This window comes from Pan troglodytes, chromosome 5 (assembly GCF_028858775.2).
Source record: "Pan troglodytes isolate AG18354 chromosome 5, NHGRI_mPanTro3-v2.0_pri, whole genome shotgun sequence".
Classification (NCBI taxonomy): Eukaryota; Metazoa; Chordata; class Mammalia; order Primates; family Hominidae; genus Pan; species Pan troglodytes.
The window spans coordinates 145969049-146257406 of record NC_072403.2 but is presented as its reverse complement, the minus strand read 5'-3'; the positions used below and the strand labels follow the sequence as shown (position 1 = coordinate 146257406).

Sequence of the window (288358 nt, the reverse complement as noted above, 5' to 3'; positions counted from 1 at the left end):
ACAAACAATAGCAAGGGGGAACTGCATGACCGTGACTGGCTAAGATCTATGAGATTCATTCCCTGGAGTTCACCACCTGCCTTGAGTTTTAGAGATCCTAACAAAATCAGGATTCTGTGGTTTGCAAGGAGAAAGTGGTTATTGGATGAGCAAGCAACAGTGCCTTTCATAATACCTTCCCCTCTCATTCTGCTAGCAAAATTGGACTGCCTCATCAGAGGAGGCAGAATGATTTTTGTCAGGTTGTAATGTCAGCTCATTGGAAAGGCTCTCAGGAAAATAGGTCACCAGTGCACTTTCTCTGCACTAGGTAATAGGAAAAAATAAAGAGAAAAAACTGAGGTAGCAGGGACAAGTGACTTGATAGTTTTAAACCTTTGCTTCAGCAGGAGAGGCTTTAACTAAAGACTTTTTATGCCAAATGCCTACTAGAGTGAGACTAATGATGTACCAACCTCTAAACATTCAGGTTTATGAGTCAATTAGAACAAATGGCTGAGGACGTTTCGGATTTTGCTTGAATTTCCTGCACATGCATGTTCCACAAAATCTTAACAACAATTCCAAATGGCCCTATTATGTGACCATGTACGCATCCCTGTTTAAACAGATATGAAGTAATGACTAAATTAGTTACTTACTTGGTTGGCATTCATCTGAATGTGTCTTTCCAATAGATCACTACTTTATTCAGAATTAAATACCATAAATTCAAAACTGCTCACTTGCATAGTGTAAAGTTTGCTTAGATGCTTTTATCGAGACTAGCTCTTTGTCTTTTGATGGATCAAAGCTATTTTATTCAAACTGAATACCAGGTGCAAACAGTGGCTCATGCCTGTAATCCCAACACTTTTGGAGGCCAAGGCAGGAGGATTGCTTGAGGTAGGAGAACCTGAGCCTCATAGTAAGTCCCTGTCTCTACAGAATAAAAATAAATAAATAAATATCTGAATACCAGTTTGATCAGTGTTTTGCTAAAATGTTTTAATTATTAGATACATGTTCTAACCTAAATATAACCTTCTAACAGGTATTGCTGCATTGCCAAGAACTCAGAGAAGTTACTCTATGGAGTACTATTAGCATAACTCATTTAATGTTTGAACTTGCCTTGGACTGATATGTTCATGCTGGCAGATATTGTGTAGTGATAACAGCCAATAGATACAGATCACTTACTTGAGGAGGCATTGTACCAGGCATTTTCCAGACATGTGCTCATTTAATTCTTACAAGTCTGGGAAATAGGCATTACTTTCAGCATTGTTATGTATGAGGTTAACTTTTTAGAAAGATTATGTAAATATTCTGTGGTCATTTTTATCATAAATTTTAAAATACTGTATTGTTAATTGTCAAATATTTTGAAGCCATCATTATAAAGCTGTTAGACTGAACCAGGTATTTTAAATTTGTTGTAGTCCATGGAGATTACAGTTATAATTTATTTAGTTTGTTTAGACTATTAAAGTTCTTTGATTACAAACAAGAGAAACAGATTCGAGATAACGTAAGTAAACTGAAACATATTGGAAGGGAGTAGCTTACAGAATCAAAGGTGAACAACCAGATCATGGGAAGAATAAGAAATAGAGTAATTTCCAGCATCCAAATGGCAGGCATGAGTGGGCCCATTTCTTCAGGAACATGCCAGAGGGATGATCAGCTCCAATCTCTTCCTGATCGCCTGGCTCGCAACTGGAATTTGTGAGGTTGAATCTGATTGGCCTCACTTGGGCCACGTGACACTGTTTTTCAGGGGAGGACACGAATCTTGATTATTGGCACAAACTAGGAAAGGGGTAATTCCCCAAGGAAAAAGAAAGGTGCTGCTTCCAGAAAAGAGTGGGTGCTGGGACTGGCAAAAACACCAGATGTCCATTACAGTATGTGACAGAGTTGTGATTCAAACCTCAAACCACTGGCTGGGTGTGGTGGCTTATGTCTGTAATCCCAGAACTTTGGGAGGCCAAGGTAGGTAGATCACTTGAATCCAGGAGTTCAAGACCAGCTTGGGCAACATGGTGAAACCCTGTCTCTATTAAAAAAAAATAAAATAAAATTTCAAATCACTCCAAAATTCTTTTCTCTTAATAATTTTCTTATTTTTAAAATCATTCATAAGTAAAATAATCCCAATGGAGCAAAATGAGATAAATATACAATAATTATCATATATAGCTTGGCAGTGCTATATGCAAATTCAGTGATAGCAGTGCTCACAGAAAGGTCCTGGGGGAATTCAATGGCAGGTCCTGCTGATGGTTTTGTCATCTTCTCTGCTGGTCTCCGTTATGCCACAACCCATTTGGGAAACCGTTTAGCAGCCAGACTGGCGCAATCAACCAAATCTGGGATCAATGAGCTGTCTCATTTCTTAGCCCAATTGCGGAAGTGTGTACTTCCTATTTTTAGTGGGCTGACTCCAGAAAATTAACATTATTGCTACTATTAATATCATCCAGAAGTTTCCTTAGTGGTTCACTGTTTCAATATTAGCCCTTGGAAACAAAATACCACCTTATATTTTAAAATTTCCAAGTTCCTTTTTGAAGACAAGACTTATATTTGCACGGAATTCCCATAGTTTCTATGAATGTCTGAAGAGACAACTCAGGCTGTAAAATTTTGCTTTCGGCCAGGCACGGTGGCTCACACCTGTAATCCCAGCACTTTGGGAGGCCGAAGTGGGTGGATCACAAGGTCAAGAGATCGAGACCATCCTGGCCAATACGGTGAAATCCCGTCTCTACCAAAAATACAAAAATTAGCTGGGTGTGGTGATGCATGCCTGTAGTTCCAGCTACTCAGGAGGCTGAGGCAGGAGAATCGCTTGAACTCAGGAGACGGAGGTTGCAGTGAGCTGAGATCGCGCCACTGCACTACTCCAGCCTGGCGACAGAGTGAGGCTCCGTCTCAAAAAAAATTTTTTTGCTTTTTAAGCTACAGACATGGTTCAATTTGTAAAGTTGCCACCTGAAAAGCCCTATAATATTTGAAAATTCTCTCCATTCAATATCTTTGTTCTTTGGAGCTGTAAGGTATATTATTTTGAAATGCCTGAAGCCTTCATTTAGAACCATGAAATCAGGCTTCCTATTTTCTTAAAATATTGTCTGTGCTTTGGTCCAACTTGGTCCTGGTGAATAAAATCAAACAACTAAGTTCTAGCAAAAAAGAAAGAAAAGAAGGAAGGGGAAAAAAATCTGAAAATTATTCTTCTTTACCATCCATTGAACCTGTTAAGACACAGGGTGGGGTATATGTCTACACACACAGTCTTAATTGATGGACAAGATAATTACTGCTAGAAATAAATGAAGAAAATGAAGAGACAAAGGGGTAAAAAGAGCCATGGCATTGCTCCAATGAAGCAGACTCAAGTAGTGCTGTATTGAAGCATTTAATTATCCAGTTGCTAGTTTTACAGGGGCCTCTGAAGGCTCAGTTAGACTTAACAAACTGAAGGGCTAAGAATATTGCTGTAGATCTAGGTTACAGGGGTTTGAATCTGAGTTCTACTGTTTAATAGCTATTGGCCAAAATCAAATTATACCATGTTACCTCTGTGGGCCTTAGTTTTCTCATATGTAAAATGGGGATAATAAAGCCACCTACTACATAGGAGTGTGTGTGTGTGTGTGTGCGCGCGTGTGTGTGAGAGAGAGAGAGAGAGAGTGAGAGAGAGAAAAAAAATACTTCTAGGGTACTTGGAATGGTACCTGGATGTTATATTATTATATCTGTAGGTAGGATATTGTGGAACCATGAAAACTGTGTCATAGAAACAGTTATCTACTGGCATGTGGAAAGATTTATTATAAAATCACATATAGAGCATGAATCTAATTTTATTTGTTATATATATTCATTAAAAAAAGTTTAAACCATGTAGTGTTAACAGTGGTTATCTCTGAGTGGTAGGGTTATCTTGAGTGATAGTATTATGAGTGATATTTATTTTATTCATTGTGCTCCTTCATAGTTTCCAAATTTGAACAAATGAACCTAATTGACTTTATAACCAGGAAAAAAACTATACATATAACAAGCATTTTAAAAAATGATTCTCTCTAAGTAAAAAAAATTGAAATCAAGTGGAAAAAGGCCGTCCCATTTTGATGGATCACGGTCAAAGATAAACCAGTCTCATTGCAGAGGAGCAAAAAAACTCTAAGGCTCAATCCAAGGTATCTGAAAAGAAAAGGGAACAATATGGGATTCAGATTAAAATGTGTATGATCTTAACTGCAAAACAAAAATTGTGTGACCTTACATAAGCAAATCAATATCCATGACCGTCAGCTCCTCATTTCTAAGTTCAGGCTAGTTGGTGGCTGAATTGAATGGGCAATGTATGAAGTATATAAAGAGTTAAGCACACAGAAAGCATTCAGTAATAATACCTCTATCTTATAACAGTCCATTTTGTATCTTCACTACTCACTAAATAAAAAATATAAGAAAATTATATATAGCTTCCTGCCATAAACTGGAAATTAAGTAAGGTCATAAATGTAATAAATAAATAAACAATCTTTATTACATTTATTAGTATTTCAGTCCAGAGTTCAAGAATGGGCTCCATTTTTTTAAAGAAACTATCTCTAGCTGGTCTTTATTTATGTATTTATTTTTATTTTTTGTTATACTTTAAGTTCTAGGGTACATGTGCACAACATGCAGGTTTGTTACATACGTATACATGTGCCATGTTGGTGTGCTGCACCCATTAACTCGTCATTTACATTGGGTATTTCTCCTAATGCTCTCCCTCCCCTAGCCTTCCACCCCGTGACAGGCCCTGGGGTGTGATGTTCCCCTTCCTGTGTCCAAGTGTTCTCATTGTTCAATTCCCACCTATGAGTGAGAAAATGTGGTGTTTGGTTTTTTGTTCCTGTGTTAGTTTGCTGAGAATGATGGTTTTCAGCTTTATCCATGTCCCTGTAAAGGACATGAACTCATCCTTTTTTATGGCTGCATAGTATTCCATGGTGTATATGTGCCACATTTTCTTAATCCAGTCTATCATTGATGGACATTTGAGTTGGTTCCAAGTGTTTGCTATTGTGAATAGTCCCACAGTAAACATACACGTGCATGTGTCTTTATAGTAGCATGATTTATAATCCTTTGGGTATATACCCAGTAATGAGATCGCTGGGTCAAATGGTATTTCTAGTTCCAGCTCCTTGAGGAATCGCCACACTATCTTCCACAATGGTTGAATTAATTTACACTCCCATCAACAGTGTAAAAGTGTTCCTATTTCTCCACATCCTCTCCAACATCTGTTGTTTCCTGACTTTTTAATGATCACCATTCTAACTGGTGTGAGATGGTATCTCATTGTGGTTTTGATTTGCATTTCTCTGATGTCTAGCTGGTCTTTATTATAACTACTATTTCTGTGTTTTATTTTTTAAAATGAATGAAGGGAAAACCAACCCTCAATTTATTAAGAAAAACTAAAGTAACAGTAATTATATTACTTACTGTGGGCCTTTGTGCCACCCACATTACTTTCAGGTTTCACACCTATTTAGTCTCATGGTTAAATGATGTCTAAATAAATGGAAAGAAAAAAAAAGAGAAAGAAAAAAAACCCTCTATTGCTGCCTGGTCCCTAATGTCATTACTCTCAAAAGCTGTCCTTCTCAAACCTTAATGTTCATGTTAATCCCTGGGGCACCTGACTCTGCAGGTCTGGAGTGGGGTCTGTGACTCTGCATTTCTAACAAGCTCCCGGGTGAGGCTGAGGCTACTGGTCCATGGACCACTCTTTGAGTAGCAGGCTGTAAAGGATTTTAGGAATATCGGTGTATCTGGTCTAAATGCTCCTATACTGCAGGTGACATAAGCTGAGAAAACAAAATTTCTCATGATTTTTGTCCCTTTCCCATCCTCTTAATATTGTTTCTAATCCTTCTAAGATTTTGCTCATTTTTTTCCTGCTGACTTGTTCTCTAAAGTCCACCTCCCTCTGGTAAATTGTCATTTATCCTTTAAGGTTAATCTCAAAAGGTATGTCCTCTGGGACAAGACCTACCAGGCGTACGTATGGCTGTAGCAAGCTCCCTAGCAAATCCCTGGGAGCTGAAGAGGTAGTTGTTGCTCCCACTGGCTCTCTTCCCATCTTTATTTGACTCACTTGCTCAGCTTCCATCAAAGGGTCACAAGGACCCCCTTAGGTTGGACAGGCTGCCCTTTGGGGCACTTTCCTCCAAATCAGACATTTACCCAGACTCTGCAGTTCTTTAGGATATTATAGTCTGCCCAGCCAAGAGGTATCGGTAGTTTTTTGTTTTGTTTTTCTTTATTAGACAGGGTCTTTGTTTGTTGCCCAGGCTGGAATGCAGTGGCACAATCCTAGCTCACTGCAGCCACAAACTCCTGAGCTCAAGGGATTCTCTTCACTCAGCCTTCCAATTAGCTAAGACTACAAGTGTATGCCACCATGCCTGGCTTTTTTCTTTGCTTTTTTTCTTTTCTTTCTTTTTTTTTCCTTCCTTCCTTCCTTCTTTCTTTCTCTTTCTTTCTTTCTTTCTTTCTTTCTTTCTTTCTTTCTTTCTTTCTTTCTTTCTTCTTTCTTTCTTTCTCTCTTTCCTCTTTTTTTTTTTTTTTTTTTTTGCCTAGGCCGGTCTTGAACTCCTGGCCTCAAGCAATCCTGGCACTTCAGCATCCCAAAGTGCTGGGATTACAGACCTGAGCCACCTTATCCAGCCTTTCTTTTCTTTTGTTGTTGTTGTTGTTATTAACCCTTTTGTGTTTGCATAGTTTTTTGAGTGCCGTGAGGGAAAGATACTTGATAAAATACAAGGTGTTATACAAACATCCACATAGCACAGTAACTTTATAAGAGCTGTTAAACAGAAAAAAAAAATCTGTGCCACTGAACCTCCTATCTGCCAAGGGCAAACTCAAAAGCACAGATGTGTCAGGAAAGTAACATGAGGGAAGGTGGTCAGTTGAATAGTGTTCTGGTGAGTCTGAGTCCATGACCGATCTAAAACGGGTGGCATCCAGCCACCCTCCCACGGGGCAATGCTGCCCAGGGCTGCCAAATCTCCCAGGTGCCAAAAATCAGATTTTTATATGCAAATTTTCACTTCAACAAATCCAATTTTTGGTTGCTGTTTAAACACTGTGAGAGCCAAACCCAAACAAATCTATGGGCCAGAGGTAGGTGGTTGGAGGAAGACAGAGACAGGCACATGATATTTTGCATTTGGTTAAAGTGACTCTGCTTTTGAATTAATTTTTACTTCTAGCCTATTGAAATCAATCAGAACTGACTGAGTATACCATTTACCAGTGCCTCACCTAGTCTGTGCTTGGCAACAGCTTCATCCTTAAGATGAAGATGAGATGTGGGCAATAACAGCCTAGTCTTATTCTAGATACTCTTAGCCCTCATACACATAAACTTACAAGCATAGCCCAAAACACTCAGAAGCATCTGGAAAGCGCAGTTCCTATGTTTGCATCACCTGTTGGAGTATTGTTTTTCCTGGACTTTTTTTCAGAAAATAGCTTCGATGTAACCTAGAGATTCAAGAGGACTAGTGAATATATCTGCTTCTGACCAAAGTCTCTTTGGGCAGTGCAGTGTCTGATTTTGATTCTGATAATGCAGCAATTTCTCAAGTATGGCAGAGCATGTAAAAGGCTCTAGATATTTAAGCTTGAAATGCCAAAAAGAAATATATGAAACTAGCCTGGGTTGAATAGTATATGGGAAGAGAAAATTAGTGGGCACACCAGCAATATATTACTTTTTTAGAGACAGGTCTTTCTGTGTTGCTCAGGTTAGATGCAGTGGCTATTCAGAGGCACAGTCATGGGAAGAAGATTTTTTTCCTCAAGTCAGGTCAGTTAAAGCCACTCTCAGTAGAAACACTGCGGTCCCAAAAAAGGCACTGATGTCAGAGAGTAAATAGGGTCCTTGGAAGGATAATGACACTCCTGACCTAAGCCTTCATTGGCTGTTGTGGAAACTGTCAATATTACTGCTGATTTTATTTTATTATTTTATTTTATTTTTGAGACAGAGTCTAGCTCTGTTGCCCAGGCTGGAGTTCAGCAACACTAACTTGGCTCACTGTAACATCTGCCTCCTGGGTTCAAGCAATCTTCACACATCAGCCTCCTGAGTAGCTGGGATTACAGGTGTGCACCACCATGCCCAGCTAATTTTCTGCATTTTTATAGAGATGGGGTTTCACTATGTTGGTTAGACTGGTCTCAAACTCCTGTGCTCAAATGATCCGCCGACCTTGGCCTCCCAAAGTGCTGGGTTTACAGGTGTGAGCCACTGCACATGGTCTACTGCTGATTTTAAAAAGCAAACATTCACAGTTGAACTGTTCCATTATGACATGGCTGATTGATACTTATAGGTATCTACTCTAAGACCAAACAATTCTCTGTGTGTGTTTGCATTACTGGTTTTAAGTCATATTTTTCAAACTGCAGGTCACCACCTATTAGTGGGTCATAAATCAATTTTGTGAATTACAGCCATCACTTAAAAAAATAACATAGAGGAGTTTCTTTTTTTAAGTATCAGAGCACATTACACACACATAGTAAGAAAAAATATTTTTAGTGAAAGTTTTATTCAGATACACACACATATATTCTGGATCACAATGAGAAACACATATTCCTTACTGTGGGTCATGGCGAAAGACATTTGAAAAACCCTGGATCATAAGGTAAATTGATATTCCTGTTCCTACTAAAAGCCAGTTGTAAAGGGGAGTTTTCAGTAGTTTTTTATCAAGAGCTAATCTATGCACTCTTTCAATTTGATCTACCCCAATGTTTATGTTTGTTAGGATCAGTGTTGTATTTTTGAAGATGAACACTTGGCAACATTCACTCAGAAAAATACACATATATTTAGTACATAATAACTGTATTTAGTGAAAGACAACTCCCAAATTAAAAAAAAAGAAAGCAAAAACAAAAATAAACTAACAAAATAAAACCAATTGGAAGAATAAATCCAACAAAGGAGATGAACCAGTGGCTTAAAAGAATCTATCACCAAAATTTACTTTCTCTATGTCAGTAACCCAGACCAGTGGCATAAATTCAAAGGCCTGACCTGCCGTTTCTCCACCTGAGCAATGGTTTCTAAATAATATCCTGATGACAGTCAATTTGATTTTGAAAAAAACAAAACAAATACATATTCTGTTAAATAATCTTGTTCATCCACCCCAACCATTCCTTATCTAAATGACTCTTTAAAACACACACACACACACACGCATACACACACATATATACACACACACACAGAGCCTACAGGTATACATAAATGATTAGGTAAAGCAAAGGGAAACTTGATATAGCCAATCCTCTCTGGGATCCAATTTATTTATCAGCCCACCACGGTCATAATAGTTATCAAATATTCTGTTTGTTTGGTAATTAGAATACTATGTAGTTAATTAACAAAGCTACCATTAGAGGACATTTCTCACTGCTTTTCATGTTTATTGCATCAAGACAGAGTAAGAAGATGGTGATGGTACTGTTTCAAGAGTCCAGTTTGCTAAGGCATACCTGAGATGAGCCTGATATTTATTTTTCTAATGTGGCATACCCACAGGCAATACAGTGTAGAGCTTAGGGCTGTAAGGGACCCACAGGTCATACAGCTTGAACTCTTCATCTTTCTGATGAGAAAAATATGTGGTAATGTCGGCTGGGTGCGGTGGCTCACACCTGCAATCCCAGCACTTTGGGAGGCTGAGGTGGGCAGATCACAAGGTCGGGAGTTCAAGAGCAGCCTATCCAACATCGTGAAGCCCCATCTCTACTAAAGATACAAAAACTTAGCCAGGTGTGATGGTGGGTGCCTGTAATCCCAGCTACTTGGGAGGCTGAGGCAGGAGAATCACTTGAACCCGGGAGGTGGAGGTTGCAGTGAGCTGAAACAGCACCACTGCACTCCAGCCTGGGGCACAGGGCAAGACTCTGTCTCAAAGAAAAAAAAAAAAATTACGTGGTAAAGTGACCCGCTGCATCCATCAGTTGTGCATTTGCTGTTGCTCTGTAATAACACCCATGTTTGTGTGAGCCTGAAACCCTGTGTTCCATAAAGTCTGCAATTCTACTTTTTGGAGAGAGAGAATGGGCAAAATCTAAGCAGCTGGGACTGCCTTCCACCAGACCTGCTGTATCCAGCCTGGAGAACTGAGCAGCCATCTTGCTGCTTCATGCAGCACATGCTCTGTTGCACAAGCAAAACCGAATGCAGCGAGGCAGGTGAACCACATAGATGGTCTCTGATACACTTCACTTTCTACATTAATCCAAGGACAGTCTGAATCTCCACTCCTGCATCTTAAAGATAAGCTATATAAGTACTGTGTGTGCCTAAATAGGCACGTGCATTCTTTTATACATGAAATATTTATGATGTAGTGTGCACGCGCTATGCACCAGGCCCAGTGCCAGACCCTTCAGAGAGAACAATAGCAGTGAAAAACAGTAGAATGTTATAAGTGACACCCTTAAGGCACACACATACCATAGTAACTTAAGGGTGTTAGTACAGTATAAAATAGTATAAAATACTGTTTCATGATTTTAGTATTTTAGCATTTAGGATTTTAGTATAAAAATTTATAAAATACATAATATAAACAGTATAAATATTGTAGAGTATAATCATACATACATAAAATTAAATTATACTTATTGTATCCATGTACGTAGGTCTTGAAGTAGGATTCAAAGACTTCAGAGTCACACCAAAATTATTGCCAGCCACCTGAATTTTCACCAGCTAGCCCATATTTTCCAGTTGCAAAAAAAAAAAAAAAAAAAAAAAAAGTCACTAGAAGCAACTTGGAAGAATTTAGAAATCTAAACCGGGCTTTGTGCCCCAGTTTTACTGTCTACTAGCTGAGTGACCTTGGGTACATTCCTCAATCTCCCTGATCAGCAATTGCTCTTCTCTTAAGCAAGCAGTAGATGGTATCTACCTTATATGCTTGTCAAGAGGACTAAGAGGATGCTTGAGTGCAGAATGGCAGCGTAGCTAAAAAGCAGGTTACTTCATCTCTCTGTGCTTCACTGCCTTTCTTGTAAAATTAGGATAATAGTAGAATCCATGTCATCCAATTGCTGTGCAAATTAAATGAGATAATGACACATCTAATACCAAATAAATTGTAGTCATTATACGAAAGTGTTATGTTAACTATAAAATGCTAGATAAAAGTGAAATACTACTATTAAAGTTGAGCTCAGTCAAAAGAAGAATAGGAACAAAAATCATTCCAAGGTGCTACATATCCATGTGGTGCCTCAAATCTCTAGTTTTCAGGCTCAGCACTCTTTTGGAGGTTTAAATACAGTAGCTGCTTTTGCTACAGTTGTAATGTCATACAGCTCCCTGCTGAAGGTATCTTCCTTTTTGTAGTCTCTCCCCTCATCTTCTCTATTTCTTTCTAAATCACTTCTCAAAGCATAATTCTTTAAGGCTCAGTGTAACTATTTATGTTAGTCCTGTGCATATACAGAAAGAGCAGGTGAGGTAATGACAAGGCTGTCCATCTTAGAAGATGGATGATGTTTATTCTTCCTATTCTTTAAAGCAGTAAATTTTTCATCTTTAAAATGTTGCATCCTCAAAATGAGTTAAGGCAGCATGAGAATAACTTGGAAACTGAAAGCTTATCTGGGTAGAAGGGATGCAATTACCTACAGAATTTCAAATTATAAAAAGAAGGCTCCATATATTTTTCTTGTATTTTTGTTTGTTTGTTTATTTCTGAGCGCTGGAGAATTCCTGCTTTAGTGAGGATTGAAAATTGAGTGTTAGGCTATCTTTAGACTCATTTTTAAAAAATTGTTCAATTTAGGTAAATAATTCATTGGCAGCTGGACGTAGTGGCTCACGCCTGTAATCCTAGCACTTTGGAAGGCTGAGGTGGGCAGATTGCTTGAGGCCAAGAGTTCAAGTCCAGCCTGGCAACATCGTGAAACCTCGTCTCCACAGAAAATACAAAAAAATTAGCCTGGTGTTGTGGTGAATGCCCACAGTCCCAGCTACAGAGGCGCTGAGGTGGGAGGATCATCTGAGCCCGGGAAGTTGATGCTGCAGTGAGCTGAGATCATGCCACTGCACTCCAGCCTAGGCGTCAGAGTGAGAGCCTGGCTCAAATAAATAAATAAATAATAATCCATTGGCTATTTTATTTGATTTTACCCATTCAAATAATCATTTTAAAAATAACCAGTTTTTTTTTTTTTTTGCCAGAATTCATTTTGTTCCTGTTTATACAATAGTTTGTATATGTGGACAAAACTTAATACTTTGTTTGGTAGAAGAAAATGGGCATAACTAGAACATCAGCATTCCTCAATTCCAAACTTGTTCAGTCAATAGTAAGCAAGAGTGTATGAAGATGCACAGGTATTTAGCTTAAACTTTCATAAAGAAAAAGACTACCCATGCTTTTAAATTACTGGCCTTATGATTTTTGAAATACAAGAAGAAAAAAAAAACAAAAAAGAAGAAGAGAAGGAGGAGGAGAAGAAGGAAGAAGGAAAAGGTTATTTCAAAGCATGGAAAGAAGCAAATGAGAGTTACGTAAAAATTTCAACTTCAGTAATCCTAATATGCACTTCTGTGCCTGTTGCATAGTTGGAAGACAATTACTTTGACTTTCACACTTTCCAGTGAAAAGGGCTATTCTGACTTAGCCGTCCTGGAAACACCTGCATCTGTTGTGTAATATTAATGAACTTGAATTTGGAGTGCTAGCACTGTACCTCTCTCTATGAATAATAGGGCACACATAAATGATTAAAACAAGGGAACCAGAAACCTCCCTAGGATCAAATTCATTTATCAGCCCACCGGGGTCACTGACCTCAATAACCCAGGGCCTAGCTACTAAAATGATTAATTGATCTATTCTTTCATTTCACTTATTTAATTTGAAGAGGCTGAAGTGAAAATATTTTCAATGAATTGACCTGTAAGCAATTGTATTTAGCTTGCTGCATCATCCAAAACACATATTAGTGGCAGTGAGAAGCATGAATACATGCTATTAAACAGATAAAGGTGAACAAAGAAACCACAGTGAGGCAGGAGAATAGGGTGTGGAGGCTGGGAAACTAAGGCCGATTTGTGCTGACTTCCTATAACTGAATCAAAAGGAAAACCCCACCTCTACACACTGAAGTAGCAAAAGGATCAGAGGCTACTCCCTTTGCACTGTGTGGCAGATGATAAATGGAAAGTACCTCTGATTGGCCCCCTCGCATAACCAATCAGACTGGTTGTGGGCCTAGTCTTCATTTGCGTAAGAGTGTAACTTTGTTACTTCACTTCAGCCTCTGATTGGTCTCCTTCTGCAACCAATCAGACTGGTTGTGGGCCATTCCTTCATTCACATGGGGTGTGACCAAGTAACCAATGGGGAAATTCTAGAGGGTATTTTTAAACTCCAGAAAATTCTGTAACAAGCGCTCATCAGCTGCTTGCTTCTGCGGCTCCCTCTCTGTGGAATGTACTTTTGTTTCAATAAATCTGTGCTTTCGCTGCTTCATTCTTTCATTTCTTTGTGCTTTTTGTCCAATTATTTGTTCAAAATGTCAAGAGCCTGGAAGACTTGTAGTCAAGACCCTCCATCAGTAACAATAGCTTTTCTTATGCATCTTCCTGTTACTTAACTTGTTATCCCTGGTTTAGAACTCTCCTTATAATTCTCCATACTATTATAACCTCAAAAGGTGTACTGATAAATGAATTGAAAGGATATCCTGGCAGATATAGAGATTAAATTGGATTTCTATAAAGAAAATATTTAAGAAATTTTAAAAATGTGTTTATATTTACAGTCATTGTGGGGTGGAGGGTGGGGGTAGGGAACTTGAGCAGAAGGTCATTTTGTTTTTGTATACAGCTGACAACTTTAATCAGATATTGGTATGGCAAAGATAAGCCTGGAATTCTGTTTAGAGTAACGGTAAAAAAACCTGCAGTGATCACAAAGTCATAAAATTAGGAGCATGTAGGCTTATGGTTAGGGAGAAGACATGATTAAGATAAGCTTTAGAGAAGAGGCTATGAGGAGGAAGCAAATTTACTTAATTTTTAAAATTTCATAAATAAGTAAATTGATAAATAAACAAATAAAAAAGATGTCCTTCACTTTAGTCAACCAGTATGCTCAAAAGGACTTTCAAATTCAATTTTCTTTTTGACATTTGAGACATTCCTATTTCATGGAAAAACCTTGAATTATCATCCCATATATTCAAATATTTTTTATCAAGTTGAGTTTTATTTTGGGTTTTCTTCAAGTGAGGAACCCCTAATACAAGTTATATTTTACATTATAAATGTTTGTATATTCTAGTTTAATTTGCAGTGAACATTTGCCCTAAATGAGAACGTAAAATGTATACTAAATGTAGCATTAAAAACAGTTGTTTGCATTTTATGTCACAGCCCATCCTTGACAAAGACACCTGCATGAAAAGCAGCAAATTTGGATAGCAATACCAGTAACCAACTATAAAGTTCTGTAAGTTAGTTCCTTTTGTGAATTCTCCGATTGATTGATTGATTGATTGATTGATTTTGAGACAGAGTCTCGCTCTGTAGCCCAGGCTGGAGTGCAGTGGGGCAATCTCAGCTCACTGCAACCTCCGCCTCCCGGGTTCAAGTGATTCTCCTGCCTCAGCCTCCCGAGTAGCTGGGATTACAGGGGTACACCACCATGCCTGGCTAATTTTTGTATTTTTTAGTAGAGACAGGGTTTCCCCATGTTGGTCAAGGTGGTCTCAAACTCTTGACCTCAGGTCTTCCACCCGCCTCGGCCTCCCAAAATGTTGGGATTACAGGCGTGAGCCACTGTGCCCAGCCCCCTTATTTATATTAGAAAATTATATCACAGGCTGGGTGTGGTGGCTCACACCTGTAATCCCAGCACTTTGGGAGGCCAAGGCAGGTGGATCACAAGGTCAAGAGATCGAGACCATCCTGGCCAACATGGTGAAACCCCTTCTCTACTAAAAATATAAAAAGTAGCCGGGTGTGGTAGCGCGTGCCTGTAATCTCAGCTACTCAGGAGGCTGAGGCAGGAGAATCACTTGAACCCAGGAGGGGAGGTTGCAGTGAGCCGGGATTACGCCACTGCACTCCAGCCTGGCAACAGAGTAAGACTCCGTCTCAAAAAAAAAAAAAAAAAAGAAAAATATGTCACAAATAGGAATCGTTACTGAAAACATTTGAAGTCTCGTCTATTAATTTAAACAGTAACTCAGTAAAATATTTCTATAGGGTCTTTAAAATTGTTTATAAACTTTGTTTACTTTTTAAATTGAGTTTTTATTATACCAGAAAGTTGTTACATTATTGAAAGTAATTGAACTGGAGAGAATTAAATTATTTCACTAGTATAACAGAATCTTAAAAGCTTCTTCTAACTACGTGATTTAACTGGTATTGATTAGCTCAAAAGAGCAATCTAAAATTATTATTAAAGATTGCATCATTTGTCAAACTCTCTCTATTACCTAGGATGCTAAGTGATCAAAATTAATCCTCCCAGGGTTTACTTTTATAAGATAAAATTGAATTTATTTCCATTTCCTCAGTGAAATTGAAATAATTGTGCCAAATAGAAATGCAAAATTAATTCAAAACTTCAAGTAAAATGTTTCATGGACGGTGTGAAGGAAATAAAATGGTAAAAACACAAGAGAAAAGCAGAAAGATATTATTATATTTGGGACATTCTCTCACAAATACAGTATTATTGTTATTGCTGTTATTTGCTGCCACTAATTTTCATCTAAACTTACGAAAGAGCATTTACTATCATGCAACAATGAAAATAATGAAAATGTAACCAAATCATAACCAAGAAGCCCAAGTTCACCAACCAGCTGCGTGACTTTGACAAGCACCTTGCCTCTCTGGGTCTGTTTCTTCCCCTCACTTCCTTTCTAAAATTCTAAGATTCCTACTTAAAACTCCCGTGATGCCGAACTCAGACATCCAAGCAGAAGAGTCAATGCCTTAAATGATTCAGCAAATTGCATGCAGGAAGGGTGCTGAGTGACAAGATTCAGCAGCTCTTTTTCACTTTTGTTTCGTAAAATGAAAACTTCATTATTTTCTTCTCCAACAAGAGCTTCATAAGAAATCAGAATATTAACAAATGTTAATTCTCGTACTGAGTCCCTTCTGGCAAAAAAAAAAAAAAAAGGCTTATTTAATAGGGTTGTTAGGGGAAAGTGTTCCATATTTATAAGAAACTTATCACCATTTCCATTTTAATACCAGAGCAATGGATTTGTTATCCAGTCACAAACACTAAAAATTACATCCTTTGCAACAATTTAACCCTTTGATTTTAAAATAATATGTTAATTAAAACGTATGCAAGGGGGTATGTAGTTTTTCAAAATTACTTCGGGGAGTGTACCAGAAAAAAAATTGAAGACTGCTGTTTGGAAGAGTCTTGTTCAGTGCTTTATTTATAATGCCAAGCATAATGCCAGGTACATGGTAAGACCTTAATAAATTTATTAAAATAAAATTGGTAGAGTTTCTAATGTGTCTGAATGACTTGAGAGATGTTAACAATGACAGACAGTTCGTGGTTGAATTAACAATTAGTATAACACATAGCCAGTTACAGTGGTATGCACCTGTAGTCCCTGTTACTTGGGAGGCTGAGGTGGGAGGATCCCTTGAGTCCAGGAGTTGAAGGCAAGTTGAGCAACATAGTGAGAGCCTCATCTCTAAATTAAAAATAAGAATTAGTATATAGAATAGAAAATTAAGCAAATAAAAAATAAGACATTTACTTATGAAGGAACAGAAAGTAGTGTAGGTACATAAAATTAGTAATTACCAACAAATTATATAATTTTCAAAAAATAAGAATATGCATGGCATATTATAGAAGTGTTGAGAAAAATACAATAATAAGGCATTTTAGGACAAAATGAAAATATGGTTAATTTAGATTTTTAGATCTAATAAAACAAAGGCAGATGGTAGGGTATGATTCCAAAAAATGCTTCTCTTTCAAGTAGTTACACCTGTGGATACAATGTCTATCACCATAACTTCGACTCCTGAGCAAAATGAGAGTGATCGTAAGTGGAATCCCTAGTAGGTATATCAATCAGGGCCCCAACAGGAAGCAAGTGGCATATTCCAGGAGGGTTGAGTAAAGGGACTGTTAATAGGGTATAGGCAGATGTGGGAAAACCACAAAGAAGAGTGACATGCTGGGGCTAGTCACAGCAGATGTTACAACCCTGAGGTGTAAAGGAGCAAGAGGAGAGAGTGTGGAAAGGGTCACCTTGAGAGGAGTTATGGTCTTTGCTCGCGATCATGCAGCCAGCCCAAGCCAACTCTGTAGGCAGGAAGCAGGGGAATGTGGGACCAGACCGCACTGTGATCTTCCTTCTGACCTCCTGCAGGGGCTCTCCATTGAACAAAGCCAACCAGAAACCAGAGGGCAAGTGAGATTGTTAAAGTGATTACACAAGTCTGCCTCCAAGACAGACTACTTTGGTCCAGAAGGCAGCAAAGAGGCAACGGCGGAAGGGCGGAAATGGAAGCTATTTGGCACCATGAACATGGCATGTACTAGTCCATATAATGTCTTTTATCCCACTTTTACTGCTAATTATCACATTAAAAAAAAACCTTGGCCTGGCATAGTGGCTCATGCCTGTATTACCAGCATTTTGCAGGGCCAAGGGAGAAGGACTGCTTGAAGCCAGGAGTTTGAGACCATCCTGGGCAACATAGCGAGACTTTCCATCATCATAGAAAATTGTCCACTTTAATTTGCTTCAGATAAAATGAAGCCTAATAATAATAATAATAAGTCAAACTTCCTCAAAAACATTGCAATGAAGAATTCTTTGGGCACATTCTGATCACATTTGGAAATAAAGAAAAATACTTATGAAGATAATTAATTCATTGCCTTTTGGATGTGACTACAGGCAGAGAAGACAACATAGCATAGAGAAGGAGCATGGACAAGAGAAGCTTTTGAAATGCCTTTGAAGGACTTGAATTAAATATCATTTGGGAAGGAAAAGAAGTTGTTTGATTTGGTTTTGCAATTGGACTGAATGGATGGAAGAAACCCTCATCATATGTGATAGGTAATGCTACCAATGTTACCTGCAATAGGACAGCTTCACTACTTCCTGATTCTGAAACATAACAGAAATCTGATCCTAGCTTTGTAAATACCTTTACCACAAGTAGGTTACCATTCATAGACACCAACACTCAGTGCCAGGCACCATCCTAGGAGCCATGGATACCATAACCAATAAGATAGACACTGTCAAAGCCTTGGTATAAGCTTTGTTCAGACAAATCCTATGCAGAAATTCACTATATTTACATAAAAGATAGAAAGTGAATAATGATAGGCTGGGCGCAGTGGCTCATGCTTGTAATTCCAGCACTTTGGGAGGCTGAGGTGGGCAGATCGCCGGAGGTCAGGAGTTTGAGACCAGCCTGACCAACATGGAGAAACCCCATCTCTACTAAAAATACAAAATTAGCTTGGCGTGGTGGCACATGCCTGTAATCCTAGCTACTCAGGAGGCTGAGGCAGGAGAATCGCTTGAACTCAGGAGACAGAGGTTGCGATGAGCCGAGATTGCACCATTGCACTCCAGCATGGGCAACAAGAGTGAAACTCTGTCTCAAAAAAAAAAAAAAAAAAAAAAAAAGGAAGAAACAAAGAAAGCGAATAATGATAAAAGTCTAGCAAGTAGAGCTGCTATGGTTTCATTAGTTGCATGGAGCCTGGAGCCCTCTTGGCTTCCCCATTCCTTCTGCCCTTTAGACCTAGCACAGTAGTACGAAATCTCTGCCATGAGCTTCCCGTGATATATCATCCTCAGGGTTGTGGGATCTCAGTGTCTCCTGGAAGGACTAGGCTCAAATAATCTCAGAAAAATGTTTGCCTATAATTCTCATTTAAAGCTTTTAGAGAATTATTTATGTCACTAAGCTTTGGAATACTTTAGCTTTATCATTCATCCATTCAATCATTGAGTGCCTTCTATATGTAAACACTAAGAACGTAGTGGTGAAAAAGACAAGAGTCCCTGCCCTTTTGGAATGTCCATGCTGGCCGGGAATATAGACTTTAGACATGTAATAACACAATTAGTTATTTAATTGTTGTTGTGACGAGTGCTATGAAGGGAAAGTACAGGATTTTTTGTGGGGCTGTGAAAGCTTTTGTGAGGAGGTGGCATTTGTGCTTTATTGATTGATTAGTAGACATTAATTAGTCCAGAGATTGCAAACTCAAATTCCTTTAAGAGATCAGGCAGGTAACACAAATGTGTGCATCTGGCAGGGGTAAGACAACAAGAAATATTAGAACTGAAGGCCCACTGGAGGAAGTCTACTGGCCTTAAGGCATTCAAATTCAAACTTCAGTCATCTCTTGGCTGGCCAAACAAAAGAAGTGTGCAGCCAAAGACAGCAGAAGGGCTGGCAGTCTGCTGCGATGATTCAGGCAGGAGGACAGCAGGAGCAATGGCCCTGAGGCAGGAAGAAGCCCATCTGTTTTGATGAACTAAGAGAGCAACTGCAGGTGAAGTCTGGAGCCCTCAGGAGCAAGAGTGGTTTCCACAGGCAGGTGAGGGGAGGAGAGCCATGTCACTCAAGGCCTCCAGGGCAGGTGAGGGCTTTGGTCTTTATCTCAAGTCCCTTCGGATGCACTGAAGGGTTTTAAGCAGGAAAGTGAATTAATTGGACTGGCATTTTTGAAAGCTCACTGAGCAGCAATGTTAGAAAAGTTGGAAGCAAATAAATCGATTGGGAAGCTGTGGTGGCTGCTCATCTCTTCTTCAGTTTTTCACCTACATTATTTACATAACTGTGTTTGTCTTGATGCAGTCTCAACCCTGTATTTCTCACTCCAGTAAACCAAGCTGAATATTTTCCTCTTAGTTCCTGACTCTAAGGAAGGAAGTAGAGTCCGGGGGTCTGTGGCCTGGAGTGAGAAGAAGTGCAGTGCAAACTCAGTACCCCATACACAGAACCTTCTATCTCCTGGCTACTATTAAGTGCTGTAGTGTCGCAATGATCGTGTAAATCCTAAGTATTATGGGAGCATCGAGAACAATTTCCAACCTGCTGGAGGTGGGAGGTCAGCTAAGACTTCACCTACAAACCTAAAAACTTGTGGACTTTATCATTTGGTTTAGCATTTTAAAAAGCAATTCTTGCCTAAAATAATTCTTAGTTAGCTGGGTGTGGTGGCGTGTGAGCCTGTAGTCCCAGCTACTCGGGAGGCAGAGGCAGGAGAATCACTTGAACCTGGGAGATGGAGGTTGCAGTGAGTCAAGATCAAGCCACTGCACTTCAGCCTGGGTAACAGAGTGAGACTCCATCTCAAAAAAATTAAATAAATAAAATAAAATCATTCTTATTGTTTAGGGATTATCTTGTTCAGACTTTTGTCAATTAACATAAATGTACACGATTACATTACTTGTGTGTATAAAAAACTCACATGGTTAGCTTGTCCACTCTCCTGGGAGCACCATACTTGTTTCTTCAAGAACTAAAGAAAAGGGAAGTGCTGCCCCAGAGGCTGACTGTGAGTCAGCACGTCTCCCTGATGGTTATATAAACATGAAAGTTGAAGTTAGGAAAAAATTGAGTAAGCTAGACACATTTGCTTCTCCTTTTAAAAATGGAAATGACAAGCTCTTGCCACTTTCATATTCAGCCGGACATGGTGTATTTGTGTTTCTGAGGTTATTGTACAAGACGAATTGGGTGAGTGATTTGAAGTTAAAATTAGCTCATTTTTGTCAACTTATTTATTCACTGGTATATTTAGGCTCGAAATTAATTTCTTCCCTTTTTTTGTCTCCCTACAACTTTGTATAAAACAGGTTCATATGACATTAATCCTACAAATAAACCATTTGGATTAGAAGTCATTTCCTTCATGAAAATTACCTTTCTTGACATAGTAATCATTACTTTTTATGATGTCTGTAAATCTAGATTAAAAATTCTCTAGGCTGGAAATAAGATTTAATTTTAGAGCTATTTTGTCCTTGATTATTGACACAGAATCTTGTGGTGTTGAGCAAGGCAGAGGCTGTGTGCTGCAACCTCTGTTGAGGAGGGAAACTCCCAGTGCTCTGCATAGTGAACTGATCACATAGAAGTTTCTTTAGCACGGGAATGTGCTTCCATGTTTCCCTGAAGACCAAAGTACAGCGGTAGAATGGCAGATCCGTCCAGAAGTCAGTCCAAAAAGATAGATACCATCATGCTGACTGATTCTTTTTCACAATGCTGCTGTGATGCCTCAGACACAAGCCCAAGCATCTACCAAGCTGCTTCTTCCCTCCAAGTGACAAAAAGAAAAGAAAAGAAAATGACAGGTATCATCAGCCCACTTTTTACCCTGATCTATGCGGTCCTTAGCAACCAGAGTATCTACACTGAGGCACGGTGCAGTGGTTGTCATAACTTCGAAGAAAACAAATCTTCAAAGATCTTTTTTATCTTTTCCAGGAAGATGTGTCAATTCTTTGATGGTAAAATGCATTAAAACTCAAAATTGAGAGGCAAAATATATCATATCCCACTGAAAACTCCTTGAGCCAGATAACTGCCAGCATGTACAGTTAGAAGGGTAATAATAGCTAGTGACTGCTGTGTGGAATGTGTTAAGACTTCTAAATATATTATTTCATTTAATTCTTGCAATTATTTATAGTAAAAAATAAGGGGACTGATGTTAAACATGTTAGTTTTGCCTGCACTAAAAGCTTAAAAGAATTAATAATGAGATATGGAACTATCATATACAAAGCATTCAGAAAAGCATTTGTAAATGAATATCTTAAAGGTATCTTTCAACTGACACTTGTTCTGATATGGCTACTTAGTTGTCTCTAAAGCAAAAAGTACATGTCGAGAGGTGCTAAGTAAGATAAGAGTTCTCCTTCCCAGTTCTTGCAGGCCTATGTACTTAATTTGACAAACACATTGTTCCAAAAGTAAGCCATGGGAGCTGGGCATCATGGCATACACCTGTAATCCCAGCTACTCAGGAGGCTGAAGTGGGATGATCCCTTGAGCCCAGGAGTTCGAGGCTGCAGTGAGCCATGATCATGCCTCTGCACTCCAGCCTGAGTGACAGAGCAAGACCCTGTCTCTAAAACAAAACAAAACAAAAGTAAGCCATGGGAGGCAGATGTAGTAGAATGGGAAAAATGGAAACACTAGCTTTGAAGCCTACACTTACCTTCTACTCATGAGTCCCAGCCAGCAGCTGGGCATTTGGGTGCAGGAGAGAGGGACAAGAATACTTCCCCCAGTAAGAGCAAAATGGAATGCTACAGTCATAGCCCAGTGGGCAGAGATGGAAGGCAGAGCTTCAGGCACCCAGACAGTATATGTGGGGGTACGGCCTTTCAGAATGTGGCTTATGGCAGCAGGGTGTTAAAGGCTCACCACAGGCACAGCAGGTCCAACCTAGGGAAGGCCAAGGCTGTCAAGGTATTCCCTGCCCTAAAAAGACTTCGCTCAATGTCTCTCTGAACTTAGGCATCTAAACTGGTAAAGTTCAGACTCCTTAGCGCTTGACACTATAGTAGTCTTGGGATCTTGCTAAAATGGTGTTGTGAGTTGAATAGTGTGCCCCCAAATATCATGTCTACCTGGAACCTTAGAATGTAACCTTATTTGGAAAACGGGTTTTTGCAGAAGTAATTAGTTAAAATGAGGTCATCTTGGATCAGGGTGGGCCCTACATCCGATTTCACTGGCGTCCTTAGAAAAAGAAGAAAGGACACACCAAGGTACACAGATGTACAGGGAGGAAGGCCCTGTGAAGACAAAGGTGAAGACTGAAGTGATGTAGCTACGAGCCAAGGAGTGCCAAGGGTTGTCGGGAGCCACCAGAAGCTGTTGGAGGATCCCAGGGTGGATTCCTCTCTAGGGCCGTCAGAGGGAGCATGGCCCTGCCCAACGCCTTGATACCAGGCTTTCAGCCTTCCAGCACCATAAGAGAATACATTTCTGTTATTTTCAGCCACTTTGTTAAAACAGCCCTAGGGAACTAATACAACTGGTGAAATTAAAGAACTCTCAGGATCTCACTCTAGAGCTTACTTCTCACAGCTCCACATCACAGCCAAATAGCCTTTTTAACGATCCAGATTCCATATCTTGTCAATCAGTTAAAAAATAATAATAATTTTAAAAAGGTCCAGAAAGTGCTCAGCACTTTCCCACGGGTACTATCCCACCACCTGGAGTGCCCCATCGCTACCCACCCACCACTACATGTCCAGAGCTCCCTCCTTCTGAGCCCGGTGCAGAAGGCATCCCACAGAACACTACCTGATCCCCCAAATCAGACATAATCTTACTGTCTTCAGAAATCTCGCAGCACTTTCTTTGTATTTCACATTGCCCATTTCTACTTCGAATTAGTCATGTTTATCTGTAGCTTAATCTGGGAGAGTGGTCAGATCTTATACATTTTTATATTGACCACAGTACCTGGGATCAGTGCCTTAAATGAAGTTGTTACCTAGTACATGCTATGGAGGCAATCAATGTCTATTTTGCTGGCTTGCCTGTTCCTTGAGAATGAATAAGTAACCATAATCTAATTGTTTACATATATATATATATATACACCAGTTTATTAGGGAACAATGGCAAAAGTGGAGAAAGCAGACCTTTATGCTACAAAGTCTAAATGGAGATACACACACACACCCCCCTGAAATATACAGTACATGTGTTTAAATTGATATAAAATATATCCCTAAATAATATGGTTCTTACTAAAAGGTAACAATACATCAATTTTTTATTAACCACAGTACTGCTTTTCTGAAAATCTCAAAGGACTAAGAGGAATGAGGTGAATAGAAGGTTTGAAGACAGTAATTTCAGACTCCCACTGGAGTGGGCATGCTGAGAGGCAAGGCAGCCTGATTCCCTCTTGCAGTGGAAACATGTCCATATCACCCTATCATGAAATTCACTGCTGCATGGCTCCAGTCATTCTTGCCCTACTGAGAGCAGCAGAGTGAGAGATCACGAGGAGCCCGCTGCCTACTTCACCCGTGTCCTGGGGCCTCCATGGGAGCCACACAGGGACTGCCTCCCTCTCTCATTTCCTTGCCTGACACACTCTACTTTTTCTTTGTTTTTTTTTCTTTCTTCAATTTTTTTTTTTTTTGAGATGGAGTCTTGTTCTGTTGCCCAGGCTGGAGGGCAGTGGCATGATCTCAGCTCACTGCAACCTCCACCTCCTGGGTTTAAGCAATTCTCCTGCCTCAGCCTCCCAAGTAGCTGGGACTACAGGTGCACACCACCACGCCTGGCTAATTTTTTTTTTTCTGTATTTTAGTAGAGAAAGGGTTTCACCATGTTGCCCAGGCTGGTCTCGAACTCCTGAGCTCAGGCAATCTGCCTGCCTTGGCCTCCCAAAGTTCTGGGATTACAGGCATGAGCCACCGTGCTGGGCCCACACTTCTACTTTCAATGGAGAGAAACATCTAGGCAAAGGGACATTCAGATATAAGTCAGGAGAAACTCACCACACCATCAGCTTAGCTAATCAGCGAGTCTAACTAGTAGGCTCAATTTATCTGGTTTCTGTGATTCAGATAAAGTTCCCTGTATGATTGTGCAAGATGGATTTTCATTCTGGAAATGACAATTTAGTTGTTGTAGGATGTGTTGTCGAAGTCCACCAGCTTTTGCCCTTGGGAGTGTCAGATGCCCTTGAGAAGCTATGGCCTATGGCACAGGTAATGAAGGCTCCTGTAGCTACTCAGAAAGCAGAGCCTACCCTGCTGCTAGGGAGAGGACCAGGGCAGCGTGAGAGCTTTAAAAGCCCCCTCAGGTCCTCCTGTTCTACGACTCAACCAACCAATGAAAGAGATTGCCTTCAGAGGGACCTGGGTCAGTTGACCCTGGCTGACGCAGAAGCTCATTTTTACCCTGGCTGATGTAGAAGGCTCTGAAGGAGAAATGAACAGATCTTCATTGCTTCGTACAAGGAAAATTTTGCCTATTGTCTAAAGGCCAGAAAGTCAAAGCATACATGGGAACACAGATAATTTAAATGAGATAATCTAAAGTATAAGTCTAATTAAATTAAATAAACCCAATCCCATGCACTTTCATTCTAAAACTCTATATCCATTAAATCCAATTACTTCCCCCGGTGGCTTTGGCTTTAAATGGATGTTAGCAATGATCATACTGGATGCCTGCTCTCTGCCAACCTCCAACAGCTTTTATGGCAAAGGTGCAGTTATTAAGTGATTGCAGCTGCCAAATGCAAGTGCCCCGGTTCCACAGGACAAGGTACAGGGGCAGGCTATAGATAAGGACACCATCTAAATGAATGCCTTTTAGAACAGAGTTTCTTTGTTCTTTTTGCACTCTTATTCCCCTTGTCCCTCACCCTCCAGAAAAGGTGTATTCCTTGGGCTCTCCAAGAAGTTCACAACTTTCTCTCATAAATTATTTACATTTATCCTCCACCAACATCAGAATCTAGCGATCGAACTCACACACTCATTACATGAAACTGAAGAGAGACAGCAGTCATTAGACACAAAGGTCTCACTACAGCTCTCCTCGCAGCTGAAGGTGTTCAATGAACCTGCCCTCCATCAAATGGAACCCGGTGGAATCATTATCCGAGGCAGTCACTGTCCACAAAAGCCAAACCAGTCTCATCCTTGCCTGCTCTCGCTCTCATGAAAGTTATTAACTTAGCCGGGTGTGGTGGCAGGTGCCTGTAATTCCAGCTACTCTGGAGGCTGAGGTAGGAGAATTGTTTGAACCCAGGAGGCGGAGGTTGCAATGAGCCGAGATTGCCCCACTGCACTCCAGCCTGGACAATGGAGTGAGACTCTGTCTCAAAAAAAAAGAAAGAAAGAAAGAAAGAAAGTTATTAGTTTTATCAAGTTATTAGCTTTATTTTATTAAAGGATATAAACATATGTGGCAAGACAGAGGTTTCACAGCTTCAACTGGTTCTGTGGGCATAGATTTGCTGCAGACTAAAGTCCCCAAAATCAATTAAATGTAACCTAACTACAAAGATATCACAGCTGATGTTGTTATACTTGTTGGATTTCATAGAGGCCAAATCCTATAAAGCTTTGAGGTTAGAAATTTTATGAACAAATTGCTTTCTCTAAGCAATTTTGCTGACTGAATTTCCTGTTGAATTCTGCTAGTGAAAAATATGAATATATAAATTTGGGGGCTGGGTGCAGTGGTTCATGCCTGTAATCCCAGCACTTTGGAAAGCCGAGGTGGTCAGGAGTTCGAGACCACCCCGGGCAACATGGAGAAACCCCATCTCTACTAAAAATACAAAAATTAGCCAGGCGTGGTGATGGGCACCTGTAATCCCAGCTACTCAGGAGGCCAAGGCAGGAGAATTGCTTGAACCTGGGAGGTGGAAATCACAGTGAGCCAAGATCACACCACTGCACTCCAGTCTGGGCAACAGAGCTAGACTTTGTCTCAAAAAAACAAAAACAAGTGTGTGGAGGGGATTGTTATTACTGTGTCACCGTAGTATGATGGAAAATCTGGAATTTTACTTGTGTCACCTAAGTTGTGGAATGTAGTCAAATCTCCCAAAAATCTCAAGACAAGAGTAATGCCTGTACGAGCTCTTCAACTATTAGGATACTGTCAAATCAAATAGTTTTCTTTGTTGATGGTGGTGGATGGTTTGATTGAATTGACTTTTATAAGTCTTATATCATAAAGCAAGTGGTGGTTCTCACTTTTGGCTACACTTTGAATCACTGGGAGATTGGAAAAATATGATGCCCTGGCCCCACCCCAGACCAATTAATTTGAACTCTCTCTAGTGGTGGAGTCTGGGTGTTGGAATTTCTCAAAGGTCCCCAGATGACTATAATACTCAGCCTGGGTTAAAAACTACCTGTCTGGGCCGGGTTTGGTGGCTCAAGCCTGTAATCCCAGCACTTTGGGAGGCCGAGGCAGGCAGATTATGAGGTCAGGAGATCGAGACCATCCTGGCTAACACGGTGAAACCCCGTCTCTACTAAAAATACAAAAAAATTAGCCGGGCGTGGTGGCGGGCGCCTGTAGTCCCAGCTACTCAGGAGGCTGAGGCAGGAGAATGGCGTGAACCCAGGAGGTGGAGCTTGCAGTGAGCTAAGATGGCGCCACTGCACTCCAGCCTGGGCAATAGAGCAAGACTCCGTCTCAAAAAAAAAAAAAAAAATTACCAGTCTGTAGCCTGAAATGCAAATTTAAGAGGGGTTATATGTGAAAAACAGGAAAAAAAGCATAATTAACTGAACTGACCTCTATTTTAGGTACTTCAAATAAATTCCTAGATATCCAAGTCCCCAAATCAATATTTTTGGGAACAAAAAGAGAGCCAAAGCATTTTATTTGTGCAGACTATGTGGTGGCAGAGTAAACTCTTTATAGAGCTAAGTGAGGCCTTCTATTCCAAGAAGACAATAGGCATTCCCTTATTCAGTTTTCTCCTTCTAATGTTTGTTAGAGCTCAACAGATCAGTGGGAATTAGGAGACTCTGGTGAGGTGGTTAAGACCATCCCTTGACTTGAGATGGCTCCACTTGCAGAAGCTCCACCATTTTGGGCAAGGTAATAGTTACAAATGAGGGCTTCATCTGCTTCCAGGAAAGGGTTGAATAGCATCCACAGGATTTAGCTGAGGAGTTGCCGTTATTTCATATTTTAAGAGAACTCCTTTTAAAATTAATCTTATTAATCACTACAGTTATAAAAGTTGATTTTGAGAAATGATAAGACAACTAAAAGTTTAAGTAACATTATTGATGTATGTGTAATATCTCATTGTAATAGTATAGTCAGCCCTCTGTATCCAGAAGTTTTGCATCCAAAGATTCAACCAACTAAAGATCAAAAATATTTTAAAAACAATAACAACAATAAAAAGTAACAATACAACAAAAAATACAAATAGAAAATATGAAAACTATTTACATAGCATTTACATTATATTAGGTATAATCTGGAGACTATTTAAAGTGTATTGGAGGATGGTGTATGTTATATGCAAATACTATGTCATTTTATATAAGGGACTTGAGCATCTGCAGATTTTGGTTTGGGAGGAGGCCCTAGAACCAATTTCCTCACTGATACCAAGGGACTACTGTATTTTCTTGAGCAACTCCAACTTTACTGAATGGCACTCTCAGATAGGCAATAGGCCCTATTCAGGCCCAAACTCCCAAAGGCATTGACTCTCTAACTCTAGGGTGCATCAGAATCACCTGTTGAATTTGAAGCTGCATTTTAGAGGCATACCCCAGGTATCCTTGATGGAGTAGACAGTCCTCAGATTCCTGTTTTAGAAACCCATGAAGGAACATTGGGCATTTTGAGCACAAGGGCAACGACTACAAATATCAGTTATCTCTGTAAATGATCTCCTAAAAATGAATAGAATTCTTTGTCAGGACTTTATTATTAATATTAATAATATGGCCAGGTGCGGCGGCTCATGCCTATAATCCCAGCACTTTGGGAGGCAAAGGTGGGTAGATCACCTGAGGTCAGTAGTTCGAGACCAGCCTGACCAACTTGGTGAAACCCCGTCTCTACTAAAATAATAATAACAATAATAATAATACATTTCTGAGGCATGATAGCCCAGCTTAAGTCTCTAAGGGAAACAGTAGGAAAACCATTATCTTCAACCGAGGAATGCCTACAAGCCCCTTCCTTCATTACTATAAATTCCTTTCTGTGTTGTCCATCTCCCCATCAATCCCCCAATCAAGTGTTCCATGTCTGCCTCCTTTGGCTATTAGATAAGAAATTATAACAATATGCAGTATCATTAGAGTTTTCCTTTAACTGTTTCATTAACTGACATATGAGTCACAAACACATTGTTAGACATTTTGTAATTTGCATTTAAAAACCCATGTCTACATATATAGTAGTTTAATGAAGTTTTTTTTTTTTAATTATTATCGTGGTTGCCTTGAAGTGTTGCTTTTGTGGAGCCAAGTAGAGTGCACTTTCTGATGGCTTGAACATATGGACACTAATACAAATATTCGTGCATTGATTGCTTGTCAAGTTAGAGATTTGACTAAATGTTTCATCTGACATCTGAAGGAACTCTATAGACCCGGAACTGCAGAAGTCCGGGACCTGACTGTAGAAAAGATCAGGAGGTAAAGAAAAGCTCATGATGATAAAGAAAGGTTACTTGTGAAGTCGAGAGACCTAAACAGGATGTTAAGGGTGCTCCAGAAACCAAAAAAGCTGTTTTTTCCTAATGAAGAGGGAATAAAATGGGGTCCATGAAAGCCACTCAGGGGTCACTAGCAGGACAGGAGGAAGCCTGTTTCCCTCAGCACATCCCTGACAAGTGGATCTGAGGGAAATAGGTTTGGAAGATCAAGAAATAAAGAAAGAGTTGATCTACAGATAGAGATAGAGATGTGAGAGAAAGGGAGAGAGAGAGAAGGACAGTTGGTAGATAAAATAAAGATTCTAGAGCGAGACAGCTAAACCGATTACATTTTATTCTGGGCACTAACAGTCATATGATGCAGGGACTTGAAATAAGGCATGAAAAGCTTAAGCAATTTGCCCAAGGTCCTACTGAGCTGCAATTCTAATAAGCCAGGCGATCTGACTCCAGAGACTACTTGCGTAGCCACTCTGCTTTAGGACTGAGGAAAAGCTAGCTCACAGAGCAGTAATGCACTATTATGTGCCATATTATGGTACCCCTGCTATCAAACTTATCATCATACCAGGGCACAAATAAATGGAGAGGATTTAAAAATAGTGATAGGCTAGTTTTTAAAAAATGTATAGATTGGTAGGATCTAGCAGCTATTAATTAAACAAACAAAATAAAACAAAACAAAAAGCCTTCTTCCTGCATCCCAATAATTTCAAAGAAGGGAACAGGCCAAGGTGGTGGCTCACGCCTGTAGTGCCAACACTTTGGGAGGCTGAGGAGGGTGGATCGCTTGAGTTCAGGAGTTGGAGACCAGCCTGGGCAACATGGCAAAACCTTGTTTCTATAAAAAATACAAAAAAAAATTAGCTGGGCATGGTGGCCCGTACCTGCAAGGGTTGCTTGAGCTTGGGAGGTGGAGATTGCAGTGAGCCAAGATCTCACCACTGCACTCCAGCCTGGGCAACAGAGTGAGACCTTGTCTTAAAAAATAAAAAAATAAGGGAACAGATATCAAACCACGAAGTGATGATGCTTTGTTTACCCAGACATCATCAAGACAGTTAAAACTGGACAGTTAAACATTTATCATATTCTATGATGAATGAATACTAACAGATCATGTTTGTTTATTCTAAATCAGTAACCCATGGAGCTGATTTATGTGATTTTTTTCTTAACATTTTATTATAGAAATTTTCAAATATACAGCAAGTTTAAAATAATTTTTCATCAAACCTCTGGTATACTCAGCACCTAGGTTTCCAATGCTGATTTATCCAGCACAGACCTTGGGAACAGCATGATTGATCCTCAGCTTCATCTCTGAGTCATCTCATTGTGCCCAGCATGATGCTTGTTATTAGTTGAGTCATTTGGATGGACGCTGACAATTTACTATGCCTTAGGCAGAGAGATAAGTGAAGAGCAACTGATCAAGTATAGAATCCAAAGAAACAAAACAAAGAATCCTTTGAATGCTGTGCATGTTATTACTAGTAAGCTCTCTATGCATACTTATGATCAACAGTCACCTGGTGGTACAAGTTTTGAAAAGAGATCAAGGTTATAACATTTGCACATCAAGCTAAGATTTCTTAGAACTCTTTTTCTCCTTTACTTTCACTCTTGCTCTTGCTTTTAGGTCACACTGGGTAATGGAATGGAACTCACATGGTGGATAAAGGGACATTAGCTTACACATGTATTGGCCAAATAATCCCAGTGCACTTGAACTTTTATTTCAATAATACTGTATTAATTCATTCTGACTTTGCTATAAAGAAATGCCTGAGACTGGGTAATTTATAAAGAAAAGAGGTTTAATTGGCTCATGTTTCCATAAGCTGTACAGGAAGCATGGCAGCATCTGCTTGGCTTCTGGGGAGGCCTCAGGAAACTTACAATCATGGTGGAAAGCAAACGGGGAGTCAGCACTTCATATGGCTGGAGCAAAAGGAAGAGAGAGCAGCGGGGAGGTGCCACACACTCTTAAACAACCAGATCTCATGAGAACTCTATCATAAGAACAGCATCAAAAGGAGAAATCTGCTCCCATGATTCAATCACCTCCCACCAAGCCCCACCTCCAACACTGGGGATTACAATTCGACATGAGATTTGGGTGGGACACAGATCCAAACCATATCAAACATTCCCCACTTGCAGCAGCCATTTGAACATAGAGGCCATATTTATAGACATCTCAGCCTCCTCTCTTTGGAGGTTGACATGATCAACCTCACTGGGTTACTAGATATATTGCCAGGATGACACATACTGTGGACCATGGTTCTGAGAACCGTTGCCTGTCATTCAGTGTGATTATTGGCTAGGCATAGATAAGGATTGTTATAAGTTGAATTGTGCCCCCCTCACCAAAAATATGTGTTGAAGTCCTAACCCCTCATTCCTTAGAATGTGGCCTTATTTGGAAATAGAGTCTTTGTAGATTTAAACAAGTTAAGATGAGGTCAATTGAGTGGATTCTAATCCAATATGACTGGTATCCTTATAAAAAGGGGAAATTGGGATGCAAACACAGACCAGCAGATAAGGAGAATGCCATGGGAAGGTAAAGGCAGAGATCGGGGGATGCATCGGCAACTACCAGAAGTTAGGAGAGGCTTGGAACAGATTCTCCCTTACAGCCTCCGAAGGAACCAACCCAGCTGACACCTTGATCTCAGATTCCTAGCCTCCAGAACTGTGAATCAATACATTTTTCTTGTTTAAACCACCCAATCTGTGATACTTTTTTGTTGTTGTTACAGTAGCCCTAGCAAACAAATATGGGGATGTTGGCAGGAGCTCGAAGAAAATCACCTTTGAGGATATCACACATGAGGCTAAAAGCAGCAGTGAGGAAAATAATCAATTAGAGAAAATCTAATTGTACAAATTTCCTTCCAACTGATGAACCCGCATTCTGAAGATCCGCTTTAGAATGAAAAATGTTAAAAATACATTTTAAAGTGAGCTTTAGAGACCATATGCAATAAGTGCATCTTTTTGTTTGTTTGTTTGTTTTACCTCTTTAGCATTTGAATGTGGCTTATTTCTGTTTTAGCTGAACAGGTGAATATGCAATGTTTTCTCTGCTGGGAGGATTAATCTATCAGATCTGAGAAGGCTCCAGATCTGGATGGAGGCAAGAGGTAACAGGTGTCTCACAGATGTTTGTCTCTTTTATTCTTCACGTTCTTTGTTTCCTTCAACAAATATTGATTGAAGGCTTGTTAAGTGCCTGGCACTTTTCTAGGTACTGGGGATAGGAGATAACATCCTCTCTCTTACAGCCTACGTTCTGGCCAGGTAGACAAGCAATGACAATTATACAATGATAGACAGTGGTAAATGCTATGAAGAAGTTAATCAGGGTAAGGTGATGGAGACAGGATCTGCTCTTTTAAAAACAGCATAGTGAGAAATGGCCCCTCAAAAGAGGAGATGTTCAGTGAGAAGAAAATGAGGAAGCAAGGATAGTCAAGAATCTAAAGGAAAAGTATGTTAGTCAGGGGAAATAATATAGAAAACAAACATAATATAGAAGAGAACTTCTGTGATTAGGGAACAACAGCAAGTCCGGTGTGACTAGAGTTGAGTGAGCCGGACAGGGGAGGTAAGAGATGAATTCAGAGAAACTGACAGGGGCCTGATCATGCAGGAGTTTGGAATTTGTTCTGAGTATGATGTGAAACCATTAGAGGGCTTTATTTGTTTTACACGTTTATTTTTATTGAGACAGAGTTTCACTCTTTTTGCCCAGACTGGAGTGCAATGGCGCAATCTCTGCTCACTGCAACCTCCGCCTCCCGGGTTCAAGCGATTCTCCTACCTCAGCCTACCGAGTAGCTGGGATTACAAGTACCCACCATCATGCCTGGCTAATTTTTGTATTTTTAGTAGAGACGGGGTTTCACCATGTTGATCAGGCTGGTCTCGAACTACTGACCTCAAGTGATCCACCCGCCTCAGCCTCCCAAAGTGCTGGGATTACTGGCGTGAGCCACCGTGCCTGGTCTGTTTTACAATTTTAAAAGATTGCTCTAGCTGCTTATCCAAATAATTTATTTCAAGTTACAAGATATCAGTTTAGAGGTTTTTTTCAATATTCTAGGTGAGAGATGATGGATTCTGGCACTAGGGTAGTAGAAGTGTAGGTGGTTGACTGAAGTCAAGGTAATTTAAAAAGTCAACAGGAGTTGTTTATAAATTGGATGAGGAGAATGATGAGGAAAAGATAAGAGTCAAGGATAACAACTAAGTTTGCAGTTGAGCAACTAGGTGAGTAGTGGTGGCATTTACTGACATGGGAAGGCCTGAAGGAGAAGCAGACCCAAGATAATGGAATTAGGGTTTATTTTGGAAAGAAAGGCTCTAGAAGCTTTCCTGTATTCATGGAAAACTCCACCCAAGATGCATCTAAAAGGACCAGCACTAGCAAACAGACAGGCTACCCCAAGAGACTGGAGCCACGTCCCAAAACTTTCAAGTCTTCTCATTAGCTCCTCCAAGCTTTTTATTTTTTGCTGCTTCTAAATTGCTAAAAGTGGGTAATTATTTGCAAATGTTAAAGTGCATCCCAAGAATAAGAATTACTACTCCATACACCAAACTCTTCAAACTACTCATCCATTGGACCATAAACTACATTACCTAAGCATCAGGCTTATACTGAGTAATCTACAAAGCAGTAGAGTCTATTCTTTACAGACTCTCATATGCATTTATCTTATTTAATCATCACAAGACTCCAGTGTGAATAGACAGATGGAGAAACTGAGGCCAGGGAGTTAAGTCACTTCTCAAATTCACATAGACCCACAGATAGATATCCTGTGGAGCTAATGAAAGTCAAACATCAGGGCTGTCTTCTTGCATGGGCTTCTTCTAAGATCCTGGAAAGGGAAGAGGCCCACCAATGTGTTCATATCATCATAAAGTTTTCATAAAATCTGAAAGAGTGAGACATTCTATTCTCAATTTATGATTAAATCACAATTGGTAAATATTACTTTTCTTTCCACTCCGATTTCCCCCGCATCAGATTTCTCTTCATGTTGATGGCCTTAAGCATTTTAAGGAGCCAGCCAATAAAGTGTTAATTTGAAGGTAAGGTCGTTTTATAAGATCCATTTAAGTGGCCCAAAGTCACTTATATGTATAGTTATACCCTGTGACCCTTTCTGTGCCAACTCCTCTGGCTTCTACACAAGATTGTAGGGCTACAGGTAGTCCTATAGCATCTGGCACCAGAAGTGTAAGGATATGGGAAGTGGCAAAGAAACAAGGTTTTACTGACTTCTCATTCCATGCCATTTCCTGTAAAAAAACATTACCAAATCATTATCTTTTGAAGAGGCATTAAGGAGTATGCAGCCAAAAATGTCGGGAAAGAGTATTATAGAAGTGTGTCACTGGGCGCAATGGCTCATACCTATAATTCCAGCACTTTGGGAGGCTGAGGTGGGTGGCTCACTTGAGGTCAGGAGTTCAAAACCAGCCTGGCCAACATGGTGAAACCCTGTCTCTACTAAAAATACAAAAACTAGCAGGGTGTGGTGGCACATACCTGTAATCCCAGCTACTCGTGAGGCTGAGGTGGTAGGATCGCTTGAACCCACGAGGCAGAGGTTGCAGTGAGCCAAGATAGCACTACTGCACTCCAGCCTGGGCGACAAGAGTGAAACTCCGTCTCAAAAATAAATATTAAATAATAATAATAAATATAAATATAAAAAAACAATTAAAAATAAAAAAAGAAGTATGTCAGGCAGTTGCCTAATAAAAGTGTTGTGTTGTTTTTATGGATTTTGTGATATACATGCCGTTTGCCAACTTTAAAAAAATTGTATTTCTTTTCTCATTTTAAACAGATATTCCATTTCAAATCTAATTTTGTACTTCTAATTTACATTCTTTTTCTTAAAGAAGACCTTCCCCAAGTGGTATAAGCCCTCACAATACTTGCAAAGAAACGAATTCTACCTCCTACTTGGACAAACCTTGCAGCCTTTCAGATCTACCCAGTCCATTTATATCATGTTAGAACCAGAAATTACAGTGAAGAATCTGAGTGGTAATTTCCACTAAGAGTAGGCCTTTTCTTTTTCTTAATGATTTATCCATGTTGAACATTTTGATGCCATAAAAAGATTGAGAAATTCTCCCTTCCCTACCCACAAACCACCACCCCAGTAGTTTTCCCTTTCACAAACGCCTCTTCATTTCCTGATTCTGGCCTGGACTTGAAGCAAAGGTACCTGAGTCCAGCCAGAAACACTGTTATTACAATAGTTTTGGCCTAATAGGGGCAGGAAATACCAACACCCTTATGTGAGCTCTTCCCCAATGGAGAGCCAACCTAAATGCATACACTTAGGGCCCTTGCATAATTCAGACGATGCTCAGATAAGAGCTGGACATTTGGAAACACTTTTCCTCCTAAGCGTCTGAGGTCACTGGGTAGATAAGGAATTCTCATGATGAAATTATGAAATAAGAGACTGTAGTAACATTTTTTAAAATGTGAGTCCCTGAAGAACAACACAACAAATAATATTCTCTTAGAAATATTGTTCCAAATACTGACTTTGTCAAACATATAGAAAAAAATTAAGGTATTCAGCAAAAACAGAAAAGATTCAGGTCGCCTTACTTAAGAAAAAGCATCAGATTCATGGCCGGGCGCAGTGGATCATGCCTGTAATCCCAGCACTTTGGGAGGCCGAGGCAGGCGGATCACGAGGTCAGGAGATCGAGACCATCCTGGCTAACACGGTGAAACCCCGTCTCTACTAAAAATACAAAAAATTAGCCGGGCATGGTGGCAGGTGGCTGTAGTCCCAGCTACTCGGGAGGCTGAGGCAGGAGAACGGCATGAACCCGGAAGGAGGAGCTTGCAGTGAGCCGAGATCGCGCCACTGCACTCCAGCCTGGGCAAAAGAGCGAGACTCCAACTCAAAAAAAAAAAAGAAAAAAGAAAAAAGAAAAAGCATCGGATTTATTATCCAGTCCTTACATAATTATGTTTACTTCCGTCCCTGTCTCCCAAGTAAAACAAAATAGAGTTCCTTTTTCTGGTTAGTATTATAAAGAAGAAATCAAAAAAGGGGGAGAGAGAGAGAGAGAAATTACCCATGCAAACCACCTGATCCCCCCTCAAAGACCATGAGCCAATTCATAAAGTACATACAACATCCCGCAATGCTATGCACCTTTTTTTCAGTTAACCATGTTAATGACAAACTGAAGTCCCCAGTATCTGTGTTATAAAGTCTGAAACTTAATCCTGCTTTTCAACATTACCTTAAATACCCAACGATGCAGGTGTTTATAAGCTCCCTCTTACTTCCACCTTAGGCAATTTTGAAATCTTGATTGTTGTTTGCACTATTTGACATAGTTGTTTTGTAGTTCTGTTTACTGTACTAGTAAATATCATTCTGGTGAAACAAACATTTCAGAATTTGAATTGGCCTTGTTGTGACCTGCCTAATGAATCATGCTGGGTTCCCAGCATTGGCACATGGCTATTTCCCTCATTAATTGGGGAACCATGTTTACATGAATTCAAGTACATGCCTGGGCTGGGCTGTTGGAACTGCTTCAGGGAAGAGCACTAAGGCAAGACTTGTAGGTAGTTTAGACTCCCTCCTAGAAGTCTAAATGGTAGTGGGGGGAAGGAGTATGGTATAGGATTTTCAAAACCACTCCCTCCACAGGAAGCCAGTGCCTTTTCTCCTTGTATGATTAGTTCTGAGTATAATTTCATGACTTCTACTTGCTTAACTCCCAAATATTTTGGAGTTGATGTATCTACCATTGGGGATGGTCACAGAGCAGACAGTGGGATTGGCCAGAGGGATGCCTGGTGACCAGAGGTGGCCCAGCTATTGTCCCTCTCCTGCAAAGTTCCTTGTGCAGAGTAAGAACCCAGCTCCATGTCTGTGAATAGATGATTGACTGAATAAACGAAGGAACACACTAAAGAATGAGCGAAATAGAATAAGGAGTTAAACTTTGTGGGCAACGAGGCCCTGCCAATTCCAGAGGCTCACTTAGACAAGAGCCTGCTAATCCTAATGGCACCTTGGTGTGTGATCAGGCCCCAACAAATAAGCCAGGTCAGAAGTAAAGAAGGGCATTTATCTTCTTGATTATATTATGGTTAAATCAATACAACTATCAGTGACCATCAGTTCTACTGAACATTATATGATTCATTTCATAATTTATGACCCCTGGCTACTGTTCCTCCACCTTCCTGCTACCTACCTTTCATCCTTTTGACGATTCATTCCAATCTCCTCCCAAGTTAAAAGGGTTAGGGAGGGGTTTTTAAACCAGTTTTTATCTTCATTAGAAACTCTTATGAAAATGAGACCAGGAAATGGAGGGGGTAGGGTATCAGGGGAAATTCAGCCAGATATCGGGCAAAATTCACCCCCGATATTTCATGTAGGTTCTTTTCTATTTTCCCTAAGCATCGGCTGGTTTGAGAAATAAAGGGACAGAGTACAAAAGAGAGAAATTTTAAAGCTGGGCATCCGGGGGAGACATCACATTTCAGTAGGTTCTGTGATGCCCCCTGAGCTGTAAAACCAGCGAGTTTTTATTAGTGATTTTCAAAAGGGGAGGGAGTGTACGAATAGGGTGTGGGTCACAGAGATCACGTGCTTCACAAGGTAATAGAATATCACAAGGCAAATGGAGGCAGGGCGAGATCGCAGGACCACAGGACTGGAGCGAAATTAAAATTGCTAATGAAGTTTCAGGCACCATTGTCATTGATAACATCTTATCAGGAGACAGGGTTTGAAAGCAACCGGTCTGACCAAAATTTATTAGGTGGGAATTTCCTCATCCTAATAAGCCTGGGAGTGCTATGGGAGACTGGGGCTTATTTCATCCCTACAGTCTCGACCACAGAAGATGGCCACACTCAAGGGGGCCATTTTAAAGGCCCACCCTCAGGGACACATTCTCTTTCTCAGGGATGTTCCTTGCTGAGAAAAAGAATTCAGCGATATTTCTCCCATTTGCTTTTGAAAGAAGAGGAATATGGCTCTGTCCCACCCGGCTCACAAGCGGTCAGAGTTTAAGGTTATCTCTTTTATTCCCTGAACACTGCTGTTATCCTGTTCTTTTTTCAAGGTGCCCAGATTTCATATTGTTCAAACACACATGCTCTACAATTTGTGCAGTTAACGCAACTGTCACAGGGTCCTGAGGCAACATACATCCTCCTCAGCTGACAGGACTAAGAGATTAAAGTAAAGACAGGCATAGGAAATCACAAGGGTGGATTGGGGAAGTGATAAGTGTCCATGAAATCTTCACAATTTATGTTTAGAGATTGCAGTAAAGACAGGCATAAGAAATTATAAAAGTATTAATATGGGGAACTAATAAATGTCCATGAAATCTTCACAATCCACATTCTTCTGCCATGGCTTCTAGCCAGTCCCTCCGTTTGGGGTCCCTGACTTCCTGCAACAGTAGGGAAAGGCAGTGGTAAAGAAAAGAGGTTGTAAAGCAATTTTGATGTAGCTGTGAATTTCGGGTTGTCATAGGGCAACTTCTCTCTAGATGCCAAGTTAATTTAAAATAGAAGAAGTGGCCAGGTATGATGGCTCACACCTGAACTCCCAGGAACTTGGGAGGCAGAAGAATACTTGAGCTCAGGAGTTCAAGACCAGCTTAGGTAACATGGCAAAAGCTCGTCTCTGCAAAAAATACAAAAATTAGCCAGCTGTAGTGTCATGCACCTGTAGTCCTAGCTACTCTGGGAGGCTGAGGTAGAAGGATTGCTTGAGCCCAGGAGGCAGAGGTTCCATCAAGCCATGATTGCACCACTGTGCTCCTGCCTGGGTGATAGAGAAAGACCCTGTCTCAAAAAGGAAAGAAAAAGAAAATAGAAGAAGTAAGGAATATACAATTCATTTACCTTCTTTAATAAACCTAGAGTTTATCCATCAGTCAGGCTCAACTTGGTTATAATCTCAATCCTACTAAACCTGTTGGTGGGATGGGATGGGGGGATGATGGGAGGAAAATGGAACTCACTTTATTACAAATGAATAACAAAACCACACCAAAGAGGTGGGGAAGAAAAGAATTAACCTGAATTAGGAAATAGAATTTTGTCTATATACTAAATGGTTAAAGACAAAATAACTGTACATAAACATTATACTCGGCTGGGCGTGATGGCTCATGCCTGTAATCCCAGCACTTTGGGAGGCTGAGGTGGGCAGATCACTTGAGGTCAGGAGTTTGAGACCAGCCTGACCAACATGAGGAAACTCCATCTCTACTAAAAAATACAAAATTAGCTGGGTGTGGTGGTGGGCACCTGTAATCCCAGCTACTTGGGAGGCTGAGGCAGGAGAATCACTTGAACCTGGAAGGCAGAGGTTACAGCGAGCTGAGATCGAGCCATTGCACTCCAGCCTGGATGACAAGAGTGAAACTCCATCTCAAAAATTAAATAAATAAATAAATATTATACTCAAGTAAATTTGTGTCTTTCATGGGTATGAGTTAGCACTTCTGAAACTATTTTATATCTATACTAGGATTGAACAAAAGTAAACCTATTGTAGATAAAGAAGACCAGGTTTCTCACTGTGACACAAAGGAGTTACAAATTAGGAAAGAGGAGAGGAGGCTAGAATGAACCCTGTAGATCAGAAACAGGTATCAGAATCAGGATGAACTGGTGGATTTTAGTGTGTGTGAGTATGCACAGATGGACTATTGTAGCAGTGATGACCTACGGCCCAACTCCCTTACTCCACATCTTTTTTGGAGGACTCATCTAGAATCCTCAGACAGAGAAGAAAAACCTATTTTGTCAATGTTTTTAAAGGAAGTAGATACCAGGCTCACACGGAGAAATGCTATTCCAGGTGGGGCCGGCGAGGCACAGGGACTGGAACAGAACTGCACAAAGGAAGAGGGAAGCTGGAAAATACCAATCACAGATAGGAAGGACTCTGTTCCCAAGATATCTTCATCCAGCAAGCATGATCTAGGCACTGCAAGCTGCATTTGCTGCATTTCAACTCTCACAAACTGTCATAAGTTTAGAGACTACAGCTTAATTTTAGGACATACTCTTGGTCTGTCAAACTTGTGTAAAGAGAAAAGGTCTCCTATTTAAAATTTGTGGGAGAAGAGCAAACCTCAACGTTGAGGTCACATTTAAGCCATTTTTGAACTAATGAATGATCAAGATGAAAAGCACAGCTATTCGAAGCAGATCTCAAAAAAGGAAGGGTCTCCTGTTTAAAATTTGTGGGAGAAGAGCAAACCTCAATGTTTAGGCCACAATTTAAGCCATTTTTGAATTAATGAATGATCAAGATGAAAAGCACAGCTATTCAGAAGCAGATCTCAGAGATTCCTCACACAGAAACTCACAAGCAAGCAAGTTACTTTCTCCAGGGAACTTTCCCATCTATTAGCCACTTGAACATCTTAAATGAGAGATTAGTCAAACAAAGAGCCTCAATACCATATGGAGTGACTCACTCCTGGTTCCACAGAGTCTCTGAGGGGCTGACAAGCAATCCACTCCTCTGTTCCAAAGAAGAACTTATTTATGTGTGAGTTCAAGAAGAGAAGAGAACTTCACATCAAACTGAGACACGAATTAGAGAATGGGCAGATACCCAAAGACCTACGTTGATGGAGAGTGTGATGGCAGCTGCTCCCTGCAACTGGAGAACCATTATTTCTCTGACCTAGGATTTTCTCATTTCTGACTTACAACTGTGAGAAGTTCCTACTTTACAAAGTCTCCCTGTCCTGTAACTTCTCAATCTGACTTCCAGCTCCAAAAGACCACAAGGGTTTAAATCAGACTTTAATGTGTTTCTTCCCTTTGCCTGACTGTGGTTAAGCTGTCTTGAGAGGTTGACAACAGAAATATAATGGGAATTCAAAAGATATAATCACATCTAAATTGCAGGGTCAAAGACTTAGCCAGGAGCTAAAGTGATTGTGCACAGCCCTGTTTTAGATCTCAAAGCTGCAGACCTAGGGAGAGCATCACTACTTACAAAGTTTACCCTACAGTACAGCTGGGAGTTCAGATTTTTGAAATGTATTGATGAATTAATTTCAATGAAATACATGGAAATTTATTGAGTATAGAATAATTGCTAAACTTAAAATCTAGGATTCATTCACCCAAAAATATTGACTGATTATAATGTATCAGACTCTGTCTAGTTGCTAGGGAAAGAGAGACAAATCAAAAGGTGAGCCTTGTTTCCAACAAGCTTATGAATTAGAAGAGGACACATAAAGAAAATGAACCAATGATCTGATACAACACAACATGTGAGAAGGACGCAGAGCAGCTTAAAGGGAGAGCTTTTAACCCTGGGGGTGTCAGGAGTGGTTAAGAAACGGCCCTGCAGAAACTGACATCTGAGCTGGTTCTCAGGGAGAAATAGCAGTCACCAGGCAGCCTTTGGGGGAGGGAGAGTGGAGGGAGGGGAAGCCACAAGGCTTTCTTGGAAGCAAAGAAAACAGCAGGTGCAAAAGAGGCATGAAATAATATCTTGTCCTATAAACTTGCAGTCAGTGTTACTGACGAGTTGGATGGGAAAGCAACAACAGGCAGCAAAGAGATGCCTGGGGTAATGGGAGTAGGTGCAGCTGGAGGGCTAGGAGCTGGCCAGGGCTCCCTGTGTCACACCAACTCTCATGCTCAACCTTGATTCAGCAGGCAGTGGGAGGCCAGGAAGAGGCTTTCAGAAGGGCTATGATCAGACTTGCGTTTTGGAGGGATGTCTCTGGGTGAAAAACAAAACGAAAAAAACTATGCTGATAGCGTGTAGCTTTTATAGTCTGGTTAGAAGTGTCTCTCACCAGTATTTTTTTTAGTCCTCTAAGTCATATTTAAGAGCATTAGCCTGTCTTCTGATCCTTTGTGCCCTATGCCAATTGCTATATGATGTCTTTTATTCCCCCAAACACAATCAGCAGCACTGACATGGAGTGGAAGGGGGAGGTTTTAGGCTGCCACCAGCTCCAACCCCTTTTTACTTGCTTTTTCAGCTACCCCAAGTAATCATTTCTTCTAAATAAAGCTATTGTGCTTGCTCTTCAGGGGCAGCTTCAAGACAAAGTTCTGAGCCCCCTTTCCAGCCATGAGCAGCTCTAAGTCCCTTCAGCAGAGTATACAAATCCAGGAGCATCCACTGACTATCAGCAAACGACTCTTAGACTTACAGATAATTGTTAGGTTCTTCAAGAAAGCAGAGGTTTCATAACGTTCTTGTGTAAGGCCCTAAAGGAAATTTCTCATCAGAACCCCACTAGTCTACAATGATTGGGAGAGGCCTCCGCAGGTAGAACCTATGAAGAAAGTCTCCATTCTTCAACAATTAGGACCATTACTCCTGAAATTGGCAAAAAATGGTTTGGCCATTGGCTATATCCTCAGCTGAATTCCACAAGAGTCATTTCAGGTATGAGCTGCCACATAATCATATTCTATCTGAAAAGCCAAAAGTATAAAATGCAGTGTTGATGATTATCTGAAAAACTAGAATGAATTTCCTGTAGTGCTTTCAAAACATAAAACTAATAGCTATTCATAAGTGCCTTTCTTTGTTATATACCTTTTATTTATTTATTTATTTTTGAGACAGAGTCTTACTCTGTCACCCAGGCTGGAGTGCGGTGGCGAGGTCTCTGCTTACTGCAACCACTGCCCCCTGGGTTCAAGTGATTCTCGTGCCTCAGCCTCCCAAGTAGCTAGGATTACAGACGTGAGCCCCACACTTGGCTAATTTTTGTATTTTTAGTAGAGATGGGGTTTTACCATGTTGGCCAGGCTGGTCTCGAACTCCTGACCTCAAGAGATCCACCCGCCTCAGCCTCCCAAAGTGTGAGGATTACAGGCATGAGCCACCGTGCCCAGCCTGTTATATACCTTTAAAATAATTTTGGTTAGCTATAATATCACTTCTATTTATTTTTTGAGACTGTAAATACCTTATGTCTCTTTACCTTTTCTTTCCTTCTTTCTTATTTATTTTTTCACTTTTATTTTCTGCTTAGCTGTTACCAAATGGTAGATTATTAATAAAAAGTTAAAATGACTTTCTTTTTTGAAAAAATTAGTAACAATTACGCAAAGTAAACAGGCCCCTCCCTTTTTCTCATTTCACTCATAGTGTTGCAGATTTAGCAAATAAAAATACAGGCCCAGTTAAATTTTAATTTCAGACAAATGACAAATAATACTTTGGTATAAAATATATATCCCATGCAATGTTTAGGACATACTTACATTTTTAAAAATTCTTGTTATTTACCTGAAATTCAAATTTAACTGGAGATTCTATATTTTATTTGGTAACTCATTGAAAAGGACCTTAGCTTTATTATTATTTTCATTTTTTATTCTCAATGACTCTATGTATAAGATGGAAAAGGACCTTTGTTTTATTTCACAATATTTTGGTTAGAGTATCTGGCCAGAAAAAAAAATTTCTACTCAGCTTTATAGAATAAAGTATGGACATTTTTTATTAAAAATAATGACAGTGGAATATTTGGTGGCCATTGCAAAAGATGTTTTGTGGTAAGTGTATCTTAAAATAGAAAAATGCACATTAAGTAAACAGAGGAGAATGCACATATATAATATGTGCTATTATTGTATATAATAGTATATAGACTATATATGTAGTACTATTACTACTATATAAACTACATTATAATTATATACTATATTATGCTATATAGTAATACTATTAGTATTCCTAGCATAAAGATGAAAAATTTAAAGCCCCAAGCAGATTTTTATGCCTGCTAAATATTATATATTCATACATATAAACAGTATGTTACCAAAAAGCAACACAAAGAAAAAAGACTAGAAGAAAATATAAGCTGTAACACTTATTATTTTGTATAGGCATATAATGATTTTCAAAATCTTCTTCTTATGTTTTCTATATTTTCCATAAGGCATCCATTGCTTTTCAAATATAACAATAATACAATTTAAATGAAAAAATTGTCTAATTGGAAAACTCATTTCACATATTTTAATGCCATTGGTCCCTGCCCACACCACACATTATGAAGATAGTTTCCTGGGGTTGTGTCATTCCAAGCTGTTTCTTTTTTTTTTTTTTTTTTTTTTTTTTTTTTGAGATAAGAGTCTCATTCTGCTGCCCAGGCTAAAGTGCAGTGACTTGATTTCAGCCACTGCAACCTCTGCCTCCTGGGTTCAAGAGACTCTCCTGCCTCAGCCTCCCAAGTAGCTGGGATTACAGGTGACTGCCACCAGGCCTGGCTAATTTTTGTATTTTTAATAGAGACTGGGTTTCAACTTGTTGTCCAGGCTGGTCTCGAACTCCTGACCTCAAGTGATCCACTCGGCCTCCCAAAGTGCTGGGATTACAGGCATGAGCAACTGCACCCAGTCTCATTCTGAGTTTTGACTCCGCCAGATCTTCACTGGGCAGATATAGGCCTCTGTCTTTTACTTTTTTTTTTTTTTTTTTTGACAGGGTCTCACTGTCGCTTAGGCTAGAGTGCAGTGGGCATGATCACAGCTCACTGCAGCTTCAACTTTCTGGACTCAAGTGATCCTCCCACCTCAGCCTCCCAAGTAGATAGGACCACAGGCATGTGCCACTATGCCCAGGTAACTTTTTTATCTTTAGTAGAGATAAGGTCTCACTATGTTGCCCAGGCTGGTCTCAAACTCCTGGGCCCGAGTGATCCTCCTGCCTCGGCCTCCCAAAGTGCTGGGATTACAGGAATGATCCACTTTGCCCGGTCTGGGCCTCTATCTTTTAAATTGAGGCTCTCTCTTTGTAATCAATCAGCTAATTCAATTCCATGCTCTTAGTGGTCACTACACATTCCAAAGTTCTCTCAAACAAGACCTGCTGCAGGAGATGAAATAGAAAACCTATCAGCCTAAAAAGAAAAACAACAACAACAACGATGGAGTTCTTGTGGCTTTTTGTAGACATTCCATTAGATAGAGCAATGCTGGCTTTACAGCCAGCAAGGAAAAGTACAAGCAATTTATTCATGCCTCTAGCTCATCTCCTCAGCGTGTTCTGAAGAATCATTCAGCCTTCAGAGACTCATAGACTCATCCACGGTGAGGTCATTATGTTGATGTTGGAGCACAGGGAGCCGATTTTGTCAGCATGTATTGGAGAAAGGGCCTCAGAAGGGCATGGGGCAGGCTCCAAGCTTAACCATGAGCGGAGATGGTTTCAGTGGCTCTTATGTCATCGCTAATAAGAGAGTTATTTTTACAGAAGACTGTCACTAGCAAAACGTAAGCTGCCTTTTACTTTAAAGGAAAGGTGCCAGCTTCTAAGCTCATCCTTTAATTACCTTGTACGTAACAGAAGAGGTTGTTAGTGTAGTGAACACGCCAGAACAGGGATGTGGAAGCCAAGTGTTCTCTATTCCAGCTATGGAAAGTTCAATGGCAGGTGTGGTCTGAAGCCAACCAGAGGATGCAGGAGATTGGAGAAGAGCTCTCCTTCCATTCAGGCTCACGGCAAAGCACATTGCCTTCTTTCTTTTGCAAAATAACCACCGGATACTTCTCAGAGAGATGCTACGGAGATGCTTCAGCCTTGAACACCAGTGAGTCACGGTTTGTACAACTCAAGGGTGCTGCCAGCCCGCCTCTGCTCTCCCTCACAGTTTTTGTTTTCTTGGTATGATAATTAGTTGTTGGCTCCATGAATGTGTCTCCCAAGGAAGAAAAATGTGGGCACCTGTTATTTCTGGAATGAGTGTTCTATGCGTTCTATTGAGGTGAGCTATTCACTCAGAGTCCAAGAGGCGGCTGGCATATGGTCACCTAACACAGAGCTCCACTGCACTCACACTACGTGTTCACTAGACCAAGAGGAGGGAATGTGATTTTCACCTCCCACCTCCTGTCTTCTGTTGAGTTAAACAGAGTACAAGCTCTCTGGGTGGGTTGGGGGAGACTGGGGGAAGGACTTTTAGAGTTAGCAAAACCTTTAAAAAAAAAACCAACGCCTGGGCCTTACTCCAGAGCCATGAGGCCAGCTGGGGCACTGGTGTTCTTTCTAAGTTCCCTAAGTACTTTCAATGAACAGCCAAGGTTGAGAAGCACTGAACTTGTCCATCAAGGTCCTTCCAAATGAAACAGAGCCCGGAGAGGCTGACAAATTGCCCCAGGGCTCCATGGCTTGTTAGCTAGTGTGCGTTTATCTGTGTGTCTGTCTTCTCACAGACTATGAAATCCTTGAGCACCTGAACCATGATGTTGATATTTAAATTCACAGGGCCTCCAGCTATAAATGTTTGATGAGGGCAAAAAGCTAGGAAGGAAAGGAGAACCAACATCTCTTTTTCCCTTGCTCCACAAAATCTCCCCAAGCACAATTATTGCTGACATAAAGTTACTGTGAACTTTTTTAACCCCAAAACTAGTCATTAAATATCAGATTCCCAAAACATATGACCCATTCATTTCTGGAAAAATTGCATGAGTCAGAAAGGCCCCCAAATCCCAAGCCCAAAGACTTTACCCTAATTAATCCAGCTGTTTTAAGCTAAGCGCTTGACCTTGCTCACTACCTCATGCCTCACTAAGCTCTCATTTTGAGGAGTCTCATTTATTTCCCTAGTTACACTTGACACTTTCAAATTAATAGGCTGCTCAAAATGGCGTGTCTTCCTTTGGTATTAAGACTCCGAAGTGAAGGAAAGAATTATGGGAAGTGCATGCTGTGACTAAGGAGACAGAGGCCTAGAACCTGAGGTATTGCCGGGGCCTCAGCACAGAGTTCTAGAATGTTATGTGACTTTTCTGGTTCTATCCACCATCAAGTAAGCATCTTTCACCTGCTAGTCAGGTGGAATTCAAGTCAAATCCAGCCAATGTAGTGTGGTGTAGGGGCTCAGAATCAGAGCCATAGAACTGTTTGCAGCAGATAACTCAGTGCCCGGCCCATGTCCCCTCGCCCTGGCCACTCAGTGCATGCAGACCACCATTCCAAATGCCCAACTCTCCACATCTGCATTCCTTCACCTGAGAGCTGTCTCTGGACCCAATGTCCCCACCCAGGCAGCAGACTGGAAGTGCCAGACAATAAATATCCCCACCCCACCCCTACCGTGGCCTTCAAACCAGAACTAAACAGGAACTGGGCTTTCTGTGCCCTTTCCTTGCTGGTGTTTCGTAAGCTAATCCCCCAAATAATTGAATCCTTGTGTAATGATCTGCTCTGGGGAAACCCAAGGAAGACACTGTGGCCCGTCAATATACAGACATTTGAGTTTTGATATTTTGTTTATTTTTGAGACAGAGTCTCACTCTATTGCCCCAAGCTAGAATGCAGTGGTGCAATTACAGCTCACTGCAGCCTTAACCTCCCAGCCTCAAGTGATCCTCCCACCTCAGCCTCCTGAGCAGCTGGGACTACACCTGTGTGCCACTACACCTGGCTAATGTTTTTATTTTTTGTAGACACAGGACCTCCCTAGGTTGCAAGGGCTGTTCTCAAACTCCTGGCTTCAAGCCATCCTCCTGCCTCAGCCTCCCAAAGTGTTGGGATTACAGACATTACAGGGATGAGCCACAATGCCCAGCCTGATAGTTGATTTTAGAAAAGCCAGTTAACCTCTCTGACAGTGGCTGTCCTAGAGTATAAAATAAGGAAAGAATTTTGAAGTCCCACGTCTTCATAACAGCACGCAAAGGGCTGCATCACATGGCTGCCAATGCCCTCCCTCACTGACCCGCCTTTCTCCCTGGCCTCGCCTCCAAGTGTGCCTCTCCCCTACACTCCTCTCCAGCCACAGGAGTTCCTTTGAATTCTTGGAACATGCCCCATTCCCACTTGCCTTTGGGACTCACTCACGCTGTCCGTCTGCCTGGAACACGCTTCCTCCTTCTGCTTGCTTGGCTCAGTCTTACATATCCTCCAGCTCTCAGCTTAAATATCAGTTCCTGTAGGGAAGCCTTTTCTGTCACCCAGTCTAGGATTGCACTCATTATATGCTCCCAAATATAGTGCTCCCTTCATGGTGCTTGGTATGCCTAGTGCAATTCTCGTTTACTTTTCTGAGTCCATCTCATTCTCCAAGAATTGTCACCACTGGTCTTTATACTCCTGGAAGGCATGAACCCAATTTATTGTCTTGCTCTCTGCTGCATCTCTGATAGCCAGCCCAATGCCTTGCCATAATTGTTGAAACAAAATGCATGCTTATCTACTGAAAAAAAAATTTTTTTTTGAGATGGAGTTTCACTCTTGTTGCCCAGGCCGGAGTGCAATGGTGCCATCTCGGCTCACCACAACCTCCGCTTCCCAGGTTCAAGGGATTCTCCTGCCTCAGCCCCCTGAGTAGCTGGGATTACAGGCATGTGCCACCACGCCCAGCTAATTTTGTGTTTTTAGTAGAGACGGGATTTCACCATGTTGGTCAGGCTGGTCTTGAACTCCCAGCCTCAGGTGATCCTCCTGCCTCAGCCTCCCAAAGTGCTGAGATTACAGGCGTGAGCCACCTCGCCCAGCCTATTGAAAATTTGAGTTGGAGAATAAAAGGATTTTGGAATAAAAATTAAAACAAAGCTTCCCATCATAGGCTCCGCCTTATGTAGCTTGTACCTGTGGCAAAATACGGAGTTGTCTTCTATCAGTTCTTCTGCTTGAAGCCCAGGGAAAAGAGTGTATGTAAAAGATGTGCTTCCCTGTGGCTGAGAGCAGCTTTATCTTTTTATCCTAGTCTGGGCTATCATTTTTATTTTTATTTTTATTTTTATTATATTAGAGATGGAGTTTCACTATGTTAATGTTGTCCAGGTTGGCCTCGAACCCCTGGCTCAAGTAATCCTCCTGCCTCAGCCTCCTGAGTAGCTGGGACTACAGGGATGTGCCACCACACCCGGCTTATCATTTCTAACATGAAAATTTAAAAGTTAAATTTTAAATTTAACTGCGTTAAAGTAATCTAACCCAGTAACATGAAAATGTGAAGTTGGGCTGGGCACAGTGGCTTATGCCTGCAATCCCAGCACTTTGGAAGGCTGAGGCGAGCAGATAGCTTGAGCCTGGCAGTTCAAGACCAGCCTGAGCAACATGGCAAAACCCTGTCTCTACCAAAAAAATATACATATATACAAAAATTAGCCTGGTATGGTGATGCACACCTGTGGTCCTAACTACTCCGGAAGCCAAAGTGGGAGTATCACTTGAGCACTGGAGACAGAGGTTGTAGTGAGCCAGATTGCACCACTGCACTCCAGCCTGGGTGACAGAATGAGACCTTGTCTCAAAAATTGAAAAAAAAAAAAATGTGGAGTTGGAATTTGGAGAAGAAAGGTTAGTAGTTGGCCAAGCACAGTGGCTAATGCCTGTAATCCCAGCACTTTAGGAAGCTGAGGCAGGAGGATCACCTGAGGCCAAGAGTTTGAGACAAGCCTGGGCAACACAGCGAGACCCTACAAAAAATTTGAAAAATTAGCCAGGTGTGGTGGTGTGCACCTGTAGTCCTAGTTGCTCAGGAGCCCAGCAGGTCAAGACTGCAGTGGGCCATAATTTCACCACTACACTCCAGCCTGAGTGACAGTGCCCAAGACCCCATCCCTCATAAAAGAAATAAAAATTAAAAATTAAAATTAAATTTAAAGGCTGGGTGCTGTGGCTCACGTCTATAATCCCAGCCCTTTGGGAGGCCGAGGTGGGTGGATCATTTAAGGTCAGGAGTTCAAGACCAGCCTGGCCAACATGGTGAAACCCTGTCTCTACTAAAAATACAAAAAAATGAGCCAGACACGGTGGCATGTGCCTGTAATCCCAGCTACTTGGGAGGCTGAGGCAGGAGAATCGCTTGAACCCAGAAGGTGGAGGTTGCAGTGAGCAGAGATCGCACCACTGCACTCCAGCCTGGGTAACAGAGTGAGACCCTGTCTCTAAATAAATAAATAAATAAATAAATTTTCTTAAAAGGGAAAAAAATATTTTTAAACTCTTTAATGAACAGTTACTAGCAAACATTGTATGTAAGCAAGGTTTGCAAGCAGAAGCTACCATTTGTCAGCTGGTAAGGTCAATGCAACCTTCCTAGGTGTTGGCCTTTCTGACATTCACTCCTTTACACTTAAGGGTGTAATGGGCTTTATCTCAATAATCCCTAGATCCTCTGGGGATAGGGCTATGTTCATTTTTAAATTTTTTTATGTTTATTTTTATAATTTTTTAAATTTTGAGATGGGAGTCTTGCTACGTTGCCCAGGCTGGTCTCGAACTCCTGGCCTGAAGTGATCTGTCCTCTTTGGCCTCCCAAAGTGCTGGGATTACAGGCATGAGCCACCATGCCCAGCCAACGGATGAGGCTATGTTCAAAGTCACTCTCTCAGCCTTTTCTGACCACCAACAGACCCAAAGTCCACATTTCTTAGCACGGCATAGATGCCTTCTGGGGCCTAATTTTGCCTACCTTTCTCTCCCAGCTCGTCTTCCTCCATAGTCTGCCTCAGACTTTCCTTGTGTATTTATTTGCAGGCATAATGTCATTTCACGTCTCTGTGACGTTGTCCTTCCTATTCACCCAACCACAGAACTCTTCCCCACCCTTCCGTCAATTTTGCTTGCCAACTCCCATTCATCCTCTGAGACTCAACCCAAGCCCCAGGGCAGGCTTCTCTGAACGTCCAGATTTGGAAGCTCCTCTCTGGTTCCCACTGCCTCTGCTTTCTCATCAGCACAACATTCATGTGTTGAAAACATTCATTTGCTACGCCCCACCTACTCCATCCTGAACCACTCTCTAAGCTTTTAGAGGACAGGATCCATGTCTTCGTCTCATTAATGCCAAGCACAGTGCCTGTTACTATTCAATAAATGCTTGCTCAAATATATTATTTTGGTATTATCTAGCCCTGCTTGACTACCAGCAGACACACTTTCAATAAGTAACTGATGATTAATTTACTAAGAGATCATAATAAAAAAGTTTTTGCCAAATGCTCTTTATTTTAAGTGCGTTCAATAAATTTGCACAGATTGGAAAAAGGAAATGTCTTGGCTTAAAAAATTTTCTCTATGATGTGCACTAGTCTTTCATTTTGAATGCCGTTTTCGCAGACAGCAGGCCTGATATGGAATACCTGGGCGAAGGGCACGCTTTCCAGGCATTGCACTACAAATCCTAACTTCTTTCTCACGTATGCGAATGTGTGGCAAGTATGTATGTTGATAATTCCTAAGAAGTCTGTATTCTATTTTAATCAAACTGAATAGGAGTAGTCCTTTGTTAAAATGAATGAAATCTGCAGTTAGGCACTGGAATTCATTTCCAAGGGAGGGGTTCTCCAAGAAGGCTTGCTCCAACTCCACCCTGGCGCCTGCCCTAAGAGCGCCTGCCCAAGGCCAATGTGTCCACACCCCGGCCAGGAAAGGGTTGGGTCCCCTTCAAGGTTCAGCTGCAGCCCCTGGGGACAGGAGGCTACGACACCATTGGGCTAGTCCCAGGCTCTCTGCACAGCTTGAGGTTGGGTTTCTGGATCTCTGACGTTTTCAAACCTGGCACACTCTCCACATCCCCTGTAAACCGTAATACTACTATTTAGTGAGCTGTGATCAGACAGTTGCTGCACATTTGCATAATACCTACCCTCCTTGCACAGGTGGAGTAACTGAAACAATTTTTGAAATGATTTTCCCAAAGATGGTGCATAGCCATCCTGGGGTAACACCCGGAGGAGCTGATTCCAGACCTGCACAGGTGATGGGCGATGTATTAAAGCTGTGCTAATCATTATAGATTTTAAGTTTTTCACATATATCACCTCGTTTTATACCCACCAAACCCCTATTAAGAAAAAGGCGTCCTCCTCTTACTGATGAGCAAATTGAGACAGAGAGACAAAGTGAAGGCTGCAGAGGGGCATGGCCAGTAACCATGTAGTGGGGTGGGGACAGAAACCCATGTCTTGTCTTGATTCAGAACTCTGTCTACCCCTTCTCTCTCTCTCTCTGTCTCTCTCACTCTCTCTCTCTCTCTCTCACGCACACGTGCAGACACACACATAGAAATGCTTCGCTCCTGGGGAAAAAGGGAAGGGACAGGTAGGAAGAGAATCTGTGAAGAACCAGAAGTGTGATTTACATAAGACAAGTTTTTCATAAATATGCCAGGCACCATAAGGAATAAATTATAAAATCAGGCCGGATGCAGCAGCTCATGCCTGTAATCCCAGCACTTTGAGAGGTCAAGGTGCGCAGATCAATTGAGGCCAGGAGTTTGAGACCAGCCTGGCCAACATGGTGAAACCCTGTCTCTGCTAAAAATACAAAAATCAGGCCGGGCTTGGTGGCTCATGCCTGTAATCCCAGCTACTCAGCAGGCTGAGGCAGGAGAATTACTTGAACCTGGGAGGCAGAGGTTGCAGTGAGCTGAAATGGTGCCACTGCACTCCAGCCTGTGGGACAGAGTGCGACTCTGTCTCAAAAAAGAAAAGAAAAGAAAGAAATTATAAAATCACTCACTGATATTTGCATTACCAACTGAAGAGTCTGATAGGCCCCTAAGTTGGCTCACCGTAAAGATGGCTGAGTTTTCCCTTCTTTTCTATCCTAGTTTGCTCTCAAGTACAGACTACAAATATGATAAGACAAATGTGTTTGCAATTTTAAGCCATGCACAATGGTTTGCACCCATAATCCCAGCTACGTGGGGGTCCAGGAGTTCCAGGCTATGTGAGCTATGATCCTGCCACTGCACTCCAGCCTGGGTGACAGAGCAAGACCCTGTCTCTTAATAAATAAAATAAAATATGTTTGCAATTTTAGCTCCATGAATAAAAGCATTCAAACTGAATTCTCCACTAACACCAGAAATTTGGCCTTAAATGAAGACTTACTGTCTCTTGCTGTGAAGTATGATATAATGTCTTAGATATATGAAGATCTCAAATGTCCACTTAGTTGAAGGCCCAACCGTTATTGTACTGTAGTAATAAGAGTGAGGCTGAGGAAAGAGTTTGAAGATAGCTCTTGTGAAATGAGCTACTGGTCTCATGAGACCTTTGCAGGAAGTGAAGTGCATAAGGAATGACTAAACCCTGCATAGAAAATGTTACCTTCATCCATGAAACAACATGGTTGGTTCCTATCACTCGCCCTAATGTGATAGCTGTTCGTCCTGGATTAACATCACGTTGATTAATGGTGCCAGTTAAAAGTCAAGGCATGCTGAGTGTTGACCCCATGGAAGAATGCAAAGCTATGTATATTTAATAAGGGGCATTAGAAAGGGCGCAGGACACTGAAAAGAGTTTTCTTGACACTCTTGGTAATTAAGGATTTACATCAGCAGGAGGTCAAGTCATGACAATTTCAGTCTTAATTTGTCAATAGGCAATCACAAATTGTAGTCACTGACTGCTTCACCACCAACTTCCTAGGTGGCAGTTGGCACATCCCTTTTCAGTATTAGAGAAACTGCCAATCAGGCTGGAATGACGTAGTACTCTATTTTCAAAGAAGAACATAATACATAGAAAAAAATTAGGTCAATATTTAGCTTCAGCATCTTCTGGCAGAAAATAATCTTAAACATAGAGGGGATGTATATTTACCTTAACCAAAGGCTCGTCATGTGTCATTTGCTGTTACAAATCGATCAGCCTTTATGTGCCATAAAGTAGCTCAGGGTCTTTGTCCCTGCCATCACCCTGTGGAGCTTTTCCCCAGTTATCCACATGGCTCATGCCATGGTCCTTCAGGCCTTCACTCAAAGTCACCTTTCCAGAGGAGCCTTCTCTCCACCAACTGTAGCACTACCCATGCTGCTTTCTCATTTTCTTTTCTCCATAACCTACTCTGCTTATTTTGTTTCTTATCTTGCTCTCCTCACTAAACCATAAGCACCACGAGAGCAGGGATTTTTATCTTTGTTCCCCACTACTAAATTTCTGCTCATAGATGAATTCCTAATACATAGTTAGTCATTCAGTAAATATGTGTTGGACAGATGGATGGATGGATGGATGGATGGATGGATGGATGATCACTGAAGCCAGGAATACTCTCAGTTGGCTGGAATCTGACACTACAGATCCAGTAGCAAATAAAGGACAAGCATATTTCTCAATTCTTCTTTCTCTGCTTGCTGGCATCTATTAAACCATCCTCTGCACAAGCCAATCCTACCATTTCAATCCTGAATCCCTGTGTTGGTCATATCACTACATGGTAATTTCTTCACTTATCTAGGACAGCCATATGGTGATGATCCTTTGGGGAAATCCTTAAAGAATAGCATTATCTGATTTGGTAAAAGAGATTAAAGTGGTTACCAAAGATGTGTCTACATGCAATCTGAAGCCTTTACATGTGGTTGAACATAGTATCTGCCCTGCTGGGCCAAACTCTGCAGGTGGGTTAACAGTTCAATTATCAGTGGCACTTTTTATGTACTTAAGAACTATTCAAATTGGGCCATTCTGGCCAGGTGTGGTGACTCATGCCTGTAATCCCAGCATTTTGGGAGGCTGAGGTGGGTGGATCACTTGAGGTCAGGAGTTTGAGACCAGCCTGGCTAACATGGCAAAACCCCATCTCTACTAAAAATACAAAAATTAGCTGGGTGTGGTGGTGCATGCCTATAGTCCCAGCTACTCAGGAGGCTGAGGCATAAGAATCACTTGAACCTGGGAGGAAGAGGTTGCAGTGAGCCAAAATTGCGCCACCACACTCCAGCCTGGGCTACAGAGCAAGACTCTGTCAAAAAAAAAAAAGGCCCATTCTAAATATATTTGATACTAGTTCTTTCTGTATGTACGTACCTAGGGACAGTGTGGCCATCAATGTCCTCACTCACAGGGGAATTCCCAATTGGTTGTATTGGGTCTTACTTTGAACAGAGGTTCCTGCAGGACACCACTCATCCTCATAAGATGTTCATGACCCCCTCACTCTATTGGAAGTGAGGTAGACCATGGACTTGCAGGAGTTTAGCACCCAAACATGGTAAGCAATCACAGGCAATGAGTAGGTGGGGAAAAAATGAGCCATTATTCAAAGGTTGTCAGAGAGTGGCTCCTGTAGGCCCTTATTAGACAAAAACCTGTGTCAAATCTGCTTCTGCTCAGCTCCCTGGTTCTGGAGGTGGAGTATCCCTCTTTTGCTCCCCATCCTTCTCCAGCTCTGTCCTCTGCAGTCCCAGTGACCCACCAGCCCTCTCCTCTCCCTTCTCCAGACCCAGTTTTTTTTGTTTGTTTGTTTTTGTCTTTGTTTTCTCTCTTTTGAGAAGGAGTTTCACTCTTGTTGCCCAAGCTAGAGTGCAATGGCGCGATCTCGGCTCACCGCAACCTCCGCCTCCCGGGTTCAAGTGATTCTCCTGCCTCAGCCTCCCAAAGTAGCTGGGATTACAGGCATGTGCCACCATGCCTGGCTAATTTTTTGTATTTTTATTAGAGACGGGGTTTCTCCGTGTTGGGCAGGCTGGCCTTGAACTCCTGACCTCAGGTGATCTGCCCGCCTCGGTCTCCCAAAGTGCTGGGATTATAATAAGCGTGAGCCATCATGCCTGGCCAGGCCCAATTTTATTTAAACTATGAGGTAAATTCTGCTCCATGAACCCTAAATGTTCCCGCTTAGGATGGTGTTTTCTTCTTCTTTTTTTAAATTATTTTATTAAGGAGCAACCCAGTTAGCTGATAGGACAGTGTTTTCTATGAGCCTTTGTTTCTGCTTCACTGTAGCTGCAGGAAGAGGAAATGGCACACCTAGAAAATGCACAAATTAATATTTCAAAATATAGTACTTCCCCATGCTTAATAAAATCATCCACATCCTTTACTCTGAGACCCATTTCTTCCTTGAGTTCTGCTCACTCTGCTCCAATACATGCCGGTCATTTACTCCATAGAATCACTTTGTCTGCAACATTCATTTGTCTCCATGTACTTGATCACCCCTGGCCTTGCTATAGTTTTTGTTTATTCCTTTTTAATGTATTTTTAATTAAGGTTTTGTTTAGTGTTTCTAACTATGTTATCAGCTCCTTCAGAACAAAGAACATCTCTAAAAATACTTTAGAAGCTACTGTGCCTTATACACAGTAAAAATATGCTGATTGATTGAGTCCCATTCTGGAAGAATCTGTGAGGTATACCTGACTAAGGGATGAGAAAAACTAATCAAAATGGATTACATGGTGGTTAATTTTATGTGTCACGCGACTGGGCCATGGGGTGCCAGATATTTGATCGAATGTTACTCTAAGTGTGTACATGAAGGTGTCTCTGATTGAATAAGGTATATTACCCTCTCCAGCGTGGGCGGGCCTCATCCAATCAGCTGAAAGCCTGAAAAGTACAAAAAAGGCTGAAGCGCTTGCAAGTAAGAGGGAATTTCCTCCTGCCTGCCTCTTTTCAGAACTGAACTGGGGCCGAATGCAATGGCTCCCACCCATAATCCCAGCAATTTGGGAGGCCTAGGCAGGCGTATCACTTGAGCCCAGGAGTTCAAGACCAGCCTGGCCAACAGGGTGAAGCCCTATGTCTATATAAAAAGAAATTTTTAAAAAAAACTGAACTGGAACAGTCTTTTCCTGGGTCTTGAGCCTGCCGGCATTCAGACTGGAACTCTACCATCAGCTCTCCTAGGTCTGCAGTTTGCCAACTGTAGATCTAGAGTCTTGTAAGCCTCTATAATTGGGTGAGCCAATTCCGTATAATAAATCTATATCTATGTCTATGTCCATATCTTTATCTATGTTTTTCTCCTATTAGTTCTCTTTCTCTGGAGAACCCTAATGTACACAAAAGTTTATATTTAAAAGAACTTTCCTATCCTGAGTATTATCTTTGTTGCTTTTTAAAAAAAATATTTATATATTATATTTTTTTCCTTCGAGCACACCCTGATATTATTTTGTTTTATTTTGTAATGTTTTTATTGTTTTTTAAAATTTTTCTGGGTACATAACAGGTGTATATATTTATGGGGTACATTAGATGTTTTGATACAGGCATGCAATGTGAAGTAAGCCTGAGTATTATCTTTGGAGGTCCAGATACAAAATGTAAGGTAGGAATTACACAACCTAAAGAAACAAAGAGGCAAAGTTCGAGAAGAAAGTTGACACTGATGATGATTTTGTTTTTTTGAGACGGGTTTTCATTCCTGTCACCCAGGCTGAAGTGCAGTGGCATGATCTCGACTCACTGCAACCTCTGCCTCCTGGGTTCAAGTGATTCTCTGGCCTCAGCCTCCTGAGTAGCTGTGATTGCAGGCATGCACCACCACACTCAGCTAATTTTTGTATTTTTAATAGAGATGGGGTTTCACTATAGTAGCCAGGCTGGTCTTGAACTCTTGGCCTCAAGTGATCCTCCCACCTTGGCCTCCCAGAGTGCTGGGATTAGAGGTGTGAGCCACCGTGTTGAGCCTGATGATGATGATAATAAAGATTTGACAATTCGCTATGTTCCAGATATTGTTCTAAATCCTTTACACATTTGAGCTCATTTAATCCATACAATAAATAGTCTATATGATCTACATTCATGTTGAGAACGTTCATGTGTAGCATAACTGAATGTACTTACTATGAATAGTGTTGAGCAAAATAAAAATTGAAAGATAAACTTTTCAAGTGTAATTTTCCTATTAAAGGCCTTAATACTCACCTGGGGGAAACAGCCTATTGCATGATATTAAAGGCATTTGCATTTTGTTGTAGTGTTCTAAAGCTCTCCATTGCTGAAGAAAAGGATTTCCACTCAATTAAATCATGAAGCAGAAGATTATGCAGTTTGAGTCTCAAGATGTAAAAGGTCTGAAGAGACTGCATATAGGTAAGAACTAATTGAAAAATAAGAAGAAGGCCTGTGCTATGATATACGTTGATACAGTGGCAGTCAGGTTATTTCTTTTCCTTTGTTCCTTTGTTCCTTTGTGTGTTTGCCCTGAATGATACAACTTATTTTCAATAGAAATAAATCATGCATCCTCAAGTTGGATGTGGCTAACTGGGTGTAGAGGGTTTTGGTCCATGAGTAGCACACAGTCTAACATCTGCTGTTACACTTTGTTTACTTAGAATATAAATTAAATTCCTGAGCTGGTACACAAGCCAGTGTATAGACAGCAGGCTAAATTTGTTACGGTTGAAAAAAGTGAAACATGGTGTATCTTCAAAAAAGTTATTAAGATGTAAATTTGGGTAGAATAAAGCCTAGTGTATTGATTAGTAAATGTTGTTATTTAATCTGATTTTTTCAGTAAATTTCAGTTGATGCAGTTTAAGGGCTCAATGGAATAAAAAGAAATGGAAGGAAGTAGTATTAAATTCTCAGCCTACTTCGGTTGTTAATTTCCTTTTAGCTCAGGGAAAATATAATAACCTCTAGGTGGTTCATTTTATTCTATATTTGAAAAATAGAGGCCCTGCATGGTGGCTCATGCCCATAATCCCAGCACTTTGAGAGGCTGAAGCAGGAGGATCACTTGAAGCCAGCAATTCAAGACCAGCCTGGGCAACATAGCAAGATCTCATCTCTATTAAAAAGTAAAAAACAAAATTCTCTAACAATTCAAGCATTTTAAAAAAGTTAAAAATAAAAGAAACAAACAAAAAAATTAGCTTTGTGTGGTGGCACACATTTATGGTCCCAGCTACTGCAGAGGCTGAGGAGAGAGGGTAGCAGGAACCCAGGAGTCTGAGGCTGCAGTGAGCTAGGACCGTGCCACTGCCCTTCAGCCTGGGCAACAGAATGAGACTCTGTCTTTTTTTTTTTTTTTTTTTTTTTTTTTTTGAGATGCAGTTTCGCTCTTTTAGCCTGGGCTGGAGTGCAATGGTGTGATCTTGGCTCACTGCAACCTCTGCCTCTGGGGCTTAAGCGATTCTCATGCCTCAGCCTCCCGAGTAACTAGGGCTACAGGCTTGCGCCACCACACCCGGCTAATTTTTTGTATTTTTAGTAGAGACAGGGTTTCACCACATTGTCCAGGCTGGTCTCGAACTCCTCACCTCAGGTGATCTACCCGCCTCGGCCTCCTGAAGTGCTGGGATTACAGGCATGAGCCACCACGCCTGGCCTACCCTGTCTTATAGTAATAGCATTATGGTGAATTATGGTGTTTCATTTTCCAAGTGAGCCTTTGGTGATTAGATCATTTGATAAAGCCATGGAGTTCATTAGGATGAGTGTACCTCCAAAACCCATCTGAGCCCCCTTGCCTTCACTGAATATGTACCCCAACATATTCACACTGATCGCCACAAGGTAGGCTGATAAAAGAGCATAAACAGAGTGGCATGTGGTTGATGCTCATAAAATAGTTGTTGAATGAACTTTGTTCATTTTATTTTTTGAGACAGGCTCTCACTTTGCCACCCAGGCTGAATGCAGTGGCGTGATCATAGCTTACTGCAGCCTTGATCTCCTGGGCTCAAGCAATCCTGCTTTCTCAGCCTTCCAAGTAGCTAGGACTATAGGCACACACTACCCGACTAATTTTGTTTCTTTGTTTTGTAGAGACAGGATGTTGTCATGTTGCCCAGGCTGGTCTCCAACTCCTGGCCTGAAGTAATGGCCCTGCCTTGGCCTCCCAAAGTGCTGGAATTACAGGGGTAAACCACCATGTCCATGAATGTTGGTTAAAATTGCAATCTCAAATGTCACATTTTTAGCTGGGTGTGGTGGCACGCACCCTTAGTCCCAGCTCCTTGGGAGGCTGAGGCAGGAGAATCACTTGAACCCGGGAAGCGGAGGTTGCATTGAGCTGAAATCATGCCACTGTGCTCCAGCCTGGGCAATAAAGCAAGACCCTGTCTCAAAAAAAAAAAAAAAAAAATTAACATTACATTTGGCAGTAGTCAGTGATAACCGTCATTGCTTTTTAGCTAAATTTGGTTCTTTTACATTATAGAATATATCTGAGTATAAAACAATAGGAATCTGAATGAAACTAAAAATAGTCATTTAACATGTGTAACTGATCTGAATGGTTCCATGACACTTGAAGTGTGATAAATGCTGTTCAATTACCAGACACACGCACACACACACGCACACACACACGCACAGGCTTCCAGGCCTAGAGGGAACCCACATCCAGGCTTCACTGCATAGCAGAGCTGCCCATTTTGCACCACCTGGGACCTAGACTTGAGAAAACCACAGCCTGTTTGAAATTGGCTCCCAAGAGCCTAACAATTTCTTTCTTTCTGCTGTCTTTTTGGTGGGGAACTTAAAAGAAAAAGCTGTTAGATATCCCTGGAGGCAATGGAGAGCCTAGAAGAGGACTCAAAAGGCTCCATCTAGCCCACAGATGGCTTTTTAAATAGCGTTTAAAGTTTTAAAAATTGGGACATTTTACGCAAATATATGGTTTTGCAACTTCTCTTGAAATGTCAGAGAATCTGGCATCCCTGGACCAATATTCCATTAGGCAATACTTGGAGCTGTTTTGCAGCCACCCTTTTCAAAGGTCCCCATTTACCTCGGTTTCTTACAGCGCCTAACTGTCTCATTCATTTCCTTTACTCATCCAGCCCTTAACAAGTGTTTTGTTTTGTTTTGTTTTGTTTTGTTTTGTTTTGTTTTTGAAACTGAGTCTCACTCTGTCTCCCAGGCTGGAGTCCAGTTGCACGATCTCGGCTCACTGCAACCTCTGCCTCCCAGGTTCAAGTGATTCCACTGCCTCAGCCTCCTGAGTAGCTGGGATTACAGGCACCTGACACCACACCCGGCTAATTTTTGTATCTGTAGTAGAGATGGGGTTTCACCATGTTGGTCAGGCTGGACAAGTTTTAAATTGCTGACCCAAGCCTAGACATTGGCGGTGAGAGTGGGAGTTCCATAACAGTGAGAAAAACCTCAAAAGTGTCAATTAATTTATCAGTGTGATTGTAGCATCAGTTCCTACAATGTCTAGTATATTTGCACTCACAACTGCCCTCTCTTTCAATTTCCCATAGTAAGAAGCAAATAATTGCATATAATTTATTATGGGTTTGGCATTGTTTCAAAATTCATATATTAACTCATTTCAGTCTCCAGAACAACCCTATAAAGTAGGTACTTTTTTAATCTCCATTTTCAGATGAGGAAACTCAGGGGCAAAAGTTAAGTAACTTGACCAAGATCACATTGCTAGTAAGTAGCAGGGCCAGGAATTGATTCTATATAGTCTGACTCTAGAGTCTTGGCTTTTAGCCACAACAGTATGCTTCCATGTTACATATGCATTCAGGGTTAAAAATTCAATTATTGGCCAGGCATGCTAACCCATGCCTGTAATCCCAGTACTTTCGGAGGCCGAGGTGGGAGGATCGCTTGAACCCTGGAGTTTGAGACCAGTCTGGGCAACATAGTGAGACTCTGGCTCTACAAAAAAAAAAAAAAATTAATTTAATTCTTCAAAATATCTCTCCATGTCTATGAAAAGTACTCCAGATACCCAAAGCTGAACTGGTTTCTCCTCCTCAGGGCTCCCAGACACTCTGTGCTTACTGCCACCACAACACTCATCACATAGCCCTGAAATTGCCAGCCAGACTTGCAGTCTAACTCTTAAGCAAGGAGAATATCTTATTCACCAGCATGTGGTATGTAGCACACATCCAGTGTTTATTGAATGGCAAAGTAAAGTGTGTGCTTTTTCACTCTTGTATTGCTACCCTCTTGGACCAAATGGTCATCATGTCAAAATTGGACCAATTAACAGGATATTGAATGGTCTCATTGCCTCTGGACTTTCATCTTTCCAAAGCAAATTCTCTGCAAATGCAGATAATAATAGCTTGTTCTCAAAGATGTAAAAATGTAATGAAAAAATGCTTATAGAGTGCCTAACCCAGGTGAGTGCCTGGCACTTAAAAGTAATTAGCAATATAGTGCTTACTCTTGTAGGTAATACTGGAATATTTCATTCAAAATCTTTTTTATGGAGTCACCCCCAGACCCAACTTAAACTCTTGCCTGCAGCCCTGTACATGTGACTCCTTTCTCATCTTCAACCTGTGTTCCTCCATCTGGCATAAATGAGACAGTACCAAAAACCACAGAATAAGTGGGTTTTGGCTCCCCAGGAGGAGAAGTTATACTTAAGGACTTGGGGTGCACTGTGAAGGGGGAACATTATTATATGTTAATGCTTATGAGCATACATTACAGAGTCTACTGCAAAATTTCCAATAATTTTTCAAAAGATAAAACATAAGACTTAAAACATTCTTACTTGCAGATGACTACTCCAGGTTAATACCCTCAGACTTCTCTAGAAACTAGGTCAACTGCCCTATGAAAGTACTGTCTGGCACCCAACAGATGCTCAAAACCCTTACTGCCTGCCAAGCTCTGCGTCACTGGTTTCAATGAGAACTTCCTCTGTGCATGTTTTCAAGTAAGAATAAGAACAATAATAATAGCAATAGCCAACCCTTACTGATCTTCTCCAGTGTACCACGCTCCCTGCTAGGCAACTTATATATGTTATGTCTTAATTTTCTAACAATTCAGAGACATAGGTACAACTATTATCTCCTCTTTATAGATGGAAAACAGGCTTGGAAGGCTCAAATAACATCCCAATTCACATAGCGTAGCTGTCTTCTGGTGAAGAGAGATTCAGACCCCAGACTGAATCTTTTTGCCATTAGGCCACATTGCCTCCAGTCCTATAACCCACTGTTTCATTATTATTCTTTTTATTAAAAAGAAGTTTGTCTCTGCCATGAGGAAAGGATATTTCGCTATTATTCACCTGTTTATTTAAATATACATGTTGAATCCTTGAGATAAAGAGGTGAAACCCTCATGTCCTTAATTTAGACTATTTCTCCTTCCTCACCCACACATTGATGGTATACATCTAGTAGACTAAGTAAATACGGCTTAGCATATATACCATTAAAAACAGAAGAAAGTTTTAGTTCAGATCCTTCCTTTTTCCTGAAGACTTCATGTTTGTGCACTATCTAGAATGCCTTGCAAGAAAACATAAATTTATTTAATTAAGTTATTATTTTTATTATATAAAAGTATCATTTTTATATAAAATAAAAATTTTATATAAAATAAAAATTATCATTTTTATTATATGAAAATAATATATTTATTATTTTATTATTTTATTTATTATTATTTTTGAGACAGGGGCTTGCTCTGTTGCCCAGGCTGAAATGCAGTGGCACCATCTCAGCTTACTGCAACCTCTGCCTCTGGGGTTCAAGTGATTCTCCTGCTTCAGCCTCCCAAGTAGCTGGGACTACAGGCATGCACAACCATGCCTGGATAATTTTTTGTATTTTTAGTAAAGACAGGGTTTCGCCAGGTTGGCCATGCTGGTCTCGAACTTCTGACCTTGTAATCCGCCTGGCTTGGCCTCCCAAAATGCTGAGATTACAGGCGTGAGTCACCGCGCCTAGCCCAAAACATAAATTTATATTACATTTTAAAAGCCTTTCAATAGTCCATTTCATTATAAAAATGGTACACACTGGGTAAAAATAAGAGTATTCCAGCATAAATACACTTTAAGCCCTTTCAGAAAGGCTGAAATATTGGCACTCTGTTCCACTAAAGCTGACAAGGAATACTAAGCAGCACTCTCTAGCAAAACCCTATACTAAATATTAAAAAAGTATTATAAAGTGATAGGCTAGATAAGCAATAAGTATGTTTAAATATAGATAAATAAATAAAAGAATTTTATAAGAACATTTGGTCTCCACCCACCCCATTCAATAGCTTCTGTCCAATTGTGAAGTCTGTACCTCAGTGACAGGAGAGTGTGAAAAGTAAAGCGAAATCAAATAGGAAACACAGTCACTTCAATGGGCTTAACTATTTACAATATCTGACTTTTCACAATTCAAACAATTCTGGGTTTCCTACATCTTTCCAAAGTAACCAGCTTCTATTCAGAATGTGCTATTTTATATACATACATACATATATATATATATATATTTTTTTTTTTTTTTTTTTTTTTGAGACAGAGGCTTTCTTTGTCTCCCAGGCTGGAGTACAGTGGTGCAATCTCGGCTCACTGCAACCTCTGTCTCCCCGGTTCAAGTGATTCTCCTGCCTCAGCCTCCTGAGTAGCTGGGATTACAGGTGCGTGCCACCACGCCCAGCTAATTTTTGTATTTTTAGTAGAGACAGGGTTTCACCATGTTGGCCAGGATGGTCTTGAACTCCTGACCTCGTGATCCACCTGCCTCGGCCTCCCAAAGTGCTGGGATTACAGGCGTGAGCCGCTGCACCCAGCCAGAATATGCTGAATATGGAATTATTTTTCTGGTTCCATATGGAAAAGTTTAAATTTTTTATTCAATTTTTTGTAGGTCTCTTTACTTTAGGAACTGATGGAAAGTTTCATGAAAATCTTATGATGCAACTTCAAATTTTTCTAATCATTAGCAGATCCTTTTTAGATAAGTTTATCTCTTGATTAAGAAGGTTACTTTATAGGGAGAGGCTACTTGACTGATATTGCAATCAGTAATGGAAAAGAAAAAGTAAAAGAACAGTCACGAAAAAGAGTAGCTACAATCTCTTATGCAGATTTTGTATGTTTAGACTACTATAAAAATAAGCACTGTAAAATTAGTCAGAACCTAAAGAAGTGTGATAGACACTTAGTCCTGAACTCAGTGCCTAAGGAATAATTGAATTCCCAACAAATACTGGTTGTTCTATGGATTCATGAGTACGTTTTACCATATTTTCTATTTTATTCTGTGTAGATTTCATGTATATCTGTGATTGGCTAAATTTAGAATGGAAATGTCATTCACTATGATGTAACCTTGAGCAAGTCGGTCTCTCTCTGTGGGCCTCAATTCCATCATCTATAGAATGAAGGATTTGGGTGAGAATATCTTCAAGTTCCTTCCAGCTCTGCTACATTCTACAATTCTAGATACTGACTGTGGTCAAATACTGCTCTTTGTAAATTTCCTAGCACAAGGCATGGTGCCTAAAATTTATGAAATACACAATCAAGGATAAATGAATAGAAGCTTTCAAAGGAGGAAGTAAAATACCTGGTGAAAATGAGACGGTTTAGGTGCCTAGCTAAGCTATAGGATGTTAAATGTTTTTCAGCTTTACTGTAAGACATGCTTGTTGTGGTAAATGCATTATAGAAACTTAGAAAAAGAATGAGGCTGGACATGGTGGCTCACGTCTGTAACCCCAGTACTTTGGGAGGCTGAGGTGGGAAGATCACTTGCACTCAAGACTTTGAGACCAGCCTGGGCAACATAGGGAGATTCTGTCTCTACAAAAATTTGTGTTTTTTTTAATCAGCCTGACATAGTGTCTGTAGTCCCAGCTACTCAGGAGATTGAGGTGGGAGGATCTTTTGAGCCCAGGAGGTTGAGGCTGGAGTGAGCCATAATTGCACCACCGCACTCCAGCCTGGGAAACAGAGTGAGGCGCTGTCTAAAAAAAGGAAGAAAGAAAGATAGAGATAGAGATAGAGAAAGAGACAGAGAGAGAGAGAGACAGAGAGAGAGAAAGAGAGAGAAAGAAAGAAAGAAAAGAAAGGAAGAAGAAAAGAAATAGACTTCCCCATCTACCTCCTTCTGTAGTAACTAGTTTTATATTTGGTGATATATAACCTTCCATTTCTTTCTCTATGCTCATACAAAATAAAATGTTGTGTTTTTTTGGGGGGGGGTGTTTTTTGTTTGTTTGGTTTAGTTTGGTTTTTGTTTTGTTTTTTTGAGACAGGATCTGGGTGTGTTGCCAAGGCTGGAGTGCAGTGGTGCAATTACAGCTCACTGCAACCTTGGTCTCCCAGGCTCAAGTGAGCCTCCCATCTCAGCCTCCTGAGTAGCTGGCACCACAAGCGCACTCTACCATGACTAGCTAATTATTGCATTTGGTGTAAAGATGAGGTTTCACCAATGTGGCCCAGGCTACTCTGAAACCCCTGGGCTCAAGTGATCCACCCACCTTGGCCTCCCAAAGTGCTAGGATTATAGGCATGAGCCACTGTGCCCGGCAACAAAATGTTTTTTCTTTAGAAAACATTAGGATATGTTTTTAAGTTGACAACATATTATGAAAATGTTTAAATTCATACTTTTTGATAGCTGCAAGATATTCTTTAGTATAGTTATACAATGTGTTAAACCATGACCTTATTTTCCCAAATTCTTGCTGTTCCAACCAATCCTATAGTAAGTATTCTTATACTATATTATTCCTAGTATTTCTATAGAGTCATGCATACTGGTGTTCATATTTTCAATTTATTCTTGAAAGTAAAGTTACCAGGTCAGTGGATAGGCACATTGTAATTTTATATAATATTGTTTGATTATTTTCAAAAATATTTCTACTACCTCCAACTATATGCAGAAATACTACAGAGTTTTGCATGTTTTGAATGCATAACTATTTAATATTTTCCAGTCCAATAAGTGAAAAATGGTATCTCACCATTTTAAATTGCATTTTACTAACCACCAGAAATTTTAGTATCTCTGTATATATTTATTTGTGTACGTTTTTGTTATTCTGCATTATGCCTTTACTGATTTGCTTTTTATATCTTAAGCATATTTTCTATTAAGCTAGCTGTCTTTTTCTTATACATTTATAGGAGTTTTTTTGTATGGTAGTTATATCGATCCTCTGTCCCATGGGTTGACAGAGATTTTGAAAACTTTTCCCAATTATTATTTACTGAAAAAGCAATATAACAATATTCACTTTTGACGTGGAGATTAAGAGTGCCTTAGTACCAGAAATAGTTCCACATGATAAAATGACTGCTATGGACTGAATTATGTCCCCAAAATTCATATGTTAAAGCCCTAACCCTGAAATGTGGTGGTACTTAGAAATGAGGACTTTGAGAATTAGGCTTAGATGAGGTCCTGAAGGTGGGGTCTTTAAACTAGGATTAGTGCCCTTATAAGAAGAAACACACTCTCTCTCTCCCTGCCATGTGAGGACACAGTGAGAAGACAGCCAAATACAAGCCAGGAAGAAAGCCCTTACCAGAAGCCAACCATGCTGACACCTTGAAATTGGACTTCAGCCTCCAAAAACTGTAAGAAAATAAATTTCTGCTCTTTAAACTATCCATACTATAGTATTTTGTTATGGTAGCACAAGCTTACTAAGACAATAAGATTCAAAACTCAGTGATTATATTGCCTACAAGAGAGCAGCACCTCTCAGCTTCTTCGCCAATTATTTATTTCAATTTGAATGCTTTCAATCTAAACTATTAGCCATTTACTAACCCAGTATGTCTTTTGGCATCCCCGTACTCTCATGTGTTGAGCATGAACCGTGTTCCCAGGAATGAGGAATGGGGTATGGGGGAGATATAGATGAGTGGATAGGTAGACAGATAGATAGATGATAGATAGATAGATAGATAGATAGATAGATAGATAGATAGATGGACAGATAGATAGGATAGGATAGATATAATCTGCGTAATGAACTACCTTAAACTTTTTTTTTCTTTTTGAGACAGAATCTCTCTCTGTCACCCAGGCTGGAGTGCAGTGGCCCAATCTTGGCTCACTGCAAGCTCCAGCTCCCAGGTTCAAGTGATTCTCCTGCCTCAGTCTCCCAAGTAGTTGTGATTACTGGTGCCTGCCACCACGCCCTGCTAATTTTTGTATTTTTAGTAGAGATAGGGTTTCACCATGTTGTCCAGGCTGGTCTTGAACTCCTGACCTCAGGTGATCCACACGCCTCGGCCTCCCAAAGTGCTGGGATTACAGGTGTGAGCTGCCGCGCCCAGCCTCAAACTTGGTAACATAAAACAACACCAAGTTATTAGGCTCACAGAATCTATTTCTACTTCACAAAGTCTGGAACTCCAGGTGAAAAATCTCAAACAGTTGGGATGACTCAAATATTTCAAGGCTAGAATCATTGGAAGGTTTTCTACTCATGTATCTGGTGCCTGGGCTGGCATGACTCAAAAGTTGGATTCAGCAGAGACCGCCAACCCATCAACCAAATGCCTACTCCTGACCTCTTCATGTGACTTGGGCTTCCTCACATCATGGTGGTTTCTGGATAGCCAAACTTCTTACATAGTAACTCAGGACTCTAAGTGAGAATGTTTTAGTGAATAAGGCACAAACAACATGGCATTTTGTAACCTAGCCTCAGAAGTCACACAGCATCACTTCCACTGTACTGGATTAGCTGAAGTGGATAAGCCCACACAGATTCAAGGGGAGAAGACACAAACTTCTGTCAACGGGAGCAGAATTAAAGAATTTACAGCCATGTTTTAAAACTGTCACATATAAATATGTGAATAGACATAGTTATACGTTCACATATGTGTGTATATTAATTCCTTTTGAAATTCCCTTTAATTCTCACAACAAACTAATTATTAAGAAGTATTTTATGATTTTGTTTATTTTAGCTTGCTCAGGATCACATAGCTAGTAAGCAGGAGAGGTAGGTTTCAAATCCATTTATACTAAACAATAGTGACTTGATGGGAGAGACCCCATTAGTTCTAATGCTCTTTATTGCCACTCTAATAAATTTTGAGTTCATACTATATTTGGGGTATCTAATTTCCCTTGAAAACAAAGTGGGCCAGATGAGATGAAATTGTGCTCAATTTAAATAAGCTTATTTTACAAAACAGATAAACCTCAGGCAGACTTTGAGAGAGTTTCAAATAGAGGACAATCATGTTCAGGAACCAATTCACCTGAAGGCGCAGCATTTTCTAGAATAGCAGCATGTGAGGCTCCTGGGTGGGTTCTTTGTCTCTTTGCTGGGGTGGCTGCTGCTACTAGACGTATCTGCCCAGCTCACGCTCCCTTCTCTGCAAGCCTCAGCTGATTTGAATTATCAGAGAAATTGACTCAGCTCTTTGTTTCATGGTGCACATGGAGAGATAGCCAAAGATCATGCCTGCAGAGTGGAGAAAACAGGACTCCAGCTACTAATTTCTCCCTAGCTTCTTTCAATCAATACCAATCACAATAGCCTATTCCATCATGTACATATAGCCTGGTGAGACGGTTGACAGGAGCAACCTGCCCACGTCATGTTTCATTTGTGCTGTACATAGAGAAGTAATTGACGAACACCTTTTGGACAAGTCAAGTTAAAAATGTAACCTTCTGCCCTATCAGTTAAGAGATCATTTGAACCTAATCTCAAAGGTTGAATGTTGAAAGAAAAAAGAGAGGAGTAACTAATAACACCCCCAAAAATGCATCTTACAAAAAGGCTATAAAATTCACTCCATCTGTAGTTTCTACTTCATTTCTCAAGGTCATTCTCAAGGCAGTCCAATTCATAGATGATAACGACCTTAGCAGGATGTTCTGCTGACCTACTCTATTCAAACTGCATGTGTACCTATATGTGTGTGTTTCTGCACGAGAATGCATGTCCGTATGTTTTCTAGGTCTCTAGCAGTGAGATTTACACAATGACAAAGTCTTGCTGATTTACACAATGACAGTCTTGCTGCAACACTGAAAATTCCCTGACTGACGAGACAAGAAATCACTATAATAAGGAAGGTCAGATCAAAAGGGAGTTTAAAGGAATAGATTTTCTTTAAAATAAACAATCTTTGCAGGTTCTAATTCCTTTGTATGATTTAAGCAAGGGAATAGAAATAACTGTGCAGATGTGAAATCTGGGAAAGCTGTAAAATTCATTGTTGATGTTGAATGAATTATCACTAATATTCAAATGAGCAATTACTAACAAATTGATTTGTCCCCTTGGGCTACATGTTGTCACATTGCCATAAGAAAGAGAGGATTTCTTTATAGCTTTGTGTCAGAAAAGGTTATGTCATAAACATCTTTGACACCATTTTACCATATAGAGCCAAGGAGGGAAAAAAGAGAGAGAGTGTGTGTGGGTGCCTGCGTGGGTGAAGGGGCCCAGGTGAAAAGCGAGTAACAGAGACATAGGGAGGTGGCATGCATTTTTAATCAGCTGCTACTGTTTCTCTTGAACTGAGGAACTAAATTTTCTAATTACATCAAAAACGTTTCAGGTAAGAGAGATAAATAAAATCCAGTTTTAGATGATCTGGCTAAAACCATATTTCTGGAAAAAAATGGAATGCCTTACATATGGATTAAATAGTATCATTAGATGAAATTTGCCAGGACAAATGCAGTTTGTTTCATTGGTTTGTTCTTTTTCTTGTAAGTGTAATGACCAGAACATACCTCATATTCAATAAGGTGTCAAATCAATTAACGCTGGAAATATTGCTTCACTTTTTGCCAATTAAAATAATAAAATAGTTGATAAATGCTGACTCTGTAAGAAAACTATATATAAATTGCCCTGTTTTTGCTAACATAGTGAAAATGGAAACAAACCACAAGTATGGAACACTTTAAGTCTTATTTAGTCTCTTATAGACAAAAAGGAGCATAATCTTTTGCTTCTTGCATCTTTTTGCAAAATTCTATGAATCAATTCTGGTATTGATTTTTTTTTTTTTTTTTTAACAGATGGAGTCTCCAGGGTGGAGTTCAGTTCAGTGGCACGATCATAGCTCACTGCATCCTTGAACTCCTGGGGCTCAATTGATCCTCCTGCTTCAGCTGCTTAAGTAGCTGGGAAGGCAGGTACGCATCATTATGTCTTGCTAATTTTTAAAAATTCTGTAGAGGTAGAGTCTCACTATGTTGCCCAGGCTGGTCTTGAAACTCCTGATCTCAAGCAATCTTCCCACCTCAGCCTCCCAAAGTGCTGGGATTATAGGCATGAGCCACCATGTCTGGCCTTTTGATTATTTTTGTTTCTATATAATTATTTCTTTCAAAGAAAACTATATAATGAACTGTTTTAGGGTTTTCATAATGTAACATTTCCTCTGATATACGCATACATTAAGTGAAAAAAGATCTAATTTGGTAAAACCAAAAAATTTCAAATTTTTTTAAAAAGGGACTTTTGGCCAGGCTTGGTGGCTCACACCTATAATCCCGGAACTTTAGGAGGCCAAGGCGGTCAGATCACTTGAGTTCAGGAGTTTGAGACCAGCCTGGGCAACATGGTGAAACCCCATCTCTACAAAAACCACAAAAATTAGCTGGGCATGGTGACACGCACCTGTAGTCCCAGCTACTCGGGAGGCAGAGGAGGAAGGATCGCTTGAGCCCAGGAGGTTGAGGCTGCAGTGAGTCATGATCACACCACTGCATTCCAGCCTGGGTGACAGAGAGAGACCCTTTCTCAAAAAAGCAAATAAAATAAAATTAAAAAGGGTCTTTTGCATGTACAAAAACAAACCCATAATCCCCAGCAGGGTTTCCTAATTCTTCATTAAATACATCACTACCACTGTGGCTGGAGTTTTAAGCATATGATCGAGTCACTCAGGCCAAAAAGGAATGTAAAACATTTCTCATGAGGTGATGTATTTTTATCCCTTTCTCCTTAGGGACATTTGTCACTAAACAGATACTTTATTGTTTGTTATCTTTTGTGTATTCTGGGGTGCTATCGAAAAAAATTACATTCCATTCAACAACTAAATGTATCACACAAAAACACTTTAATCTATGGGAAGATAGACTTTCTAAAAAGTATTACAGTGGCATATGCCTCTTGCTTTAGTGAAACAAAGAAATGTAGAGTTATTTATTATTTTGCAAAACCCTTTCAAATATAATTTGGTACTGACAATTCCTTTAGGAGGTAGGTGAAGAAGCATTTTATTATTATTATTTTACAGATGAAGAAACTGAGGCTTAGTGCGTTGAGGGAACTTGTTGAAGTTTGCACAATTAGGGAATGGAAGTGAGGTAGAAGATGTTCCAAATCAATACAGCAGTCTTTCCACCCCAGGTACATATTGGTAGTTAGTCCTACCTAGCTACTTTATTTTATTCTTTGTGTGACAGCCTAAACAATATTGTTGGGAGGAAAAGTAGGTATACCACAAAAAAAATCAAATAGAGGTTCAAGGGATTCTTTTTATTTGTTTGTTTGTTTATTTATTTATTTATTTTGAGAGAGTCTTGCTCTGTTGCCCAGGCTAAAGTGCAGTGGAACAACCATGGCTCACTGCAGCCTCAACTTCCCAGGGTCAAGCAATCCTTCCACCTAAGCCTCCTGAACAGCTGGACCACAGGCACGCATCACCACACCACCTATTTTTTTTCCTTTTTGTAGAAATGGGGCCTTGCTATGTTGCCAGGCTGGTCTCAAACTCCTGGGCTCAAGTTATCCTCCTGCCTCGGACTCCCAAAGTGTTAGCATTATAGGCATGAGCCACTGTGCCTGGCCCAAGGGATTCTTTTTAACATTGGGATTTTCCATCAAAAAGAAGTGTCATCCCAGGGCTACAGTGTCATTGAGGCTTAAAGAGGAAATGGTGAGGAGTGAGGTCATTTGCTCTTACTGGAGCTCAGCATATTGGCTATCATGGGAGAGAGCTTAATGACTGAAGAATCTTAAAGGTATTTAATGATTCCTGCAAATGGTCTGGTGCCAGGGTCACTGATGTCAGCTATACTTACTTTTTTATTTAATTCATTTGAAAACCATTTGTTGAGTGCTAGCATGGCCCAGGCACTCCGCTGTGTGCTGGTGCTACAAAAATAAATAAGTATGTTTTATGGGAACAAGAAGTAAGTTAATTAATTAAATTAAGTTTGATTTATAAACAAGATGTTGCATGAGTCCAGAGTTTTTTTTTTATTATAGCAGGAGCCTGTGCTCCTTTATAGGTATCAACAGTGGACCTGTCAAAGGAAACATTTAGTAAACAGTAGTCACTCTGGGCTTACCTGAGGGCAGCTTTACTTATGAAAATAGAGGTCAGAGTGAGATGAAAGATGCCTTCTTTTCCTGAATAACCAACACAGTGCAGTTAATGCATTTCTCTATTATTGCACCAACCAAAAGATAGTCCAAAATAATTGGCTGTCAGATATAGTCAGAATCCCTGCCCTATACTTCTCTTCCTTCATCTGACTGACCTACTCATTCTTTAAGGCCATGCACTAACATCATCCCTTTAGGTAAATTTCCTGGACCTCTCTTACCCATCCAGCCCCACCCTTCCCCCCTCCAAATTAAGGCAGGGTTGATGCATACACACCACACACACACACACACACACACATACACACACACAGAGTAGTATGCTCTTATCCATGGGGGATACATTCCAAGACCCCCCCATGGATGCGTGAAGCTTCAGATAGTACCAAACTCCATATACATTATGTTTTTTCCTGTACATACATACCTATAATAAAGTTTAATTTATAAATCAAGCACAGTAAGAGATTAACAACAATAGTAGAATAATTTTAACAATGTACGATAATAAAAATGATGTGACTGTGGTCTCTCTCTGTGTCCCTAAAAGTATCGTATTGTACTCACTGATTTTCAGACCATGGTTGACCTTAGGTAACTGAAACTGTGGAAGGTAAAACCTCAGATAAGGGAGGACTACTGTATATAGTATTCTTACCACACTGTATATTTCTCTACTAGGCTGTGAGTTCCTTGGTGACAAAAACCAGTGACACTTACATGCACTGGACCTTCCATAGGATCTAGCATAGACCAAGTGACAGTGGCAGCATCTTCAAGAGGTGGCATGGAGTGAGGGAAGAGATAGCATTTAGCTTGTCTTCTCCTCCCTCATAATCTCTATTAACCATCCGCCTGCACCCCAAATAAACGTACATCCTACATGAAACCAGGGTATTAGTCTGTTCTCACACTGCTAATAAAGACATAGTGAGATGGGTAATTTATACAGGAAAGAGGTTTAATTGACTCACAGTTCAGCATGGCTGGGGAGGCCTCAGGGAACTTACAATCAGAGCAGAAGGGGAAGCAAACATGTTCTTCTTCACATGGCATCAGGAAGGGGAAGTGCTGAGCAAAAGGGAGAAAAGCCCCTTATAAAACCATCAGATCTCATGAGAAATCACTCACTGTGGGAACTACAATTCAAGATGAGATTTGGGTGGGGACACAGCCAAATGATATCAACCAGTATGCATGCTAGGCCAATGTGGGATTAAGCAAAGCCCCAGCACCTCCTTCCTAGCAGAGTGCTTAAAGGTCTCCTCCTGTATATTACTCAAATTCAATAAATGTCTGTTAAAACACTTTTGGGGGAGTGGCAATGGGACGAAAAAGAAAGAACTTGAATGACCATCATTTTTTAAAATGAGGTCCATTGAGGTATAATTTACATGCAGCAAAAGTTTCCCTTTTCCTATATAAAGTTTGATGAGTTCTGACAAATGCATAGTTATGTAACCACCACCATCATCATGATAGACAACACTTCCATCGTCTCAAAATAATTCCCTTTGAACTCCCATAATTTTAAATGTACTCTTTAGAAGAACCACAAAAACTTATCAATGTTGTAGATTACATAACATATACTTGCATCTTGGACAACTTAACATATCTCTCCAAAATGAATAGTTTGTTTTCCCTTGGTTATCATGCCATCATTTAGTTGTATTGCATTTTCTTTTTGGAAACCTCAAGGCATTTAGCAAACAGGATTTCATGTTTATTCCCAAAAACTCTGGCCCAACTGTAGAGATTTATAGTCCAATTCAATGAAACCCATGCATTTCTTTCCCAGTTTAACCTGATGTTTCTCTTCTTACCAGAGACTTCCATGTAAATACTTTAACAATGTTAGGTGTGTTATATATAATGAGGTCATAATCAGTTTCAAATTAGCATTGCGCCTTTCACTTATTTATCAATTATATTCCCTTGTGATGACTATGAAAAGGCTCCACAACCTGAGGACACTTGTCAGAGTTAGATTTATTAATGGAATGAAATAGCAAATAATGAATGACTAAATAAATGAATGAGTGAATGAATGAATGAGTGGCTGCCTCCATTTTACGGATGAGGCAGTGTCCGAAAGGCACAGTGAGGTCAGGTGATGGCAGAAAGCCACACACCGATGTTGGTGGCTTTCTGCCAGGTCAGATGCCAAGTTTATTTTCTTTGCTTTCTTGCTTTACTATAAACTAATCTTTAAAATCATTCCCATAAAATATCAACATTAAAGAATAAAAATGGAAAAATAAGCCACATACAATTAAATGGCTTTTTTAAAAGGAGCTCAGTGTGCAAAGGATAACATGAGTAAGGATTTTTTGGGAAATTTTTCACCTAATAGGAAGAATGCTTTACTCTTTTATTTATCAAACCTTCCTCATCATTAAATGGATTCAGTAGTACTTTTTGGTAATAACTCGTGTGTGTGTATGTGTGTAATAAAATACTTTGTATATGTTCATTGTGTTCTTTTTTTAATAAGCTGTTTTAGTGAAAAAGACACAATTACCGTCACCATTGCCCACTATATAATGACAAGTAGGGGAGGGGAGGCTAAAAGAGCTTCTACATAGTGAGAGATCTTCCATTGTTATACCTACGCTTGCACTTTGTTTCATTTTCTTCCACGTTTGGACAGGTCGAGATTAAATGTGATTACATTTCTGTTGAGAGGCTTTTATTCAGAAACAGGATTCAAAAGAATGTCAATAAGCATAAAATAAAAACGGTGTGCAATTTATATGAAACTCTGATTTAAATGGTCCTAACCAAAAAAAAAAAAAAAAGAAAGAAAGAAAGAAAAGAAGCTATTTAAAGTAGCCCTCCCAAGGGGAGTCAACTGCTCTTCAGTGCGCCCTGAGCCGGCTGTGCCTTCTCTCCATCCGCTGCTCAGATATTCATGAATCGTTGCTTCTTCCAGCCTCGCCTTCTCTCTCCCTCTGCCTTTCTGGCGCGGTTCTCCCTCCCTCCCTCTGGGTTCTGCTCTTTCTTACTCCTTCTCTCAGCTGCTTAACTACAGCTCCCACTGGAACTTGCACAATCAAAAACAACTCTCCTCTCTCAAGCCGCCTCCAGGAGCGCATCACCTGGAGAAGAGCGACTCGCTCCCCGCGCCGGCCGCCGAAGAGCAGCCAGGTAGCTGGGGGCGGGGAGGCGTACCCTTCTCCCGCTCGGTAAGAGCCACAGCATCTCCCCGGAGATTGGCCGTATCCCACCGTCCGGCCCCCAGGGTCCTGCAGCGGTGATGCATATGTTTCGGAGCAATGATGGAAGGAGAAAAGCCGCTGTCGGTGGCAACTGAAAGTGGGGAGAGGTTGCTGCAGTAGCTGGTGCTGCAGAATGCGCGAGTGAAGAACTGAGCCCCGCTAGATTCTCCATCCCGCTCAGTCTTCATTAACTGTCTGCGGGAGGTAAACCGGGGAAACAGATATGCACTAACCAGGCGGGTGCCAACCTGGATCTATAACTGTGAATTCCCCACGGTGGAAAATGGTAAACAAAGACATGAATGGATTCCCAGTCAAGAAATGCTCAGCCTTCCAATTTTTTAAGAAGCGGGTAAGGACAGGTTTTGCTTATTTCTTTTGTTTTCTGTGCTTCTCTTAAATGCTTTTGAATGTTTGCCTGAAGTAAGCCTGAGGTTTTGTTGCTAAACCCTTAATGTAAGCCGTGCTTCTGATAGCAGTGGTAAAGCTGAGAACTATACCTGACTTGATTAGAATTTGTTGGAGGAGGGGCAGGGGGCTATGAAGAGTTGCATTGGGAGGAGGGGGTTGGGCTGAGATGCCTTAAACGGGTTTGAGCTGGGAATGGGGATTTTTCTCTCTCAAGCCACAACAAAGATTACAAGGCAGTCGCAGAGAACTGGCTTGAGTACAATTATGGCTAGTAATTTAGTCAGGGGCTAATTTAGCAGCTTCCTCTCTCTTATCTTTGAAGGGTTCAACTTTTCTACACCTTTCATCCACTCAGTCTCAAGTGATGCATTATCATCTTCATTCGTCAGAAGCAGCAGCTTCTGGTTTCCCAAATCCATTCAGCCAATAATTTGCTGTGTCTTTATCTGTGGTATAAATAGCAAAGGACTAGAATGACCTTTTACAGAAATGATGGAATCCAGCATTTAAAATTGTCTATTTTAAGTTGCCTCAATTTTTGCTTTTGCTTAGAATAACTGCTTTTTTTTTTTTTTTTGGGAGAGAGCAGTGGGAGGTCTGTATTTGAGTGATAATTCAGGGTTATGTTGCTGTATGCATTTATTTCTTAAACTCCTTATTCTTCAACTCAAAGTATGAATAATGTTGCACTGGTTGTAGGTGAGAAAAAAGGATTTTTTTGCATGTATATTTCACAATAAACTCAGTTCACTGGGATGGCCACACTGGTGGTCTGTGTAAATCTGCAAATTTATACACAAGTGGGAGGTAAGAAATGAATGATTGTTAAAGGAATGACACTGACACTCTTAAGGACAGTGTTTCCTAAGCAATGTAAGAGAAGGAACATCCTCCAGTCCGCAGTTGCCCCATCCTATTTAATACCCTAGGGCAATTCCACCAAAATGGTTCTCTCCATTCATTCCTCCTTCCCTTCATTCAGGTCCTTTCTGTGCCACTCCTGAAACACAGCCCTTCAGTTAACTCATCCGCAGAACACAGTGAATTTCAGGGTGGGCTGGACTATCTCCCTGCACCAAATGGGCAAGCTGGGAAGGCAAGGCTAGAAATGCAGGCAACATGTCAGGCCCAGCTAGAGGGCCAGCGAAGGCTCCCAAGCACCCTTGACTGAGTTCTCATCAGTAAAGCAAAATCTTTCTCCAAATCTGTGGGCCAAAGCATATGCATTCAAACCAAAATGAAACCAACCTGTCCTGGCCCCTGCTCTTGGAGTGGGAGTACCATGTGAAATCTCACTAGTGAGCTGCAAGCTAAGTGAAAGCAAGTCAGTGCAGCTTCACAGAGCTCCACAAGGCTTCTTAGTTTTTCTCTGTAGCTAAAATATTTCTTTCCAAGGGAAGAGCCCTTTATGAAAATTAATTTTCTTTCTTTCTTCTTATTTTTTTTAGAGACAGGGTCTTGCTATATTGCCCAGGGTGGTCTTGACCTTTTGGGCTCAAGTGGTCCTCCTGCCTCAGCCTCCCAAATTGCTGGGATTACAGATGTCCACCACCAGGCCCAGCCCTAATTTCAATAATAAACAAATGTTTTGCTAATTTTAAAAATGCCATAGCCCATTATCCAGTATTTAAACTCTATTGTCTTTTAATTACTGTATTTATTTCATGGTATTGGGGATATTCTAAAACTCCTCAGTCAGATGTTCTTAAGCAATGTAGATTTAAGTTACATAAATTTTAAATTGTCTTTTATTTTCTTTGTTATCAAAATGTACTAATAGAAATACTAATTTGCCATTTGGTTTTGTTTTGCTTAAAAGCAAGTTTACCAATAGACTTCAGTTGGTGACTCTGCAGACCTTGAATTTTGCAGAGAACCACCCAGGGTACTGATGTCTTATCTGAGTACATGCAGAAAGAAGTTTCTACCAAGATAACTGGCAGGCAGCTTCATCTACCTTCTAACCTGGGTCTATCAGTTGCTGGAGACAGGATCAGACATCTCTCCTGCCCCTGCGCTCTCCTTACTCCTCAAGGACAGTTAACTAAGTAGAAGGTGACCTTGTATCAAGTCATTGAATGCCCCAGGGATAAATTCTTTGATTCTTGTCTACTTTGGTTTATTCCACAAATTCTGTATTCTAAATGTTTATTTCTGCTTGTACATGACTTTGCTTTTTTTGTTTGTTTTTAATTAAACAATATGTAAATACATCTATAAAACATTAAAATAATAATAAGGTATATCCCACCTCCTCTCCAATCTTTCTCCCTTTCCCAGATGTAGTAACTGTTACCATACTGATGTTTATACTTTCCAAACTTTTACTTCACATACACATTCATATACTATAATGCCTTTGTTTGCAGTTCAGAATAATTCATTTTCTTATATTCTATTGTTGAAGTTCCACACATTTCTGCATATTTTATTTTTAACCTAGCTAGACAGTCTTACAAAGTGAACCTTTGTCCATAGCCCACATTAAACTATGAATAGATTTTGGAAAAAAAAAAAAACCATAGGGTCTATTAGGGCTAATTAAAAAGAATGATTTTTGATTGCAGGAGGCTTAAACAGTGCTTCCTATGCTTCTGAGACATTCCAGAGGGAGCATAAGAAACTAAAGGAGAATATAGGTTATCTGCCCTTGTAGCTGTCTGTCAGTCACTATTTATTAGAGCGGACTATGTTCTAGGTAGGAATGCTTTACATGTATTAGCTCATTTAATATTCACAGTAACCCTATAAGGTAAGAAACATTATTAAATGTGCAAAGTGTGACTTAGAGAGATTAAACCATTCGCCCAAGGTCACATAACTAAAAAGTAGCAGAGCTAAAATTTAAACCTTGTTCAACTCAAAGCTTGTATACGTAATCCAGACTTTTTGATTTCAGACCACTCTCCCCTTCTTTTCTTTTAGTTTCCACAACAGACTCTTCCGTCCCCCTACCCCCCTCCCCCGACCAAGTGAAATCTTTATGCCACTACCAAAAACCTATAAAGGCGGCCAAGCGTCTTCCAGCTCCTTTCTAGTCCTTAATACTGACAGTAATGAGAGGCAGCCCTGGGGAACCCAGATTCTAGGAACATAATCTGAAGAAAGGCAGTCCGGATGCTAGTTCTACAAAATCCTTTGGATTTATGCTTTTCATCCTCATATTTTAAAAGCTCAACTAAAGCAGCTTAATTTCATTTAGCAGAGAATTGCTGAACTAAACTGGATAAGAGTTCTACTTTCATTCTTTAAGTGTTCATGATAAATTAGCATTAGATGTATATGGATTATATTTTACTCTTAAGAGTCTCCAAAAATTCAGTTAAGATGAATGGAAAAATGTCCTTGTCAGTTTTATTCTCCCAATCCAAGAGTTTTAAAAGTTATCAGTCCAGCTAAAGGTAATCCATTTTCATGGATTTAAAGATTTGTTCTGTTTGTGGCTCAGATTCTTACATAATGACTTAGAAAACACAAACAAATGACATTGTCTCCAACTCGATAATCCTTTTTGGAAATACACAAGGTATGTGAAAAAAAACTTCCATAGCCATGATTACATTACCTTTTGTAAAATTCGAAAGACTATCTAAAGCTGCAGAATTTTGGATGTGGAATGAACCTCAGAAATTCTCCCTCTGACTTCCCTCTTTCAAAGATGAGGAAACTGAGTACCTGTGGTAAATCACCTGTCAAGTTAGAATGAGGTTAAGCCAGGACTCATGTTTTGGATTTTCACTTCCAGATCTCGTGTGCTTTCCTCTTTGCTAAGTTCTCAACATCAGACTAGTCAAGTCTTTCATGCCTCATTCATTCATTTTTCAACAAATAGAGTAGGAACAAAATAACCATGTTTTATCTTCATGAAACTAACGGCTAGTGACTACCAACTTTGACAAGACCGTTCCATTTTGACTCTGTATTTTTGTTGTTGTTATTTTTGTTTGTTTGTTTGGTTGGTTGGTTGGTTGCAGAGACAAGGTCTCACTATGTTGCCCTGGCTGGTCTCGAGTTTCTGGGCTCAAGGGAGCATCCCAAAGTGTTGACATTTCAGGTGTGAGCCACCCACTGTGCCCAGCCTTGACTCTATATTTTATGATTATATGCATTTGAACAATTCCTTGCATTATTCTTTAATAACAGTAGCTTTTCTAATAACTATGACTTAAATGGCATTAATATTGCTGGGCATGGTTCTAAGAGCTTTAAGTACATTACACATTTAAATCATCATACACAGGCTGGGCGCGTTGGCTCACGCCTGTAATGCCAGAACTTTGGGAGGGTTAGGCAGGCAGATCACTTAAAGTCAGGAGTTCGAGACCAACCTGGCCAACGTGGTGAAACCCTGTCTCTACTAAAAATACAAAAATGAGCCAGGTGTGATGGCAGGCGCCTATAATCCCAGCTACTCAGGAGGCTGAGGCAGGAGAATCGCTTGAACCAGGGAGGCGGAGGTTGCAGTGAGCCGAGATCTCACCACTGCACTCCAGCTGGGATGACAGAGTGAGACTCCATCTCAAGGAAAAAAAAAAAAAAATTATCATATATAAAAATACCTGAGATAGGTACTTTTATTATTGTGATTTCATAGAGGTATACAGAAGTTGAAGAACTTGCCCCAAGTCACATAGCTAGTTAGTGACAGGATCAGGGTTTGGATCCCAGCACCAGGCTCCAGGGCCTGTGTCCTTAATCTCTATACATCCCGAATGCCTGTCAACATTAAATAATCCAGGGTGAAGTTCAGAGAAGTGAAATGATATGACTTCTCTGGTCTCCTCCTTTCTCTAATAACAGCGGGAACAAAGGAAAGGTTTATAGTCTGGTTACAATGTTTACTCTAGCAGAGCTGAGAAGTTAAATTAAGCTCCTCTGAAGTGCTTATTCTTCACAACTGTTTGATAAACAGCATCCCTTTACATTTGTTTTCCTTTTACTGTTCTATTTTGCCTGCTTAAAGTATCCAAATTGGAATAACAAAGGCCCTTTTCTTATGGGAAACTTTCAATGTCTTCTCAGAGGGATAACATTATTGAGCAGCACCGTTCAAAGCACTTTACTCAGGTAACTCTCCCAATCCTTCATTATGCCCATTTTATAGCCAAGGAAACTGAGGGTCAGAGGTTAACTAATTTGTTAAAGATCGTAGACCTAGGAAGAGGTATAGCCAGAATTCAAATTCAGGTAGTTCGTTTACCAGCAGCAGTCTTTCCATTTGCGTCACTGGAGTGCACTGCGATGATGCCAATACTGTTGCAGGATTGGCTCTACCGAATTGGAAACTACTTGTGAAGACAACCCAAAGAGGTGTTTTGTTGTTGTTGTTGTTGATGTTGTTATAGCCTTAGCTATGAAGAGGTAGATTCTCCAAGTGACTACTGAGAGCGGTAGGAATGCTTTCTAACAAATCTGAAGTCTGCTTTAGATTTTTTCAAGACATATTTGATCATACTTCCCGGAACATGGCGGAGACTCCAGTGGCTGCTACTGTGCTTTCTTCGGAATGGCTAAAATCTAAGCTTTTTGAGTTCCTCTTGAGCCTGCGCCCACAACACAGCACACGGTCCCAGTGACACTGCACTGTTACATTAGTACTGCTTATTCCTCTGTAGCTCCCACAGGGCAGGAAGGTTTTTTGTTTTGTTGTTTTTTCATACAGTCTCACTCTGTCACCCAGGCTGGAGTGCAGTGGCACCATCTCATCTCACTGCAACCTCTGGCTTCTAGGTTCAAGCAGTTCTCCTGCCTCAGCCTCCTGAGTAGCAGGGATTACAGGTATGCAGCACCATGCACAGCTAATTTTTTTGTATTTTTTTTTAGTAGAGACGGGGTTTCACCATGTTGGCCAGGCTGGTTTCCAACTCCTGACCTCAGGTGATCCACAAGCCTTGGCCTCCCAAAGTGCTGGGATTACAAGCATGAGCCACAACAACTGGCTGGAAGGTCTTTAAGGACAGAAAACCAGTTACCTTGTTCACTGTATCCCCTACTTGTCAAAACATATTTGTTGAATAAAAGAATGCATAAAATAAAAGAACAAATCCTTCTATTACTTGCCCCTAAGTCATTGCCCTCTTCTCCTTCCTCCTCCTTCTTCCTTTAAACAGGCTTTGGTGGCTCAGAAATCTAATGCATTTTATTTCTCTCTATGTTTAGATATGGATTAGATATAAATTAAGACTGAAATGTAACCTAAATCTGGCTCAAAGACAAGCTGTCACTTCCCCTTCAGAGCTGGTGGGTACTTAGAGAAGCTTGACCTCAGCTTATTTGCTGATCCAATGCCCATAACACACCTTCTCTTCTATGATACTTTTCTTGTCAGGCCAAACAAGACAGACGTAGCAGTGATTCACTAATCTCCTTTTATTTTGCATTAATATCAATTACTAACTTCAATAATATATAGTAGGCTGGGCACAGTGGCTCACACCTTTAATCCCAGCACTTTGGGAGGCCAAGGCAGGCAGATCACCTGAGGTCAGGAGTTTGAGGCCAGCCTGGCCAACATGGTGAAATCCCGTCTCTACTAAAAATACAAAAATTAGCTGGGAGTGGTGGTGGGCACCTGTAATCCCAGCTTCTCAGGAGGCCTAGGCAGGAGAGTCACTTGAACCTGGGAGGCGGAGGTGGCAGTGAGCCAAGATCACGCCATTGCACTCCAGGATAACACAATGAGACAGCATCTCAAAAAACAAACAAACAAACAAAAACTATATAGTATCTGCATTATGTATCCTCCCAACTAGAATCCTAAAAATGTCTTCCAATTATTACTTATCCTCACTTTTCAGCATGGTCTTAGGAGCCACAGAGTGTGAGTAAGACGGATGCCTTTGGCACTTTGACCACTAAGTCTTAGAGAGTTTGGATGAGGGAGTTCAGCAGTCTAGGTTTGGCAGTGCTGGGGAATTAGTCTCAGTACCGCAGAATGTGGATGATGAGCCATTTTCGTTAGATAGATATTTTGCCTCCCCAGCAGCTCTCAAGAAAATCCTGAGATAGGCTCTTAGCTACAGTGCTTGGGAGGGATTTTGAATGGAAAGTGTAGCTGAGTTCCTTGAAATTCTGCACCATTTTTAAAGGGCTGGTGCTGAAATGCGGGTGCCATATGTAACACTGGAGTAAGAGATATTCTGAGCTCACCCATATTTTATGATCTGTAAGTGCTTAACAAGGTAAAGCAAAACCAAAATGAGGGGGCAGGAGTGAGGAACGTGGGGGGTGGAGCCATCAAAATGCATGTTGGAGATTTCCGAATATGAAAGCATAAAGGCAAGAACAGTAATGGGAATTGGATCAATAGAAAAGTTTAATTAGTAATTTAGGTCAAGCTAAAGATAGTTCGCTAGAGCAAATATTGTAGAAGCATATTTTTAAAGTGTGATTTTTTTTTACATACTAGTTAATTTTTTTTAGAAATAAGTCCAAAAATAAGGGTAAATATCAACATTCCTAACATTGGCAGAAAAGACTCCTGACTTATGAGTGCGATGCTGTTTCCTGCCTGCTAAGGAAAGCTAGGATTCCTAGCTTGTCAGCTTGTTTGAGCGTGAAATCATTGACTCCTCACCAACCTGGGGATGAAGATTTTTATCCATTCTACGGGGCTCAAGAAAGTTCAGCTCGCAGGGTAAAAAGAGTCTTCGAAGAGCTTTAACTGAAGGGATACGCAGTGTCTCTATAGAGATCCACATCCTCTGTAATGGGAAAGCAGGTGGTTCTGGACCTCACTCTCAGTGAATCCTTCTGGCCCAGAAATAAGGACAGCAGCAGTGACCTACCCTGGTCCTTGGTCTAACAGCAGGCTTACCCAGCAAGTGGCCAGGTTTCTCTGGCAAACTGCACAGTGATGCTGGCAAATTTATAAAAGACCATGTGGGAAAGTGGAGGAGAAGGAGGTGGAGGAGGTGAAGGAGGTGGAGGAGGAGGAGGACAGGAAAAGCAGACAGTAAGGCAAGTTCGGTGCTGCGTTGGCATCCTCCTGCAGCTGCCATGGCATGTGGAGAAAGGATTATTATTATAGTTTATTTACTCTCACATCTATTTCTCTGCAGCATTCTGAAATGACATTGTAAGTATTTACAACAAAGGGAAATGAAAATCAAAGATGTAACTAGAGCAGTAGAGGAATCTTCTATTTGGTAGTTCGAGGTGCCAAAATATTACTCTAATTGCTTTCTAGAGCCTGCTGTGACATTTTTCGGAGAAGAAATCACTTAGCTACTTCTGTAACATTAGGGTAACCTTGGCCTCTTTTTCCCTCCTAGGTCAGGGCATTCACCCAAAACGCCATTTGCTTCGGGAAATGACTGGTCATGTGGTTCTTCCACTTTCTCTCTCCTGTCTCTCTCTCTCTCTCCCTCTCTCTCTCTCTCTCTCTGTTGTCTCTGGAGGATAAGCTTACAGCAAGGCAAAAGAGAAAAGCATGAAGTGAAATATTCCTAGGCTTGCCAGGCACGGTAGCAAACGCCTGTAATCCTAGCACTTTGGAAGGCTGAGGCGGGTGGATCACCTGAGGTCAGGAGTTTGAGACCAGCCTGGCCAACATGGTGAAATCTTGTCTCTACTAAAAATACAAAAATTAGCAGGGTGTGGTGGCGTGCACCTGTAATCCCAGCTACTCAGGAGGCTGAGGCAAGAGGATCACTTGAACCCGGGGGGTGGAGGTTGCAGTGAGCTGAGAGGGCACCACTTCACGCCAGGCTGGGTGACAGAGAGAGACTCTGTCTCAAAAAAAAGAGAAGAAACATTCCTAGGATTGTGCCCATAGAAAACAAAGGATTCTTGTTCTAACCCAGTGGTTTAAGGAACATCTTGCTATCTCTGAGTTTGTTAGAGTGACATCAGCCAGTTTGAAAGGCCTTGGTAGCTCAAAGATTTTAGTCTCTAGAAATAGTAAGGTGAAAAAAGAAAAGTCCCCCAAATTGTTAAAACATATTTAGACTCAAGTCCCTGTAGGACACAAAATTAAAATATGCCAGAGGGGAAAAAAATGAAAGTTAATAGTTTGAGAATTAAAAATAAATCGGAATATGTATTTATAATGTTTATTACTCAGAAATGTGATCTTTCCCATAGAATGATCTTTCCGAAAGCAGCTGAATTTTCTTTGAACTCTGAATCTTTCTGGGCCAGTATTTATTTAGGTTGTACTGTAAAAAAAATTACAGGAAAAAAACGATGAGTACATAGCTTCCGGTGTGGTTTAAAAGATTGGGGTAAGGCTGTGGAGGGGTAGTATAAAAATAAAGACATTAAAAAAGAATCCTCTTCACAGCCTCACATAGCTTCTCTGAAACCTAGAATATACACGTGCTGGGTGCAGGACCTTGTCTGCCTTGTTCACAGCTCTGTCTGTGTGCCTGGTGCATAGTAGACGCTCAATAATATATGCTTGATGAATCAATAAAAACAATTTAATCAAGGGGCTTGGGGAAGAGCTACCATGTGTAATTATGATATCATTACTTGGTGGAATAGAGAGAGTATTGATGAAGAGAAGAATTTAAAGAAAATCTTGGAGTGATTTTAACTGCTTCCAGGTATTCACGGGTTCCACATCTGTGGATTCAACCAACTGCAGGTCAAATATTTGGGAAAAAAAGAGGATGGTTTCATCTGTACTGAACACGTACATACCTTTCTTCTTGTCATTCTTCCCTAAGCAATACAGTACAACAACTATTTACATAGCATTTATATTGTATTTGCTATCATAAGCAATCTAGAGATCATTTTAAATGTTAGGGAGTGTATGCATTGGCTATATGCAAATGCGATGCCATTTTATATCAGGGGCTTGAGCATCTATGGATTTTGGGATCTGCAGGGGTCCTGGAATCAATCCCCCGCAGAGACTGAGGGACAATTGTAGTAACAATCTGTAAATGAATTTCTACAACGAACGTCAATATAATTGCTTTCTCCTTCAACCACTTGCCTTCAGAGATTAAATGTTACGTAGAAACAACCAGGACTTGGCACTCATTGTATACAGGGCCTTAGTTATCAGCTTTGGCAAAACAGTCATATCTAATTTATTTGTCTATTAGTCAGCTTTTACGTAAAAGGGCCCACACCTTCTCTACGTTGTCACTAATAAGTTGGTGAAGCCATTGCTAATTATTATTCATCTGGTGCAAAGCAAACACATTAAATCAGGCAATTGAGATTAACCCTTCAGAACTGATCTCTATCAGATGGAATTTCAGAATGTATAATTTTTTTTTCATCTAGTACCTTGGCAGTTATGTCTTGCATTATACATTTCATTCTTTTACAAAACTCAGAGCAATGCAAATTTCTAATGTGTCTTCATTTCTAAAGTTAATATCCTTTGAAATAACAGATTCAGAATTTATTTCAGAATTAGTGTTGAAATCACCCCCCCCCTTTTATTTCTTTGTATTCTCATCATCAACAGCCAACATGAATTGAGCACTTTGATGTGTCAGGTTTTAAGGTGGGAAAGAGAAAATAAGAAATCATAAGCTTCCAGGTCTAGCTCAGTGGCTAACATCTGTAATCCCAGCACTTTGGGAGGCTGAGGCGAGTGGATTCGAGACCAGCTGGGGAACATGGCAAAACCCCATCTCTACAAAAAATTAAAAAATTAGCCAGGTGTGGTGGTGAGTGCCTGTAGTCCCAGCTACTCAGGAGGCTGAGGTGCCAGGATCACTTGAACCCAGAAGGTGGAGGTTGCAGTGAGCCATGATGCCACCACTGTACTCCAGCCTGGGAGATAGAGTGAGACCCTGTCTCAAAAGGAAAAAAGAAATCACAAGCTTCCTTCACTCCCCAACTCCCTTCCCCAGAAACTTGGATTGTGTCCCTCCATAACATGCTCATTATAGCTCCTTGTGTGTTTTTTCTTTTTTTTTTTTGAAACAGAGTCTCACTCTGTTGCCCAGGCTGGAGTGCAGTGTTGCGATCTCGGCTCACTGCAACCTCCGCCTCCGGGGTTCAAGCGATTCTTCTGCCTCAGCCTCCTGAGTAGCTGGCATTACAGGCATGCACCACCATGCCCAACTAATTTTTGTATTTTTAGTAGAAATGGGGTTTCACCATGTTGGCCAGGCAGGTCTCGAACTCTTGACCTCAGGTGATCCACCCACCTCGGCCTCCCAAAGTGCTGAGATTACAGGCACTTTGAGCCACCGCGTCCGGCCTTGTGCTATTTTTTATGGCACCCGTCAGTTTGCAATTGCATATTGGTAAAGCTTTTTAATGAATGCCTTCAGCATTAATTAATGTCCTCCTGGACTATGAGCTCTATGAGGACAAGGACCTTCCTTCTCTTTTACATACAATTAAACCCTCAGGACCTGGCCCCTGGGGGGTTATCAATAAGTATATGTTGAAACAGAAAGCCAAAAGATGGTGAAATGCCTAAGGTCTATGGAGGAGAAAGAGGGGAGTTAATCTGAAAACTCATATAGAAATTGAAAGTTCTTTGCATTTTATTCTGTTTGGTTTATGTTAAAGTTCCATCATGTGCTAGACATGATGGCTCATCCCTGTAATTCCAGCACTTTGGGAGGCTGAGGTGGGAGGATCACTTGAGTCCAGGAGGTGGAGGCTGCAGTGAGCCATAGTCACACCACTGCACTCTAGCCTGGGCAACAGAACAAAACCCCATCTCTGAAAAAAACAGTAAAATACATTGAATAAATTTTTTTAAATTCCATCATCTGAGACACATCTGTATTGTAAATAACTTTTTTTTTTTTTTTTTTTGAGACAGGGTCTCGCTCTGTCACCCAGACTGGGGTGCAGTGGTGCAATCATGGCTCACTGCAATCTCTGCTTCCTGGGTTCAAGTGATTCTTTTGCCTCAGCCACCCAAGTAGCTGGGACTATAAACACACACCACCACGCTGGGCTAATTTTTAATTTTTGTATTTTTAGTAGAAACCGGGTTTTCTTTTCTTTTCTTTTTTTTTTTTTTTTTGAGATGAAGTCTCACTCTGTTGCCCAGGCTGGCTGGAGTGCAGTGGGCGCGATTTTGGTTCACTGCAACCTCCGTCTCTGGGGTTCAAGTGATTCTTGTGCCTCAGCCTCCAGAGTAGGTGGGCCTACAAGCACCAGCCACCATGCCCAGCTAATTTTTGTATTTTTAGTGGAGACGGGGGTTTCACCATGTTGACCAGGCTGGTCTCAAACTCCTGACCTCAGGTGAGCCACCCGTCTTGGCCTCCCAAAGTGTTTTGGGATTGCAGGTGTGAGCAACCGTGCCTGGTTAAATATCATCTCTTCTGAAGTCATTGCCTTCTCTATCATTCACTGTTCCCTGTAAAGGGATCCATGTAGTAAAGTGCTCTTAATAATTTAGTAGTAGGTTAAAGATTTTTCTTTTCTGAAGGAAATCACATTTAGCATGATATAATCTCTTAGGTTTGCCTCAGTTGCCAGGAAACTCAAAGGTAAATTTAAATATAAATTTCAGTGAACAAATTGGACAAATCTTTAGAAATAACTTCTTAGTCACTGAATTTGGTTTTAATCTTGTGTTTTTATTTTCACTCTCCTCTTATGTGTTTTTCATTGTAAACTGCCTTTTTTTTTCTCTTTGTTCTTTCCTTTTCTTTCTCTTTCTCTCACTCTCTCTTTCTCTCTCTCTCTCTCTCTTTGAGACAGGATCTTGCTCTGTCCCCCAGACTGGAGAGTAGTGGTGTGATGATTGCTCACTTTAACCTTGAACTTCAAGACTCAAGTGATCCTCCCTATTGCCCAGGCTGGAATGCAGTGGTGCAATCTCCACTCACTGCAACCTCCGCCTCCCAGATACAAGCGATTCTCCTGCCTCAGTCTGCCACCGCACCCGGCTGACTTTTATATCTTTAGTAGAGACATGGTTTCACCTAGTTGGCCCTGCTGGTCTCAAACTCCTGACCTCGAGTGATCCTCCCACCTCAGCCTCCCAAAGTGCTGGGATTACAGGCGTGAGCATCCGCACCCAGCCTGTATTTCTTTCAAATTGTGTCCAACTCTACTAAATTTATGTTACTATTATTGCAAAGCAAACTACCCAGAATTTGATGAGCAAAAGCCACTGTCATTTATTTACTCATGATTCTGTGGATTAGGAATTCAGTGTCACTCATTTGGAGGGTTCTGCTCCCTGTGACGTTGGCTGAGTCTTTCCTTGGCTGCATTCAGCTGGTGGTTGAGCTGAGCCAGAAAGTCCGAGAAAGCTTCTTGTTTGGTGTCAGTGCATCTCTATTGGACTCTTTCTCTCTCCACATAGCTTGGGCGTCCTCACAGTAACATGTTCTTAAGATAGACTTAGATGGCTGCCGGCTTCTAACAGGGAGTGCTTCAAGAGAGCCTGTGGAAGCTGACGATCTCATAAGGCCGAGTCCTGGATGTCATATAGTGTGACTTCTGCTGCATTTTATTAATCAAAAACAAAACAAAACAAAACAAAACAAAACAAAACAAAACAAAACGTCATAGGGCCAGCCCAGATTCAAGGGGAAGGAAAATAAACTTCACCTCTCAATATGAAGAGTGGCAAAGAGAAACTGTGTCAAAGTTTCTTTCTTTTCTTTTCTTTTCTTTTTTTTTTTTCTTGGAGACAGAATCGTGCTGTGTCGCTCAGGCTGGAGTCCAGTGGCTGGATCATAGCTCACTGCAGCCTCAGCCTCCTTGGCTCAAGTCATGGTCCCACCTCAGCCTCTCGAGTAGCTAGGACAACAGGCACCCAGCACTACTACACCTGGCTAAAACTTTCTATTTCACTAAAAAATAAAATAATTTTTCAAATTGTATCCAACTGTACTGAATTTATCTATGATCTTTTTTTTTTAATCTGAATATTTACAGGAGAAGAACATTAAGGACTCCTAATACGAGATCAGACAAACAGTGTTGGCCTCTTAACTAAATTGTTTCCGAGCATGGTAACATCGGGCAAGGCATTTAATATTCTAAGCCTTAACTATCTTTTTTTTTCTTTTTTCTTTTTGAGACAGAGTCTTGCTCTGTCACCCAGGCTGGAGTGCAGTGGCGCCATCTTGGCTCACTGCAAGCTCCGCCTCCCAGGTTCACGCCATTCTCCTGCCTCAGCCTCCTGAGTAGCTGGGATTACAGGCGCCTGCCACCACGCCCCGCTAATTTTCGGTATTTTTAGTAGAGATGGGGTGTCACCGCGTTAGCCAGGATGGACTCGATCTCCTGACCTCGTGATCCGCCCACCTCAGCCTCCCAAAGTGCTGGGATTATAGGCGTGAGCCACTGTGCCCGGCCTCTAAGTCTTAACTTTCTAAGGCTTATCTGTAAAATGGATTTAATAATAATACCTCAGGCTGGGCACGGTGGCTCATGCCTGTAATCCTGACACTTTGGGAGGCTGAAGTGGGTGGATCACTTGAGGTTAGAATTTCGAGATCAGCCTGGTCAACATGGTGAAACCCTTTCTCGACTAAAAACATAAAAATTAGCCAGGCATGATAGCGCGCACCTGTAGTCTCAGCTAGTGGGGAGGCTGAGGCAGGAGAATCGCTTGAACCCGGGAGGTGGAGGTTGCAGTGAGCCAAGATCACCCCACTACACTCCAGCCTGGGCGACAGAGTGAGACTCTGTCTCAAAATAATAAAATAATAATAATAATAACAATAATACCTCAAAGAACTGTTATGAGGATTAAATGACCTAACGCATGTAAAGTATTTAGCCCCAATGCCTGGTACGCACTAAGCACTCAAAATATGTTAGATATTATCAAGACAGACCTCAAAATTATGACCTACCTCTATAGCTTACTTTTCTGAACGTTTTGTTGTGGTGTAAGTTGTGATTTTACTGATGAATCGGTCTGAAGACAAGCTGCTATGAAACCTCTGTGCTCTGGGATTTTATTGATTAAAGGTCATTTCTCAAAAGACCTGCACATCATCAACAGGTTGATTTTCTCATTTAGTTATTTAGTTGTTTCTATAGGCTTAGGAAGTAGTGAACATAATTAATTTATCTTCTATAGATAGTTGTCCCTGGAGCACTGCAATGGTCTAGCTTCAGTGTTAAAAAGGTATTTCATTTGCGCAGGATCTCATTAAATCAAATGACACCAAATTACTCTGCTTTTTTAGTTACATATGCACAAGGCACTGAGGGACAAAAAGATATCGAAATACTTATGTCCAATGTATAATTAGTTATTGATGAGTTTTGACCTAATTTAATCAATTTAATGTTAAATTTTGTTTTCTAATCTGTCTTACATAAAGACTTAAAATCCATTTGAAATTCAAAATCATAATCCATGTAACTCATCAACACTCTGATTGATCTTTAGAATCTCTTTACTATTCCCCATTCACTAAAATATTTCTCATTAAGGCCTCAAAAACTTGGAGGGCATTCCATCCTTCTGTTTTCTTTACTATCAAGCTCTTTTGTTTTGTATTTCTTTTGCCTTCTTGACACTTATCCATCCATATCTTAACTTTCCCTTTCAGTTTACCAGAGCAGTGGTGGCTCATGCCAATAATCCCAGTGCTTTGGGAGGTAAAGATGGGAGGATTGCTTGAGCCCAGGAGTTCAAGACCAGCCTGGGCAACACAGCAAGACCCTCAGGTCTCCAGGAAATAATAATAAAAAAAATAGCCAGGCTGGTGGCACATGCCTGTATTCCCAGTTACTCAGGAGGCTGAGGTGGGAAGATCGCTTGAGCCCAGAAGGTTGAGGTTGCAGTGAGCCATGATCACACCACTACACTCCAGCCTGGACAACAGAGTAAGACCCTGTCTCAAAAAGAAAAGAGAAGAGAAGGGAAGAGAAGAGAAGAGAAGAGAAAAGAGAAGAGAAGAGAGAAAAGAGAAAAGAGAAGAGAAGAAAAGGTGGTCCTTCCTGTGGACCGCTCCTCCTTGGAATACTCAGTTGTGGCTTCTGTGGCCCAGCACTCCAGCCTCTCCTCCTACTTGTGGGTGATTTCTTAGTTTCCTTTCAGGCCTTCCTGCTCTGTCTTACCAATAATGTGGGAATGGCTCAAACTCAGTCCTTGGCTCACCAGCCTCTGAACATCTTTTTGCCCTTTCCCTCTTACTGTAGTTCTCCATCTTTCTCACTTTCCCATCCACTCTCCCTCCTCCTCCACACACAGGTTCATTCATTCCTGTGCTTTAAATGTAATCTGTTATTCAGAAACTTAGTTGCCTGAATGCCAGACCTCTGTTCCCAATTGTTTACTAAACATTCCCATTGAAATGTCTCACACACATCTTGAGCTAGTCCTGTTCAAAACCCAACTCTTGATTTTTCTTCCTATTTTTCTCTATTTCAGTAAATGATACTACTACATAACTCATTTGTGAGAGTGAGAAATCTAGAAATTATTTCTCTTTCTTTTCTCCCAACGTCAGTGCAATTCATCAGCATATTCTACTGTGTTTACTTCCAAAATACATTTCTTGGCCAGGCGCGGTGGCTCACGCCTGTAATCCCACCACTTTGGGAGGCCGAGGCGGGTAGATCACCCGAGGTCAGGAGTTCAAGACCAGCCTAGCCAAGATGGTGAAACCCCCCTCTCTACTAAAAATACAAAAATTAGCCGGATGTGGTGGCGCATGCCTGTAATCCCAGCTACTCGGGAGACTGAGGCAGGAGAATTGCTTGAACCCAGGAGGTGGAGGTTGCAGTGAGCCGAGATCATGCCATTGCACTCCAGCCTGGGCAACAGAGCGAGACTCCATCTCCAAAAAAAAAAAAAAACCAAACATTTATTTTTAACTCCTTTCTCTTTATCTCCAGGGCCTATCCCTTGGTGCAAGCCACCACCATCTTTCTTTCTTTCTTTTTTTTTTTGAGACAGAGTCTTGCGCTGTTGCCCAGGCTGGAGTGCAGTGGCGTGATCTCGGCTCACTGCAACCTCCGCCTCCCGGGTTCATGCCATTCTCCTGCCACAGCCTCCCGAGTAGCTAGGACTACAGGCGCCCGCCACACACCTGGCTAATTTTTTTGAATTTTTAGTAGAGTCAGGGTTTCACCATGTTAGCCAGGATGGTCTTAATCTTCTGACCTCGTGATCTGCCCGTCTCGGCCTCCCAAAGTGCTGGGATTACAGGCGTGAGCCACTGCGCCCCGCCTGCCACCACCATCTTTCACCTTAATTCATCTCTTAACTCATCTCTCCCCATCTTCTTTCTCCCCGCCTTTCCCTCCTTAACATCCCCATGAAAAAATTACAGCACTTTAGACAAATTAACATCTTTCTCATAGTAATAAGGTTTTCCTGAGAGAAGAAGGCATTGAGAGAGAAAAGTACTTCCCTAGAGTCACATAGAGAAATGGCAAATATGATGTTAGAAGCCAGGTTCCTTTTTTAGTGGCAATAAACTCTCTTATTTTCTCAGTTATCTGCTGTGTGTTTTTTTTTTCTCTCTCTCTCTTTTTGACTTACTTTCTTTTTTTGAATTAAAAAAGCATTTTATTTTGTGAAGAACTGAGGTATTTGGACCTTCTTGAGTATAGGTGATGCTAACATGCTTTAGTTTAAATTTCATTATCCGACTCCTCCAAACTCAGGGCAAAAAAAAAAAAAAAAAAAAAAAAAAGTCACAGGGATTGGAAAAGCTACCAGAGGCTCTAAAACCCTGTCAGGAGGAAATGCCTAAACTAGAATGAACAGGCATATCCAAACATTGAGTATTTCCACATTGGAAATCTTTTTTTTTAAGTGGTTTACTAAGCCAGAGTTTAATAATTATGCTAATGAGCATACTTGTTATGAGTTTTACTGTATGTCAGCCAACCACTCTGCATAGTTTTCAAAGTCCTCCCTGTTCTGCACACATCAGCATACCTTGCCTCACTCCCTTCACTCCTTGGCATAACTCCCCACCTCTGATCTCTCAGGAAGCTTGTTTTGCTCACAATTTCACCCTTACTCCACACTTAGCTAAATTCTGCATGTTTCCAGAGCCAGCTTTTGTTCCATGTGATCTATGACACTTACTCAGCTATTATTTTTTTGTTTTGTTTGTTTTGTTTGAGATAAGGTCTAGCTCTGCTGCCGAGACTAGAAGGCAGTGGCACAATCACAGCTCACCGCATCCTCGACCTCACTGGCTCAAGCGATCCTTGCACCTCAGCCTCCAGAGTAGCTGGAACTATAGGCATGAGCTGCCATGCCTGGCTTTTTTTTTTTTTTTTTTTTTTTGTAATTTTTTTGTAAGGATGAGGTTTCCCTGGGTTATCCTGGCTGCCAGCTACTGTGAATTGCACAGATTGCTTTCTTTAAATGCAATTAAATTAAGAGCTGAGAGCTGGGTGCTGTGGCTCACACCTGTAATCCCAGCACTTTGGCAGGTCAAGGCAGGTGGATCACGAGGTCAGGAGATTGAGACCATTCTGGCCAGCATGGTGAAACCCCTTCTCTACTAAAAATACAAAAATTAGCTGGGCATGGTAGTGCATGCCTGTAATCCCAGCTACTCAGGAGGCTGAGGCAGGAGAATCACATGAACCCAGGAGGTAGAGGTTGCAGTGAGCCGAGATTGAGCCACTGCACTCCAGCCTGGGCGACAGAGAGAGACTCCATCTCAAATAAATAAATAAATAAGAGCTGAATGCTATCAAGAAGCAGCTTCTTCACTCCTTCTGGAATCTCTGCCTGGTTCAGCCCACCTGCCTCCACTCCTGCCTCCACCATGTCCATCAGGGTGACCCAGAAGTCCTACAAGTTGTCCATCTCTGGCCCCCGGGCCTTCAGCAGCTGCTCCTACACGAGTGGGCCCAGTACCTGCATCAGCTCCTCAAGCTCCTCCTGAGTGGGCAGCAGCAGCTTCCAGGGTAGCCTGGGTGGAGGCTATGGTGGGGCCAGCGGCATGGGAGGCATCACTGCCGTCACAGTCAACCAGAGCCTGCTGAGCCCACTTAATCTGGAGGTGGATCCCAACATCCAGGCCTGCACACCCAAAAGAAGGGGAAGATCAAGACCCTCAGCAACAAGTTTGCCTCCTTCATAGGCAAGGTACGGTCCCTGGAGCAGCAGAACAAGATGCTGGAGACCAAGTGGAGCCTCCTGCAGCAGCAGAAGACAGCTTGGAGCAACATGGACAACATGTTCGAGAGCTACTTCAACAACCTTAGGCGGCAGCTGGAGACTCGGGGCCAGGAGAAGCTGAAGCTGGAGGCAGAGCTTGGCAACATGCAGGGGCTGGTGAGGATGAGATCAATAAGCGTACAGAGATGGAGAATGAATCTGTCCTCATCAAGAAGGATGTGGATGAAGCTTACATGAACAAGGTAGAGCTGGAGTCTCACCTGGAAGGGCTGACTGATGAGATCAACTTCCTGAGGCAGCTGTATGAAGAGATCGGGAGCTGCAGTCCCAGATCTCGGATAGGTCTGTGATGCTGTCCATGGACAACAGCCGCTCCCCGGACATGGACGGCATCATCACTGAGGTCAAGGCGCAGTACGAGGAGATCGCCAACCGCAGCCGGAGTGAGGCTGAGAGCATGTACCAGATCAAATATGAGGAGCTGCAGATGCTGGCTGGGAAGCACGGGGACGACCTGCAGCACACAAAGACTGAGATCTAGGCCGGGCGCAGTGGCTCACGCCTGTAATCCCAGCACTTTGGGAGGCCGAGGTGGACTGATCACGAGGTCAGAAGTTCAAGACCAGCCTGACCAACAGGGTGAAACCCTGTCTCTACTAAAAATACAAAAATTAGCCTGGGGTGGTGGCGCACGCCTGTAATTGCAGCTACTCAGGAGACTGAGGCAGGAGAATCCCTTGAACCTGGGAGGCGGAGCTTGCAGTGAGCTGAGATCATGCCACTGCACTCCAGCCTGGGCGACAGAGCGAGACTCTGTCTCAAAAACAAGACAGAGATCTCCAAGATGAACCGGAACATCAGCTGGCTCCAGGCTGAGACTGAGGGTCTCAAAGGCCAGAGGGCTTCCCTGGAGACTGCCATCGCAGATGCCGAGCAGCATGGGGAGCTGGCTGTTAAGGATGCCAACGCCAAGCTGTCTGAGCTGGAGGCTGCCCTGCAGCGGGCCTAGCAGGACATGGCGCGATAGCTGCGTGTGTACCAGGAGCTGATGAACGTCAAGCTGGCCCTGGACATTGAGATCGCAACCTACAGGAAGCTGCTGGAGGGCTAGAAATGCCGGCTGGAGTCTGGGATACAGAATGTGAGTATCCGTACGAAGACCACCAGCGGCTATGCAGGTGGTCTGTGCTCAGCCTATGGGGGCCTCACAAGTCCCAGCCTCAGCTACGGCCTGAACTCTAGCTCCTTCAGCCACATCAGCTCCACCAGGGCTGTGGTTGTGAAGAAGATCGAGACCCGCAATGGGAAGCTGGTGTCCAAGTCCTCTGATGTCCTGCCCGAGTGAACAGCCATGGCAGCCCCTCCCAGCCTGCCCCTCTTGCGGCTGCCCCAGAGCCCAGGAGGGAGGCCCCTGTGCAGGGTAGGACAGGGAACAGGAGACCCACCTGAGGCTCAGCCCTAGCCCTCAGCCCACGTGCGGGGAAGTTTACTGCTTGGGGACCCCCCCTTGCCCATGCCTCCAGCTACAAAACAATTCAACTGCTTTTTTTTTTTTTGGTCCAAAATAAAACCTCAGCTAGCTCTGCCAAAAAAAAAAGAGCTGAATGCTTCTTCAACTCTTAGTAAATACTGATTTCTACAATAATTATCCTTTACTGATTGATTATAATGAACAAGTAGCATTTCCAAAACACTTAATTGACAAAATGGGCCAGGCATGGTGTGGTTCACGCCTGTAATCTCAGCACTTTAGGAGGCTGAGGCAAGAGGATTGCTTGAGTCCGGGAGTTCAAGACCAGCTTGGGCAACAAAGTGAGATCCTGGTGTTGGCAGTGTAGTGGTGAGCATAGCTGCCTTCCAAAGTGAGATCCTGTCTCTACAAAAAATGAAAAAGTTAGCTGAGCACAGCAGCATTGGATGCCTGTAGTCCTAACTACTTGGAAGGCTGAAGTGAGAGGATTGCTTGAACCAGAAGTTGGATGCTGCAGTGAGCTAAAATTGCCCCACTGCACTCCAGCCCGGCCAACACAGCAATATCTCGCCTATAAAAACAATAATATGATAAACAAAATGAAAAATTTACAAAATGTCCAATGATCATCTCTCCCTTGTGACTCACAACTCAGGAATGCTGGTGTCCTTAGCCTTGCTTCACCAGTGAGGATACTGGTCATGAGGAAGCATAAGTAACTTCCCCATGGTCACACAGATAAGAAGACTCACGTCGACTGATGACATTTGAGATTCTCTTCCCATTACATCACATGACTTCTCTGGCAACTACTGTGGTTTTTCGCTGAGCATTCTATGCTGACCATCTGTTACAGCAGGAACTTGAGAAAATTGAAGTGAACTTCTTTGTTCTCATGCTTACATTCAGATTCTTCATCCTAGGAGTAAAAGAGAATCCACTTTTAATTCTACCTTCTAAATTGCCATGGGTTCCCACTCCCATGTCCTTACTGACTGTCTGCATTGCCATTTCCCAAGCTCAGGCCACCTTGAACCTTACCTGGAGAACTGCCACCATCTTTTTAATGGCCTCTTGCTACTGTCCTGCTCCTGGCCTCCTGCAACTATTCCCCATAGAATCCTCCAGGTTGCCATCTATAGGGCTTTTTTTTTTTTTCTGAGATGGAGTCTCACTCTGTTGTCTAGGCTAGAGTGCAGTGGCACGATCTCAGCTCACTGCAACCTCCATGTCCCAGGTTCAAGCGATCCTCCTGCCTCAGTCCCCCAGTAGCTGGGATTACAGGCACGCACCACCATGCCCAGCTAATTTTTGTATTTTTAGTAGAGACAAGGTTTTGCCATGATGGCCAGGCTTGTCTCGAACTCCTGACCTCAGGTTATCCACCTGCCTTGGCGTCCCAAAGTGCTGGGATTACAGGTTTGAGCCACCACACCTGGTCCTAGAAGGGCTTTCTAAAATACAAGTGGGACCTTGATATCCCTGTGCTTAAAATACGTCAGTGGTTTATCGTGACTCTCAAAACAGAGCCCTAATTCCTTACCCTTATATTTATATAGCTGAGATGGGGCCCTGGCTCAGCTCTCTGCCCCCTCGTCTCTTCTTCTTTCTCCTGCTTCTCCTTCCTCATCCATTGGACTCCATTCTCCAACCATGCAGAATAGCTTACTCTTCCCCAACTGCACTATCCAGCTACCCAGCCAAAGGCTCTTAACCCAGCATCCAGACATCCCTTGGGGGGCAGGAGAATGTCAATGGAGGAAATTCAGAACTTGGATGAAAAAAAAATTACATATTCATTTTCACTCATCTCTAGCTGAAATCTAGTCTCTCCAATTATAAATGTAGCCAAAAACCACAGTCGTTTTACCAGGACCTGCAATTTTGTCACTAATAAAAATCATAGATATTTTCATGTCATATGACAGTTGTTCAAGGCACCATATCGTTTATGCTCATCATTACTGAGAAATTTACAGTAATTATTAGCTTTCCTCTAGACTTTGTTAACTAACACATTAATAAAGATTCACTGGCTGGGCGTGGTAGCTCACGCCTGTATTCCCAGCACTTTGGGAGGCCAAGGGGGGAGGATCAGGAGTTCGAGACCAGCCTGGTCAACATGGTGAAACCCCGTCTCTACTAAAAATACAAAAATTAGCTGGTTGGGGGGGTGGTGCACGTCTGTAATCCCAGCTACTCAGGGGGCTGAGCCAGGAGAATCACTTGAACCCTGGAGGCGAGAGTTGCAGTGAGCCAAGATAATGCCATTGCACTCCAGCCTGGGTGACAAAGTGAGCCTCCATTTCAAAAATAAAATAAAATAAACACAAATTTATAAGTAAAATACTTGGTCACAAAAGGACAAATGCTGTATAATTCAATTTACATGAGGTACTTAGAGTAGTCCCATTTATAGACAGAAAGTAGAATGGTCCTTGGCAGGGACTAGGGAAGAAGGGGGATGAGGAATTACTATTTCATGGGTATGGAGCTTCAGTTTGGGAAGATGAAAACAGTTTTGGAGACTGGATAGCGGTGATGGTTGCTCAACAACGTCATTGTACTAATGTGACCAAACTGCACACTTAAAAATGGCTAAAGTGGTAAATTTTATGTGATGTGTATTTCATCACAATGAAAAAAAATACAGCACAGTATATTAGATGGGAAATGTGCTGAAGAAAAATAAAGACAGGAAGGTGAGTAGGAAGAACCAAGGGATCAGAGGCCAAGATAGGCTTCACTGCCAAAGGGTTCTTTGCTATTGTTTTTGCTCAGGACCTGAGCTATCTGCACAGCCACATGTTCAGAAAAACTTGCAACATGACCTGAATCTTCATCTGATTGTCAGTGGGTGCAAAAGTGAACCTTTTCTCATGTGTGTTGCTAAAATCCTAAAAACCGAATGCCTTTCATTCACCTAGCACCTTCTGGATGTACACAGGTGAAATCCTCAAGAGGAATAATGGGATGTCAAATTGTTACTGGGATGGGGCCATTTATCTTTCCATTTGTCTGCATTTTAGTTTGACATGAGCACTTTTCTGCCATGCATCATCAAGGAATTATGAGGCCATTTGAGGAGGTGAAATGACTAGTTTTTGAAAATCAGATAATTATATCTGATTTATGTCTTCAGTGTCTCCATAAATCATCTTAATATTCAGGCTTCCTTGAGTTTGGCCTTATACTATTAACTTTTTCCTAACTCACGAAAGATAACCAATGTGGATTCCAAGTCTGCTTGCTTTTAGTAAGTGGTCTGATTTCTGTTCTTTTTGACATTTAGGTAGAAGATAGAAGTTCTTATTAAAGTAAATATTATCAAATCTTGAGGTTTAAAGGTTTGATATCAAAGTTTTATCTACACAATGTCAAAACCTGTTTGTAAAGTGAAACTTCTATCTAATCGAGGCTGTATGAATGTCAATCATACAGCCTAGGTGTTTTTGCTTGTTTTTCTTTTTAATAGTAGTTTGGCAAATAAATAAACACAGATCTAACTCTCTCATTTGCCTCTAACCTTAAGTTTTTACCATTTGGGGACATTGACCAGCAAAGCCTCTTGAAATATTAAGTCTAATACTCCTTTGCAATGTTATCTTGGTAAGTTGTAACTATTTAAGACATTTTTTGAAGTATACAAATTGTTTTCAATGTAATAGTGAGATTTGTACAGCTTATTAGAAACTGGCAAATTATGAGCCATTTTACATTATCTAGATCCTAAAGTACAGATTGCAGGAGCTTAATTCTTCAGAACTTAAAAATATTCTCTCCCTCTTCGTGTCTTTTATGACACACAGATGAAAACAGGGAGTTTATCTGAAAGCACAGTCTGGAAACAAGAGAGTTATCCAATTATGAAGATGATATACGATTTAGGGAATCACCTTCTGTGCCCATGGTGCTGTCATTTAATTTCCCTCTTTTGTCTTTTTTTATTCTGTCAAGTGAGAACTCTGACATTTTGATCATTGGGAAGATGTATCAGTAGTACTTCCAACCTTCTTTAAAAGACGGAAATATTTAAGTGACTGTTCAAGTCAGAATTCTTGATAGCGTAAGTGACTAGCTTAAGTGTTTTAAGGTCAGTCACGTCTACTGCCAAAAGCTTTTTACAGCCATTTCTTTCCTATTCAAATGCATTTTGGATCCTTTTCATCTTTTTCTCTCGCTTTTCTGTATCTACTTAATCTAATGTTTGTAAAATAATTCCTTCTCCTAGAACATATAACCTATTCCTGGGCTTCATTTTCTTTTTTTTTTTGAGACAGTCTCACTTTGTCACCCAGGCTGGAGTGCAGTGGCGCAATCTTGGCTCACTGCAGCCTCTGCCTCCCGGGTTCAAGCTATTCTCCTGTGTCAGCCTCCCGAGTAGCTGGGATTACAGGCGCCAGCCACCACCCCCAGCTAGTTTTTGTATTTTTAGCAGAGACGGGGTTTCACCATGTTGGCCAGGCTGGTCTTGAACTCCTGACTTCAGGTGATCCACCCGCCTCGGCCTCCCAGAGTTTTGGGATTACAGGCGTGAGCCACCACGCCCGGCCCCCTGGGCTTCATTTCAAAACAAATTCCATTTGTGCAGAGTAATGAAGTCTTTGAGGTTTCACTAAAGGAACTTCTCTGGGTGTCACTTTCCTCATCTGTAAAACGAGTCTCACTTTCTTTGTCTATAAAATGGCAAAAGTTTGCTTCACCTCTAAGAGTGTACAATTTCTACAAAATGATTTCTTGTCTTGCCATAATATGTGTCAAAAAACAAAATTTCAAAAAATCTAGTGTTTTTTTGTTTTTTTGAGAGAGAGTCTTGCTCTGTCACCCAGGTTGGAGTGCAACGGTGCGATCTCAGTTCACTGTAACCTCCGCCTCCTGGGTTCAAGGCTTGTCCCTCAGCCTCCTGAATAGCTGGGATTAAAGGCACGTGCCACCATGCCTGGCTATTTTTTGTATGTGTATTTTTAGTAGAGACAGAGTTTCACCATGTTGGTCAGGCTGGTCTCGAACTCCTGACCTCAAGTGATCTGCCTGTCTTGGCCTCCCAAAGTTGTTGGATTACAGGCGTGACCCATCGTGCCTGGCCGCAAATGTAGTTTAAAGATTTCAGTTGGCTTTATTGCAATTTTAGAATCAGGCAACAGTTCATCCCATAAAATAGAATAAGTGTTCCAATCAGCTAAGCAAAGGGGATTCGCTTTATATAGACAGAGGAGGCCTGAAGAAAGAAACAAAGAACAAAGAGTTATTCGTCATTTTAAGGCTACTTTCCTTGTGAGGCAGAACAGGGAGACAGAACAATAGAAAAACAACTGATTAACATTAGGTGTCTTTAGGCCACTTTTCTTGCATAAGGATCAAAGCAAAGAAGGCTTTATTATCATGCCAACTGAAGACTGAAACTGGGCTATGTGGGATATTGGCTGTTATCTCTCTTTGGATTTCTCGTAAGGTCAGATAACAACTTAGTTTGGGTTTGCTGATGTGGAACTGTAGCATAGGTGACTCCATTTTGATTTTTAGTCCGGTCTGTTGGGGCCTAGTGCAGGAGCTTAGTTCAACAGCCTCCTGTAATTTTTATTTTAAGTGTGTAACTAATGCCTACATCCACCGCTCTCCTACAGTAAGGGGGCCTGATTGATTCTCCTCTGGACTCCTTCAGAGGGCTCCTAACAGGGCGCTTCACTGCCTACCTTTCACTCCAAATCATCCCACACGTGGCTGAGCTGCAGCTCAGTATCTAATATGCAAGTCCTATTAAGATGTAGATTAGAGGCATGGACCTGGTTTGCTCACTGAATTCATTGCAAACCCTTAATGTGGCACCCAAGGCCCGCAGCAACAAGCCCTCAAGCAACCTTTCCTGCCTTCTCATCTTCTTCTTCCCTACCTGCCTCTCAAATCACTCATCCATTCACTTCAATATATTTTTTGAGGACTGAATATGTGCTGAGCCCTCTGCTAGGTGCTGGAAACAATGATGGGCCAAACCAGATAAGTTCCAGGCAGGGCCCTGCACATGTAAAGCCCTGGATGGGAAGACATGAGTAGTTTATAGGAGGTGGCCCAGAGACTTCTGTGGCTCAAGCAGAGAGCCTGAAAATAGGGAATATGTTTGAACAGCAAAGTAGAAAATAAACTAGCTAGGACTTCGCAGGCCTCCTTAAGAAGTTCTGTCATTATCTGAGGCACAATGAGAAGCTCCATGTATTGAACAGAGCTGCAGCGCCCTGCCATTTTCCTCCCCTAAGTTATTGCTTCTACAGGTCCTTCACTGTGAACTACACTCTTCATTTTTTCTGTCTCTGCTTGCTCAACTCACAACCATTATTTGGAACATTAATTTCAAGTGCCATCTCTTCCATGGAAAATGTCCTCCTCATCCCAAACCAAATGGAGCTTGTATTGCTGTCATTTGTCTTTTTTTTTTTTTTGACAGAAAATCACAGATTTATTGAAACAAAAGTACACTCCACAGAGTGGGAGTAGGCTCCAACAAGTCTTTCTCTTTTCTTTTCTTTTCTTTTTTTTTTAGAGGCAGGGTCTTGCTCTGTCACTCAGGCTGGAGTGTAGTGGCAAGATCATAGCTCAGTGCAGCCTCGAACTCCTGCGCTCAAACAATCCTCCCACCTCAGCCTCCTGAGTAGCTAGGACTACAGATGTATGCCAACATGCATAGCTAATTTTTTTTTTTTTTTTTTTTTTTGAGAAGGAGCTTTGCTCTTGTTGCCCAGGCTGGAGTGCAATGGCGTGGTCTCGGCTCACTGTAACCTCCCCCTCATGGGTTCAAACAATCCTCCTGCCTCAGCCTCCTGAGTAGTGGGATTACAAGTGCCTGCCACCACGCCCAGCTAATTTTTCTATTTTTTTAGTAGAGATGGGGTTTCATCATGTTGGTAAGGCTGGTCTTGAACTCTTGATCTCATGTGATCCACCCACCTCAGCCTCCCAAAGTGCTGGGATTACAAGCGTGAACCACTGCACCCGGCCACATAGCTACTTTTTTATTTTTTGTAGAGACAGAGGTCTCACTGTGTTGCCCAGGCTGGTCTTGAACTCCTGTGCTCAAGTGATCCGCTCGCCTCAGCCTCTGTGTGTCTTTTTCTCTGCTACATATGAGACCTATAGGGTCTGATGTGGTAGCCACCAGCTACATGTGACTATTGAGCACCTGAATTGTGGCTAGTCTGAATCGAGATGTACTTTAGATGTAAAATACATACCAGATTTTAAACACAGTATGGAAAAAAAAAGAGAATATAAAATATTTCATTAATAATTTTATATTAAGTACAATTTAGAATGATAATGTTGGGGGGTACATTGAGTTAAATAAAGTATATGATTGAAATTAATTTCATGTTTCTTTTTACTTCACTTAATGTGTCCATTAGAACATTTACAATTGTGTCTGTGGTTTATATTCTATTCCTATTGGACTGCACTCCTCTAGACTATACACTTCCTGAGTAGTAAAGGCTTATCCAATTATTCATCTGTTTATCCCCCAGGGAACACTAGCTTGTTCATAGTGGAAGAATCAATGAATATTGTTTAAATTCATTGCCAATTAAAAGAAATACTTTGCAATTTTAGTACACTACCTCCTTTCCACCTGAAATGTGCAGCCGAACTCCACAGTGAAAATGGGTAGACAAGGGAGACAGAGATTTTTCCAGCCCCTATGAAGGCTAAAGGTATGGAACATGTGGTGTGGTCATGGAGGACACAGCAAGCCAAGACTGCTGATTCAGACAGGTTTCTCTATTTCCAAAACAAGAACTTTTATTGCAGAGTATGGAGGGAGCATTTGGACAAGAGGATCTTTGTGGTTTCTCACTGTATCTGTGGAAAAAATCTGAGGTTAAGGTTTAAATTAAACTGACATTTAAAAGAGGCTTTGTAGGCTCTTACTATGTGTGTGTTAGCATCTGTTGCTATAGCTAAACTGACACTGATTATTACGAATGATGCTTTATGAGTGATGGAATAAAAATGTGGTTTCCTGCTTATGGACATTTCCTGGTGTTGGTTTCATCCTCTTTAATGATGAGATCAAGACCAGGGAAAATTACTAAGAGTATAGAAAACGTATCACAAAGAAAATATTATTAGGATACCAAGCATTTCTGAGATGGAAAAAAAAAAGTATTTAGAACTTCCGAATACCGCCTCTGTAATTTTATGAATTGTTTTGTTTCTGCTGGCTTCTGGTTTTGCAATCAGTTCTCCTTATGATTCACAGAGGCTCCCTCATGACTACCTTCACATGTGTTCCCCTTTTTGTTCAGAGACCTCTGAGGATGAACCAATGTATTTCTCATCATAAAATGGTTGAAGACATCTCTTTGCCCATTAGAAAGCCTAATTTCAAGGATTTTATGTTTTACCCTTGGAAAAGATGTTTAGGTTTAAACAGGCTTTTTCTCCAGGCGTATTTTCTACTGATCTCACAAAAGAGCTTCTGCTTCAACCAGACCTGTCTCCTCACTGTTCCTTGAAATGCCGCTAGTTCTCTGTGTTTATTGCAACCTCTATCCTGCTACTGACCAAGGGTTCTCTCTGAATGTTTTACATTCAGACTCCACTTAAAAACTTGTCAGATTGCTACTGAAGTTTAAGTATGGAAAGAATTCTTGTAGTAGCCCTTCCCATAGGGCACTATCTCTTTTTACCATAACCAAGTTGCTCCTGTTTTAGCTTAGGCTAAACTTAATTTGCCTTCATTTTCCCCAGCTGTAAGAAGGGTCTTGGTAAACACTAACCTTCCGGTCTGAGTCATGTTTAGCCCTCATGATCTGAAGACATCCCAAGAGATCTCGTCTTAGTTTATGTTCCTTATCATTTTATCTATTAGAGTCACATCTTAGGTTAGGTAAGGAGATGGCATCTTTGTGTAAGACAAAATAACAAACATGAAAAGCTATGTTTACTCATCTCTGCTTGCCAACAAAGTAACTTCACAAAGCTCCTGACTCTGTGACAACATACAGCTCTCCGAAAGATACTTTAACAACAAAACAAAATAGAGCACAGGGTCCCCTATGTCTCTTGCATAGTACAAAATTACTTTCCATAAAAAAACTCTAATACATGTAAATACAAAAACACACAATTCATCTTAAAATGTACAAATTGATATTCTAACTTTATTAAGTCATTATCACATTTTCCAATCTACAACTCACTTTAATACTACTAAATATATACTATTATACACAACCTATACTATCCTTATAGTAGTCTTATTAAAATATTATATTAAATATAAAAAACCAAATCACAGTAAATAAAAAATAAATACAATCCAAAACATATTTTCCAATAAATAGACAAATATACACACTAGGCCCAATACTCATTCCTTACTCCTACAACTCAAAATTACCAATCTTCCTTAAAAAAAAAAAAAAGGCTTCCTATCTGTATAAACAATTATTAATCTTATAAATACAACCAGACAATTAATTTATAACAAAAAACTTTATAGAACAAAATAACAAACATAAAAAAACTATATTTATTCATTTCTACTTGCCAACATAATTTTACAAAACTCCTGACTCTATAACATATAATTCTCCAAGGCCAGGTGTAGTGGCTCATGCCTGTAATCCCAGCTATCTGGGAGCCCAAGGCAGGTGGATCACTTGAGGTCAGAAATTTGAGACCAGTCTGGCCAACATGGTGAAACCCCATCTCTACCAAAAACACAAAAATTAGCTGGGCATGGTGGCATGTGCCTGAAGTCCCAGCTACTTGGGAGGCTGAGGCTAGAAAATTGCTTGAACCCAGAAGGCGGGGGTAGCAGTGAGCCAAGATGGTACCACTGTGACACTCCGTCTCAAAAAACAAAACAAAAAAAGACTTCTCCAAGAAAATACTGTAGAGACAAAACAAAATAAGACATACAACTCCCAAATGCCCCCAACCTCTCTTTACCTAAATCACTATATTCCTTAAAAAATAAAAAGCCCTAGTCCTTGTCTTTTCCTACACACAAAATAATGTCTAACAAAATTAATAATTATACTTCTATAACCTATAACCAGATAACTAAATATACTCTTTTTTAAAAATTTGTGTTTTTAGGCCAGGCACAGTGGCTCACGCCTGTAATCCCAGCACTTTGGGAGGCTGAGGCGGGCGGATCACAAGGTCAGGAGATTGAGACCATCCTGGCTAACACGGTGAAACCCCGTCTCTACTAAAAAATACAAAAAAATTAGCCGGGCATCGTGTCCCAGCCTGTAGTCCCAGCTAATCTGGAGGCTGAGGCAGGAGAATGGCGTGAACCCGGGAGGCGGAGCTTGCAGTGAGCTGAGATCGCGCCACTGCACTCAGCGAGACTCCATCTCAAAAAAAAAAAAAAAAAAAATTGTATTTTGTTTTTAGACAAGGTCTTGCTCTGTGCTCTGTCACCCAAGCTGGAGTGCAGCGGCAATCACGGCTTACTGCAGCCTTAATCTCCCAGGCTCAGGAGGTCCTCCTACCTCAGCCTCCCAAGCAGCTGGGACTACAGGTGTGCACCACCATGCCCAGCTAATTATTTTATTTTTTGTAGAGACAGGCCTCCTAAAGTGTTGGGATTACAGGCATGAGCCACGAGGCGCAGCCCAAATATACTCTTACATTCAAACCTTAATATAATTCTACTTTAATATAACTTCTAAACAAATCTAATACAATTTTATACATACTAAACCTCCACCACCTGTATATAAATAGATTAAAATATTAGCCAAAACAGGTTACTAACGAAACCTCCCTACAAACTACTTCCAGACTGTAGTCATCAGTCTATAGCCTGCAATAAGACTTCTAAAGAAAACTAACTTTAATTCTTTAAAAACTTATTTTTGTTTGGTTTGGTTTTAGTCAACACTTTTCACAAGAAAATTACTGGTGAAGTGGGACAGTCCACCTTGGAAGGCAAACTCTTTAGCAACTCCTTCCTCTCAGCCAATACCAGTCAGTTGTTCCTAACATTTGTTTCCCAGCAAATTTTATCTTTTTATCCCTTAAAAAAAATACTGACCTTTAGCACAAGTTAATGGTCTCTTATTTTACAGACATCTTTATCCTTAGAGAATAGAGGTGTTACAAGGAAACGAAAACTGAAAGAAAAAAAATACCCCATCAAAAAGTCAACAAAGGACATGAATAGACAATTCTCGAAAGGAGATATACAAACAGCCAGCAAACATATGAAAAAAATGCTCAGCATCACTAATTATCAGGGAAATGCAAATTAAAACCACAATTAGATACCACTTTACTCCTGCAAGAATGACCATTATGAAAAAGTAAAAAAAAAAAAATTGATGCTGGTGCGGATGTGGTGAAAAGGGACCACCTTTTTTTTTTTTTTTTTTTTTTTTTGAGGCAGAGTCTCACTCTGTCGCCCAGGCTGGAGTGCAGTGGCAGGATCTCAGCTCGCTGCAACCTCTGCCTTCCTGGTTCAAGTGATTTTCCTGCCTCAGCCTCCTAAGTAGCTGGGACTACAGGCATGCACCACCATGCTTGGCTAATTTTTTGTATTTTTAGTAAAGATGGGGTTTCAACATATTAGCCAGGCTGGTCTTGAACTCCTGACCTCATGCAATCTGCTCACCTCGGCCTTCCAAAGTGCTGGGATTACAGGCGTGAGCCACCGAGCCCAGCCAAAAGGGAGCACTTTTACACTGCTGGTGGGAATGTAAACTAGTGCAACCACTATGGAAAACAGTAGAGAAATTCCTTAAAGAACTATAAGTAGAACTACCATTTGATTCAGCAATCCGACTACTGGGTCTCTACCCAAAAGAAAAGAAGTCATTACACGAAAAAGACACATGAACATGCATATTTATAGCAGCACAATTCGCAATTGTAAAGATACAGAACCATCCTAACTGCCCATCAGCCAATGAGTGGATTAAAAAAATGTGATATATACACACCAAGGAATACTACTCAGCCATAACAAAGAACAAAATAATGTCTTTTGCCACAACTTGGGTGTAGCTGGAGGCCATTATTCTAAGTGAAATAACTAGGAAATGGAAAACCAAATATTGGCTGGGTGTGGTGGCTCACGCCTGTAATCTCAGAACTTTGGGAGGCCAAGGCAGGCAGATCACCTGAGGTCAGGAGTTCGAGACCAACCTGGCCTGTTGGTGAAACCCTGTCTCAACTAAAAATACAAAAATTAACTAGGTGTAGTGGTGTGCACCTGTAGTCCCAGCTACTTAGGAGGCTGAGGCAGGAGAATCGCTTGAACCTAGGAGGTGGGGTGGCAGTGAACTGAGATCATGCCATTGTACTCCAGCCTGGGAGACAGAGTGAGACTCTATCTCAAAAAAAAAAAAAAAGAAAGAAAGAAAAAGCCAAATATCATATGTTCTCACTTCTAAGTGTGAGCTAAGCTCTGAGTATGTAAATGCATAAGACTGATGTGATAGGCCGGCTGCAGTGGCTCAGGCCTTTAATCCCAGCATTTTGAGAGGCCAAGGAGGTGGGCAGATGGCTTGAGGTCTGGAGTTTGAGACCACCCTGTTCAACATGGTGAAACCCTGTCTCTACTAAAAATACAAAAATTAGCCAGGCGTGGTGGTGTGCACCTGTAGTCCCAGCTACCTGGGAGGCTGAGACAGGAGAATTGCTTGAACCTGGGAGGCGGAGGTTGCAGTGAGCCGAGATTGAGCCACTGCACTGCAGCCTGGGTGACAGAGTGAGACTCCATCTCGAAAACAAACAAATAAACAAAAAGAATATTTGAACATATAAAGGAATGGATTGGCACTGATAAAATAGCATAATGCCCCAGATGAACACCAAACTGGAAATAAAATTGTAAAGAGATAAAGAGCTATAAGGAAGGGACTCATTTAATGCCTGAAACCCAAAATGCATTGTTTTGGCACTTAAAAGAGTGAAAGATTGGTCAGGCTTTTTTTTTTTTTTTTTTTTTTTTTTTTTTTTTTTTTTTTTTTTGGTGGTGGCAGGGGACAGCGTCTTGTTCTGTTGCCCAGGCTGGAGTGCAGTGCTGCGATCATGGCTCATTGCAGCCTCAACTTCACTGCAGCCTTGACCTTCTGGGCTCAAGAGATCCTCCCACCTCGGCCTCCTGAGTACCTGGGACTGCAGGTGTTTGCCACCATGCCTGGCTAATTTTTATTTTTTGTAGAGACAAGGTCTCACTGTATTGCCCAAGCTAATCTCAAACTCCCAGGCTCAAATGATCCTCCCACCTTGGCCTCCCAAAGTGCTGGGATTACAGGCGTGAGTCACTGTGCCTGGCCAGACTTCTTTGATATGTCCTCTGTAGGGCAGCTGCCTTCTTCATATGTATATGTATTTATGTTTTTTTTTTTAAACTCTGCCACTGAGGCTGCAGTCTAGTGGCGTGATCTTCACTCACCGCAACCTCCACCCTCTGGGTTCAAGCAATTCTCTCACCTCAGCCTCCTGAGTAACTGGGATTACAGGCACGTGCCACCACGCCCAGCTAATTTTTGTATTTTTAGTAGAGACAGGGTTTCACCATGTTGGCCAGGCTGATCTTGAACTCCTGACCTCAAGTGATCTACCCGCCTCAGCCTCCCAAAGTGCTAGGATTACAGGTGTGAGCCACCGCACCCAGCCTGTATATATGTATGTTTAAGGCTAGTTAGGTGAAGCAGCGGGAGTGGAGAAGGAACAAAGAAATCTGTAATTGGTTGTGATCAATCAGTTGTAAACACCATTGCACTTGGACCGGCTCAGTTGCCTTCTTTAAACAAAAGACCCATTTAAGTTTTGGTACATGGGAAGCCCAAATATGTCTTCCCGTTACCTCCATCCATTGGCTCATCTTTCACATAGCAGCTATTCAAATATTCAAAAACTGTTGTCCTGGCCTTTCTGAGTTTTTATCTCTATCTTTCTAGTGTGATCTCTGTATCAGTTAGGGTTCTCCAGAGAAATAGAATCATTAGATGATATATATGAAGAGATTTATTTCAATGAATTGGCTCATGCAGCTGTAGAGATGGCAAGTCTGAAATCTGTGGGGCAGGCCAGAAGTCTTAGGCTGCAGTCTTGAGGCATAATTTATTATTCCTCAGGAAAACCTCAGCTTTACTCTTAATGCTTTTCAATTGATTAGATAAGGACCACCCAAATTACCAAAGATAAACTCTTTTATTTTATTTTATTTTTTGAGATGGAGTCTCACTCTGTTGCCCAGGCTGGAGTGCGGTGGTGTGATCTCAGCTCACTGCAACCTCCACCTCCCAGGTTCAAGTGATTCTCCTGCCTCAGACTCCCGAGTAGCTGGAATTACAGGTGTGCACCACCATGCCCGGCTAATTTTTTGTATTTTTATAGAGAGGGGGTTTCACCATGTTGGCCAGGCTGGTCTCGAACTCCTGACCTCAAGTGATCTGCCCTCCTTGGCCTCCCAAGTGCTGGGACTACAGGCATGAGCCAGCATGCTCACTGATAAACTCTTTTAGAAGTTAACTGATTGTAAAGCTGACACACAAATTAACCATTTCAATCTCCTTCACTGTTCTATCTGCTCTTAGAGCGTTCCTAGTTTGTCAATACCCCTATTACAATCAGAAGAACACATGCCACTGCACTCCAGCTTGAGTGACAGAGTGAGACCCTGTCTCAAAATAAATAAATAAATAAAATTAAATAAAATCAGAACAAGTCTAGAGCCAGTACTCCAGATCTGACTCAACACGACAGAGGTCAGGGTATCACCTCTGTTTTTCTGGCCTCAATGCTTCTACTGATATAACCTACCCAAGTAGTCCAGAAAATGGATTATACATTTCCTATAAGGCTTAGAGGGAATTTAAAACTCCAGGAATTTTCCACTTGAACTGCTTTTAAACCAGTCTCTCTCATCCCACAAGGAGAAAATTGAGTGGGCCTATCATGGCTCAAATGCAAACAAACATAAGTATATAGTTAAGTATATAAGTATATAGTTAAACCTTATTAGGCACGTGAGCAACTCTCCTAGTCCAGTTCTGGTTATAGCATATCAGAATTGGACCAGGCTTGGTGGCTTGCGCCTGATCCCGGAGGCCGAGACGGGAGGATCATTTAAGACCACGAATTTGAAACCACCCTGGGCAACATAGTGAGACCCCCATCTCTACAAAAAATTTAAAAGTTAGCTGGGTGTGGTGGTGCACCTGTAGTCCCAGCTACTCAGTAGGCTAAGATGGGAGGGTCATTTGAGCTATGGGGTTCAAGGCTGCAGTGAGCTGTGATTACGCCACTGCACTCCTGCCTGGGAGACCGACTGAGACTCTGTCTCTAAAAAAAAAAAAAAGAACAAATTGGTAGCCAGTTTTATCTTTGGAAAGCTAACTGTGAATAATTACAACATTAAGTAACTCATATATGTATTTTTCTTTTAAATGCTTGCAGAGGATTCAGATGCCTGTCTTTTACTACCACCTACTCATCCTTACCACTTGTTACATAGATATACTCAGTACTCTTAATGGATGAGAAAATAGATTTAGAGATTAAGTTAGTTGCTCAAGACCACACATCTAATAGGTGGTAGAAACAACACTTGAAATCAGATCTTCTAACAGTACTAAAATACTAAGATAAACACTAAAATGACCAAAAACTAAGCTATGAACGGGTAGGTGGATAAGAAAGTTGGAATGGGGACTTTAAAACATGGTTATAATCCAGATTCCAGGAAGCTTGAACAGATGAGGGTGTGAAATTTCCAAAGATTGGATCTGGTATTTTGTTTCTGGTTTTTTTGGAGATGGAGTTTCGCTCGTCACCCAGGCTGGAGTGCAATGGTGCGATCTTGGCTCACTGCAACCTCTGCCTTTCGGGTTTAAGTGATTCTCCTGCCTCAGCCCTCAAGTAGCTGGGGTTACTGGTGCACACCACCACGCCCAGCTAATTTTTTTGTATTTTTAGTGGAGATGGGGTTTCACCATGTTGGCCAGGCTGGCCTTGAACTCCTGACCTAAGGTGATCCGCCTGCCTTGGCCTCCCAAAGTGCTGGGATTACAGGTGTGAGCCACTGCACCTGGCCTGGATCTGCTATTTCATTCAGACCTCGCAGGGTGACAGGCACACACTTTCAATTAATACAACAAATATGTGTTGAACAGTGTCATGCATGCAAGATACTGTGCTTGGCATTACAAGCAACATAAAGATGTCCAGTGAAATATTTATCCATAAAGAATCCATAAAGAATTTACAATCTAGTGAGGAACACAAATGAAGAAGCTAAATTGGCCAGGCGAGGCGGCTCATGCCTGTAATCTCAGTACATTGGGAAGCCAAGGTGGGAGAATCGCTTGAGCCCGGTAGTTTGAGACTAGCCTGGGCAATATAGTGAGACCTTGTCTTTACAAAAAAATTAAAATATATATATATTTTAAAAATAAGCTAAATTACCACCACAAAGCATCTATTCACTCCTTTACTCATCTATTTATTCAACAAATACTTAGGAATTTCTGTTTGCCTTCAAGACAGCCATGAGTAAGATAGGTAATCAAATGGTACTAGGAAGTATACCCTATGTGGAAGATATGTCCTTTTACAGAGAAAAGGCACTTTGAAGATGGAATGGGCCAGGAAGAAACAACTTTTTTTTTTTTTTTGAGACAGTGTCTCATTCTGCCTGTTGCCCAGGCTGGAGTGCAATGGCATGATCGTGGCTCACTGCAGCCTCAACCTCCTGGGCTCAAGCAATCCTTCCACCTCAGCCTTCTGAGTGTCTGGGACTACAGGTGTGCATCACTATTCTCAGCTATATTTTTTTATCTTATTGTAGAGATGAGATCTCACTATGTTGCCCCGGCTGGTTTCGAACTCTTGGCCTCAAGAAATCCCTCCACCTCAACCTCCCAAAGTACTGGGATTAGATTGCAGGCATAAGCCACCACACCCAGCTTTTCCCAACAGTAGGCTTTCTAAGCAAAGCTAAGTGTTTATATTTTACTTACCAGACTGTAATATAGTGCTTACTGCACACCTGCTCATTTCAAATTCGTATGTAGAACCAATCAATACCTGATTCTTTTTGAGTGCTGGTTTTATAATAAAAGAATGGCAAAAAGCATAATAATCAGAAGTTCCTGTAAATCACCTATCCTTGTAAAATTTCATATATGAAATTCTCCCATATAGCAGAATGACTTGCTATTTTTTGGGGGGAGGGGATTAATGAGGGCCATATTAATGTAATGCATTTTGGGTTATATACTACATTTCCACTTTCTTTCTTTAACAAGTCAGTTCATTGATATCTATTAAAAGAATACAGCATATCTGTAGGGTGTGGTATCACCAAGGATAATGTTGCAAGAATGTTTCTTTGATTTTTACTCTTGCCTTTATTTTATTTATTTATTTATTTATTTTGAGACAGGATCTCACTCTATTGCCCACGTTGGAGTGCAGTGGCACCATCTCAGCTCACTGCAATCTCTACCTCCCCGGTTCAAGTGATTCTTGTGCCTCAGCCTCCCGAGTAGCTGGAACTACAGGCACGCACCACCACGTCCAGCTAATTTTTGTATTTTTAATAAAGACAAGGTTTCACCATGTTGGCCAGGCTAGTCTTGAACTCCTGACCTCAAGTGATCCACCCATGTAGGCTTCCCAAAGTGCTGAGACTACATGCATGAGCCACTGCTCCCAGCCAGTAACCTTGAACTTCTGAGTTTAAGTGATCTTCCTGCCTCAACCTCCTTAGTAGCTAGGACTCCAGGTGCATACCACCACATCCAGTTAATTTTTTCTGTAGAAAGGAAGTCTCACTACCTTGCCTACACTTTTTAAATTATTTTGATTATTTAAATGTAGCTGTCCTGAAATGCATCCTTTTTCCTTCTCCATTTACACAGATTCATGTTAACAGTCATTTTCCTCTGTCTCAATTGTACGGAGGTCACAGCCAGTTTTCCTTTCCTCTTTGGTTTTTTTTTTTCTTGTGCTTCTGATTCTATGGTTGAAAACTGAGCCTTTTTTAATTCCAGCAATTTCCATAGGATCTTTGAACATTTCCAATTTATTCTCAATACATTCTTTTATCTTCCATAATTTCAGAACCTCACACAATCCTTGGACATAATAAGTACTTCATAGATATCTTTTTGTTAGCTTCGACTGTCCTCCTGTTTTCAGGGAACAATTAAACCTTAACATTTTCTTCATTTATAAAACATGAAGTGAGAAAAAAAATAGAATACAGAAATAGAAACCATTACCAATACAGCACAAGCATAATTTGGAGGAAAGCTGTTTTTGTATAAAACTGAAATTGAGTGTACTGTGCAATTTCTTTTATAAGAGGACTCAACGAACAAGCAGTAACATCAGAGAGTGGTAATAAGACCCCAGTTTGGATGTTAATCATCTTACCTTTCATTTACCACTTTCGATTTAATTAAGCAATGTACAGCGCTCTAATAATGAGACTTTCATTCAGTCTTTATCTTTGTGTTTTAAATAGATTTTTAAACAACTGCCCTTAAGGGCATAAAATTATCTTAAAAGCCTTGTGGATTTTTTGCGTTTATTTATTTATCTAATGGAAGAAATGCAAAGTTATGGAAGAATGTGATTGGAATGTCAGGCAGGGAAGGGCAAATATCATTTGATCATTTGTTCATTCAACAAACTTGTGCTGAGTGCTGCACACCATAGAAACAGAGAGTTCCAAGTCACAGTAGCAGGACTTCAGGGAACGAAGAGCTTTGAATCTGTGACACAGCCAGAAAGGACTTCTTGGATGCTCCAAGATCATCATTTTACAGATAAGCGCCTTCAAGTTCACATGAATTCAGTGTCCTGCTCAAGGTAGTTACGAAGCTAGAACTGGAATCCAATTTTCTTAATTCAGTTTACTATTCATTTCTATAGAAAACCCTTTTTATATCTTAGATTTTCTTCTTTGTTCAGTAAATTGTGAGGAAATCCAAATCACTTGTAAATTGACTGCTTAACCTCAGAATAATAGAAAAAACAATATTATACTTGCTGTTTAGTAACCCTTTCTGCTCCACACTTAACCTTATTCTTACCCATAGAAACCTATTTAATTCATAATATACCTAGGTTATTACGGAGTTTAAGAGCTATATGGTGTTATTTTAGATGTGGGGGACTTAGGAGAGTGGAGAAAGGAAGAAAGGAAGATGTCTTTGAGGAACAATACTGTAGAGAGCTCCAAGTGAGGCTGTAGGATGGCATTTCCACTCTGTCCTACAGAGCTCCAAGTGAGGCTGTAGGATGGCATTTCCACTCTGTCCTACAGAGCTCCAAGTGAGGCTGTAGGATGGCATTTCCACTCTGTCTTACAGAGCTCCAAGTGAGGCTGTGATACCTCCTCCCATTGCCCAAAAAACCCAGGTCTGCCCACCTCTCACACCTGCCTGAGTGCCCACCTCTCACACCTCCAGGACCCTGGTCATTTCGTGCTCCATTTAGCCTTCCCTGCCCTTCATCTAGGTCACATAGAGCTTGAAAATAAAATTTAAAAATGTTAAAAGCCACTGGTAAGACTACATTTTAATTTTTATTTCCTTTTTTTGTTGGTTCGGTTTTTGTTTGTTGGTTGGTTTGTTTTTTCGAGACGGAATCTTGCTGTGTCACCCAGGCTGGAGTGCAGTGGTGCGATCTCAGCTCACCACAACTTCCACCTCCCAGGTTCAAGCAATTCTTCCGCCTCAGCCTCCCGAGTAGCTGGGATTAAAGGCACCCACCACCACACCAGCTAATTTTTGTAGTTTTAGTAGAGATGCCTGCCTTGGCCTCCTCCCAAAGTGCTGGGGTTACAGGCGTGAGCCACTGCACCTCACCCTGGGTTTTTTGGTTTTGGTTTTTGTTTTTGTTTTTGTGGGTTTTTTTGAGACAAGAGTCTCTTGCCAGGCTGGAGTGCAGTGGCACAATCACAGTTCACTGCAGCCTCAACCTCCTGGGCTCAAGCACTCCTCCCACCTCAGCATCCTGAGTAGCTGGGATTACAGGCACACACCACCATGCTTGGCTAATTTGTATTTTTTGTAGTGTTGGGGTTTTACCATGTTGCCCAGGCTAGTCTAGAACGCCTGAGCTCAAACTATCCACCCACCTCAGCCTTCCAAAGTGCTGGGATTATAGGTGTGAGCCACCATGCACAGCTGAGCCTGCATTTTTAAAGCTGTCCTGTGTTACCCGGGTTTGGAGACCCCTGGAATAAGCACTGTCTCCAGAGGGGGCCTCAATCTGTGGGGTCCATCTAATCTGTGGACAGTGCTTATTCCTCTAACCTAGGATGCTTTTCCCCTGGGCCCAATTCATTTAGAAGATAGCAAATCTGATCAGATCATGCTAACATTTAGAATCCTTCAGCGTACCCTCCCTGTGAGTTAAGGATAACATTTCAGTATCCAAACATTCAAGTCATTTGATGTCTGACCCACTTAGCTTTTTGGCTTTCTGACTTGCCACACATACTCACCCCAAGGTTGGCCCTCTCTATGAGCATGCTTTGAAACATGCTTTCCTCTCTCTCCAAAATGCTGCATCTCACCTATCCCCATCACAGCCCGGTCCTACTTGTCCCCAGAGATGAACTCATGCTCGCTTTAACACTGTCTTCCAATGGTTGATTTCCTTGTTGGGCTTTCCTGCAAGGCTCTGAGTTCCTAAAGATAGAATTGCCTCTTATTTGTCATTGCCTGTGCCTTGAAAAATACCTAGCATGGAGCCAATCAGCAACCATTTCTTCAGCATTGCCTGTATGTTGGGAGTTGTGCTAAGCTCTGGGGATGTAATAGTGAGTCTCTTTCCTTGCGAGCTTCAACACAAAGTGAACACAGACAGAAAATAGAGTGGGAATAGGCTAGGAAGAGGGAACACACAGAAGAAATTATAAATGTCCCACTACTGAATATATGAGAGAAAATAATATCTCAGTCCTTGTGAAACTCACATTCTAATAAGGGAAATACACAAGCAAAGCAATGAATGTGTGCTCCCACTTAAATGAATACCCAAATGGATGAAAGAATGGGTAAGAAGCCAGACAATGGCTTTCCCAGGTTTGTGACTTAGAGCAGGAGTTTCCAGGTGGACAAGGCTGGTCAAGGGAATCAAAGACTCAGGAGACCAATCTTTAAGAGAACTGCAAAGTAAATGATATAATGGAGGTCTGGATGCATTCCGGGCACAATAGAAGATAGGCGTCTAGACCCTAGGAGACTTGGTCTCCCAGGCCAAGATATTTAGATTTTACCATTTAGATGAGCGTTTTTCAATTTGTGTGGCACCCATTAGTGGGTCATGAAATCAGTTCAATAGATTGCAATCAGCATTTTGAAAGAATAGAATAGGAGATGTCAGTGCATTTCATGTAAAAGGACAGGTTTTAGTGGGGAACCAATTGTTTCAGTCATATGGGCTTTCTTATAATACATCAACCCCGATGAAACAGGTTTGAAAGCCACTGCAGCTAGAGATGAGGAACCAAACTGAAGAGTTTAAAGCCAGGTAGCAACAAGACAGCTTTTGCATTTGGAAAGATGCTGTGGTATCAGTGAGGTTAAGATTAAAAAGGGAGGCTGGACACAGTGGGTCACACCTGTAATCCCAACACTTTGGGAGGCCAAGGTGGGCAGATCACTTGAGGCCAGGAGTTTAAGACCAGTGTGGGCAACATAGTGACACTCCACCTCTACAATCAACTGTTCAATCAATTTAAATAACAAATTATTTTATTTTATTTACTTTTTTTTTAGAGATGGGGTGAGCCAATGCACCCAGCCACAGATTATTTTTATTTTTTAAAAAAAGATGGCCAGGCGCTGTGGCTCACGCCTGTAGTACCAGCACTTTGGGAGGCCAAGGTGGGTGGACACCTTGAACCTTGAACCTGAGTTAAAGACTAACTTGGTCAACATGGTGAAACCCCGTCTCTACTAAAATACAAAAATTAGCAGGGCATGGTGGTGCGGGCCTGTAATCCCAGTTACTTGGAGGCTGAGGTGAAAGATTCACTTGAACCTGGAAGGCAGAGGCTGCAGTGAGCCAAGATTGCGCCACTGCACTCCAGCCTGGGTGACAGAGTGAGACTCCATCTCAAAAGAAAAGAAAAGAAAAGAAAAGAAAAGAAAAGAAAAGAAAAGACTAAAAGGGCAATACCATTTAAGGAATGGCTTTAGGAATCGAGAAGATACAAGCTGAGTCTCTCTTATCCAAAATGCTTGGAACCAGAAGTATTTCAGATTTGGGTTTTTTTTTTCAGATTTTGGAATACTTGCATTATAATTACTGGTTGAGCATCTTTAATCTGAAAATCCAAAAAGCTCCAATGAGTATTTTCTTTGAACATCTTGTCCACACTCAAAGAGCTTCAGATGTCGAAGCATTTCAGATTTTGGATTTTTAGATTTAAGATGCTCAACCTGTACTTGGATGGAGAAGAGGATATAGTCTTGAGAGCTAAATGTAGATTTGATTATTGTTTCCTCCTTTCCATTCCCAAAGCTACTATTCTTGTTTGGCCCTTACCTTTCTTTTCTAATCCATTCCTGACTCTCATCTAGCTCCTTTGATCTTGACCATCTTAAATCCGTCCTTCATACTGCATTGAAAAACACATTTGAGGCTGGGCACGGTGGCTCACGCCTGTAATCCTAGCGCTTTGGGAGGCCGAGGTGGTGGATCACCTGAGATCGGGAGTTCAAGATCAGCCTGGATAACATGGTGAAACCCCATCTCTACTAAAAATACAAAAAATTAGCCGGGTGTGGTGGCAGGCACCTGTAATCCCAGCTACTTGGGAGGCTGAGGCAGGAGAATCTCTTGAACCTGGGAGGCGGAGGTTGCAGTGAGCCAAGATCGCACCACTGCACTCCAGCCTGGGTTACAGAGTGAGACTCTGTCTCAAAAAAAAAAGAAAAAGAAAAACACATTTGACCATCCTACTTTCCTGCTTAAAATACTTCAGTGAGCTGGGTGCAGCGGCTCATGCTTGTAACCCCAGCTCTTCGGAAGGCTAAGGCAGGAGAATCACTGGAGCCCAGGAGGTCAAGATCAGCCTGGGCAACACAGCGAGACCCCATCCCTAAATAGTAAGTAAATAAATAAATAAAAATAAATACTTCAGGGTCCCCTCATTGCCCCATGACCTAAACTTTCTATCCAGCTTTAGTTCTTGCCTCTCCTTTTTGGAGCTTGTTTTCTATTCATCTCAGCAGATTCTTGCCTCTGTATTTGGGCTTCTGCCATCCCCTCTACTAGAAATATCTTTCCCATTTCTCTTCACCTGGCTTCCTTTAACTCAGCTTTTAAGATTCAACTTAACCATCACTTCCACCGGAAAGCCTTCCCTGATTTTTCCCGACGGGACCAAGTACCCTCCATCTTTTCTCCAATGGCCCTTTGTATAAAACTCTTTCCATGGAATGAAGCCATAACCATAATAGCAAATATTTGTGAAGGATTCACCTGGTGTCAAGCACTGGGCTTACCTGCATCATCTCATTTAGTCCTCACAAAACCCTAGTAAAGTAGGCATAATTATTATCTCCATTTTACAAGGGCAGAAACTGAGCTCTGGGGAGGGTAGACCTGCTGTGATAAACCGCAGTCTCATGTATCAGCCCCTCTGAAATGCAAGCATCCTCTTTCGATGGTCAACATTAAATTTCTTTCTGTCCCAACCACATAATGCCAGGCAAATAGTTGTTGAACCTTTGTGAAAGCTTTTAAATGCTGCAGAGTATATGCAAATGAAGTAAGCACAGAGAAATGTCTATTGGATTTGGCAATGAGGTTTATTGGCATCTTTGTGCAAGCTTCATTTTATGAAATGAGACTTTTGTTATTATGTTCTTCCCTTTAGTCCTTGCAAATATTAAGCAATCCATAAATACCATTTAATGAACAAATTGCCATTTAATGAGCAAATGGGTTGAGGAGAAAATGTGAGATGAGGAAATGGAGATTATTTTTTCATGAAGCTCGGCTAAGAGAGAAGAGTTGGGTGGTGGTGAAAGGTGGCTGCGGGAAAAAGGAAGAGTTTGTGGGTGTAAAGAGGATGTTTTGCTTGCAGTCTGTTCGCTAGCTTTTAGAGATATTGCAAGAACAAGGTGTTTAATATGCTGAGAGACAGTAGCCTAGAGAGAGAGAGACAGTTAAAAAAACAACAACAACACTGGAATGAGGGCAGGCGCAGTGGCTCATGCCTGTAATCCCAGCACTCTGGGAGGCCAAGGTGGGCAGATAACCTGAGGTCAGAAGTTTGAGACCAGCCTGGTCAACATGGTGAAACCCTATCTCTACTAAAAATACAAAAAAAAAATTAGCTGGTCATGGTGGTGCACACTTGTGATCCCAGCTACTCAGGAGACCGAGGCAGGAGAATTCCTTGAACCCAGGAACGGGAGGTTGCGGTGAGCTGAGATCATACTACTGCACTCCAGCCTGGGCAACAGAGCAAGAGTCCGTCTCAAGAAAAAAAAAAAAAGGCTGGGCACGGTGGCTCATGCCTGTAATCCCAGCACTTTGGGAGGTCGAGGCAGGCAGATTGCCTGAGGTCAGGATTTCGAGACCAGCCTGGTCAACATGGTGAAACCCTGTCTCTACTAAAAATACAAAACTCAGCTGGGTGTGGTGGTGTGTGCCTGTAGTCCTAGTTACTTGGGAGGCTGAGGCAGGAGAATTGCTTGAACCTGGGAGGTGGAGGTCGCAGTGAGCCAAGATCGCATCACTGCACTCCAGCCTAGGCAACAGAGCAAGACTCCAGCTCAAAAAAACAAACAAACAGAAAAACACTGGAATGAGAACTTACATGAACACAAAGAAGGAAACAACAGATACTGGGGTCTACTGGAGGGTGAAGAGTGGGGGGAGGGAGAAGAGCACAAAAGATAACTATTGGGTACTAGGCTTAATTCCTGGGTGATGAAATAATCTGTACAACAAATCCAGGTGTCATGAGCTTACCTGTGTAACAAACCTTCACATGTACCCTTGAACCTAAAATAAACAAACAAAAAAAACACTGGAAAAGGGGATTTCTTGGAGGAAAGAGGGGAGGAAGTTGTTTCCAAAGCTCAGTGGATTTTGACGGACAGGATGGCCAGGTTCTTCCCCACTGATTACACCAGCATTTCTATTTTCCCTGAGCATTAATTTCCAAAAGCAAATAACATACACTGTCCCGTAGAGATAGTACCTAAAATAATTTTCCTACTTTCTCTTTTTAAAACAATTTTTTATGTCTAAAAAAAATGTATATATCGAGGAAAGACAAATTCAAACGAAAAGGATGAGTCCCACAATTTTTTTTTTTTTTTTCGAGACAGAGTTTCGCTCTGCAGACTGGAGTCTAGTGGTGTAATCTCGGCTCACTGCAACCTCCGCCACCTAGGTTCAAGTGATTCTCCTGCCTCAGTCTCCCAAGTAGCTGGAATTACAGGCATGTGCCCCCGCACCCGACTAATTTTTGTATTTTTAGTAGAGATGGAGTTTCACTATATGTCGGCCAGGCTGGTCTCAAACTCCTGACCTTAGGTGATCTGCGTGCCTCGGCCTCCCAAAGCACTGGGACGACAGGCATGAGCCACCGCACCTGGCCGAGTCCCACAATTTAAAGAAATGAGAAAAACTTCACCTCTATTTCCAAAGAAAAACGTATGTTGATGAATTCCTGCACTTTATCTATTTAACACTTGGCAGTGTAGGGTGGGGTGGGGTGGGACAGGGTGGGGTGGATTCCTCAATGGGGAGGTTGAGGAGGGAGACTTTATACTTACTGAGCTAGAAGAACAGGCAAACACTGTCCTCTGAAGAGACGGAGCTGGGGTGCTGCCTGCTGTGAGCAGCAACATTAAATAGGGTACATGGACGCATCGCGTTTCCGTTTTCCCACTTCCCCAGAGTCGTCCCCACCACTCCATCCTCTGGACTAGGCCTGGAGACACAGGTTGGGCCCTGAGAATCTAGAAGAGGATGCAACTAGGTCAAGGTGAGAGGAAAGGACTGGGAGATCCCAAGGACAACAGCATAGAAGGTCAGGGAATTCTAAAAGTCACTCCATCTTCTCAGGGTGCCTGCTCCGGGATAGGTCTTGCTTGTTAAAGAGAAATATTTAAATAGAAAATCTGTATTACCTTGATGGAGGATGTTAGCAAAACTTGTTGAGATCTGTAAGTAAATATTAAAAGCAATCAAGAGATTCCTATTTTTATTACCTAGTTTATTTGTAAGCCCATACACTAGCCTCTGGAATTTTTTTTTTTTCCCTAAGGCCTAAGAAGCTATTCTCACACTTATGATCCAGTTGGAAAGATGACATAGGCTTAATATCAAGACCAGTTAGCATAAAAGTCCTGTTGTTTTATAGAAGCAATAAACACTACAAACACTAGAGAAAAGACAGTAATAGGCCTGGTGCGGTGGCTCACACCTGTAATCCCAACAGGCTTGGGATTGGGAGGCCAAGGTGGACGGATCACCTGAGGTCGGGAGTTCGAGATCAGCCTGACGAACATGGAGAAACCCTGTCTCTACTAAAAATACAAAAGTAGCTGGATGTGGTGACACACGTCTGTAATCCCAGCTACTCGGGAGGCTGAAGCAGGAGAATTGCTTGAACCTGGGAGGCGGAGGTTGCAGTGAGCTGAGATCGCGCCATTGCACTCCAGCCTGGTCAACAAAAGTAAAACTCCGTCTCAAAAAAAAAAAAAAAGAGAGAGAGAGAAAAGACAGATACATGATGATGACATATAGCTGGGGTGAAGATATCTGATTAATATTACTGAATATTACAGCACTGTTATATTTTAGGAGACATGCTATGAAGCAGCTTCAGGCTCCAGTGTCAGTGTGAGATGAATTTGCTTCCAGGAGCCTTCTCCTAAATTACGCTCATGCCATAACCAACCTGCTAGCATGCACCCTCTGGGAGAGGCATAGGCATGCAGGTCTCTTACTTTCTCTCTCTCTCTCTCTCTTTTTTTTTTTTTTTTTTTTGAGACAGAGTCTCACTCTTTCATCCAGGCTGGAGTGCAGTGGCACGATCTTGGCTCACTGCCACCTCCGGCTCCCGGGTTCAAGCAATTCTCCTGCCTCAGCCTCCCTAGTAGCTGGGATTACAGGTGGACGCCATCATGGTGGCTAATTTTTGTGTTTTCAGTAGAGACGGGGTTTCGCCATGTTGGCCAGCCTGGTCTTTAACACCTGACCTCAAATGATCCACCTGCCTCGGCCTCCACCTCACCTGGCCTCCCTTTTTATAATCTATTGAATTATCCAAGTAATTTCACTAGAAAACTGGGCTGACTCTCTCGAAATTGAAAGTTATGGAGGCGTCAAGTAAGCAAAGTCAGTTCTCTATAATTAAAAAAAAAAAATGCCTGTTTGGAAATTACAGAAGTTGTGTCCAACTTCAAGCTCTCTTGGCTTTTTAAGAGAGTCAGCTCTTCCCCCTAAAAGGACGGGGGCCAATGAGAGTAGGTGTTGCCATCTGAGTTCACACCTAAGTACCTAAACGCTCTATAATTTTCCTGTATCGGTTGATATCATTATCAGCTAAACTATTTTAAATTAATAGTAATATCTGTTTGCTCTTAGATAATAGGAAAAAACCACAAGTGGAAAATCCCTAGAAGCCAGCCAATCTCCTTAATCACATCTGGCAATTTTCTAGACTGAGGGATTATTGCTTTTGGATGGCTTTTTTTTTTTTTCCAAATAAAGACATTAATAAATCCAAGGTGGACTGGATTTAGCAAAGAATTTGGTTGAATATTTTGTTTACCCACTGTTCACTCAGTTTCTGTCTAGTTAAATGAAGGGCCTTACTGGTTCACCCCGGTATCTGTAGAGGTAGTTGCTTCTAAAAGTCTGGTGTGGTTTGGAGAACAGTCTCCTATAAACCCCAAGTGAGGGAATTTTTTTTTTTTTTTTTTTTTTGAGACGGAGTCTCGCTGTGTCGCCCAGGCTGGAGTGCAGTGGCGCGATCTCAGCTCACTGCAAGCTCCGCCTCCCGGGTTCACGCCATTCTCCTGCCTCAGCCTCCCGAGTAGCTGGGACTACAGGCGCCCTCCACTACGCCCGGCAATTTTTTTTGCATTTTTAGTAGAGACGGGGTTTCACCGTGTTAGCCAGGATGGTCTCGATCTCCTGACCTCGTGATCCGCCCGCCTCCTCCCAAAGTGCTGGGATTACAGGCATGAGCCACAGCGCCCGGCCTGGGAATTCTTGATTTATTCAGGATAAGGAGGATGTCTCACCCCGTCTATGTTTTGTTTACAATGCGCTTCACAAACAGTTGTGTAGCTCTGAATAAAACTAGGGCCCAGGTGGCCCAGGAGGCCCAGGAGCCCAGGCTGCCGCTCGCATCCGGGCATTCATGTTTCTCGCACACACAGCTGCTGCAGCTCTCCTCCAGCCATTGTTATGAAGGGCTCCCAAAGCCACTCACAGTCAGCTACTCCCTCCAGCAAAGCAATCCGCAGCCTGAGGAAACACAATGGGCCAGTTGTAGCTTGAATTCCCCGAGGGGCCATGGGAGGATTTCTCTACTCAGCAGTTTTGAAGGGCACCTTGCCTAACTCCTGTGCATTCACTGGGTCGGTCCAGCCACTCTCTCAAGAGCAAGCAAACATCGTAAACTCTGTCCTTAATTGGGCCTGTAAAAATCACTTGTGAGGCTGCAAAGCTGGTGAAAAGTGTCAAGGAGTCATAAAGAAGGGACACGTTGAAGCCAGTATAAGGACTAAGCCAATGGAGACAAAACCTTTTTAAGACAAAGCATGCAGTAAAATTCAGCAACAGTCCGGTTAGAAATGTGTTGCTGGATTCATTTTTTTAAGTAACACTTTTTCTTTGATGCTTCTGGAGAAAGGGAGTATTTCTCCATATCCCTTGCTACATTCTGTGTGGACAGAGAGGGAGTATCCGATAGTATCCTGGCTCATACTGTTTAAAATTGAGCCCTCCACCCGCAATGATCCTGATCATTCATATGCTTTATTTTCCTTCTTACTTATAGTTTACTTATTTTATTAAATAAATAGTATGTCCCTTTAATAATTTTATTCTGGCCAGGTGTAGTGGCTCATGTCTGTAATCCCAGAGCTTTGGGAGGCCAAGGCAGGAGGATCACTTGAGACCAGGAGTTCAAGACCAGCCTGGGCAACATAATGAGACACCGTCTCTCCAAAAAATAAATAGCCGAACGTGGTGGCGCGCATCTGTAGTCCCAGGTAACTGGGAGGCTGAGGCGAGAGGATAGCTTGAGCCTAGGAGCTCTTGGTTGAAGTGAGCTATGATCGTGCCACAGCCCTCCAACAAAGGGAATAGAGTGAGACTGTATCTCTGTAAAAAAAACCAACCAAACAAACAGAAAAGTCACTATGAACATATTCAGACTGTAACATATTAAAAAAAAGAAAAAGAAAATATAAAAATAAAAAACAAGAAGAAATAAAAATAACATGAAAAAAGAATATTTAAAAAAAATTTTATTTTGTTGGCCATAACTCAAGCTCTAGAGCGCGGGTGTTCAGGGAGTCAGGGGAGATATACATTTCAAGATACAAAGATTCTTAGTCCAGGCATACAACTTACAAATATATTTGAATAGATTTATCATCTGTTTAAATCCTGTTCACAGTAACCCTAAAGTTAAATCTACTTGGCAAAAGAGACATTGAAAGTAAGCCAGAGTAAAAAGATTGATTTTAAACTACAACGTTGGAGACAAAGCAGGAACAGTTACCAGACTTCAAGCCCAAAACTATCTGAATAAGAATAATAAAAAACATTATCCATCTCTAATGAAATTGAACACTTTTTAGACTGATCAAAAACACATTTAGTACTAACATTAAGAAGATACATTCTATTGGAGTCTCAAACTTTTAAAGTTTCATTTAGACTTCCATTAATGAATCAGCAAAACATTCTTAATATACCTACTAACATGCTTAAGGGGCCCTATAGTGACAGAAATATTTAAGGAAATCCAAAATTTTAACTTTAGGATAGTAAACTCAAAAAGATATTTTATTTTTTTTGAGACAGAGTCTCCTTCTTTCACCCAGGCTGGAATGCAGTGCCATGATCTCAGGCTCACTGCAACCTCTGCCTCCGAGGTTCAAGCCGTTCTCCTGCTTCAGCCTCTGGAGCAGCTGGGGTTACGGGTGTGCACCACCACGCCCAGCTAATTTTTGTATTTTTAGGAGAGTCAGGGTTTCACCATGTTGGTCAGGCTGGTCTTGAACTCCTGAGATCAGGTGATCCACACGCCTCAGCCTCCCAAAGTGCTGGGATTACAGGTGTGAGCCACCACAACCGGCCTCACAAAGATATTTTAAATGGCTATTGAAAAGAGTACATATAGGCCAGGTGCAGTTGCTCACGCCGGTATTACCAGCCCTTTGGGAGGCTGAGGTGGGTGGATCACCCGAGATCAGGAGTTCAAGACCGGCCTGGCCAACATAGCAAAACCCCGTCTCTACTAAAAATACAAAAATTAGCTGGGCGTGGGGGCACGTGCCTGTAATTCCAGCCACTCAGGAGGCTGAGGGAGGAGAATCACTTGAACCAGGGAGGAGGAGGCTGCAGTGAGCCGAGATCGCGCCACTGCACTCCAGCCTGGGTGACAATCAGAGACTCCATCTCAATAAATATAAATAAATGAATAAAGAAATAAATAAATAAAGCAATTAAAAGACACTTGTGGCTGGATGTGGTAGCTCACGCCTGTAATCCCAGCATTTTGGGAGGCTGAGCTGGGAGGGGAACACTTGAGCCCAGGAATTCTAACCAGCTTGGCTTGACCAACATGGTGAGACTCTATTTTTTAAAGAAATGTATATATATATACATTTATAATTCTGATAAAATATAATTCTTTTAAAAGTTAAAGTACGAAGAGTTGTAAAAACAGATAAAACACCTATGATACTAACAATAAACACAGCAGTTTCTATTTTGCCTCTTAACTCTCCTACTTTATGTCTATAGTGTTTCTGTGTATATATATATACACACATATATAAAATATATATGTATATATAAAATATATGTGTGTATATATAAAATATATATGTGTGTATATATATATATATTTTGTTTGTTTGTTTGTTTTTTGAGACAGAGTTTTCACTCTTGTTGCCCAGGCTGGAGTGCAATGGCATGATCTTGGTTCACCACAACCTCCACCTCCAGGGGTCAAGCGATTCTCCTGCCTCAGCCTCCTGAGTAGCTGGGATTACAGGTGCCCAACACTACACCCAGCTAATTTTTGTGTTTTTTGTAGAGATGGGGTTTTGTCATGTTGACCAGGCTGGTCTTGAACTCCTGGGCTCAGGTGATCTGCCTGCCTCGACCTCCCAAAGTGCTGGGATTACAGGCGTGAGCCACTGCACCCGGCCTATAGTTAGTACATATGTTTTTACATTTGTGATTATAGCAATTAAACAGTTTTGTATTTGGCTTTTCTCATATAATTATGTTCTAAATATTTTTCATATTTTCACAGTCTTCATAATACTTATTTTTAGTGATAGCAAAATATTCTATCAAGTAATATAACAAATTGCTTAAACATTATTGCTATTGCAATTTTAGTTTATCCTCAGTGTTTTTTAAAAAGTTAATTGCAGGCTGGGCATGGTGGCTCACACTTGTAATCCCAACACTTTGGGAAGCCAAAGTGGGAGGATCGCCTAAGGCCAGGAGTTTAAGACCAGTCTGGGCAATATAGCAAGACCCTGTCTCTACAAAACAATTTTAAAATAATTAGCCAGTCATGGTGGTGCACGCCTGTAGTCCCAGCTACTTGGGAGGGCTGAGGTGGGAGGATCGCTTGAGCCTAGGAGGTTAAGGCTGCAGTGAGCTGTCATCGTGCCACTGCACTCCAATCTGGGGAACAAAACAAGACCCTTTAACAACAACAACAACAACAAAATAATAATAATAATAATTGTAGCATCACTAACTAAAATTCAGTACTGTGATTTTACTTCTTTGTCCTTTTGCTATAGGCTAATTTCACTAATTGGTTGAATATAAAAGAATCCTCAGGAGTTTTGAAGAGCATGAAAGTGAAATAGTAAATCAAAATAAATTTCAAGCACCAGTGACCATAAGTCTTAACAACACTTCAGTGCTTCTTAGAAAATTGCATGCTCATGGCCAGGCGCAGTGGCTCAAGCCTGTAATACCAGCACTATGGGAGGCCAAGGTGGGCGGATCATGAGGTCAGGAGATCGAGACCATCCTGGCTAACACGATGAAACCCAGTCTCTACTAAAAATACAAAAAATTAGCCAGGCGTGGTGGCAGGCGCCTGTAGTCCCAGCTACTCGGGAGGCTGAGGCAGGAGAATGGCGTGAACCCAGGAGGCAGAGCTTGCAGTGAGCTGAGATCGCGCCACTGTACTCCAGCCAGGGGCAACAGAGCGAGACTCTGTCTCAAAAAAAAAAAAAAAAGAAAGAAAAGAAAATTGCATGTTTATAAACTCTGGATTCAAGGTGCCTGGATCCCGCCTTTACTCCATAACAACACTGTGCCCTGGGGAAATTTGCTTCACATCTCTATGCCTTTGTTTTTCCATCTGTATAATGGGATTGAAAATAGTACCTTTCTTATAAAACTTTTCTGAGGACTAATTAATTAATTTTTTATTCTTCATTTACTTATTTATTTTCTTTTGTAGAGATGGGGTTTTGCTATGTTGGCTAGGCTGGTCCCAAAATCCTGGCCTCAAGTGACCTGCCTGCCTTAGCCTCCCAAAGTTTAAAGTGCTGGGATTACAGGTGTGAGCCACCTCACCCTGCCTGTTCTGAGGATTAAAAACTATACACATCAAACACTTTAAAAAGTGCCTTGCATTTTTGAAATGCTGTATAAATACCATGCCTGTTAATATAAGAATAGCTTTATACTTCTTTCTGTATCTTACAGGGATTTTACAAGCAAGCAAGACAAGTGGTGAGTTTTAGAACTTTAAAAACAAACTTGAGCTAATTTCTTAGCCAGAAGCAATTTCTTTTATAATCAAAGTTGTGCAGTAGTATATATGGGCCGGATTCAGTGGCTCATGCCTGTAATCCCAACACTTTGGGAGGCGGGAGGATCACTTGAGCCCAGGAGTTTGATACCAGCCTGCACAACTTAGTGAGACCTCATCTCTACAAAAAAAAAAAAAAAATTAGTAGTGTGATGGTGCAAGCCTGTGGTCTCAGCTACTCCAGAGGCTGAGGTGAGAGGATTGCTTGAGCCCAGCAGTTCAAGACTGCAGTGAGTCATGATTAGGCCACTGCATTCCATCCTGGGTGACAGAGAAGATCCTGTCTCAATAACAATAATAATAGTGAATATGTATTTGCTTAGCAATGGATTAGATTGTAAACTATGAGATTAGTATTTTCCCTTGTAAGAATAACTAGTAATTCACCTTAGAAATGTGTGAACTAAATTTCTGTCATCATTATCATAATAATAAGGGTCAAAGTAAAATAGTCACTATCTATTGGGCACCAAACATGTGCCAGGCAAAGTACTTGAACATTGTAAAACATGGTAGCATTTTCACAGCTTGGGAGGAAATATTATTACCTGAATCTTACAAATGAGGAGACAGGCTGGGCACAGTGACTTATACCTGTGATCCCAACACTTTAAGAGGCAAAAGGATCTTTTTCTTTAAAAAAAAAAAAAAGTTATTTTTTTCATAGAGACAAAGTTTCGCTATTTTGCCCAGGCTGGTCTCAAACTCCTGGGCTAAAGCAGTCCTCCTGCCTTGGCCTCCCAAAGTGCTATTTAGATATAAACCATCTCGCCTGGCCAGGGTAATTGTTTTTGTTTGTTTTTGGGTTTTGAGGGTTTGTTGTTGTTGTGTTGTTGTTGTGGTTGGAGACAGTCTTGCTCTGTCACCCAGGCTGGAGTGCAGCGGGGCGATCTCAGCTCACTGCAACCTCCGCTTCCCAGGTTCAAGCGATTCTCCCAAGCAGCTGAGATTATAGGCGTGTACCACCAGGCCTGGCTAATTTTGGTATTTTTAGTAGAGATGGGGTTTCATCATGTTGGCCAGGCTGGTCCAGGAGGATCTTTTAACGCCAAGACCAGCCTGGGCAACATAGTGAAACCCCCCTATCTCTAAAAAGAAAAAAATTCTAACCGCACTGGAAGCAGCAGGAAAAAGAAAAGAAAAAAATAATGTGAAAAAAAAAATGCGGAGACAGACTGAGCCAGACGAAATGACCAGCCATGTAATTCATACTCTAGGAAAGAGACTGAACAGCATTGACCAATTCGAATTGTGTTGAGTTTGAAAGACAGACAGGTTGTGAGACTGAGTTCTCCTTTCATGAGCTCCCATCCCACCAGAGTTCCCACCAAATCCCCAATAAACATCAAAGGGAGTCAAACACATTTGTTTTTTCTTTCCTTTTGCACATTGCAGGTACGAAGATGGATCAAGAGCCCAATGGTCAGTGTGGACAAGCATCAGAGTCCCAGCCTGAAGTACACCGGCTCCTCCATTGTGCACATCCCTCCAGGGGAGCCAGACTTCGAGTCTTCCTTGTGTCAAACATGCCTGGGTGAACATGCTTTCCAAAGAGGGGTTCTCCCTCAGGAGAACGAGTCATGTTCATGGGAAACTCAATCCGAGTGTGAAGTAAGTTCATGTTCGCTCTGGATCTATTCTCCTGGAAAAATTCTGGGCCTTTGTTTTTCTTGTATTTCTGCCATAGTATACCCAAAAAATAATTTTTTAATGCATATTTATAAAGCTTCTGAGGAAGACCTAGAATTGTGGACTTTGTTAGCTCATTATATTATTTTTTAAAAGTAGGCTTTATATTTTAGAGCAGTTTAAAGTTCACAGCAACATTGAGCAGAAGGTACAGAGATTACCCATATACGCTTGTCCCCATGCACGTATAACCTAATTTGCCATCAACGTTCCCTAGCAGAGTTTTATGTTAGAGTTCACTCTTGGTGTTATACATTCTATGGGTTTGGACTAATGTATAATAACATGCATCCACCATTACAGTATCATACAGTTAAGTTTCACTGCCCTAAAAATCCTCTGCCCTCCACTATTCATCCCCTCCTTACCCTGACCCCTAGCAACCACTGATCTTTTTACTGTCTCCATAGATTTGCCTTTTCCAGAATGTCATCTAGCTGAATCATGCAGTATGTTGTATTAATGTTTTACGTGGGTCCAAGACTGATACAGCAATGTGTTGGTAAACTGGCAATTCCTCAGAAGTGGTTTGATCACACAGGAGATCAAGTCTTAGATGATACAACAATTGTAATAGTCATCTACATGTTCGTAGCTTCCATTGAAATATTTAGTTCAACATGATTTGATCCATTTACAGAGCACTATATATACTTTTCATTATTTTTCTCAAGCTCATATATACTCACATTTTTGCTAAGACTTATTTTCCCTGCTACTCCAAGAGTTGTATTTTAAAAATTTTGTTAATCCAAGAAAACCAGATAACTGATTCATCTTGCAGTTTCTAAGATTTCAAAAATTTAAGATTATATTTTTAACTGATAACTTAATTAGGCCCATATTTATTTTGATTTTTAAAACCATTATATAAAATGCTTATATTATTTTTACCATCATACTGACATAAAAATACAATATTTAGAAGATAGAACATGTTATTACAAAGTACAGTTAATTGTAAGTGATCTTCCAAGTCAGTGCATCATAGAATGATAAACGTTAATAATCGCTCACTTTTTTTTTTTTTTTTAGCAAGGTAACCATTTTCCAGAGATAAAATAATCATTTAGCTGCTAAAAGAAAAGACTGAAGACATTGAATCTGAGTTCCTTTTCACTCTGAGTTATCACGCAATGTCGCTGAATCTGTTTCATATTTATTTGTCTACTTTCTTTTTTTTTTTTTTTTTTTGAGTTTCACTCTTGTTGCCCAGACTGGAGTGCAATGGCAGGATATCGGCTCACTGCAACCTCCGCTTCCTGAGTTCAAGTAATTCTTCTGCCTCAGCCTCCCGAGTAGCTGGGATTACAGTCACCCAACACCACGCCTGGCTAATTTTTGTATTTTTAATAGAAACAGGGTTTCTCTATGTTGGTCAGGCTGGTGTCAAACTCCCAACCTCAGGTAATCCACCTGCGTCGGCTTCCCAAATTGCTGGGATTACAGGCATGAGCCACCACGCCGGCCCTTTTTTGGGGGGGTGTGGGGGTCAGGGACAGGGAGACAGGGGGACAGAGTCTTGCTCTGAAACCCTGACTTGAGTGCAGTAGTGCAATCATAACTCACTGTTACCTCAAACTCCTAGGTTCAAGTGATCCTCCCACCTCAACCCCCCCAAGTAAATAAGACCACAGGCATACGCCAACAAACCTGGCTAATTAAAAAAAAGAAAATTTTTGTAGAGACAGGGTGTTGTTATACTGACCAGGCTGGTCTTGAACTCCTGGCCTCAAGTGATCCTCCCAAAATGCTGGGATTATAGGTATAAGGCACAATGCCCAGCCTACCTGTCTACTTTCTACAGTTATTGGAAAAATCAAATGAGATTGATATGAAATGTTTCATAATCTATAGAATGCCATGCAAATATAAATCTTTATTGCTCATGTTTGCTGATTTACATATTAGCTAAGCCTGTGACTCTGTAACACTATATTAGACTTCCATAACTGGGTTAGCACTTTGCTGATCCATGAACGTTTGTCATGGTGCATTTGCTTTTTAGCCAGATGCTGGTTCAACTCTAGGTTTGTCATGAAAAACAATAAAGACGCTAAATGCAAGAGCATCTATTTATCGCTCCTGATGCAAGGGATAGGGTCAACTTTTTATCTAAAGGGCCAGATAGTAAATATTTTAGCCTTTGCCTAAAATACAGTCCCTAACTTCTATTTAGCTCTGCCCTTCTAGGGAAAGCAGCCATAGATAATATGTAAATGAATGGACACAGCTCTCCCAGGTTGGAGTGCAGTGGCGAGATCTCAGCTCACTGCAACCTCCACCTCCCAGGTTCAAGCAATTCTCCTGCCTCAGCCTCCTGAGTAGCCGGGATTACAGGCATCTGACACCACACCCGGGTAATTTTTTTTTTTTTTAGTAGAGATGGGGTTTCACCATGTTGGCCAGGCTGGTCTTGAACTCCGGACCTCAAGTGATCTGCCTGCCTCAGCCTCCCAAAATGCTGGTATTACAGGCCTGAGCCACTGCGCCCAGCCTGAGTTTGCCAATTTCTTAGACTCTAAAGAACTATTTATGACTTAGAAGCAGAGAGAGGGTTCTACATATCCTATACAGAGCACACATGCCTAGTGCTAAATGTTTACTTGAGGGCCTACTCTATGTCCCATTTGATAGGAGCTGGGTTTAAATCAATGCACAGTGAAATTCCACACAAAAGGAAACAATAAACAAAGAGCTGAAAAGAATTTAAAGCAACATTGTGATTTACCCTTTTCCTTTATCTCAGATAGCAGGTAAATCATTCTCCAATTTGCAATCGATTACCTGGTTCTCAGACTTTGCTGGCTTTTTCCTAAGGTTATCACAAATCAAAATGACACATACTTTATTTTATTACTTTTTTTTTGAGACAAGGTTTTGCTCTACTGCCCAGGCTAGAGTGCAGTGGTGCAATCATGGCTCACTGCAGCCTCGACCTCCAGGGCTCAAGCAGTGCTCCCACCTCAGCCTCCCAAGTAGCTGGGACTACACGCCCCATGCACCACTATGCCCAGCTAATTTTATTTTATTTTATTTTATTTTTAGTGGAGACAGGTTGGTATCAAACTTCTGGGTTCAAGAGATCTGCCCCCCCTTGGGTGTTGGGATTACAGGCCTAAGCCTTTTTATTTATTTTATTTTATTTTTGAGATGGAGTCTCGCCCTGTCACCCAGGCTGGAAAGCGCAGTGGCGTGATCTCGGCTTACTAGAATCTCTGCCTCCCAGGTTCAAGTGATTCTCCTGCCTCAGCCTCCTAAGTAGCTGGGATTACAGGCACCCGCCACCACGCCTGGCGAATTTTTGTGTTTTTAGTAGAGACAGAGTTTCACCATGTTGGCAAGGCTATTCTCAAACTTCTGACCTCAGGTGATTCGCCTGCCTCGGCCTCCCAAAGTGCTGGCATTACAGGTGTGAGCCACCGTGCCAGGTGGGTTTTTTTATTATTATTATTTTAATCGTTAAAATATACATCAGCAGGGCACAGTGGCTCATGTCTGTAACCCCAGGGAAGCCAAGGGGGGCGGATGGCTTGAGCCCAGGAGTTTGAGACCAACTTGTCTCTACAAATAAATAAAATAAAATTAGCTGAGCATGGTGGTGGATGCCTGTGTTCCTAGCCACTTGGGAGGCTGAGGTAGGAGCATTGCTTGAGCCCAGGAATGAGGAGGGTGCAGTGAACCAAGATGGCACCACAGCACTCCAGCCTGGGTAACAGAGCCAGACCCTGTCTCAAAAAAAAAAAAAAAATCTATATTTTGTGTTTTTATAGGGATGAAATGATGAAATGATGAAATAAATCATTGAAAAGGCAACTCTGTCCTTTTAGAAAGTGAAGTTGCAAGGTGAGAAGGTGGAGAGGCTGTGAGATGCAGAAGCCGGTAGTAAAGACCCCAGGTTGTTTTCCTGACATCTCCTGATGCAGATTATTTTAGGCAAATCATTAATTCATTTGTCCTGCTCAGTGTTCTCTCCTATAAAAATTGAGGTAATATGTACTCACCGTCAGGTTTCTTTCCAGTAGTTTTTTAGTAGTTAGTAGATGAGATTGTATTTTAAAAACTCCTTTGTAAACGTAAATTGATGTGCATGTGCTGGAGTCAGGTGACCCATATTCTTGTGCCAGCTCTGCCACAGGTCAATGGAGGAATTCAGGCAAGCCACAAAACCTCTCAAACATCATATGATAGGCCTCAGCTAGTTAACCCTGAATCCCTTTTTCGTCTGAGATCCTATGCTTGGCATTTAATGACCTATAAGTGAAAATAAACAAGAAAAAAAGGGGGGTAAAAGGAAAAGTACAATAAAATTAAACTCTGTATTCTATGTGTAAAGATAAAATATAGAAAACGAGGTAAGAATGTTTTAAATAAAATAAGGCAAATTAAGTGCAAGTCTTTTATGAATTAATTGTGGGTTTTTTGTTTTGTTTTGTTTGTTGGGTTTTTTTGAGATGAAGTTTAGCTGTTGTTGCCCAGGCCGGGGTGCAATGGCGCGATCTCAGCTCACAGCAACCTCTGCCTCCTGGGTTCAAGTGATTCTCCTGCCTCAGCCTCGCGAATAGCTGGCATTACAGGCATGCGCCACCATGCCTGGACAGGGCTTCTCCATGTTGGTCAGGCTGGTCTCGAACTCCCGACCTCAGGTGATCTGCCTGCCTTGGCCTCCCAAAGTGCGGGTATTACAGGCATGAGCCACCACGCCCAGCGAAGCCTACAGCACCTGGTATTCCCAGACAGTCTCCCATCCAAGTACCAGCCAGGTCCGATCCTGCTTAGCTTCTGAGATCAGGCGTGTTCAGGGTGGTATGGCCGTAGACACGGGCTGTGGGTTGCTTTGTTGTTGTCGTTGTCGTTGTCGTTGTTGTTGTTGTTGTTGTTTTCAACTTTAAAACTAGCACATTATAAATGCTATGTTTAATGGTCACAAATTGCTAAGAGTTACATTGCACTTAGTTTGTGCCAGGCCTTGCCAATAGCCCAGTTAGTGGCCTTGAAACATGTTTTACCCATGGAAGAAACAAGGGTATTCATAATGCCAATGAATCACCCAGAAGTACAGCAATATTGTGATATCCCGAGGAGTGCTGTCTGAAATGGACTGCTTATAAATTAAACAAATCTTCCTGGGAATGAGGTGGGAAAGATGATAACTTAGAGCTGTGTAAGCTGTTACTAAATAATGCATGCTAGTGGAACACAAGTTGTAGTGTTCAGCCTGAAACCAACTTATAGGCCACAAAGAGATGGAGACCAAAAGTAGTTTTTCGAGAGGTGTATGCTGACTAAACGTATTCACAAACTCTACTCTGTATTGTATCTCTCACGGCACCTTTAGTATCTAGATCAACCAAGCTGGAAGGAAAGGAAAGTTTTGAAGTGGAGGCGGAGAAGGAAATCTGGTGTTAAGGAAAACATAGGATCGTATCAAGATGGCAGCCTGACCATGTAATGTCATCTCTACTTTCTGCCTTAAATGACACACACACACATACACACACACACACAGACACACACACACTTTAGCTTATAATTGTGCTAGAAGACAAAGTATACCATTGTGCAGATAAGGGATAATTAAGTATCTCTGAAAAAGAGAAGGCAGGTAGGATGATCAGGTTGATGTGGAAACCATAGTCCAAAATGATCATAGCAAAAGCTGGGGACATTGTAAACTACGTTTATAAAAGGATCTGGCAATTTGGAAAATAATAATGTTCCAGGTAAAGTCTAATACAAGGAAAGTAGTTTTAGCAATATAAATGTCAGACAAAATACAAAAAAAATGAAAAAGGACCAAAGAGGAATATTTCATGTTGAAGAAAAATATCTACCAAGAAGATAAAACATTCACAAATCTTCATGCACTTAACATAACATGGAAATATTTAAAGAAATAACTAACAGAAATAGAAAGAAAAATGGGCAAATTCTGTCAGAGAGGGACATTTTTCTCATACTTCCTAGTAATAGCCAACTCAAGAAGACTGAAGGCAGGGCACAGTGGCTCACGCCTGTAATCCCAGCACTTTTGGAGGTCAAGGAGGGCGATCACCTGAGGTCAGGAGTTCAAGACCAGCCCGGTCAACATGGTGAAACCCTGTCTCTACTAAAAATACAAAAATTAGCCAGGTGTGGTGGCGGGCGCCTGTAATCCCAGCTACTTGGAAGACTGAGGCAGGAGAATCGCTTGAACCTGGGGGGTGGTGGAGGTTGTAGTGACCCGGGATCATGCCATTGTACTCCAGCCTAGGTGACAAGAGCGAGGCTCCGTCTCAAAAAAAAAATAAAAAATAAAAAATAAATCAAAATCTCTTGCCTTTGTTTGTTTTTGAGACAGAGTCTCACTCTGTCACCCAGGCTAGAGTGCACTGACGTGATGTTGGTTCACTGCAACTTGAACTCCTGGCCTCAAGTGATCCACCCACCTCAGCCTCCCAAAGTGCTGGGATTATAGGCATGAACCACTGAGCCCAGCTGGGAATCTCTTACCTTTTAATTTAGCAAATCCATGTCTCCACATCTACCCCAGATAAATACTTGCTTATGTGATAACTGAGATAGGTACAATAATATCCATTGCAATGTTGGAAATGGTGAAAAAATGGAAACATCAGGAGATAACAAAATTATAAACTTTTAGAGCATTATTAATTATGACATATCCATACCATAGAACACTATACAGTGATTAAAAACAAAGAGATTTGTAGCTGGGCGCGGTGGCTCACGCCTGTAATACCAGCACTTTGGGAGGCCGAGGCAGGTGGATCACCTAAGGTCAGAGTTTGAGACCAGCCTGGCCAACATGGTGAAACCCTGTCTCTACTAAAAATACAAAAAATTAGCCAGGCGTGGTGGCGCATGCCTGCAATCTCAGCTACTCGGGAGGTTGAGGCTGGAGAATTGCTTGAACCCGGGAGGCGGAGGTTGCAGTGAGCCGAGATGGCGCCACTGCACTCTAACCTGGGCAACAAGAGCAAAACTCTGTCTCAAAAAAGAAAAAAAAAATGAGATTTGTATATATTGACATATCCCATGGTATATTATGCTAGAAAAGCAAGTTGAAGATGAACATGTATATACCATTATCACATTTTTTAAACTTTGTATTTCTTTCTTCTTGTCTGTATATATGTGTGTTTATCTATGAGTGTGAGTATATATGTGTGGGTAAATGTAAATTAAAAGACGTGGAAGTATGTATATCAAATGACAATGGTGATTACCACCTTCCAGGGATTAGAACTGGCCAGTGATTAGGTGGAGGAGATGAGTCAAGGAGGACATTAGCTTTCTTTATATCGTTTAAATGTTTCAATCCCATATTAATCTATTACTTGTGTGTTTGGGGAAAACACCATACTCACCAGGAGCCTCACTCGTAGAAAGTGAACAGGTACAACTCCACCCTATTGATAGGAAGCCAGGAAGCATCACAAATATGATTTTGCACCATGAGACCATTCCATTGCCACAAATAAAGGCACTTGGAGGAAAATGGAAAACACAATATTTATGCTCCCACAGCACTTTGTACTTCTGCCTGTCAATCTGTTTGCTCTGCCCTGTGTGATATGTGTGTGCATGTCCATGTATTCTCTAAGCTCCTTGCAGTTGTGAATCGAATGTGTTCATTTTCTTATCTCCTCCCGGGACCTTGCACACATGTGCTAAAGTTAGTGTGCTCTTTTTTCTTTTTGCCTTTATTAGCTAAAATTGATACTTTGTTGATGCATTTTTAAAAAAAAAAAAAAAAAAAGAGGAGAGACTAGGACAGAAGAGGAGAGACTAGGACAGAAAACTCTGTAGCCCATGCTGGCTGTAAATCACGCACATTCCAGAGGCGCTGCATGCCAGGGACTGATTCTCATTAAGTTTGCCCTCTCACATGGGATACATTTGGCTGAGCAAGGATTTCCTCAGAGTCCGCTGTCCGTCTTTCAATTGAAGGCAGCTTGAAAGGTGCTTAGTCAGCGACCAAATGCTGAAGCCAAGGCACTGTGTGCTGTTTTAAAGGCCTAGTGAAGCCAGAGTCCTCTGGAAGGATCCATGCGATTTGAAGTTATTAGCCACGGTGCTACAAACAGAAGAATTAACACTGAGTTGTTGACATAATTAAATATAAGGTTACTGCCTCTTTTTCCTCCTTTACAAAGGAGGAAGACAGTAAATTACAAAGACAATAATAGAGGGGCACTGTAGAAAAATTTTTTTATATTTTTGAGACAAGGTCTCACTCTGTTGCCCAGGCTGGAGTGCAGTGGCACAATCAGGGCTCACTGCAGCCTCGATTTCCTGGGCTCAAGCAATCCTCAGCCCTCCAAGTAGCTGGGACTACAGGCTTTCACCACCATGCCCAGCTAATTGTTTTTTTTCTTTTTTAAATTTTAGTAGAGACAAGGTCTCGCTGTTGCCCAGTCTGGTTTCGAACTCCTGAGCTCAGCTGGGCGCGGTGGCTCACGTCTGTAATCCCAGCTCTCAGGGAGGCAAGAGGCGGGACGATAGCTTGAGCCCAGGAGTTCGAGACCTGCCTGGGCAATATAGCGAGACCCCATTCTCCACAAAAAGAAAAAAAAAAAAAAAGAAAAACAGAAGACGAAATCCTGAGCTCAAGTGATGCTCTGCTTCAGCCTAGAAAGCACTTTTAATTAAGCTGGCTTCATACAATTCTGGGATGGATTCTGACCCATGTCTCTTGTTCAGCATTTCAAATGTCTTACTCCATCTGTTAGGCTCAAGAAGGTGTATTGTTACCTTTATATTTCTTCTCAAAATTGTTGAGCTGTCCCTTTGAAGCCCAGAAGGCTTGGAAGTAAAATAATCAGCTAGGAATAGTTTCCATACTGACATACTTTTATATTGTCTTGAGTTTTTCTGATCTTTCTTAAAAAGATGCTATAAAAAAATACTTAAATCAGCCAGATGGCTTTATAGATTTCTGGTTTCTTTTAATTTATATCAAAAAAAATTTTATATAGGCTTATGGGGATTAAAATAACAGTACTTCAAATTGCTCATTTCTCCCAGTTTTTTGCTCTTGGCATGATGTATTATGGTCTCTGGAGAGAGGTGTCTGGTGATTCCTAAGCTTATCACCCACAATAGTCCTTATTTTTCACTAAATTTTCAACCATGTTATCCTTGAGAAAGCACATAAAACAAATGATCAGACTAAATAAACTTAGATGAATTATTTCTATGTAGATTTAAATTACCTTACAATCCTGTCTGTGGATTTTTTTTTTTTTTTTTTTTTTGAGGTGGAATCTCACTCTGTTGCCCAGGCTGGAGAGCAGTGGCGCAATCAATTTTTTTTTAAATCTGAGTCTCGGTTGTTAAATTTACAAAAATGAACCAGATTTGTTTCTTGTGCTAACAGAGAGAATATCTACGTTAGCTGAAAGCTAAAATCAGCACACTCTCCCAAAAAGATCCTGATCAAGCCCTTGTTCCCAAGAGAAGAATTTCATGTGAAAGAGTTCGAATATAACTGGCTTACTGTCTGTGCAACGCGCACATTGTGTGAGCAGCCAGAGAGCCTGATAACCAGGAAGCTAAATCCTTCTCCTCCAGGAGTACTTCCATGTTTCCAATCCTGTTTCCTGGGGCTCCTAGAGCCAGGAGGTCACCCCTGTTCGAGTCACTGCTGACCTCTCTTCCAGGGGTGAGGATCAGGAATCTAAAGATTTATATCTCAGGATTTAAGAGTGTGGAAAGAGATAGCATGGACTCCCTTTCTCTTCTCTAAGAATCAACCAAACAATAGCTTTACCTACCACGAAGTACATAGTTCTGCTGTATTTAGAAACATAATTTAGCTGGGCATGGTGGCTCACGCCTGTTATCGCAACACTTTGGGAGGCAGAGGTGGGAGGATCGCTTGAGCCCAGAAGTTCAAGACCAGCCTGGGTCACATAGAAAGACTCCCATCACTACAGAAAATTTTAAAAATTAGCCAGGCGTGATGGCACCCGCCTGTAGTCCCAGCTACTCGGGAGGCTGAGATGGAAGGATTGCTTGAGCCTGGGAGATTGAGGATGCAGTGAACAATGATTGCACCACTGCACTCCAGCCTGGGTGACAGAGTGAAACCTCATCTCTAAATAAATAAATTTTAAACAGAGAGACACAATTCAAGTCAAAAAAATTAAGTTTCAGGGTCAGGACTTGGGGGTAAAGCAAGTTTCTGGCTGTACTCGTAGCTCACTTGATTTTTATTTCATAAGCTCTCCAGGGAATCATAGCCCACCAGTGTGCCGCGTTCCCAGTGATGAGTCTGGAAGGGAATAAGGGACTCCATCCAGGCTATTTAGGACATAAAATATTCTAGGAAAACTACTCCCTGTCCTCTCCTGGAAATCTCTAGCCAGCAGTTACACTTACCCTTGGGGTTGAGCATATTTTGTTGGCTTTTGTTGTATGTAACCAAATCTTTCCTGCTTCTAATTAAATTTATTCCTTTAGTAAAATCCTTCCCAGAAACCATATGGCTATTTTCCACTAAAATAATATCCTGTTTTAGTAGTTTTGAGACTTTTAAAATTTTAAAAGAAGACTTTGTATGAACTACTAAAAATCTATAAGCAGGAACAAAATTTAAGGGATAAGCAAAGTTTAACTGCATGCCAATTCATTTTTTTTGCAGTTATTTCTCTTTTTCCTCAAAGTTTATCATTATACATATATTTTTCTTGGGTTGTTAATTGAAATGATAGAATTTAATTTACCAAGTAACATCCCTGTAGTGAAAACTACTCTATAAAGAACAAATTAAACAAAAATATGAAGATTCTAAGGGCTGGGTGCAATGGCTCACACCTGTAATCCCAGAACTTTGGGAGCCCAAGGCAGGATGATTGCTTGAGCCCAGGAACCCAAAACTAGCCTGGGCAACATAGTGAGACCCTGTCTCTACAAAAAATACGATGAAATAAATTAGCCGTGTATAGTAGTGCACACCTATAGTCCCAGCTACCTGAGAGGCTGAGGCAGGACAGCTTGAGCCCAGGAGGTCAAGTCTGCAGTGAGCCATGATCTTGCCACTGCACTGCAGCCTGAACAACAGAGTGAGACCCTGTTTCAAACAAAAATTTTTAAGGGTTAAAAAAAATGGGGGAAAGATTTAGTGATAATTTCTTAAAACCGTATAATTTAATCCTAAAGTTTACCTTTGGGGACCTGAAAAGACTCTTCTTACAAATCTTCTACAGAAAAGGGAAATACAAACCATTAATATCACCTTGATATTTCTTATTCACATATAGTAAATTGCTTCTGGTTCATTCTACTTACACAAAGAGCCTTGGATAAACACCTAAATGTGCTGAGACACACATTTGTCCATAGTGTTCAGGATAAATAAATCTTTCTATTTTTACTTGTCATTGATGTTAGATCCCCTTGTCTTTTTGACCTAGTAAATAAATCAAACTATTTTTAGGCAAGATTCAAGCAAAACTCAATTTGTGTGACATCATCTCTTGAAAAAATCATCACAATCAACTGAAATGCACTGGTATTATATAAGTGACTCAGCTCTGTTCCGTAAGAAAACCACGCTTTTCTTATCGACCTTGAGTAGCAGACAGTGATATAAGAGCATATTAAAACCCTCTTTAAGGTCAAGCCAAATTCCACAGCTTGCTATCTATCATTTTAGTTTGCTTTTCCAATGTTCATTGGCCTTGAGAGTTGTAAATACACAAGTCTGTCCTCGATTCACTTTTCTCTTTTACTCTGGTGAGTATTTCCTGTTGTTTTCCTTTTGACTTGATTTTAAAATGACCATTTCAGGGGATTCATCTAGATTTCTATGTGAGAAAAAAAAATTCAGGAACTTGGCATCTCTGGCTGGGTTTGATGAGTAGCAGATAGGTAGCTCTCTAGTTAAGTAACGTGGGGAGCAGAGGTTATAGGTCTTTGTAGATTAGAAAACGTTAAATGCATTAACTTGGTGGTAACAAAAAAGAAAGAAAGAAATTGATGACCATTACGGTTCTCTTCTTGGCTTAGAATTGCATGTATCAGCAGCCCTGAGTTATTTTTAAAACAAGCAAATCTGACACCAGCATGAAAGCAGACCTTTCAGGTAGTGACCACCTATGTAACAGGGTTACAGATACCAGAATGCTGAATCCTCTCCCAGCACACAGCAAAGCCTTGGTTTATTCTCTCAGCTGGTGTTTATTGAGAGTTTCTATCATAAGCTTGGCAGTAAGCACCCTAGGCTGTGTTTCCAGGACAGGGGGAAAATCCAAGCAACCACGCAGTTACAACACACTGTGACAAGTGCTAGAAGAGGGGGAGATAGAGACTACACATAAGAGGGTTCCCATAGCTGACAATGTAGGGGCCAGTGAAGGCTTCTCAGCAGAAGAGAAATCTAAGCTAAGAAGTGAAGGATGAGTAAGTTAGTAAGGTAAGGAAGGGCGGGGAAGAGAAGCCCAGACAGATGGGACAAATAACCAAAGGCCTGGAGGCCTGGAATGACATGGTAAATTTGGAGCAAGGAAAATATAGCTCAACTGGGAAACAGAATTCGGGTTATTAAGGGTTTTCACAAGGCATTTAAAATAATTTCTATATATCATCTTCAGGAGATGAGGATCTGTTTCATGTTTCAATCACAAAAGTGGTATCAGTAGGAATAAAGAATAGACGAGAGAGAGTTGAATTCCAGAGATTTTTTCTGCGGGAGGTTTATGGTTTTGGATTAAGGTTTCTGACTCTGACCTTGTTAAGGATAAATATGCTTGAGATTTCGTACAATACGCTTGATTCTTCTTCTGCAAAAAAGACGAGGATTCCAGGTTTGGGAAAGCATAATATTAACTCAGGAGCTCTCATTACTGACATGAGAAAAATGATTAAAAAGAGGAGCCTGAAACCACGAACAATCTTGGTTATTTACCAAGTTTGTTCTTGTGGAGGAAAAAAATAAAATTAAGATTTGAGAGAACTGAAAAGCTTCAGAGAATAGTAGCTGAAGGGAGAGGGGGATAAAAAGAAAGGGAGAGGAAGCACTTTGGATGTGAGGCAATGGATTACAAGCTGTAGTTCATTTTATAGTTCATTTAACTTCAGAACTCTTAATCTCTTGATGAGGGAGAGCCTACCTGAATCAGAGTTAGGGAGTTCTCTCTGTTGAGATTGGTTGTATATGAGGAGACAAAACCTGTAAATAAGGCCAAGGCAGGTAGTTTGAGACCAGCCTGGCCAACATGGTGAAACCCTGTCTCTACTAAAAATATAAAAACTATCTGGGCGTTGTGGCGCATGACTGTAATCCCAGCTACTGGGGAGGCTGAGGCAGGAGAACCTCTTGAACCCAGGAGGCCCAGGTTGCAGTGAGCTGGGATTTCACTACTGTACTCCAGCCTGGGCGACAGAGGGACTCTCCATCTAAAAAAAAAAAAAAAAAAAAAAAAAAGGCGGAGGAGAGCAGGTGTTTCTAAGATGCTTCTGCATGTGTGTCATCTGTCTCTGTATGGGAAGATGACATTATTGACCTTGTATCAATGTTAACTGTGGTTTGAGCTACATTTTGCTAGCACTAAAGACTGGATTTGTACTGATCTGTTTGTACTCCCTTGCCTAATTTGGCTGAAGACTACTAATAGAACAGATTTTCAGTAAACTTGGGAAGTTAATTTAACTGACCTTCCTTGGGCTTTAACAAGGGCCCTTTGCCTTTTGGCACATTGCTTTAATCAACTACACTAATCAGACCCAAGGCTCATGATACACACGAGGGAAAAAAATAGCTTATGTGAACAAGTGTTTTTTTCTGAGTGATTTTTAGCCACTGAAGAACGCAAAAGTTCCAATTTTCTTCATAATTGAAATCATAACAGCTGTGAGAACTTGGCTGTTTATCAAAGATGCAAGCAGAAGTCATAGGCTTTATTTCATGGATTAAATCTAAAAGCTGTATATATTTTCATGATGTTGCATAATGGATTGGTAATGGTTATTATGAATGATAATACTTATTTAGACAAGTCAGAGAGACCAAGTACAAAAGATGTTTAAAGCAAAAATGGCATAGACTGTTTTGCAAATGCACAGGCTGAAATTATCTATAATTTTAGTGAATGGCATAAATTGTATGACATAGAGTTGGCTCTGGCTTCCATTTTCATGGCAAGGCCAGCTTGTAAATCAGTGACAATGACTCATGGGTCTCAGGCATGGTACATCAATCTAGCACCTGCTTTCCCAATCGGTCAAGTTACATTCATATCCAAACACGAATAACCGTATTATTAACCTCAGCCACCAAAATTAATCTTTCAGTATTGAGAGGATGTGCAAGTTCAAACTCATAGGGTTTATTTCCTCCTTGTGACATATACTGTGCACTTAATTTGTAAAAACAGTGCTATTCCTTCCTGTTCAGCATCTCAGAAGTGGTGAATGCCATTTTGAGTTCTGTGTTTGTGGCTTTGTGGAGGGCCATATATAGGTAAATTTTACGGGAGGCCCCCACAGGTGTGACTTTGAACTGAGGCCATGTGACAAGCAGCAGCCTGCTACTCTAACCTCATCCTGGGGAAATCCAGGCTTCACAGTTGCTACACAGGATGTTTCATCAAAAGAGTGATTTTCCCCCTCTGCTCTGGAAGACTTTGTTTCCTTCCCCTTCCTCATCTTTACCAAAGTATTCTGAAAATAGTTAACAATTTTTCCTGTCTTGGGTGACTTTATTGGGGGTGGAATGGTGGCGGGGAAGGATAAGGAATGGGTTAAGGGGAAGTTGAGCACTGGGGCATAGAAGGGACAGTAAGAACAAGACCCCTCAATACTTTGTCAGCCCATCATGTCTCTGGGCATATTACTTGCTATTACCTAATATTAAAAAAAAATAAATAAATCACTGGCCCTACTACGCATCAAGCATGGTTTTGGTGTTAGATCTTAGTTCAAAGTCCAGCTTTGACATTTGCCAGCTGTGTCTTTAAGTTTCCCATTTATAAAATGAATCATAATACGAACTTGGCCAGGCACAGTGGCTCCCAGCACTTAGGGAGTTGGAGGCGAGTGGGTCACCTGAGGTCAGGAGTTTGAGACCAGCCTAGCCAACATGGTGAAACCCCGTCTCTACTAAAAATACAAAAATTAGCTGGGTGTGGTGGCAGGCACCTGTAATCCCAGCTACTCAGGAGGCTGAGGCAGGAGAATTGCTTGAACCCGGTAGGTGGAGTTTGCAGTGAGCCGAGATCACACCACTGCACTCCACTGGGGTATAGAGCAAGACTCTGTCTCAAATAAATAAATAAATACAAATACAAATACAAACTTAACAGGGTTGCTGAGAGGTTCAAGTGAGAGAATGTATGAACATTTACTTCGTTTATCTCTGCTTCTGTCCTCCCCCATCTTCACCCTTTTTTCCCAAGCCTAAAAGGATCAAACAAGGGCCAGGTGTGGTGGTTCACACCTGTAATCCCAGCACTTTGGGAGGTTGAGGTGGGCAGATCACCTGAGGTCAGGAGTTCGAGACCAGCCCTAACAACATGGTGAAACCCCTTCTCTACTAAAAAAAAAAAAAAAATACAAAAATTAGCCAGGCGGGGTGGCACATGCCTGTAATCCCAGCTACTTGGGAGGCTGAGGCAGGAGAATCACTTGAACCTGGGAGGCAGAGGTTGCAGTGAGCCGAGATAGTGCTATTGTACTCCAGCCTGGGCAACAAGAGTGAAACTCCATCTCAAAAAAAAAAAAAGAAAAAAAAGAAAAGAAACAAGCCTCAACCATGAAGATCATATGATGATTCTGAACTATGTATAAGGTGTCCAATCTACTACTACCCTTTACGTGGTCATTTGTGTTCATTGGACACCATCACCAAACTTATTAATCCAAGCCTGTTCATTAAATATTTTTGTTCAGCAAAAAGAAGTAAAAAAGGCAGTAGAGATTTCAAAGCAACTACATCATTAGATGAGCTTGTGCCAGTGTAACTCTTATAGAACAAGTGAGAACAAGTCAAGGTACTTATTTCTTTGCTTAGTTGTTAAGACTTGTTTTTGTATTTCTTTTACCTTCTTTTGGTACAGATGAGGTCTCACTATGTTGCCTGGGCTGGTCTGGAACTCCTGGGCTCAAGCTATCCACTTGCCTCAACCTCCCAAAGTTCTGGGATTATAGGCATGAGCCACTAGTCCTGGCCATTTTAAAATATTTTTTGTAGAGACAAGGTCTATACTATGTTGCCCAGGCTGGTCCCAAAATCCTGGGCTCAATAATCCACCCACTTTGGCCTCCCAAAGCACTGGGATAACAGGCATTAGCCACCATGCCCAGCCCATTTTCATATTTCTTTAGCTAAACTAGCAGGAAAAGTGAAGTAAAAATCTTCAAGTTTGCCCTTCTCTAGGACAAAATTTTTAGATTTTTAGCCCTGATTCTGAAGGTTTTATTTCCCCTGAATATCTATTGTTGACAAAACCTTAAAAATACTATTTGTCTAATCTAGACTGTAACCTGAAATATTCTCACAGAAAAATAATTCTGGCATTTTCTCCCATTGAACTGCAGCCCTCTCTAAGGCATCTCAAGCAACTGTGTCTTTATCTTTAATTCTAAGACATAGTCACTGCCTGGAAAGCTAAACTATTACAGCCTACAGTGTAAATAAACCACAGGGCTTGGCATGGTGCCTCACACCTTTAGTCCAAGATATTCTGAGGCAAGAGGATCCCTTGAGTACAGGAGTTCCAGACCAGCATGGGCAACATAGCAAGACCTCATCTCTAAACAAAAAACAAACTACAGGTCCTAGAGGTTTTTAAAACTATTGTTTAAGGCAGGGCATGGTGGCTCATGCCTGTAATCCCAGCACTTTGGGAGGCCGAGGCGGGTGGATCACCTGAGGTCAGGAGTTCAAGACCAGCCTGGCCAACATGGCGAAACCCCGTCTCTACTAAAAATACAAAAATTAGCTGGGCATGGTGGTGGGTGCCTGTAATCCCAGCCACTCAGGAGGCTGAGGCAGGAGAATCACTTGAACCTGGGAGGCAGAGGTTGCAGTGAGCCAAGATTGCACCATTGCACTCCAGCCTGGGCGACAAGAGTGAAACTCCATCTCAAAAAATAAATAAGATTCCCGGGCAAGATGGCCAAATAGGAACAGCTCTGGTCTGCAGCTCCCAGCAAGACCAATGCAGAAGGCGAGTGATTTCTGCATTTCCAACTGAGGTACCTGGTTCATCTCACTGGTACTGGTTAGACAGTGGATGCAGCCCATGGAGGGCGAGCAGAAGCAGGTGGGGGGCGTTGCTTTACCCGGGAAGTGCAAGGGGGTCGGGGAACTCTCTCCCGTAGCCAAGGGAAGCCATGAGGGACTATGCCGTGAGGGACGGTGCTATCCAGCCCAGATACTATGCTTTTCCCAATCCTTTATACCCAAAGGATTATAAATCATTCTACTATAAAGACACATGCACACATAGGTTTATTGCAGCACTATTCACAATAGCAAAGACTTGGAACCAACCCAAATGCCCATCAATGTTAGACTGGATAAAGAAAATGTGGCACATATACATCATGGAATACTATGCAGCCATAAAAAAGGAGTTCTTATCCTTTGCAGGGACATGGATGAAGCTAGAAATGATCATTCTCAGCAAACTAACACAGGAACAGAAAACCAAACACTGCATGTTCTCACTCATAAATGGTAGTTGAACAATGAGAACATATGGGTACAGGGAGAGGAACATCACACACCAGGGCCTGTCAGGGGGTGGGGTGGGAGGGATGGCATTAGGAGAAATACCTAATGTAGATGATGGGTTGATGGATGCAGCAAATCACCATGGCACGTGTATGCCTGTGTAACAAACCTGCATGTTCTGCACATGTGTCCCAGGACTTGAAGTATAATTTTAAAAATAAATAAAATAAATAAATAAATATTATTAAAATAAATAAATAAAACTATTGTTTAGAGTTTTCTGAACCTTGGTTTTATTATTTTTCAACTTTGTCACATCAAGACTTAATTCTCCATCTATATAGATAAAAATGCAATGGAACTTAAAAACCACAAACAACAATTATCCATAGATTGATGAGCAACATCTAGAGCTTCCTGGGAATAAGTCAGGCAGTATAATTCATTAGTGCAGAGTTAATGAATCATGCAGGTTGGAAAATTGGTAACAATTTAATTTCATCAAGGATAATACTTTAAAACTGCACGTTATGGCCGGGTGCGGTGGCTCGTGCCTGTAATCCCAGCACTTTGGGAGGCCAAGGCAAGCAGATCACCTGAGGTCAGGAGTTCGAGACCAGCCTGACCAACATGGAGAAACCCCATCTCTACTGAAAATACAAACTTAGCCGAGCATGTTGCCACATGCCTGTAATCCCAGCTACTTAGGAGGCTGAGGCAGGGGAATCGCTTGAACCCAGGAGGCGGAGGTTGCAGTGAACTGAGATCGTGCCATTGCACTCCAGCCTGGGCAACAAGAGGGAAACTCCATCTAAAACAAATAATAATAAATAAATAGATAAATAAATAAAAAATAAATACAACTGGAATTTACAATGAAAATGTTTCCAAAGGACATAATGAATTGTCCCCATTATACTTTCTCCATTTATGTTTAATATACTTCCATCTCAGACAATTTAGAAATAAAACTGAACCATCAGTATATTAAAGATGGAATATATTTTTTATTTTCTTATTAATTCATTATCATTGATTCTATATTTTCTATAACCAAAGGCATAAGCTAAATAGGTAAAAGTATTGACAACATTTTAAAGTATTTTTATTTGGAAGACATGAGAATCATTCTAAGATGTGTTTTGGGTGTTTTGTTTGTTTTTTAACCATTAGTCGAAATATCTATTTTTATTTTCTTATTAATTCATTATCATTGATTCTATATTTTCTATAACCAAAGGCATAAGCTAAATAGGTAAAAGTATTGACAACATTTTAAAGTATTTTTATTTGGAAGACATGAGAATCATTCTAAGATGTGTTTTGGGTGTTTTGTTTGTTTTTTAACCATTAGTTGAAATATCTATTCAGATTGTCAGTACAATCTAGTTCACACTCAAGGACAGATTACTGTTTTGAAAATTTTAAAAATTCTAGGATGGGCACAGTGGCTCACGCCTGTAATCCCAACACTTGGGGAAGCCAAGGAGGGAGGATTGTTTGAGGCCAGGAGTTCAAGACCAGCCTGGGCAACATAGCAAGACCCCATTTCTAAAAAAAAAAAATTAAATTTAAATTAAAAAAATTTAAAATTCTAAATGTCTGAAGGACTATAAAGCAACAGTGGGTAAATTTCACATGTTCAAAACAGCTCTGCTACTGGCCCAAGTTGCCCATTTCCCTCACTCTTATTCCTAATTCTTTTTTTTTTTTGAGATGGAGTCTCACTCTGTTGCCCAAGCTGGAGTGCAATGGCGTGATCTCAGCTCGCTGCAACCTCCGCCTCCCAGGTTCAAGCGATTCTCCTTCCTCAACCTCCCGAGTAGCTGGGATTACAGGCATGTGCCACCACACTTGGCTAATTTTTTGTTTTTTTAGTAGAGACAGGGTTTTGCCATGTTGGCCAGGCTGGTCTCGAACTCCTGACCTCAGGTGATCTGCCCACCTTGACCTCCCAAAGTGCTGGGATTACAGGCGTGAGCCACCGCGCCCGGCCTTATTCCTAATTTCAAAATTCCTAGTTGCTCCCTTTCTTCCCTCTGCGGTTCATGAGCACCAGCACATTGGTCATTGCTTCCACTTGCTCAATCCCTTCATGCAGTTTTAACCTCACTTGTCTCTGGCCTATCTTGTTTCTCACTTAGCCACATTAATCCCTTCTCTCCCTTTCCTCTGGGACTCTTGACAGTAAACACCATTCAGTCATTAAGCTTTCCTCAGAATCCTCCCTCTGCCCTCCCATCTTGTGACACAGGATTGTAACTTCATATAATAAAACAAGGCTGGGCACAGTGGCTCATGCCTGTAATCCCAGCACTTTGGGAGGCCGAGGTGGGCGGATCACGAGGTCAGGAGATCGAGATCATCCTGGCTAACGCGGTGAAACGCCGTCTCTACTAAAAATACAAAAAATTAGCCGGGTGTGGTGGCGGGCGCCTGTAGTCCCAGCTACTCGGGAGGCTGAGGCAGGAGAATGGCCTGAACCCGGGAGGCAGAGCTTGCAGTGAGCCGAGATTGTCCCACTGCACTCCAGCCTGGGTGACAGAGCGACACTCCATCTCAAAAAATAAATAAATAAAAAAACAAGTTTGTTGGCTACATGTGATTTCAATCTAGGAAGACAGACTTCGTAGAGCCTGCATTTGGGTGTGCACTCTACAAATTCCGAGGAGGGAGAGGCTCAGCATTCCCCAGATAGATCAGACCAAAAGCATCTTTGGGCTGGGCAGGGTGGTTCATACCAGCATTTTGGGAGGCCTAGGTGGCAGGATCACCTGAGGCCTAGAGTTTGAGACCAGCCTGGAAAACAAAGCGAGACTCCATCTCTAAAAAGAAAAAAACATCTTCAGAGCCTGGGTCCATTGACCCACACCTGTAATCCCAGCACTTTGGGAGGCCAAGGCAGCAGATCACTTGAGCTCAGGAGTTCAAGAGAAGCCTGGGCAACATGGTGAAACCCTATCTCTACAGAAAATATAAAAAATAGCCGGATGTGGTAGTGGATGCCTGTAGTCCCAGCTACTCAGGAGGCTTAGGTGGTCGAATTGCTTGAGCCAGGGAGTCTGAGACTGCAGCGAGCCGAGATCATGCCACTGCACTCCAGTCTGAGTGACAGAACTGGACCCTGTCTCAAAAAAAGAAAAAAAGAAAAGAAACATCTTCAGGAAAGTGCTGCCTTAATTGAGATTTGATTTTCTACTAAAGATGAAACATTTTCTCTGATGCCCTCAAGCAGAAAGGGCTTCTTCTCCAGTCTTGTCTGGCTCAGAGCCAAGAGTTCGGCGGGCACTAACTTGACTTTCAAGAACTTCGCCAACTTTGCTCAACCACACCCACCCTTCCTCTGCCCTCACTGTCATCATCTACTAACCTCGAAGACACTTCCTTTAATCTTGGTGCCTGATGTAATCGTTTTTCTCTCTACTTGTTCACAAACAACCATTCTGGGGAATTTCAATATTTGTTCTCATTATTCAGCTAACAAGAATAACAGTACTAGGAATAATGACAACTAATATATCATTTTTGAATGTCTACTGTGCACCAATAAGTATCTTCAGCACTTGACATGCATTATCTCATTTAATTTCCACAACTACTGTATGTAAGAGATAGCATTATTTCCAATTTGCTGATGAGGAAAATACATTATTTAACAAGTCCAGGAATATACAGGATATTCAGCGGCAGAGCCAGGATTCCGAACAATATTTAACTGACCAAAATGCCTTTCCCTACATTATATTTTTAGACTCTTTCACTATACATCTCTAGCTCCATTCCTCCATAAATCTACTGACATGGTTATTTATTGGATCTTACAATTATCCTAAATTCCTCCTCCTGTAGGTGTTTAAACTCTCCAGTTCCCTCTTTTTTTTTTTTTTTTTTTTTTTTTTTTTGAGATGGAGTCTCACTCTGTCGCCCAGGCTGGAGTGCAGTGGCGTGATCTCAGCTCACTGCAATCTCTGCCTCCCAGGTTCAAGCAATTCTCCTGCCTCAGCCTCCCCAGTAGCTGGGACTATAGGTGTCGGTCACCATCCCTGTCTAATTTTGGTATTTTTGGTAAAGACAGGGTTTCACCATGTTGGCCAGGCTGGTCTTGAACTCCTGGCCTCAAGTGATCCGCACACCATGGCCCCCCAACGTGCTGGGATTACAGGCGTGAGCCACTGCGCCTGGCCTGCAGTTCCCTCCTGACTAGGGCTTTCTGTCCCCTGATGTCCTCGCTTCCCATCTCTGTCATGCTCTCCTCCCTCTCATGACCTTCAATCATTTCTCTTATCCACTGCCTCACCATCATGGTCTGCTGAAGTTGCATGTTTGCCTTCATCTACTTGAGAGTCCTGCAGTGTGTTTAATGTGGGGCAGACCCAACATGCTGTGCATAATTTGCAGATAGGTTAGAGCAAAGATAACACTGGCTTAATTTGCTTGCAAGATGATAAAACACATTTACAAATGAGAGGTCATCTTTGAGTGCAACCTTGTCCCCTCAATGATCCAATGCCATCAAGCAACATGCAGGGGCCACCTTCAAATGTCTGCTGTCATCCCTTGTTCTTTGGTCATCCATTCTTTTGGTGCTACAGTATTTTCTGTAAAATCACAAGCTGATGGGATGTTAGAACTAAAAAGGGCCGTAAAATGTGTGTAGCCCAAACTCTTAATTTTACAGATAAAGAACTGAGGCCTAGAAGAGCCCATAGGCTGATACTATCTACATCAGTTGCTGAAAGGTTAGACAGAGGTAGCAGAATTTGCTGACGCCCTTTCAAAAAGGGATTTATTTCACAAATATATCTCTGACTGCGTCTTATCTGCCAGGTTGTTATGGTTTTAGATCCAGGTCAGCTAGTGAGCACTTTGTGCACATAATGGATTTCTCTTGATCACTCACCAGTTGAGAAGGTGGTGTATTATCAGAGGGAAATGGGGCCAGCTGCTTTTCATAGCAGCACAATGAGGTTCTTTCTGTTGGGTGGGACACTTTGTCCAGACTTCCTTTGCACCAGATGGCTGTCCTTCAAATGCCCAAAAGCTCCTGGGATCATTAGGATTCCAGATGTGCTTGCTACTGTTGGTCTGAGGTAATGTGACAGCAGCTCTCTTCTTGCCAAGTATGCGTTCAGCTGTTAGACTGTTCTGAAATGCTGTTTAGCATGCTTCTAATATATTTGACCATTTTCATCTTCAATTCTGATTCACAAAATAGGCATTATGAAGTATTTTAGAATATTTACAGTTTAATAGTTAAACCCTACGATATGGATAGTGTGTTCTGAAAAATAGATTGGTGGCCGTCTGAGACGATCTAATTCTCAAGTCCCACAGTTCATGGCATCTCCTTTCTTAATACATTGAACTTGTTCTGAATCCGATTATACTCTCCATTTTGCAGAGTAACTCATTTTCTGTTAGTCAGTAGAATGCACTTTGATATTAGGAAAAAAATGTTTTTACTTTAATGTGTTCCACATTGGAGACCCTTATTAAGGCTGGTATGCCTTATTTCCCAGTTGTACTAATTAAAAGCACTAATTATTTCCATGCTTGTATGTCAGAACCATCTTTTGATGCATGAAAGTTTCGAGAGAATTAAAAAAAAAAACACTGACTTTGGGAATCATGTGAGAGAATTAATATTCTTTAGTTCCAATTAAAAAAAGAGTTTTATGTCAGTTCATTAGACTTTAGCCCCTACTTCTTTGATTTCAAGTCTGTCCTGAATTTCTGCCGTGTGGAGAGCAGTTGCCAGAATCCCCTTTCTTTATACAGCAGTTACTGTAATTAATGCTGAAAAGGGACTTACCTCATTCCTGATGCTAATAGGCCTCTTAAAAGCACTTTTTATATCTGATCCTTGTCATTTATGAGGGAGTTAAACTAGATTTCCAGGATCCTTCCTACATCTAAAGTCATTGATTCTCCACGACCTTATGGTCACTTTTCTAATGCATAAATCAACCCATTTCTTGCTCTCTTGAGAAATAATCCAGGTGTATTTAGTCAGGAAATCGGTTGTTTACTTTTCTGATGCAAAAGGTGGGAAAATGGAAGAAAAGATTATCTTTCCAGCTGGAAGTCAATCTTTTCCCAGAGATACAGATAATCTCTTTTAAAAATTTCTGAACTCTGGAACAATTATACTCTAAAAAAAGAATTATTAAGTCATACAAACTGAGGGAATCATAATATTGGGGAATAAGATGTTTTTTACACACTTTTTCTGGTATAAAATTTTGTGACTCATATGAATTATTTAGAGTATATTATTCTCAAGGACAAGTTTATTCTAATTTAAATCCTATGGGCTTGCAAATAAATAACTTACTTGTTCTCTTCAGTATACTATTGCTTGAGAGAAGAGAATATTTTGGTGGAAAGCTATTTCAGTGAAGCCAGACTATGCAATAGGACGGAAAAAACAAAGCTACAAAAGAAAAGTTTCCTAAAAAACTGTATGTAACTGAAATTGAGTTTATTTTATGAAAATATTATTTATTTATTAGTTTTTCAGACAGAGCCTCACTGTCACTCAGGCTGGAGTGCAGTGGCACGATCTTGGCTCACTGCAACCTCTGCCTTCCCGGGTTCAAGCAATTCTCCTCCCTCTGCCTCCTGAGTAGCTGGGATCACAGGCGCATGCCACCACGCCTGGCTAATTTTTTGTATTTTTCATAAAGATGGGGTTTCACCATGTTGGCCAGGCTGGTCTCAAACTCCTGACCTCAAGTGATCTGCCTGCCTTGGCCTCCCAAAGTGCTGGGATTACAGGCATGAGCCACTGTGTCCAGCGTTATTTTATGAAAATAAACCAGTGAAAATTAATTTCAGGCCAGGCACAGTGGCTCATGACTGTAATCTTAGCACGTTGGGAGGCCAGAGTGGGTAGATCACCTGGGCTCAGGAGTTTGAGACCAGCCTGGGCAACATGGTGAAATCCTGTCTCTACCAAAAATGCAAAAAAATTAGCCAGGCATAGTGGCCTGTGCCAGTAGTCCTAGCTGTTTGGGAGGCTAAGGTAGGAGGATTGCTTGAGCCCCAGAGGCAGAGGTTGCAGTGAGCTGAGATCGCGCCACTGCATTCCAAACTGGGTGACGGAGTGAGACCCCATCTCAAAAAAAAAAAAAAAAAAAAAAGAAAAGAAAATTAATTTCAAAAGTGGAATGTATTCACCCAACAATGTGTTCATTTATAAATAATACAGCAGCAACCTTGGGGATGATTGTTGTGGATGTTTTGATGTTTGGATATAATGTTAGTGGGAGACACAGGAAAATTTAAAATAGCAGTGATGGCTTCTATCTGAATCCCATTAGCACTTGCGAGTTCATAGCCTCTTGATTTTTTGAGAAGGGGAGAATTGGAGCTCAACAGATAGCAAACCATTTCATTCTGCAATTAGTCTGTCTAAAGAAAAAGGCTTTAACATTCAATGCTAGAATAAGGCTATTTTAGACATTTGAATTGCTGGCAAGACACCCCAAATTAGTCATCCCTTAATGGTTGTGTGTGGGTCTGTGTGTGTGTGTGTTTAAAATTCATTATTTATTTATTTATTTTTGAGACAGAGTCTCGGTCTGTCATCCAGGCTGGAGTGCAGTGGGGCGATTGTGGTTCTTTGCAGCCTCAACCTCACAGACTCAGGCGATCCTCCCATCTCAGCCTCCCAAGTAGCTGGGGCTACAGGCACGTGTCACCATGCCCAGCTAATTTTTGTATTTTTTGTAGAGACAGAGTTTCGCCATCTTGCCCAGGCTGGTCTTGAACTCCTGGGCTCAAGCAATTCGCCCACCTCAGCTTCCCAAAAGTGCTTACAGGCGTGATCTACCAGCCTCCCTTAATGTTTTTTAAAACCACTTATTTAGGGCTATTGGTGAAAACAACAAATGAAGCATAGAGGCAATTACAGGAAGAGAAAGTACCCAATATTATGTAAAATGTGTTAGTACTGAGTCATATGTAAATTTGCGTTTAACTTCCTCACTCTTAAATTCTAGTTCCTGGAATCCCCCTCCTTCATAACTGACTCACAGTCTATTTTGGGACAAACCTGCCAATACTGCAATCCCTTTACTGTACATTAAAATGTATACAGAAAAGTCAAGAACTAATAGAATCATCAAACAATACCAACTAAGGGACCTCACCCACATGTGCTCACAGTGGAGCATGTGGCCTCAAAATCAGGGCTGACCTAAACTCTCCATGGTTGGAGTCACGTTTCCTAAGGCTGTGTTTGAAAAAAAAAATTAGTTAATTAGAAATACCTTGTTCACAGTTTAATGCTTGATCTTGTTCCTTATCTAAAATATCTATGGCCAGGTGCGGCGGCTCACACCTATAATCCCAGCACTTTGGGAGACCGAGGAGGGGGGATCACCTGAGGTCAGGAGTTTGAGACCAGCCTGGCCAAAATGGTGAAACCCCTTCTCTACTAAAAATACAAAAAATATTAGCCAGGCATGGTGGTGCACGCCTGTAGTCCCAGCTACTCAAGAGGCTGAGGCAGGAGAATCACTTGAACCCTGGAGGTGGAGGTTGCAGTGAGCCGAGATCGTGCCATTGCACTGCAGCCTGGGCAACAGGAGGGAAACTGTCTCAAAAATAAATAAATAAATAAATAAATAAATAAATAAATAATATATCTATTTTTTCCACTTCCTCCTTGTCAAAACTTCTCTAAATTTTTAATAATAAATTTTATTATTTTAAAGTAATCTCATTATTTTTTTCTAAATAGGGTTTGAAGTTACATTTTCATCTTGATTCTAGTTGCTTCCTCCCCCCGCTTTCTTTACTATGTTCCAGTAATTTGATTCAGAGTTGGCATTAACTCCCTGAATTCAGGAAGATATTCCCCAAGGACCTGAATCTTAGCCCTGGAAGCGATGTGAAAGCTTACATAGCACATCTCTCACCTTCAGTCAGAGCCATACAAAGAAGCTGCTATCTTATCATTCATGGCTTTAGAAAAAGACTGCTCAACCTCCACCTGCATCTTATTTTGACATTTAGTTAGCTTTACTGTGTCGAACAAAGCCGTTATGCTACACACCAAACCTGTTTCCCTTGTTTTATACTCAGCGATGATAACCAACCCTGTCTGTATATAAAGCTCTCTATAAATTCGTAGACTGTCTTCTTCAATTGTCATTTGGTCTTCTCTTTAAGAAAATTAATTATGTCTTGTTTGCCTCTCCTCATTGGTCTTTTTTTCCAATACTTGACTCATTTTGCCATCCTTGGAGCTGTCTTCTAAATAATTTCCAAGTTTTCCAATTAGTCTTATTTATTTATCTATTTATAAGACGGAGTTTCACTCTTGTTGCCCAGAATGGAGTGCAATGGCGCAATCTCAACTCACTGCAACCTCCACCTCCCAGGTTCAAGCGATTCTCCTGCCTCAGCCTCCTGAGTAGCTGGGATTACAGGCATGCATCACCACACCTGGCTAATTTTGTATTTTTAGTGGAGATGGGGTTTCACCATGTTGGCTAGACTGGTCTCAAACTCTTGACCTCAGGTGATCCACCCGCCCCGGCCTCCCAAATACTGGGATTACAGGCATGAGCCACCACACCCGGCCCTCCAATTAGTCTTTAAACGTGAATTCCAGAAGTTCACATTTCTGAGCACCATTAATTTGAGATCACTTAACAGCTCCTTCACATCATACTCTCATTACACTTATTATTTTTAAGTTGGTCTTTTTGTCTCTCTTTCTAGTTACAAGCTAGAAATGTATTGGTTTTTTATTTGTATTTTATTTTCTCTTTTTTGAAATAGAGGCTTGCTCTCTTGCCCAGGCTGGAGTGCAGTGGCACGATCTTGGCTCACTGCAGCCTCTGTCTCTGGGGTTCAAGCGATTCTCCTGCCTCAGCCTCCGGAGTAGTTGGGATTACAGGCACATGCCACCACACCTGGCTAATTTTTTGTATTTTTAGTAGAGATGGGGTTTCACCATGTTGGCCAGGCTAATCTTGAACTTCTGATCACTCAGGTGATCTGCCTGCCTCGGCCTCCCAGAGTGATGGAATCATAGGCGTGAGCCACCACTCTTGGCCAGAAATACATTGGTTTTTTAAAATGTTCTATTATTAAAACAATTTTTTCTTGCTTAAATTTGGACTTGTTTTGAAAGCAACTGCTTGGTTTCAGAAAAGGGTGTCTATAAAGAATAAAGGTTATTTTACTACGACACTGATGTATTTCTCTAAATTCAAAGATGAATTTATAGAAATTTATAACTACAACTAAAATAGGTTTTTGTTCCTCTATTTAATATTTTTTTCTAATATTTTTCCTCTGTTTAATCTTGGATGGATTTTCCAGTTCTGTGTTTTTCCAGCAAATTTCTGGCCAAAAAAAAAAAAAAGAATCAGAATCTAGTAGAATAACCATGCCAATTCAGTTTGGCATCAGTGTGATTAGGAACAAATTTAGAGTCTTTAGGAATGTTTTGGCCTATTTCTGCATGAATTATATTTAAATCCCATATTTATTGCTTTTTTCTTCTTTTTCTTTTTGGAAAGCAGGGTGAAAATGATTACAACATATGCAAGTATGCAATTTCGAGTTCGTTAATACCTCTATGAGGGTTCAGGCCTTCAAAATGGTAGCTGAAGATAACCGTGTCTGGCATATTCAGTATTGGTCTTTGAGAAGTTCAACATAGTGCTGCCCTGGCATGTGGATTTTCATTTACTTTGGGAGAAAGTTATTGGGGAAACTAGTCAATAGAAATAATGATTGATGCTCATGGGACCTAAAGGAGAATCCTCAGAAGGGAACTTTGACACTACCTGTTCCTCTTTACCCAGTGACGCAACATGAACCATCTCTTGAACTAGTATGAGAGAGCTTTATTTTTGCAAAAGTCCAGAGAAACTCAACCAGAACACCAAATTAGAATTGAAGACTATAAGTGCGATACAAATGCATTCATCACTAGTTTTACAGTGAAAGAAGTATGAGAAAGCGGCCTCAAATGCACATCTTTCTTTTTTAATAATAATACAATGTTTTCTAATCATGAAACTCATCTCTCTACTCCATTTCCTAAACATTCACAAAGCTATTCTTTTTATACTAAAGTATAGAGATAGAGGGTTAAAAAATGAAAACATAAAGTATGTAGATAGATAAACTTAGAGATATAGATGCTAGATAAATTTTAAATTATGGATATAATATTAAAATGTTATTAAAAATTGAAGAAATAGAAAACAAGAGCATCCGTACTCCCACTACATTAACATAATAAACATTGTTTCCTACATTGACTTATCTGTTCTATACACAGCTGAAATACATTTTTTTTTTTTTTTTGAGGTGGAGTCTCACTCTGTCGCCCAGGCTGGAGTGCAGTGGTGCAATCTCGGCTCACTGCAACCTCTGCCTCCCGGGTTCAAGTAATTTTCCCTGCCTCATTCTCCCAGGTAGCTGGGATTACCAGCCCCCACAACCACACCCAGCTAATTTTTGTATTTTTAGCAGAGACGAGTTTTCGCCATGTTGGCCAGGCTGGTCTCGAACTCCTGGACTCAATTGATCTGCCCACCTCGGCCTCCCAAAGTGCTGGGATTACAGGTGTCAGCCACCGCACCCAACCTGAAATACAGTTTTTATTGTGATTTATTTATTTCTTTCCTTCCTTCCCTCCCTCCCTCCTTCCTTCTTTCCTTTCTTTCTTTCTCTTTCTTTCTTTCTTTCTTTTCTTTCTCTCTCTCTCTCTCTCTCTTTCTTTCTCTTTCTTTCTTTCTCTTTCTCTCTTTCTCTCTCTCTCTTTCTTTCTTTTTCTTTCTTTCTTTCTTTCTTTTTCTTTCTTTCTTTTTCTTCTTTCTTTTTTTGAGACAGAGTCTTGCTCTATCGCCCAGGCTAGAGTACAATGGTGAGATCCTGACTCACTGCAACCTCTGCCTCCCAGGTTCAAGTGATTCTCCTGCCTCAGCCTCCCGAATAGCTGCGATTACAGGCACTTGCCACCATGCCTGGCTAATTTTTGTAATTTACTAGAGATGGGGTTTCACCATCTTGGCCAGGCTGGTCCGAACTCTCGACCTCGTGCTCCACCTGCCTCAGCCTCCCAAAGTGCTGGGATTATAGGCGTGAGCCACCGCGCCCAGCTCTATCGTGATTTCTTTTATTTAACTTAATATAGGTAATGTTTCTCCATAGTATTTTTTTTTTTTTTTTTTTGAGATGAAGTCTCACTCTGTCACCCAGGCTGGAGTGCAGTGGCAAAATCTTGGCTCACTGCAACCTCCACCTCCCAGGTTCAAGCAATTCTCCTGCCTCAACCTCCTGGGTAGCTGGATTACAGGCTTCTGCCACCACGCCTGGCTAATTTTTGTATTTTTAGTAGAGACAGGGTTTCACCATGTTGACCAGGCTGGTCTTCAACTCCTGACCTCAGGTGATCTACCTGCCTTGGCCTCCCAAAGTGCTGGGATTACAGGTGTGAGCCACCACACCCGGCCTTCCATACTATTAAAAACATTTTATAGATACCATGTAAATAGCGGATATGCCATACTTTACTCAACCATTTCTGCATTAAGTACCAGTGTTTTGCAATTATAAATAGTGTCAAGATGGCTTTGTGCATATAGATTTATGAATTATTTATTTGAGATAAATTACCTAAAGTGAGACAAATGGGATAAAAATATTGAGCATTTAAAGCTCCTAAAATATTTTGTGATAGCTTTCAGAAAATGTTTTAAAAATTAAAATACAGTGAGCAACCTATGAGCATACCAGCATTACCGAACCCTTGCCAGCATTGAATATTGCCATTTAAAAAATTAGTTCTGTGTAATTATTATGAATATCATTTTATTTTCACACATGCATATTCTAACCAAATAGCATTATTGCTAACTCTCTTTTTACAGGGTGGAGAAAGAAATATATGTATTATTTATATATGTGGACAAAGCATTTTCTACTTTAGGTTTTCAATGAGTAGCTTGGATCATTGAGGAATGTAGTAATAAGCCACTACACAGTCCCAAGTTATCTTTTGGGGTTTTGGTTTATTTTTTTTAATACAGATTCTCACTCTGTCATGGAGACTGGCATGCAGTAATGCAATCACAGTTTACTGCAGCCTTAACCTCCCCAGCTCAAGCAATCCTTCCACCTTAACCTCTTGAGTAACTGGGACCACAGGCGTGTACCACTACTCCTGGCTAATTTATTTCATTTCATTTCATTTTTTTGAGTCAGAGTCTTTCTCTGTTCCCCAGGCTGGAGTGCAGTGGTGTGATCTTGGCTCACTACAGCCTCTGCCTCCCAGGTTCAAGTGATTCTCCTGCCTTGGCCTCCCGAGTAGCTGGAATTACAGGCACGTGCCACCACGCCCAGCTAATTTTTGTATTTTTAGTAGAGACAGGGTTTCACCATGTTAGCCAGGCTGGTCTGGAACTCCTGACTTCAAGTGATTTGCCTGCCTCGGCCTCCCAAAGTGCTGGGATTACAGGCATGAGCCACTGCTCTCAGCCTAATTTATTTTATTTGTAGAGATGGATGATACGATTAGGCTTTTTGTTCCCACCTGAACAGAAAGCCTAATCTCCTCCTGAATTGTAATCCCCATAATCCCCACATGGCAAGGAGAGACCAGGTGGAGGTAACTGAATCATGGGGGGGCGGTTTTCCCTCTGCTCTTTTGATGATAGTGAGTGAATTCTCACCACAGCTGATGGTTATGTAAGAGACTCTTTCCCCTTTCTCGGCACTTCTTCCGGCCGCCTTGTGAGGAAGGCATCTTGCTTCCCCTTCGCCTCCTGACATGATTGTGAATTTCCTGAGGCCTCCCCAGCCGTGATGAACTGTGAGTCAATTAAAACTCTTTCCTTTATAAATTACCCAGTCTCAGGCTGTTCTTTATAGCAGTATGAAAGCTGACTAACACAATGGGGTCTGACTATGTTGCCCAGACTGGTCTCAAACTCTTGGGCTCACGTAATCCTACTGCCTCAGCCTCCCAAAATGCTGGAATTACAGGTGTGAGGTGCCGTGTGTGGCTCTAAATTTTGATCTGCCTCAATAATCTTTGAGGCTAATTTTTCATAGCATCAAGGGGTAAAGCCTAACTCTTCTCCAGGAGAGTTACATAAACTGCTGTGTTCTGAGCTGCTGTGCTCCAGTCTTTCTCAGCATCTAATTATTGTAAGGTCAAGTCCTGTTAATTACCACCCAGCTGTATATCAAATTCTTATGCCTTGAGCTGATTTATTTTATTTTTTGCATATAGGCTTTTTAGTGGCTTTAAGTTGAGAACAAAGTGTTAATAAAAGAAAGATTAAGCTTAGAAAGAAATTCCAAAAATTCTAAACAAGATGTTTTCTTTTTAAGGAAAAAAAAAAGATGTTTTCTTTTCTTTTTACCTGATTTTTCCATTCCTGACCCTGGGGCCTCATTCTGGCTATTCTCTACAGAAAATAAAGACCAGAGATGTACATGTGAGCACCTGGGCACACACACAAACAAAGAGGAACTCACCGCAGATATATTCATGTATATGCATGCGCATTTTCTGAAAGAACCCACCTGAAACTGCTGGTGGTGGTTAATGAAGCACGGGGGCAGATCTTTTCTTCCCTGGCCACTTCTTTGATAATCAGGAATTACCTTTCCCCTCAAAAATTGATTTTGTATAAAAATGGATCACTTCCATGAGTGTTCAGAAAATATATTCATTCATTTCCTTTAAGACACTAAGCACATGTGACCAATCTAAATGGAATTGTCACATTTGTGTGGTTATGGAGTAAATGGAACAAGGATGAGATGACTTTAGCAGCTGTTTAAGTAATAAACTGTTTAGATCCATTTTCCTTTATGCATCTGGGTGCTACAGGCTTATACTTTTTTAATTTCTTAAAATTCTTTATTTTTATTTCAAATACCTTTGCCACTTAATCCAGGATACAGGCTTATTCTTGTTAAGTTTAACGGGAAGGGAAAGGGACGTTTACAGACCAAGTCAAGATGACGAACAAGAACAATATATGTGCGACAAAGCCTTGCTGTAAATCTCCTCCCTAGTATCTATCTTCTGCAGGCCCAGTAATTTGTAGCAAGAAAACTACAAGACCCCCGCTGGGCGCGGTGGCTCACGCCTGTAATCCCAGCACTTTGGGAGGCCAAGGCGGGTGGATCACGAGGTCAGGAGATCGAGACCACGGTGAAACCCCGTCTCTACTAAAAATACAAAACATTAGCTGGGCGCGGTGGCGGGCGCCAGTAGTCCCAGCTACTCGGGAGGCTGAGGCAGGAGAATGGCGTGAACCCGGAAGGCGGAGCTTGCAGTGAACGGAGATCGCGCCACTGCAGTCCCACCTGGGTGAAAGAGCGAGACTCCGTCTCAAAAAAAAAAAAAAAAAAAAAAAGAACTACAAGACCTGAATTTTCTTTCCTTTTATAAACAGCATTTGAAATTCTCCATGGGGGATCTTGGGGTACATTAAAAATAAGGTATCATAAGCAAACACCCGTATCTGTTTACATAGGATCCACTTCTGCCTTTGCGCAGAGCCCAGTAATAACTTGATATACAAGTAAAAAGCATGTCTATCATTCACTCACTTAACAAGTCTCCACTGATCGACTACTATGGCCAATATTCCTATACTATTATGCTAAGGCACAAAAAATTGGCTTCTGAATAACTCAGGACACAGTCCCTTCTTCTACAGTTTACAGTCTGGGGATATCTAAGTTATAAATAATAAGCATTAGAAATACTTGTTTATTCAAGAAGTATATTCTTTTGCCTTCTCTATTCCCCTCTTACCTTTTTTCAATGTTATGTTCTAGAAATGAAAATTTACTTCTAACTAATATTAACCATAGCTTTGTGGAAAGGTTTCCTATTTTATCATCTCTATTTTCCCACAAAAAAATTCATAATAAAAACAGTACTATGTACTATCTGGGAAGAAAGCAAATACTGATGCTATCAAGAATGAATTCCGGTCAGGTGCAGTGGCTTATGCCAGTAATCCCAGCACTTTGGGAGGCCGAGGCGGGTGGATCACCTGAGGTCAGGAGTTCGAGACCAGCCTGGCCAACATGGTGAAAACCCATCTCTACAAAAATACAAAAATTAGCTGGGCATGCTGGCAGGCACCTGTAATCCCAGCTACTCGGGAGGCTGAGGCAGGGAGAATTGCTTGAGCCCAGGAGGTGGAGGTTGCAGTGAGCTGAGATCGTGCCACTGCATTCTAGCCTGGGTGACAGACCAAGACTCTCCGTCTCCAAAAAAAAAAAAAAAAAAAAAGAATGAATTCCATTTAGTCTTCTATTTCAAAGAGGTTACTAAGGCAGTAATAAATACTAGAGTTAAAAGAAATATATTTAAAGTATAGTTTTCAAATAAGATTTATTACTCATTTACTATATGTGTTTTAGTTGTTACCTGGTTCATTTTGCTTTTAGTACGTGCATATTTTGAGTCAATGTGATGAAGTGATTAAAAGCTAACTGCATTTACTTTTCCCAGTTATTTCAGTTTCCTCAACTGTAAAATGGGGATGGTGACAATTATACCTTCCTCATAGGGATGTTGTGAGCATAAAGTGAGCAAGTAAATGTAAAGCACTTTAGGACAACATGCTTTTCCTTCTTGGCTTTAGGTGTAATCTTTTGTTTCAGCCAGCTTCAGTTTGTATATCTGCCTTAAAAGCTTTTCCAGCAATTCCCTCCACTTTTCTGTCCTGAGTGAGTGACAGGCACCTTGCATTAGTCCTTCAGATAGCTCCAGATAGTTTAGAAAAGACATACATGCCACAGCCAGGCACGGTGGCCCATGCCTGTAATCCCAGCACTTTGGGAGCCAAGCGGGTGGATCACCTGAGGTCAGGAGTTCAAGACTAGCCTGGCCAAGATGGTGAAACCCTATCTCTACTAAAAATACAAAAATTAGCCAGGCATAGTAGTGGACGCCTGTAATCCCAGCTACTCAGGAGGCTGAGGCAGGAGAATCACTTGAATCTGGGAGGCGGAGGTTGCAGTGAGTCGAGATTGTGCCACTGTACTCCAGCCTGGGTGACAGAGTGAGTGAGACTCCATCTCAAAAAAATAAATAAATAAAGACATACATGCCAGAGCCAGGGACCAGGGACCAGCCATGGAGGCTAACTCCTAAGACTACCACTAAGCTGGGCAGGAGGTAGGGAAAGAGCAAGTGAAAACACCACAATGCTTTCCTACTTATTTTAAAATGTCTTCTTAGGGGCTGAGTGAGGTGGCTCCCACCTGTAATCCCAGCATTCTGGGAGGCCAAAGTGTGAGGATGGCTTGAGGCCAGGAGTTCAAGGCCAGCCTGGGCAACATAGCAAGACCCCATCTCTACAAAAAATAAAAACAAATTAGCCAAGCATGGTGGCATGAGCCTGCAGTCCCAGCTACTCAGGAGGCTGAAGTGGGAGGATCACTTGAGCCCAGGAGCTGGAGTCTAGGCTGGACAACATAACAAGACCTCATCTCTTATTTTTTATTTATTTATTTTTATTTTTATTTATTTTTTGAGACAGAGTCTCACTCTGTCACCCAGGCTTGAGTGCAGTGGCACAATCATGGCTCACTGCAGCCTCAACTTCCGAGGCTTAGGCGATCTCCCACCTCAGCTTCCCAGGTAGCTGGGACTACAGGTGCGTACCACCACACCTAGCTAACTATTTGTACTTTTTTTGTAGAGACAAGGTTTCACCATGTTGCCCAGACTGGTCTCAAACTCCAGGCAATCCACAGCCTTGGCCTCCCAAAGTGTTAGGATTATAGCATGCGCCACTGCACTCGGCCCCGTCTCTATTTAAAAAAATAAAAACAAAATAAAAATCTTTAAAAGTAAAAGAAAAAAAAACACCTTTTTGGATGAGGGGGGCAGGATTCAGCATTTGCTTGGTTGCTATAAACTTTTGACTGTTTTCCAGATTTTAACAGATTTGGTTTAACAGTTTATGCTTACTTTCTGATGTTTTGGTTTGGGTATAGGAGCTTGGAGCTTCCTATTGCACCATTTTGTTGATATCACCTTCCTTGATAAGATTGTTCTCTTTTTTCTTCTTCCTTCCTTCCTTCTTTCCTTTCTTTCGTTTTGAGACAGGGTCTCGCTCTGTCACCCAGGCTAGAGTGCAGTGGCAAGTGGCAGGATTTTGGCTCACTGCAGCCTCAGCCTCCCCGGGCTTAGGTGATTGATCCTCCCACTTCAGCCTCCCGAGTAATTGGGACTACAGGCATGTGCCACTGTGCACAGCTAATTTGGGTGTTTTTTTGTTTTTTTTTTGTTTTTGTTTTTTTGGTAGAGATGGAGTTTTGCCATGTTGCCCAGCCTGGTCTCAAACTCCTGGGCTCAAGCCATCCTCCCACCTCAGCCTCCCAAAGTACTGGGATTACAGGTCACCATGCCTGGCCCACTTTCTTTTTACTTATTTATTTTTTTCTTTTACTCCTGGCAAGCAGGAATAAAAGACTGGATAAGATTTTAAAGGCTAACTTGTCCATGACTCCCCTTCCCCACAGAAATGGGACTACTGAGAGCACTCAGTCCTTCTGAGGATCAGCTGAGATAATGACACAATAAATCTGCCTGGCCCATTGTAAATACTCCATTAAAAATATTATTAGTAATTATTATTCTGAACTTTAGTGTGAATTGAAATGCTTGATATTCCAGATCTAGGGAAACCTCAATAGCAGATTGCAGTGGCATTTACTTCCTCTTTTTAGAGACAGTTAATGGTAGCATCATTCTTCCTCAGTGGTACCCTCCTGCCCTCAAATATCTTAAATGTCTGTTTGATCCTTGGCCAGAGTCTGGATCCACAATTATATTTCTTTTCTTTTTTTTTTTTCGAGATGGAGTCTCGCTCTGTCACCCAGGCTGGAGTGCAGTGGTCCGATCTCAGCTCACTGCAGCCTTTGCCTCCCTGGTTCCAGTGATTCTCCTGCCTCAGCCTCCTGAGTAGCTGGGATCACAGGCATGCACCACCACACCAGGCTCATTTTCTGTATCTTTAGTAGAGACAGCGTTTCACCATGTTGGCCAGGCTGGTCTCACACTCCTGACCTCAAGTGATCCACCTGCCTCGGCCTCCCAAAGTGCTGGGATTACCAGCCATGAGCCACCGCATCAGCCCACAATTACATTTTGTAAATATTATAAGATTTCTTTCTTTTTTCTTTTTTTTTTTTTTTTTGAGATGGAGTCTCCAGGCTGGAATGCAGTGTCACCATCTTGGCTCACTGCAACCTCCACCTCCCAGGTTCAAGCGATTCTCCTGCCTCAGCCCCCGAGTGGCTGCGATTACAGTCATGTGCTACCACGCCTGGCTAATTTTTTGTGTTTTTATAGAGATGGGGTTTCACCATGTTAGCCAGGATAGTCTCGATCTCCTGACCTGGTGATCCACCTGCCTCGACCTGCCAAAGTGCTGGGATTACAGGCGTGAGACACCGCGCCTGGCCATATTATAAAATTTCTAAGGCTAGACGTGGAAAAAGAAACAATAAAATACAAATTCAATTCACGTAAAGAGAAAGGACACTTGCAGTATTTCCCATTGCCCTGTAAAAATAAATAGAATAGAAAATATAGACTGAAAGAAAAGGCAAAAATAAAGCTGCATATGATGCCCTGCCAGAGCACCTAGAGAAAACACATGGAAATGCTGTGGAAAATACCTGCAAAGGGAAGCAACTAATACAGGATCTTCTTGAAACACTCAAAGACTCACATTATTATTCTTAACTTCCCAGAAGTTAAGAACTCAAGTGATCTGGCTGGGATCAGAACCTGCACCTCTTAAAGTTGAATACTTACTAAATCTATCCACTTCTCCACATGTTATATAGATGTTTTTCATTCCCTGGACATTCTCCCACTTATTTCTTCATAGTCCTAATGACCTGCCCACTGAATACCAAAGAGATGTTGGATAAAGAATCATTGTCGAGATGTATGATTAACTTGCCTAAATGCTAACCCAGTTTTGTAGTGAAAACCCTGTATCTCTGCCATCCAAAACTTTGTAAAAGCTGTATTCATGGTGTTTTTGCTTATGCAGAAAAATGCATTTCATATTTGTCAGGTATTGTTTTTAACATGTGTTTCATATCAAATACAAGAAAAGCCAAATGTAATCTTAAAAAAAATATTGGCAAGGTCTGCTAAGAGTGAGTCTTCCAACACATCTGGGAACCTCCATAAAAAATTAACTCAACATTCTGGACTCTTGGGATGGCCAGATTATTAACTGGTTTAGCAGAAGCACTTTCTGTGCAAGCCAAGGCATATAAGAAATATTTAAACTGTAGACCATTAAATACTGTACAGTTAGCCTACTGCATGAGAAAAACAGCAAATGTGTTAATGGAGATGTCTAGTTCCATTCATAACAAAGAAAAGAAACCATGCGTTTGTTAACAATTACACGTAGCAGTCTAGATTCTATGGCTAAAGTGTTAATGGAAGATTGAATATCAGACTTTTTTGCTAAAACAAAGTTAAACATTACAAATTATAGCATAAAGCAAATTATAATCCCATTGGCCTTGAATTTGACTTAGTTCCTGTATAGGAAAGACTAGGAACATTTTTCCTAGAACCTCGCATAAAATCCAAATCCCGATTTCTATTTTTTCCTCTCATGTCAGGTACCTTTTTGGAGGTAAGTCCAAGGAGAAAAACACTAAGGAATATAGTGTCATTTGCAATGAGAGATATTTACAACATTTCTCTTTTCCCCATACAGCCTAGGAGTGGATGTTTGTTCATTGTTTAACCTAGGCCTAAGAATCATTTCTTATATTATCCCTTTTTTTTTTTTGAGACGGAGTTTTGCTCTTGTTGCCCAGGCTTGAGTGCAATGGCACCATCTTGGCTCACCGCAACCTCCGCCTCCTGGGTTCAAGCGATTCTCCTTCCTCAGCCCCCCGAGAAGCTGGGATTACAGGCACGCACCACCACGCCCGGCTAATTTTGTATTTTTAGTAGAGATGAGGTTTCTCCATGTTAGTCAGGCTGGTCTCGAACTCCCAACCTCAGGTGATCCACCCACCTCGGCCTCCCAAAGTGCTGGGATTACAGGCGTGAGCCACTGCGCCCGGCTCTTATATCATCCTTATACAGCATAATGACCCTAAAATAGCTATATTTGGGTTCTTGCCTGTACCCAGTGGATAAACACTGCTCAATTTGTATTACTTTCATTTGGCAGAAGTTGGTTTAAGCAAATTAGAGATTCCTGAGGAGCTTGAAAATACATTGATAACCCAGTCTCCCTACTCCCTTTGGATAGGAACTTAGCACTGTTATTTCATTTTTTAAGATCCTAATTATAATGGGTAGCTATGATTGAAACTACTGGAAAGAAATATGCTTTTGATGAGGGCAAGAAAACCTGGTCATAGTTTTTGAACAAATCCAAATATTGTATTGAATAGAAGTTAAATATTTGAAAAGAGTTTTGAAGATTATTTTTTCCCAGCCCCATACTATGTTATAGTCATAGACAATAATCTGAAAGATGAAAACAGCCAGTCATTAGAAATTTTTTCTAAAGCCAGGTGTGGTGGCTCACGCCTGTAATCCCAGCACTTTGCGAGGATGAGGCGGGTGGATCACCTGAAGTCAGGAGTTTGAGACTAGCCTGGCCAACATGAGGAAACCCCATCTCTACTAAAAATACAAAAATTAGCCAGGTGTGGTGGTGGGCACCTGTAATCCCAGCTACTTGGGAGGCTGAGGCAGGAGAATTGCTTGAACCTGGGAGGCAGAGGTTGCAGTGAGCTGAGATTGCGCCATTGCACTCCAGCCTGGGCAACAAGAGTGAAACTCCGTCTCAAAAAAAAAAAAAAAAGCAATTTTTTCTAATGAGTACATTTGGTAGTAGACCACAGCCTAAACAGGTTTCTACATCTTTATGCAAAGAAAAAAATGGCATTGAAATGCAATGTCAGAAGTCACAGCCTGGCTGCTAGGTTGGGAATAGCTTTTTTCATTCACCTCCAGGCATTTAAAGAGGCACCCCCTACTCTGAGGTAACCCCACCGTGGCATGTTATTGCCCCAACACCAGGAATTCAGGAGGATTAAAGCACTAGAAGAAATGAAGATACATGTGTTAAAACACAACATTTTGGCAGAATAATTATCTCCTTTAATTCTAGTAGCTCAAGTACAGTGGGATTTATGATTCACATTTTTTATTATTTAGGGATAAGTAACGAAAATTTATTGAATGCCAGCCGGGCGTGGTAGCTCACACCTGTAATCCTAGCACTTTGGGAGGCCAAGCTGGGTGGATCACTTGAGGCCAGGAGATTGAGACCAACCTGGCCGACATGGTGAAACCCTGTCTCTACAAAAAACACAAAAATTAGCCAGGTGTGGTGGCCCACACCTGTAATCCCAGCTACTCAGGAGGCTGAGGTACGAGAATTGCTTGAACCCAACAGTCAGAGGCTGCAGTGAGCACAGATTGTGCCTCTGCACTCCAGCCTAGGCGAGAGACTGAGACTCCCTCTCAAGAAAAAAAAAAAAAAAAAATTATATGTGCCAAGCACCCGTTTAGGACTCATGAAATTTACAAGAGATCATAAACAAAGCAAATTAGAAAATTACTTATTAGGAGGTAAGTGTCATGGAGAAAAATAAAGCAGGAAATGGGAACAAAGTTTCCATTTAAACAAAATGACAAGCAAGCCTTCACTGAGAAGGTGCCAGCTGAGCAGATACCTGAAGGAGATGAGAACTGTGTGGAAGGCTAGGCAAAGAACATTCCAGGGTGAGGGCTCAGTGAGTACAACCCCAGGAAAGAAGTCTTTTTACTTTTGCCATAATTATTTGCATATAGATTATTCAATTGATAAAGCAAACTTTTTCATTTTTTGAGGCGGAGTCTCACTCGGTCACCCAGGCTGGAGATCAGTGGCACAGTCTTGGCTCACTGCAACCTCCACCTCCCAGGTTCAAGCAGTTCTCCCATCTCAGCCTCCCGAGTAGCTGGGATTACAGGAGCCCACCACCACGCCCAGCTAATATTTGTGTTTTTAGTAAAGACAGGGTTTCACCATGTTGGCCAGGCTGGTTTTGAACTCTTGACCTCAGATGATCTGCCTGCCTCGGCCTCCCAAAGTGCTGGGATTACAGGCATGAGCCACTGCGCCTGGCCTGAGCAAACTTTTTTTAATAAAATTTTTTTTTTTTTTTTTTGAGCCAGAGTCTCACTCTGTTGATCAGGCTGGAGTGCCGTGGCATGATCTTGGCTCACTGCAACCTCTGCCTCCCAGGTTCAAGTGATTCTCCTGCCTCAGCCTCCAGAGTAGCCGAAACTACAGGCGTGGGCCACCATGCCTGACTAATTTTTGTATTTTTAGTAGAGATGGCGTTTTGCCATGTTGGCCAGGCTTCTATCAAAAACTTAAATCTCTCCCGAGAGGAGTATATGACTCCATCTAAGTCATTATACTCCTGTTGACATGTTTGATGGTACAAAATGGATAATAATAACCTTTACCAATTATTAAAACTTAGAGGCCCTAACTCTAACCCTAAACTGAACTCTAACTTTGCCAATTTTTCCAATAAGGAGACTACAGCTAAAAGATATTAACTAATATCCCAGGGGCACATACATAGTCAAGTAAATTTTAAGTTTTACTTAAATTTTCTCTAGGTCTGTCTGACACCAGAGCTCATGCTCTAAACTGCTGTATCTAACTATTTCTACCAACTCCGCTCTAAAATAAATGCAAGGAGGCCTCTCTTAACCACAGTAGATGTACTGTAAATAACATATATAACTTCTATCTGTGTAGCCTTCTGTAAGCCACTTGGCCTCCCTCAGAGTCTGTTTTCCCATCTATTAAATAAGGGAGCTGAACTAAGTCATCTGTTAAATATCTTCTAGCCACAAAATACTATGATTCTGCGATAGATTAACTTTGGCTACTTTAACATAATTTGACTCCTACAAATCAATGATGTGGTCAATAAACATGCATTGATTACCTTTTCTCTGGATCAGGCAAAATCTACAAAACACCATGCCACAAATAATTTTTACTTAATAATTTAATTATATGTGTTTTTCTTTTCTGTATTTTTTTTTTTTTTTTTTTGAGACAGAGTTTCGATCTTGTTGCCCAGGCTGGAGTGCAATGACGCAATTTCAGCTCACCGCAACCTCTGCCTCCCTCATTCAAGCGATTCTCCTGCCTCAGCCTCCCTAGTAGCTGGGATTACAGGCATGCGCCACTACGCCCGGCTATTTTTATATTTTTAGTAGAGACAGGATTTCTCCATGTTGGTCAGGCTGGTCTCGAACTCCCAACCTCAGGTGATCTGCTCACCTCAGCCTCCCAAAGTGCTGGGATTACAGGCGTGAGATACCGCATCTGGCCAATTATATGTTTTGATATAGAATGCAAACAATCTAGATATCTTGGCCTGGCATAGAATCTCAGGTCGAAACTCCAATGCCTGCAGAGCCAGGTGGGAAATTTAAATAGGCGAAGTGGAAACGGGTGTTCGGACATGGCTCTGTGTCAACTCAAAACAGCCATTTTAGGGCCAGGCACGGTGGCTCATGCCTGTAATCTCAGCACTTTGGGAGGCCAAGGCGGGCGGATCACTTGAAGTCAGGTGTTCAAGACCAGCCTGGCCAACATGATGAAACCCCATCTCTACTAAAAATGCAAAACAAAATAAAAAACCAGAACAGAAAAGAAAATTAGCTGGGCATGGTGGCACGCACCTGTAATCTCAGCTACTCGGGAGGCTAAGGCACAAGAATTGCTTGAACCTGGGAGACCAAGGCTGCAGTGAGCTGAGACCGTGCCACTGCACTCCAGCCTGGGCGACAGAGCAAGACTGTCACAAAAACAAAAACAAAAACAAAAAAACAGCCATTTTAGTACATTGAAAAGCTGTGTTCCATTGTAACCTAAATGTGTTATGTGTTTTAACTGAAAAATGCAGATGTGCCATCATTGATTCTGGTGATATTATTGAAAAAATTAGGTAAGATGGACTTCCTTAAAGAATCTAAAATTACCACTTATCGCCTCACTCCTTACTCATGTGTCCGTACTTATTGCCTCCATAGCACCCACCTCAACTACCAGCATCAGAAAACAAGTTCTGACCGGGTGCAGTGGCTCACACCTGTAAGAGTGGCTCACACTTTGGGAGGCCAAGGTGGGTGGATCATTTCAGGTTGGAAGTTCAAGACCAGCCTGGCCAATATGGTGAAACCCTGTCTCTACTAAAAATACAAAAATTAGCCAGGCGTGGTGGTGGGTGCCTGTAATCCCAGTTCCTTGGGAGGCTGAGGCAGGAGAATCACTTGAACCGGGGAGGTGGAGGTTGCAGTGAGCCAAGATCACCACTGCACTCCAGCCTGGGCAACAGAGCCAGACTCTGTCAAAAAAAAAAAAAAAAAGAAAAAAAAAAAGAAAGAAAAGAAAACAAGTTCCATGAGGGCAAGATCTGTCTGTCTGTTTACACCTATGCCCATGGCTCCTAGCACTGTGCCTATTGTATAATAAGTTATCCACAAATATTTATTAAATGAATAACTGAATAAATTTCAAGATTGAGGATAAATTTGAGTTTTAAGAAACCAGTATCCGTTCTCAATTGACATCTTAAAATGTAACTCAAGACATGGACTCCAGCCGTTAATTGGTCCCTAACACAAGTTACGTTACCCTCTGGACCTCGATTGTCTCAACCATAATGCAAGGGGGGAGGTAATAAAAGATCCCCTTCAGGTCCCCAAATCTCTGATCCTCTGAACTCTACTAGTTGTGTAGAATATAGAAAACATTTGATTTAATAGACATTTGACCTGAATATCTTGACCTTGTGTAGACCAGAGTTTAAATTCAAGTGCTTGCTGAGCCAGGCAGGAAACATAAATAAGTGAAGTGGGTTGGGTGGTGAATTGCCTTAAGCTGTTTGCAATTACAAAGGCCAAACTGAAAAATATCGAAATCAAAAAGAATGCAAATGAAATAAAACCACAAAAGGAGGAACATCTGACTAGTTGTTTGGAATCACAATCTCTTGTGGGGTCAAGTATTGTTCCTAGGCCTCATGTTATATAAATGTGATTAATGTTAAGCAATTGAAGAAGGATAAATCATTAGCTTGCAGAGATCAAGATGATAAGACTCCTGATCTCTGACCCTGCATTAATCTCTTGACCAGATTCCTGCTATCCTGGTCCAAACCATCATCTTTATGAGCGTGGCGGTTGATGTACCAAATTTGCAAACTATGGGCATGTTTGCTGTAGTGAGATAATGTGGCCACATTCCATCTTGACTGGTGTGGTGTGAAGTGGAGGACTGTAGCCCAGGGACAAAGGCATGAGAAACCCATTCGACTGTGTGAGTGAAGCCCACCACCCAGGATCCAAAGGCAGTAGTGGTCCGGTGGGTCAGAGATGGAGCAACTGCTCTCAGGAAGCCCTCAGCCAAGCACAGGAACAAGGGCCCACACGCATTCTGCAGGCCTGCCACACTAGTCTGAGCACAGAATGCTGTGCTTCCTCCTGTTGCTGGAGCTCGTGGACAGCTTTGACCCTCTATGACCATCTGCCTGGTCACCAAATTCCAAAGCCATGAAATGTTTTGGATTCCCCCATCTTCCCTAGTTTTCAGTCATTCTTCAAGTCTTGCAAAGCATTCTTCTAGCTGCCCTCCACACCCATCCCTGCCTTTTCACTTTCAGAGCTCCCATGTGAGTTCGTGCTCTGTCAACTCCCTGTTGTTATAGCAGTCCCCTGATCCCCTCAGCTCCTGTATTCTTCAACTCTGGTCTTTCCTGCAAACTGCCAAGCCTTCTGAATTTCCATGGCATGAAGGACACATTGACATTTAAAGCCTTCCACCATGTGGCTTCCAATGATTTCGCCCATGAGTCTTGCACTCCCATGGAATTGTTCAACCAAGTGTTGCCCAAATGTGCCTTGTTGAGTTTTGTTCCCACACCTTTGTTTGTGCTGTCCCACCCAGAGAGGACACCCTTTTACCGCCTCCTCGCCAATCCAAATGGTGCCAGTGTTTTTAAAAGCCTGTTCAGGTTCTACTTCCTCCCTGAAGCCTTGCTCAACAACTTTGCCCATATTATTGCTTCCTTCTTTAAACTCTGACAAAACATTAGCTCTACCGCATACTTCACATTTAGAGGTACATGATATCGGATTCCAGATCTGTTTTGTTGATGTCTATGTTCTGCTCCTCAATCCAAATACAATGTCTAGGGAGCAATGAGTTAGCAACTAGGGTAGTAGTTTCTTAAAACAAATGCTCAGTAAATACTGTTGAATGTGATAAGCCCATCTAAGACAGTCAATGGAAGAAGACTCTTTTATCTCATAGATACAAAGAACTGAATTCAAAATTACTATTTGCAAGACGGTATTATATCCTATGATACCAGCCAGGGGCCATTTCCTAAAGCCTCACTAAAGCAGTTTGAGAAGCAAGCTGTCACTTCCCTAGAGATAAAGTATTTTTGCTACTTTTGGTCATGCAACTTGAGAGATGAGAAAAACAACTTCCCTGGCTAATAGGAAACAAGCATTTTGAGAATTTCTTTTGTATCTTAGGAAAAACTAATGACTTTAGCACAAACTGCTAAAGTGATCCATGGAATGCCATATGCAAATTATTATAAACCAAAAAGGAATCAGAGACAAACCCATATTTTATATTTTAGTTCTTCTCTATCTTCATCAGAGGTGATTTTAACATTTCAACCTGAGAAAACTGATTTTTTTATAAAAAGAAAAAAAGTTTTAAAAAATTTATGCATACGTGAATATATTTATTTTGTTGAAGAAATGTTCTTTTTTTGTTTTTAGAGATGGAGTCTTGCTCTGTCACCCAGGCTAGAGTGCAGTGGCGCGATCTCAACTCACTGCAACCTCCGCCTCCTGGGTTCAAGCGATTCTCCTGCCTCATCCTCCCAAGTAGCTGGGATTACAGACATGCGCCACCACGCCTGGCTAATTTTGTATTTTTAGTAGAGACGTAGTTTCTCCATGTTGGTCAGGCTGGTCTCGAACTCCCAGCTTCAGGTGATCCACCTGCCTCAGCCTCCCATAGTGCTGGGATTACAGGCGTGAGCCACCACGCCTGGCCTAATTTTTATATTTTTAGTAGAGACGGGGTTTTGCCATTTTAGTCAGGCTGGTCTGAAACTCCTGACCTCAGGTGATCCGCCCACCTCGGCCTCCCACAGTGCTGGGATTACAGGCATGGTTTATTATACAGTTTACTGTTGTGTATGCTTTAAGCTTTCTATAATATTTTAAAATTGCATACTGTTATTTTGCTGTTCTTATTATATCACGTTTTTGCCCCTCCTCAATCATACTCCCATGGCATATATCCTATTGGAGAAATTCTCCTTGAATCCTTATTCCAGGGAAAGAAAGAAAGAACCAAAGAGCCCATGTGGATTCAGCCAGGAGCCAAACTCCAGGCGCTGGTCACTTCTTTAGCTTCCAACTTCCTGCTAAGCCACAGGTGTTTCATGAGGACATTTTATTTATTTATTATTTATTTATTTATTTATTTATTTATTTATTTTGAGACAGAGTTTTGCTCTTGTCACCCAGGCTGGAATGCTAAGCCACAGGTGTTTCATGAGGACATTTTATTTATTTATTTTGAGACAGAGTTTTGCTCTTGTCACCCAGGCTGGAATGCAATGGCATGATCTCAGCTCATTGCAACCTCCGTCTCCCAGGTTCAAGTGATTCTTCTGCCTCAGCCTTCAGAGTAGCTAGGATTACAGGTGTGCGCCACCACACCCGGCTAATTTTGTATTTTTAGGAGAGACAGGGTTTCACCATGTTGGCCAGGCTGGTCTCAAACTCCTGACCTCAGGAGATCTGCCTGCCTCAACCTCCCAAAGTGCTGGGATTATAGGTGTGACCCCCCATACCCGGCCAAGACTTTATCTGATAATAAATTTTCTCGCTTCTGCAAAGTACCTAAAGCTACAGGAGTTATAGAGCATTGCCTGTAAACAGTTGCAGTATATATAGTTCAAGGATTTCTATAAACTTGTGCTTAAAATTTACTATATGAGCTCTCCGGGTAATTTGCCGCGGATGCTTTGGTTCTTGAGAACCATAAAGAATGGTGTGATACTTGTATGATAATGACACAGAGAACAAGAATTCTTGAAGACCCTGACTTCATCAGGAGCAGCTTCAACGTGGGGAAGATTTTATTGAACAAATAGTGATAATCATTCACAAGTAAATGAGATCTGTAAGAATGGCATTTGCTTCATACGAAAGCCTCAAGGAAACAAGGTAACTGGAGCTTAATGCAGAAAGCTAGCTCGCATATGGCAATTTTCCCAAATAGGTATATAGTTACTGTAGAAAATCAATTAAAACTTTTTGGCATTAAAAAATATTAAAAGTGGCTAAGTCATAAAGCATTCTTTACTCTTATGGTATGTTAGATTTATAGGTGCTTGGGAACATTTTATTTACTTGTATGTGGAAATAATGCTGGCTGTCCTTCCTGAAAGCTGTCCCTCAAAACCAACTCCTTAGTTTTGTGACTATTATCTAACCCTGGCCTGGGAGCTCCCTGAGGACTAGTTCACTTACTGGAAAGGATGTCTTCTGGGGCAGAGTGACCTCAGTAAAAAGACTTAAAATAAGCTCCTCGAGAGCAGTGAAAGAGAAGAGGACTGGTTAACTTGGAAATGGAAAGCTAAGGTGAGACATAATAGCTACTTTCAAATATTTGAGATATTATTTCGTAAAAGAGAGAGTAGACCTGTTCTTTGTAATTTAAGAGTGAGTTAAAAACAGGAATCACTGGGCGCGGTGGCTCACGCCTGTAATCCCAGCACTTTGGGAGGCTGAAGCGGGTGGATCACGAGGTCAAGAGATCAAGACCAGCCTGGCTAACATGGTGAAACCCCGTCTCTATTAAAAATACAAAAAATTAGCCGGGCGTGGTGGTGGGCGCCTGTAGTCCCAGCTACTCGGGAGGCTGAGGCAGGAGAATGGCGTGAACCCAGGAGGCGGAGCTTGCAGTGAGCCGAGATCGCACCACTGCACTCCAGCCTGGGCGACAGAGCGAGACTCCGTCCCCCCCCCCGAAAAAAACAAAAAACAAAAAAACAGGAACCAAAGTTTCAAGGACCCAGATTTCAATTCAACCTGTGAAGAGTTTTCTAACAATTGAAGTAGTACTTCAGTGGAGTAGATAAATCCTGCGAAGGGATTCATACTGAGGCTGCTTAGTCAGGTAGGAGGGAATTTTTTTTTTTTTTTTTTTTTTTTCTTGTAGACGGAATCTCGCTCTCTCGCCAGGCTGGAGTGCAGTGGAGCCATCTCGGCTCACTGCAACCTCAGTCTCCCGGGTTCAAGTGATTCAGTAGGAGGGATATTTTACAGTGCTGCTCAAAATGTAGTCCAGGAAATGTTACTGCTCCACACATTCTTTTTCTTGTTCTTCTTCTTTCTTTTATTTTCTTTTTAATTTATTTTACGTACAAAGAGCTAGCATGGTTTCTTTCACTGGGTGGATGATTTTGGTAATCTATTCAAGGAAGATCACTTAGCCCAACGTAATGAAGTCAACCTCTTACTTTGCATATTGATGGAAAAATTGGCTGCACATAATCTGGGTCAAACCATGCTGGTTGGAGCAGAAGCAACAAGAGCGAGAACCCTGGCCAAATTTTCACTAATGGCTCTTGTAGAGCTGCTATTGCTGCATCTTGCTTTCAGGGTTTCAATGAGGCAAAGAGGCAAGAGGCCTGTCCTTTTTTCTTGAGATTTAAATTTTAATGGCATTTTTTCCTTCAGTCTTACATCTACAATCATGTTTCCTATAAATGAAAAATGTATTACAATTACAAAAAAAAATTCCACTTATAAAATATAGACCACTTACATATTTATGTATCAAATGTCTTCTGTTCCTTTCTGATATACTGACAAAATAGGATGGCAATCTTTTCTAGATTTTGTGTTATTGTGGAAAGAACACATAACATGAGATCTATCCTTTTAACAATTTTTTTTTTTTTTGAGACAGAGTCTCCCTGTTGCCCAGGCTGGAGTGCAGTGGCACAATCTTGGCTCACTGCAACCTCTGCCTCCCAGGTTCAAGCGATTCTCCTGCCTCAGCCTCCTGAGTAGCTGGGATTACAGGCGTGTGCCCCCACACCTGGCTAATTTTTGTATTCTTAGTAGAGACGGGGTTTCACCATGTTGGCCAGGCTGGTCTCAAACTCCTGACCTCAGGCGACCCACCCGCCTCAGTCTCCCAAAGTGTGGGATTACAGGCGTGAGCCACCATGCCTGGCCCTTTTAAAAATTTTTTTTTTTTTTTTTTTTTTTTTGAGACGGAGTCTCACTCTGTCGCCCAGGCAGGAGTGCCGTGACACAATCTCGGCTCACCTCAACTTCTACCTCCCGGATTTTGCCTCAGCCTCCCGAGTAGCTGGGATTATAGGTGCCCGCCACCATGCCCGGCTAATTTTTGTATTTTTAATAGAGATGGGGTTTCACCATGTTTGCCAGGCTGGTCTCGAACTCCTGACCTCGTGATCCACCCGCCTCGGCCTCCCAAAGTGCTGGGATTACAGGTGTGAGCCACCGCACCTGGCCTTAACAATTTTTCAAGTGCACAATATAGTAATGTTCTCTAGGCACCATGTTGTACAGCAGATCTCTAGAAATTAGTCGTCTTGCCTAAATGAAATTTTATACCCATTGAATAGCAACTCAAGCATTTTCCCATTTGCCCCTCCCTGCAGCCCCTGGAAACCACAATTCTATTCTCTGCTTCTATGTGTTTAGCTATTTTACATACCTTATGTAAGCAGAATCGTGCAATATTTGTTCTTCTGTGACTGGCTAATTTCACTTAGCATAACATCTTCCAGTTTCATCCACGTTGTCACATATGGTATGATTTCTTTCTAAGGCCAAATAATATTCCATTGTATGTATTTACCACACTTCTTTATCAATTTATCCGTCAGTAGACATTTAGGTTGCTTCCTCATCTTGGCTGTTGTGAATAAAGTTGTAATGAACATGGAAGTGAAAATACCTCTTTGAGATCCCAATTTCTCTGATTTCCACATATTCTTTGATACTGGTCCACAAGAGAAGGAGCTTGTACCAGATGGTAAATTCATGCACTGCTTCCTTCGTCAATAGAGCTTCACAGGCCTGGCACGGTGGCTCATGCCTGTAATCCCAGCACTTTGGGAGGCCAATGTGGGTGGATTACCTGAGGTCAGAAGTTCAAGACCAGTCTGACCAACATGGCAAAACCCCATCTCTACTAAAAATACAAAAATTAGCCAGTCGTGGTGGAGCACGTCTGTAATCCCAGCTACTATTGAGGCTGAAGCAGGAGAATCACTTGAACCCGGGAGGCAGAGGTTGCAGTGAGCCGAGATGACACCATTGCACTGTAGCCTGGGCAACAAAGCGAGACTCCATCTCAACAAAGAAAAACAAAAGCCTTGTTATAAAGAGAAAATGTCAGTGAAACTAAACAATGACCTTAGTGTCATTCTTGAGTATTTTGATTATTGTTGCAATGGAAGGAATTTATCCACTAAGTAGTTGATGAAACTATAGAATATTTGCAGTAATCAAATGATCACATTACAAAATATATATAAATGGAAAAGCAGTTTTAACACTAAGATCTATATTTAACTTCATGAGAATATATTTGATTGTTTGTTTGTTTGTTTGTTTGAGACAGAGTCTCGCTTTGTCGTCCAGGCTAGAGTGCAGTGGCACGATCTCAGCTCACTGCGGCCTCTGCCTCCCGGGTTCAAGCGATTCTCCTGCCTCAGGTTCCTGAGTAGCTGGGATTACAGGCATGCGCTGCCATGCCTGACTAATTTTTGTATTTTTAGTAGAGACGGGATTTCAGCATGTTGGCCAGGTTGGTCTCGAACTCCTGACCTCAGCTGATCCGCCCGCCTCGGCCTCCCAAAGTGCTGGGATTACAGGGGTGAGCCACCACGCCTGGCCTGAGAATATATTTGAAAGCTAATATCACAGTAGTATAAAGCTGTCAAAAACATGGATCACTGCTGCTCTGTGGAACTTGTTATATGAAATCTATTAATTGTATCTGAGTACAACCACTATGGAAAACGGTATGGAGATTCCTTAAAGAACTAAAAGTAGATCTACCATTTGACCCAGCAATTCCACTACTGTGTATCTATCGAGAGGAAAAGAAGTCATATACGAAAAAAACATGTGTGTGTATATATATATGTACACACACACATACATGTATGTATATGCATATATACACATACATGTACGTGTATGCATACACACATACATATATACACATGCATGTGTGTGTATGTGTGTATATGTATGTGTGTGTATATCTATATATACACATATATATGTGTATATATATATACGCATACATGGAATACTACCCAGCCAAAAAAGAACAAAATAATAGCATTTGCAGCAACCTGGATGGAATTGGAGACCATTATTCTAAGTGAAGTAACTCAGGAATGGAAAACCAAATATCATATGTTCTCACTCATAAGTGGGAGCTAAGCCATGAGGACGCAAAGGCATAAAGAGGATACAATGGACTCTGGGGACTCAAGGGGAAGGGTGACAGTGGGGCAAGAGATAAAAGACTACACACTGGGTACAGTGTACACTGCTTGGGTGTTGGGTGCACCAAAATCTCGGAGATTACCACTAAAGAACTTATCCATGTAACCATACACCATCTGTTCCCCAAAAATCTACTGAAATTTTTTTAAAAATGAAAAAAGTACCTGACAGAAAATGCTCAATAAATATTATTTATCATTAAAAACATGTATCTGCACTAAGAAGAGCCTCTAAGTGGACTAAATAATACATATTGCATATGTACATGTGCTGCTATTTGAGAATATAAAGATCCTGTTATGATTATAAAATAAGAATGCAGGCCAGGCGCGGTGGTTCACGCTTATAATCCCAGCACTTTGAGAGGCCGAGGTGGGCGGATCATTTGAGGTCAGGAGTTCGAGACCAGCCTGGGCAACATGGTGAAACCCCGTCTCTGCTAAAAATGCAAAAATTAGCCAGGCGTGGTGGCACACGCCTATAATCCCAGCTACTCAGGAGGCTGAGGCAGGAGAATCGCTTGAACCCAGGAGGCAGAAGTTGCAGTGAGCTGAGATTGCACCACTGCACTCCAACCTGAGTAACAGAATAAGACTGTCTCAAACAAAAAAAGCATTTAAAGTGCTACTGAATTAAAAGTAGCTTTTAATTAATATGTATTTTCCCAAGCAATATGTACTAAAAGTATCATTTCTGTTACGTGGAGATTCAAACACTTTTTATGTATTGAGTGTCTACACTGATAAATTTGCTAATAATCCAGGGCCTCTTCATACGGCTGTGCAGTTTGTGCACTGCACATAGCGCTGGGTGAGCTCCAGCGCCCATGTGCTAACCCAGCCATCAGCCCAGTGAAACTGCTTCATGTGTAAGGGGATCAACTGTCCCGGTTTGCCCAGGACTAAAAGGCTTCCCAGGATATGGGACTTTCAGTGCTATACCCAGCACGGTCCTGAGAAAACCACCCTAATTAGAGCACAGACATGCCATATGTACTAGTTTCAGCCTTGGAATCCTTTCTCTAGAACTATAAGCCTAAAATAGCTGAAATGATGAAGCCATTTTTATATCACTTCTTTTCTCTTTATGTTTTAAAGGTGAGAGAGCCATGTAATCATGCCAACATCCTGACCAAGCCCGATCCAAGAACCTTCTGGACTAGTGATGATCCAGGTATTATTGGAAAAATACAACCTGTTTCCTGTTATGTACAGGATACATTCTGTAGTAAAGCTCTACACAAAGGCAAGGTTTGGGGGGAAATATTTTTTTGTTTGTTTGTTTTTTGTTTTTTGTTTTTCTTGAGGCAGAGTCTTGCTCTGTTGCCCAGGTTGGAGTGCAGTGGCGCAATCTCAGCTCACTGCAAGCTCCACCTCCCAGGTTCACGCCATTCTCCTGCCTCAGCCTCCCGAGTAGCTGGGACTGTAGGCGCCCGCCACCATGCCCAGCTAATTTTTTTGTATTTTTAGTAGAGATGGTGTTTCACCGTGTCAGCCAGGATGGTCTCGATCTCCTGACCTTGTGATCCACCCGCCTTGGCCTCCCAAAGTGCTGGGATTACAGGCGTGAGCCACCGCGCCCGGCCTTGTTTATTTATTCTTACCTAACCCAACACTCGAATACACTTTGCAATTAATTTTTTTTTTTTTTTTTTTTCTGGAGACGGAGTCTTGCTCTGTCGCCCAGGCTGGAGCGCGGTGGTGCGATCTCGGCTCACTGCAACCTCCACCTCCAGGGTTCAAGCGATTCTCCTGCTTCAGCCCCCCAAGTAGCTGGGACTACAGGCATGAGCCACCATGCCTGGATAATTTTTGTATTTTTAATGGAGACAGGGTTTCACCATGTTAGCCAGGCTGGTCTCGAACTCCTGACCTCAGGCAATCCGCTGAGCTCGGCTTCCCAAAGTGCTAGGCTACAGGTGTGAGCCACCATACCTAGCCTTGCAATCAATTTTATCCTAAAAGTCCTTTTGTTATATCTTCTTTTCAGTATCTAAAACATATATACTAGATCCCTTTGTCGTTTATAAGTGTGATGATTGGGTTTTCATGTTCCTGTGTGAGATATGCCTCCTTCAAGCCTTGTTATGATGTCCGCACATTACCTGCCTGTCATTTAAAAAAAAAAAAAAAAAAATATATATATATATATATATATATATATATATATATCATCAGGTACAGCTTTGTGGATTGTGAAGCATATTTAAGTGTTGGGAGGAATGAGGAATGAGTCTATTTGCTGGAGTAGAAGACAGAGGAGTTGAATAAAGTGGGCAAACACATGAGTCCAAGTTTGTTTTCTAGGGCAGGGAAGAGATTTGAAAACCTAGGGTGAATCATACTTCAGAATACTTATGGGAGGGCATGTATACTTGCACTATGATATTAGGGCTATACATCTAATCAGAATCAGAGGAATGCCACTTTATGAGATCGGAGAATATGCTTCAGGTTATATGATTAGAAATTACGCTTAGACAAAGAGTAGGGTATGTTCTCATAGCAAATAGAAGACATTTAAAAATTCTTTTTCACAAACACACATGAGCCATGAGGCCTAATTGCACAAAGTAGACACTAGAAATAAAAGGGAAGGTGAAGCAAAAAGGAGCTAAAACAATTAAGAGAGTGATAATAGAGCTTTCACCTTTTCTAATGAAATAGGTCTAATGAAATAGAAAACTCACGCTGATATCTGATATTTGTATTATGCCTCACGCTTTTACAAGAGGTATTCACAGAAATCTAATGTAGTGTTTGCCGCAATCCCTTGAAATAGGAGGGACAGCCCTTTCCTTGTTATGCCTCTATTAGAAATGAAATAATAAGCTGAACAGGTTAGCTGACATATCCAAAGCTCGCAGCCAGAAAATACCAAGGCTAGGAGAATGGAGAGTGGACTGCCCAGTTCTATAGCACGCTTCTTAGGAAGAAGCAGCTCTCCTAGCAGAAACAGCTTGGGCTAAATCTGTGCTATAATCTGTTCTTCATAAAAGGGAGTCAGAGGCTGTGCCTATTAGCAGAAACAGGAGGACTTGAGAAGGAAAGTGAGAAACTCTCTGATGGCTATTTTTTTTTTTTCAAAGACCAGACTTACGGTCTAAACATTATCAATTTCATCTGTCAAAAAATTGTTTTCTGTCTTGTTTTATTATATCTTTTGAAGAAAGAAGAAAAAACATAAAAGTGAATTAGCCTATTTATGCCATCATTTCAGCCCATCAGCAGTGTACCACCACAATAAACAAGCCATCTGCTGGCTAATACTGCTATTAAGATCTACAGCACATGTGTTATGAAGAAGCAATGTAGAATGAAACATTACCAAAGGAACATAAATGATTCTTGATGTTATGTAAAGAAAATGGAAAGGGAGGGAAATCTGTACAGGACAGGTCTAGAAAATGGTGCTTGACCAGCAGCCCTCAGGACTGCTCTATCTATGAAGCAGCTATTCTTTATTCCTTTACTTTCTTAATAAACTTGCTTTCACTGAAAGAGAGAAACAGAGAAAGAAAGAGAGAAAGAGAGAAAGAAAGAAAGAAAGAAAGAAAGAAAGAAAGAAAGAAAGAAAGAAAGAAAAGGAGGGAGGGAGGGAAGGAAGGAAGGAAGAAAGAAAAGAAAGAAAGAAAAAGAAAATGTTGCTTGGACACTTTTTGAAGCCTAAATAAATTATGTTATGGGCTGGGCGTGGTGGCTCATGCCTGCAATCCCAGCACTTTGGGGGGCCAAGGTGGGTGGATCACCTGAGGTCAGGAGTTAGAGACCAGCCTGGCCAACATGGTGAAACCCCTTCTCTACTAAAAATACACAAATTAGCTGGGAGGTGTGGCACATGCCTGTAATCCCAGCTACTTGGGAGACTGAGGCGGGAGAATCACTTGAACCCAGGAGGCAGAGGTTGCAGTAAGCCAAGATTGTGCCATTGCATTCCAGCCTGGGCAAAAAGAGTGAAATTCCATCTCAAAAAAAAAAAAAAGTTACAAGAAAAACTAATGCAGAACACATAGAGAAATAGGAATAGAAATATTTCAGACTTACTTTTTTTTTTTTTTTTCCTGAGATGGAGTCTTGCTCTTGTTGCCCAGGCTGGAGTGCAATGGCATGATCTTGGCTCGGCTCACTGCAACCTCTGCCTCCTGGGTTCAAGCAATTCTCCTGCCTCAGCCTCCTGAGTAGCTGGGATTACAGGCACATGCCATCACTCCCAGCTAATTTTTGTATTTTTAGTAGAGACGGGGTTTTGCCATGTTGGTCAGGCTGGTCTCTAACTCCTGACCTCAGGTGATCCACCCACCTCAGCCTCCCAAAGTGCTGGGATTACAGGCATGAGCCACCGTGCCCAACCACACACACATCTTTATGATTATTATTATTTCCTAATGAACTGATCATTTTATCATTAGGAAATTTCCTTCTTTATCTCTGGTAAAAGTCTTTGTTTTAAGTCTATTTCTTCTGATAGATACAGCCAGTCCAATCTTCTAAAGCCTGCTTTTCACATGGCATATTTTTCTTTCCATTTTCTTTCAACCTGTGTCTTATAGTTAAGGTGCTTATCTTATAGACATCATGTGGTTAGATTTTCCTTTTAAAATCCTATCTAATGATCTCTGTTTTTTTTACTTGGGATGTTTAGCCCCTTTATACTTAATGTAATGACACAGTTAGATTTAACTTTACTGTTTTGCTATTTGTTTTCTATATGTCCCTTCTCTTCTTTGTTTGCTTATTCTTCCTTTCCTGACTTCTCTAGGATTATTTGAATAGGTTTTAGAATTTAATATTAATTTACCTGTTGACTTTCTAGTTATCCTCTTTGCATCACATTTTCAGTGGTGCTCTGAAGATTACAATAAATGACTTTATTTTTATTTTTATTTTTTTGAGACAGAGTCTCACTCTGTTGCCCAGGCTGGGGTGCAGTGGCACAATCTTGGCTCTCTGTGACCTCCACCTTCTGGGTTCAAGTAATTCTCCTGTCTCAGCCTCCCAGGTAGTGGGATTACAGGCACGTGCCACCACGCCTGGCTAATTTTTGTATTTTTAGTAGAGACGGGGTTTCAGTATGTTGGCCAGGCTGGCCTCGATCTCTTGACCTCAAGTGATCTGCCCACCTCGGCCTCCCAAAGAGCTGGCATTACAGGCATGAGCCACTGTACCCAGCCGAGAATAAATGACTTTAAATTTTCATAGACCATCGTCAAAATTTGCAAACAATGTAGGTGCATCTACCCCACTCTACCCTCATCTTTTATATTATAGCTGTCATATGTATTATCTATATATGTGCTAAACCCTACAGTACAGTGCATTTTTTAAAAAATAAGGGGAAAATTATCTTTTGTTTTTATCCAGATATTTGCCATTTCTGATGTTCTTCATTTCTTCCTGAAAATCTGTTTCTCTCTGGTATCATTTCCCTTTGGCCTGGAAATTTTCCTTTAGGATTTCTTTTTTTTTCATGTTTTTATTATTTTTTTGAGATAGAATCTTGCTCTGCCACCCAGGCTGCAGTGCAGTGGCGAGACCTCAACTCACTGCAACTTCCACCTCCCGGGTATAAGCAATTCTCCTGTCTCCTGTCTCAGCCTCCCGAGTAGCTGGGATTACAGGTGCATGCCACCATGCCCGGCAAATTTTTGTATTTTTAATAGAGACAGGGTTTCACCATGTTGGCCAGGCTGGTCTTGAACTCCTGACCTCAAGTGATCCACTCACCTCAGCCTCACAAAGTGCTGGGATTACAGGAGTGAGCCACCACGCCTGGCCAGGATTTCTTATAAGTCTTCTGGCAGTGAAATATCTTAGTTTTCTTTTATCTACATGATATGTCTTTATAAATGGAAATACCTTTATTTCATTCTTGAAGGATGTTTTTGCTAGATATGGAATTCTGCGTGGCTACTTTGTTTTTCTTTCTTTCATAACTTTAAAGATATTGGTTCTTGTCTTCTGGCCTGTAGAGTTTCTGATGAGAAGTCAACAATGTTTACATTATTGCTATGCTGAATGTAATGTGTAGTCTTTTACTGGCTGCTCTAATTTTATTTTTATTTTTTGTCAGTTTGACTATGATGTGCCTAGAGTAGAATCTATATTCTTTAAGATGTAGATCTCTCAGGTTTAGGGAGTTAAATATTCTTCTAGTTCGCTAGTAGTTTTCTCACAGTTTGAAACTAGGTGACGCAATTGTTTCTCCCGTGGTTTCTACACTGCAGCATGCCCTTTCTTCTCCAGCACATCAGCACTTGGAAACTCTTTCTAACTGCCTTGAATTCTGATAAGTGCAAACACAAGCTTGAGCAGCTCCACAGCCATCCATCCACAACACCAAATCTTATGAGCCTGTAAATGGATTCTTTACAAAGGCCATGTTCTAGTCATGGTTGCAGTACGAGTTTTATTACTGTAACTTTTACAAATTCCTGAAATGATTTTAATAATACAAGAAATAATAGGTCGGGTGCGGTGGCTCACACCTGTAATCCCAGCACTTTGGGAGGCTGAGGCGGGTGGATCACCTGAGATCAGGAGTTCAAGACCAGCCTGGCCAACATGGTGAAACCCCGTCTCTACTAAAAATATAAAAATTAGCAAGGCCTGGTGGTGTCTGCCTGTAATCCCAGCTACTCAGGAGGCTGAGGCAGAAGAATTGCTTGAACCCGGGAGGCAGAGGTTGCAATGAGCCGAGATTGGGCCACTGTACTCCAGCCTGGGCAACAGAGCGAGACTCTATCTCCAAAAAAGAAAAAGAAATAAGGCTGGGTGCGGTGGCTCACGCCTGTAATCCCAGCACCTTGGGAGGCCGAGGCGGGCGGATCATGAGGTCAGGAGATGGAGACCATCCTGGCTAACATGGTGAAACCCTGTATCTACTAAAAATACAAAAAATTAGCTGGGCATGGTGACGGGCACCTGTAGTCCCAGTTATGCAGGAGGCTGAGGCAGGAGAATGGCGTGAACCCAGGAGGCAGAGGTTGCAGTGAGCCGAGATCGCGCCACTGCACTCCAGCCTGGGGGACAGAGTGAGACTCCATCTCAAAAAAAAAAAAAAAAGAAAGAAAAAGAAAAGAAAAAGAAATAATACAAAAAATGACAATGTTTTCGTCATTTTTTATGGAAAATACATTCCAGTGAATGGAGTATTTTCATTCAAAATCAGTCATCATCAGAGAGTATTTTATTTATTTAATGTAGTGTGTAATCTGTTTTTTGTTTTGTTTTGTTTTTGAGACAAGGTCTCACTCTGTCACCCAGGCTGGAGTGCAGTGGCATGATCTCAGCTCACTGTAGCCTCAGCCTACTGGGCTCAAGTGATCCTCCTGCCTCAGCCCCACAAGAAGCTGGGACTATAAGCACATGCCACCACACCCAGCTAATTTCTTGTATTCTTGTAGAGACGGGGTTTCTCCATGTTGCTCAGGCTGGTCTTGAACTCCTGAGCCCAAGTGATCCACCTGCCTTGGCCTCCCAAAGTGCTTGGATTACAGGTGTGAGCCAGCATCTGGCCTGATACACAGTTTAAATAGAGTTAAATATTAGGGGTAGTTAGTCCACATTGCTTGATAGAAATAGAAGTTAAATAAAAACATGATTTTGTGAAGAATTAAGGAATTACTCAAGGTAGTTTCATTACGTGAAATCTGGTAGAATTGCCTAGATTTTGACATTCACTCTTTTTGTGTGAGTGCCAGACGACAGGACTAGCGTGCTCAGTTGCTATGTGTAGATAGATACTGGTATACAGTTGGAAAAACAAAAGTCATTTTTTAAGTCTTTCTTTTTTATCATTATAACATAAAAGTGGCATATGCTCATCATAGGGAAAAAATGAAAAATAGAGAAAGGAAGAAAATTGATCACCCATCATCTTACTGCTCACACTTTTGTTCACAGGGCTTAGAATTTCTCATGCATTCCCAGCATTTGTTCAGACAGTAAGCAAACAGGCTGCACAAGTTTAGGTTCTTTCCTGTTATCTTTGTTTTTAGCCTTTGAAACCTGAGTTGTTTGTTTTTGTACACCTTTGTTTTTCAATCGCTGGTCCTGCAGTGGCCTATAATTTCCTCTTGAATGAGAATTTCAAGGTAGAATGAGTTTCTTCATACTTTCAAAATGTGTGTTTTTCCCCAGTACTATTATTGGCAACACAGATAATGTTCTTTGCTTAGAGAAAACCAGATAATGAAGTGGTTAAACAACAAGATTGATTTGCAAGCCATTATTTTAGCTAGACACTGGTTTTGCCAGGTAAGAAGCATAATTCTTTGATGTTCCCCTGGCCTTTTACTTGATGTCCCTTTTTAACAAGACAATTCTACCACTGGGGTTTTTTAAATGTCTAGATTTCTTTCAAACAAAAATTAAAGAGCAAGAATCATTACTGTATAAATTTTTCCCAGAGGAGAAAATTTAAGTTTTCCTTATATTTCCAGGATTATGCATTGTTCATATATATATATATTTTTTTCTACATTTATTTTTCTTTCTTTTTTTAACTTTTGTTTTAGGTTTGGTAGTACATTTGAAGGTTTGTACATAAGTAAACTCTCTTTCTTTTTTTTTTTTTTTTTTTTTTTTTTTGAGAGAGAGTCTTGCTCTGTCGCCCAGTCTGGAGTGCAGTGACGCAATCTCAGCTCACTGCAACCTCCGCCTTTCAGGTTCAAGCCATTCTTCTGCCTCAGCCTCCTGAGTAGCTGGGATTACAGGCACCCGCCACCACGCCTGGCTAATTTTTGTATTTTTAGTAGAGATCCGGTTTCACCATGTTGACCAGACTGGTCTAGAACTCCTGAGCTCAAGTGATCTGCCTGCCTTGGCCTCCCAAAGTGCTGAGATTACAGGCGTGAGCCACCATGCCGGGCCAGCATAGGTAAGCTCTTGTCACAGGGGTTTGTTGTGCAGACTGTTTCATCACCCAGGTATTAAGTCCATTATCCAATAGTTATCTTTTCTGCTCCTCTTCACCCTCCCATCCTCTATCATCAAGTAAACCCTAGTGTCTGTTGTTTCCGTCTTTGTGTTTCTAAGTTCTCATCATTTAGCTCCTATATGTTTTCTCATAGTTCATCACATTAAAAAAATCAGCTCAAGCTGGGTGTGGTGGCTTGCACGTATGGTCCCAGCTACTAAGGAAGATGAGGCAGAAGGATGGCTTGAGCCCAAGAGTTGGAGGCTGCGGTGAGCCATGATCATGCCATTGCACTCCAGCCTGGGTGACAGAGCGACACCTTGTCTTCAAAATAAGTAAATACAAGAATAAATAAATAAATAAAAATTAGCTCAAATTTCTGGGGACTTAGGAATCACTACTGGTAGCTCATGCCTATAATTCCAGCTACTCAGGAGGCTGAGGCAGGAGGATCACTTGAGGCCAGGAGTAAGACCCTGTTTTCAAAAAAAAAAAAATAGAAAAAGAGAAAAAGAAGAAAAAAAATCACTATAAAGTGGTATATCCATATTTACTCAGGAGCAGTAATAGTTTATGTACCAAATGTAGAAATAAAATGATTCATAATTTGAAAACATATGGACTACAGAAATATTTTAGTATTTCAGAGAATATATAAAATGATATCATTGGATTAATACAAGCAGAGGAAGGACTTCAGTACATGAATTTTTTAAAGTAAAGAGAACAATTTCTAGATTTTTTCTTTTGAAAAGCAAAATACTCATATTTATAGCTAGAAAACAATTGCTTGTCTGCCGAAGTATGGCATTATCTAACAAAAGAGAAAAATGTGATAAAAGTTAAACATCATCTGCTTACACAAGAATTTTCCATCTGATACATGTTGGCCAGTATATTCATGGTAGACTTTGCCTCCTGATATTACAGATAAATTATCTAGTAAAAATCTGTGGACACATGAAAATCCTGTAGGTTGACTAACCTTGTTTACTCAGGTCATAACTACAAAGCGGTAGCTATCTCAGTAATAAAATCGTCTTACACACAGTGAAGAATTCCAAAGTCTCATAGTGTCATCAGTGGGAGCAGAGATGAAGCTAGGATTTGAAAAGAACAAGGACACAGTCATAAGAACCTAAATTATCCTTTGGCCTATATCTTGTATACCCTCCACCTCATTAAACAAAAATTCTGTGCAAAGATTGGCTTCCCTAGAGGCCACTTATGTTTCTTGTGGATGTTCACCCATAAATTTGGTCCCCCTGTTAACTGACACTTGGACTATTTTTGCTATTTTATTTTATTTTATTTTATTTTTTATTTTATTTTATATTTTATTTTATTTTAATTTTATTTTATTTTATTTTATTTTATTCTTTGAGATGGAGTCTTGCTTTGTCGCCCAGGCAGTGCTCTCAGTGGCACGATCTCAGTTCACTGCAACCTCCACCTCCCGGGTTCAAGCGATTCTCCTGCCTCTGCCTCCCAAGTAGCTGATATTACGGGCATCCGCCACCATGCCTGGCTAATTTTTGTATTTTTTAGTAGAGATTAAGTTTCACCATGTTGGCCAGGCTGGTCTCAAACTCCTGACCTCAAGTGATCCACCGGCTTCAGCCTCCCAAAGTGCTGGGATTACAGGTGTGAACCACCACGCCCGGCCTACTTTTGCTTTTTATGTGTTGAAGCTTGATAAATAATGACCTCAACATAACAATAGCTGCTGATATTCTTGACCTATTAACTGAACTACAGATGGCTGGTCATAACTTTTTATGCCATCAAATGAAGGGCCCCCTTAAGACAATAAAAACATAACACCTTTGGGTAGAGAGAAATGAGAAAAAAAATGTACAGACAAGTAGTACCACATCTCAAGTTAGAGTCTCCAACTTGCCAGCTATCTTCCACTACTCCCCAAAATAATTTCCTGTACATTAGGGTTTTTGTTGCTGTTGCTGTTGTTGGTTGTTTGAGACAGGGTCTTATTTTGTCACCCAGGCTGGAGTGCGGTGGTGCGATCACGGCTTACTGTGGCCTTGACCTCCCAGGTTCAAGCGATCCTCTTATCTCAGCCCCCCAAGTAGCTGGGACTACAGGCATAAGCTACCACGCCCAGCTAATTTTTTTGTTTTTTGTAGAGATGGGGTTTCACCATGTTGTCCAGGCTGGTCCCAAACTCCTAAGCTCAAGTGATCTGTCCGCCTCAGCCTCCCGAAGTGCTGGGATTACAGGCGTGAGTCACTGCACCCGGCCTTATACATTCAGTTTTTAACAAACTTTCTTGTCCATGGTATATGCACAATCAAATGTGTTGAAAAAATGAATACAATTAACACTGCCCAAAATTAAGGTAGATAGAGATTCATTCTGAAAGTGTTTTTGAAGACTTAATCCATCAGAAAGAGACCCACTCACTCTGTCACTCATATGTGGTTTTTGGCATCCCGTACTTCAACTCGAAGTTTTAAAAATCAATTTCTCTATCTTAGAACAGGTAACCACAATCATTCTCAGCTTCCTGAACCACATCTCTTTTAGTCAACTGACCTCACATCAGAGTTGGCCAGCAGGCCATGCACAGAGCAGCAGGAAACTGCCCGGTAGTGTACAATCTGTTGTGGTTGTGTTGTGAACTCTTGAGTCAGGCCTTCTGAGTTTGCCACAGATTTCAATGCTTACTACCTGTGTGACTTTGGGCAAATTATTATTATTATTTTATTATTATTTTAATTTTTTTTAGGGTAAATTATTATTTTTTCTTTGTTTTCTTTGTTTGAGACAGAGTCTCACTCTGTTGCCCAGGCTGGACTTGAACTCCTGGGCTCAAGTGATCCTCTTGGCCAGGCACGGTGGCTCATACCTGTAATCCCAGCACTTTGGGAGGCCAAGGCAGGTAGCTCACTTGAGCTCAGGAGTTCAAGACCAGCCTGGATAACATAGTGAGACCCCATCTCTTTTTAAATTTAAAAAAAATAAGTGATCCTCCCGCCTCACCCTCCAGAGTGGCTGGGATTACAGTCACGTGCCTGGCTGGGCAAATTATTTAACCCTCTGTCCTTTCATTTCTTATACATGCAAAAATGAAATAGTAATAATAGATTATAGAATTTTGTGGGGATTAAAAAAGATAATGCAGTAAAGGTATTTATAACTGTGTTAACATATAATTAGTGGTCAATTTATGTTAGCTCTTTTTACCTGGAGAAAGAATTATGTCATTTACATGGGATTACATTTATCTAGGATTACACTTTCATGGGATTTACTAACTATGGTTTGAAAGAAGAATGCATTTTGTTTTATCATTACTGTTACTATTTTATACATTACTGGACCCCAAACTTGTTTTTTCTGCTGAACCATGAAGCTTATAATTTGCTGTATTCCATTATCTGGAGCCCCAGACACAAAACTGATAAGCTTCCTGGAAATAGACATATGGCTAGACTTAAAATCCTCAAATTGGAGCGAACCTTAGTTGCCTAGTCATTTAGATAAAATATTGCATTCTTAAGCTAAGATCTAGAAAGCAAAAAGCACTTTGTTTTGCATGACTTAAACCATCTACAATGGTTTAGACGGTTCCAAGTTCAAGGATGGGTTATTTATTCCAGTGAGTAGGGAAATGTTATTTCTAAACTCTCTGTGTAAAGATACTTAGAGTCATGCTCATCTAGCATCTGAGTTATGTTTGGCAGTGAAAAGTTTGTCAGATCCTATCCTCACAACTGTCCCAGTGCCAAATGTGTGAATGTGTGACTATAGGCTCAGTTTAGCTCAACACAGAGAGGCCCCTCACTCTGCCTTGGATTGTGTAAATGAAGGGTTTAGCTTTCTGAAGCTTTCCAATTGGAGCAAAATCTGTTTCTGCGTTTGTGGAACTTACAATTTTCTCTTTCTCTTTGTTCTGACCAAAATTGCTTGTTATTTCTGCTGTTTTACTAAAGGCTAAACTAACGGTGTTTCACAATAGCTCGTTTTTCTAATTCCTCAGGATTCTTTTAAAACTATTTTCATGCAGTATTTTCATGTGCTTATTTTATCCAAATCATTTATGTCCAAGATCTTTCATTTCCATAGTCCTAAAAGGCATTTTATTATAGCTAAAATGATACCAGGAAATTTTCTCACTTAAAAAATACAAGGAAAATATGAAATGCAACTTCATATTTTAATAAATCTGCTCTCATTATTTTGAATCAAACTCATATGGCAGCAGATCAAAAAGTCTAGTGGATTTTAACTGTAGCAAAAGTTAAAATGTCCTAAATTTTATTAAGTTAGGCATGCTGAAATATTCAGCCTTTAATGGCTTGCTTTTTGCCCAAGAAGTTTATCTCATAATACAGGATACATAATACTGTGGAAAGAAAAACTTGTAGGCCGGGTGCAGTGGTTCACGCCTGTAATCCCAGCACTTTGGGAGGCCGAGGCGGGCGCATCACTTGAGGTAAGGACTTCAAGACCAGCCTGGCCGACATGGTGAAACCTCGTCTCTACCAAAAAGTATAAAAATTAGCCAGGTATGGTGGTGTGCGCCTGTAATCCCAGCTACTCAGGAGACTGAGGCAGGAGAATCACTTGAACCCAGGAGGCGGCGGAGGTTGCAGTGAGCCGAGATCGTGCCACTGCACTCCAGCCTGGGTAACAGAGCGAGACTCCGTCTCAAAAAAAAAAAGAAAAGAAAAACTTTGGACAAATTGAATTTAACGGCTTATTTGAGCAAAGAATGATTCTCCAATCAAGCAGCCCTCAGAACCAAAGGAGGCTCAGAGAGTTCCACTGGGCAAATAGGTGGACAGGGAGCATTTATAGACAGAACTGGAAGTGAGGTACACAAACAGCTTGACTGGTTAAAGCTCCAAATTTGCCTTATTTGGGCATCGTCTGATCAGTTGGCATCCTGTGATTGGCTGAAGCTCAGTTGCTGTGATTAGCTGAAGTTTGGTTGCTGTGATTGGCTGAGACTTAGCTAGTTGTAACAAAAATACATATAGCATGTCGTTATAACATTGATGAGAAAAGAAAAAAAAGATTTCCAGCTGGGGCCACAGTCTGTGTAAAGTTCACACTTTCTCTTCATGTCTTTGTGGGTTTTCTCCATGTAACTCCACTTTCCTCCCACATCCCAAAGATATGCATGTTGAGGTTCATTGGCAGGTTCACATTGTCCCAGTCTGAGTGAGCATGAGTGTGGGTGTGAGTGTGAGTGTGCCTTGAGGATGGGACGGACTCCTGTCCAAGGTTGGTGTCACCTTGTTCCCTGAGCTGCCAGGATAAGCTTGGGTTGTCTACCACCCTCAAGTGGAATCATTGGGTAAATAGTTATCTTAGTTTTTATTAATTTTTCCCCTCCCCTCCCCTCCCTTCTCCTCCCTTCCCCTTCCCTCCCTTCCCCTCCCCTCTCCTCCCCTCCCTTCTCCTCCCCTCCCCTTCCCTCCCCTCCCCTCTCCTCCGGTCCCCTCCCCTCTCCTCCCCTCCCCTCTCCTACCCTCCCTTCTCCCCTCCCCTCTCCTCTCCTTTCTTTTCTTTTTTAACTGTTCCTTGCAGAGCAAGGCTAGCTTAGGCACTGTACCCAGAGTCAGCTATTAATCGATCCAGCCAGGTGACTGAGTGAGAAGATCTCACTCAAAAAAAGAAAATCTAAAACAACAGCAACTTCAGTGTGCAGGAAGGAACATAAGAAAATAAAGAGAGAACAGAACAAAGAAGAAAAACAACAGCAACTCACTCTAAGTACTGTGGAAACAAACTGGAAGTGGGGCTAGAAAAAAAACAAAGGGAGAAGATCCCTGTAGTCCCAGCTACTTGGGAGGCTGAGATGAGATCACCTGGGCAAGACCGGGAATTTATTTCAATGTTCAGTATTTGAAGTGTTTTGGTCTTTATTTAGAAGTTATGTGATGTTTTTATGTCCATAAGTATGCAATAGGAAGTTAATTCCTCATTATATCAATTAGCTTATGGTGAAATTGGTTTCCTTATACTTTATTTCACTTAAAGTTACAATATCTAAGAACCTAGCTACCATTTTTAGTGAGGACTTATAACGTACTCCTAAATTAGGTTTTCAGTTTGTGGACATACTAAGCTGAGCTGCAATCAGGTAGAGATTCAAGGAACAGAGGTGACTTCAGGTCAAATTTAGTTTAAAATATGTAAGACATGATATCAGCTTATATGCCTGACTTAGAGAAAATAAATGGAAAAGAAGATTTTTGAACATATGCCCTTAATAACAAGTGTTTTATTTGGTTAAATGTAAACACAATTTTTAACATTTGAAGAAAAATTATTTTATGACTTTAAAATTGTACATAGTAAGGAAAATAAGCCCATAACTAATAATGAAAACAGGCTATTCCAGGAATGAAATGGCCCTCAAAGAGGTGCAGGTGAAGGGTAGGAAATAAGGGGTTAATAGTGGGTGGCCCAGGAGGGCGCAGTGGCTCCCGCCTGTAATCCCAGCACTTTGGGAGGCCAAGGCAGGCGGGTCATTTGAGGTCGAGTTTCAGACCAGCCTGGCCAACATGGTGAAAATACAAAAGTACAAAAATTAGCCAGGCATGGTGGTGCATGCCTGTAATCCCAGCTACTCGGGAGGCTGAGGTGGGGGAATCGCTTGAACCCGGGAGGCAGAGTTTGCAGTGAGCCAAGATTGTGCCACTGCACTCAAAAGAATGGGGGGAGGGGGGATGGATGGAGGTGGGAGGGAGGTAGGGAGACGAAGGTAAAACCAGGGATGCCAGAGGCAAGAATAGTACTATATTTTAGAGCAGAGGGCCCCCAGCGAATTCAAGAGAGTTGATTGAAGTTGATTCTATCTTACTCTAAAACTCCTTTATTTTGTTAAGGTGTAAATTGACAGTAGAAAGAAAATGCAAAGGATTTAGGAAAAGATTAGCTCAGGCTGGGCTGGAGTCGTTAAAGTAGATGTCAGTGAACAATGCAGCTCACGAAATCCTGACCTTTCCTCTTAAATGAGCGTGGCAGTCAGCATTTCCCACTGATTAAAATTTTGGCTCTTAGGCCGGGCATGGTGACCCACGCCTGTAATCCCAGCACTTTGGGAGGCTGAGGCGGGTGGATCACTTGAGGTCAGGAGTTGGAGACCAGCCCGGCCAACATGGCAAAACCCCATCTCTATAAAAATACAAAAATCAGGGCCGGGCGTGGTGGCTCACGCCTGTAATCCCAGCACTTTAGGACGCCAAGGCGGGCGGATCACGAGGTCAGGAGATTGAGACCATTCTGGCCAACATGGTGAAACCCCGTCTCTACTAAAAATACAAAAATTAGCTGGGCATGGTGGCGGGCCCCGTCCCAGCTGCTTGGGAGGCTGAGGCAGGAGCATCCCTTGAAACCGGGAGGTGGAGGTTTCAGTGAGCCGAGGTCACACCACTGCACTGCAGCCTGGTGACAGAGCGAGACTCTGTCTCAAAAAAAAAAAAAAAACAAAAATCAGCCGGGCGTGGTGGCGCATGCCTGTAGTCCCAGCTACTCGGGAGGCTGAGGCAGGAGAATCCATTGAACCCAGGAGGCAGAGGTTGCAGTGAGCCGAGATCACGCCACTGCACTCCAGCCTGGGCGACAGACTGAGACTTCGTCTCAAAAAAAAAAAAAAAAACAAAAAAAAAACAAAACACCAAACACTAGGCATAGTGCCTGCCACTTAGTATAATCGTTCAAGAAATGTCAGCTATTATAATAGGTGGACTTAACTGTGGAACTTAAAGAGAACATGTTCGTTTCGCTGATACGTATGTCCTTAGCACCACTGTAGTACCCGCCTTGAGAATGTGTAGAAGAGCTACTCCTTCAAAAACCTTCATGAGGATATTTGATCACAACCTAACGAAGAACTTTAACGATCGATGCTAGTTGGCAGTGGTAGAGATGGTTTGGGAAGTAGAGGTGATTCCAGCGAAAGATTAGAGAAAGACCTTAATAAATGGTTGTCAGGAATATCGTATGGGGGAAGGGGGATGTTCCTGTTTCTTAAGATTTTTTTGCCCTTGGTAAAAAGTCTGCTCTTGATTTTATGAATAGCATAAAATGAGGCTAGTGGTGAAATACCCCAACTTTCGTGTAGACAATAACTTTGAACTTTAAAACAAAGAGGGAGAAAAGCATTGAATATGCTGACTATGAACTGTCCTTTATACACATAAACACATGAATACAATAGTGCTAAGGTGAGCAGTGCACAGCATAGCTGTTGGGTTATTTTTAGAAATGGCAAAAATAAAGCCACATGCTTTTACCCAGTCTCTTTGTGAGACAAATAATCAGAAAGCAGTCTGCGAAAATCAGAAAGGATTGCTCTTCGACAAAAACATAATTGGCACATATGAGGAAGATAAGCACCCAGATTCAGTAGTGTCATGTTCTAACAAGGCAACCTGTTTTAGACACTTACTATTATTCCTAGAAGTAATCCAGCTAAGTCTAGTGTGTCTGTTACCATCGTATGCCTCTTTCACATCTTATGTAAATGTACTTTCTAATATTTGTAATGTATGTAATATTAATTCTTTAACATTGTTTTTAAGAAGAGATAGAAAAGGAATAGCAGTCCTGAGGGATTTTGCAAGGTCCCTTTCAACCTTTTAAAAACCTATAATCCTCAAGAAAATCAAAGCCCTAAGAAAAGATAATGGGAGGTGGGAAGAGAACAGTGACAAGGGGGGGTTAAAAACTGTGTATGCCAGGAAGCTTGGCGTGGTGGCTCATGCCTATAATCCCAGTACTTTGGGAGGCTGAGGTGGGTGGATTACTTGAGGCCAGGAGTTCAAGACCACTGTAGCCAATATGGCGAAACCCTGTCTCTACTAAAAATACAAAAATTAGCCATGCCTGGTGGTGCGCACCTGTCATCCCAGCTACTTGGGAGGCTGAGGCAGGAGAATCGCTTGAACCCAGGAGGCGGAGGTTGCAGTGAGCTGAGATCATGCCACTGAACTCCAGCCTGGGTGATACAGCCAGACTCTATCTCAAAAAAAAAAAAAAAAAAAAAAAGGAAGGAAGGAAGGAACTATGTATGACAGGGCCCCATTTCTGCTCTTTGATTGTTGTTTTCCCACTATAGAAGGAAAAGTCAAAAGGCCATCAGTTATGAATATAGGAGCAGATTGCAGATATAAAAACAGTACTTAGGGCCAGGTGCAGTGGCTCACGCCTGTAATTCCAGCCCTTTGGGAGGCCAAGGCGGGCCGATCACTTGAGGTCAGGAGTTTAAGACCAGCCTGGCCAACACGGTGAAACCATGTCTCTACTAAAAATACAAAAATTAGCTGGGCATGGTGGCGCGTGCTTGTAATCCCAGCTACTCAGGAGGCTGAGGCAAGAGAATCACTTGAATCCGGAAGGCGGAGGTTGCAGTGAGCTGAGACGGTGCCATTGCACTCCAGCCTGGGTGACAGAGTGAGACTCCGTCTCAAAACAAACAAACAAAAAACAAACAAAAAAAACAGTACTTACAATGTGGTAAAGAGAGAAAAGGGAATACTTCTGCTTTTAAAAAGGAAAGTCAGGGCTTATTAAATACCTTGCTAAACTGGATTTATGTTAGTATATAATAAGGTATATAAACAACACGATTTGAAGAATGAACTTTAACTAGGTCTATTGTGATGATCTGTGCTTGTGCTCTAAGGAATTAGATTTTTAAGCAACACTTTATGAGTTGTGAAATAGAATAATTGTAGATACTAATTGATGGAAATAGTCTTATCTATTTGGCACAATCATTTGCTCTAAATAAGTAGAGAGTACGATGTAATTTTAAGCAAAATTGTATAAACAAATAATAAGTAATATTATAGTAGTAGCTTCTTGAAGTGACCATGTTTATGTAGTTTATAAGGTCAGACATTACGTATGATCCCCATCTTTTGCTCACATCTGTTTCATTTATTCTCTGTAATTTTCTTGTGGTCTTATACAAAAGCTTATTTTCATTCTTTGAGATTCCATTTGTATCTTCTGTGAAATGATGATTAGGGAACAAAGTTGGTGTTATCAGACACACAAAAATATATGTGTATATTTATATATACACACATGCACATGCACACGTACACACACACACACACACACACCTGTATAAGAGAGGTAGTTAATATGCAGTATCTGAAATGCTTAGCCCCAAACCATCAAACAATCCTCTGGGGATAACTAATCTTATTTGTTAAAGGGATTCTATAATCACAACTGAGAAACAAATAGTTTTATAAAAAGTGTCTGTAAAAAAAAATTGTCTGGGTTGCGTGAGTGGCTCACACCTGTATCCCAGCATTTTGGGAGACCAGGGTGGGAGGATCACGTGAGTCCAGGAGCTTGAGACCAGCCTGGGCAACATAGGAAATCCCTGTCTCAAAAAAAAAAAAAGAAAAAAAAAGAAATAGCTAGGCATGGTGGCATGTGCCTGTAGCCCCAGATACTCAGGAGGCTGAAATGGGAGGATGACTTGAGCCCAGGAGGTTGAGGCTGCAGTGAGCCATGATCACACCACTGCACTCCAGCCTGGGTGACAAAGCAAGACCCTGACTCAAAAAAAAAAGTTGGCCAGGCGTGGTGGCTCTGAAATCTACAGTGTGCTAAGGAAATGAAGGTGTGGAATCCTCAGGAAATAAAAATCTTAGTGTTTATTGCTTAGTATGAAGTTGGTGGATTATTGTTTTCATGTCTCTGTGTGAGGTGAAGCCTGTGTGTCATACCCTCATGCTATGGGTAACACCGCTGAATTACTGATGCTATCATACATGTATATATCTCTATATATAAAATCAGAAAATCACACAAGTGGACAGCTGCAGCACAGTGGTCTCTTTCTGGCAGGTCCCTGAAGGACAGTGCTGAAAAGATACCCGCACAGTGAGCAGAACCTCGAGCACCTGGTTGTTCATTTTGCTTGTAAGGAGAAATGGCCAGATATGCGATTATATACCAATTTATGGGCTGTGGCCAATAGTTTGGCTGGATGGTCAGAGACTTGGAAGGAACATGATTGGAAAACTGGTGACAAAGAAATTTGGGGAAGTGATCTGTGAATAGACCTCTCTGAATGAGCAAAAAAAAAAGGTAAAGATATTTGTGTCCACATGAATTCTCAGCAAAGGGTGACCTCAGTAGAGGGGTATTTTAACAATCAAGTGGATAAGATGACCCATTCTGTGGATACCAGACAGCCCCTTTCCCCAACTACCCTTGCATCCAGTGAGCTCATAAAGAAAGTAGCCATGGTGGCAAGGATGGAGGTTATGGATGGACTCAGCAACATGGACGTCCACTCACTAAGGCCAACCTGGCTACAGCCACTGCTGAGTGCCCAATCTGCCAGCAACAGAAATGAACACTGAGCCTCTGATATGGCACCTTTCCTCGGGGTGATCTGCCAGCCACCTGGTCGCAGGCTGATTATACTGGACAGCTTCCATCATGGAAGAAGCAGTGTTTTGTCCTTACTGCAGTAGACACTTATTCTGAATATGGATTTGCCTTCCTTGAACACAATGCTTCTGCCACAACTACCATCCATGGACTCCCAGAATGCCCTATCCCCTGTCATGGTATTCCACACAGACACAGCACTGCTTCTGATCAAGGAATACATTTTATAGCCAAAGAGATGCAGCAATGGGCCCAAGCTCCTGGAATTCACTGGTCTTAACCATGTTTCCCATCATCCTGGAGCAGCTGGGTTAATAGAATGAATGGTGTAATGGCCTTTTGAAGTTACGGTGATGATTTTTTTTGCATGGCTGGTGCAAGGTTCTCCAGAAAGTTGTATATGCTCTGAATCAACATCCAGTATATGGTGCTGCTTCTCCCATAGCCAGGATCCACAGGTCCAGAAATGGAAGGGGTGGAAGGGGTGGAAATGGGAGTGGCACCACTCACTATTCCCCCTAGTGACCCATTGGAAACATTTTTGCTTTCTGTTCCCATGACTTTATGATCTGCAGGCCTGGAGGTCTTAGTTCCAGAGGGAGGAGTGCTTCCGGAGACACAACAATGATTCCATTGAACTGGAAGTTAAGACTACCACCCAGCCACTTTGGGATCCTCATGCCTCTGAATCAAAAAGCTAAGAAGGGAGTTATGATGTTGGCTGGAGTAATGGATTCAAAATACTAGGGAGAAATTGGACTACTATTCCACAATGGAGATAAAGAAGTGTATGTCTGCCAGGCGCAGTGGCTCACACCTGAAATCCCAGAACTTTGGGAGGCCGAGGCGAGCAAATCATTTGAGGTTAGGAGTTCGAGACGAGCTTGACCTACATATTGAAACCCCGTCTCTACTAAAATACAAAAATTAGCCGGGCATAGTGGTGGGTGCCTGTAATCCCAGCTACTCGGGAGGCTGAGGCAGGAGAATTGCTTGAACCCAGGAGGCAGAGGTTGCAGTGAGCCGAGATCACACCAATGCACTCCAGCCTGGGTGACACAGTGAGACTGCATCTCAAAAACAAACAAACAAACAAACAAAAAAAACCCCAGAAGTGTATGTCTGAAATACAGGAGATCCCTTAGGATGTCTCTTAGTATTACCATGTCCTGTGATTAAGGTCAATGAGAAATTACAACAACTCAATCTGAGTAAGTCTGTGAATGGCCCAGACTCTTCAGAAATGTAGGTTTGGGTCGCCTGCCACATAAAGAACCACAATCAACTGAGGTTCTTGTTGAAGGTAAAGGAAATATAGAATGGGTGGTAAAGGAAGGTAGTATAAATACCAGCTATGATCACGTGACCAGTTACAGAAACAAGCACTGCAACTGTGATGAGTATTTCCTCCGTTTTGTTAAGAATATGTTGTGCGTCTATGTACATATATTAATATCTTTGTTTTCATTCTTCTCATTTCTTTATCATGTAACACATTTATTGACTTTATATCAGTATTTACAAGATTTATTGACTTTATGTCAGTATTTAAGTATTGTTAATTTTATATCATAGTATTTAAGTTATGGGATATCAGCAGAAGAGTAAACATCACCCAAGGACTTTACCTTGTCTTCTGGGGAAGGGACTGGTATGTTTTCTGTTGTACACAGAACAGGTGCATTATATTAGGTAGAATTATCACTTTGCTATTGTCTTTATTTGGAGATGAAGTGTGATACAAAGAGATGTGTATGGCTGCCAAGTTGAAAGGTGAGAACGTGTGATGGTTAATTTTAAGTGTCAACTTGACTGGATTAAGGAATACGTAGAGAACTGGCAAAGCATTATTTTGGGGTGTGGCCTTAAGGGTGCCTCCAAAGGAGACTGATGCGTGAGTCTGGGTGGACTAAGTAGAAAAGACCCGTCCCCACTAATGCGGGGACAGGGGGGTGTGGGGGGTAGTGTCCAATCGCCTGGGAGCCTAGATAGAACCGTGGGTAGGTCACTCACTCTCCCGGAACTGGGATACATGCTTCTTCTCCGGCCTTCGGACATCAGGTTCTCCAGCCTTTGGCCTTTGGATGCTAGGACTTACACCAGCAGCCCCCGGATTCTCAGTTCTTCAGATTTGGACTGAGCCATGCTAGTGGCTTCCCAGGGTCTCCAGCTTGCAGACAGCCTGCCATGGGATTTCTCAGCTTTCATAATTGTATGAGCCAATTCCCCTAATAAATCTCCTCTCTTCTCTTTCTCTTTCTCCATCTCTTTCTCTGTCTCCCTCTAGATATATCCTATTGGTTTTGTCTCTCCAGAAAACTAACACACACACACACACACACACACTCATAGAGATATGAAAGTGTAGTTTCATATCTTAACTTGGCACTAAGCATTTGTAACACTTGCATATGTGCTGTGGCTTTTGTCATTTCTGACAACCTGATGGCCATTCTGCTATGGCTTTAAAACTACTTTGTCCAGGCTGGGACTGCACAATAGGGGCCCTTTTATCAAGTCCTTATCATTGTGTAGAGAAGGCTATTTTGAGAGGATATAAAGGGATATAAAGTAGAAGGGGGTTGTGCTAAATGTTTATTCAGGCTTTCTGGCAATACAAAAATTATGGAGAACTTCATGGCTGCAAGACAGGAAGAAAACAGTCTATGAGGTGACTGTGTCATCCCCTGGCAGGAAGAAAAGTTCTAAAGTTCTTGAGGAAAGTTGGTTGGATGACAAGAGTAAAACAGGTTACAATGGCATACTTTTCTATAAGCCAAATTCATATGATATCGTCCATAGAGGGGGTTTAATGCAAACCATTATGAAAGCATTTTATTTCTCAAGCACTTCCTGTGGGCTAGGAACTCTCCTGGGCACCAGGGATGATGTAGCAAATAATATAGATAATTATTCCGGCCAGGGTCGGTGGCTTATGCCTATAATCCCAGCACTTTGGGAGGCTTAGGCGTGCGGATCACTGGAGCCCAGGAGTTCGAGACCAGCCTGGCTAATACCGCAAGACCTCATCTCTACAAATAATACAAAATATAAGCCAGGCATGGTGGCACACACCTGTGGTCCCAACTACTAGAGAGGCTGAGGTGGGAAGATTGCTTGAGCCCGGGAGGCAGAGGTTGTGGTGAGCCGTGATTACAGCCCTGCACTCCAGACTGCGGGACAGAACAAGACCCAGTCTTAACCAAACAAACATGATATCCCTATCTCATGGAGACTACTTTCTAGTTGGGTAAATCAACAATAAACCCAGAAAAAGTCACATAGTAAAACTAATATGCAGAAAATTGAAATAGAGTGAATGACAAAGAAAGGTCAGCTGCTGGCTACTTTTGGTCCACTGTGTCACTGTGATTTTTTTTTTTTTTTTTTTTGAGATGGAGTCTCACTCTGTCACCCAGGCTGGAGTGCAGTGATGTGATCTCGGCTCACTGCAGCCTCTGCCTGCTGTGTTCAAGCAATTCTCCTGCCTCAGCCTCCCAAGTAGCTGGGACTACAGGCGCGCACCACCACGCCCGGCTAATTTGTGTATTTTTTTTTTTTTAAGTAGGGACGGGGTTTCACCATGTTGGCCAGGATGGTCTTGATCTCCTGACCTTGTGATCTGCTCGCCTCAGCCTCCCAAAGTTCTGATATTACAGGCGTGAGCTACTGCTCCCGGCCTGTAAGTGATATTTACTGGGAGATCCGAATGACAAGAAGGAGCCAGCCATGTGAGCCTGAGGAGGAAAGCATTCCAGGTGAAGGGCACAGCAAAGACAAAGTCCCTCGGGCAGACACTAGCTTGGCCTGCAAAGGGAACAGAGAGCACCACAGTGGTACAAACCTGGAGGGAGGGGGAAGGTAGGAGGAGAGGTCAGAGGGGCAGGCAGCGACCTGATTAGAGAATGTTAGGCAGGTGAGAGACACAAATTGTGCTGCCTGGCCTTCAGGGAACTCAAGGTCCAGAGAAACACCTGAGATTTAAATAACTAAGCACACAAATTCCTGACCGAAGGATCCAATGCCGGGGGTGGGGGGTGGGGGGTGGGGGTGGGGTGGGGACAGGTTCTTCTAAAGGATCAGCTGGGTGTGGGACATTATTATAGGAAACCATGCCAGGAGAGTAGTTCTGGGCCTCCAGAAGTTCCTTCTGGGTTTATTTTTTTTCCCAGACATCATAGAACTGTACAAAATCAGAGCTGCAGAAGACTTTCCAGCACATTCCTCACTTGAAAAACTAGATAATCTAAATGATCAAACGTGCCCAAGGCTGTACTTTAATGACATTAAGGCATAGCGGGGCCTGAGGAAAATCAGAAATGTCTATAAGCTCACCTTTGCTTTTGGGAACGTGCAGTTCCATTTTACAAAATATAGACCACACCCTCCCTGAGTACAGCAACGCTGCCCATCATGACATCCTTGTTAGATTCAGGGCTTAAGACAGTGCCTGTCAAGAACCCATTCACATTAATGGGTACAAAGTACAGCTAGATAGATGGAATAAGTTCTAGCATTCGATATGGCAGTAGGGAAATCAGAGTTAACAATAAGTTATTGTATATTGCCAAACAGTTAAAAGGGAAGAATTAGCATGTTCTCAACACAAAGAAAAAATAAATGTTTGAGATGACGGATATCCCAATTATCCTAATTTCATCATTACACATTGTATACATGTTTCAAAATACCATGTTACCCCAAAATATGTTCATCAACTTATATCAATACAATAAATCAATAAATGAAAGAGGTGCACCACAGAGATCTGAATGATTAAAACTAACAGAGGCCAGGTTCAGCTGGATCTTGTTCCTCTTCTCATTCCTGCAGGATAAGCTTATTGACCTAGAAAAAGCACGATAAGTATGACCGGCCTCTGATCTTCTTTCAATGACTCCACCCTCTCAATAGGTCTATATTTGCCTTCTGTTGTTTCCTCGAGCAAGTAAAAACTTTCTTGAGTTAGTTTTGGTTTGCTCTCCACTTTTTCACACTAAACTTCAGTCTTTGCCGCAAACACTTGGTAAACAAGTCTTTATTCAGTAATCATGGCATTTCGTTTCTTGATACAGCACATTCAGGAGCACTGTCTGTGAGGGAGACTGAATGGAGGAGGGGGAGGTTGGATTATCATTCAGGCCTTTCACGGAATTCCTGTCACATAGGCCTCGCCTTGGCCCAGCAGATTAAGTGGCCCATGCTGTGCAAGTGCCTTACTCACAGCCCGTAATTACTTGATGTATTGTTTTGATTTGTTGGAACCCTTTGCACTGTGCGACAGTGTTGTTTGTACTTGTGATGTGCGTAGGGTGGGGCTGGCAAATATACACAGATCATATTTTCTACTTAAAACTCCAACATGAGAGAGGCGCTTACTAAATTCTTTATTTCCTTTTTTTTTTTTTTTTAGACGGAGTCTCGCTCTGTTGCCCGGGCTGGAGTGCAGTGGCATGATCCCGGCTCACTGCAACCTCTGCCTTCCAGGTTCAAGTGATTTCTGGCTAATTTTTGTATTTTTAGTAGAGACGGGGTTTCACCATGTTGGCCTGCTGGTTTCGAACTCCTGACCTCAAGTGACCCACCCACCTTGGCCTCCCAAAGTGCTAGATTACAGGCATAAGCCATCACACCTGGCCTATTTCCATTATTTTTCATAACTTATATGAGGCAGGTATAACTCTCCCCGCTATACAGATGACAGGATTAAGGGTTAGAGAATACCTTGTCTAAAATCTCACAGGTATGGCTAGGCACGGTGGCTCACACTTGTAATCCCAGCACTTTGGGAGGCTGAGGAGGACAGATCACTTGAGCTCAGGAGTTCGAGATCAGCCTGACCAACATGGTAAAACCCTGTCTCTACTAAAAATACAAAAATTAGTCGGGCGTGGTGGCAGGTGCCTGTAATCCCAGCTACTTGAGAGGCTGAGGCATGAGAATCACTTGAACCTGGGAGGCGGAGGTTGCAGTAAGCCGAGATTGCGCCACTGCACTTCAGCCTGGGTGATGAAGTGAGACTCCATATCAAAACAAAACCAAAAAAAAACTCACAGGTAGCAAGCCTCAGTTGTCGCCAACTAGACTGACATCCCCATAACTGGTCTTTCCATTGCTGGTTACTATTACATGTATCTTTTGTTGTTACAACTGGCACACAGAGTTTACAGGAAACAGTCCTTAAGTCCTTAGGGGTGGCCCGAGCTTCTGTTGCCTCCTTCTAGATTGATTATAGGCTCAGAAATGGGAGAGACTTGGGCCGGGCATGGTGGCTTATGCCTGTAATCCCAGCACTTTGGGAGGCTGAGGCAGGTGGATCACTTGAGGTCAGGAATCCGAGACCAGTCTGATCAACATGGTGAATCCCCATCTCTACTAAAAATACAAAAAATTAGCCAGGCATGGTGGCGGGCGCCTGTAGTCCCAGCTACTCAGGAGGCTGAGGCGGGAGAATTGCTTGAACCAGGGAAGCAGAGGGTGCAGTGAGCTGAGATCACGCCACTGCACTCCAGCCTGGGCGACAGAGTAAGACTCCTCCGTCTCAAAAAAAGAAAAAGAAAGAAAGAAAACAAACGGGAGAGACTTGGAGAGAGATTTATACTGAGCAAATCAAAGCTTTCAGGTTTCACTTTAGTTTGACAAAAGATGTCCACCAGAAATCCAGACTCCTTATTTACTATTGGCCCTTTGTAAATAAAGTGGGGGTGAAAGAGAGCCCTTTATATTGCCTTCATGTCAGTTACACCTTTAATATGTGTGTCTTAGGAAGGATTCTGGCTGCTGGACTTGTGGGGGAAGTAGATGCCCACGTAGGTTTACCTTGGAGAGAATGGAGAGGAGGCCGACCAGGCCAGATATTGCGGGAGGCCTCTCACCCCAAAGCTCTCAGACCTGTTTCTTGTTTGAATGCTTGCCATTTTATCATTGCAAATTAAATTTTTTGAGTTGACAAGTGGCCTTTTGAAATGCAAATGCCTAACAGTAAAGGCATGCCAAAAATATATGGCTTTCAGTAAGGCCAGGGTCCTTTTTTTTTTTTTGGAGATAGGATCTCACTTTGTTGCCCTGGCGAGAGTGCAGTGGCAAGATCTTGGCTCACTGAAACCTCCAACATCCTGGGCTCAAGCGATTCTCCCACCTTAGCCTCCCATGTAGCTGGGACTACAGGCGTGCCACCATGTATGGATAATTTTTGTATTTTTTGTAGAGACAGGGTCTCACTATGTTGCCCAGGCTGGTCTCAAACTCCTGAGCTCAAGTGATCTTCCTGCTTCAGCTTTCCCAAGTGCTGGGATTAGAGGTGTGAGCCCCTGCACCTGGCCACCACAGTCCTCTTGAGTTTACCAATAGTATTAAATATTGACTTACAAATTTTTCCAATTTACTCTTCTGTCCAGACCAATGTATCATTTTTCATAATCTTATGTAAAGTTCTGTGGACACCATTTTCCAGGTCAATCCTGAGAACCAAAAATAAAGTTGTCACATACATACAATTCCTTACCTATCATATTGCATTCTAGCTGATTTTTTTTTTTTAATCATTGATTGGATTATACTAAATCAGACATTGACAGCATTGCCAAGATGGAGATGGGTAAGTTTTCAGCCTGAGAAAGATCTGTTTGTTTCTTGCTATGTAGATTCTCATTCCTCAGGTGAGGCGCAGTGGCTTATACTTATAATCCCAGCACTTTGGGAAGCTGAGGCAGGAGGATCATTTGAGCCCAGGAGTTTGAGACCAGCCTGGGCAACACAGTGAGACCATGTGTCTACAAAAGATAAAAACATTAACCAGGCATGGTGGCATGTGCCTGTGGTCCCAGCTACTCAGGAGTCCGAGGTGGGAGGATCACTTGAACCCAGGAGGTTGAGGCTGCAGTGAGCTGTGACTGTACCACTGTACTCTAGCCTGGACAACAGAGTGAAACTCTATGTCAAAAACAAAAACAAACAAACAAAAAAAGCTTCTCATTCCTCCCATGTCAAGTATTCCCACTGGCTTCTCTTTAATTTATCCCCTGAATGACATAAAAAATTTACTACCAAACCTTGTTCCTACCCTCCCATCAATTTTCCTATGGGCTCACTTTTTAGAAGGAATGGGTGTAGAATATTATCACCTCTGTCTTGGAAAAAATATAAACCCTGCGATAAATGAAATAATTAGTTTTGTGGGTTTTAATAACTTTTAACACTATGATTAGAGATAGCGTTCTCTTAGTTATCTACTGTATCACACATTCTTATCTTTATGCATGTCAAATTTGACAATTATGAATATGGAAGGTAATAATTACTATACAACCTGTGTCTATAGACATTTAAATAACCACCATTGCCAGTGACTTGTCTATAATAGCTATAATGAATAAACTCATTTGTCATCATCATTTTCTGTAAAAAAAAAAAAAAAAGACATGCCTTTGCTGACAACCTTCAACAAAAACTGATCCATTCAGTTTCTCTCTAGAGTAATAATTATGTTTTCTATAATTATAATAATTATGTTTTCTGGTATTTCTATGAGCTTTTTTGAGGGTGTTCCAGGGAAAAGTTTCTGTGAGCATCAAACAATGAATCAAAAAGTATGGGAACTTAAACTCTGCATAGGATTGTTCTAAAATTGATGGTACTTTGAACAATATGAAACAATTATATTGCCTTGTTATCAATGGAAGATAACATACCTGGGGAATCATGACCATTACAGCTGATACATTTAAGAAGTGTCTTGAGAGTGAATATGGTTAAGTCCTTATAAAAAATATTTTTCAAAATATTTTCTCTAATATGTTGAGAAATATCAATAATTTATAAGCCTTTTAAAATTAAATGGAAAAAGTCATATCTTTGTGAAGCTCTCAGGTTTTAGCATTTATAGTCCATCAGACTATAGAGTGACAAAGAAATAAAAAAATAAAATAGAAGAGTGAAAATAGAGAAATAAAATAGAAGAGTGAAAAAATTTTTTCTGAAGCATTAAAATGCACATGCACTGGGAAACGTTTAGTTTCAGTGCAAACTTTTCATCCTGGTCAGTCATTCCTACTTGAGGGTTTTGACTGCAGTTTTCCCAGCACCGAGACATAAATGTGAGACAATTCGCTTGGAGGAGTGGGGAGGTAATTAGCCTATCTCCTATCAAGCCGTCTATATTTTCTATGACTGCACAAGGTGTTGTAGAGAAATTCCCTGGACCAATAGAACCTTAGGAGACAAGTGGGGGAAGCCGCGTATATGGAGCAAGTTCTCCCAGAGAACTCGATCGCCCTCTAGGTTGCATTTACAAACAGTTCGGGAGGCTACTCTGACCACTTCGCCACCAGGGAGTATGAGGAAAGGGGCCGGATTCCTCCCAGTAGGAGGACTATCTGGACCAAAGAAAGAGCCTGGCGACAGGAAGGAAGAACAGATCAAGCGTTTGAATAGCAGCTACAGGGCAACCTAATGCCTGTGCAGTGTTAACAGGCGCGCGTCACACACAGCTCCCCCGTCTCCCCCTCCCCGCAAGCACCCCTCCGCCGTGTGTCACCTTCCTGTTCGGAAGTCTTAGTAGGTTGCTGGGACAGAACAGGGGGCGCCTGCTCCACCCATCACGTATCCGGTTGGAAGAAAAGCCAGTCTCAACAACTTGATTCTCTCGGTTAAATGATAAGTTTAGCCGACCATCCGTCTCCAAGTGCTGAACATTAGGGTAGGGGAGGAAGGAGCACATCAGACGTTCCCTTTCTTTTCCAACCACAAATCATACGGTTGCATCTATTCTCTGTTCCGCGTAGAGCCCTCCGACCTGAATGCCACGTTCCTCCCGGAACGCATGCCACAGAGCCTCTGAGAAAATAAATCCTGTGCATGTGTTTTGAATTTTTTCCGGACTGATTTGTGAGGATAATCAGTTAAGTTACATTTCTTGTGTGCGTGCTGGGGGTGTAATAAAGCTAGGACACTGATGACTGTAATTTTCTGAGTGATGTCGCAATGGGGAGAATAAATGGCCCAGTGTTGAACTTTGCAGCTTGCTCCCTTCCTGTACTTAAATTGCCTTGATATAAAGTGGGGTTCATAACAGAACAGGGATAGCCGTCTCTGGCTCGTGCTCTCATGTCATCTCAGAGTTCCAGCTTATCAGAGGCATGTAGCAGGGAGGCTTATTCCAGCCATAACTGGGCTCTACCTCCAGCCTCCAGAAGTAATCCCCAACCTGCATATCCTTGGGCAACCCGAAGAATGAAAGAAGAAGCTATAAAACCCCCTTTGAAAGGTTCGTACTTACCGTACTATATTTTGCAGATGCCTCAGAGGATTTGGGGTTACTTGGCATGGGGAAGGCACATAAGGTGGGGTGTAGGAGAGGGTCTCTGGTTGTAGGTTTCTTAATTTAATGTTTGAAAACAAACATGCAAAAGTCTGTGTGCAGGTTGATGTTTCTGGGCAGCCTGAGCAAAATTTGCTCTCTCAAGACGGAAAGGAACCAGGTGGGAGCAGAGCTAGGCTGGGCTAGGCTAGTTGAATGGTGGGACATGACATATGGGTGGCATTGGCAATAAACAAAGTCACATTCTATGAAGATTCCCTGCAAGAGGAAGCAGACATGGGCCAGTTACTGTGATTTGAAATTGCCTAAACATTGCTTTAGGTTGGCATGTCAATTTCAGGTACTAGTAAGTGGGTTTTTTTTGTTTTTTTGTTTTGTTTGTTTGTTTGTTTTGAGACGGAGTCTTGCTCTGTTGCCAGGCTGGAGTGCAGTGGCGTGATCTCTGCTCACTGCAACCTCCGCCTCCCGGGTTCAAGCAATTCTCCTGCCTCAGCCTCCCGAGTAGCTGGGACTACAGGCGCGCGCCACCACGCCTGGCTAATTTTTCTATTTTCAGTAGAGACGGGGTTTCACCATGTTAGCCAGGATGGTCTCGATCTCCTGACCTCGTGATCCGCCCGCCTCGGCCTCCCAAAGTGCTGGGATTACAGGCGTGAGCCACTGCGCCCGGCCCCAGTAAATGCTTTTTATAAGTGTGGGCACTGAGCAAACTTTCCCAGCCAGACTCCAGGAGAGAGAATGTGTGTTTCCCTTCTCTCGGTTTGGGACTTTTGCAACAAAGCAAACCAAGTAGTTGAGACTAGAGCTCACTTTAGGGCAAGTGGGGGTGGTTTTGCCTGCAAAACAAACCCCTGCCCAAGACCAAGGAAAAGGCGTTTCACATGCTATTCCTGGTTTGACAGCTGGTATTTCGGGACTGTGCCAGATCCAGTAGGCAACTTTAAAATGGCAGAGCCTTTGGTAGCAAGAGGTCATGGCAGGGCAGCCACCGCAGACAGCAACAGCGAGCGCCAGGTACCTGGCCCTGCGAATAGTGGTAACTCGTAACTGTCCGCTCCGGGCCCAGTCGCTGTGCTCGCGGCTTCCCGGCCAGCACTGGCTCACATCCCCGCGCCGGCGGTCAGGCTGCGGCTCCCAGACATCCCCCAGCCGCGGGGTTACTGGAAGGCACCGGCATCGCTGCTCTGCAGAGCCCGGGCCGCCGCCTCCAGCTTCCCTCTCTTCCCTGCCTTCTGCAGCGGAGTCACCCGGCTAATCTTTCAGGATAAAGTCACAGTTTATGTGGGACTCATATAAAGAAAGAGCGAGGTGGCAAAACTAAGAAGCCCTGGGGCAGCCTTGAGTTAAACCCAGGGAGGGTAGGGACGATTTTAAGACCATGTATCATGACCTGCAGGGTTTTCAGGTGGGACAGCGGGAGAGGAGCAGGCCCCACAGAGGAATCGAGGATGCCCGGGTCACGCCAGGTCGGCCCCCGGGCAAAGCTACCCCTCCCTTCGCTTGTTACCTCCTCACGTGTTCTTGGCATGGCAGAGATTAAAAATGCAAGGAAAAAAATTACATGCGGAACGGACAAAATGTTCTCAGAGATTACTTCAGAAAAAAAAAAGTGAAATGCAGATTGTACTTCTTCCTTTAGTGCAGAGACGACTTTTATTTCCGCCCCCTCCCCTCCACATTCCTGACCTCTCCCTCCCCCTTTTCCCTCTTTCTTTCCTTCCTTCCTCCTCTTCCAAGTTCTGGGATTTTTCAGCCTTGCTTGGTTTTGGCCAAAAGCACAAAAAAGGCGTTTTCGGAAGCGACCCGACCGTGCACAAGGGCCATTTGTTTGTTTTGGGACTCGGGGCAGGAAATCTTGCCCGGCCTGAGTCACGGCGGCTCCTTCAAGGAAACGTCAGTGCTCGCCGGTCGCTCTCGTCTGCCGCGCGCCCCGCCGCCCGCTGCCCATGGGGGAGATGCAGGGCGCGCTGGCCAGAGCCCGGCTCGAGTCCCTGCTGCGGCCCCGCCACAAAAAGAGGGCCGAGGCGCAGAAAAGGAGCGAGTCCTTCCTGCTGAGCGGACTGGGTAAGCGCCGCCGCCGGCCCCGCTGGGGGCTTGGCTCACTTCCCCAGAGCGGCTCGGAGGCAGGGGCCGGCTTTCGTCGGAGTTCTCGGGGCCGGGGTCCCGGCGGCGGGAACGGGAGGACCTGGCAGGCGAGGTCGCGCGCGGAGGCCTGCGCCCCAGGGATAAACCCCGGAGGGTGGCGCGCACCGCCGGCTCGGGCTGGGGAGGAGGGTGGGGGTCCGGCCGCAGGACGGCGCCTGGCCAGGGAGAGGGTATCTGCAGGGACAGTGAGCTAAGCCACCGTGGCCGCCGCGCACCAGCCGGGAAGCGCTTCGGCGCTGCGAACCCGGCTTTCTCCGGCGGCGGAATAAATGAGAGAGGTGGAAAACTACCCCGGGCTCTCCGGCCCTCCCCGCCCCCTCCGCCGGCGCGTTCTCTCTCTCCTGCCCCAGGAGCCGATGGAGACTGATAACGGCCCTGCGCCAGGCCGTCCCCGGGCGGTCCTCGCGCCCCCGCCCGGGGCTCGCCCTCTCAATGGGGACAGAACCGCCCGCCGCAGGCAGCGTAGCCGCCAGCAAACCGCGAGGCCGTCGGGGCGGGGCGAGGGGCGAGGCGAAGGGCGAGGCGAAGGGCGGGGCCACTTCTCAGTGTCGCGCAGGCCCCGCCCCCGCGGCGGTGCCTTGTTTATAGGGCCGAGCGCGCGGCCTGGCGCAGCATACGCCGAGCCGGTCTTTGAGCGCTAACGTCTTTCTGTGTCCCCGCGGTGGTGATGACGGTGAAAACTGAGGCTGCTAAGGGCACCCTCACTTACTCCAGGATGAGGGGCATGGTGGCAGTTCTCATCGGTGAGTTCAGGAATCTTGTGGGACTTCTGCTCCAGGAGACGCAAAGTGGAAATTTTTTCAAAGTCCCGGATCAGATTAGTGTGTGTGGCGCCGGACGTTATGAAGCCGTCTAAACGTTTCTTTATTTCTCCTCCTTCATCCACAGCTTTCATGAAGCAGAGGAGGATGGGTCTGAACGACTTTATTCAGAAGATTGCCAATAACTCCTATGCATGCAAACAGTAAGTTTGACCGGATTTGAGGAAATAACTAGTATAGTTTGAATTTGCCAGCGGTAAACATTCTCATCACGGCGTTTATCGGGAAGGCGAAGACTTCTTCTGGGGTGGGGATCTCATTTCTCCTTAAATTCTAATATATTTGACACATTTTAAACATTAAAGTTAATTTGCTGATTTGGCTTGAACTGGAGATGTAAGATAAATGGTTCGTGTCGGCCGAATTCACGGCCTTTCTCCATGAGCAACAATCCTTATTTCTGTATTTAATGGGGTTTATTATTTTCTTTAACTGACTAATGTATTGGGGTATTTTCAGTTTAAACAGTGAATTATCCGGGTAGAAGTCGGTAGAGCCAGAAACTCACTTTTGATGTTGGTGTGCCCCCTAGTGGCGAGCTGGATTCTAAATCGTGCCCTTTATTCTCTGCAGCCCTGAAGTTCAGTCCATCTTGAAAATCTCCCAACCTCAGGAGCCTGAGCTTATGAATGCCAACCCTTCTCCTCCAGTAAGTTTTTGTATGTGCCGTGCATCTGTGGAGAACTGTAAGGGAGTCAGTTAGTATTCCTACATTAATGGATTAAAATAGCATTTCTAGAAATTAGTATCAAGGCAGGAATGCTTCATTATGGCATAACAAGTGATATAAATATTTAAGTATTGAGTCAGAGTATTATTTTTTTTCCTGGGCATATTTTACTTCCAAAGTGGTTATTTTAAAAGGCATATTTCATAAAAAGGTTTTATCTGTCTGAAACAACATGATTGTGTGCAGTTTCCATACTCATTTGAAATGTGATGAAATGTAGTTTTGAATGTTTATAGATGTATGGTCATTTGCATCAGTCATTTGTAGATGTAACATTTTCTACATCGTTTATATTATAGATGTCTTCCTTTGAAGCAATGGTATTAAAAGAAATTCTTTTTTTTTTTTTCTAGCCAAGTCCTTCTCAGCAAATCAACCTTGGCCCGTCGTCCAATCCTCATGCTAAACCATCTGACTTTCACTTCTTGAAAGTGATCGGAAAGGGCAGTTTTGGAAAGGTAATTTCAAATCTGAAGATCTTTTGGTACACTTCCTTCGTGTCCTCTTTTACATTCTCCCTGGATGAGGATAGAAAAATGATTTTTTTTAAATTGAAATTTCAGGTTCTTCTAGCAAGACACAAGGCAGAAGAAGTGTTCTATGCAGTCAAAGTTTTACAGAAGAAAGCAATCCTGAAAAAGAAAGAGGTATGAGATGTGCTTGATGGGGCTGGCATTGGCGGTAGACACTCCTTGAATAATCTTGATCCTGGAATGTTGGTGCCAAGTTGAAACATGCCACTAAATCTGAATCGTCATTTTCCTAGGAGAAGCATATTATGTCGGAGCGGAATGTTCTGTTGAAGAATGTGAAGCACCCTTTCCTGGTGGGCCTTCACTTCTCTTTCCAGACTGCTGACAAATTGTACTTTGTCTTAGACTACATTAATGGTGGAGAGGTGAGCAGGGGGGATAGAAGTCAACTCTTAGTGTCTCTGCACAGCCTGCTTTGTTTTAGTTTGAGAAAAAAGTTTTCAAAGATTTTTGGTGGGGAGAATGTTACCAGAATTAGCATTTCCTTCAACCTGTCAGGTTTATAGTTAATAGATTACTCGGGGCCACTTCCTGCAGTTGTTCTTTTGCTGTATATGTCAAAACTAATTAAATTCATTTGCAACCCAGAATGACTTTGTTCTGTCTCCCGCAGTTGTTCTACCATCTCCAGAGGGAACGCTGCTTCCTGGAACCACGGGCTCGTTTCTATGCTGCTGAAATAGCCAGTGCCTTGGGCTACCTGCATTCACTGAACATCGTTTATAGGTAAGCCTGAGAGCTCTTCAGGCTACCAGTTTTGGTATAAAGGAGACGGAGCACTGGCTCTTTCATAGGGCCTTAAAATAATTTGTGTTTATGTGCAACTTGGTTGCCTAAAACCAGATCCCCTAGCACGTGAGCTGGCTTGACTTTAAGTGCCAAGGGGGAACCAGCCAAGTAGGATTGTGCCTAATCCAGAATAGATGAGCAGAACAAGGGCTCCCTTTTTTCTTCAGTACACAACTACAGTGAACCTAAAATGCCTCTAATACCTTTAGCAATTATCTTTAAGAGGATATCTTATGAAGTGAAATTAACTTGTGCAACTACTTTTCTATTCACTTTTTTACAGAGACTTAAAACCAGAGAATATTTTGCTAGATTCACAGGGACACATTGTCCTTACTGACTTCGGACTCTGCAAGGAGAACATTGAACACAACAGCACAACATCCACCTTCTGTGGCACGCCGGAGGTAGGCGCTGTCTTGGTTTGGTGCCTGGTTTACCCCCGCCTTCCAAGAGAGAGATGTACAATCATGCACTTAACTACCAAAAAGAGTAAACTCCTCTCAGAGACTTCTTAATACAATTCAGTGCAAATAAAATACATTTGCTGTTTGATGTAGCATGAGAAATCCCAAGTCCTTCTGTTCCTTTACTGAAAAGTAGCTGTTTGTAAGTAAGATCTGCATCATAAAAACTTTCTAAATCCCTAAGTAAGAGATATCAAGTGCCCAGCAGTTTCCTAAATGTCAGTACACATAGGTAACCAGTCACCCTCAAAAAGTCCAGCAGTTTTATCAGGAAGGAATCTAAAGATATATATCTTCCAAGCTGGCTCTGGGTCTCTCAGCTTTTTCAAACTAAATGTGTGGTCGTGGGATTGCTTGCTTTCGCAGGTTCTAAACTCTGTTTCCCTGGTCTGTTTTTCAGTATCTCGCACCTGAGGTGCTTCATAAGCAGCCTTATGACAGGACCGTGGACTGGTGGTGCCTGGGAGCCGTCTTGTATGAGATGCTGTATGGCCTGGTGAGTGGCACATTGGGAACCATGGAACACTGCCTGCTCCCTACAATATTGTCTTCACACAGCCCATGCCTGGCCATTGTGTCTTGCCCTTACCAGTACGCTTATCAAAAGCAGCTAAGAGGCATATTGGTTATTTTATATTTCCTAAGAATAATCACTTACCTGGTTCTTTTGTGCATTTCACATTTTACTAGATAGGACCACATTTAACCTGTGTGGTGGTGAAAAACTACCACTTATTAACATCTACCCCCTCACCCTCCACACACACACACAAACACACAGACCGGTTGCAAAGTAGACACTTAAATAGCAAGGGAAAAGAAAGCATTGAGGTGGGGAGAGTTTCTCAAATCGAGCCTAATATTTGTTGCAGTTTATATCTTTTTCTCTACTGGTAATATATGCCATATGAAACTTCCAATTAAGTCTAAAGTAATTGTCCCCTTCTTTCAGCCTCCTTTTTATAGCCGAAACACAGCTGAAATGTATGACAACATTCTGAACAAGCCCCTCCAGTTGAAACCAAATATTACAAATTCCGCAAGACACCTCCTGGAGGGCCTCCTGCAGAAGGACAGGACAAAGCGGCTCGGGGCCAAGGATGACTTTGTGAGTGATGTTTTCCTGTTCTCCTGGGCCAGCTGGGACGTGCACTAGACCTCCCTGCCCTTATTGAATGCACCTGTCTAAATTAATCTTGGGTTTCTTATCAACAGATGGAGATTAAGAGTCATGTCTTCTTCTCCCTAATTAACTGGGATGATCTCATTAATAAGAAGATTACTCCCCCTTTTAACCCAAATGTGGTGAGTATCTGTCTCTCTTCTAAGTATAGAGAAGCCCAAAGGGCATTTATTTTAATTCAGAATTGTCTGGGGGAGGGTTGGAAGGAATACATTGGCAGATGTTTTCTCCATAAACCTGTTATTTTACCTACATAAAAAGTACATTTTTGTGTCCCAACAAGGCTCCCATAATTTTTAAACACATTTATCAATTAGAAGCATCAAAAGGCAACAAGTGAACATTATTGTTATGTTTAAACTGTGTGTAGCCTTTTGAGATTTTGTGCTTGAAGTGGGTGATTATGGAAGTTGATATAAGACTTAAACTTGGTATTTAAAACCTGGTCAGGATTTCCCTGTCCTGTGTCTAGTGTGAGTTCTTGACAAGAGTGTTTTTCCCTTCCCGTCACAGAGTGGGCCCAACGACCTGCGGCACTTTGACCCTGAGTTTACCGAAGAGCCTGTCCCCAACTCCATTGGCAAGTCCCCTGACAGCGTCCTCGTCACAGCCAGCGTCAAGGAAGCTGCCGAGGCTTTCCTAGGCTTTTCCTATGCGCCTCCCACGGACTCTTTCCTCTGAACACTGTTAGGGCTTGGTTTTAAAGGATTTTATGTGTGTTTCTGAATGTTTTAGTTAGCCTTTTGGTGGAGCCGCCAGCCGACAGGACATCTTACAAGAGAATTTGCACATCTCTGGAAGCTTAGCAATCTTATTGCACACTGTTCGCTGGAAGCTTTTTGAAGAGCACATTCTCCTCAGTGAGCTCATGAGGTTTTCATTTTTATTCTTCCTTCCAACGTGGTGCTATCTCTGAAACGAGCGTTAGAGTGCCGCCTAGACAGAGGCAGGAGTTTCGTTAGAAAGCGGACGCTGTTCTAAAAAAGGTCTCCTGCAGATCTGTCTGGGCTGTGATGACGAATATTATGAAATGTGCCTTTTCTGAAGAGATTGTGTTAGCTCCAAAGCTTTTCCTATCGCAGTGTTTCAGTTCATTTTCCCTCGTGGATATGCTGTGTGAACCATCGTGTGAGTGTGGTATGCCTGATCACAGATGGATTTTGTTATAAGCATCAATGTGACACTTGCAGGACACTACAACGTGGGACATTGTTTGTTTCTTCCATATTTGGAAGATAAATTTATGTGTAGACTTTTTTGTAAGATATGGTTAATAACTAAAATTTATTGAAATGGTCTTGCAATGACTCGTATTCAGATGCTTAAAGAAAGCATTGCTGCTACAAATATTTCTATTTTTAGAAAGGGTTTTTATGGACCAATGCCCCAGTTGTCAGTCAGAGCCGTTGGTGTTTTTCATTGTTTAAAATGTCACCTGTAAAATGGGCATTATTTATGTTTTTTTTTTTTGCATTCCTGATAATTGTATGTATTGTATAAAGAACGTCTGTACATTGGGTTATAACACTAGTATATTTAAACTTACAGGCTTATTTGTAATGTAAACCACCATTTTAATGTACTGTAATTAACATGGTTGTAATACGTACAATCCTTCCCTCATCCCATCACACAACTTTTTTTGTGTGTGATGAACTGATTTTGGTTTGCAATAAAACCTTGAAAAATATTTACATATATTGTGTCATGTGTTATTTTGTATATTTTGGTTAAGGGGGTAATCATGGGTTAGTTTAAAATTGAAAACCATGAAAATCCTGCTGTAATTTCCTGCTTAGTGGTTTGCTCCCAACCGCAGTGGTTTCTGACTTCAGGGGAGTATAGGATGGTCTTAAAGCCAACCTACATTCCAGGCCTTTTTAGCAGCATTTTATGGTGTCTGTCATTCATAAATCCATCCAAGGAAATCCTTTGCAATTTACTCATCTTGCAAGGATTGCTATGAAGTAATGCTTCCTGTATTTATTACCTGTCCTGTGAAGTTGGACTATTTGTCCTGACATTTGGCTTGTCTTTGGTTACAGGTAATTCTTTCCAGAAATATTTGAAAGCCTACTCTGGGCTCTATTGCGAGTGCTCAGGATATCATAGTGGACAAAGCAGACAACTTCGCCCTTCCACAGCCTGATGAAGAAGGCCAACTTAAAGCAGTTAGTTGAGATGGAAATTGAGAAGTAGTCTGTGAAGTTTAGGAGAATGCCACTCAAGAGGGTGAGAATTTTTTTTTTTTTTTTTTTTTTTTTTGAGACATGGTCTTACTCTGTCGCCCAGGCTGGAGTGCAGTGGTGTGATCTTGGTTCACTGCAGCCTCCGCCTCCTGGGTTCATGTGATCCCCCCACCTCAGCCTCCTGAGTAGCTGGGACTACAGGCGTGCACCACCATGCCTGGCTAATTTTTGTATTTTAGTAGAGATGGGATTTCACCATGTGGGCCAGGCTGGTCTCGAATCCCTGGCCTCAAGTGATCTGTCTGCCTCGGCTTCCCAAAGTGCTGGGGAGAATGTTTTAAATAAGTGGATATGTTCCCAAAAAGCTGACCTGGCTGGGCATCTGGTTCCTGAGAGTACCTAGAGTTGACCCAGGTCTAGAGTGAGCTCAGTAAAGGGACCCTGAAGGAGCTCATCCCTAGCTTGGACTGAAGCTTCTTGAGCCAGTGTCTACCTAGCACCCTAAGGGCCCAGCAGGCTCTGGGGCTGCGTGGCAGAGCCCACTCCTAGAGCTCACCCCACTGTGATATTATCTGTGGGAGAAAGCGAGGTGGCACCATCCTTGGAGATCTTGAGTCCAAAGGTTTGGACTTTTTCACTCTTCTAGGCCTTCCACACAAATACTTAACAAATAATCAGGGAATCCCCAAACAGTTGATGTTGCTGCTGCCTTAATTGCAAAAGCACCCTGTAGGCCTGCTGCACCCCCGCTACCCTGACCTTCCAGTTCACACAGGGATTTCCCCAAGGGAAAGCTGTGAGCTTTTTTCCTCTTATCCTTGCTCTTGGGTCTCACCTCACTTTGCCTCAGTCCCCCTCTTCTACCCCACAAGGTTTCCAAGGGCCAAACAGGTGTTCAGAGATAACCAAGTTCTTCTCCCTCATAATCTAATGAAGGAAGAAGATGAAAGCGAGTCGATAGCTTTTTGCTCAAGGTGGGCCACCTGTCATGCTCTGCTGTTGACTTACTGCTCTACAGGCATTAGCTACGTGTTCAATTCCCTACCGGGCCCAGTTGACAAATAAGAGTCCAAAGCAAGGCCAGGCGCGGTGGCTCACGCTTGTAATCCCAGCACTTTGGGAGGCCGAGGCGGGCGGATCACGAGGTCAGGAGATTGAGACCATCCTGGCTAACATGGTGAAACCCCGTCTCTACTAAAAATACAAAAAAATTAGCCGGGCGTGGTGGTAGGCGCCTGTAGTCCCAGCTACTCGGGAGGCTGAGGCAGGAGAATGGCGTGAACCTGGGAGGCAGAGCTTGCAGTGAGCCGAGATCGCACCACTGCACTCCAGCCTGGGCGACAGAGTGAGACTCTGTCTCAGAAAAAAAAAAAAAAAAAAATGCATGTATTTTCCTATTAAAGATTGATGCCGGCTGTAACATAGAGACTCATTGCATATTCCCCCTCATTCTCATTCTCAATAACAGTTATGAATTCCTCCTCGAACAAAAAGTGCTTAAATCTCATTTTCATCTGAACACAGTTCAAGTGGGCTTAGGAATCTGCAATCTAATTATAGATAACTCAGATGGGCCAGTCACGAGTTACAAAGCTTTTTTTTATGTTTTGAAGGTAGAATTCTGATTTATTGGATTATAGTCCATCACTTCACATAGAAGATCTGAATTGTGTTTCTCCAGAATTGAAAGGTGCCAGAGGAGACCCAAACATTGTCACCCAGATGGGAGATAAGATCAAGCACAAGTGGGTGGGAAGAGAACAAGGCAAGAACAGGGAAGTCAAGAAAGAACAAGAGATCAATAAACAAATGACAAATATTTACTAAGCACTGTACTGTCAAATAATGTGTGTGCAGAGGTATCTTTTACCTAAGGGAGTGGGGCATATCCCTGCCAGCACATTCCCTGAGCCCCAGCCAGCCTGCCTTTGAGCACGACAATTGATTGGAAAAGGGATAATTGTCTTCTCCATAGCTCTCCAGCCGTAGGTCTACTCGAATATGGGTTTGGGGGAACCAATTCAGCTAAGATTCTCATAAGCTAAAATGTGTCTAAAACCACTGCTACCAAAAAGAATAAGTCAGTCACTGCCCTTACAGAATTTGCCATCCACCTGGGGAGACAGGGCACCTACCCTTAACATGTGACAGGCAGTGAACAAGGGGTAAAGGGAACTTCAGAAGTCCAGAGGCTCTCTGCGGGGTCGGGTGCCTAGAGCAGGCTTCCTAGAGGGGAAGCTCTAAGATTCTTCCTAACCAATTCTAGGAACTCTAATAGGATACAGGCCCTGAGGACCAGATTATAATCGTAATAGCTAATTCTACTGAGCTCTTATTATGTGTCAGACATTGTTCTAAGTTTGTTTTTTTGTTTGTTTGTTTTTGAGACACGATCTCTATTGTCTGGGCTGGAGAACAGTGGTACAATCATGGCTCACTGCAGCCTCAACCTCCTGGACTCAGGTGATCCTCCCACCTCAGCCAACCAAGTAAACAACGTTTTGTTTCTTAATAAGTCTTTTTCAGAGATGTGGTTTCACCATGTTGCCCAGGCTGGTCCTGAGCTCCCTAAGTGCTAGGATAACAGGCGTGAGCCACCATGCCTGGCTGTTCTAAGTATTCTGTAGTCAAGCTGTTTACTCTTCATAACAATGCTGTGATGTCAAAAGTGAAGAAACTCGTACAGAACGGTCATTAGCTGGTCAGTAAGTGGTGAGATCAAAAGTCAAATCATGTCAATCTGGCCCAAAAGCCTATGCTTGTAGCCATTACTTTATCCTGCCTCAGAGGTGACAGAAGAGTATAAAAGCAAACAGCTGTGTACTTGTTAGTCATCCATTTATTAATTCACCAGACTTTTATAAAGATACCTTCTAGATGTCATGCTAGGCAAAAAGAGGGGGATGGAGAGGGAGAGGGAGAGAGAGGGAAAATTTGTAATTACAGACACTATCAGTGACTGATGAAGATAAGAAGCAGCTGCAAAAATATACGTTGCAGTGGGAGTATAACTTGCTGCACCATTTTGGAAAACTGCTTGGCAATATCTACTAAAGATGAAGATATCTATAACTTGTGGCCCAATCGTTCTCTTCCACAGTATAGACCCCAAAGACTGCACACATATGCAATAAAAAATTTGCAATAGTGTTCACAGTAATACTATTTATGACAGCCCCAAAATGGGAACCATTCAAAATGTCCACCTATAGGAAAATGAATAAAGAATTTAGTGTGGTTTCATATACTGAAATACTACACAATGAAAATGAGTGAATAATTGCTATATACAACAAGGAATAAATCTCATAAACAAAACCCAGACTGTATGATTTGATTTATATAAAATGTAAAAGCAGGCAAACAGCATGAATTGATTTGGAAGTTAAGTTGTGATTAGCTTTGGGGAGGAAGGCAGAGCTCATAGTTGAGAGGGTGCATAAGGAAGACATCCTACCAGGTGCTGTTAATTTCTTGATCTGATCTTGAGCTTGATCTTGATTTCATCAAGCTATACACTTATGATACATGCATTTTTCTCTGTATGTGTTATATAGCAAAAATGTGCATTATAAATATGTGGTATGATGAAAACAGGTGTTTGCGTACAGAGGAGTGACACCTTACCCAACTTGGGGGGGCAAGAAATGGGAGTACATTTTTAGGTAGTTTAGGAAAAAGGTGCTTAGGGAGATCTGGAGAATCCAAGTAGGCTGTCTTGGAGAACTGGATCTTGAAAATGAGGCAGAAAGGCCATTCCACATTCAGGCTTGTAGTGGGGGCCGGAGGGGAGGACTTGCATAAGGATAATGAATGGGACAGTGGCAATAGAAAGGGACCAGACAGACCTAGGGCAGAATCTCAGCTCTATTGACCAGCTTTCTTTCTTTTCTTTGAGACGGGATTTTTCAGTAGAGGCGGGGTTTCGCCATATTGGCCAGGCTGGTCTCAAACTCCTGACCTCAGGTGATCCACCCACCTCAGCCTCCCAAAGTGCTGAGATTACAGGCATGAACTACCGTGCCCGGCTGAAAAAATTTTAAGTAGGGAGATGGACCATGTCTTTCATGTTCTTAATAATCCCATGGGGGAGACGTTTAGCTTTCATCAGATAGCAAAGAGAAGCATTTGAAGGTTTTCCATGAGGAAAGTGAAGTGATTCAAAGAGTGTTTTACTGGCTATCACTAAGAGGTGTGAGAGCAAGAAAGCTTTGAAATTAATATAAAAGCCCCTTAGGAGACTTCTGACAGTCATCCCAGTGGTGGTGGTGAGTAAAGGACAGAGAAGAGATGTTTCCACGTTCCCACGTCAATGAGACTTAGTGAGTTACTGACGATGATGGAAGACGGATGAATGCAAAGCAAAGCACATTTCATGTAATTTACTTCTTTAATGTACTTGACAACTTATTGAAGCAGTTGTCACAGCTGCAATAATAGTTTCTAGGACAAAGGCCGCCCACCAGTTTCTTCAACATCCCCAGTATATAACGAATCAGCCAGTCAATAATCAATCAATTTAATTGGCAAGGCAAGACGTTATGCCCTGTAGTCAATCTCTAACCTATCCTGTTAAGTAATTTCTCTCCTCATCCTTCAAAAAGCCCCTAAAATCCAGCCTGGGCAACAAGAGCAAAACTCCATCTCAAAAAAAAAAAAAAAAAAAAAAAAAAAGAAAAGAAAGAAAGAAAGAAAAAGCCTCTAAAATCCTATGTAACATTCCTCGAGCTTTGTACTAGGGGTATAGCAATGTTAACAGTTTTCCTGTTGTTAATCAGAACAATACTTCTATTAACAAAAACAACAAACCTGCACATATATTCCCTGAATCTAAAATAAAAATTGAAAAAAAAACTACAAAAAACAAAATAGAAAATAAAAATGCAATCATCCAAATAAAGCCAAATTTGAAAGTATTTAAATGTTTTTCTCATACTGCATGAAAAGTGTTAATTATTCAAACCAAAAATTAGCTTATTGCTTACACCTCACTGTAGCTTGCAAGTGATCTTTTCTAGTCTTTTTTTTTTCTTCTTTACATTTTTAATAATTTTTGGTACTGCTGCTCCTTGTGAAGCAGGGTTAATTCATAGGCAGTGTGCCTGCAATCAGCCCTTCCCTAGTCTAATTTGGCCACTGCAAACAAATGTACATGAGAACACATTTAGTTTACATATGTTTACATATGTTTTCTCTGCTTTCCACATGTTTTCTGTGAAAGACTTTATCAGCAAAACTATGAGCAATCATTAAAGGTTTTTGTTTGTTTGTTTTTGTTTTGAGACAGGGTCACCCAGGCTGGAGTACAGTGATGCAATCACAGCTCCCTGCATCCTCTGCCTCCCTGGCTTAAAAAAATCCTCCCACCTCAGCCTCTGGAGTAGTTAGGACTACAGGCATCCATCACCATGCCCCGCTAATTGTTTTTTATTATTTGTAGAGATGGGGTCTTGCTATGTTGCCCAGGCTAATCTCAAACTCCTGAGCTCAAGTAATCCACCCACCTTGGACTCTCAAGGTCCTGGGATTACAGGCGTGAGCCACCTCAGCTGGCCACTCCTTAAAGTTTACTCAGTGTGTGCCTATAACACTGTGTTCAGACAGATATCTTTGTGTATTTGGATGCCTTGGAAACCATGGACTCTGATGGGCAGGGTTCTGTGTTTCTTCTTTTCTGGGTCCTCTGTCCTGTGCTCCACCTAGTAGTGTACCACAGGCGGCATGATGGCAGTGTTATAATGACAACATGCCAAGTACAGACTGTTCACAAGGAAATATACAAGTAGACAAGCACTTCGTGGGAGCAGTAGACCAAGGGTCATCAGCATAAGGATGCAAGTCACTTGACATACACATGCATAAAATAGATGAGTGACTGCCAATTTGTTCACGACACCTAGATGATTCCAACACCATTCTGCTCATTCTCCTTTTCTTGCTACTTTTGATAGACTCTTTTTTTTTTTTTTTAGATGGTGTCTCGCTCTGTCGCCCAGGCTTGAGTGCAGTCTCGGCTCACTGCAACCTCCACCCCCCAGGTTCAAGCGATTCTCCTGCCTCAGCCTCCTGAGTAGCCAGGATCACAGGTTTGTGCCACCACACCTGGCTAATTTTTGTATTTTTAGTAGAGACGGGGTTTGGCCAGGTTGACCAGGCTGGTCTTCAACTCCTGACCTCAGGTGATCAACCCATCTCAGTCTCCCAAAGTGGTAGGATTACAGACATGAGCCACCGCGCCTAGCCTGATAGTCATAGACTCTTAATGTAGCATTCCACAGGCCAAATTCATTGTCCTCCCTAACACGAATGAACCCGTTTGATTCTAAGGGTGTTACAGTGTTGCCAGCAAAGCTCAGCACATATCTGTCTGTTTCAGCAATCATTAGATAAGTTTATTTAATTAAATCAATTAAAATTTGGCTCAAAATGATCTGGGGTCCAAACTGAAAACTGTGATTATATTTTCCTCTGAAAGATTATTAAAAAAAGAGACAAACAGAAATGATCTGATATTTGAATTAAATCACATGCTACCTAACAATGAACACTTTGGGGTAAATTTAGAGAAAATACAATATTTCAAATCCAATATATATGACAGTTATTTTAAAATAAGGTAAATAAAACAATAATGAAATAAGGAAAAATAAAGAATGTGAATAAAATAATGTTTCCTTAAATTTTCCTTTTATTTATGTATGGATAACACGCTCATGTTTAAAATAAATAAAACAAAATATAACAGGTCAAAAAATGGGTAATAATTTTACAATCGCCCCTTTCAGCCATTCCCAGCTCAATTTCTTCTGGCTGGAGATAACCAATATTAAGCTTTTCTGGTATAAACTTTCAGAAATTTGGTATGCAAGTACAAGCATGAAGGCTTCCAGTAACAGATGTTTCTAAATTAGAATTTAAGGGAATCACTTCTCAGGCTTTTGGCTGAGATTAAGGTAAAATTTTAAAGGAGGGAGAAGAGGAGGGGTCTCGCTGATTTTTTAAAAAAAGTTATCCCCATTGTTCATATTTTTTAAAAGTCCAGAAGCTCACTTGTGTGATTCCAGTGCTTAAAGATTTTTGGAGCAACATTACCCTTACAATGCACGCTGAGTTTTTCATCTGCTGCTGAATGCAGACCCAGGGATTTGCTTTCCTGCTACAGGAAAACAACAATAACAACAACAACAAACAAACAAAAACAAAGCAAACAACAACAACAAAATAAAATTGGTAGATGCATTGAGACACAGCATTGACTTTCAAGGTTGCCCTTTGCAACTACGTACAATTTTTGCCTTACCCCATACAGTCTTTAGAATCTGACATCTCACCTTTCAAAATGCAACTTCACCCTAGCTACAATCTTTGTAAAACAGAGTGGAAACCATCTTGAGTTTCCTGCTACTAAATAGTTCTTCTATGCCTAGGGCATACCTGAATGTTTTCCCAAAACCTTCCTGATTAGGGGGTACTTTCCCTTCCAGCCATTCCTGTGAGTCACTCTCACTGTGAACTATCCTGTCCTTCCAATTTCATAGAGTCATAAAAACGCCAGAATAGGAAAGATCTCTAAGTCCAGGGGTCATAAACTTAATGGCTTCAGGAGCCAGTCCTATAAATCACATTCGAATATGGTAATCAGAGCCATGGGCAATGCATTTTCTCTTAAATGCCCTGAAATTAAAATAATAATGAAACCCAAAAACAAAACCACTGTCTGGCCAAGTAAAATGAGTCTGTAGCCAGAAACATCTGCAAAATTTCTAGTCTCATCTCATATGCAATTATGTAAAATTCAGTGAGCCCCTCTCCCCCGCCACCCCAGGTTTTGCATTCTCATTCTTTCCTTATCTTTTGGGCAGTAATTTGGCATTGGACGTCGCAAAGTCCATCCCTCCAAGATGATGGTCAATAAAGACTGTCCGCAGCTTCTAATCATATCCACACACCTGGTGGGCCCAACTTCCATCACAATCCCATTACCACTTTCGGAAAGAAAGCAGACAGGCTCTTAGTCATTAACAAGGAGCATTTGATAGGCCCTTTTTAAACAGACCATTCACTCACTCACAAGGGAAAATGGATCACACATTGTTTATAATAATCTGAAGAATTTTCTGTCATTCTGTAAAAGGACAAGGCATCAGCTTGGCTAATTATCCAGAGTTACAATGAACAGGACACCAAGGAAAGGTATGGTGAGGGAGGCAGCATGGTGAATAAGGAGAACCTCTGACTTTTGAAAACTGGCTCCACTTCTTAGTCTCTTCTTTCCCAAATTGGGACTAAAAGCGCTTGTTTTGTACTGCTGAGGATCTGAGGTAACTTACATGCCAGGGACTCAGAAACAATGTTTTGTAACTTCATAAGTAAGAAAGTAACAATGCTTTTAGCACTTGACCCCAGAGCAGGAGTCTGGGACTATTGGGACCTTCTCTGTGCTTCATGACTTAAAATATTGTTTCCTGTGAATTTCTCCTGTTGGACATCTTTAAAAGCACTGAGAACAGCCATGTACCCTCAGACCCCTGGACATGCATACCTTTCCAGCTTCCACAGGCAGATCAAGAAGGTTAAGATATTTAAGTAAATAATCCCATGTCCCGGTTTTACAGCGCTTAAGACGTGAAGCCCATAGGAATCTTTTTTTTTTTTTTTTTTCTGAGACAGAGTCTCTCTCTGTGGCCCAGGCTGGAGTGCAGTGGCATGACCTTGGCTCACTGCAAGCTCCGCCTCCTGGGTTCACGCCAGGAGTTCACGTGGGTTCACGCCAGGAGTTCACGCCTGGGTTCACGCCTGCCTCAGCCTCCCCAGTAGCTGGGACTACAGGTGGCCACCACCACGCCCGGCTAATTTTTAGTAGAGACGGGGTTTCACCTTGTTAGCCAGGATGGTCTCGATCTCATGACCTCGTGATCCACCCGCCTCGGCCTCCCAAAGTGCCGGGATTACAGGCGATGAGCCACCGTGCCCGGCCAGGAATCTTTTAAAACTTTTTTTTTTTTTTTTTTTTTTTTTTTTTTTTTTTTTTTTTTTGAGACGGAGTCTCGCTCTGTCGCCCAGGCTGGAGTGCAGTGGCGCGATCTCGGCTCACTGCAAGCTCCGCCTCCCGGGTTCACGCCATTCTCCTGCCTCAGCCTCCCGAGTAGCTGGGACTACAGGCGCCCGCTACCACGCCCGGCTAATTTTTTATATTTTTAGTAGAGACGGGGTTTCACCGTGTTAGCCAGGATGGTCTCGATCTCCTGACCTCGTGATCCGCCCGCCTCGGCCTCCCAAAGTGCTGGGATTACAGGCGTGAGCCACCGCGCCCGGCCTAAAACTTTTTCTAACAGTATCCTTTTGAGAGTTTTGTTATTTGGTAGAAATGAGTTTTTATACACATCTCAAGGTGCTCAACTGTCCCTTGGTACCTGGGGGCAGGATTGGTTCCAGGGTCCCCGCAGATACCAAACCCTGTGAATGCTCAAGTCGCTTATATAAAATGGCTTAGTAGGCCAGGAGCGGTGGCTCACGCCTGTAATCCCAGCACTTTGGGAGGCCAAGGCGGGTGGATCACGAGGTCAGGAGTTTGAGACCAGCCTGACCAACATGGTGAAACCCCGTCTCTACTAAAAATACAAAAATTAGCCGGGTGTGGTGGCGCGTGCCTATAATCCCAGCTACTCGGGAGGCTGAGGCAGGAGAATCGCTTGAACCTGGGGGAGCGGAGATTGCAGTGAGCCGAGATCGAGCCACCGCACTCCAGTCTGGGTGACACAAGGAGACCCTATCTCAAAAAAAAAAAAAAAAAAAGGGCTTAGTATTTGTGTATAACCTGTGCACACCCTCTCGTATACTTTACGTCATCTCTAGATTATTTATAATACATAATACAATGTAAATGCTATGTAAATAGTTGTTCTACTGTATTTTAAAATTTGTATTTTTTTTACTGTTGTATTTTTTTTATTGCCTTTGGGTTTTTGTTTGTTTGTTTGTTTTTTGTTTTTTTTTGAGACGGAGTCTTGCTCTGTCACCCAGGCTGGAGTGCAGTGGCACGATCTTGGCTCACTGCAAGCTCCGCCTCCTGGGTTCACGCCATTCTCCTGCCTCAGCCTCTGGAGTAGCTGGGACTACAGGCGCCCACCACCACGCCCGGCTAATTTTTTGTATTTTTAGTAGAGACCAGGTTTCACCGTGTTAGCCAGGATGGCCTCGATCTCCTGACCTCGTGATCCACTCACCTCAGCCTCCCAAAGTGCTGGGATTACAGGCGTGAGCCACCGTGCCTGGCCTTTGGGTTTTCAATAAATATTTTTCTTTCTTTCTTTCCTTCCTTCCTTCTTTCCCTCCTTCCCTCCCTCCCTCCTTCCTTCTTTCCTTCCTTCCTTCCTTTCTTCCTTCCTCCCTCCCTCTCTCTCTCTTTCTTTTTGATGGAGTCTTGCTCTGTTGCCCAGGCTGGAGTCCAATGGCGTAATCTTGGCTCACTGCAAACTCTGCCTCCCAGGTTCAAGTAATTCTCCTGCTTCAGCCACCCGAGTAGCTGGAATTACAGGACCTGACACCATGCCCAGCTAATTTTTGTATTTTTGGTAGAGACAGGGTTTCTACTAAAATAAAAAATAGCCTAAAAGCACATTTGATTTTTGTGCCAGGCAGGTCTCAAAATCCTGACCTCAGGTGATCCACCCCCCCTCGGCCTCCCAAAGTGCTGGGATTACAAGCACCTTGAGATGTGAGCCAACATGTCTGGCCTCAAAAAATATTTTCAATTCATGGTTGGTTGAATCCATGGATGTGGACCCTGTGGATACAGAGGGAGGACTGTAACCGTTTATTTAAATTGATTTTAAAAATGTTTCACATTGGCTGGTCACGGTGGCTCCCGCCTGGAATCCCAGCACTTTGAGAGGCTGAGGTGGGAGGATAGCTTGAGCTTGGGAGTTTGAGACCAGCCTGGGCAACATGGTGAAATCCCATCTCTACCAAAAATACAAAAATTAGCCAGGCTGGCGATGCCCTTGTGTTCCCAGCTACTCAGGAGGCTGAGGTAAGAGGATCGCTTGAGCCTCGGGTGTTGAGTCTGCAGTGACCCTATCTCAATAAATAAATAAGTGAATAAATAAATAACCTACATTCACAGAACACTTCTCTCATGTTGACTCATTTTATCTTCTTATCAGACTAGTAAGACAAAGAGGTTAAAATATTTCTATTCAATATGTTAATAGCGAGGCTCTGAAAAGTTCAAGTGACTCGACACCTATGGAGAGAGTGGAAGGGCCAGAGTTGGAATCCACTGTTTCTAACACCAGAGCCTTCTCTTCTTCCCAGGCCTCCTTTGAACATCATGGCATATTTACTGAGCGTGAGCAAAGGAGCCACTGCCGGGAATATATAGGCCAGCTATTTTAGTCTCCCTTCCACTGGGATTACTTTTTTTTTTTTTTTTTTTTTTTTTGAGATGGAGTCTCACTCTGTCACCCAGGCTGGAGTGCAATGGCACGATCTCGGCTCACTGTAACTTCCGCCTCCCAGGTTCAAGCGATTCTTGTGCCTCAGCCTCTTGAGTAGCTGGGATTACAGGCGAGCGCCACCACGCCCGGCTAATTTTTGTATTTTTAGTAGAGATGGGGTTTCACCATGTTGGCCAGGCTGGTCTCGAACGCCTGACCTTGTGATCTGCCTGCCTCGGCCTCCCAAAGTGCTGGGATTACAGGCTTGAGCCACTGCGCCCGGCAAGGGATTGCTTTTTTATGAGGCAAAATCTTGAAACTGTAGAAAAGAACCAAAGGTTACCAGTTAATAACTTTGGAACATTTAGTTCAAATATGAATGGGCTGTTTTAAAGTGAATATTTGATTAAAATGTATTACAAATCTGAGAGGCAGCGGCATATATTTAATGGTATCTAAGTCCTGTGTTTAAGGGATAATAATACATACTGTACATTCCTCACAGAGCTATTGTGAGAATCAAGTGAAAAATAGGAACTTTTACATATAAAGAATTACTGTCTAACTTGTTTTATTGTCTGACATCAGGGTAGCAATTTGTGGAATATCAACCTCAGTCTGCAGCGCCACCCAGTGGACACAATGATACATGATACTGCATTTTCTCGGTTTCAGATATAAATATTACCTGTATTATTTACCTGTCTGGTACACACATTCGGTATACTATTTCTTTCACTATTTTTATTTATAAAACTTTTTTGTATGAAGTTTTGCTGATAAGTTTTATTTTCACAAGTCATGACGAAAAAAAGGCCAAATTTTAGGGCAAGAACCCATATTTTACCTGGAATGATCTATCCTACACAGATATCCTTGTCAGAATTTTAACCTGGTGTTTATTTTGTAAACCAGCAGTGATGTTAACACAGGAGAAAAAGGTGAGGGACTTTGTTGGAGAGCTATTTCCTTCTTTATTTCCCCATAACTTGTACTTAAAATTCAGCTTATACCTGACACTTGTTATAGTTCACTCATTCATATGCATATCATTGCTTCAATAAAAATCTATTGAGTATTTCTCAATGTTAGGCACCACGCTTAGTGCTAGGGATACAATGATGAACAAAAAGGAATGTGGTCCTTGTCTTCATGAGGTTTGCAAACCAGGCAGATAGATTAAAAAATAATTAGGTGACTATACAAATATTGGTGCCTCACTTAGCTCAGAAAATGAGAATATTTTATTTTTTTGCAACTCAACAAGATTAGAGTTTGTCCTAATGTATATCTGAGCATTTGGAGGCAGTGGGTTTACAATGTAAAACTTTGAAGCTCTTTTATTTTGTTTACTCTTTGAGACAGGGTCTCCTTCTTTTACCCAGACTGGGGTACGGTGGCATGGTTACAGCTCGCTGCAGCCTCCATCTTACAGAATCAAGTGATCCTCCTACCTCAGCCACCTGAGTAGCTGGGACTACAGGTGTGTGCCACCACACCAGGCTAATTTTTAAAATTTTTTTGTAGAGACAAGATTTCACTATTTTGCCCAGGCTGGTCTTGAACTCCTGAGCTCAAGTGATCCTCCTACCTTGGTTTCTCAAAACGCTAGGATTCCAGGTGTGAGTCACCACAGCCAGCCTGAAACTCTTTTGTTTAAACCTGAAAACACGAAGAAGAGAGACTTCTTCCATGTTACAGCATAACCATACGAAATAGTGAAATTTAGAGTCAGAAACAACAAGATTTGAATTCCACAGTCCCTTACTGCTCTCATGACCTTCAGCAAATGATTGTATCTCCCTGATACAATTATTTGTATCAGGTGCAAATGTAGAAAGCGCAAGTGTAAATGTAGTTTCCAAAAAATCAAGTGCGCTGTTAGGCTGACTGTTTTTTATTTTCTGTAAAATAGAAATTATGTCTAACTTAAAGAGGGAAAGTCTTGACTATTTAAATGTGTGATATACAAGTTATTAATAAATAGTTTGCCTAAATGATCAAAGGCCACGATTTTAAATATATTACTCAAGTTACACTGACTCCCTGAAATGATACTTAAAGTTTAAAACATGAGAAAAACACATAAAAGTGGACCAAAAAATAAATAAATAAATAAATAAATAGTAGTTTTGAGAACATAGCACATAATACTATTATGTTTGGAGGCCAATACAAGGTATTCACATTTCAAGGACAAGCAGTGACTATCTAAACTCTCATTTAATAGCCCAAAGCATTGGGCTAAGGCAGATGTTATAAATCCAATTGGCTAAGTAAGGGTGTTTTTTGTTTTTGTTTTTGTTTTTGTTTTTGTTTTTTTTGGCAGGGTCTCACTCTGTCACCCAGGCTGGAGTGCAGTGGCACAATCATGGCTCTCTGCAGCCTTGACCTCCCAGGCTCAAGTGAACCCCCCGCCTCAGCCCACCAAGAAACTGGGACTTCAGGTGCATGCCACCACACCTGGAAAATTTTTGTATTTTTCTTTTGGAAATTGGGTTCCACCATGTTGCCCAGGCTGGTCTTGAACTCCTGCGCTCAAGTGATCCACCTGCCTCAGCCCCCAAAGAGCTGGGATTACAGGCATGAGCCATCATGCCTGGCCAGAAGCAAAGATTAATTGGCTATCTTAGGTCTCATGACTAGTTAACAGGACAAATGGAGCTAAAACCCATGACTCTTAATCCTCTGAGTTGTGTCTTTTTAGTTAGACACCATCTAAAAGAAAGGGTATTTCTGATTATCTAAGTGATATTAACAGAAGTGTTTCATCAGTACTTTTAGAAGTCTTGCCATGCAGTCCTTCAGATAATTCCCCTATTACATGTATACAGAGGGAATGTATCAAATGGTGTGCCAGTTTTCTATTCTACTAAACACATACATATTTGTAACCACAACTCAAAATATCTCAGAAGGGAGGGAAAGAATAAACAGTTAGTGTTTGTGGAAACCTGCCTATGTTTAGGCACTGTGGATATATTACATTATTTAATCAGGTAAGTTTTGTTGTCTAGGAGCTGTAGAAGGGACACTGAGACTAGCAAGGACAAATAATTTTTCCATTGAGCTAGTGAATGGCACAGACAGGATTCAATTCAGGTCTTACTGACCCTGGAGGCCCTCATATTTCCATCACTTTCCAGGCAGAAGAATGATTGATGGAATGGAACATGCTCTTCCCAGACCTGAATATATATCATTCTTTACAATATCCAGTCAACTGGGAGTAATAAACTTCATCTGGCATCAGAAAATTGAAGGCTGCTAATGTCAATCTCTTTATTTTTACAGAGGAAGTTAGGAAGGTTAAAATCCTTCTCAGGATATTACTAGAATCAAAGCAAGCCTGTTAATTTTTTTTTTTTTTTTGAGACAGAGTCTCACTCTGTCTCCCAGGCTGGGGTGCAGTGGTGCGATCATGGCTCACTGCAACCTCTGCCTCACGGCTTCCAGCAATTCTCCTGCCTCAGCCTTCCAAGTAAGTGGGATTACAGGTGCGTGCCACCACGCCCAGCTAATTTTTTGTATTTTTAGTAGAGACAGGGTTTCACCATGTTGGCCAAGCTGGTCTCGAACTCCTGACCTCAAGTGATCCACCCGCCTCGGCCTCCCAAAGTGCTGGGATTACAGGCATGAGCCATTGTGCCCAGCCAAAGCAGGTCTGTTAAATTAAGTGCACATTATTTTATACTGTCTGCTTTGAGGGAAATACATGTTTACTAAGCTTTTATTACTATTTCTTTATTTTAAAGCTTATTGTGACCAAGTCATTTTTCTCTCTGCATCAAAGACTTCTGAGAAGGGCCCACTGGGCATTTCCTTCTTGGCTGATGTTCTCATTGTTTAATATGATCTGGAAAGAATGAACATTGGAAGGCAAAGCTAATCTGGGCAAGAGGTGTCACTCAACCTGGAGATTAATTTTCCAGATGACTTTGCAGCTGAGCTGGCATTCCTGTGTGACAGTGGAAGATTGAAAGCAGGTAATAAGGTTAGTGCAAGGACCACGGCTGCAAGAACACAGGCACACTGTAAAGCAGGAATAGCGCATGGCACTTGCATTCACACACGTGCACATCCTGAGCTCTAACAGCAACTGGGACTTGTCAAAAGGAGCTGCCCTGCATCGTTTCTGCGCCTGCTCAGCCTGTAATTCCTGAGTCTATGTGCCCTTTCAAATGAAAATGCTGTGAAATGGCCCATAAAAGACCACCAGTCTCTGAATTTGCTAGGTGAGGCCTGGTGGGGGCCAGGTTGATTGGCCAGGGTTCTGCAATCAGGGCTGTGTTCTGGGAGAAACTTCTCACTGTGCTGTGCTACGTGAAGCCGGGAGCAAACCCAAGAAGTCCTGTGCTGGGGCCAAGGTCAGAGTCAGAACCAGATAGATAGAAACAACCTTGATCCTGAACATATTTGTTAAGCTCTTTCCTGTCTCAGCGATTTTCCACATGCTGTTCTCTGTTCCTGAGAGGCTGCCTCACCTACTCTTCATGTTTTTGGTGATGATGTGCCCCCTTTCACCCTATTGTGTTAGTCTTTTTTCACACTGCTGATAAAGACATACCCAAGACTGGGAAGAAAAAGAGGTTTAATTGGACTTACAGTTACACGTAGCTGGGGAGGCCTCAGAATCGTGGCGGGAGGCAAAAGGCATTTCTTACATGGCAGTGGCAAGAGAAAATAAGGAAGAAGCAAAAGTGGAAACCCCTGATAAACCCATCAGATCTTGTGAGACTTACTCACTATCACGAGAATAGCACAGGAAAGACCAGCCCCCATAATTCAGTTATCTCCCCCTAGGTCTCTCCCACAACACGTGGGAATTCTGGGAGATAAAATTTGAGTTGAGATTTGAATGGGGACACAGCCAAACCATATCATTCTGCCCTTGGCGCCCTTCAAATCTCATGTCCTCACATTTCAAAATCAATCATGCCTTCCCAACAGTCCCCCAAAGTCTTAACTCATTTCAGCGTTAACCCAAAAGTCCACAGTCCAAAGTCTCATCTGAGACAATGCAAGTCCTTTCCACTTATGAGCCTGTAAAATAAAAGAAACAAGCTAGTTACTTCCTAGATACAATGGGAATACAGGTATTTGGCAAATACAACAATTTCAAATGAGAGAAATTCGCCAAAAAAAGGGGTTACAGGGCCCATGCAAATCCAAAATTCAGCAGGGCAGTCAAATTTTAAAGCTCCAAAATGATCTCCTTTGACTCCAGGTCTCATATCCAGGTCATGCTGATGCAAGAGGTGGGTTCCCATGGTCTTGGGCAGCTCTGTCCCTGCGGCTTTGCAGGGTGCAGCTTCCCCCCGCAACTTTCACTGGCTGGCGTTGAGTGCTTGTGGCTTTTCCAGGTGCACAGTGCAAGCTGTTGGTGGATCTACCATTCTGGGGTCTGGAGAGGTGGCCCTCTTCTCGGAGATCCACTAGGCAGTGCCCCAGTAGGGACTCTGTGTGGGGGCTCTGACTCCACATTTTCTTTCTGCACTGCCCTAGCAGAGGTTCTCCATGAGGGCCCTGCCCCTGCAGCAAACTTCTGCCTGGGCATCCAGGTGTTTCCATACATGTTCTGAAACCTAGGTGGAGGTTCCCAAACCTCAATTCTTGACCTCTGTGCATCAGCAGGCTTACCACCATGTGGAAGCTGCCAAGGCTTGGGGCTTTCACCCTCTAAACCCACAGCCCCATCTGTACATTGGCCCCTTTCAGCCATGGCTGGAGTGGCTGAGACACAGGACACCAAGTCCCTAGGCTGCACACAGCACGGAGGTCTTGGGCCCAGCCCACAAAACCACGTTTTCCTCCTGGGCCTCTAGGCCTGTGATGGGAGGGGCTGCTGTGAAGGTTTCTGACATGGCCTGGAGACATTTTCCCCATGGTCTTGGGGAGTAACATTAGGCGCCTTGCTACTTATGCAAATTTCTGCAGCCGGCTTGAATTTCTCCCCAGAAAATAGGGTTTTTTTTTCTATCACATAGTCAGATTGCAAATTTTCCAAACTTTTATGCTTTGCTTCCCTTATAAACTGAATGCTTTTAACAGCACCCAAGTCACATCATGAATGCTTTACTGCTTAGAAATTTCTTCCGCCAGACACCCTAAATCATCTCTCTCAAGTTCAAAGTTCCACAAATCTCTAGGGCAGGGGCAAAATGCTGCCAGTCTCTTTGCTAAAACATAACAAGAGTCATCTTTACTCCAGTTCCCAACAAGTTCCTCATCTCCATCTGAGACCACGTCAGCCTGGATTTTATTGTCCGTGTCACTGTCAGCATTTTGGCCAAAGTCATTCAACAAGTCTCTAGGAAGTTCCAAACTTTCCCACATTTTCCTGTCTTCTTCTGAGCCCTTTGAACTGTTCCAATCTCTGCCTGTTATCCAGTTCCAAAGTCACTTCCACATTTTCAGGTATCTTTTCAGCAATGTCCTACTCTACTGGTACCAATTTACTGTATTAGTCTGTTTTCACACTGCTGATAAGACATACTGGAGACTGGGAAGAAAAAGAGGTTTAATTGGACTTACAGTTCTACATGGCTGGGGAGGCCCCAGAATCATGGCAGGGGGTGAAAGGCACTTCTTACATGGTGGCAGCAAGAGAAAGTGAGGAAGAAGCTAAAGCAGAAACCCCTGCTAAACCCATCAGACCTTATGAAACTTATTCACTATCACGAGAACAGCACAAGAAAGACCAGCCCCCATGATTCAATTACCTCCCCCTAGGTCTACCCCACAGCACAGTCTGGGAGATTCAATTCAAGTTGAGATTTGAATGGGGACACAGCCAAACCATATCGCCTACCTAAAGTAGCTCCCTTATAAATCATTCTGTCTTTCCAACATGTTTATTTCTTTTATCACACTACACTCTGCAATTATTCACTTACTTATTATTTATCTCATCTTAGAATATCAGCTCCATGCGGGCAGAGTCCTTATTTATCTGTTCTCTCTGTAGCACCTATATGCCTAGCATATAGTAAGTGCTCAATGCATGTTTGTTGAATGCACAAATAACTAATTCACTTGTACAATACATTCCAGACATTTTATTTTATTTATTTTTTTGAGACAGAGTCTCCTTGTGTCACCCAGGCTGGAGTGTGGTGGCAGGATCTCAGCTCACTGCAACCTCTGCCTCCTGGATTCAAGCAATTCTAGTGTGTCAGCCTCCCAAGTAGCTGGGATTACAGGCACCAGCCACCACACCTGGCTAATTTTTGTATTTTAAGTAGAGACGAGGCTTCCCCATGTTGGCCAGGCTGGTCTTGAACTCCTGACCTCAAGTGATCCACCCACTTCAGCCTCCCAAAGTGCTGGGATTACAGGTGTGAGCCACTGCACCCGCCCAATTCCAGATATTTAAAAAATCATCTCTGCATTTGAAAGGAGAGATGCTAATACCTGGATCCATGTTAGCTGATCAGGTAGTCAAAACAAACAAACAAACAAAAAACATTGATCACCTGACATTAAACCTGACATTAAAACTTAAGACCAGGCCAAGTGCGGTGGCTCACACCTGTAATCCCAGCACCTTGGGAGGCCGAGGCAAGTGGATCACTTCAGGTCAGGAGTTCAAGACCAGCCTGGCCAACATGGTGAAATCCCATCTCTACTAAAAATATAAAAATTAGCTAGACGTGGTGGCAGGTGCCTGTAGTCCCAGCTATTTGGGAGACTGAGGCAGGAGAATGGCTTGAACCTGGGAGATGGAGGTTGCAGTGAGCTGAGATCGCGCCATTGTACTGCAGCCTGGGTGACAGAGCGAGACTTCGTCTCAATAAATAAATAAATAAAATTAAAAAAGAGCTATAACATGTATACAACAGAGTCAGAATTCAAAAAGATTTTTGAAAGAATGAAACCAGATGAAAACTGACAATAAAGTTTCAGATCAAAGTCCGAAGAGTCAACTTCACCACTATAGAATTGCAAAGATTGAGCTTAACAGCACATGCAAACATTATACCACTTAATTGATTGCAAACTCAATGTGAGTCAAGAGCAAATGTTTCCAAAAATCACATTTAAGAGCACATTTCCAAAAATGTGCTCTTAGGCTGACTAGTAGAAGTACTGTGTCCAGAAGAAAAACAGCTCCATCCTTTATTGATGAAGCAACGCCAGGAGAACAAGATTTAGTTTCTGGCAGGATCTTTGAAGAAAGCCATTCCAGTTAACATGAGTAGAATGAGAAAGGTATTGATCAATTTCCATAAGCAAAAACTATGGATGTCTAGCCTGAGAAAGAGGACTTTTGGGGTGAAATTTAGCTTGAGAGAGGAATGAAGAGGGTATACAGAAACAGAGCGTGGGGTAGCTGTTCATAAATATTTCATGTGAAAGAGGGATCTGCCTTATCCTGCTGTGTTATGTGGCAGGATGAAACTACAGCTGGGTCGAAATCAAAGCCATGCAGATCTTGAAGCAATTGGAGGAGGAAATCTGTAGCACTCCCAATGTCAAACAAAGGAGTGAGATCTTGACAGGTGGAGTGAGCAGGTTATGGCTCTGTAATGACTCTTGGGGCCAGGTTATACTGGGAATTCCTGTATCAGGTAGGGGCCTGGGCAGGTAATCCCTACATTTTCTTTGAGTTCTAAATATTTTATGCTTTCAAGGTCTCTCAGAGATCTGGGGAATAAAATAAAATTTGCAAGTGTATTTGGGAGTATATAAAAGTGCTTTACAGGCATAACCTACTATTTTTTTCTTTTGCTTTTGTCCTTTTTTTTTTTTTTTGACATGGGGTCTGGCTCTGTCCTCCAAGCTGCAGTGCAGTATCATAATCTTGGCTCACTGCAACTTCCACCTCCTGGGCTCAAGAGATCCTCCCTCAGCCTCCTGAGTAGCTGGGACTATAGGCGTGCACCACCATGCGTGGCTAATTTTTGTATTATTTTGGTAGGGATGGGGTTTGCCATGCCTTGAACTGGTCTTGAACTCCTGAGCTCAAGCAATTCACCTGCCTCGGCTTCTCAAAGTCCTGGGATTACAGGCGTGAGCCACTGCTCCCGGCCATAACCTATTATTTTTATCTACCATTAAAATGTTACTCCATATACTTTATTACTTAAACATGAGTTTTAGTTCTTTGAAATAGCTAAGAAAGATATCTAAAGTAGGATTATAATAAGAAAATGGAAAAGCTTTTCAATTGATGTTTTTAAATAATCACAGTAAATGATGCCACATTCGTAGTTCACTTGCTTGGAGAGGCTACTTCCAGGGGAGACAAGGAGGCCAAACCCTGCTCTGTTGAAGATCTGACAAGAGTACTGCTCATTTCAGCAGCTGATGTTTCACAGCGGAATCCTCAGGGAAATTAGGACTGAGTTATTTGGGGAAAGCCTCATAACATCCATTTTAAACCAGAATGACAACAACTGCCAGACCAGCCTGGGACACATCCTGGAAATAGACATTCCCACAGCCTTCTTCACTCCAGTCCTCCAACCCCACCAAATTCACAAGTGGGAGGGTAGGGGGTCTCATTATACAGGAGAACTTTCCAATAGTGTGAATTGTGGGTTAATAAACTCTGGAATGTGTTCTGGGGGATGGATGAAGATAAACTCCTTCCTTGGACGGGATCATTAAAATAAATAGGATAGATTCTCATTTGTCGGGGGTGATTTAAGGCAGGCATGGAGGGCTGGACCACTTAGCACCCAGGACGCTCCTACTACTCACACCCATATCTGGGTTGCTCAGGGAAAAGTTACCAAAACCAAGGATCACCCTGCTGTGGTCAAATAAATCACTGCCGACGCAAAGCAGCGTTGATGCTGACATGAGGCAGCTGCTAGACTCAGGTGGAGATCAAGCCCTCTGCATTTTATAGCAGGTGAGTACATGGCAAGTACATCACAGTCTTTCTGGAAGCAGTTCATGCCAGCCCTTGCACAATCCTAAAAGTACAGACCAAATGTGCTAAGGTACAACCAAATTCTAGCTAGAAAAAATAAAATGAATTGGCTGGTAACTCTTAGCTGATGGGAACTGATGTGGTTTGTCTGTGTCGCCGCCCAGATCTCATCTTGAATTGTGGTTCCCATAATCCCCATGCGTTGAGGAGGGAGGGACCTTGTGTGAGGTAGTTGAATCATGGGGGTGGTTACCTCCAAGCTGTTCTCCTGATAGTGAGAAGGTTCTCACAAGATCCGAAGGTTTTATAAGGAACTTTTCCCCCCCTTTTACTCCGCACTTCTTCCTGCTGCCATGTGAAGAACAGCATGTTTGCTTCCCCTTCCGCCATAATTGTAGGTTTCCTGGGGCCTTCCCAGCCCTGCAGAACTGTGATTCAATTAGACCTCTTCCCTTTACAAATTTACAAATTACCCAGTCTTGGGTATGTCCTTATAGCAGAGTGAGAATGGACTAATATAGGGCCCACTCTCCAAATCCAAATCTTCCAAATCCCAGTTTTCTAGGAGTGAACTCCCAGGAATCTAGGATAATCTCTTAGGGTCATGGAGGGGCAGGGCTACCAGATCCTGGACACAGCATTATCGTTTCCAGACCCCCTGAAGCGACTGGCCATTGTCCCTCAAGTTCAGTTTTTCTGAGGCCTATTGTGAATGGATTGTGTCTGCTTCACACTGAAGGCCCCGGATTTTGGCTTCTTCCACTCTCTTTTCTCCCAGGGGCCCATCAGGAAATCTGGCATCCTCAGTTGTCTGTAATTCTACTCTTTAACTTGCAACAGTCTTATTTTAAGGCATTCAATTAAATGGATATAAGTCTTGTGTTTTCTTTGACGTCAAACCTTTTAACTTTTTTATAGATATATGGACTATTATTTTATTTTGCTTTCCTCCATTTCCAAAAATAGGTAGAGGTTTGATTTTGAACTTTCTGTGGCTTAGAAATACAAATGTAAGCAGCATCTAAAATTGTGTTATCTCCATTACATTTGGCACGAATTTTGAGGTCACGTAACCAGTAAAAATGTTATTAGTTTAACTTTTTCAAAAGAAGCGTATTATTGGTCCATTATTCCGGTGAGTAATGCAGAGGCATTTTCGAAACTGTTTTTTTTTTTTAATCCAAGAATGCTGAGTCAATATGGCATCAGTTTACATTTGTTGGTGCTATTATCATTCCTATTTTACAGCTTGGAAAAGGGAAGATTAAATGTCCTAGAGATAAAGAGCAAATCATCTTCCAAGCCAGATGAGGCCATTGCTGTGGCTCTCAGCAGCTCTATATTACCAACAAGGGCATGCTTCCCCTTTTCCTGGCTACAAATGAACTCCTGCTATTGGTGCAGAACCTGCAGAATGTCAGCTGCTGGGCACGCCCTCTAAGCAAGAAAAGGTCTGAGCTTTAATCCTTCATCACTACAGATTTGCTCTAATTCTAAAATGCATACTCACACTGCTCTGCCTGTGGAGTAGCCATTCTCTATTCCTTTAGCTTCTTAATAAAAAAAATAAAATAAAATGTGTACTCACAGGGACAAGAAGCAGAGGGGAGGGAAAGCCTAATCTATTCACTTCCAAGAGTCATTTAACACAACCAGCCCTGAAGACAAAACATTTATTAGGTCTAGTGGCTCTGATTGTGACACCGGCAGCAACGAAAAAGAGCAAAGAAAGAAATTGTCACCTTTCAGGGAAAGCTTGTGGATAATCTACAGCATGTCTTACCACCCCCTGGACTAGGGTCCCTTCCCAGCGGGGCTAGACGTCGGCTGTTGGTGTATGGGTAAGAAATAAAGACAACTTTCATTCTTACTGTCTACGAAACACAGAGCTAGTAATCGGCTGGAGAAAAAGTAAACAAGCAAATAACATTTATTATCTCCCAGAGGAAAATATGTTGACATTCATCTCCAGCTCAGTGTTTTGGATTGAAGTACTTTGTTCTTTCCCCTTTATGATACAAATCAAAAATTAATTATGTGCTTAAAAGATGTATTGATAGATTGATTGATTGAGACTGGGTATCACTCTGTTACCCAGGCTAGAATGTAGTGGCACAATCATAGCTCACTGCAGCCTCGAACTCCCAGGCTCAAGTGATCCTTCCTTCTCAGCCTCCCAAGTAGTGGTACTACAGGTGTCACCATGCCCAGCTATTATTTCTTATTTTTGGTAAAGATGGGGTTGCACCATGTTGCCCAGGCTGGTCTTGAACTCCTGGCCTCAAACAATCCTCCTGCCTCAGCCTCCCAAAGTGCTGGGATTACAAGCATGAGCCACCATGCCCGGCCTAGAAAATTTATATCTATAGCATAAAAATACTTTAATGTGATTTTTCACTACCAGTCTTTAATCATATAGATAACATGCAAACATATTTTTCTTATAGAAAATTAGGATCACAAGTAAAGCTAAATTCCCTTTGATCATATCTCTAATCTAGTTTCTTTTCCCTCAAAGTAACAAATGGTTATCAATTTTTTGTTAATGTTGGTTGCAGTGGCTCATGCTTGTAATTCCAGCATTTAGGGAGGCAGAGGCAGGAGGACTGCTTGAGCCCAGGAGTTTAAGAGCTGCCTGGACAATATAAGGAGACCCGATTCTCCACAAAAACGAAAAACAAAAACAAAAAAAGTGTAATTTTTTGTTTATGCTTTCAGATATTTTTCTAAGCACCACATCTATTTATGTAGAGTCAAAAAAATACATAGTATTATTTCATGTATTTTTCCACATAAATATTATTATAGCATGTATACCAATTTGCTTTTTACTTCACAATGTGACATGAAGCTTACTCTTTACAATTTCAGTATAGACAATCACATAGGTGTCTTAGTTTGTTTTGCACTGCTATAACAGAATACCACAGACTGGGTAATTTACAAAGAAAATTGATACATATCTTATATTTCTAGCAGCTGGAAAGTCCAAGAGTCTGCTAACGGCTTTCTGGTTATATTATAACATGATGGGAGGCATTGCACAGTAAGACAGAACATGTGTGTCAGCTCAGCTCCCTCTTCTTCTTTTCTTTATTTTTTTTAAATTTATTTTTTTTGAGACGGAGTCTCGCTCTGTTGCCCAGGCTGGAGTACAATGGTGCAATCTCAGCTCACTGCAACCTCCACCTCCCGATTCTCCTGCCTCAGTCAAGCGATTCTCCTGCCTCAGTCTCCCAAGTAGCTGGGATTACGGGTGCATGCCACCACACCTGACTAATTTTTGTATTTTAGTAGAGACGGGGTTTCGCCACATTGGCCAGACTGGTCTCAAATTCCTGACCTCAGGTGATCCACCAGCCTCAGCCTCCCAGAGTGCTGGGATTATAGGCATGAGCCACCACGCCTGGCCCCCTCTTCCTCTTTTCATAAAGCCGTCAGTCCCATCATGGGACCCCCACCCTGATGACCTTAACTAATCTAATCCTGATTACCTCCTAAAGGCCCTACCTCTAACCAACATATGAATATTGGAATCAAGTTTTCAATACTTGAAATTTGAGGGACCCATTCAACCATAGGGACCCATTCAAACCATAGCAGTAAGAAATATGTCATTGTGTTTTAGCTAAACATTGATTTATAGACATTTAAGCTGTTACATTTTTCTCTATTATAAACATTGCTGCAAAGGACATTGTTGTACACGGGTGTTCCTCTGTTTCTCTGAGGTGAAGGTTAGAGAGGGAACTGCTAAGTCGTAAGGTATGAATATTCAAAATGTTAATAGTAATAATAATGGTAGTTAATAGTTACTGAGGAAATACTACCTACTTGTGATTCTAAGTGCTTTACATTCACAAACTCTATCAGGAGAGTATTTTATCTTAGACCATTTTACAGATGAGAATACTGAGACACAGTGAGGGTGAGTACCTCACTCCGGGTCACATAACTAGCAACTGGCAGAGCCAGTATTTAGGCCCCAAGCAATTCTAAGACTCGGCTCTTTCTTATCCACAACACTACTGCCTATAGTCCTCATTCTCTTCTAGCTGATTCATATTTGCTACTTACAAGGGGAAATCTACTTACTTGGGGGCTAATCAATCTTACAAAATTGTATGTGCGTTTTTAAAATTTTTAGTTTGAAAAGTTGTTTTCATACTAATGATTGATCATAGCCTGGCCTTAGCAGAACAATTCATATAGCTTGGCAAAAGAAGACAAATTGTTCTATTGTCACCCATGTGAAATAGAATGAGGTAAAAATATGAAAACTTCAAAAAGTTTTCAGAGAAGGGAACCCAAGGCCAGTCGGGCTCTGAGCAAGTCTTTTCTCACTAGAGAGCTTGATCCCCAGTCTTTAAAACCAGGTACTTAATCTATAATATCTGCTCAAACCCATTTTTAATCAAGCTTTTCTGCTTATCCTCTGGGCAGTCCTTGGAAAACTGAAAGAGAGAAGAATCCTCTTTGTATGGCTGTTGTGTGCACCATTCTGCTTTATTTTATTTAACATTTTTGAAACAATCTCAAACTTAAAGGACAGTTGCAAGTCAGTACCAAAAATTTTTTTTCAGAATTACTTGAGAGCGAGTGACTGGCATGTTGGCCCATCTCCACCAAATACTTTAGTGTACATTTCCTACAAACAAAGCAATTCTCCTTCATAACCATGATAGAACATCAAAATCAGAAAATTAATGCCAATACATTACTATCATCTAATCTTAAGACCTCAAGCAAGTTTTGCCATTTGTCCCTATGTCTTTTTTTTTTTTTTTTTTGAGACGGTGTCTCACTCTGTCACCAGGCTTGAGTGCAGTGGCGCAATCTCGGCTCACTGCAACCTCTGCCTCCCAGGTTCAAGTGATTCTCCTGCTTCAGCCTCCTGAGTAGCTGGGACTACAAGCACGCACCACCACGCCCAGCTAATTTTTGTATTTTTAGTAGAGACTGGGTTTCATCATGTTGGCTAGGATGGTCTCGATCTCTTGACCTTGTGATCCACCCACCTCAGCCTCCCAAAGTGCTGGGATTACAGGTGTGAGCCACCGCACCTGGCCCCTGTCCCAACGTCTTTTACAGCAAAAGGATCTGGTTCAGAATCATGTCTTGCATTTAGTTGTTGGTGTCTTGAGTATCCTTCAATCTGGAACAGTTCCTCAGACTTTTCTTGCCTTTCATGATCTTGATGTGTAAGATTTCAGGCCAAATTATTATTTTATTTTTTGGCTTCCTTTTCTGTGGCGTGAGAGGCCAGTTGTTTTGTAAATATGTGTGAGTTTGATGCTTTTTCTTTTCTCTTTTTTTTTTTTTTGAGACAGAGTCTCACTCTGTCTCCCAGGCTGGAGTGCAGTGGCGCTATCTCAGCTCACTGCAACCTCCGCCTCCTGGGTTGAAGCAATTCTCCTGCCTCAGCCTCCTGAGTAGCTGTGCGCCACCATGCCAGGCTAATTTTTGTATTTTTAGTAGAGATGGGGTTTCACCATGTTGGTTAGGCTTGTCTCAAACTCCTGACCTTGTGATCCGTCTGCCTCAACTTCTCAAAGTGCTGGGATTACAGGTGTGAGCCACTGGGCCCGGCCCAAGTCTGATGCTTTTTCTTAATTAAATTCAGATTATACCTCTTTGGCAGAAATATCATATAAATGATATTATATCTCATCATATTCTATTTGGTGACACACAATTTCAAATAGCTTCATTACTAATAATGTCATCTTTGCTCAGTTATTAAGGTAGGTCTGCTAGGGTTCTCCACTATAAAGTTATTATTTTGTATTCCCTATAATTGATAAGTATTGGGGGTACAGAGTTTGAGATTATGTAAACGTCCCATTCCTCATCATACTTTCAATTTATTCTTTCCTCACTCTTTTATTTCAGTTTGTAATTATTGTTTTATTTTATTTAGTATGTTATAGCCTTTCATTATCTTTATTTATTCCTCTTTTTTCTTTTTTTTTTTTTGAGAGGGAGTCTGGCTCTGTCACCTAGGCTGGAGTGCAGTGGCGTGATCTCTGCTCACTGCAACCTCCACCTCCCGGGTTCCAGCGATTCTCCTGCCTCAGCCTCCTGAGTAGCTGTGGCTACAGGCATGCACCACCACGCCTGGCTAATTTTTTATATTTTTAATAGAGATGGGGTTTCACCATGTTGCCCAGGCAGGTCTCGAATGATCCACCCGCCTTGGCCTCGCAAAGTGCTGGGATTACAGGCTTGAGCCATCATGCCCGGCCATCATTATTTATTCTGATGATCACGTTGTCCCAAATTTGATATGTGTGAGTCCCTTCAATCTGATTTCTAGGTACTTTTGATAGGTCTCCATATTCTCTGAGCTTGCTTTGCCTTCTGGCAAAAAAAAAAAAAAAAAAAAAGATATGTTGATCTAGACCTGGAATCCACCATTATTCCAAGGAGCACTGGTTCCTTTTAGTGGAGAGTGGTATCTAGACACTAAGATTGAGTGCTAGGGGTGCTCATTCCTTCGCTGGGTCTTAGGATGTCAGTGCTCCCAGGATGACTGTCTCTCTTTCTCTCTCTCTCTTTCTCTCTCTCTCTCTCTATATATATATTCTGATACGGAGTCTCACTCTGTTGCCCAGGCTGGCGTGCAGTGGTGCATAGTCTCAGCTAATTGCTACCTCTGCCTCCCAGGTTCAAGCTATTCTCTTGCCTCAGCCTCTTGAGTAGCTGGGATTACAGGCATGTGCCACCACGCCTGGCTAATTTTTGTATTTTTAGTAGAGACGGGGTTTCACCATGTTGGTCAGACTGGTCTCTAACTCCTGACCTCGTGATCTGCCTGCCTCGGCCTCCCAAAGTGCTGGAATTACATGAGTGAGACACTGCGCCTGGCTCCTCTATATTTTTTTATCTATCTACATGAAAATTATGAATTTACACCGACGTTTCTAATTCCAGTTGAATTCATTCTTGTTTTCTCCCAGTCCATAATTATAACTGCTTTTCCAGCAGTGAGAAACCTGCTCTTTTTATCTCTCCCAAATTTATTCATTTGCCATCTCCCTGGATGTAACCTAGGTCCTGTTGCTCCTGCTGTCCCTGTCCCAGGACACCTTCTAATCTCACACAGGCCCTAACACACACACCAAGTGGCCACTTGCTCATAGGGACACCCTGCACACATGATCACACCCTGGGCACATAGGCTCTGACACCCTGCTGTACATCCCTCCCCCAACCTGTGTAGACACCTGCCTTTTTTAACCTCACCTGATAGCTTTAGACCAAATTATTGGTCTAAATAATTGGACCAATTTGACCAAACAGAGAAGAGAAGGAGGAAGAAGAAGGGTGAGTGTGTCATGTTAAGAATAACTTGGTTTGTCTATTTTGATTTTTGGTTATTCTTTCTCTTTAATTTTTTTTTTTTGGTTATATGAAAAAAGCTGCATTTATTGATTGATTGATTGATTATTTTTTGAGACAGAGTTTTGCTCTGTCACCCAGGCTGGAGTGCCATGGCATGAACTTGGCTCACTGCAACCTCCACATCCCGATGTAGCTGGGATTACAGGCATGTGCCACCACGCCAGGCTAATTTTTGTATTCTTAGTAGAGACAGGGTTTCACCATGTTGGCCAGGCTGGTCTCGAACTACTGATCTCAGGTCGTCCACCCGCCTCGGCCTCCCAAACTGTTGGCATTACAGGCATGAGCCACTGAACCCGGCCAAAAAGCTGCATTTAAATTAGCCACAGCAGCAAATGATCTCTGATAGTTTGAATTAATTCAGTTACATAAATTAATTCTTACATTTTTTGGAGTCATGGATATTTTTTATTTTTGAGATGGAGTTTCGCTCTTCTTGCCCAGGCTGGAGAACAGTGGCACAATCTCAGCTCACTGCAACTTCCACCTCCCAGGTTCAAGTGATTCTCCTGCCTCAGCCTCCCAAGTAGCTTGGATTACAGGTGCCTGCCACCATGCCTGGTTAATTTTTGTATTTTTAGTAGAGATGGGGTTTCGCCATGTTGGCCAGGCTGGTCTCAAACTCCTGATCTCACTGCCCGCCTTGGCCTCCCAAAGTTTTGGGATTACAGGCATGAGCCAATGTGCCCAGCCCAACCTTTTAAAATAGTAATAATAATAACAGTCCCAGGCAGTCCAAACAATCAGAATTCAGTCTATTTTTATCACTGTGGATTTTCAGAACCTTGCTTCCTAATGTCTTATCCTAAACACTTTAGTTTTCCCATGGCAGTAACTTAATCTCCTTTCACCCTGCTTGGTTCCCAGCATTTCCAGGCTTCATTCCGGTCCAAGTATTTATACATGCCACCCCCAGCTTGTTTTCCAGAACTCTGCCTTTGTGTCCCACTGCATAAATACTCTTGTGAAGCCATGAATCTCAGAACATACAGTTGGAATGGTTTATGGAGTGTCTGAGAAATTTAGGTCACTCAATTCCATGATTCACTAGGGAAAGTCAGTAATTCACAGTTTATAAGCTAGAGAGAGTCTATGACATACTGGTTGCCTTTTTTCTCCTCACAGAGAGTCTGTTTTATTAGCTCAAAAAATATATGCCCATGATCCCTGGTACAAAGACATCTGGTCTCTCTGGAGTGTTGCCTGCATCACGGAGAAGAGCTGTGGCCTGGCAGTTCCCCATTCCCAGCATAACGTCCTTGTTATCTTTCAATGCAAAAAAAAAAAAAAAAAAGAAAAAAGAAAAGAAAAGAAAAAGAAAACCTTCCAGAAAACCAAAAAGAACAAAAATTCCAATCAAGAGCATCATATGAGCTGAGTCTATGCCAAAACTGAGAAAAGAAATTGGAATTGTTACTCTAAGTCACCAGTAACTGAATGTTCAGCTTGAGAGGATGTGGCAATCAGTTCAGTCAGGGCTGCTCATCACTGTGATCTCTCAGGTTTGTAAGTCTAATAGCCAGTTGCAGATGCAAAAATGGAATTAGATTTTTTTTTTTTGAGACTGAGTCTTGCTCTATTGCCGAGGCTGAGGTGCAGTGGCATGATCTCGGCTCACTGCAACTTCTGCCTCCTGGGTTCAAGCCATTCTTCTGCCTCAGCCTCCTGAGTAGATGGGATTACAGGCGCCTGCCATGATTCCCAGCTAATTTTTGTATTTTTACTAGAGATGAGGTTTCACCATGTTGGCCAGGCTAGTCTTGAACTCCTGGCCTCAAGTGATCTGCCTGCCTTGGCCTCCCAAAGTGCTGGGATTACAGGTGTGAGCCACCATGCCCGGCTTTTTTTTTTTTGAGAGACGGAATCTCACTTTGTCACCCAAGCTGGAGTGCAGTGGGGTTATCTTGGCTGGAATTAACATTTTTCTTCCATTATGGAGATATTTCTTTCTGCTGGAAAACACTAAGTGGGGCAGAATCCCGTATATTTTCAAAGAACTTGCTGATAAATTTTCTTCAAATGCAAAATGCTTAGAGGAAGAATGATTCCAATGAAAATAACTGGAGCATGCACAAGCTGTGGACGTGTGGCATCTGAGCATGGCAAAGGCGTGCAGCTGTTTGCTGAATTTGCTCTACAAGGCCAGTAGATAGCTCTAGGCAAGGATAAATGTGGGTGCTCTGTGTTGTTCAGTAGAATTGCAAAGCACTGGGTAAGAGAAGACCTTTCAGAGAATGTACTTTGGAAACATTTACTTTGATCAACAATTACTCTATGAAGGGATGAGAAAGAGTGTATTAGTTCATTTTCACGCTGCTGATAAAGACATACTCGAGACTGGGCATGTATAAAAAAAAAGAGGTTTGCATAAATGTCTTCTTTTGAGAAGTGTCTATTCATATCCTTCGTCCACTTTTTGATGGGGTTGTTTATTTTTTTTCTTGTAAATTTGTTTGAGTTCTTTGTAGATTCTGGATATTAGCCCTTTGTCAGATAGGCAGATTGCAAAAATTTTCTCCCATTCTGTAGGTTGCGTGTTCACTCTGATAGTAGTTTCTTTTGCTGTGCAGAAGCTCTTTAGATTAATTAGATCCCATTTGTTGATTTTGGCTTTTGTTGCTATTGCTTTTGGTGTTTTAGACATGAAGTCCTTGCCCATGCAACAGACACATGAAAAAATGCTCATCATCATTGACCAGCAGAGAAATGCAAATCAAAACCACAATAAGATATCATCTCATACCAGTTAGAACGGCGATCATTAAAAAGTTAGGAAACAACAGGTGCTGGAGAGGATGTGGAGAAATAGGAAGAGTTTTACACTGTTGGTGGGACTGTAAACTAGTTCAACCATTGTGGAAGACAGTGTGGCGATTCCTCAGGGATCTAGAACTAGAAATACCATTTGACCAAGCCATCCCATTACTGGGTATATACCCAAAGGAATATAAATCATGCTGCTATAAAGACACATTCACACGTATGTTTATTGCAGCACTATTCACAATAGCAAAGACTTGGAACCAACCCAAATGTCCAATAATGATAGACTGAATTAAGCAAATGTGGCACATATACACCATGGAATACTATGCAGCCATAAAAAATGATGAGTTCATGTCCTTTGTAGGGACATGGATGAAGCTGGAAACCATCATTCTCAGCAAACTATCTCAAGGACAAAAAAACCAAACACTGCATGTTCTCACTCATAGGTGGGAATTGAACAATGAGAACACTTGGACACAGGAAGGGGAACGTCACACACCGGGGCCTGCTGTGGAGTGGGGGGAGGGGGGAGGGATAGCATTAGGAGATATACCTAATGTAAATGACGAGTTAATGGGTGCAGCACACCAACATGGCACATGTATAGATATGTAACAAACCTGCACGTTGTGCACATGTACCCTAGAACTTAAAGCATAATAAAAAAATATATCTATATATATATAAAACAAATTACAGCCCTTGGCATATAGAATATACACATCAAATAACAAAAAAAGTGTAACTTAGGCAGGATATTTTAAAAAATTGTTTTTAACAGTGGAATTCACCACGCATGAATAAAGACCAAAATATTAAATTTAAATCAAAAAACAAATCATAATAAAAAGTATATTTTTGTTTCACATAATGAGTTGATTAAACAAGAATACATTTGAAATTAAAAAAAAAGAGGTTTAATGGACTCATGGTTCCACATGGCTGGGGAGGCCTCACGATCATGGCGGAAAGTGAAAGACACATCTTACATTGGCAGCAGGCAAGAGAGAGAATGAGAACCAAGTGAAAGAGGTCTCCCCTTATAAAACCATCAGATTTCGTGAGACTTGTTCACTACCAGGAGAACAGGATGGGGGAAACTGCCCCCATGGTTCAGCTGTCTCCCACTGGGTTCCTTCCACAACATGTGGGAATTATGGGAGCTACAATTCAGGATGAGATTTGGGTGGGGACACAGCCAAACCATATCAAAGAGTGTCCCTTTCCATGTTTTGGGGAGCAAGAAGGAGAAATGGGAAGAAGGGAGCACTGATCAGGTCAGGGCTGGATGAAGGAAATGTCACCCTGGGGTGAGAAAAGTGCCTGGCCCTCAGGGATGTTGAGGGTAATTTTGTGCCACCAAGTGAGAACAGTCACAGGGTCTTTGAGCTAAGATTACTTTTTAAATTGGCTTCTTCACCTCAAAGGGAATTCCATTAAATTCAATTCTTCCAGTGCTTCCTGATGTTAGATATGAGTTCTAAATTTTTCTTCAAAGAATCAATATGTCAGTATGTTCAATTCTTTGCCTTCTACTTTTAAACTTAACTTCCTCATAAAGCAACCTTTTTCGATTACCTGCCCCACCCTGACTCATTCTGATTACCTGCCCCACCCTGACTCATTCCAATTACCTGCTCTGTCATAACCATTTTTCCCACCAAATCATTCACCCTGTCACTCTCTTTAAATTAGTCAGTCGGAATTAGTTTAGCCTGTGCGGTCTAACCCTAGCCAATAGGGGAACGACACAGCAGCAGGGGCCACTTGCATCAGGGATAAGAACCCCTTCCCCTCCCTTGTCGAGGTGTGCGCTCACTATTGCTCCATCTGTAAAGGCGCACCCTTCTATAGAAGTACGTTGCCTTGCTGAGAATTAAAATGAAAATTTTATATTCGAGCGCTATTTAGTTTGTGGCACCGAAACTTTATTTATAACACTGAGTATCTGCTCCCTTTAGGAGACCCTAAAAGACTATTTACTGTTTCCATGGCTTCCTTCTGTAACAGGCCAGTGCATTTTCATGATCCTCCCTCTACTTGCAGCTTCTGAGGACTTTTCTTCAATCCCTTTGACAAGTTTTTAGTATTACTGCAGTAACAAAGTAGACAGCTAATTTCCCACGAGATTATTTAACTGTTCTAAGAGGATTTCACTCCTTGCGTTTTGATGAGACCACATAATTCGTGTAAATCCTCTTAGATTTCCCTTTTAGGCCATTGCTGTTGTACTACCAGCCAGGACAGGAGGCAGCCTCTATGTGCAGGAGATAAACAGCAAGAGATTGAAGTCGGAATATCTGCCAAGATGGCTCCTGAAATGGCATTTGCCTCCTTCTGTAAACAGTGCTAGGTATTTTGTACATAGTAAGTCCACAGCAATGATTTTCAGTTTATTTATTGAAGAATACTGTCTTTAAATTGGACCAAAGGTAAAATTGAGAACTTGCTGATAAATTTTCTTCAAATTTATCCACAATTAAATACAGGTGTGGTGAAGGAGATCATTAAAGCCAGTCTCCTGATTTCATGTGTACAAGGCTGTTCGTCAAAACCTAAACATTTATAGAACCCTTGCATCTTGCTTTGAGACACAATGATGTAGCTCTGGCATATCACAAATATTCTTTAACTTTCTTTTCATTGATTAATGAAGTCAATGAATATCTCATCAAAACTAAGGATTCAAGTAAACAGTTTTTGGCAAGACCAAAATAATTTTCTTCTCCGTTCCAAATGTGTTGTTTACAAGACCTATCCTTTTTTGTTTATAAATGGATCTCCTGACTTTCACATTTTCATTTTCTGATGAATTTATAAAATAATAAGGTCAGATGTGATAAAATATTTCAGAAATTTAATCCACCCTGCTGCACACACAGATTGCAAGGAGTCTAATCCTACCAACTGGCTGGCAGGAAGTGACCCAGTGCAAGAGCTCAAAATGTTTGTTGCTCAGCTGAGTCTACCACTGTCTAAAATCAGCATTAGTATGCCTGGACTGGGGAGGAGTTGGATGTTGCCTTTATACAAAAAGGTGTCAGCATAGTATCCCAGCTGGGACAAGGGGAAAAAAACAAACGTTTATTGCCTGTTATATACTAGGCATTGTTATAGTGTTAAGACATTTCAACTCACAAAAACCTTGAAGGATATGCTTTCTATTTATTTTTATTTATTTATTTTTTTCAGTGATGGGATTGCTTTGTTGCCCAGGCTGGAGTGCAGTGGCTATTCACAGGCCCAATCTCACTACTGATCAGCACGGGAATTTTGACCTGCTCCATTTCTGACCTGGGCCGGTTCACCCCTCCTTAGGCAAGCTGGTAGTTCCTTGCTCCCAGGAGGTCACCAAATTGATGCTGACCTTAGTGCAGACACTGATTGGCATAGCGCACTACAGCCCAGACCTCCTTGTCTCAAGCGATCCTCCCACCTCAGCCTCCTGAGTATCTGGGACTACAGGCTTGCACCACCACACCCAGCTGTTTCCTCTATTTTATAGATGAGAAAATGTAGGCTAATATAAGTTAAGTAACTTGCCCAAGGTCGCAAAACTAATAAATACATGACTTATCCAGGATCGAAACCCAGAAATATTTAGGTTTAGAAATTGTGCTTCTCCCAAGCAGAAACAAAGTACTCCAAAGCAACCCCCCTTTCCTCCTTAAATGACACTCCTATTATAGAATGTGTTGCTAAAGTTATTATTATTATTTGGACAGTTACACTGAGCAACTTGGGATATACCTGTTTCTCTGAGGCTCTACATATTAAAAAGAAATCTCTGGCAGCTCTAAGACAGAATATAAGCTATGCAGAAGCATTATATAAAAGATTAGCCATCTAGGTCTTTCTAATACCTTTTTGACTGAGTTCATTGGTATCAAATCTGATCTCTTTTAATAAATTGCCAGACACTACAACATGAAGTATATCTAAAAGAGAAAAATGAAGGCAAGAGATGAGGTATTTGATAAAAAAGGCAATTTTTAGAAACCTGTAAATTAAGAAACACAAACCAACCGAGCTATTTCTCTTAAGCAGTTGTTTAGTCTTGTGATAGCAGTTGGCTGATGGATGATCTTAGTAATGTTTTTAAAGAATCAGAAATGTGCTGAGCTAGCTTTACAGGTGAACTAGATGTGGTCAAACATGGTTCTAATTCTTAGCTGACTCAGGGAGATTCTACATTGGACCAGTTGTTATAAATGAGATCAGTTTATATTATCACTTGGTGCAAATCTTCATACTGCAAGCTCCCTAGCTTTTTCTTGGAGTTCTCCTCTCCAAACATTTTTGAAGAATTCCCAGGTCTTGTGTGTATCTGTGAGTCAAGCCAGGAATTCTTTGCCTCCTGCTGTGAAATGGACAATTACAATTTCCTATTAAGGCCAGACTCCTTAAAGCAGATGCAAGTTGTGGGAAATTTCCTATTGTCCTCAGCCTTTTTTTTTTTTTTTTTTTGCTAGGCATGGTGGCTCAGGCCTGAAATCCTGGCTACTCAGGAAGCTGAGGTAGGAGGATCACTTATACCCAGGAGTTTGAGGCTACAGTGAGCTCTAATTGCACCACTGCTCTTGGACAAGTCTGTCTCTTAAAAAATTTTTGTTTTCAACTTACCGTAAATTGCGCGAGTCACACATACAAACACACACACACACACACACATACTTACATGTTTCTCTCAATCTAGATCTAGAGGGACCTATTGGTAGAGAGATAGATAGGAATGTATGTATGTATGAATGTGTAAAACCACAACCAAAATCAAGATATGTAATGTTTCAGTGCCTTTGAAGCCTCACTGGGTTCCTCCCACTCTCTGTGAGCCTGAGTTTAGGTCACCTAGACTGGATCTGCCCCACACACTTGCCACCTCCTACCTAATGTCCTTATTTGTATTGTTCTGCATAGGGCACTCATGATTTCCAACTTGGTCAATGAAAATCAGTATTTGTTGTGTCAGACAGCTCCTCCTTTCTTCATTCTTCTTTTTCACTGTATCAGCAATAATTGTCATTATAGTTTTAAGCAAATTTACAAAAGAAATGTTATTCAATTTAGCGTGTTTAAAATATTATTTGAATTCTACACAACTTCTGATAAAGGGAGTCCTGTAGAAACAGGATACATGTGTTCTGACCTTTGATGTGATCATGATGGGTGCCTTGTGATGAGAATTGCACTGTGAACTGAGTACAGATTGCTCTTGCGGAGGATGGAGGTGTCTCAGGCCAGGGGCTGATGGCTCAGGCCCTGTCTCAGGATGGGACCATGGGTGAGTCACCAGAGCTTAGAGCTAGGCTTTCAGTCTCATGGGCTCCTTTTCCAAATTCAAGTAACTACCTTAGGTTGAAACATTTTTGGTTAATTAGACTGATGTTCTGTCAAGCTACTGGCATTTCTCTATTTTTGAAACTATAACTGTATTAGTCCATTCTCTCACTGCTATAAAAAACCACCTGAAATTGGGTAATTTATAAAGAAAAGAGGTTTAATTGAGTTACAATTCCACAGGCTGTACAGGAGGCATGGCTGGGGAGGCCTCAGGAAACTTACAATTATGACAGAAGGGTGAAGGGGAAGCAAGCATGTCTTCACATGGTGGCAGGAGAGAGAGAGCGAAGGGGGAAGTGCCACACACTTTGAAACAACCGGATCTCATGAGAACTCACTCACTATCACAAAAACAGCAAGGAGGAAATCCATCTCCACAATCCAATCACTTCCCACCAGACCCCTCCCCCAGCAGGGGGAATTACAATTCAACGTGAGATTTGGGTGGGGACACAGAGCCAAACCATATCAATAACCTTTAGTTTTTTTGGTTGGAATTTGGTTAATTTAGCCATTCATGACATAGTATTGCTTCAGATAAGGATTTCTCCAACTCTGCACTGTGAACATTTGGGGCTGGATGATTGTTATAGGAGGTATCTTGTGCATTGTGGGATATTTGGCAGCATCCCTGGCCTCTATCCATTAGACGCCAGTAACATCTCCAACTGCGACAACCAGAAATGTCTCCAAACTTGCCAAATATTCCTTGGGAGACAAAATTCCCTCCAGCTTGAGATCACCGCTTTACATGGCTAGCTTTGACCAGTTCTCCATCCATCCAGTTTCATTTTGGACAGTCTATATCTTTTAGTCTGAGAGGCAGAAATGAGGGCTGTCCTCTTATGCTCTGTGAACTGGTCTCTCATTATTTGCCATTTGAATTCAAGGCGGAAAAGAACATTAAGTGACCACCACCAACAAAAACATAGATCTTTTAAGTGTTTGTATCTGGATCTGTGATATATACCCAGATATCACAGATCCTTTGTCCATTTTGTGTTGCCATAATTACCTGAGGCTGGACAATTTATAAGGAAAAGAGGTTTAATTGGCCCAAAGAAGCATGGCACCAGCATCTGCTTCTGGTGTGGGTCTCAAGTTGCTTCCACTCATGGTGGAAGGTGAAGGGGAGCTGGCACGTGCAGAGATCACATGGGGAGACAGGAAGCAAGACAGGGAGGAGGTGCCAGGCTCTTTTTAACACCCAACCCTCTTGGGAACTAATAGAGCAAGAACTCACTCACCTCTTCCCACAGAGGAAGCATTAATCTGTTCATGAAGGAGCCACCCCCCAGCAATTTGGGAAGCCGAGGTGGGTGGATCATGAGGTCAGGAGATTGAGACCATCCTGGCTAACACGGTGAAACCCCATCTCTACTAAAAAATACAAAAAATTAGCTGGGCATGGTGGCAAGAGCCTGTAGTCCCAGCTGATCGGGAGGCTGAGGCAGGAGAATTATTTGAACCCGGGAGGCAGAGCTTGCAGTAAGCCAAGATCGCACCGCTGCACTCCAGCCTGGGCGACAGAGCGAGACTCTGTCTCAAAAAAAATAAATAAATAAAATAAAAATAAAATGGAGGAGCCACCCTCATGACCCAAATGCCTCCCATTAGGACCCACTTCAAACACTGGGGATCACATTTCAAAATGAGGTTTAGAGGGGACAAATAGCCAAAGTCTAGCAACCTTATAAATGAAAAACAATAATAAATAATTATATGTGATTTCCTTTAAACACACACACACACACACACACTGCTTTAACAAAAAGTAAATCAACCAAATATTTCTTAAATTGAGAGTGATTTCCAAATGACAAATATAACTAGTAGTGACAGTAATCCTTGTTTAGCTTCTTGTACTTTCAACACTCAACAAAGTGATACTGTTTTTTGAGGTCACTTTGACTTTAAACTTCGTAACAAACTGAACTAAAATTTATGTGTAAGTTTTCATCTGCTCCTAAAAATACAGCACTTAGACATTTCTGTTGGATTTTGAGTCCTCATAGAACAAGTAAAAGAAGCATCAAGACCACTGCATGGTAGGAAGAACCAATTTTACAGACAAGTTATCTCCTCTGCATAATTTGAGCTGGCAGATGAGGCATCTCTACCCTAACAGTTTTCCTCTAGCTGCCTAAAATTAAATCTTTCCTGCTTCGTTCCTGTAGGTTAACCAGAGAACTCTTTTAAAATATAAATACTACTTAGAGAAATAAAAATGTAAGAGATAAGGTCAGGTGCAGCGGCTCATGCCTGTAATCCCAGCACTTTGGGAGGCCGAGGCAGGCAGATCACTTGAGGCCAGGAGTTCGAGACCAGCCTGGCCAACATTGCAAAACCCCGTCTTTACTAAAAATACAGAAATTAGTCGGGTGTGGTGGCACATGCCTGTAGTCTCAGCTACTCAAGAGGCCAAGGCAGGAGAAGTGCTTGAACCTGGGAGGCGGAGGTTGCAGTGAGCTGAGATGGCACCACTGCACTCCAGTCTGGGTGACAGAGTGAGACCCTGCCTTAAAAAAAAAAAAAAAGACATTGAAGATCTATCTCCCTTTTGGTTTTGGTAAACATGGTTTATAAGCAAGCATTCTCTTTGACAAACTTGGAATAGTTTTACTTCAGTGCATCTAGCTTTGTGTTTTATTGGATTTACCTTTGTATCGTAATATATTTTTACATTGATTCTTCAAGCCCAAGGTGCTAAAAAAAGCAAAAACAAAAAATATGTTTGAATTGGTCCCTGAGGAAACTATTTGCAATGATAGATAGAGCCCATTTCTCATATCAGAGTTCAGAAGCCTAATTTTCTGTCCCCATATGTATATGGAGATTCCATCATCTGAAATACATAGTTTCAAAAATATTTACATAATGAAATTTAATATCTAGGTTGTTTTGTGTTATGTGTGGACATTTTTACAGCTTTATAAAGATATATCTCACATACCATAAAACTCCATAAAACTCATGGTTTTAAAGTGTATAATTCAAAGGTTTTCAATGTATTCACAGAGGCATGAATATATTGATGCCAGTATCACCACAATCTAATTTTAGAAAATGTTTATCACTGCAAAAAGGAACCTTGTACTCGAGAGCAGTCATTCCTCATCCCCACCCCCACAGCCTCTGAAAACCACTAATCTAATTTTTGTCTTCATGGATTTACTTATTCTGGGCATCTCCAATAAATGAAATTATGCAATATGCGGGCTTCTTTTACTTAATATGTTTTCAAGGTTCATCCATGTTGTATAATACATGAGTACTTCATTCCTTTATGTCAAAATAATATTCCATTGTGGAATACGGTATGAAACCACATTTTTTTTTTTTTTTTTTTGAGACGAGGGTCTCTGTTGCCCAGGCTAGAGTGCAGTGGTGTGATCTTGGCTCACCTCAGCATCTATCTCCTGGATTCAAGTGATTCTCCTGCCTCAGCCTCCCAAGTACCTGGGATTACAGGCCTGCACCACCACACCCAGCTAATTTTTGTATTTTTAGTAAAGACGGGGTTTCACCATGTTGGTCAGGCTGGTCTTGAACTCCTGACCTCAGGTGGTCCACTCACTTTGGCCTCCCAAAATGCTGGGATTATAGGCATGAGCCACCACACCTGGCCAGCTGTGAATTTTTAATAGATTTATGTGTCTGTTTTAAATTAAAATAAGAATAATCAATTAATTTTAAAGTTTTAATTGTATTAAATGATCTCACCAGCAATTACTTTAAACTATTAGCTTATTTCGAACCTTTCCAATGCACTTTTACTGGGGCATGCAGATGTTTTGGAATGTAAGAAGGCTCATACGAAGCCTTTGAAAAAAGCTATCAATTATATTTATTATAAAGTAGTACTGCTTTAAGTCTCTTGAAGGAATCTCAAGAAGATTCTTATTCACAATGAAATAATAAATATACATTCTACAGCTTACTCAAACTCCCCCTATCTTAAAGACTGAAAAACTAAGGAAATATGTAGAATTTGCAAAATAACTGTCTTCCATTTATAGTGATCACAGATAATATAATAATATCTTAGCAAATTTTATGACTTAACATATAAATGAGTTTTAAACAACCTTGACAGTCAATAAGATGAAGGTCACTTATAAATATGGAAGGTAGGCCCTCTATAATTTGATGAGGAGGGTTCTAAAAATCTCTCTTCTCTTATATATATTTCACACTGACTTTCCTAAAATGGTCACCATTCATCTTTTCTTTAAAACAATGTACCAAGGTCTGGCACAGTGGCTCACACCTATAATTCCAGTATTTTAGAAGGCCGAGGTAGGAAGATCACTTTACTTAAAGCCGGAAATTCAATCAAGACTAGGCTGGGCAACACAGGGAGATCCTGTCTCGACAAAATAAATACATAAATTAAAAAATAATGTATTAAAGATTCCTGGTAAAAGTAAACAATTTATCTGTGAGATATAATATGCAACACTATTATCATAATTTATAAGGAATTAATTTATCATATTAGGTAATCACCTGAAGAACTGGCTCAAAGAATGGGTAAACTTTGATGAGGTTTAGAAGATTGGAGAGTTTAGAAAGTCATAGTGAAGAATCTGGGATAAGCAGATGTCAACAAGAGAATCCTTAGCAACGCAGAGGGAGTAGAGGGGAAGCAAGGGAAGACGGAGGAGCCGTGCTGTACCCACATTTGACCCGATCTAGTCTCAAGAATGCAGTCAGTCTCTTTAGAAACTAAATGAAAACCCACATTCAGTACTTTCTTTTTAATTATTTATTTTTAAGTATATAAGCACTAAATGAATATATTTTCGTTATAAAAAGTCAAGCAGTTCAGATGAATTTAAAATTATTCTTAATGATGATCCCTAATCCTAATCTCTCATCAGAGATGGTTACTACTAGCTTGGCATTTATCATTTAGGGTGCATCACATTTATGTTTATATTTCTATCATCTGTAGTATATTATGTTTATCTATGGTTATATGTATATGTAGTTTTTGTTTGTTTTGTTTTGAGACAGTTGCACTCTGTCACCCAGGCTGGAGTGCAGTGGCACAATCTCGGCTCCTCCTGGGTTCAAGCAATTCTCCTGCCTCAGTCTCCCTAGTAGCTGATATTACAGGCACCTGCCACCATGCCCAGCTAATTTTTTTTTTATTTTGTATTTTTAGTAGAGGCAGGGTTTCATCATGTTGGCCAGACTGGTCTCGAACTCCTGACCTCAGGTGATCCACCCACCTTAGCCTTCCAAAGTGCTGGAATTACAGGCATGAGCCACCGTGCCAGGCCAAGTACTACTTTTTAAAATTGCACTCTATAATGTTATGAAATTTTTACTACCACCAATAGTGTATGAGAAAGTCCCTTTACAAGTATACTTTCTAACAATAAATATTATCAAATTCTGAATTTTTTTTAATATTATGGGTGACACAGGCATGGTATTTTATTTCATTTCATAGAACTTTTCATAAAAATATATGTTTGGTATCACTCTGATAAGTGGCAAGGTTGAGCATCTTTTATATGTTTGTTCAGCATTTATACCACCTCTTCTGTGAATTGTCTATTCTTATTCTTGTTTTTCTCTTATTTATGGATTATGAGTTCTTTGCTGATTTTGATATTAATCCATTGCCATGCATGGTGGTTCACACCTGTAATCTCAGCACTTTGGGAGGCCAAGGTGGGAGTCCAGGAGTTCGAGACAAGCCTAAGCAACATAACAAGACCCTATGTCTACAAAAATTAGCCAGATATGGTGGCATGCACCTGTTGTCCCAGCTACTCCAGAGGCTGAGGTTAGGAGGATCACTTGAGCCTTGGAGGTCAAGGCTGCAGTAAATCATAATTGCACCGCTGCACTGCAGCCTGGGTGACAGAGGGAGACCCTGTCTCTAAATAAATAAATAAATAACATTGATTGTTATATATGTTACAAATATTTCCTCCCAGTCTTCTAGTTGTCTTTTAAACTTATTTGCAATGATGTTATGTAAAAGTTCAGAAATTTGATAAAATGGCACTTATTCACCATTTTTTAAGGCGTTAGCATTTTTATAATGTTTTAGAAGGTCTACTCTTAAGTATATTCTCCTTTTTGTTTTCTTTTAATAGGTTTGTTAAGTCTTTTGATTCATTTGGAATTTTTGTAAATGGTGTGAAATATAGATCTATTTTTTTCAACATGGATTGGCAAATATCTGTTTTTAGAAAATTTATTTAGTTTCATTTTGCTTAATTTTCCTTAAAGGAGAGGAAGGACTTTTTCCTCCCAATATCAGATCAATTAATCTTGAGGAAGTGCTGAGCCTGGCCTGGCTGGATCACATGTCCACCTGGGTGGCCAGGACAGCACAATTCCATGATTGGCAGCTGCCCCAAAGCTCATAGAATCAGTGTATGGGAGAAGTCCTCAAAATAAAGAACAATACTGTTCCCAAAGTCAGATAGGAAAAAACACTGAGTGGGGCTGGGCACAATGGAACATGCCTGTAATCTCAGAACTTTAGGAGGCCAAGACAGGAGGCTCAGTTGAGGCCAGGAGTTCAAGACCAGCCTTGGCAAACATACCAAGACCCCATCTGTACAAGAAAAAAAAAAAAAAAAGTTGGTCAGATAAAAATAATAAATGCTCACCATAGCCCTAAACAATCTCTTTTATCTTCTTGATATCTTTCTTTCTGATCTTTTTGTTTGTGTCCATATAGATGAAGATAGTAATAATTTTAATAGGTAGTACTTACAGAGCACTTCTCTGTGCTGGGCTGTGCTCGCTGTTTTGCAGGAGTTCTTTTTAAAGATATGCCTTTGATGAAAAAAACTTCATCAAGCATTTTGAATACAGTTTAGATGTGAGAGAGAAGCTTGGGTTTTAAATTTTTTGAGTTCAAACATCCATTTTTCTAGTTAAAAAGAATGTACCAATCTAATACGCATGAGAGATGCTAATCAGAAAACGTGAAGGGCACAAGCCCACTCTTTGAGATTTTCATTGAAGAAAGTGAACATGTTAAAAAAATTCACTTTATTATTAATTTGCAAAACATATTATTAGTGATAAGCAAACGTTGGCACCCAGGTTAAAAATTTAGCAAAATGATGTTTACAAAAACTGTGTAATGAAACAGAAAAAAGCTTAATGACAACATGCTAAAATTGTTAAAATTCTGAAGTTTGAATTCTGATTCTGTCACCTTGAAGCTGTGAGACTTTTGACTAAGTTACTTAATGTTCCCCAGTTTCCTCAACAGTAAAATAGGGGTAATAACAGTTCCTACCTCACAGCGGTGCTATAGGAATCTCAAGTGAGATAATACACATGAAGTGCTTAGCCCTGCATCCAGCACGTTTTCAGCCATTGTTATTACCACCACCATCATCATCTGTGAGTACAGCAAGCAAAACACTGCTTGGAAAAAAAATCAGAAGGAAATGAACCCATTGGAGACTGGCCAAAGAAGTACTCCTAAAAGCATAGCAAAAGGAATTCCAGAAGTTTACAATAACACAAGGAAGAAATTTACAGTTTGAAAATATAAATATCAGTTTAATAGTTAAGCTAAGTTTTAAATGTAATGCCTTATTTATTAAAGCCTTAAATTTAAGCCTGAAAGTTAGCGACATCTGCTGGAAGAAATGTGAATTATTCAACTCATGTACCAAGCACCTGTCCTAATTCATTCAATTCAATACTTTATTGAGCAGGAATTTGGTATCAAATGCTTTCCTAGATTCTGTGGACAAAGTGATTAATTCCCATGCTCAAGGAATTTAGTCTTTCAGCTCAGGTATAAGCCACCTGTGCTTAAGAAGAAAAAAAGTGGACATTATCACCATGGACCTTTCAATTCTGTTAAAAAAATTAGATCTGTCGGCTGGGTGCAGTGGCTAACACCTGTAATCCCAGCACTTCGGGAGGTTAAGGTGGGTGGATCACAAGGTCAGGAGTTCGAGACCAGCCTGGCCAACATGGTGAAACCCGATTTCTACTAAAAATACAAATATTAGCCAGGCATGGTGGCAGGCTCCTGTAATCCCAGCTGCTCGGGAGGCTGAGGCAGGAGAATCACTTGAAACCGGAAAGTGGAGGTTGCAGTGAGCTGAGATCATGCCACTGCACTCCAGCCTGGGCAACAAGAGTGAAACTCCGTCTCAAAAAAAAAAAATTAGATCTACAACCAAGAATAAATTAAGTAGCAATACAAAGCTGGTATATGATCAAATGCTAAAATAAAAACTATCAATAGTAGAGCTGTAAGAGTTTAGGGAGAGACAGGATATAGCAACTAAGGTAACACCTGGAAAGTCATTCAAAGGTGTGATTCCAGAATGTCTTTTAATGACCAGGGGGAGCTCTGAATGTTTTTGAGCAGAGAAGTGATGATAGAACTAGTACAGTCATGTCTCGCTTGACCAAAGGAATATGTTTTGAGAAATGTGTCATTAGGTGATTTCATAGTTGTTTGAACATTATAGAGTGCACTTATACAGACTGATGGTATGGCCTGTTACACACCTGGATTATATGGTATAGCCTGTTCCTCCTAGGCTACAAACCTGTACAGCATGTTACTGTACTGAATACTGTAGGCAATTGTAACACAATGGTAAGTATCTGTGTGTCTACACATATCTAAACATAGAAAAAGTACAGCAAAAATACAGAAGAAAAGATAAAAATAATGGTACACTATATAGGGCCCTTACATGAATGGAGCTGGCAGGACTGGAAGTTGCTCTGGGTGAATCAGTGAGTGAGTGGTGAGTGAAGGTGAAAGCCTAGGAATGACATTACCATGCACTAATGTAGACATTATAAACACTGTACACTTAGGCTATACTACATTTATAAAAATATATTTTTCTTCTTCTTTTTTTTTTTTTTTTTGAGACACAGTCTTGTTCTGTTGCCCAGCAGGCTGGAGTGCAGTGGCCCTATCTCAGCTTACTGCAAACTCCACCTCCTGGGTTCAAGCTATTCTTGTGCCTCAGGCTCCCGAGTAGCTGAGATTACAGAGGTGCACCACCACACCCGGCTAATTTTTGTATTCTTCTTATTTATTTATTTATTTTGAGATGGAGTCTTGCGCTGTCACCTGGGCTGGAGTACAATGGCACAATCTCAGCTCACTGCAACCTCCGCCTCCCGGGTTCAATCAATTCTCCTGCCTCAGCCTCCTGAGTAGCTGGGATTACAGGTGCTCGCCACCAAGCCCAGCTAATGTTTTTGTATTTTTGGTAGAGATGGGGTTTCACTATGTTGGCCAGGCTAGTCTCGAACTCCTGACCTTGTGAGCCAGCCACCTTGGCCTCCCAAAGTGCTGGGATTACAGGTATGAGCCACTGCACCTGGCCAGAATATATTTTTCTTTCTTCAATTATTTATTATTATTATTATTTCTTCAGTAATAAGTTAACGTTAGCTTACTCATTTTTATTTTATAAAAATTTTAGACTTTTTTGTAGGTAACGCAGCATAAAACACAAACACATTGTATAGTAGTATAAAAATAGTTTCTTTCTTTGTATTTTTATTCTACAAGCTTTTTCTATTTTGAAATTGTTTTATTTTTATTTTTTACTCTTTAAACATTTTATTAAGCACTAAGACATGAACACACACAATAGCCTAGGCCTAGACAGGGTCAGGATCATTGATGTCACTGTCTTTCATCTCCATATCTTGTCCCACTGGAAGGTCTTCAGGAGCAATAACATGCATGGAGCTACCTTTTTTTTTTTTTTTTTTGAGACAGAGTCTTGCTCTGCTGCCCAGGCTGGACTACAATGGCATGATCTTGGCTCACTGCAACCTCCACCTCCCGGGTTCAAGCAATTCTCCTGCCTCAGCCTCCCAAGTAGCTGGGATTACAGGCGTGTGTCACCACACCCAGCTAAATTTTTATATTTTTAGTAGAGGCAGGGTTTCACCATGTTGGCCAGGCTGGTCTCAAACTCCTGACCTCAGGTGATCCACCCACCTCGGCCTTCCAAACTGCTGGGATTACAGGCGTGAGCCACTGCGCCTGGCCTGGAGCTGCCATTTCTTATACCAGTGACTTCTTCTATAATACCTCCTAAAGGACTTGCCTGAAGCTGTTTTATAGTTAACTTTTTTTAAAGTAAGAGTACATTCTAAAATAAAAATAAAAAGTATAGTATAATGAATACATAAACCAGTAACATAGTCATTTGTTATCCTTATCAATCATTATGTACTGAATGTACATAATTGTTGGTACTATATTCTATATGACTGACAGCTCAGTAGGTGTGGCTTTTTTGTTTGTTTGTTTGTTTGTTTGAGATGGAGTCTCACTCTGCCACCCGGGCTGGAGTGCAGTGGCACGATCTCGACCCACTGCAAGCTCCGCCTCCCGGGTTCATGCCATTCTCCTGCCTCAGCCTCCCGAGTAGCTGGGACCACAGGCGCCTGCCACCACGCCCGGCTAATTTTTTGTATTTTTAGTAGAGACGGGGTTTCACTGTGTTAGCCAGGATGGTCTTGATCTGCCCGCCTTGGCCTCCCAAAGTGCTGGGATTACAGGCGTGAGCCACCGCGCCCGGCCTCAGTAGGCGTGTTTATACCAGCATAACCACAAACATGTGAGTAATGTGTTGTGCTACAATGTCACTACGTAATAGGAATTGTTCAGCTCCATTATAATCTTAGGGAACCACTGTTGCATATGAGGTCCGTCATTGACCAAAACAATGCAATATGGCACATGACGGTGTTCTAGGACAATTAGCCTTCTGGCAATCTATAGGATGGATTAGTTTGGGGATAGACTGGAGAAGAGAGACTAATTGGGATGCTGTAATTATGAACAGCTGTGATGATAAGGACCTGGACACAACTGACTCCAAAGTAGTCAGGATCAAAAGTCAACTTGGCAAAAGATATTCTATCAGACTTCTACTTTGTGACATCCACATGAAGATAACAATACATGTTTCTGTAAAATGGACAAATGAGTATGTGTGCCCACAACCAACATTTGCTCCTGCTCTCTGGCAATCTCAGTCACTTCTTTGTGTTTAACTTAGGATGTTATGAAATCGCACTTTTAAATATTTCATTTCCACCTATTGAAAAATTGTCCTTCTAAATATGAAATGAGTTCAAGATATCACAAATATTTGACAAATAACAAGCACTTGTATCTAGTTCCAATCTCACATGGAAGAGAGGTTCAGAACAGAATTTTGATCCCTGTTATAGATTGAATATTTTTTCCCCTCAAAATTCACATGTTGAAATCTAATCTCCAGTGTGATGGTACTTGGAGGTGGGACTTTGGGAGGTAATTAGGTCACAAGGGTGGAACCCTCATGAAGGGGATTAGTGACCTTATAAGGAAAGGCCAATGACTTACCTTTTTTCTTTCCATAATTTGATGTTACAGGAAGTCAGTGTCTGCAACCAGGAAGAAGACCCTCACTAGAACCTGCATCTGCTGGCACTCTGATCTTGAACTTCCAGTCACCAGAACTGTGAGAAAGAAACATCTGTTGTTTATAAGTCATTCAGCTGATGGCATTTTGTTATAGTAGCTTGAGTGGCTAAGACAACACCCATGCCACAAATGCAATGGACTCATTTACTCAGTCTGCAGAAACATGAACTGAAATGCTCAAGGAATGTAGTTGTTCTAATTGGTTCAACAGTCTACTTAAATGTGAGCCAAACCTTTCACTTTTTAAACTTATATCATTAATAATTTTCCAAAGGATACTTTTCCTAAATATAGTTTTATGTCCTTGTTATAAAGAAAAGTATACTTTTCTCTTCCCTCAATTTGTTAACTAGCAATACCTCAGGTTATAATAGAGTTGACCATATAACCTACTGTGATGGTTAATTTTAGGTGTTAACTTGACTGGATTAAGGAATGCCTAGAAACTTGCTAAAGTATTATTTATGGGTGTGTCTGTGAGGGAGTTTCCAGAGTAGATTAGCAAGTGAGTCTGAGTGCACTAGGTGGGGAAGACCCACCTTCCATGTGGGCCGGCACCATCCCATCTGCTGGGGGCCCAGAAAGAACAAAACAGGGAAAGGTGAGTATGTCCATCCATTCCATCTGCTGCTGGAGTTGGGATACACTCTTCTTTTCTCCTGTCCTTGGACAACAGCTCCAGGTTCTCTGGCCTTTGGATTTCAGGACTTACACCAGTGACCCCCACGAACCTCAGGTTCTCAGGCCTTTGGCCTTGGACAGAAAGTTACACTATCAGCTTCTTATTTTTGAGGCCTTTGAACTTGGACTGAGCCATATTATCAGAGTCTGGAGACTCTGAGCATCCCAGAGTCTCCAGATTGCAGATGGCCTGCAGTTGGACTTACACTCCATAATTGCATGCACCAATCTCCCCAATAAATCCCCTGTGATAGATCTATATTTTTATTTATTTTTATTTTATTTTTATTTTTGAGATAGGGTCTCACTTTGTAGCCCAGGCTGGAGGGCAGTGGCGCCATCTTGGCTCACTGCAACTTCTGCCTCCTGGGTTGGAGCGATTCTCCTGTCTCAGCCTCCCAAGAAGCTGGGATTACAGGTGCGCACCACCCCGCCTGGCTAATTTTTGTATTTTTAGTAGATAAGGGGTTTCACCATGTTGGCCAGGCTGGTCTCAAACTCCTGACCTGAAGTGATCCACCCGTCTGGGCCTCCCAATGTGCTGGGACTACAGGTGTGAGCCACTGTATCTGGCCAGACATCTATCTATATCATCAGTCTACATCTATAACTATATATTTACATCCTATTGGTTCTGTCCCTCTTGGAGAATCCTAACACACCTATTGTTCAAATTGGGACAATTTTGAGAGTGAAAGGAGGTGGGACAAATGGATGAACTGCAAGAGTCCTCAGATCAGTGGGCAATTGTAATTGTCCTGGTCATGATAGGATTCCCTTGGGGCTCCCCTGATTACATCCACTATAAAGTGCCATATGGGCATCACATCCTCCATTGGTTTGGTTTCTCCTTCCGTTCAATTTGGCCCACTGTTCTTCTAACTGCTTTCCTCTGGCTTTGAGGATTTGCTGTAATACACAACTTCCTGAGCTTAGAAATCTCAAACTGGCCCCTTGACTTTGTATACATCATCAAATCTATGTCAACCATAGAAGAGGAATCTGTTCCTTGCTCTGCTGCCTCAAAAAAACAATCATCATGGGAATCAAATGAGATAACAATAGCATGAAAGTGTTTGAAACCATAAAGTTTTATACAAATAAAGAGATGCTGGTAAGGGCAGTAGAGAAAACGTGAGGGTAGGTATGGTTTTCTTGAGTTGCTGTTTAGGTGAGGCAGTTCAGCCTGTTAGTAGGGTGATAGGAGAGAGCTTCTCTGCATTATTCAAGCCAGTGGTGCTCTTAGGATAGTGCGTTAATTATACACTTCCAATTTGCCAGAGGCAGAGGCATATTCAGGCTCAGTTCACAGTCTGTTGTAAGGATGCATTGAGAAGCGAGGGAGATGGGAGGCCTATGAGCAGCTGCACAGCCAGGTTTCCCAGAGAAAGAAGTCATGATGGAGCACACAACAGAGCTCTAGAGGTCTGCCAGCCTCTCTGGAGCCAGATGCAACCGCAGGAGATGTCCCTGTGGAAGCCAGTGTCAGCTGCTTCCTTCCCCAGCGTTTTGCTTCAGCCCTCACTCCTCAGCCACTTCCACTGTTCCTGTGGTTAGTGACCGCCTCTGCCTCCTCCACTACCCGTGAGTCTTGTTTATTCACAGATTCTGTGCCTCTTGGTCTCTGCTTACAGCAATTCTTTGTGTGCTTAACTTCTGTGTCACTGTGACATTTCTAAATGTCTCTCATTCAGGCGCCTCAAAGGAAGGGCTCTGGTGGGTTATGTCGCCATCTATTACAGAATACTCCTTGGCTAGAGCTCTGGTACCAAGTACTTTTGGAGATTATTGGCTAGATAATAGATAGCTGACTCCTGGTATGTCAGTCATACAAAAAAAAAGGGTTACTTATGTGCTAAAAATCTTCAGCTATTTGCTTTAAGGGTGGTCTTGTACAATGGAACTCTAAGCAGTACTATTTCATGTTACATTAATTCATTTTCCTTTAAGACTCTAGTTATATTACTTTATCTCATTTATTTTAAACTTGTAAGCCTTTCATATTTTTAGGTCTTAGCAATTTCATACTCTCAATGTGAACCTAAAATGATCAGTGTATCATCTTTGAATATGACCATCCTTTCTTTATAAAAAAATCTAATTATAATTGATTTTCTACTATACTAAACATTTTATTTATATTCATCTCTCATTTAATTTTCACAACCTAAGTAGAAGGTAGGTATCATTAACCTCATATTGCAGATGAAGAAAGTGAGTCTTACAAAAATTAAATAACTTAAGATTATAGAGTTAGGATTTCAACTCAATTCTGATTCCACAGCTCATGACATTTCCTTTTTTATCATGGTAACTTTCAGGTTTTATGCCCCAGTCTCTTTTTTGTTTTTGTTTCTGTTTTTGTTTTATTTTTTATTTTTATTTTATTTTTTTGAGATGGAATTTCCTTCTTGTTGCCCAGGCTGAAGGGCAGTGGTGCAATCTAGGCTCACCAACTCTGCCTTCTGGGTTCAAGCGATTCCCCTGTCTCAGCCTCCCGAGTAGCTGGGATTACAGGCATGTGCTGCCATGGCCGGCTAATTTTTTGTATTTTTAGTAGAGACAGGGTTTCTCTATGCTGGTCAGGCTGGTCTCGAACTCCTGACCTCAGGTGATCCGCCTGCCTCAGCCCCCCAAAGTGCTGGGATTACAAGTATGATCCGATCCGCTGTGCCCGGCTTCCAGTCTCTTTTATTTATCTTTTATTTTCTCTCATGTCTCCTGAGATCTGTGTTTTGTTTTGTCTTGTGTTATGATGTCAGAATATATGCAGAGCTGTAATTCTATACAAAAAGTTTCTGAGGTCGGGCACATGTGGCTCATGCCTGTAATCTCAGTACTTTGAGAGGCTGGGGCCGGAGGATCACTTGAGGCCTCAAGTTTGAGACCAGCCTGGACAACATAGCATATAAATAACAACAACAGCAAAATAACCTGAGATCTTGTCTCAGTTTAATACTGTGATAGTTAATCTATGTGATTTTGGCATTTCACTTTTATTTCTCAATTACAATTTTAGTGCAAAAATATAAATTAATTATCTATTTTATCTCCTCCTGTACCACAACCTTTAGCTTATTTCCTCTTTACCCTATAGGGACAGCTTGGTGAATACTTCCAGGGAAAATTCTGCTTGAATTCCGCTGGTGGCATGCCCATAAGCATTTCCAGATCTGAAGGCGCTTGCGCCTTTCCTAGTACTCTACTGTCCACAGGGCCACAAGAGTCTCAACTGCTGGATATTGTCCAAGTCCTCGTCATTGCAGCTGTGATGGCTACACTGCCAAGCCTGGCTCGGAGGCACAAAGCCGGTTTTTTGTTTGACCACAGAAAGGTCATCCCAACACTGAATTTTATCACCCCTTGGGGAGATGCTAACATAGGAGTCAAAATAGCGAAGGTTTAAGGTGAGAGGCGCGTTCCCGATTAACAGGTATCCGTGGTCATTCTTCTGAATCTCTAGAAATCGGACTCAGGCGCTCCTCTCATTGGGGCTCCCCGCAGGCGACTGCGTTTGCTGCGCGGCGCGGCCAGGCGGGTCCTTAGCGCCGGCACCGTCGCCCTCGGCATCCCACAGCACGCAGCGCAGCCACCGCTCTTCTCTCCCACCTGCTCCGTGCAGAAGGGAAGAGGAGCCAGTCGAGCTGGAGGTCCAGCCAGCCCTTGGCCTCCAAGCAGGAAAAGGACGGCGCTGAGAAGCGAGGTGGGGGCATCTCCACGTCCGAAGGAGCCCAGCACGTGCCAACACCTAAGACCCTGGGCGACCGAAAGGAAGCAAACCCCAGGATGCTGCCATAGCTCCGGAGGGAAACCACCATAGCTCCAGGAGGGAAACCAAGGGGCCGGCCCAAAACACTGGGAAGGAGGAAGAGGGGGCATCTCTCGGGAGTCCTCCCGGGAGGAGCCGCTTCCTTCTGGGTCCGGACAGTTTTGCTCACCCCCATTGCCCCTGTCCTTCCCCCAGGCCACCGTCACCTGCACCGCCCACCTGCGTCCTCACCACCGCGGCAGGGCCCCTGTTGGCCCAGTGACAGCAGTGTTCCTCTGGCTTCAGTTCCCAGCCACGCACACACTTGCCCTCCTGGACGAGGGTAACAGCCCACTTCACGCTGCTGCACCTGCTGCGGCCCCACTCCCTTGTTGGTGGGGACTTTGCTTTCTGGGTTTCTGCTTTGGGGGCTCCTTCTCGGCTCCTCCACTGTTTCCTCTGACTTCCCAGAGGGCTCCCCGGCCATAAAAGAGGCCCAAGCCCCATCTCATTCTGGCATGTCCCACTCTATTGTCCTGGAGGCAGCACCTGTGGCCATTGGAGGGGGGTCCGTGGCTCCCAGAATGCCCCCAGCCAACCTGTGTCTTTGTCACCACGTGGGGCTCACACATCCATCTTTCATCTTCCCTCACCTTTCCTAGTTCCTGAACCAGGTTGGACAGCTCCCTTTGTAGTACAGGAAGGCAGGCAGGGTTTGAGACCCCTACCCCATTTTCACAGGGGCCCCAGCTCCCTTACCCTCAGCCTGGGCTCTGAGTACACATTGCAGTGATGGAGATGTAGAGTCACGGGTTGTCCAGGTGAGGCCCAGGTTCCCTGTGGCAGCCACCTGAGGCGGCCTGGGGTTGATCACCCAACCCTACCTGTTTCCACCACTAGGTCTATTTCCCCCTCTTCAGACAGGACACTAATAACAAGGAGCTTGCCCTGCCGGCTCCCAACCCTCCCGCTCTTCCCTACCCCACAGGGTTCTGGTTCCATCATTTCCTCTGTTCACAAACTATCACTGGACAGTTGTGTTGTCTCTTGTTCAATGTTCCATTCTTCAGTATCTATCATTGCTGCTGCTCCCAGCACCAAATGTTCATCCTCTGCCTCCTGTTCTGCACACATTCCCCTCCCTCAGGATAACCTCCATGAGACTGGGGGTCTGCAGCTTGGCAGGCTGGCTGGGTTACTGACTATCCCAGTCCCAGGGAAGATAGGGCCTTGTCTCTAGGATGCTGCAGCAGAGTGAGGAGGGGCACTCAAATTGACCCTAAAGGGTGGAGGGGCCACCTTCTCCCCCTGTTTGGTTGGGGAATGGGTAGTTATTATTTGTCTCAGCCTGGGGCTCTGCCTCTAGCTTCCTACCTGCAGTTACTTAAGTTAAAAAAGAAAATCCTTTTCTAAAAAAAAAAAAAAGAAAGAAAAAGAAATCTAATTCAAACTGGCCTGAATGGGACAAAAAAGAGAATAAAAAGAGAATTTTTGCTCATGTAATAAGCCATCAGATGGCTTTGCATCAGAGGCTTAAAGAATGTTCTAAAGTCAGTCTCTAACACTCAGCTCTGCTTCTGGAAGTGTGGGCTTCATTCTTTTTTTTTTTTTTTTTTGAGACAGAGTCTTGCTCTGTCACTCCGGCTGGAGTGCAGTGCAGTGCAGTGGTGTGATCTTGGTTCACTGAAGCCTCCTCCTCCCAGGTTCAAGCAATTCTCGTGCCTCAGTCTCCCGAATAGCTGGGATTACAGGCGTACACCACCACGCCAGGCTAATTTTTGTATTTTTAGTAGAGATGGGGTTTCAACATTTTGGTCAGGCTGGTCTCGAACTCCTGACCTCAGGTGATCCACCTGCCTCGGCCTCCCAAAGTGCTGGGATTACAGGCATGAGCCACTGTGCCCGGCTTGGGCTTCACTCTTAAGCAAAGTATCTCCATGTGTGATGAGATTCAGGCTCAGATGTTCTTGCTGTAGGTCCAGAGAAAGGAGATAACTTCTCTTCTCCAAAATTGAAACAAAAGTCTGGTTTTGATTGGTCTGAATCACTTGCCTAACAGTGAGCAAATTGCTGCAGTTAGATGTTTGGGCTGTTTTGATAGGTGGATTCTGGCACTTCTCTATGCCTCTCTTCTTGTTTTGGAGCATGTTTTAAAGGGGAGAAATGTGCCAAAGAAAACCAGGGGCTTTCTGAAAAGGGGAAAAATTCTGCAGCTTTTTCTATTTGAGACTTTAAGTTATCTCTCAGGGTGGACACAAGGCCTTTGTACACATGGCCCCCACATGGGAAGAAATCTTGAGGGGAAATTATGACCTGGCTCACATGTAGGACCTGGAGATTTGTGGTTAAGCATTGGCAGCCCCTCTGGACTTCAGGATACGTTGAGGGACAGTGGCTGAGCTGGGGGTTTTATGTTGGAGCGTGTAATGGGTTGAATTGTGTCCCTTTGTCTTAGTCCGTTTTCTGCTGCTGGAACAGAATACCACAGACTGAGTAAATTGTAAAGAAAGTTTATTCAGCTCACAGTCCTGGAAGCTGGGAAGTCCACAGCATGGCACTGGCATTTGGCAAGGGTCACCCCATGGTGGAGGGGTGGAAGGCAGAAGCGAGCACAGGAGAGACAGAGGGGAAACTGAGCAGAAATCATTTTATCAGGAGCTCCCTCCTGCCCATCAAAACAGCCCAAACATCTAACTGCAGCAATTAACTAACTCACTCCTGTGATAGCAGCATTACTGCATCATAAGGTATATTAGTCCATTCTCACGCTGCTATAAGGAACTGCCCGAGGCTGGGTAATTTATAAAGGAAAGAGGGTTAATTGACTTACAGTTCAGCATGGTTTGGGGAGGCCTCAGGAAACTTACAGTCATGGCAGGAAGTGAAGGGGAAGTAAGGCACCTTTTCACGAGGTGGCAGGAAGGAGAAGTGCTGAGTGAGTGGGGAAGAGCCCCTGATAAAACCATCAGATCTGGGGAGAACTCACTCACTATCACGAGAACAGCATGGGGGAAACCACCCCTACGATTCAATTACCTCTACCTGGTCTCTCCCTTGACATGTGGGGATTATGGGGATTATAATTCAAGATGAGATTTGGGTGGTGACACGAAGCCTCACCATATCATGAGAACAGGGCCCTCATAACCTAATCACTTCTTAAAGGTCCCATGTCTTAATACTGTCATAATGAAAATTAAGCTACCAACACATAAACTTTGGGGCACATATTTAAACCATAGCACCCTTCCTCAGAATTCACATTTAAATCCTAACCGCAGTACCACAGAATGTGACCTTATTTAGAATAGAGCAGTTGCAGATGTCATTAGTTGAAGTCATACTGGAGTAGCGGGGACCTCTAACCCAATCTGACTGGTATTCTTATAAAAAGAGAAATGCGGAATGAGATATGCACACAGGAAGACTGCCATGTGAATACTGTAATTATGCAGTCATAAGCCAGGGAGCTACCAGGCCTGTAACAGATCCTTCCCTAGAGCATGCAGGCCCTGCTAACACCTTGATTTCTGACTCCTGACCTCCAAAACGATGAGACAGTAAATTTCGGTTGCTCTAAGCCATGCAGTTTGTGGTAATTTGTTATGGCAGCCCCGAAAAACTAATACAGAGTCTAGAGTTGGTATGTGACTATGACCTGCGAGAGACTGAGCTTTAGCCATCACTAGGCATCATTGCATTGGGAGATAAAAGTCCTGTGATTAAATGCAAGATAGGCTGGGCATAGTGGCTCACACTTGTAATCTTAGCACTCTGGGAAGCTGAGGCCAAGGCAGGAGGATCTTTTGAGGCCAGGAGTTCAAGACAAGCCTGGACAACATAGTGAGACCCCCGTCTCTACAAAAAAAAAGAATTAGCTAGGCATGGTGGTGTGCACCTATAGTCCCAGCTACTCAGGAGGCTGAGGTGAGAGAATCACTTAAGCCCAGGAGTTTGAGTCTGCACTCAGTGAGCTATGTTCACTCCACTGCACTTCAGCCTGGGTGACAGAGCAAGACTGTCTTGAATGAATGAGTGAATGAATGAATGAATGAATGCAGGATTGGTGCTCAACAGGGACACCATGTGGCAGTTTTTAAAGAGCCTTTAGTGCCTGTGGGCTGACCAGCACCACCTAGTGTTTGAAAGATGGATGACTTTTATAATTTAGGAGGAAAGGAGGGGAGGTGATTATATAGGATTGTATGGATCTCAAATCATTAATTGGAGAATTACATATCTTTATCAAATAATTTTTTTTGAGGAAAAGTCTTGCTCTGTTTCCCAGGCTGGAGTGCAATGGCATGATCTCTGCTCACTGCAACCTCCACCTCCCAGGTTCAAGCGATCCTCCTGCCTCAGCGTCCTGAGTAGCTGGGATTACAGGTGTGCGCCACCACACCTGGCTAATTTTTGTATTTTTAGTAGAGACGGGGTTTCACCACATTGGCCAGGCTGGTCTTGAACTGCTGACCTCAAGTAATCCACCTGCCTCAGCCTCCCAAAGTGCTGGGATTACAGGCATGAGCCATTGCGCCTGGCCTCTTTATCAAGTAAATTTTAAATATCCAATATGAAACATTGTTCAAGGTTCTGAGAATACATCTTTGAATAAGATAGATGAAGTTTCTGCTCTGGTGAAGCTTGAGCAATAGGACCCTGTTTCCCCAGTAAGCTGTATAATAGGTCATGTGCTACATGAGCCCTTCCAACTCCATATAGATCATGGGCCAAGGGAATTATAATAGGCTAGAAAGCCTGAATCAGATTTGAATTTGTTGCAGTTTCTAAAAGTAAAGGCATCAATGTAATGTTTGTCATTTCTCAATGTAGGATGAAGTAGGGAGTTTTCATTCCTGGTTCACACCTTATTATTATTATAATCAATAAACATTTTTAAAGTTTTTGATCTGATTAGGTTATCTCTAATTAGTCTAATTAGGCTAGTGGTTCTCAGTAAGAAGCAGCAAAATTTTCTGCGGTCTTTTTTTTTTTTTTTTTTTTTTTGAGACGGAGTCTCACTCTGTAGCCCAGGCTGGAGTGCAGTGGCACGATCTCGGCTCACTGCAACCTCTGCCTCCCAGGTTCAAGGGATTCTTCCAAGTAGCTGGGATTATAGACACTCACCATCATGCCCAGCTAATTTTGTATTTTTAGTAGAGACAGGACAGGGTTTTGCCATGTTGGCCATGCTCGTCTCAAACTCCTGACCTCAGGTGACTGGCCCACCTTGGCCTCCCAAAGTGCTACTAAAAATACAAAAATTAGCTGCACGTGGTGGCGGGCACAGTGGCATGCGCCTGCAGTCCCAACTGCTTGGGAGACTGAGGCAGGAGAATCTCTTTAGCTCAGAAGGCGGAGGTTGCAGTGACCTGAGATCACACCACTGCACCCCAGCCTGGGTGACAGAGCGAGACTCTGTCTCCAAAAAAAAAAAAAAAAAAAAAAAAAAATCTTTTATACCATATTTTTATTGTGTCTTTTCTATGTTTAGATATGTGTAGATGCACAAATACTTAACTTTATGTTACAATTGCCTGCAGTATTCATTACAGTAACATGCTGTACAAATTGTAGCTGTGGAGCAATAGACTACCACACACATCTAGTAGACCATCTAGGTTTGTTTAAGTACATTCTATGATGTTTGCACAATGATGAAATCACCTAATGACACATTTCTCTTAACGCTTCCTGTCGTTAAGCAATGCATGACTGTATTAAAAACTACTGATGCCTTGGTGGCACGTGCCTGTAATCCCAGCTACTCAAGAGGCTGAGGTAGGGATAATTGCTTGAACTGGTACCCGGGAGGTGGAGCTTGCAGTGAGCCGAGATCACGCCACTGCACTCCAGCCTGGGCCACAAAGCGAGACTCCGTCTCAAAAAAAAAAAAAACAAACCTACTGACGCCTAGGTCTCATTCCCGCCCCCCACTTCACTCCATCCCAAGCTTCTCATTTAATTAGATTGGCGTGTGGCTTGTGCATCAGAATTTTGAAAGCTCTCCAGCTGATGCTAACTTTTAGCAACATTTGAGAACCATTATTCTAAGCCATGAAAATTCATTAAGTATTTTTCAGTTGTGGTTGACAAGATCAGAATTTGGTGTTAGGAAAATTAATTTGGCAACGATATAAAGAGTGGACTGAAGCCCAAAGAAGTCTCAGAGAGAAGTCACATAGGAGACTAATGCAGTAGAATAAAGTGAGATAATAAAGGCCTAAGGAGAAGATAGGTGTACTTGAGAATGCACATGTATTATATAAGTAACAGAACTTCAGTGCTGATTTCAGAGAAGCAAGTTTGATCATCTAATGACCTTGTTGACCAAACAATACTAAAATAACCTGTGCATCTAAATAAGGAGCTGCTTTTCCAATTGATAAGCTGATGCATCTCTTTTGTAAAAAAATATTTTATCAGTATTAACGCATATGTTAAATTTGACATTTCATAATGCAATTCATAGAATCTGCTGTTTGTTTACTATTCCAGAATTTTATTGCTGAGTTCTCAATTTAAATCTACAGGTATTTCTATTATCAGTGATGTGAATTATGATATAATAACTCTTGATAATTGATATGGTTTGTCTGTGTCCCTACCCAAATCTCATCTTGAATTCCCATGTGTTGTGGGAGCGACCCAATAGAAAGTGATTGAATCATGAGGGCAGGTCTTTCCCATGCTGTTCTCATGACAGCAAATAAGGCTCATGAGATCTGATAGTTTTATAAAGGGGAGTTTCCCTACACAAGCTCCCTTCTCTTGTCTGCCACCATGTGAGATGTGCCTTTCACCTTCCCCCAGGATTGTGAGGCCTCCCTGGCCACGTGGAACTGTGAGTCTATTAAACCCTTTTCCTGTATAAATTACCCAGTCTCGGGTGTGTCTTTATTAGCAGTGTGAAAATGGACTAATACAATAATCAACAAAATGAGAATTATAGACATAAACTAAATATTTTAATATAATGATAGGCTAATTGCATTATAGCCATTGTTTTTCTTGCTATCGGTTTTTTTGTTTGTTTGTTTTTGTTTTTGTTTTTTTTTAAGATAGGGTCTTGCTCTGGGCTCAGGTGATTCTCCTGCCTCAGACTTCTGAATAGCTGGGGACCACAGGCATGCACCACTGCACCCACCAATTTTTTTTTTTTTTTTGGTAGAGACAGGGTTTCCCCATGTTGCTCAGGCTGGTCTTGAGCTCCTGGGTTCAAGCGATCCTCCTGCCTTGGCCTCCCAAAGTGCTGGAAGAAATTTTATAATTATAAAAATTAACAAGTTAAATTGATCTAAAATTGAAAAAATATTGGGAGGAGAAAATGGGAATTTGTTATTTAGTGGGTATAGAATTTTCTGGGGTTCAAATACCCTCTAGAGGTTTCCCATTGGTTACTTTGTGTACACCCTGTGTAAATGAAGTAGTGCCCTGTGATCAGTCTGTTTGGTTGTGGACAGTGACCAATCAATCAGAGGCTGAAGTGAAGTTACAAAGTTATACTCCTATGCAAATGAAGACCTGGCCTGGTGACCAGGCTGATTGGTTGTAGGAGGGGACCAGTCAGAGGTATTTTCAGTTTTTTATCTGCCACACAGAAAAGATGGGGGTTGCAAAGGGAGTAGCCTTTGGGTCTTTTGCTACTTGGGCATGGAAAGTTGGAGTTTTCCTTTTGATTTAGCTCTAGGAAGTAGGCGTGAATCAGCCTTACGTTCCCTGCCTCCAGACCCTTTTCTCCTGCCTCAGAAGGTAGAATGCTAAGCTGGTCCCCAAGGTTGCTGCCCCTTGACGTACACAACCTGTGTAATCCCCTCCTTTTGAGTGTGAGACTGAACTGTAAATATAATAGAATAGTCACTCCCATGGCTAGATTACTGTAGTTGACTTTAAGAAAGGGAGGTTATATTCAGTTGGCCTGACCTAATCAGATGTGCCCTTGAAAAGGGACTGAGCTCTTCCTGGAGACAGAGATTTTAAATGTAAGAGGCCTCTAGCACAAGGAAGATTCTCTATTGCTGCCTTTAAAGACAAAGGGTACTACATGACAAGGGACTCAGAATGGCCCCTCAGAGCTAAGTATCACCCTGGCTGACAACCAGCAAGAGAACAGGGACCACAGTCCTAAAACTACAAGGAAGTGAGTTCTGCCCATATCCTGAGTGAGACGAAAGAGGACCCTGAACTCCAGGTAAGGATGAAGATGGTCCATCCTTGATTTCAGTCTTGTGAGAACCTGAGCAGACAACCCAGCTGCAATGTGCCTGGACTTTTGACCTATACAGAATGGTGAACTGGTAAGTGGGTATTGTTTTAAGTCACTAAACTTGTGGTAATTTGTCATGCAGCAATAGAAAGTTAATTGAGCAATTAGTTTTCATAAGACTTCAATAATAGTCGTGTGTCTTTGAAATTAAAATCTGATTTGAAAAAACATGAATGCTGCAGAGACTATATAAGGAAAAATATTGGCTGTAACTCAGTGTGTATACACATGACTCAGATTTTAGCAAAACAACATCTAGCACAAAAAGATCATCCAAAAATGTTTTCAGTGTGATATGGGAAATTTTACTCCCTTAGCAGAAACTGTAGCATAATTTTATACGTACATTTATACAGAAACTGAATGTTAATGAAATACAGAACCAAGTGATTCAAGTTATAGAAGATGGGATAAATAAAATAATTTTGGAGAGTTAGGAAATGCTAAATATTACTTAGTCATTTTAGATAAAACTCCTGATGTAAGTAAGCCATATAATTCAGATAATTATGTCTGGATTTGTAGATTCCCAAAATGCAAAAATTTCTAGACTTGAACATTTGGGGGAATTTTGTCCAGTAGATTATAGGGCTGCTAATATGATGCTTTGATACTCTCATAATTGCTTCAAGTTTGGTGATTCACTAGAAGGACTTACAGGCTCAATAGCAGGTTATATTCATGGAGAAGATATCTCACAGCAATGAATACAGAGCAAAACAGCAGGAAAAATATATGTCCTGGTGAAATACAGATAGGCTAGAAAGGGCTTCTGAGTCCTTTCTCATATGAAGCTACAGAGAATGTGCTTTTTCACTCTTAATGAGCTTCATTGACATGTATGGAGTATATATGCCCCGGAAAGCCATTCAGATCTCAGGGTTGGAAGCTTTTATGAGGTGCTGACCCTACAGGCATATCCTGCAATCAAACCAGCCATTGTAACTGAGACTCAGAACCTTGGCAATGAGAATGGGGGCACCTTATCTATCTTGATGTTTGTGCAAAGCAACCTGACAAGCTGGTATAGCATGGTCCACTGCTCTAGGTGTAAACAACAAAATCATCAATCACTAACATAAAGAACATTCTGAGGGCCACATTCCCAGGGGTTGGCCAAAGGTCAATCTTGGTTCCAGACTCCCTTGAAGGCATGCAAAGAGTAAGCAACCAGATCTGTGATCTCTCTCTCTCTCTCTCTGTCCCTCCCTCTGTCAATAGCCCTCTGAATCTGTGGGTTCCACATCCATGGATTCAGTCAACTTAGGATCAGAATTGTTTTTTAGTTGCATCTGTACTGAATATGTACAGACTTCTTGTTGTTATTTCCTAACAATTCAGTATAAAAACAACTGCTTACATAGTATTACATTGTATTAGGTATTATAAGTAATCAAGAGATGATTTAAAACACACAGGAGGATATGCACAGGTTATATGTAAATTTTATATCAGGGACTTGAGCTCGGTGGATTTTGGTATCCACAGGAGGTCCTGAAACCAATCCCCCATGGAGAATGAGGGACAACTATGTGTATATATACATTGAAAACAATGCCAGAAATGCAAATAGAAAAACAACAGTTTTCAGTAGGAGATCTTTAAAAAGTATTAATTTTAGTCTACAATGAAATGATGGAATATATGTAAAAACATTTAACAGGGATACATTTAAAAACTTTAAAACACAATTGGAAAGTTAATACAAAATCTCAAGTAGAAGTATGCAATTGCTTTTAGAAAATATTAATGTATTAATAGGCACTAGAATACAAGCAAAAATTGTACTTCTGAAAAAAAAGTCACCAAATTCATTTTGTCAGTATTAATGGGACATGATATTTTAAGTGAAATTAATGTTATAAACAAAAGAATTCAGTGTACGTAATGCCTTTGAAATCATCAAAGGCAAGAAGAAAGTCTTTGAGGAAAAACAAATTGTGTTTATGATATCTAATTGACACCAAATGGCAGTCTATTGATATTAATGCCAACTTGTCTACATAGAAAACACTAGAACTATTATGATTTTTCTCAACACAAAGTCTGTCCCACCTATGAGCCAAAACTAAATGTCAATATCAATTCTTTGTTTACGTTAGATATAACAGCACTATTTTTAAAAGAAAACGTGGCCGGACGTGTGGCTCACGCCTATAATCCCAGCACTTCGGGAGGCCGAGGCCGGTGGATCACAACGTCAGGAGTTCCAGACCAGCCTGGCCAACATGGTGAAACCCTGCCTCTACTAAAAGTATAAAACTTAGCTGGGCAGGGTGGTGTGCACCTGTAGTCCCAGCTACTTGGGAGGCTGAGGCAGGAGAATTGCTTGAACCTGGGAGGTGGAGGTTGCAGTGAGCCAAGATTGTGCCATTGTACTCCAGCCTGGGCAACAGAGGAAGACTTCATTTCAAAAAAAAAAAAAAAAGAAAAGAAAATGTTACTATATCAAAAGAACATCCTGGTCTCTTCAATGCAAGATGACCAGTGTTATCTGCAGAACTACTATAACTACGTAACTCAAATGACACATTTACAATTTAAATTGACTGTTGACCATAGTAAGGAATTCCATATTGATGGGCACCAACACAGAAGCTTTTCTTAAAACCTATGATAAATCTCATCGGAGTGCAGCATAATTTTGAGGGACAATTTCCCAGATGGATTTTTAAAAACTTTCTTTTAATTTTACAGAATAGATGTAACTTTGCCAAAATTGGTCACCAGTGGAGAATGTGTCTTCTCAAAATTAAAACTTATCAAAAGTGACATAATGTCTATAGTGTCACAAGAATGCCCAATCCAGTAACCATTTTTGAAGGAAAAAGTTATTGGAGCAAGTAAACTGAAACTATCAAAATGAATTTCCTTCCTATAAAAGAAATATCTATAATAATTTTATAAGAAATTGTTATAGTCCAATGACTTTGGGTGCCCCATTACTCCAATTAAAATGTAGACTTTTATGTCAGTTGACTTGGTTGGCATAAAATATACAAGATGACACCATATTTTCGTAACTATTATCATCCCTTCCTCCAAGCGCTTGCCCATATCCATGGCAGCTACAGCTTAATTCCTTGATGTGCCTAACCTTCCAAACAAAACGGTGAAGCTTTCTTCAGCAAAATTCCTAGAAAACGAAGAAGTTTTAGAGTAGTTTTGTGCTTATTTAGAGCTAGAGGACAGTGCAGAAAAACATATCTCCCAGAAATCTAAGCCTTATTTATTATTATTATTTTTTTAGACAGAGTCTCACTCTGTCACCAGGCTGGAGTGGAGTGGCGCGATCTCGGCTCACTGCAACCTCCACCTCTCGGGTTCAAGTGATTCCCCTACTTCAGCCTCCTGAGAGCCTTACTTTTTTCTAACAAATATCAGTAGGGGTGGAAAAGTTGCTTTTCTTCTTTCTAGTCTAACATAACAAGCACTACAGATTATCCAGTAACAAAAATATTTAGCACCTCTCCTGACAAAAATAACAGCCAGAGATAGGAATATGGTAACTGGAGAAGGGTGCCATCAATGGAACAGAAATTTCAAAGAATTCCTGGGAAATAGACATCATATGGGCATATGTTGATGAAGTGTTCTGTGAAGAGAAGCCACAAACCAAAATAGCTGAGAGAGGGACATGTACACAGACTGGAGCTTTTTTCCTAATGGTGCGCCAGGGATACCCGCAGTTCCCAGCCTCTGTGGACAGCTTTAGGTGTAGCCACAAGGTCATGAAAGAACCCAGCACTGGGTGGTTACCCCAACTCACGCTCCCACTACCCTGAAAGACTGAATTTACTAATGGACAACTGCCAGAATGTATTTAACAATATAATTCAGACCCACAACCTGCAGCATTGTGCCCAGGAAACCAGCCCCCTTATCTACAATAAACAGCCCAGGAAGCCAGCCTGCTGTAAGTCCGACTGGCAGGAAGCCAGATTGCTACCTCCGGTAACCGTCCAGGAAGCTAAACAAGAACTTCTGCCACAACTGGCACAAAATGTCCAGGACTTGGTTAGTAACTGGCAGCTTCCCTAATTTTTGTTCTCACTTCCAACTTAGGACCAACCTGAGAAAGCCAATTATATGCCCCCAACCAATCACATGGGATGCCCCACTTCTCAATAGACACTTTCAGCTTCCCCCTGCCAACAGCCTGCAGTCAGGGTACACCTGAAGCCTTCTCTTTTCCCCTCACTATGAAGCTTTTCTTCTCCTCTGCCTGCCTTGTAGTCTCTGCCAAACATAGGTGATGGTGGCTGACTTCCTTGCTATAGCAAGCTCTGGATAAATAGCTTCTGCTTTTCTCATTTAGTTGGTCTTTGTTTATTTCCACAACCCAGGCTGGGTGCAGTGGCTCACACCTGTAATCCCAACACTTTGGGAGGCCAAAGGGGGAGGATCCCTTGAGTCCTGGAGTTCGAGACCAGCCTGGGCAATGTAGGGGTACTCCACCTCTACAAAACAAACAAACAAAAAATTAGCTGGGTGTGGTGGCATGCACCTGTGCTCCCAGCTG

The 288358-nt window shown here is 41.8% G+C and overlaps 1 protein-coding gene, 1 non-coding gene and 3 pseudogenes across 5 annotated transcripts; 4 read left to right on the top strand and 1 right to left on the bottom strand.

Moving 5' to 3' along the window:
- The first annotated feature begins 75989 nt into the window (after nucleotides 1–75989).
- Nucleotides 75990–222356, top strand: SGK1 (serum/glucocorticoid regulated kinase 1). 4 transcript variants are annotated; one of them, XM_016954685.4, is made up of 14 exons: nucleotides 75990–76710; nucleotides 131691–131906; nucleotides 184459–184534; nucleotides 217026–217101; nucleotides 217532–217607; nucleotides 218042–218146; nucleotides 218252–218335; nucleotides 218455–218586; nucleotides 218835–218947; nucleotides 219294–219417; nucleotides 219878–219973; nucleotides 220430–220585; nucleotides 220693–220782; nucleotides 221174–222354. In XM_016954685.4, exons 1-14 carry the CDS (start codon nucleotides 76642–76644, stop codon nucleotides 221339–221341), a joined length of 1581 nt encoding a protein of 526 aa, XP_016810174.1. In that variant the 5' UTR covers nucleotides 75990–76641; the 3' UTR covers nucleotides 221342–222354.
- Nucleotides 95003–96322, top strand: LOC107975313 (keratin, type II cytoskeletal 8-like; annotated as a pseudogene).
- LOC134810375 (keratin, type II cytoskeletal 8-like) lies at nucleotides 96554–97123 on the top strand (annotated as a pseudogene).
- Nucleotides 136696–136804, bottom strand: LOC112209642 (5S ribosomal RNA; annotated as a pseudogene).
- On the top strand, nucleotides 185372–185475 carry LOC112209681 (small nucleolar RNA U13). The gene has a single exon (XR_002944503.1). It is a non-coding gene; the product is annotated as a small nucleolar RNA U13 (small nucleolar RNA).
- Nucleotides 222357–288358: the final 66002 nt, after the last annotated feature.

Bases quoted from the DNA above. Each gene is read 5' to 3' on its own strand.
- SGK1 (XM_016954685.4), top strand. From the start codon at position 76,642: ATGGTAAACAAAGACATGAATGGATTCCCAGTCAAGAAATGCTCAGCC. The intron at 76,711-131,690 runs GTAAGGACAGGT...TGCACATTGCAG, and splicing joins TCCAATTTTTTAAGAAGCGG to GTACGAAGATGGATCAAGAG. The intron at 217,608-218,041 runs GTAAGTTTTTGT...TTTTTTTTCTAG, and splicing joins ATGCCAACCCTTCTCCTCCA to CCAAGTCCTTCTCAGCAAAT.